At 38.5% G+C, this 288,358-nt stretch overlaps 7 protein-coding genes, 1 long non-coding RNA gene and 1 other non-coding gene across 15 annotated transcripts; 3 read left to right on the top strand and 6 right to left on the bottom strand.

Moving 5' to 3' along the window:
- Positions 1 to 1,526: 1,526 nt before the first annotated feature.
- sbf2 (SET binding factor 2) lies at positions 1,527 to 119,643 on the bottom strand. 2 transcript variants are annotated; one of them, XM_046857382.1, is made up of 42 exons: positions 119,492 to 119,643; positions 98,982 to 99,067; positions 78,776 to 78,913; positions 73,025 to 73,159; positions 71,212 to 71,322; positions 68,791 to 68,896; positions 64,176 to 64,308; positions 63,288 to 63,396; positions 63,089 to 63,202; positions 62,872 to 62,949; positions 62,491 to 62,604; positions 60,802 to 60,930; positions 60,556 to 60,654; positions 59,883 to 60,087; positions 59,563 to 59,672; positions 57,716 to 57,865; positions 45,343 to 45,411; positions 32,107 to 32,277; positions 31,327 to 31,604; positions 29,108 to 29,280; positions 28,924 to 28,997; positions 24,123 to 24,318; positions 23,820 to 23,947; positions 22,484 to 22,659; positions 21,681 to 21,811; positions 21,392 to 21,593; positions 20,172 to 20,368; positions 19,312 to 19,452; positions 18,039 to 18,122; positions 14,352 to 14,417; positions 13,599 to 13,777; positions 11,980 to 12,156; positions 11,293 to 11,394; positions 9,621 to 9,806; positions 8,628 to 8,754; positions 6,785 to 6,912; positions 4,787 to 5,011; positions 4,589 to 4,696; positions 3,712 to 3,902; positions 3,529 to 3,616; positions 3,309 to 3,440; positions 1,527 to 2,646 (listed from the first exon to the last, which is right to left on the bottom strand). In XM_046857382.1, the coding sequence occupies exons 1-42, from the start codon at positions 119,544 to 119,546 to the stop codon at positions 2,548 to 2,550; spliced, it is 5,700 nt and encodes a 1,899-aa protein (XP_046713338.1). In that variant the 5' UTR covers positions 119,547 to 119,643; the 3' UTR covers positions 1,527 to 2,547. The 2 variants fall into 2 exon arrangements, with proteins under 2 accessions (XP_046713338.1, XP_046713339.1); XM_046857383.1 differs by lacking the exon at positions 14,352 to 14,417.
- Positions 103,189 to 103,260, bottom strand: trnae-uuc. Its single transcript has one exon. It is a non-coding gene; the product is annotated as a tRNA-Glu (tRNA).
- A 3,802-nt stretch (positions 119,644 to 123,445) lies between the features above and the next one.
- On the top strand, positions 123,446 to 125,705 carry adma (adrenomedullin a). The gene is made up of 4 exons (XM_046857744.1): positions 123,446 to 123,596; positions 124,045 to 124,163; positions 124,256 to 124,372; positions 124,495 to 125,705. Exons 2-4 carry the CDS (start codon positions 124,057 to 124,059, stop codon positions 124,781 to 124,783), a joined length of 513 nt encoding a protein of 170 aa, XP_046713700.1. The 5' UTR covers positions 123,446 to 123,596; positions 124,045 to 124,056; the 3' UTR covers positions 124,784 to 125,705.
- Positions 125,706 to 148,462: 22,757 nt separating this feature from the next.
- ampd3a (adenosine monophosphate deaminase 3a) lies at positions 148,463 to 162,936 on the top strand. Its single transcript, XM_046857994.1, is given in 16 exon segments — positions 148,463 to 148,580; positions 149,740 to 149,962; positions 150,402 to 150,573; positions 150,888 to 151,053; positions 151,178 to 151,397; positions 151,719 to 151,848; positions 153,147 to 153,341; positions 154,161 to 154,292; positions 154,387 to 154,550; positions 155,274 to 155,400; positions 155,775 to 155,829; positions 155,832 to 155,937; positions 158,058 to 158,178; positions 158,893 to 159,066; positions 160,723 to 160,833; positions 162,469 to 162,936. Coding segments are annotated over 16 exon segments (2,316 nt in total). The 5' UTR covers positions 148,463 to 148,558; the 3' UTR covers positions 162,667 to 162,936.
- Positions 162,937 to 170,011: 7,075 nt separating this feature from the next.
- Positions 170,012 to 175,918, bottom strand: LOC124391429. Its single transcript, XR_006926974.1, has 3 exons — positions 175,841 to 175,918; positions 171,307 to 171,397; positions 170,012 to 171,195 (listed from the first exon to the last, which is right to left on the bottom strand). It is a non-coding gene; the product is annotated as an uncharacterized LOC124391429 (long non-coding RNA).
- A 15,340-nt stretch (positions 175,919 to 191,258) lies between these two features.
- Positions 191,259 to 194,520, bottom strand: lyve1a (lymphatic vessel endothelial hyaluronic receptor 1a). The gene is made up of 6 exons (XM_046856857.1): positions 194,365 to 194,520; positions 193,232 to 193,397; positions 193,010 to 193,149; positions 192,252 to 192,491; positions 192,076 to 192,151; positions 191,259 to 191,885 (listed from the first exon to the last, which is right to left on the bottom strand). Exons 1-6 carry the CDS (start codon positions 194,444 to 194,446, stop codon positions 191,732 to 191,734), a joined length of 858 nt encoding a protein of 285 aa, XP_046712813.1. The 5' UTR covers positions 194,447 to 194,520; the 3' UTR covers positions 191,259 to 191,731.
- A 2,882-nt stretch (positions 194,521 to 197,402) lies between these two features.
- Positions 197,403 to 235,661, bottom strand: mrvi1 (murine retrovirus integration site 1 homolog). 6 transcript variants are annotated; one of them, XM_046857436.1, is made up of 43 exons: positions 235,507 to 235,661; positions 234,752 to 234,958; positions 233,662 to 233,769; positions 233,359 to 233,539; positions 233,117 to 233,196; positions 232,370 to 232,430; positions 231,894 to 232,052; positions 231,685 to 231,793; positions 230,719 to 230,769; positions 230,565 to 230,642; positions 229,905 to 229,961; positions 229,148 to 229,207; positions 229,004 to 229,059; positions 228,254 to 228,338; positions 228,042 to 228,152; positions 227,510 to 227,592; positions 226,923 to 227,148; positions 226,157 to 226,468; positions 224,773 to 224,866; positions 221,661 to 221,704; positions 217,039 to 217,144; positions 216,759 to 216,903; positions 215,913 to 216,411; positions 213,634 to 213,834; positions 208,808 to 208,914; positions 208,569 to 208,633; positions 208,040 to 208,213; positions 206,940 to 207,017; positions 206,798 to 206,838; positions 206,640 to 206,696; positions 205,814 to 206,233; positions 205,563 to 205,659; positions 205,246 to 205,369; positions 205,123 to 205,153; positions 203,799 to 203,939; positions 202,634 to 202,765; positions 201,696 to 201,849; positions 201,558 to 201,607; positions 201,296 to 201,460; positions 201,026 to 201,090; positions 200,323 to 200,442; positions 199,538 to 199,669; positions 197,403 to 198,410 (listed from the first exon to the last, which is right to left on the bottom strand). In XM_046857436.1, exons 2-43 carry the CDS (start codon positions 234,951 to 234,953, stop codon positions 198,176 to 198,178), a joined length of 5,496 nt encoding a protein of 1,831 aa, XP_046713392.1. In that variant the 5' UTR covers positions 234,954 to 234,958; positions 235,507 to 235,661; the 3' UTR covers positions 197,403 to 198,175. The 6 variants fall into 6 exon arrangements, with proteins under 6 accessions (XP_046713392.1, XP_046713389.1, XP_046713391.1 ...); XM_046857433.1 differs by lacking the exon at positions 235,507 to 235,661 and having other exon boundaries at positions 234,752 to 235,195; XM_046857435.1 differs by lacking the exon at positions 235,507 to 235,661 and having other exon boundaries at positions 205,569 to 205,659; positions 234,752 to 235,195.
- Positions 235,662 to 237,360: 1,699 nt separating this feature from the next.
- On the top strand, positions 237,361 to 249,330 carry ctr9 (CTR9 homolog, Paf1/RNA polymerase II complex component). The gene is made up of 23 exons (XM_046858175.1): positions 237,361 to 237,523; positions 239,939 to 240,037; positions 240,130 to 240,369; positions 240,465 to 240,582; positions 241,497 to 241,586; positions 241,861 to 242,117; positions 242,230 to 242,337; positions 242,457 to 242,693; positions 242,778 to 242,867; positions 242,961 to 243,089; positions 243,698 to 243,881; positions 243,985 to 244,073; positions 244,876 to 245,061; positions 245,164 to 245,251; positions 245,453 to 245,601; positions 245,806 to 245,922; positions 246,397 to 246,542; positions 246,921 to 246,992; positions 247,103 to 247,388; positions 247,969 to 248,123; positions 248,316 to 248,412; positions 248,511 to 248,623; positions 248,709 to 249,330. The coding sequence occupies exons 1-23, from the start codon at positions 237,479 to 237,481 to the stop codon at positions 249,070 to 249,072; spliced, it is 3,459 nt and encodes a 1,152-aa protein (XP_046714131.1). The 5' UTR covers positions 237,361 to 237,478; the 3' UTR covers positions 249,073 to 249,330.
- Positions 249,331 to 252,072: 2,742 nt separating this feature from the next.
- Positions 252,073 to 261,644, bottom strand: eif4g2a (eukaryotic translation initiation factor 4, gamma 2a). Its single transcript, XM_046857626.1, has 21 exons — positions 261,622 to 261,644; positions 260,326 to 260,436; positions 260,145 to 260,213; positions 258,705 to 258,830; positions 258,461 to 258,563; positions 258,253 to 258,384; positions 258,094 to 258,160; positions 257,863 to 258,014; positions 257,665 to 257,775; positions 257,402 to 257,578; positions 257,186 to 257,318; positions 255,879 to 256,033; positions 255,698 to 255,796; positions 255,462 to 255,590; positions 255,272 to 255,367; positions 254,849 to 255,061; positions 254,493 to 254,751; positions 254,195 to 254,399; positions 253,769 to 253,977; positions 253,521 to 253,642; positions 252,073 to 253,268 (listed from the first exon to the last, which is right to left on the bottom strand). Exons 1-21 carry the CDS (start codon positions 261,642 to 261,644, stop codon positions 253,203 to 253,205), a joined length of 2,757 nt encoding a protein of 918 aa, XP_046713582.1. The 3' UTR covers positions 252,073 to 253,202.
- Positions 261,645 to 288,358: the final 26,714 nt, after the last annotated feature.

The raw sequence follows: 288,358 nt of genomic DNA, 5'->3' as shown, positions 1-288,358 counted from the left end.
ATAATTTAATTATTTGTAACTTAACAAAAAAATTTTTTTGACACCATCTGACCAATCATAATTGAAAAGTGCTGTGGTACAAGAAGTCACATTCAGAAACATAAATGCAAACATGTAAAAAGATATTTTGTCTTTTTTTTCTCTAAATAAAAAAGTTTAACAGTTACTTAGAAATGTTTCTACCATGAATTAAATCTGCCACATTTATTTTTGTCCTAAGGGAAAGAAAACATTTGCTCTAAATAATCCCTGTAATTGAACGATTTTATTCGAGGATGCTCAGACTCTTCAGCAAGAAATAAACACTAGCTCGCTGTGTAATAAATCAAGGCAGTATTATAATGCTCAGCCGGGTGGGCTTAACCCACTAGAGGTCCTCCATAATCATTAAAGGGGGTTAAGGGTAAGTTTCATTTCTTAATGTCAACACATAGCTCTCTTGACACATCCTATGTGAAATATGGGATAGTCTCATCACTTCATGGGAATGTTTACTGTACCAAAGCAGCCTAATAAATTAATAGAGATGAGAATGAAAACAACAAGCACATAAACAAAGTGCTTTGCTCACTGATTGCCAGTAATGATATGAAGCAGTTTTTAGTTCGCAGGATTCAAATGGCTGATTAGTCGCTTGTAATGAATATCACAGAAGTAATGGAAATAATCTTTCTGCATCACTATGCCAGGCATTTGATTCAATGGGTTAAATATTACTGAGTCTCGAGAAAACAGTTAAACATTTACTATAGTTTGGACATTAGAACATGGTAAAGTTACTAATCCAAACCCGGAACTATGCACACCCTGCTTGAGGCAATGTTCTTTTTCCCCATCACATAACACTAGTAGTAGTTTCTGTGCAGCTTGTGCAGTAGCGACTGGTGAAAATGAAATAATGAAAAAGAAAACCAACAAAAAAAAAAACAGATGTTGCAAGTATAAAAAGATTGTGTTGTGCAGAATTGTACTAAAAAAAGTGTTTCTTGCTCACAGAGTGAACTACTGAGCACTTCTGAGTTAGTTAGAAAAGCAGAAAGCAAATTCAATAAATCTGCAAATATAAAAAAATTTCAAGCACAAAACCTTTCTGCTATAAAGATGTACAACAAAAAAAGCTTCCTTATTATTATTCCTTAAACAGGATGGCATTCTACTAGGTAGCCTTACCTGCTCTAGGTAGTGAGCAAATATACAGTAGTGAACAGAAAGTCTCTTCGGGATTCTTGAACTTTGAGAAATTTACTGTGACTGTGAACAAGAAATGTAATATTGTGTTAGATGTCAGAGACAAAACAACATTACAAGGCACAACAATTTTCATTGTGTTATGAATTATGTTCAAGTAATTTTGATTTATTAAAAAAAAAAAAAATATATATATATATATATATATATATATATATATATATATATATATATATATATATATATATATATATAGCCGAATAGAAACATTAGTGGCATCACAAAATGTAGTACATGAGCTTAGTGAAGTCCTTTTCAGGTACAGGCACAGACAGCTGTGAATTCCTAAGCAACTTCAGTTTTGTTTTTTATTAAATGTACAAAATCACAAACCTAACCCAAAGCTACTGCGTAGTGGTCCACAGATACAGAACTGAGTCCTTCTGCACACACAGAGCTCGATGATGAGAACAGAGAAATCGAGTGCACTTCTCTTCCTGTCTTATAAACAAGCTGACCGTGAGAAAGCACTTTTTTTTGGTCAGTATGTCCCCCAAAAAAAAAAAAAAAAAAAAAAAAAGAGAGAGACAAAAGTGTATTGTAGCATCATATCGGTTAAATGTTAAAGCCAGAGCACTCTTACTATGGTATACAAATTACAAAAAAAAAAAAAAAACCCACAAAAAAACAACAACGAGAAACATCCATTAACATACATGCTACTCTTTAAAAGATACAAAATTATAATAATTTACATCACAAAAACACGACCTGTTATGTATGGAGACATTCATGTATTAAAAATAGCATAAAACATCAATGACTTAAATAGAAAAATGGATATTTGTTTTAGTGTGCAAAGTAATGTTTTTGTAGTGAATGCATGTATAAACACAAATGTTTGTGTACATAAAGTTATGCTTTTTATCTGTTAGCAAATCTATATATTTTAGGAGTGCATATCAAAGAAGTAAGTGCAAATAAACTGGCTTCTTCTAATTGTGCATCTTTGAATCTTTTTCTTTTTTTGCCGCTTCTTTTGCATCTTAAGCAGCAAAATCTTATCCTAATATATATTCCATCGATTCCACTTTGAGTTTTAGTGTTACTGTTTTGTAAGACTTTTTGAGCTCAGGAGTGTTCAAGCGGGAAAAGCTCAGTTCCGTTAAGGGTTAGTGTGGCAGTGACTCTGCAGCCTGAGTGCACACTTTGTAGTGATAAAGTGAGAGTGTGTTCCTCTGGTATCTCACACCGCTCGTCGACAGGCACTGAGGGCTTCGCTATGCTCCTACTAATCCACAGTGAGTCTCCCTTCAGGGAAGGAGACGGTGGTGATGAAGGTGAAGGTCTTTGGGGGCTTCAGGCGTCTGAGATGCAGCTCTGGATCTTGTCCATCCACTGCTGCGCGCTCTGAGCGTTCTCTGCACAAAAGTTGTACACCCGCCTGGTCGTCTTCAGCTGGAGAGACGTTGAAATATATACAAACATATGTAAAGTGAATAGCAGTGGGGTTGCTTCAGTACAGTACATTCAAATTAGAGTAACACTTATTGGATGGTTATTTTCCAACACTGACTACTTAAAATGAGGTTTGCAGTGACTAAGTGGATAAAAAGAGAAGTACATTTTTGTTACATCTGGCATTCTGCCTGAGATAAAGTAGTGTGATTACATTTGTTTAAATGAATGTTATTATAAATCTATTACACAGAAAGAAAGAGAGAGAGAGAGAGAGAGAGAGAGAGAGAGAGAGAGAGAGAGAGAGAGAGAAAGAGAGAAAGAGAAATGGAACATGGCGATTTCCTCATCCCAGCATAATATCTCATCAGGATGATTTGACAAATGTTGGCATTTTGAAATCACATATTTACAAACTAACTGGATCATAACTGAATTAATGTGTAATTCTTTTACACCTCAGTATGTGCCAGGTTTATGATGATAGAATAAAATTTAACGACACCGAATGTGTAATGAATGACTCAGTCAAACTGTTTGGTTACATTTTTGCTTAAAGAACATTTTCCCTCCTTTTTAGTTAAAGTTATTGTGCTGTATGTTAACCATTTTGATTTGAAATAGCACAGGTGTATCACATGCAGAGTGAGATCACTACTCACATCAAAGAAGGATTTCTCACTAATGTATTTGGGAGCGCCTATGGTTGGGGCGGCGATCACGACTGACTCCACGTCAGCCAGGTCAATGTGGCCGCGGGAACTGATGTCTTCATCCGTATCGTAATACCTTAGCTGTGCAAACAAACTGCAGTAAGTTAATTTGATCGAACACCCCCCACACACACACCCACACTGAATCACAAAATATTCTGCAACACACCTGATGTTTTGTTATGTCCAGGACGAACCATCGTCGCTTCCAGGCTTTAAGCAATGCCCCTCTCTTATACAGGACACCTTCAAATGACCTGCAAGAACAAGATCAACATCACCAGAATAAAAAGAAATACAAAGTAACTAGGAAATTAAAACAGGAAGAGAAAAGGTACGCTTTTAGTTTTACCTGTTCTCATCGTTTTTAGGTGTAAACTGATTATAGAGTGTTGCGGCTCGGCGACTCATGCCGTTGGCGGCCGCGGGGCTGCTGTCCTCCCCCAGGCCGCTATCTGGAAGGTGCAGCATGGAGTGGCGCTGATACGCCTGCAGGTTCGAGGTGGGGATCAAGCCCGAGACGGACACGGACTGTTTCCTTAACTAAGAAACAGGAAACAGCAGATACAGGAAAAAATCTATTCATACAAATCTAGAATATATATATATTCGTCATAAATAATGCTTATTTACTTTACTTTTCTCTTTATTTCATTACAAAAAAAAAGACAAAACACCAAAAATTAACAGGTTCATGCAAATAGTAAAACTGTTATGTGATATAAATATGATTTTATTAAAAAATATTGATGTGTGTACGCAAATCAAATAATGCTGGAAATTGTGGCCTACAATTGTGTTAAAATTGTGTGAAATTCTGTCTTTAAATTTCTGATACACAACATGAAAAGTGTGATAATTTTATTACAGGTGGCTTGGTGTCACTACCCAGAGAGTAATAAGAGAAAAACATGGTGGATCTGATATTAGACAAATTAATTAATATTAATAAAATTATTTAGAAAAATGTGAATTATTTTAGTTAAAATATTGATTAAACTATATTTATATATATATTTATATATATATATATATATATGTGTGTGTGTGTGTGTGTGTGTGTGTGTGTGTGTGTGTGTGTGTGTGTGTGTGGCCAGTAATTTGAAAACTAAAAAAGAAAAAGAAAATGTAATTACTTATTTATTTATGAAATTAAATTGTTTTAAATGGCAGACATTTTATACATAAGATTAAAAGAGACAAAAAGACAGAAGGAGCAGAAGTCTTACATTGCCTTCTTGTTTGAGGTCATCCTGTACACTGGCTCGTACTTTTTCTAGAGTTGCATGCCATCGCTCAGGCACCTGACCAAGTTCTCCTTCCAATCTCTCAATGTCCTGCAAACACAAACATTCAGCTAAATACTGTGCCTGGGTTCATCCTGAAAGTGAGGAGGAAGACAGAAGAGCAGATTAAACCTGACATACAGCCAGTAGTTTGGTGATGGCATCGGGCTGGACACGGGCTACACTGCCGTAGCAGGGCCAGACGATCCTCCTCTTGTTGGTAGCGATAGTGTCCGTCTCCTCGGAGCTCTCTGTGGACACAGCCATCATTGTCCAGTCATACGAAGGTCCAGTAGACAAGGTCTCGGATGTGTAGAAGTCCCATTTGGTCAGGTTGGGTATGGAGATTGATGGCCTCAAAACAGACTAAACAACACAGAGAGGAAATAGAAGAAAGAAAATATAGTGCAACAAGTACAGTGATGTGGATTATCACTCTATTCAACCACAGACAAATGGTTATCACATACATTTTTTACATTAAATAATAAATGAAATGAATGAAATAATTGTGACTGTGAGCATGTAAATAAACACCACAAAAAATTAACTGGTTGATTTATTCATGCTGGGATAAACAGGAGTGGAACATGCTAAAGGCTGTCTTTTATCTGAGCAGGACAGTGTCTCTGCCAAATTCACATCAAACACAAAACTGATCTGAACCAGACACAGTATGAGGATGCTCCTTTTCTTTTCATTGTAACTTAGATCATGGTTCAAAAGACATGATGTTTTCATCAGGGCTGTTTCATTTCCACCAACTAGCTCACACTCGTGGCACGGAAATACAGAAAATAACAAAACAAACAACATGATGCCAGATCTTGATCAAGATAGAAAATGGTTAAGAAATATGCTTATAATGATTTACTTTTGGCTGTTATCTAGTATGCATATGTTTAATGTGGGCTGTTGGTACGACTTGACCAGATGCAGCTAGGATTAATGTGGGATGTCACAGTAAGGTCTTGACATTTCAGGTCTTATTTTTTAGTTACAATGTGGCATGTCACCAATCTTAGTCATAACCAAGATTAAGGTGTTTCTCATCTAACTCCTCAGTTAATTGGCGACTGATCAGGGAGTGGGCCATTTTAAAAGCTGGCTCAAATCTAAAAATATTAATTCTAGTGCACTGGAAGATTTGTTCCCTATGGAAATCCTACAATGCACCAAAAATCATCATTGCTCACTATATCTCCTAATTTGGGGGAAAGAATGGATGAAGAACTCTTTCTTGAAGTGGATCTCAAATAACATTATTAGCATTATTTGATGTTGACTTACCCTATATACAACATCAAATGATAATAATGATTTACATTAGTAGCATTATTTTATTTTGTATATAGGGTTTGTTTGACATTTAATTTGACTATCTAGCCTAAAATCCATCTTTAAAGTGCCATGACTGAAACATGGTACTGACATTTTTATATTGCGAATAGAATCTAAATATTTTATGAGTTGTTTTTGTGTTTTGAAGAAGAAAAGTCCAGGACGCCAAAATCATTACCAGTGCCTGAGATTATCTACATGATTGAGACAACCCTGATATTTTTTTTTTAATCCAACTTGTGTTTCTTGCTTGAGCACTAACTTGTGGCCTGACTGGTTAGAAGCTAAAAAAAATGTTTGATATTGTGAAATTTGCCATGAACATAACAAGGGCGAACTTTGCAGCTTTCCTAAACTGTGCCAGCGGTTAGAGAAAAAGTGTAAAAACACTCTAAACCCCTTTAAAGTCCTAACAGCCCCAGAGCAGTACAACCATGGGCCACTAGTTTGACAACCTTATAAAGTTCTACTGTAGACATTTCCATCTGTAATTACTTCATCCACAACTCTTGTTTTTGTGAAGTTCAGCAGCTCAAGCAAAACAAAGAAAGCTTACTATTTTCAAAGGTCAAATACAGACATGGTTTTATGCAAGAGTGCAGAGCTATTAATCATGCCTGTAATCTTGGGTGATTGAAATGTTTGGGAAGGATAGAGGAGACAACCTCTCGATGAAGTGTTCTAGGGTAAAAGCCTCGAAGGCTGAAGGACACACATGCACCAGCCTGTCTGTGTAAATACACACACACACACACACACACACACACACACACACACACAATTTCCTCTCACCCTTACCTCTGTCTCCGAAGAGCTGTACAGGTAGTTGAAGAAGATCGGACTTCTGCGATGCATTCGGTTTATACACTCCCAGATACAGATCCCTTTCTTGGCCTGCTTGTCTCCTTTATCCTCGAACAATGTGCCTTTATAGTGAGAGAAATATAACAAAGGGCTGCTTGTAAGAAAAGCTGTTATGCGTAACACAAGCAGCTGAGAGATCAAAACGAGAGATAAGGGATCAGGTACACAGATTAAAACAAGCGTGATAAGTGCTTCACTACAGGCACGTGCAACTTTGGCACATTCTGGGTGGTACACAGACCGGTATAAAGTGTTAAGTGCTGGCCGTTACCATGTTCTATGTATAAAACTAAAAAACAGACCTGAAGAAGCCCTTTGTTCATTTTTGTTTTTGGTTTGTTTTCTTTCAATGCAGCAAATACTACCAATTACTTTACTATTACTTTTTTACATTACTTGTACTGCTTTACACTACAATGTGTTCTATTGAAGTAAAACATTATAGGTTTTTATTTATTTAGTAAATTTTTACAGACATGGCATATCTGAGAGTAGAAGAATGAATAGGAATTGGTGTATTTTTCTTTTAAAACAAACAAATCTCATATTTCTCGTCTTATGAGACACCTTGCATTCTAAATAATGTAATATAAATAAATAAATAAACAAATAAATAAACAAATAAAGAAATAAAAAATAAAAATGTAAAAAAACTTTCAAAATGTTTTGTTTTCAATTTACATATTATTATTATTAAAAAATGATAAACAGCAGAAAATGTTTCCCAGAAAAGTGTTTATTATATTAAAGATCTCAATGAAATGTTAAACAAGAACATATAGGTGAAATTATCAGTTCTCTACATACTTCCTAGTCATATAGTGTAGTTAATATTTGGTTTTATATGCTCCTCTACCCATGCTCTCTACTCGCAGCACTGGGAAATTAAGAGTATCAGACAGTAAAAAGTTTTTTACATTACACTACATTGGTTTATGTTTCAATGACACTGTGTATTATGGGTATTTCAACACGACATTTGATTGTGCACCATCGAATGTAAAGAATTGGAAAAAAAGAAAAGAAAAAAGTAAAGTAAAGAAAAAAAAAACACCAGTTATTCTCCTCTATATTATACACAATAATGCACTATTCTAAAGTTCTGAAACTATGATTCAGAAGTGCTACTGAAATTTTATACAGACATGATATATGACCTCAATCTGAACAAAAAAGTGGGAAATAATGTTTGAGTAATTTTTACATCAATTCATTTGGTGTAACAGGTGGCCTGCTGTTCTCAAGAGTGGAATTTAGGGAGATCTGTGCATGCTGACTCAGGTTTTGATTATTACCATAGAAACAAGGTCACTCACCGTACTCTCGCTGGTTTTACATAGGAGATTTTACGAGTATTGCATTTCCCAATTCAGCATTAATCACATCCTTACCTCAGCACCTTTTGCTGTATTAAGCCCAATGTGAGCACAAATCAACGGGGGAAAGTGTGATCAACAAAATGATTGATTTCTTTTTACATTTATTGAAGCACTTAGTGCTTTTTATTCATTTATAAATTTCGCACAACAAGCGCCTTTTTCTTTCTTGAGAAATCATAACATTTCTCCCCAGAGTGTTTGGGATTAAATCTTAAACAGGAATTTACACCGAATTTGCTGCTTTATAACTGTCTTTATACATTGAATTGCAAATCTATCTACTATAACATATCTAATCTCTTTTATATTATTAAGATTATGTGCACCTCATGCCTTGTATGAACCAGCTGGCAGATTTATTATTTTTTTTATACAAACCTTATGACCCTAATACACACCGTGTTCAAGGCGCTCATAGTCCGAGTCCAAGAGGAAGTTCTTGAAGCGATTGGAGACGTAGTGGTATGCCAGGAACTTCAGATAGTACTGATTAAACTCAAATTCCAAAGGGTATTGGTTATGGATCTGGAATGAGAGAGTCAGCACAGTGAATTAGACTCTGGACAGTCACATTTAATCAGACATGTGACCACATTAGCTAGTAGTTACAGACAAGATGAGGTTGATCTCAGAGCGAAACCTGTCAATCCTCCAGATAAAGAATGTGGAGGGAAAAAAAAGGACATTGTAGCAAGACTGACAATAACGAGGGCCATCATCCAATTGTTAGCTGGGACCAACTTCGCGCTAAGTCTCACATTTAGGGCCATCTGTGTTTGTTGGCAAAAACAACAGCTGCTTGTAAGATGAGGCAGTTCTATTTTCAGACGCTTTCTGCCATACTTCTTTGCACAGGTCATTTTGGCCACTCGAGCCTCGGTTTCATCACCCTCGCTGGGAAACAGTGTAGATGAAGCAAGAGGCTGGGAGTGGTGCTGAGATCCATGCTGGGTGTGGGAGAAGTCTTTATGCCTTTCCTGCATATTTACAGATATTCACATTGCTCCTCTTTAACCAAACTAGCCGGAAGAGAGCAAGCTTGACATCCCGGATCCCTTATTATATAAAAGGGATGACAACAGATAATGGCCAGAAGGAATAGCAATTTCTTTACCTGTATTCAAATACCTGGATTCTGTGCATTACATATATTAATATGATGTCTCATTTATAGATGTACTGTATATATGCTGCCATTTAAAAAAACAAAAAAAACAAAACCTTTAACATCAGTGTTACTGTGTCTGCACTTTTAAGCCAACTTTAATGTAATTTAAACATGATACGAATCAATGGCAATATTGAACAATATAGAACAAAGCAGAATGATCTATTTGTAGTGGTCATTTCACAATCTTCCATTTGCTCACTAGATAGGTCTTAGCACTTACCTGGTGTACACAGTCAAGGAACTGCAGGAAGATAGGTGTGAAGCCACTGCCCTGGCTGCTGAGGTTCAGGTTACTGCGCTGGCTAAACTTGTGTCCAAATGACAGCCATTCCTTTTCCACTAGGACCTGGAAGCCCTCCAATGTCCGGTAGAACGGGTCACTGAGCAGCTGCACCAGGGACACCACCTGCATAAGGAACAAAAGAGAGTAATAACCAGGAGGTACAGTTCTCCCATGAGCACAATCAAATAGAACCAGACCAAACAGGATCTGACAATAGAGATATATATGAAGAAAAAAAAACAAAAACACTCAAATTAACATTGTTCATTCAAAAGATATTACACCATACCAAAACCAATGCACTGCTTAAAAACAGTAACTAGTCTTAGAAAGCAAAATTTTTTTTTTCCCCCCAGTCATTTCAAACTGCATTTTATTGGCTCTGTACATGTACCTTGCACAATGACAATAATGCTGAATCTAATCTAATCTGCTGTAAAATAAATTGTGCATTTCTTTTGTGTTGCACAAACAGTACCAACAAACCAGACTGCTTGGATTCTACTTCCATTCAGTAACTAATGGAAAACTGCAGTTACACTTCAAAGTGCCAAATTGTTACTTTGTACAGTTTAGACACTGAGAACATAATGCATGGAATGTATGGAATTCTGTTTTGTAACCTCTCCTCCTAGACAGATATGCTGGGTGTCATCTGGAAAAATCCAGAACATGCGGTTCTCTTTCGTCTAAATGAAGCAGGCTATCAGCCAGAGAGAGCGAGCATATGGAGTATATTTAATCAGAACAAGACTAAGATGGAACCATAGAGAGCGAGAGAGAGAGCGAGAGAGAGACAGAAAGAGAGACAGACAGACAGAGAGAGAGAGAGAGAGAGAGAGAGAGAGAGAGAGAGAGAGAGAGAGAGAGAGAGAGAGAGAGAGAGAAATAGACTGAGAAAGACAGGCAAACTATATGGGGAAAATAGAGAACGAGAAAGACAAACAGAGAGCTACAGATAAGGACAACAAAAACAGAGTAAAACATTTACTGTAGTCAAAAAGAAAAAGAGAGAGAAAGAGAGAGAGAACAGAGAAACAGATATAAATAGAGTGATTAATAGAGTGGGTGAAAAGAAAGCGAAACAGATCAAGAGAGACAGACAGAAAGAAAACTGCTAGCAGACAGAGAGAAAGAATGACAGAAAAGAAAGAGAGAGAGATACATTATATAAAGAGATAGAGAAAGAGACAAATAGAAAGCAATAAAGAGATACATGAGAGAGAGAGAGAGAGAGAGAGAGAGAGAGAGAGAGAGAGAGAGAGAGAGAGAGAGAGAGAGAGATGTGCTCTGGTTCCTGCACGTATCTGGCATGGGCATATTCTCTCTGCGCCCACTCTACAAAGCTTCATTTTACAAGCTCAGGGGGAACACAGATTTGAGGACACACACCACCCTCGGCTAATAAGGCTGAAGTCGTTTATCCATGGAACATCTGATCTCAGGCTGTAAGAATGTGAGAAACATTGTTTAAACTGCAGCTACACAAAAACACCTTTGATCGGGTCGGTCTAGTCCGATACTAACCTCAACACAAGGTGGTGCAGAAGCTCTGGTCTGTCAGTTATTAATAAGAACACGACTGATAAATGTGAGGATGGAATCTTACCTGTGTGGTGATGTCCCAGCCATCCTCCAGACTCAGCAACACAGAGGACCCGCTGTCCAACAGCTCTACTAGGATGAGGGCCAGCTGTAGAAGCTTGTGCAGCTGTGACACACAAACACATCAGCAAAACACCAGGTTTAATCTCAGGCTCTAACTTTAGCTGTTCCTGTGTATTTACTGCCACGGTCAGCTAGGTACAGGCACAGTTCACTGCTGACTAAGCTGAATGAGTTCGCTTGGCAAACAGCCTCACAGATAATATTGTTTGTGTGTACGCAGGGTAAGAGGGGTTCTCAGGGCAAGAGGTCTTTAAGGGGCACGGTGCTTAGCGTGGTTAAGTTCCCATCTTTGTGTCGGATCATTTCCCTGGGGAAAGTTAACCAGAGGAAGTGCTTTGTGAAAAGGGGTCAAAGTCTCGGCAGCAAAAGAGGGTCCATTCTCACACTAATGGCAGTGCGATACTGCAGAAACGCAGCATTAAGATAAAATGTGTGGTGCACCGTGTGCTCAATGTTAATCCTGTATCCCATAAGTCACTGAGCCAAATTTCAATATACGTTTTTTTAAACAAATACTGTGTATATAAATGTGAACATATAAATGCGTATATAAATCACACACACTCCTTATGTGCATCTTCCAAAGTGGCAAATAAATAAATAAAACCCAGTGGTGGGTGAAACTCACCTGCATAATCCATTCGCTCTCCTCCAGGGATTTATGGAACGATTCGTTGGAGTCAGTAGATGTGGCACTGGGAGCGCACGCACGCAGCAGTTTTTTGAAGGACGCCTTGGTCTGTCGTGTGTCCGCAAACTCAACTGGCACCAGCTCACAGTTCAGCATGGAGTCCATCTTAAAGCCCTATAAAGTCATAACTCTGCTTTAATGCTGATAGAAGGTTTGACACGGCATGTACGTTCGAAGGCGGGTTTACATTGTATAATATTTGGTCCGGATTTGCGGTTTAAAATTAAAATCTCAATCCAGAAATTGTTGGGGGACATCTTTGGTGGCCTTAGAACGCAGTCTTGAGCCGACGAGTGTGAAGACTGCTACAGTGCTTACCACTCCACTGATAGAAATATGTCATAGGAAGACGAAAACCCGAAACACAATTGATGATGTAAAAACAAAACAAAACAAAAAAAGGCTGTTATTAAAATCTCCCCCTAGAATTTACTGAGACTGCACAGTGTGATGAGAAACAAGCTCAATAGCTTAACAGGCTTTAATTAAAGGAAAATACAAAACCAGATCTACAGCAATAAAAATTACTGCTACGAAATAAAATGACTTCTATATTTCAAAGTGCAGGAAAAGATACAAAAAAGATCTGCCTATGAATCCACATAAATGGCCGAATCGAATATTAATTTATGTGAAATCGGCAAGCCAAAAAATACCATCATCCATTTTCCACTGTGCACAAAAGAATAGTCGAAGCTCTCTCTGTGGTCCAAATATAATACAGGTTTAGCCAAAATAGGTGAACCCTATTGATAAATCAGATCTTTATATCAGCAAATATTAATATCTTTTCAGTAAGCAGATTTTTTATGATCTGGAAAATGCACTTAAAGGCCAAAATGGTGATATTCACTTCAATGCTATGGAATGTTAAATAACAAGTGTTAACGGACACATCATGTTGGGACGGGGGACCGACTAAATCCTAAAGTCGTAGTCAGACTCGGAGCTTCTTGCAGTGACATCTATAGCAAAATATTTGCATATTTGCGCACAGTTTCCACTGTGATTAATCTGTACGAGCAGATTCGAATTTTGTTCTTTTCGTTTGAACCTGCATGTTTTGTGTTACGCATGGTGGTATGATCACAATGGTACATAATAATATTGTGGCATACATGGAACTAATATAAAGCTTGATAACAGCTGCAGGTATCTGTAGCTTATAATAACCATTTTAACAGACTTTTCTTTTTTTTAGGCATGAAGAAATGCTATGACTCATTAAACTTAATAAAATTATAATAAATTTCCATTAGATACTGACAAAAAATATTATTAGGCATAATAAATTAGAATAACATAATATTTTCCATCACATCCCCTTCAATGCTATTAGAACTCAACATTGAGAACACTTAAAAAAATGTTTTTTAAATATTTTTGTCATATGATCTTTGTGTACAAAAATGGCTAAATAACTAAATATGGAATGATATCTATCTATTTTAAGATTTGCCGATAACACTGACACAGCTGCCTGTAAAACATGCAATCACACTAACAATTTATGTAAAACTAACACAATTGAACATACTTTTAGCTAAGAGACATACCCTGAGGTGAGACTTTTCTCCAAAGATGTAGAGAGCAGCTTGGTGCTTCAGGAGCTGCGTCTGGAGGCTTTCACATCCTGCAGGGGGCGTCAGATCCTTGCCTGCCAGCCGTGTCCCGACATCGACTGCAGAGAGGTGTTGGCTGAACCTGTTGCTGGAGCGCAGACTCGCCCACACGCCTTTCGTTGAAAGAAAGATGCAGAAGTATAAGACCAGGATGACCAGGTATTTTTTATTTATTTATTTTTTTTTACACACAAATTATAATGACAAATGCAGGAAGAGGAAGTACTGTAAGTTTAAAGTACCGTGTTCTTTACCTCAGAATCAGTCAGGGTGATGAAATTGAACCTCAAATTTTACTCCTTATTTAGAGACTGCATGTACATATAAACTGAATTCGGTTCACCTTTGGAGCACTGAGTAATCTCCCACCCGCCTGCAAGTTTAGCATCGAATACCATAAGCTCACTCAAATTGCTGTCCTCAGCTGGAATGTCCCGACAATTATAAACTAGAAGACCGCGTAACACTGTTCTTGAGTCAGCACAGACCTGCTCCTACACACCAAAACACTAGCCCTTACTGTAAAGCTTATGCAGGGGAAATGAGGACATCAGCGAGGTTTGTGGTACGTAATTGGAGATGTTACAGAACCCAGAGTTAGGGAAGTAAACCATGACCTGGCAGAAATAAATGTTAGGAAGAAGATTTGTGAAAAAGATTAGCGGATTAGTTAATGAGAAACTATACCTTGATTGTTGAGTCTTCCTTTAGCTTGGTTTGTGTGAGTGAAAAGTTTGTCCTTGTACCCAAGAACTGGTAGATTAAAGATGCAGATGCAGATGCAAATGCAGAGAGAGAGAGAGAGAGAGCAAGAGAGCGAGAGAGAGAGAGAGAGAGAGAAAGAGAGAGAGAGACGGAAGGACAGAGAAATAGCATCAGATAAAAACACTACACACACTGAAAAACACTTCTATTATGCTTGCCAATCAAATTTTTTACAGAGCTCCATGGGTAGTGGTGCTTCATTAGACTAAAATAAATAAATAAACAAACAAACAAACAAACAAACAAACAAACAAACAAACAAAACCCTGTTCAGTCCAAACTCATTTTTATTGGAAGTCTAAAGTAAAGGATTTTATGTACAGTTTTGCAACTCCTTTAATGAAACATTACTTTCAAGAATTTTTTCATGGATTATTTAATCCAAGATGTAAAAAAAAAAAAAAAGTTCTACGTTCACTGGCCACTTTAATAAAAACATCTGGACACCAGCTCGTTGGGGTGCAATTATCCAGTCAGCCATTCATGTGGCAATGTACAACAGCAGAAGACCACACTGACCACGCTTCCATTCCTGTCAGCCAAGAATAGGAACCTGAGGCTACACGACATGGTCAGTATTTAAAAACATCACCTACTCCAGCTATAAAGAGCTAAGTGACTTTTACAAGAGACAAATTATGAGGCTTGGTCATTGCATCTCCAAAACAGCTGAGTTTTTCAGGCACCATTTGATTAGTAGATATCAAAAGTGGTCAAAGGAAAGAAAAAGGACAAGTGGAGACAGGGTCAAGGCTTCCAAGGCTTTTTGATGGGCATAGGACCAAAGTCCCGAATGGTCCAATCGCAGAGACGAGCTACTGGTGTAAGCGTTGCTGCAAAAGTTAAAGCTAGCAGATAAAATGGTGTCAGAACGAGTACCGCCTACCTGAACATGTTGCAGACCAAGCATGGCTCCTCAAGGTAAAGCTATTCTCTAATAGCAGTGGCTTCTTATTAGCAGCATAATGAGCCTGGTCACAATGCAAAAACTCTTTGACAAATTGTTTAGAAATCCGTTGAGCAAAATGACAAAGGTGTTGACCAGTGGTGGACTAAGTCTACAAACCATGTACTAAAGTTATAGTAGAGATACACTACTATAAAATATGACTCCAGTAGAAGTGCTTAATTTAAACTTTCACTTGAGTAAAACTACAAAAGTATTTGTCTTCAAGATACTTAAGTATCCAAAGTACTATGGTTTATTATAGCTATAATGTTCCTATTATCATTTTTGTCACAAGACTCTCTGAAAACCGCCTTTTCTACATTAGAAAAACTGCACAAATATGGCGAGTTCGAGTCAGGAGTTTCTTTTATCACTTATTCCTCTCAAAATGTTCTGCTTGCTGTTGAACTGATGCTGAACTGTATGATCATGGTAAGTAGATACCACCAAGTGGCAATCAAAACTAGTTTAAAACAGAGCACGCAATCTGTCCTGATTGGTGGCTTGCTGCGTGCTTGACCAGTTAATTTTTTATTCACTTGTACATAAAAAGCAACGACCGATTTCACAAAATGTAGTTGAGTACAAAGTAAGTACTGTAATGTAGTGACAAAGTAAAAGTCTTCCCAAAAGGAAATACTTTAGTAAAGTAGAAATACGTGACGAAGCACAGTAACAATTTGCTACATAAAAAATTGAGAACTACATTTACAAAATCCACAATTACATTTATTTCTGTCCACCACTGGTGTTAACATGACATCGAAACAATCCAGATCTCGATCTGATTGATAATCTGTGAGATTTGCTGAACAAGCAAGTATGACCCATGGAAAACCCCCTTTGCACTTACAGAACTTAAAAGATCAGCTGCAGCACACCTTCAGAGGTCTTGTAGAGTCCATGACTAAAAGAGTTGGAGCTGATTTTGTGGCTATAATATCTAATTACAGCATGATAATGTGCCAAGTCACACAGGCTTCTCAAACCGGTTCCATGAACGTGACATCAAGTTCAATGTTCTTAACAAATCTGCAGCAATTATATGAAGCAATCATGTCAACATGGACCAGCAGCTCAAAGGAATGTTTTCAACAACTTATGAAATATTGGGGATGTTCAGAGAGTAACTAAGTACTGTGAGATCCTTCTCAGAAAGAGATGTGAGGCTCTGATGGTGTATGGATACCACAAAGCCTTTTGTGGTATCCAGCGTTTTGGAAAGATGATAAAACTTGGTTAGATTTCCTCTCATTTCTTTACATCCAGCGTAATGAGTTGACTTTTACCTTCTACAGTATAGTCATATTTTATACAAAGTTCACCAACTTCCTGACTTCTAAAATGAGTTTGAATTGAAAAGGCTTTTTTTTCCTTCTCAGTGGAGAAAAAGAAAGTTCTGTCTATACTAATCGGACAGGCATTACAGATAAAGTGAATAGAGATTATGTTGGAAAAAATGAATATTCCTCTAAAACAGCCAGTTACAGCCAGTGTAACTGTTAACATTCATCAAAAGTGTTAATAGATGGATGAAAATGAGGGTTAAATGCAAAATGCCCATGCGAAGAAATGCAACTCTAGTACCACACTTATGACTTTGTTCCTCTATAATTTTATTACTGAAGTAGAACCGATGGTTGAACCTTCCATCTGCACTCCCTGCTCAATTGTTTTTCTTATTATTCCTTCTCTGTCTTGAGCAGTCACATCTCGGCACCCTTCGGTGCACGCTGATGTTTCATGACATCATGCTAAGTGACTCAATTCCACATTTCTACAAAGTTCAAGACTTTGGAAGTGCCTCACTGTATTTGGATTGGGCTCTAAATGGTTGCACCTGCTGATGAAGCAATGGTACATTCCTCTAAAGGAAAGGATTAGTTTAAGAGCTGAGGTCTGAGTCACGACTTGCAGCAGTCGTGTTTAATCCAAATTGCACCAAGGTCACTCACTTTCACTACCAGTTTCACGATAGATGAATTGACTCAAGCACTGATTGAGAAAACTGTTACACATGGCAAACGAATTAAATCTTGTCTATTTTAGATCACAGCATTTTAATTCTTTATTCAGACTGTGGAAAGTGTAGATTTAACTTTCTTACAGTGGCTTTGCTAATAATTCTGGTTGCAATGCACAAGTGCAAACATTTATATGGTGATTTTAAACATTTCTATGCATTTTTGGATGAACTCTCCAGTGTCCAGAGCTTTGTAACAGTCTGTATGTAACAAATGTGTTTGATGTATTAAGGTCTTATGGATGGATTTTGTCTAAATAATTCCTGTTATGTGGATGTGTCATGGTAAAAGTTCCATGTGCTGTTCCTACAAAAACTACTTTGCTGGCAAACCTATATGGTATAAGAGTCGTTGATTATTTTCCTATAGCAGCATTTTACTTATTAGCTCATGAGCATCACACTAACAAACATCTGCAGAGCGGCCACTTGATAATTCACAGCAGGCTAAAATCAACATGGTGTGTGTGCGGTTGTGTGTGTGTGTGTGTGTGTGTGTGTGCATGCGTGCGTGCTGTCCAACTGTGATCAATAAAACACAATCAGCTTTCAATTTAGAATTAAAGCCCAAAAAGGTTTTTTTTAAAAATTACAATTCTTTTAAGAAAATAAAAGTAGCTGATCATGCAACACTCACCCCCTCTGGTAAAACTGTTGGTGAAAGAAATATCCAAGTGGACAGGAACCATCTTTGGGATTTTGGTTGTCCTCCTTTCAGTTGCTGTGAAACACATATGATTTGCAGGAGTGGATTTTTGATTCAGAAAACGCACGTAGTGCACACTAATATGTTCAAATCCATTGCATTAGAACACAACCTCCTGGTGTTTTGAATGCTTTTCCAATTTTAGTACGCCCCAAATGCGAATTAAATCCTGAAAGTAATGAGGCAAAAAACATTTCTGGAGACCCGCAGGGCCGCAGCGCACTGCTGGAGAATCGGCATAATAATGAAACCAAAACTAAGAGAAACGTCCATTCGTCTCATTTCACTTAATATATACTAAAGTGTTGAAATGAAAGTAAGACATTTCAGAGAATGAATGCTATGTAAATAAAAACCCACCTATGAACTTATCTATTAAATTGCTCAGCAAACAATAAACTTTATGCAGGGCAATTTTAGTTTCATTCTTCATGATTGCTCCTCTTTTTTCCAGGAAAACAGTCTGGCATATGCTAATGCCAGAGTGAAGTGAGTCTTGAAGACATTTTATACGATGGTAATCTAACTACTTTGGGTAAATTGGGCCTCTAGGGGCAAACCACTCTATTTAAAAAGAAAATACTAATAAAAAAAAGACCTTTCTTTAAGAATTGACAAATTTTGTTTAACAGAGAAAGAGAATAAAATGTCTATTTTATCATGTATGTTTAGATGCAAGATTTTAGAAATTCAGACACATGAGCTGGTGTCCAAACGACATCCTTTACACCTGCTTCTATTTGCTTTTGCAAATGTTCCCTTTCTTCTCATATTCGTTAACCGCAATATTAAATGAGCAAACGATTATATTCATGTTTTCCCCATAAGCAAAGCATTAATAATTACATGTTTATCTCCAGCATTTATTTAAAGCATTTTATCTCCAGTTATCGTAGCAGTAACTGAAACACGACTATACTAAAAGATTGATAAACGAGACCTATTATGTGCGAGATGCTTTGCAGAGGATGCAGGTTGTTCTCTCTGAATGAGACGGGGCACTAAGATGGATTCGAGGTGACCCTTTCATGTCCTGTTTCTCTTATGTAAGTGCACACATTGTGCTTTAGTTCCTCTGCAGATTTGTGCAACCAGAGGAAGGAGCATGGAGATAAGACCTTATGAATTAGAGGACAAACAAAATAAAATAAAAAAATAGTACAAGCATCTCCGGCTCAGGGCTCGGTTGTGGAAAGTGATGTACCTGGAGAAATGCCCACGAGGGAGCGGTTAGACAGTGTGCTGCTGCCGTTGGATTTGAAGTGGACAGGGATAGAGCTGAGAATCGCCTGAAGGTACTTCTCCTGCTCCAAACTACTGGACAACTCGGATGAGGAGACAGGAGCTAAAGACAGAGAGAAGTGAGAATGAAATATGGAAAGAGATCATTTAGACACTTTTACATTGGACAAAGCAATATATATATACCTTGGTTTAGGACTATAAGGTCTACAAACTGCTAATAAAGGTGTCAGGATTGTCCAGTGTAGGTTCCCTTTAAATGAGGCCACATACCAGTGTGAATTCAGAGTCACAGAGACTTCTGTGTCATATCTTGGGCTTTAAAAGAAACCGCGAAATAAATTCTCAAATACCGTCTCAAACGATTTAGGGAATGCGTTAATATTCAAACTACCTTCAAATGGAGTCACTGTTTGCTTGCAACTGTGAGATTTGATGTGACTTTATTGACATTTTTGAGTACTGTTTTATAAAAAAGAATCTATGCAATTCTTAAGAATGTGTAATGAATACCTAATGTAGGTGCTAAAATTAGATCACTTGGCAGTTAGAATTTTTACAATCTTTACATAATTCCATTATGTATCTGTGAACTGCTCTATAAACAACGGAATGCTCACGAATGTTATAAAAGCCTGAAAGTCAGTACTCTTACAATTATTTTGCTTGCCAGTGTGACAGCATCTGGGCTGAGCTTCTGGGTCGTCCTTTGAGGTTTTGACACAATCCTCACATACATTTTCTAGAACTGCTTAATAAGAGAATAATGTACCCATCAAATTATGAATCTACATGCAAAGAGAAGGATGAGAATTCAAACACCTGTTGTGGAGGGGTTTTGCGACTTGAACAATCCCACTACGCTTTTCCCGTGGAAGCCTCCAGAGCGCATCAGCACGGCTTTGGTGCGAGGGTGTTTCCAACTCATTACAGGCAGCCTGCTATGTCTGTAGCAGCGTGCGACTTTCTGCAGACTGCCGTCCTGGACCGACTGAGGCACCACAAGCAGCCCGGGGTAACTGGATAAAACACAAAAAATAAACCAGTTGTTTCGTTTACAGTAAACAGTCAATCCTTTAATAAGTGAAGTGTTCTTGTGAATACAGCCGTAACGGAACAAGAACAGTCACGGTGAATTTTATTTTTATAAATGTTTGACTGAACAGTACTGGGTAAGAGGTCAAACTACAGTAGGCAAGAGATCTATTTTGCACTGCATTATTTTAGGTTTAATGATAGCAGAGTGACTAATATCCATCTACAACACTGCACCTATCTGCAGTTTTTTGCAGCATGATGCACACTACAGCACTGAGTGGCAGAAGAAAAGTAGTCTCATATTCAGATAAACGTATATCATTATTGTAAAACAGTGAAGAATTATGCATCTATTAAAAAAGCCTTGTTTTCTTTTACAGTCTATATATATATATATATATATATATATATATATATATATATATATATATATATATATATATATATATATATATATATATTATGAAACCTAACGCTTCTGTATTATTTGTCCATTTAAGTTTAAAGACCAATTATTAATTAAAAAAATTAAATCCCAATTAGGACCGCATACGGATGTTGGATGTTCCCTTAGTGCAGGTAAGAAACCCGCTTTAAAAACTGAAAATGCATCCGTGTTTAAAACACTCTGAAACCTGCATTTGCTACTGAAACAGCTCAATACGTGCTTTTTAGTCCAGAACACAACTTAAATTAAATATTGCACCCTAAACAGTGGCACTATTGCACAAAGCAAGAAGGAAGAAGCTGTACATAGATTTATATTAAGAGCAAATATTTATTTATGCCCATTTTTGACAGTTTCCTATTTAAACATAACACTACATGCAATTCTTTAGGAATGGGCTTTAACAATAGTTTTGTGGTTGTTTACCTCTTTAAAATGGTCTAGAATAAATAAAAATTCATTCCTTGTAGTAAAAACTGTTTAGAATTGTACTGATTCTTACGGAATACGTTTTAGAAGAGATCATTTATTCGAAGCAAGATGAGCGATTTCTGACCTGCGACAGAGAGAGTAGAGTCTGTTGATTGGCGTCACACGAAACTGCTCTCCACTTCTGCCGCGTGAGGAGCTGGCATTGATGGTGCCCAGACCCAGTCTCTGGTAATCCCGGAAGCAGGCACGCTCCACCAGCTGCTCCATGGTGCACTTGTCTGAGGCCTTCAGAGTGCTGTTGGAGGGCGTCTCCCCGTCGTCTGATACTATAACGCACAACAATAACTTCACATCATGACCTCTAACCAGACCCCATGACCTTCCTCTGACCACAGTAAAGCAAAGCAGCTCACTTGAGATGTCGTCGTCCTCGTTCCAGGTCATGCGTGTGCCTTTTTCGCTTTTCTTCTGCATCGTGGACTGACGACCCATGGTGATTTTGCCTGCTCTCTTTGCTCCTTTTACAATGGTTTTGGAGAGCGTGCTGTCAAAAACCCAATAACAAAGAAAGAGTTCTTAGGAAGTTAGTAGCAAGTCAACAAGCCATATTTCTATGTTAAAAAAATACAAAGGCAGAATCTACAATGATTTCTACTTAATAATCAGCAATTCCATTTTATTATTCTTACGAAGGAGCCTGGGACCTTTTCTTGTCTTGTTGACACACGCTTCATGGCTCGCAAATTCACAAGGCAAGATTTTATCTAGATAAACTTTGGGAAACAAAATTAACTGGAACTGGACATGGATTCATCTTTCCCATTTCTTTCCCATCAGTTTTTTAGGGTTCTTGTCCCTGCAATGATAGTCTAGCTTAAAAATATTCTACATGTAAAGCCATATTTTGCTATTTCCAAAAGTTTATCAAATAAGTCATGGAAAGGGAAAAAAATCAGATATCTTTACTGAACCTACACTTTTGTCTTTTATTTGGAAATAAGTGCTTTTAAATATTGTAAACTTTAATTACCCCTAGTTATTAAATATTAATGCGGACACTTTGTTTTTCAATAATGCTCTAGTCTAATCTAATCTAAAATAACCTGATCTGATCCAATTTTATCTAATCTAATCTGATTTGATCTAATCTAAATTAATCTGATCTAATCTAATCTAATCTACTGCTGCTAGTCACAAAACTTTGACTTTGACTGACCGGAAACCCGTGTTTCTCTCCTTCTGCTTGGGCAGGAGAAGCTGTGGAGCTGACTGTCCTGTTGCGAAGGTGAAGGCGGTATGGATGGATGGTGGGTATCGGATCCTCTGCAGGTGCTTCCTGAAGATCTCGACCATTTCAGAGGTCACCTCCTCATCGAACGCCACCTTAATTAGCTAAGATGAATCACATTTGAGCAAATGATAAATCCCACTTGGGTCACAGGCGTTCTTCTTGCTCTTACTCAATGAGCAACAGTTGCATTAGTGAAATTTATCAGTTTGTTTGCTGCCAAAATATTTCTTGGCTGAAACCAGCACTCTGCAAGACAAAAAGCAATCTGTAAATAATCAATGGAAATTTTTTTGGAAACGCACAACAGGCCTTCAATGTGAACCCCTCTTAAATGGATGCTGTCGGTTTGAAACGTGTTTCATTCCCCTGAGATATGCAGGGAATATCATTGGGGAGGGTTAGCTGGCCTCTGTAACCTTGTGTGTGTGTATCCACTTTCCCCTTCATATCTATCTCTGTGGTCCTCGGGGGGCTGCTCGAGACAGTACAGAGAGACCCCCAGTGGATTGCCGTGCTTAATAAAAGAGGAATAATGGATCCCAGACAGTGTGGCACAGCACAAGTACATCCTCATCCACACATGGGCGAAGAAATGACCTGCGCTTTTAAAGGCAGTCCAATTTTATACAACACGTGTTAGTAAAAAGATAGGAATGAACCATAAAATCTTTATAGTATATGAAGAACTCAACACATGTGGGCATCACATCAGTGCAAAAAGTACATTGCACCACCATACTAATTACACGTTATTACTTAAACAGAGCTGTTCTATAATCTGCAGACTTCTTTTGGTGCTTCAAAGGCAACAAAGCAAACGGGTCCATACGGTTGTCAATTATTCCATGTTCCATGTTTATTGGCACCCATCATAAGAAGAGTAAAAATGCCTTTATACACTAAAATGAAATGTTGAATACTACTTATTCAGGATTGCTTTCATCCCTGGTACTTATTTGTCAGGAAATAATGTACATGGGGAAAAAAGAAAAAAAAAAAGAATGCTTCCTTATGGTCAGGGATTAAAACGATCAAATATAAACTAAAAGACTAAATAAGGACAAAGTATGAAATCATCCAACCCTATTTTGTTTCTTAAAAGTGTCCTAAAATGATTGACATATACCTATAGGGTATATTCAACTTTTTTTAAAGTCAGTCTCAACCTTCCGAAACTTTGTGACTGTGACTTATTGGTCTGTTGTATAAACAAAAAGATGCACACATTAAAAATAAATCAGCATTTCAGTGACTGTAATACCTGGAATGATGCAGATCTAAGTTGCAGACCTTCTTGCATGTTCTGATGCAGCTGATTCTGAATGGTGATCTTTTTGTCTTTAGTCAGCGTGGACACTGGAAAACTTCTAATCACAGGCTTCTCACCAACTACTCAAACACACGCGCAAACACACACGCACGCACGCACGCAGAACTGTCAGGTTGATAAGCACACTAGCGTAAAGATAAGACAAGTGTCATTAAGGGAATGCAGTGCTACTTTTATAATCAGTGCACAAAGTAGACTGATAAGAGAGTGGCTGATATAAGAGTCAGCTCTTACCTAAAGGATCGTGAGGAGTGCCTTTGAAGATGATGCGGTAGGTGGTGAGAAAAAGTGCCCCCTCCGCAGGCAGCATGTGAGGACCTCCTAGCAGTCCGCCCGTAGCATCCTCACGTCCGTCAGGGTCTAGGACCACCCGTAGCCCCTCGCTTACCAACTCCTCTCCGGGCAGCATAGTGGGCAGAAGTATCTTTGGCTGTGGAGATACGATACTTATTATTACCTTGTCTAAAAATTGAGGTGTTTGAAAGCCCCCAATTTTTTAGGTGAAAATATATCAATGTATGTATACCAATTTCATATAAATACATTTCACACATCCTCTAAGTGGTGTACTTTTCTTTTGAAAATCTATTACACTAACAGCAATTATCATCCTAGAAATGATGACCTACCTAGCATAACATTTTGAAGAGAGGTCTAATCAAAATAGGATAAATGTTTGGTTAAGCTGTGGTCAGTAATACCATGATTTTCCGACATGGTGTGTACCAGTAATGCCCCAAAAATGCAGAGTGGCAGCAGTAATGGTAAACTGATAATCTCGGACTTTCCTCTGTCGTCACGATTGCTGTCATGAGTTACGTCTCAAATTATAAACCATGACTTTGTGTTCAGAAGTGTGATTTAAAAAAAAAAAAAAAAAACCCAGAAGGCTGGTTATGACACACACGCCTTTGGGAAGGATTGAAGGATTGAACGGAACATGAGAGACATTTAAAATTCTGTAATAGGAAACCAGGTAGAGCTGGAAACATAAAACAATAGCACAAATATATCTAATTCAAGACACAATGCATATTTGTTTAGTAGAGATGGAAAGATAAAAAATAAGGATTTTTTTGTTAGGATAGTAAAAAACCCTATTACGTTGTAAAAAATGTAATTGACAAACAAAAAAAGGAAGTTGTGTTTCTCTTGCAAGCTTTATGTGTAAGTTAAGTGTCACCTTGTTACAGAGACTTGACTGAGAGCAAAAGAAAGAACTAAATTTGTTGCCGAGTCATCGTCAAGGTTCAAAAAGGATGAGAAATTAAGAACTTGATCACGTTCAAAAGAAAAGGAAATGTTAATAGTTGGAAACGCATTTGAATCAACGGTTTAACAGTGAGGTAGCTGTATGATCATACACCTCAAACATGCTAATGCTCATGCCTTTTTCAAAAGCCAGTGCTGTAAGTGTTAAAACACTGAAAACACTGCACCCTGTTTCAAAGCAAACAGAATGTCCTACAAAAAAAAAAAAAAAAGGTTCAGGCTCATAATGGGCTTTAAAGAATGACAACTTTACATGACAAATTAACAAACACAACTCAATCTTTATGGTCTCATTCTATGTAAACAACGTCGAGTTGTTATTAGTCTGCTTGGATGACATCTCTGTAGATGCCAAACAATTAGGATCTGTAAATAATGGATTTGAATGGACCGGTTATGTTTACACTCTCCAGATCACTGTAGAAGTGTTCAGCCGGGTGCTGGCGGCTCGCGCTGTGCTCTGGCTTTGTTCGTTCAGCTCGTTAAGAAACATGCAAGCAAAAGAGCAAAGGGTGAATTTGTAAAACAAGGCTTTTGTCTATTGTAAGCAATCTCAAGGTTATCAGGAAGAACGACCTTCTCTTTTAAAAGCTCGGGATTTTAAAAGCCAAAGCCAGAGCCAGCACTCTCCATGGGTCTCTGTGAGCACATTGGAGAAATGAATGCTATGAAGACAGGAACCCTGAAAGAACCTCTGACCGCTCAAAGAAAAGGCCAGAGGAAACGGAGGTCATTATGAAGTTCTTCCATGAAGCTCGCACGAGCTACGAGTCCCTGTTGGACTTGCAACACCCACATCACTTTCTGCCAATCCAGCATTCTCTCTTCATCCCTTAACAGTTTGCAGAGGTCAGAACAGACGAGAAAAATTTATTACACACTGATTTATCACTAGTGTGGGACGTATCACAGTGTGGGACGTATATGCAATTCTTATACCGTGGTCAGTCTGAACTTTCGATCCTGAATGGCTAGACAGTGTGCGAGCAAACACTACAGCTAGTTTAATCACTGTTCTAAATGAATGCACTGCCTTTCAAACCATTTTGTGTTTTGACCATTTTGGCATGCCACTTAACTTATATGGTGATTTTAATACATTGTCAGATGCACAAGAATTTGACAAACTCTAGAAGTTAAAATAAATATTAAAAAAGAGAAAAACAGAACAAAGAATTAATACCAACTGCCTCATTATTAGTAGAGATGTGCTGCTTTCGGACAATAACCAATATTTATTGGTTTATATATGTTTTATATATGTTTATAAATCATTTCATCACACCACATCACCTATTCTTTTCCTATAACACATGCACCCTATAGCAGTTCCAGCTTCCACACTATGGATATTACTGCATTGAGACAAATCTGGCAAGCAAAAAATAATAAATAATTAAAAAAAAAAAAACATCTGGATAACAAAAAAAAAGGTAAATCAGTTAAGAAAATGCAATGAATTCGGGAAAAATGCAAGCTAAGTTTATACAGTATAGCATTTCTTCAGTGTTCCATTCTGCATTACTGACCTCCCACTGATCTTTGTCAATGTATTAACATGAACTGGGTCTTAACTTTAAATGATCTGCAAAATGTTTGCAAAAAAAAAAAAAAAAACAACCTTGGCCCAATCTTTCCCCCTTCAGAGTGTACAGCATGCTCGCTCATGCATGTAATAAATCCAGAAATCTAAACCAGCAATCTAGGGAGTTTTAAAACAAAAAGTGTCTGAATAAATTAGATATCGATATGTGACAAAGCAAAGATGACACGGTAAAGATTATTATTCTCTCACCGGCCACTTTATTAGGAACACCTACACACCTGCTCATTTCTGCTGTTAACAAATCAGTCAATCATACTGCAGAAGCCTGATGTATAAACTCACACATAAACTCACACATACAGGTCAGTTAATGTTAATTGACTCAATCTCTGTGACTTTGATTGTGACATATATATTGGTACCAGGTAGGCGGGTTTGAGCATTTCAGAAATTGCTGATCTCATGGGAATTTCACAGACAACATTCTCTACATATGTAGAATGATGGTGTTTAAAACAAAAAACATCATGTAGAGTGACAGTTCTGTGGGTGGAAGCACCTCGTTGATAAGAGAGGTCAATGAAAAATGGCAAGATTTATTCGAGCTGCCAGGAAGGATATAGTAACTCATAATTACTATTCACAACAGTGGTAAGTGGAAAAGCATCTCAGCATGCACAATACATCAAACCTTGAGAGGGTTGAGCTACAACAGCAGAAGACCACATTGGGTTCACCTTCCTGTAAGCCAAGAATTTGAATCTGGGCCTATGGGCACAGGCTCACTCAAGCTGGACAGTTAAAGATAAAAAAATAGAAATAAAAAAAAATCAGTCAGGCTTCAACTGTCCGATGTCAATAAATCTATGCATTAGAGGTGTAACGCTACACAAAATTCCTGGTTTGCTACGCACCTCGGTTTTTAAATCACGGTTCAGTAATTTTGGAGGAAGGAATGCAAAACATAAAATTGTCGTATTTTATTAACAGTTTATTATTATTATTATTATTATTATTATTGACATTTGTGATCATCAACATTTAAACAGATTTAATTTTTAAAACAATTTTAAATAAAATGTCTGCTTGTTTAAATAACAGTTTATATATATTTTATGCAAATAAAATAGAATAAATAAAAATTAATGCAATGCACTTTTTTATTATAGTGATTAAATTGAGTAATCAATTAAGTTGGCACAAATTAAAGTGATTAAATACAATTCAATTAGTGGAAAAATTTATCTTAACAGTTTACATTTGTTAGACCCCATTTGGGTAATACAGATGTGTATGTGTGTGTGTTTGTGTGTGTGTTTGTGTGTGTGTGTGTGTGTGTGTTTTACGTTTAATTTTAAATTTTCTAAAGATATGATCTACTTAACTGTTCTACTTATTTCAGCATACTTTAACAAAAATCTTCATTCCTTCCAGCCTTCATTCATTTGTCAGGATTTTCTCCTTTTAAAAGAAATTCTTGAAGCTGGACATAAAACATAAAAAAAAAATGTAGCGAAGTGTTAGCCACTTCCTGGTTAGCAGCTAATGCTAGCACTATGGACTCTTTGGCGTTTCAAGTCAAGTAGCGTTTGTCATTTCAACTATATATAGCTGACGCAGTACACACTGAAATGAGACAACATTTTTGCAGAACCCTGGTGAGACATAGAGCTACACCACACCACACAACATAGAGCTACATAACAGCGCACAGAGCTAAGGACTAGCATAAGTGTCCTTGCCACATAAAGTGCATCATGTGCAACCTAGTGCAAGACAAAAGACAACACAAGACAGTGTAGTACAGATACACAAAATAGCACTGCCAGTAAACCTGCTGTATAATATTTTATACAGTACAATGTGCAAACGAAAATCCTATTTCTGGTACGAAGTGAGTAGCCGCAGTGACACTGAGTTAACTCTAGTTTCTTTTCCATACCCCTGGAATCGTCTTGTATGTTCTCAAGTTTCATAATAATAATAATAAAAATATGTGCTCAAGTCCAAGGCAGAGACTAAACAAACTTGCAGTCCGCCACTTAATTTGTTCCTGAGGGATTTTTTTCTGCACGTAAATAGGATTGCACATCCTATTTACGTAACCGAAAGCCCTGTACCGAGCTACAAATATCGTTAAACCCCTACTATACACCCATGATAGCTTTAGTGTCTTGCTCCTGAGTGTATATTAACAAACTTGAACACCATGCTTACCTTCTGGATGGGTGGAAGTCTCCTGCTTTCCCTATGGACAGCCTCCAGAGTTTCCATTTGGATAGCCACAATGCCTAAACACACACACAAACACAGCATACTTTACCTCTGCACATGTCCATTGTTTTGCTATTCTGCCCTACGCTCAAAGTGATAATTATGACTCCATTTAACTAGTTCCTACCTGGAATCATATTGTGTAGGTTCTTGATGTGGTCCTGGGTCACTCCACTCTCAGTGCAGACCTTGTCAATGAACCGAGCGATGAACCTCACCACTGAGTTTGCAATGTCGCTGTTCTCAGAGTCTTCAAATCCGCTCTCGGTGTCGAAGCTCTCCGCAACACTGCCGGCGATGCTGTGAAACACAACACACGATAAATATTAAATCATTTAATAATAGTATTCCTAAGTGTTATGTCACAGAAGATGCAATGATTAAATCCCTTTGGGTTTTTTTAGTAAAGAATCAGTATCAACAATTGGGTGATGCTGTGAAGATTTGCTAAAATGTTTTGAAGCGTGCGTTCATCTTTAACCATAGCAATCTGTCAATGATTAGATTTTCTTATTGAATAAATATACATATTTTATGGCTGTACTTAAATGAAGCACATCATACAATGCAGCTATTCAGGTAAGCATACAGAGAAGGTGATATGATTCTTATCTTGTTTCTTCTAATGTGTCATCTCTGATTTTATCAATATTAGAAACATGTTGCTAGGATTCTTTTATAACAGAAAAAGATTTGTGCAGGATGTATAAATAGAGATGACAGCAGCGCATTTGTTGTAGTTCTGCAACCTCATGATTCACTATAAAAAAAAAAAGCAAGTCATGATACACATTATAGTAGCGATCATGAGAATCACATGTAATGGAACTGTAAACATTGAAAATACTGTATAACTGACAGCGTATGAGACGATCTGGAGGTTAGGCAGTATTTTGCTTTTATGGCTAAACTGTAAACATTCAAACCTCAAGGATAAAAGTGTAACAAATTATTTCCTCCCTATAATGTTTTCCTCCTATTTATACAGCTAAAACAGTTATAAAACAAAAATGGTGTCGCTGTCAACAGTAATTTGACTGCATGTTTAATTTGACAACAAAATATTCAATACCACTGCTTCAGAAAACAATGCTACTTCATTAGGGATAAAACATGATAACATTTGTGGCATTTAGCAGACGTCCTTGTCCAGAGCGACCTACAAAAGTGCTTTGAGTCTCTGCAATGAATAAATCTACACTGGTACCCTAGATTACAAACTTAAGGTAAATCAGCCTACAACGCTGTTGAGGGTTTTTTATTTATTTATTTTTTTTTTTACTCACCACCCCTCTAAAACTTCCTCACCACCCTTTTAAAACTTTCTTAAATCTGAAAACTTAGTGATGGCATCTTTAAAACTTACTAACCGCCTCTTTAAAACCTTCTGATAGTAACTTCAAAACTAACTGACTGCCCCTTTAAGCTCTAGCTCCTTGCAGCTCTCCACAGGGATATGTATGAGGTATTTTAATAATAAAATAAATATTGTTGCTGTATTTTTCTTAGTTTTTTTTTTTTTCTTCTATCATAAAATTTTTTTTAATTATAACTTTTTTATTATCAATGAGCAATGAAATTAATGTGAAAGATATTTATTTATTTATTTTTTAATTACTTAGTGTTATTTTTCCTGTCTCTCACTATGATAACTATGTGGATGTATAGAATTTCAGACAAAGCTGAGAAACCAATCCCCCCCCTCCTCCTCCTTTAGAGTAATATAGTAGTGCTAAAAGCTCCCAGTGTGCATGAGCAACTAACGTGTTTTTAAAGGGCTACTGTGCAAGCCTGGCAAGAAAGAAAAAAATAATAATAATAAAAAAAGGAAATTAAATATAACTGGCTCTGGAGATATCGATTTGGCATGTCTTTTCCACAACATTCCCTTTGTGGTTGTGCGTACTATTGTAACTACAAAGCTCCGGGGTTCCCTGGTATTGTTGTTTTTGGTTGTACATAGGCTTTGCTGTGCACTGGGCCAGAACATCAGAAGATTTCACCCACTCTGCTGAGGTAGGGAGTCGGCTTTAGGGAGTTAGACGTGCCAGCTGGAGGATGTGGAGAGAATATGGCACAAATTTGAATCTCTAGAATACACATTGTGCTGAGAGGACAACCCCGAAGCTGTCAGCACCTTTCTTCGAACGGCCTTGCTTATGGAAAAAAGCATGAGCCTGTCCTTTAATAACACTTGGACTAGCATAGGGCTAAATTCATTCTATTTAATTGGCTGCTGGAGGCCGGGGAGTTATTTGAATAGGCTTGCGTCACTATTTTCCAGACTGTCTAAAATGATAACCGCCGGACGGTAAATAAATACCACCGTAGAGCACATCGTCTTGCCTGTTGGTGACGATGCTGTTGCTGCCACTCTCCCAGTCAGCCGCGGGCGTAGTTGTGCGGAGCAGCTTGTTCTTGCTGGTGTCCAGAGGCACAAGCAGGTAGACCATGAGACTGGCATAATGGATGGCCTGGCTGAACACCGTGCTCTCTTCATTTTTTACCAGCTCCAACTGCTTCTCCTTGCTAAGGCTCGGCCATGCCCGCAGCTGCTCGGCTGCCAGATCCATCGCGGTGCGCTCAGATCGGGCAAGAGCCGGAACGGAAGACGAGCCTGAATCCTGGTGAAACAGAAGCAGGAAGAAAGAACATATGAACGAGAGAAAACAGGAAGGAGGTTGGAATGTGCTCAATCTATGTACAGGCTGTTGAGTCTATAAATAAATATGAATACACAACTGCAGTTAAACGAAGTCGCAAACATTACAGGGTCAATTGATCAAATTTTAATAAAGGTAGGCAGCTGCTCTATGACTGAAGGTTCAGATTACAGGAACTGCCTGAGTAATACAGCCCAAATATTATATTTTACAGTAGATCTAGTTAGAAAGCATGCAATTAACACAACTTGAACAAAACGAACGCACCCGCATTTTGATCTTGGCCAATTAGCACTTATTTCCTCTGTGCTGAACCTTAAAGGCAGCCAACCTTATCTTTTCGATCTAGAAACATTTAGAGGATTTGCAAATCACTCTCTTCCATATGGTTCTGCACATCTAAACGCCTGATTGGCTCGCGATACTAAGATCAACAGGGGAAGCTCAACCTCAATCTTTTTACCTTAAATCTGGCTGTGATAAGCGGCTTCTCCTCAGGGGTGTTGAGGTACAGGTCCCGGATCTGGTTCTGCACCTCGGAATAGAAGGTGGTCTCCCAGAATTGTTGACTGGTCCAGATAGGGTGCTCCTGCACGCACGTGTATGCATACTGGTTCACCCCTGGGGCCAGTTTCTGCAAGTATAAAAATATTTTTTTATAATGACACACTGGCACGATGCTTTAATTCAACAAATATAACACATGGCAAGTTAGAACTCATCAGAGCAACAAGTCGGAAAACGTCATTTTAACAGAGCCTACGCTGAAAAGAGGAAAACAACTTGCAGCTGCCAACTGCTTCAGAGCAATTCATCAGTGTTGGTGGTGATCATTTTCTCAACACGTACAGAACTGTTTTTATTTTGAATAAAACCGGTTCAGGTGTTTTTCCGTTTCTTTTTTTAAGTGCACGTATACGTACCAGAATAGCGTTTTTGCCAAGAAACGTTAAAGAGCTACTTTAATGACAATTGTATTAATACAACTTTGCTTACACAGTAAACCATTGTTCATCCACCAACAGTGGATCCTCCCTATTATTACATGTGTGTCCGATTTCCTTTCAGCTTTACCGAAGCACCACCCTGGAGACTCTCTTTATTATCCTTCTAATCCCAACAAACCACAATCAGAGACGAGACGAGTAACACGTCTACAAAGTGGGGTGGGGTGGGGGGTTGCAATATGTAAGAGAGGAGGGAGAAAAAAAAAGACAAAAAAAAAAGAAGAAAGAAAATGATTTAGGGAAAACAACAGGGATGTGCATGGGGAAAAATATGAAAGACAAAATATCCTGCACCTTCTGCTACAGTTTCACACAGTATTCATTTACATTTGATTCACAGGTGTGGTACATACAATGTAGCAAAATCTACTGACAAATATATACAGGTATTTCCACCATGACCACAGTTAAACTAAGGTTGATACTGTTCAGCAACAAAGCAGAGAGTTTTTGAGGTGAGTTTAATTTATTTAAATCATCACCCTGATTTAACAGAAAAAGTGAAAGGAGCCTCCAGTGTCGGCACTGGAGAATGTCAGACTGTCTAAACAGCCATGTTTTGCACTAGAGAGAGAATCTGGTGCAGGAAAGACTGTTTATAGCTGCTATAAAAGGTTTCCTAAACTTATGGCCTAACAAACTCAAATAACCATTACAAATGTTCTGCCACCCCAGACCCTAAATATCTTTAAAGTCCAGATATACAATATACGACTATACGACGAACATTTTCTTGCTTATGCGCAAAATACATTTCTTGCACTGACTCACCAGTACAGTACAAATGAAAATAACCCACTATTTTATACACGCATGCTCTCTGTGAACCTTGTGTCAATCTGGAAGATTTAAAAAGCACATCCACTAGACAACATATCAAAGCCAAAACATCTTTGTCTGTCTGTCAGGTTTCATCAAAGTCAAGTTTCTATGCACAGCAGCGCTAAGCACACTAAATAGCTTTCTGTTGCCATGAGCCGTGTTGCAAAAGGGAAACCCTGACAGCAAATTCAAACTAATTTATTAATACAAAAAAAATTAGGAATGCTGGTACACAGAACAGAGCTTACCCTAGATTTGAGGGTGGAGTGAAAGGTTGTTAACCTATATACACTAAGTGCAGCAGGAAAACTAGTCAGCACTGGTGCTCAAAAACAGTGTACAATAGTTGATAAATAAATATATATGTGACAGGGACACATTTTGTACTAGCACATTAATTTAAACATGCTTTATATGTGACATCCAGAGAAATGTTGCCCAAAAAATGTGCCTTTGAAAAAACCCTATACACAGAATGAAGACCCCTGAGTTAAGCCATTGAGAAGAGCAAGCTGTTCGATATGCACTATAATAATAAAAGCGTGACGCAACCTTATTATCTTTTTGGTTTTCTGCTGTTGTTAAAAATATATATATATATATATATATTTTGGACCATATTGTTGCAGAAAATAATGAATCCCGGGGAAGCAACAGTAACTTTGAATCGTACTACATCCTGTGATATACCATCAAGTGAAAGTGCTTTATGCAGTATCTACTTCCAAAATAAAAACATGAATCAAAAATAATTGCTAAAAAATGTCAACAAATATGCTTCTTTGTAATGCTGTACAGAAATGTATGCATGCTTTCTCAACTCTCCCTGTCCATCACCAAGGGTTCAGAGAAACAACCCTTTGAACACTTGTTTAAATAGTTTATGTTGCTTTACGCTGTCTGGAATGTCGGATATACACAGGGCCATAATCTATTGGACATGATGTCCTCAGGAAACCAGACATGAACTGCTCACTGAGGTCCGCTCGCTGCGAGTGAAGATAAATCCAGAGCAATCTGGCTTTGTTCTGCTCTCTGAGTCAAGTGATCAGAAGTGATTAGAGCTGCTCCCTACTCCTGAGGATTAACCTATAACATTATAAAATATAAGCGGAGGAGTTTTGTTGTAGCGGGAGGCACACCGGGAGATCTACTTTCCCAACTCTTCATCAACATGAAGCGGACGTCTTCATGTGTATGTGTGTGTTCAGCCTCTTGTCTTGCTACAGATGTGATGGAGTCAAGATGACCTTCTCCAGTCACACAGCCTCCAGTTGTTTAGAGAATGTGAGCGTGTATTTTTGCCAGCAAAAAAGGAATGCTGAAAACATGCAGGAAAAGGAAAAAAAAAGATTAACAATGAAACAAACCCGAGAGACAATGAGTATCTTTTACAGTAAACGTGTGATTTGAGTGATTATGTGAAGGGAATGTATTGTTTGGCACAAAGAGATTCGAGTCTTATAAACAGTGAATCACTTAAGCGTGAGTATTTTCAAACTAAACTGGTGTACAAGTATTTAACTAAAGGAACAGTCTTTTTTTGTTTTATGAGCAAGAATTTCCCTGCAGAGACAAAAACACAGAAAGCCTGTTTACGCTACACTTTAATAAAATAGAGGTCTGTGCGAAGTTGTTGGATGCTTTAAATAACCAAATAAATCATTACAACGCTATAAATGATTCATGAATAATTAATTATGAATAATTAATACCACTGTCACTTAAAAGTCAATCAAGCACTTACAGAATCTTAATTAAAGACATTGTTTACCTTGAATAAAAGGACCAATTTTATTTTTAATAGTTGAACCGCACTATAAGCACAGCATCGTTGTTTTTCTTTTTTTGTTATAGATTTTTTTTGTTATTGTCTCTTAAGTTGCACTAAAACAAAACTTTCCATATTCAGTCCACATATTCTATCCCTCAGTTTTTTTCTGGCTTAAAGGCAAGTGCTTGTGTTTTAAACATGCTCGTCTGGTGGCTGCTGAAAAGCTCATTTTGTGCAGTGTAACTAACATAACTCATATGCACTCATATGTACATGTAAATACTGATATAACTTTGGCAATTTCACCAACTCTGAATTCATCCTTACCTTTGTGTGGGCAATGCTTTCAAAACGTTTCACTGGATAAGAAATTAGACTAGAAAAACTGCAGTAGTATCCCTTTAGTGCTAACAATTTAATGCTTCTAACTAAACTCCTTTTTTGTTTAATTTCGGGTGCCTGGCGAGGTGCTGAACGACAGAATTAAATAGATTGTGCTGCAAAATATTTGTGTCTAGGAGCACTAAAAGCTATCTTGAACCAAACAACGTGTTTACAGCTATGACAGCGGACAAACAAACCTGTGCAGAGAGTACAGCGGGTCAACATGTTACGTATTGGTCTGACAAGCTCGGGCGATGGTAAGTGACTCCGGAACACGAACCGAACGCAAACACCATGAGGTCAGGAAGTGGACAGCTTAAGGCACGCAGGAGTCAGAGGAGCAAGGCGATGTGTCTGCTTTGAGGAATAAAACAGCTCGACAAACAAAACCTTCAAATCCCCAGTTGCACAAACTGTGACCGAAAGAATGCAAACAAACGCGCTGCGCTGGTTAAAGGTCAGCTATCGCCAATGTGGAGTCTGGGACTAAGCAACATGGCATGTATTTTTCATTAATCAGTGTAAAAGATTAAATACATGCTCCTGTGAACTTACTGTCTGCATGAACACATGGTAAATGGGAAATCTCGGTGCCACTGATCACCCTGAGATACATAACTCATTAATATTGTTTTTGTTTAAATATTTCTGAAGAGGCGGCAAATATTCAGCCTTTCATTGAAACCTACATCCTAATAGTTACATATGCACTTCCTTCTTTTGAACTAATAATATATGTTTATTCAACAGCAGATATTTAAATTTTAGTATCAACAACTATAATATTACACTTCTATTCCTGGTATTTCCACAAACAACTTTTAAGTGAGCATTTCTGCTGGATATTCTGTTACAGAACAAATGACTCAATACAGCATTATTCTAAAAAAAAATAAATAATAATAATAATAATAATAATAAAATAAATAAATAAATAAAAAACAGATTCAGAGGCATCTAAAAGTAATAATAAAACAAGGCCAAAAGCACCTATCACATTGCTTTTACAGTAAACACCATGTTATCTGTTATCTTCATCATTTTAGTTACTTTGCAACACTGGAATATAAGCAATAAAATATTTTTGTTTAATGTGCCATAAACGTTCTCATATTCACCCTTAAAAGAATAATACATTTTTTCCACCAGACCCTCCTTATTGTTTTGTTTTCACTTTCAGTCTGAAGTCTTGGCACGTTTTTATTAAATAGTGATTTTTATATTCTTCCCACAGGAGACCCCAAAATCTATTTATATAAGCTTAAAAACAATCTGAAAAGAGTCTTGTCCAGTTCCAGAAGTTTAAACAGTGGCCAGGGTGCTGAAGTGCTTCCTGCGCACTATGGCATGTAGACCTTGACCACAGAGGGTAACGGGGAAAGATGACAAAAGCTCTGGAGGACTGCCAAGCTCACTCGGCAAAACCTGGTGAGAGGGCAAACCGCATGAGCAGATGCTTTTACAGCACATTCAAAACAGCTAGAGGCTGTGGCGGAGGCGGCGACATTCGTTATTCTACGGCAGTAAAAATGCCTTCAGCTACCGAGCTGCCGAACATCGTAAAACCGGGACGCAGCTCTGTAGTCGAGATCCCAGCATGGACAAAAATAACACATAAAAATGATTTTACTGGCTAATTATTCAAATATTTGGGACCCACTGTAACGAAAATAAATACGTGTAAGGACACTGGTTAAAGTAAGAGTGATCTGGTTAATGGGACTATAAATTGTAGGCAAGTCAGACTGTGAACATTTTTTCTAAGTATGCAGGCAGGCTTTGAGAAAAGTGATAAAACATTGGGCCTCGTATTTTTTCCCCTGGATGAGCAATGCAACATTACTCAAACTCAAACTCACACACACACACACACACACACACACACACACACACACAGCCACGTGGACGGCATCTGCTCACAGTAATTGAATGAGCAGAATCAACAAGCAGCCAGTGAGCCATGAGTAAGATCAATTAGTGAAAGTCAGTGTGTGTTTGTCTCTGAACACTCTGCACTACCTGTCGAGAGGTTACAAAGTGAACTGATTGGCAGGATCATGCAAGTTTGTTTTGTCTCCACCTCGCGCTTTGAGGGCATTTTTTAAAAATTATTATTAAACTTGAAAAACATACACACCAATGGCAGTTGTATGAAAATAAACTAGAGTTAGCACAGTGTCACTGTGGCTACTCACTCCGACCAGAAACATGCATGAAAACGCAGGGAAAAAAATAAATAAATAAATAGTGCTAACATTAGCTGCTAAGGTAAATGTGGCTAGCAGCTAACACAATGGATTCTTTAGCATTTTATTTTTAGTTTCAAGATTTTCTTTTAAAAATCCGCGATGCGCTTTGGGAAGAAAAGCGCAGCCGTTGAGAGAGTGCCGGTGGGAAGGCACGTAGCGGGATACGCATGTGCGATAACAACGACCGCCGTGAACCAACATATATCAACAATAACGGACGGTGAGAGTGTGGAAGTTTAAATAGGAGCTGGTGATTGTTGAGTTGTGCTACACTACTGTTGCAGCGAGCGATGCATCCGGAAGATAAATTGATGATGGAGATTAATTATCTTTAGCCGTTTTAGGCATATTTATTAAACTTCTGCTGACACATCAGTCTCACGGTCAGAGCAGCTCACATACATACACAGAGAAGAACCATAACACACATAGGACAAACATTAACGCAAACGCGTTACATCACATACAACTGAGGACATTATAAACATTTTAACAGTTATGATGCTAAACGAGCACCATATGTGCGCGATTGAAGCGGAGCTTCAGAGAAAGCGGCTGAGAAAGCACCTGACACGCTGAACGGGGCCGAAGGGGGCGTGGCAGGTGGATTCCTGACAGATAAACATGTACTGTATGTATTTTTATAGCATGCCTTCATCAAACAAATCGCGGTAACGTTGTTGTGTAAAAACCCTTCAAAACACGCATGCACATTCTCATTTATTAACGCACATCATGTACATAAAGAAATTTCAAGCACGTTAATATATTGCCGCCATATTGATTTTCGTTTATCTCGATCATCGGTTACCTCGATGCTTTTTGGCGACCCCCTAGGACATCGACATAACCGGGTTCCACTGTACTTCAGTAAAGTACAAACACGTGAAAAAGCTAAAGTACAGTAACGAATTACATTTACATCGTTTCGGTCCACCTCTGTTCCTTATGTTGTGTGCAGTAACATTTGGAGGCACAATATACAGTGTCAATATGCCATATTTTATGTAGTGTACAAAAAAAGGGGAACAGAAATACATTTAAAGATTTGTGCAAACTTGGATTATAAATGTAAGACCATGTTAAACTAAGAAAATGAGGTTAGATAAAAGCGAGAACATGACCATAGAAGAGTTTATAGGGCAAAAGCAATATTTCTGTTTGGTTTTGTTAGACTCTCTACAGTAAAACAAGGCAAGAGAAGATGCTAACCGACTTGTAGAATATCTTTTATGTAGCTGTAGCACTGGCTAATGACTTGCTTGAATTCTGTGAGGTAAGAGGAATATCATTAATTACTGCCATCAATGACAAACACAGCAGGTTCTCATAAGGACACTACACACACTTTGTGATACAGGCGTCCTCGATTGACCTGCCTGGGACTCATGGTTAATCTTCCATCCATGTTAAAACTATAAACATGATTACATCACGCTCCAATGGCACGGCGTGACCCAACACTCCAACCCTGTACACCTGAAAACAGGAAGAGAGAAGCATCCAAACCAGGATTTCTGATCCTTCTATCATGTCCTCCTCTCACCTCTGTATCTCAGTTTAGTGTCAAAAAAGGAGAAGAGACAGAATACACAAAAAAGTTTAGTGCCTTGATCTCCTGCCAAGAGTGCTTCAAGAATCCAGTAACACACTGGATGCATAAGTACAGTCCTGGGAGCTGAAGTAATGGGGGGTATGAGAAGGACGGCTGTGCAAATGTTTGCAAAAAGTTCCTGCCTCAGCTTTAGGTGAAAGATTGATAACGCGAGGAATAAATCACGGGCCTAGCCTTGATCTGCCTGCGTAAGCAAACGTGAATACAAACATCATTGGTTTGGAAAGCTGGGAGAAATTGGATTCATGAAACGTGGACAAGCACGCAAAAGTTTCAAGATTTCATTAATATCTCAAGCCCATATCAGAAATGTCTCATTTTATACAAACTTTGTAGTACGTCCTCTTTAAAAATCACTTTTAATCAGTTTTTTCTTGTGTAATGCAGAACAGGAATGACAAGAAATTCATGTTGAAGAATAGTTTTCAGATGTCTGAAGGCAGCACAGCTGGTCAGTATACTTGTGATTTTAAGCTGCATTCTCAATAAAGAGGGAAAAAAAAAGTTCTGCAATGTTCTGGTTGCGGAAGTACACATCATTAACTGTCTTACAAACAAATTACACGATTTGTGTGTGATTGACCCCCCACCACACACACACACACACACACACACACACACACACACACACACACACACACACACACCCCACAATCCCCCCCCACCCCGACGGTGTGCCGAGAAAAAGTGCTTGTTGATTCTGTGGGGATTCGAGCCTCAAATCACAGATGCACTCACTGCTTATGTATTCCGGAGAAAACTCAAACTCAGATTTCCTTCTGGCTGCAAGAAGACGATGCAGATGAACAGAAAAAAATGTATTTTTGACTGACTGCATATGGCAGGTGCCCTTATTCAGAGCGACTTTTATTTTATTTATACACCTGATAAGTTGAGGGTTGGGGCCTTGCTCAGGGGCACATCACTTATAACCTGAAGGCAGCAAGATCTGAACTTACAACCTCCTAATCGGACGTCCAGCAACTTAATCACTGGGCTACTATTTAATTGCCTTCAATAAAAATGGCCTCAAACTAAAGAGTGATGCAGCAGTGCTTGAGCTTTTTAGTTAACTTATTTCCTCATCTGTTAAAAAAATAATAAAACCCAGCTTCCAAAGCCAGACTCGGTGCCATCATAGCTCACTATGGACATGAAGCAAATTCAATATGTTGTTTTGCATACTGGGACTCCACCAATGTTTTTGCACCAGTATTAAGCCTATAGTGGACCAGGCCCTTTTAATAAACACTAAACACTAAAAAAAAAAAAAAAAAGTAAACTAATAGCAAAGTGAATAGAAAACAAAACTGAGTTCTGTGAAAGTGTGGGTTGCGTTGGCCCTCAGCCGCAGGGCAGATGTGCCGCAAAATATTTAAGGGATTTCATTTGAGGACAGAGCAGGTGCTGTTGTTGTGGAAAGGAAACAGGAATTGCTCTGAATAACTTGGTTACATCAGACATCCCATAGGCAAGCAGTGAGTCACTCTGTCAATACACACTCTCTCACATACTCAGAGCAGGGAAACTGACAGAGATCCATTGTGTCTATGTCTGTGAGAACTGTGCGGACACTGTGGTCAGTTAATCTGGTCACACAGAGTCATGGTAACTCAGCATCCGAGCACAAATATATAAATAAACAAATACATAAATCCTGACAGTGTTCCTGTTATGAACATGCTTATTTACTCATCCATTCTTGACTTGGATTTTCTCACGTTGCTTTTTTCCAGTGGTGGACAGTAAAGAAGTGAATGTAATTCGTTATTGTTTTTTCACGTATCTGTACTTTAAAGTATTTCCGTTTGGTGAGACTTTTACATCAACTTCACTACATTTCAAAGTCACATATCGTACTTTTTACTCAATCGTGTAAACAGTTGTTCCTTTTTTATTTATGAGTGAATAAAAGTATAACTGGTCAAGCACATAGCAAGCCACCAATCAGGGTAGCGTGTGTGCTCTGTATTGAACTTGTTTTGAGTGTCGCTTGACAGTGGAGGATTTAGGCATAAGCGACATGGGCAACCCGCCAAGGCAGCATCTTGCTGGGGGTGTGTGGCAAAAATCGATCATGTGGTGGTGTTTTTTACCACTCATTTGCATGGTCGCATCAATTCTTATATCATGTCACATTTGGGTAATGTCATCTCAGCTTTCAGGGTTTCCAGTGGGAGATCACATCAGGTCACAGTGAGAGCAAATTAAAATTATGGATAACAAAAAAAGGGTCTAAACCCTCAGAAAAAAAGGAAAGATGTAGAGGGGAAACGTGCAAAAGATAAAGGTGTTTGCAGCTCTATCACTCATCTCGTTATGAGTATAGTCAAAGATAATGCATTTAATAAAACAGGTGAAAAACGGTATGTCACATATTTGCTTTTACACAACAATATTTTTTGCTGCATAACATCATAATTTATAGTATGTAGTTTAATATAATGTGTGAAGCAACGAAATAATTACAACCTAACTAGTCTAGTTTACTAATGTAACAGCAATTATTGATTTGGTTACCTTTTATTGAGGTGATGTCATAAACGTTTTCTGGTATTGTACTGAAAAGGTCCTAACTGAAGTCAGTAAGAAGAATCTCTAGTGCAGCTTAAAATGCTCATTTAAAACACATAAGCTTATAGATTTTGTATGTATCTTTTGGCTACAATTAGCCAAGAAGTTTTATGGTTCTTGGTTCTGCAAGTTTAATAAATAGTGCACAATGACGTGTATTTAATCGTGAAATAAATACATGTAGGTTGATATTAATACATGATAAGGAGAAATGTATCCAAATTTGTGAACTGCTCTTAGAATGGTAGCTAAAGCAGAGAAGAGCTTTTTAAACCTGAAACTAATCAATGTGGAGAAGTTGGGTCATGGCGTCGTTCACCTGGGGTGCCAATCAAGCCACTGCCGTTAGGCGTCAGTTCAACAGCAAGCAGGAGATTTGGAGAGTAATAAATGATGGAAAAAATAAATACACACACCATATATATATATACACAGTACAGACCAAAAGTTTGGACACACCTTCTCATTCAAAGAGTTTTCTTTATTTTCATGACTATGAAAATTGTAGAGTCACACTGAAGGCATCAAGGGCTATTTGACCAAGAAGGAGAGTGATGGGGTGCTGCGCCAGATGACCTGGCCTCCACAGTCACCGGACCTGAACCCAATCGAGATGGTTTAGGGGTGAGCTGGACCGCAGAGTGAAGGCAAAAGGGCCAACAAGTGCCAAGCATCTCTCGGGGAACTCCTTCAAGACTGTTGGAAGACCATTTCAGGTGACTACCTCTTGAAGCTCATCAAGAGAATGCCAAGAGTGTGCAAAGCAGTAATCAAAGCAAAAGGTGGCTACTTTAAAGAACCTAGAATATGACATATTTTCAGTTGTTTCACACTTTTTTGTTATGTATATAATTCCATATATAATTCCACATGTGTTAATTCATAGTTTTGATGCCTTCAGTGTGAATCTACAATTTTCATAGTCATGAAAATAAAGAAAACTCTTTGAATGAGAAGGTGTGTCCAAACTTTTGGTCTGTACTGTATATATATATTAACAGACTATATTGGCAAAAGTATTCGCTCGCCTGCCTTCACATGCAAATTAACTTGATTAACATCCAATTCTTAATCTATAGGCTTTAATATGATGTTGGCCCTTTGCAGCTACAACGGATTCTGGAAAAGCTTTCCACAAGGTTTATTAGTGTGTTAATGGGAATTTTTTACCATTGATCCAGAAGTGCATTTGTGAGGTCAGACACTGATGGTGGACGAGGAGTCTTGGATCACAGTCTCCGCTCTAATTCATCCCATAGGTGTTTGATCGGGTTGAGGTCAGGACTCTATGCAGGAAAGTCAACTTTTTCCACACCAAACTCACTCATCCATGTCTTTATGCTTTGTGCACTGGTGCAGTCATGCTGGAACAGGAACAGGCCGTCCCCAAACTGTTACCACAAAGTTGGGAGCATGAAATTGTCTAAAATGTCTCGGTATTACGTATTAAGAGTTTTTTTCACTGGAACTAGGGGGCTACGCCCAATTCCCGAAAAACAACCCCACATCATAATCCCCCTTCATTCAGACTAGTAGCGTTCTCCTGGCAACCTCCAAACCCAGACTCGTCCATTGAATTGCCAGACAGTGAAGCGCGAGTCCTCACTCTAGAGAACACTCCACTGCTCTAGAGTCCAGTGACGGCGTTCTTTACACCACTGCATCTGATGCTTTGCGTTGCACTTGGTGATGTAAGGCCTGGATGCAGCTGCCTGAGCATGAAATCCCATTCCATGAAGCTCTCTACTCACTGTTCTTGAGCTAATCTGAAAGCCACACGAAGCAACCACTGACCTGCTCTGTGATCATATAATATAATTGTAATATATTTATAATGCCACTATCAGTTGACTGTGGAATATGTGGTAGTGAGGAAATTTCACGACTGGACTAATTGCACAGGTGACATCCGATCACGGTACCACGCTGGAATCCACTGAGCTCCTGAGCGACCAGTTCTTTCACAAATGTTTGTAGAAGTGGCCTGCATGCCCCAGTGCTTGATTTTATACACCTGTAACCATGTAGGTGATTGGAACATCTTAAAAACAACAGTAGAACTCACGGCTATGTTTAATAATGAAAATATTTTCACACACAATGGGAAGGGAACTCAAGGGATTGTGACTAAACAGCTGTAAAGCCTTAAGAAAACCACTTATCAGTGAGGCTAATCGAAATATAAAACTTCAATTTGGTAGGGAGCTTAAAGATTGAACTCTGGAGCAATGGAAGAATGTCATGTGGTCTGATAAGTCCAGATTTACCCTGTTCCAGAGTGATGGGAACATCAGGGTAAGAAGAGAGGTGGATGAACTGATGCACTCATCATGCTGAGTGCCTACTGTACAAGCCTGTTGGGGCAGTGCTATGATCTGGGTTCAGCAACGTTATGTGCCCCAACAATGAGATCAGCTGACTACCTGAATATACTGACTGACCAGGTCTTTTCATCAATGGATTTTTTCTTCCCTGATGGCACGGCATATTCCAAGATGACAATGCCAGGATTGTAAAAATGTTATTCAGGGAGCATGAGATAACATTTTCACACATGGATTGGCCACCACAGTCTAGACCTTAACCCTAATTAGAATCTTTGGGATATGCTTGAGAAGACCTTTTTTTTGGGTCCGACTCTCCCATCATCAATACAAGATCTTGGTAAAAAATTACTGCAACCCTGGACGGGAATAAATGTTGTGACATTGCAGAAGCTTGTCGCAACAATACCACAGTAAAAGTGCCACAATCAAAGCTAAAGGCGGACCAACTAAATCTTAGTGTGTGACTTTTTTTTGGACAGGCATAGTGAGAAAGAGCCACATGGGTCTTTTTTTTTGTTACATTTCTCTTGTCCAGTTTGTCAAATTGATCTTATGCCTCGGCCAATTTATGAAAGTTAACATATGTTATATGACATGCAAACATCACAAATTTAGCTTCGTGAGGTCATTAGAAAAAATGTACAATAGCTGATTCACTGTATTTAATTGTAACTGTATGCTACTATAGTTAAAGTTGTTTGAAATTGCGATTAAACTAACAGACCAATCATAATCGGCTAGTCAGACTGAACATTGTATAATTAGAATTAAACACTCCAAAATTGTGCTGCTTCTCCACCTCGTATATAATAACACATTCTTTTCCTATAAATAACAAGAAGAAAAATATATACAAAAAAACCCCACACCACCACAGTATTCCTACAAGTGACATCTAGTCATTTGTCATGACATCATTTTGAAACCATAGCGCAGTGTGCACTTACCCGATAAAAGACTGTGGTCAGTGGAAGCAAAGCTGCAGCCACTGTATACTCTTCAGAATTGGAGCAGTCCTGTGGACAGAGATAAAAAGAGTGGATGACTAACGAGAAAAAAAATATATATATATATATATATATATATATATATATATATATATATATATATATATATATATATATATCTATCTGATATTAGGCACACGAAAATATTCCTGTTAAAACAACGCAGTGGGGCACATTATTAAAAAGAAAAAAATATTTTTGTACTATAACTACACTCACACTTCCTAACAATTCTTGGCCTTATCAGAGTTCTGGCAGGAACACTGTGCATTAGCTCACTGTGCTTCCACATGCACTTATATAAACTTTTCTATGACTCACTTGTTCGTATAAAAAAAAATAAAAGATACAATCAACAAAGTAACAACATGTTCATGAACTTTTGACACAATGTTGATGGAAATGTGCGAAATAAACACAATACTCTGTATTAATATCTAATTTTATCCTAATATGTACCACAGAAAAAGACAATCATTAATAAACATACTGTAAATGTGTGCTGATTATGACAAATCGCTAAGTATAAAATAACGTAAACATGCTTAAGTTTTTATTCATTAAGATTCTCTACATTTACGGAAAAAAGTAAATATTTGTATTACAATAACATTGTCAGAAGACACATGTATCACGACAGATACTGAGGAATTACATACAAATTTGCTTTTTGGCAGATGGACATTAATGTTATTCACAAATCGCTGAACGTTTCACTACAGCAATCTTTCAATTATCTTCCGGCTTCTCCCATTAGGGGTCGCCACAGAGGATCATCCGTCTCCATACCCCTCTGTCCTCTACATCTGCCTCTTTCAACACAACTACATGCATGTCTTCCCTCACCACATCCATAAACCTCCTCCTTGGTCTTCCTCTTTTCCTCCTTCCTGATTTCTCCATCCTCAGCATTCTCCTACCGATATACCCCATGTCCCTCCTCTGCACATGTCCAAACCATCTCAATCTCACCTCCCTCATCTTGTCTCCAAAACGTCCTACATGCGCTGTCCCTCTAATAAACTCATTTACAACTATACTGAATAAATACCAAACGTGGAAAAAAACTAAAACATTCTTGTTGAATTTCTTGATATCGAGTTTCGCTGACGTTTACAAAACTGTGGACGATATAATAAATGATCTTTTTAGAGATGATTTAAAATGTACTAAGAAAATGAAACTGATAATAAAAGTGTCCATTTAGAAAACTACGAGAAACACAAATGCCTGCAAATATCGGTGAGTCAAGAATCATGGTGTAAAAAGATCACAATGCATCTTCAGGTTCTTTAAACAGAAGAGCAACATAAATAGCAGTTGAACAAATAAGTAAATAATCTGTGGAAGAAAAAGCATCTGGAGATAGAACGCCTGTGACAAATAGCTGGATTTACTACAACATCAATAAGGAGCATCATCCAGGAAATGGAAAAGTCTTCACAATTATGTAACGATTGATATTTCTTGACACAAAGATGTCAAAACTGGTAAGATCTGCTTGATTTGTATTTTAGGCATGGAGCATTTTTTAAGTGGCCTTGTGCTGTCGGAAACACCCTTTTTTACAAAGGAAACAAAAAATGTCTTCCTTTAAAAAAAAAAAAAAAAAAAGCTACAAGACTGGAATGTAAGGAAAGAAACAAACGCAAAACAGAAGTGAAGAACATGAAAGCCATGAAAGCCACTGATTCCCCCCTCCGCAACCCCCCACAACACCCCCCATAGACCAAGTGTGCAACAGATTTTCCTCTAAGTGTCTTACAAGGCTGTTATATAACGCACAGCACTGTTTATATGAATTCCAGAGAGAGAAAAAAGAATGTTTCACAGCTGAAGAATAGCAGTTTGTATATCCATTGATAATCAACTATCCTACAATTTGTATAATTCTTTAAGCTGATAAACTCTGGAACCTTTTTAGAATCCCAGAAACTGCTGAATGCAAAATTAGACTTGGATTTAAACAACAATCAAATTTGATTCTTGCATGCATCCATTCACATTTATGGAATTAAGGCATCGTATCCAGAGTGACTTATTAATGATCGCACTTACACAACTGAGCAGTTGAGGGTTAAGTGCCTTGCTCAAGGGCCCTGTAGTGGCAGCTTAGCGATTACAGCCTTCACGCTTTTTCACTGCTTTTACACATTCATTTGTTTGTCAATTTCAAACAATTAAAAATGTGGCCCGGGTTCGATTCCCGGTCAGGAAACCAACCCCAGCTATTAGGGTTGCACAAGCGAGTGCACTCTTAGTGTCGGTCCCAAACCTGGATAAATGGGGAGGGTTGCGTTAGGAAGGGCATCCAGCGTAAAAACATGTGCCAAATCCAACATGCGGATCATGAAAACGGATGATCCGCTGTGGCGACCCCTAATGGGAGAAGCCGAAAGAAAGAAAGAAACAGTAGCCTTAGTCGGATTGGATCAGTTTACCTGATTATATATTTTTTCTTTTTACGTTTCTCAGGGGTGAATATCGTGCATTGTCCCAGTGTTTTCTATGAACTTGTACATTCGTATCATGTGATCCATGATCATGCTTCATTCACAACTTCCATACGTTTGCAGAGACACTGGATTTTATTCTAAAGTAAAAGCTTTGGAAAGTGTTTATTGTATGAGGAGGAACACTCGATTAAATACGCCATGTAACAGCACCCAAATGTATACTTTTTCCCCCAACGTGAGGCAGCAGCTGCAAATGAAATATTGCGTATTTAAACAGGAACGAAATCTTTTATATGAGCAATGAGTTTGAGGAAAAAACATCATAAAATTTTTTATTTATTTTTTTTTCTTCTTCTAAGAGAAGGACAAAAACACTGACAGCTAATCCAGCCTGAAATACAGTGTCCTTTAAAAGGAGCATTTACTCCAGGCAGGGCTGCAACAACTAATCGATAAAATTGATAATGAAATTTATTGTCAACGAATGCCGTTATCGATTAGTGGGGCTGCTCAAGTTACAGTTTAGCGTGACGGTAAACGAACACAAAAACAGAAAACACACTGGTGTCACGGATGAAGGTGAAACATCAGCACTGGAAGCAGAAACTGTATAATCCTACAAATAGTATTTTCTAGTATTTGTATTAATAGAAAATAGTACAGATGATTGAAGTGCTATTGTGTAAACTGTTTGTAACTTTGTGACAGTTGCACTGGATGTGTTCCGTCGTGCCTCGCGAGCATCAGGTTGCGCAATCAGCTCGCTCGCGACATCGTGATGGATTCAATTAAATCTAAAAGCAGCAAATAACAGCAGCAGTCATCGATTACATTTTTAGTCACTGTTGTGGTTTTCAGCAAATGCTTATGCATTTGTACACCAATGCATATTTTTTATTTTTAGCAGGTCTGTTAGCATTTCTCCGTTCCATTCTGTTTTTATAGCATTTTTGCCTACTACAACAGTAACTTCTTTATTTTTAAACGTGATTTACTGCGTTTGTTTATTTAATTTATGCATATATCATTTAAATATCATACAAAACTTAAATTCAAAACTGAGCAAAATGTCTATTTTTTTATGCATGGTTGTCAACTTGTCATCTGCAATCATCATTAAAAACATTGCAAATCTTAATTTACACAATTTACACCTTGCATGCACAAATGTTTCTGTAAAAAAAAAAAATAAATAAAAAAAATAAAAAAATAAAAAAATAAAAAAAGCATGAGTAAATAAAGCTTTAAAATGAGTATAAGTATATATTTAAAATGTCAAAATTATATATAGTTAAACTCAATATGTGGCTTGAATAGTTATAATAAGCAAATAATATAAATTAATTAATTAATTAACTGATTAATTCGAAATAATCGTTAGTTGCAGCCCTAACCCCAGCACCGTGTTTACATCTAATCCCATTCAGATAGTGCTTCAAACGGGATAAAAGCTTTAATCTGATTGGTTGAAAAGTGCTGATAATTTTTTTTAATAGAAGCTGACGGAAGTACAGCTACAAAAACACAGGTTTATATGAATCCACTTGTTCAAATAAAATATTCTTTTCTTTTCTTTTTTGTAACAATAAAAATCAATACTAAAGCCCTATTCAGAGAGGATTAGAAAGACATCATGTTCGAGGATCATTTCCTATATCACAGGAGCCCTGTGTGATTTTATTTCCACTCGAATTGGCCACGTCTGTATTTTTCTCTGTCCTCAGAGATAATTACAGGTCGAAGTACCTGCTGTTTTTCCACAAAAAAAAATACAAAAACTCAGCACCTGTCTGATCATTTTAGCGCAGTTCATATACACACTTCTGTGAGTTTCTTTGCAGATGTTATCTCACGTTAGGAAAAATAAGAATGTTTTTGACTCCTGTTGCTTGCTGATATTAAATATTTTTCAGGGAAAAAAATTCCTTTAAAAAATGGACCTGGGAAAGCATTTTCAGGATGAAAAAGAAAATAAAATCATTAAAAAAAAAAAAGCATGCTGGACGCCTGCTTGAGGATTTATTGTGATTCTGAGTGACCGTCGAAACATCTGGGTTCGTAGAAATGACCCGCTAGAAACCCGTACCTCATGTGGTCATTTTATTGCTGTCCGTATATCATAGTTTTATCATTGAGGAGTAAACTTTGAAAAGGCCACATTTTCAGTGATGAGATGTTTAACATTTTAAGAAGTCGTCTCCAGTATCAGTGCTTTGAATCGGTTGCAATGCTGTAAAATTTCTAGAAAATGAAATAAAAGAATGTTGGTATTTTTTTTTTACAAGTGAACTCAGATGTATTTACATGTAAGTGTATATATGGAAGTTTTTTTTTAATGAATTGTTACAGCAAAGCGTACGTCTGATCAGTACATCCAAAAATACATCCTTATGAGCTGCAATGGCTTGAAGCCTAAAGAGAGTTTTACGGATGTGGAATTTTTTTATGGAAGTTAGTAGTCATTTTGGCCATCTTAAGCTTCTGGAACAGGAACACCATGATTCAATAAATCAGGTAGAAAAACTCTTTGCACTTAGTACATGCTATATTCAGAAATTTTGGCTGATAATCAGAAGAGGAAGAAGAAGAAGAGAAGGAGAAGGAAGAGAAAGTAGAAGAGGAATCTTAAACAGGAAAACAGCTAGTAGTCGTTATTAATGAAACAAAGCATAACTAGAAAAAAAAATATGAAAGAAGTAAAAAAAAAAAAAAAAAGCTAAAGCAGAAAATCAAGAGCCCAATTATGCAGAACAGTCATGCAATAGATGACAAGAGTGAACTTGTTTTACAATCCGCCAACATGAACTTTTAGATCAACAATTTCTCAATAATTAACACCACGATGCTTTATGGGAAATCAGAGAGAGTCAGAGTTTCTGCTGCTGGTTAGAGGTTATATTAGGAACCGATCAAAACACTCCGATGTGAATTAGACCAGATTGGACAGTTAATGTTGGACACTGATTCGCCTTTGATGCTCAAGACATGGCTTTAATAAAGGGCTGAATTGAACCAATCAGCATACCGTGACACTCCACTGGCCAGAAAACATCCAGGTTATTAAATTCATCCTGCTTCAAACAGGACGAGGGTAAAAAAAATCAGCATGCAAATTTAGAAATTCTTAAAAGAAATAAAAAAAAATATGCAAGTCCAGGAATAGATAGCCAAACAGACAAACAGTAAACGCTACAGTAAACGTGCATAATCGAGACACCACGCCTTAGCAGTTAGGAACTAAAGTGCAGATTATAAAAAAACTATTGTTTCCTGTGAGCTGCAGCACGTATGATGCTTTTACTCAGCTACACAGGAATGCAGGACGAGCTCATGTGTCCATGAGTCAGGTTGCTTTGAGTCCATAGAGTACGTGCTCCTACAGAACTGTCTGCGCGAGTGTGTGTGTGCGCTTCTCAACATGCATTACACCATGTGACCCACTTCCCTCTGGCCCGTTGACTTTTGTACACACTAAGGCTGGGAAATAAAGACGGATCAGCTTCCTGTACTGCTGCTTTACCGCATTACTTCACACTCTTTCGAGGTTCTGAGAAAAAGATTTGCGTGGGTGTGAAGAGAAATACGTGTGCCGGGGTGCAAAAATAGCACAATGACCTCTAAAAACCAGGTGCTTCATGACAAGCCTGTGCAAAGCTTTCCTGTATATTTGTTCGCCTGCAATATTTGCTCAGTGAACTGGTGAATAACATCCAGTCATCCGCAATTGTTTGTTCAGCCAGCATGAATAAGTGAAAGACCAGGGCTGATGGTGCTGCGTGAGGTTTACCTGTTTACCTGTTGCTACAAAAAGTCAAATAGTTTGCAATAGGAATGATCTGTATCACAGCTTCCCAGTACGCTGTCTCTGTGTTCACGCACACGGACAGACAGAAAGAGAGAGAGATATTATCTCAGTAAGTGAATGCTGTGAAAGGATTTTAAAATTAAACAGCGAATGGAATGAGAGAAGATTAAAAAATGGATTCCTGAGTGCTTTTTCTTAAAGCTTTTAATCACTATTCTGTCTAAGAATAGCTAGTCTAGTCCTAATTCGTTCATCAAAAATACTCTCAAAGCGTGTTTAAGACACAGAGGAAGTTACTGACAAATAACTATTTCAAACATTTGACCTTACTGTGACCTTGACCTTGATTTGGGTCATTCCACACTGATAAGTTCATCTGTTGGTTATAATAATAACTGTATCAAAATTTGGATAGCGTTTAAACTACTGTTTTTGAGAGATTATTGAAGGGACACGTTTAAAAAAATAAGTGTGAGCATTACAAAGGCTTAATGAATAATTCCTTTTTTTTTTTCCTACACATTCGTATCTACACAAGTATTTTTAATGCACATTTAAAGAGCCGGAATTCAAAATATGTTTGTTTTGAAAATAAAACTTTTTTACCCTTTTTAATTCTAAAATGGAACATATATAAATATATCATTTGGTACCTGGGGCTCCAGTGGGGACCTACCCAACTTTATTCACCTCTTAATACACCACTATCACGTCGCAATTATAGAAACCATCAATACTGTACAAAAACGCAATATAACAACACGTGGCATTACAGAGAGAGAGACATTTTACATATGGAGGGTGAAAACCATTTTACCTCTACACTACCACCACAACTGTGCACCTACATCATCTAGAGACCACTTATCAGTGAGGCTAATCGAAATATAAAACTTCAATTTGGTAGGGAGACTAAAGATTGGACTCTGGAGCAATGGAAGAATGTCATGTGGTCTGATTAGTCTAGACTTACCCTGTTCCAGAGTGATAGGCACATCAGGGTAAGAAGAGAGGTGGATGAACCCATCATGCTGAGTGCCTACTGTACAAGCCTGTGGGGGCAGTGCTATGATCTGGGTTCAGCAACGTTATGTGCCCCAACAATGAGATCAGCTGACTACCTGAATATACTGACTGACCAGGATTTTCCATTAATGGATTTTTTCTTCTTGATGGCACAGCATATTCCAAGATGACAATGCAGTGACAAAGACGGTCCAACAAAATATTAGTGTGTGACACTTGTTTTGGACGGGCAATGAATATATGTTTTAAACACACACACACACACACACACACACACACACACACACACAAAAACACACACACACACACACACTTACATATATACAGTGGTGTAAAAAAGTGTTTGCCCCCTTCCTGATTTCTTATTTTTTTGCATGTCTGCATAAATGCCTTTATAACCTTTTACAGACTGATAGTCTCATTTGTTTCTGAATTTCTTTGGATCTGGGCATGATGTCTAGCTTTTAAGGATCTTTTGGTCTACTTCATTTTGTCAGGCAGGTCATATTTAAGAGATTTCTCGATTGAGAACAGGTGTGACAGTAATCGGGCCTGGGTGTGGCTAGAGAAATTTTACTCAGGTGTGATAAAGTACAGTTTTAACAAGAGGTCACAGAGGGTGATGTACTTTTGGATTTAGTTTTCCCTCAATAATAAAAACCTTTATTTAAAAACTGCATGTTGTGTTCACTTGTGTTATCTTTTACTAATATTTAAATCAGTTTGATGATCTGAAAAATAAGAAATGTGTGTACACCACTGTGTGTGTGTATATATATTTCTTACAATTATTGCTTTTTTTTATTTATTATAAATACATTCTTTTGGCTTCTACCGTTAGGGGTCGCCACAGCGGACCATCCGCATGTTTGATTTGGCATGTTTTTACGCTGGATTGCACTTAAGAGGTGTAGAACGCAGTTATTGTTGACAGACTACACGATGGGATGATCGACGCCGCGTGTCCACGAGAGGATTAAACTCAGAGCTGAATGCTGAGTCCTGTAATGCTGTACTGAATAAGAGTTTTGCTAGTATGCAGTTTGGGATGTGGCTCAAGTATCTGAGGATTTAATCGTGTGCTGCTGTTACCTCATTTTTACTGATACATAATGATAATAAAAAATAAAGTGTGTCACAGTTCTTGAAGAGACCAGGAGAACGGTGCTGGTCAATGTAAAGAACAAAAACTGTCACCTCGATTGCACTGCAGATCATTTTGTTATGATTTGCTAAAACACAAATACATATAGGCAGAACCAAGCAAAATGACTCAAGTGACAGGATATAAACCGAGTTAATGATGAACAGGAAATGTTAATCACTAGCGGGCTATTTCAAAAACAAATAAAAGCAGAAACAAAAAGAGCTCCATAATCTACATTTAAAAATTTATTTATTTAAATATTAAATTGACTCTCTCTCTCTCTCGCTCTCTCTCTCTCTCTCTCTCTCTCTTCCTTCCTCCCTCCCTCCCTCCTGATTGGCTGTCAACTCCTGTCTGTCAATCTTTTGGACTTCTTTTTTGCCTCAAGTAGGTGATGTTTGAGCTGTTGTATTTGTCATATGACTACAATGACCAGGACTTCTGACAGACCCTATTTCAAAGGGCTGAACATGAATTACAGTGCGAATCACAACTGTTCAGAAATCGAAAACTTTTTTTTTCTTCTTCCAACAAGCCAATAAACGTTTAAGGATACTAGATTTAAAACAGCAAAAAAGACTGCTTGCAGAACACCACCCACATGCACAGCATTAAGTAACGGATTCCAACGTTTTTCCAAGTCTCATAGCTAAGTCATCTGTCACTGTGCAGGAAATGGCTTGGATGCCAGGATGCTTTTGCACTCTTGTCTCCCCTGCAGAGCCTCTGCTTGTGTTGCTCAACATCCTATCCCAAAATTTGGTCCATTACTATAGCCTTCACCCACGCACCAGTCCAAATCCAAACAAGACTCTACTCTAAATACTACAATTATACTTATTAGCATGTTTGTTATCTAGGCCTTGTGGTTATTAAAGCTCTTCATTTATGGACTGCTTGAACAGCAACAGTTGAATATTGTAAAGACTGAAGCTGGCTGATGCCATGCACCAGGAATGATTAATTCGACAGCATTATTCGCTCATTTGCAAAAAAAGAAACCTGAGCTGACCCCACCAGCAGATGTGCTGCCCCTAATACAGAGTTGTGTTACTCATGAATATTCATAGCATGTAAAGGACTTATAAACAGAAGCTCAGTGCTGATTCAGGAATGCAGGAGTCACAGGAACAAGCATGTAGACACTAATGCAGCAGTTCCTAAACAGAGAAAACGGACAATGAGCAGAGCAGGCATCATCGTTTCCAGATAACACCAGCTCATCTCAAAGTGTTAGGAGACAAGACAAAAAGCCCTTCACTGACAAATGGGTTTCCCTCAAGCTTTTAAGCACTGTATCTGATCATTTAGTGCTGAGTGCTGATTGACAGGGTTGTGCCTTTTGCTTCGCCTCTATCTGGAAATAGATTATAGAGCTCCAACAGCTTCACATATGCCTGTGCATAAATATCCAGCTGATTTAGTGCACATGTGGGTATAACTTGTTCATAGAAACACATGGGCTTGAATTTTTAGAGAAGTCTATTAGCAAAAATTTTCCCTCCCCTGTGGCGAATATTATTTCACCTCTGATCTAATGTACAGCCCGTACGCTTATGTAACTATAGCGTGCACTGTTTTAGTTAGTGAAACCAGCGCACTGACAACAGAGGAACGAACAAAACATGTCGTCTGTTGTGCAAAAAAACAAGCCAGAAAATCACGCCGGCATCCAGGACCCCATGTGGATCCCATAACGCCTTGACCTCGCTACGAGTGTGTGCAGGAATGCGCCGCGTTTCTCAAACATAGACAAAAGCGCAGTCCATCTATTTACACTAATGAGCTATTATGCTCGATTACGACATTGACATGTCTGACAAGGAGGCTGATAAGACAAAAAAACGAGGAGCAGATCTTTTCTCTCTTGGGCTGTGCATGTGTGTGTGCTCATTTTTAAGCATCGAGGTCATTACATACACATCTCATAAACAAGTACTGGCACCGCCACTGGCTGTCGTATGTCAGCACTTTTTGTGCTGGACCTCCCTTTGTCTGTATTAAGCGAGGCGATGAGATGTGAAAACAATTCGAGAGCAAGCTATCTGCTATTTCTGTTTCTTTTCCAGTTCATCTGAAACTAATCCCTCAACTCCCGGCTCCTTGCAGGAAGAGATGTTTGGAAGAATTTAATACAGGAGCGAGAATTAAAGTGTTCTATGAACTGAAAGCCTAGGAATTCGAAATGATTAAAAAAATTCTTGTAATTCTTCTAATCGTCGCCGACCAGACTCTCACCTTTGATGTGCGACTAATATTTAGACTGCATACTTGGATGAGAGTTTTATTATCCCCAGTGTAACCAGTGCCCCTGATTTTAAATAATAAAAAAGATCATTAAAACTTTGTGTCCCAAAAACTTTGCTGCTACAGGTGCCTGGTGCAAATCTGTTCAAGTTCTCCCAACACTACTCGCATGTGCCTATTAAATAGAGGTGACACAGGAAGATTTATCTTTTCTGCGCGACTGTAAAAGAAAATATGTGAATGTTTTTTTAAGAAGACACTGGGTCAGTACAATAAAATCATATCTGTTACATCCATTGAGACATTCCTTGGACAATGTAGCACATGTCCAGTATTATAAAAAAATAATTAAATAAATAAAGATGTCGGTGTGTTTCTGTTTTTGAAAGCGAGTGGACATACTGAACCCGCTGGCCTCTCTTGGATGAGACTTGGATTTAATGATTCCCAATAGTTGCGCTCTACAATCGGACAAGTGGCTTCTATTAAGACGTCTCCATGTGCCGGTAACCTCCAAAAGATGGTCTCGACACAAAACAGAGGCCTGTTATGAAATAGAATATGCCCTGCTGCAGATTCTGCGATATATCAATTTTATGATTTGAAAGCTTTCCTCGCTAAATTCTTTAAGCATATAGGCTGTGATGTATATATTTCACGCACATGTGTAGATATTGAAACTGTGGCAATGAAGGGAAAATACTCCTACCAGGAACCCTTAGTTATATTACCCTGGGACATCAATGTGATTAAAAACATAAACAACACAAACGCATGTATTTTGTTGATGATATTCGCATTGTCCTCTCTACACAAATACACACAAGAGCCGGGACTGGCCGAGGGTCAGGAATCTGACAAGGAAGCATACCAGTGCCTTTCCGAATATTGCGCCGAAGGGCAAAAACACATTACGGAGCGCATATTTGACCTCGCCGTCATAGACGCAACCCGTGTTGCAGCTCATGCCCCTGACTGCTTTTACAGCTCCCACATCCAGTGACCTGCAGTGCTGCTGCAGCGCTCGAGTCCACTACAGCTGCAGATGTTGGGACTAATAACCACTGGCAGGTTCAGAGCACCAAAATATGCCAGGAACGCAAAGTGACTCCATAAAAGCTGCGGACTAGTAAAACGGCGCCGTGCTGATGAAATCCCCCAACCTCATGATGTGGAGCTGTAAAACAAAAGACTACCAGCAGGACCTTGTTTACGCTCTGATTGATGGTAACATGACAGCTTTTTTAGAAAAACATGAGTAAAACATAGGGGAGTATATTATATATATGTATATATATCTTTGTGCTATAACAACTGGCGAATTAGAGTAATAAAGCTGTAGCTCACATCTGTGCACCTCTGTACTTATTACAGAGCATCACAGACGTCATAACCTGCTTTAATTCACAAAAAGACACCAGGAGTTCTAGGAAAAAAGGTGGAAAGGCTTGCTATTAGTGCTTTTCTCCCCTGCTATCGTTTGCGGTTTAGCTCTTAAATACCTGTAGAAGAATCGCTAAGGAAGTCATGAATTTTAGGAAAGAATTGCAAAGTATCTTTTACAGGATTGTAGGCATGCGCCCCAAGTCATTGTAACTGTATTTGTGAGTGCAGGTACGTGATGGGTCCCACCTGAAGGGCGCAGTTCATCATGCGCACTATGTGGTCGAACTGCTGGTGGTCCAGGATGGCCCGGTTCAGCTGCACGTGCAGACTGAGCTCTTCGGTCAGACACTGTCGAGCTGCTTTGCCTTTCAGGGCACGAAGCGCTGCAGGGAGAGCCTGCACACAATACCGACAAAACACCACCACATTCACATATCACTCAACACTCTAAAAATAAAGGAGACGAAGGGGAAAAAAAATCCAAAACCCAGATCCCTTCAGTCAACAATTTTTGTTTTGTTGGAGAAAAAACATTTATAAACGTCTATGAAGCCTTATATTGTAATTTTTTGTAGTAGTTCCTACAATTAAAATAAAATGCACATATGCTCACACAGACTACAGCACATATGTATATACATTTATAAATATGTAGTACATATACACATTTGTAAGTGTGAGTCCACTACAAAAGACCAGAATAGCATAGACCTTATACATCAATGATACGAAGAACGTCGTTTTCACAAAAAGACTTTCACCCGATTGGTGTTCTGATGATGGCTTGAGCCAGAAATATGGGTTGCATATAGCATATGATTTAGAACATTTTCACCCCTTCAAAACATTTTGTCTGCCCCTCTACACTGTATATACAGATCATACTAGACAAGACCGTGCCACTTGGATAGAACAGAGACGCCCAAATTAGGGCCTGGTATGACATTTGATATGACCCACCATGCCATATATGAGAAGAAGAGGGGAAAGAAAAAAAAAAGAAAAAAAAAAAAAAAGAAGGCCAATGAAACAACTTGAAAATAAGGACCAGCTGCATGTCCCTCATTGGAGGTCACTGAATAGCTGTAAGAAACACTGAACTTTATTATACAATAAATTGGATTGTTTCTCATTGTACTATAAGTTTCACTGAACTAGAACTTTGAAAATATAACTGCATTGGTTAAGCAGATTACAGAGTAAAGTTTTGTATTTATTTCCATTATTTAATTAAATCATCAATGAGAGGAAGCATGGCAACTTAAATTGTAAGGAACAGGTGCAAAACATCAATAAATGCCCCCAAAGATAAAACAGCTGTTCCTTTTCCCTCTAATTTGTCATTTAATTATATTCTATATATATATATATATATATATATATATATATATATATATATATATATATATATATATATATATATATATTTTTTTTTTTTTTTTTTTTTTTATTATTATTATTATTTTTTTTAATGGCCTGTATTGCATAAGGTTTTTGGAGGCAGGTGAAATGTTTTGCAAGCAATCGGTCCAAATTTTCAAACCCATCAGCGGTGTGGAAATGGCGACACGGTGCTGACGGCTTTACTGGCTCCGTGGAGCAGTTAGCGTGGAGTTCAACATTTTTGAAGTCACAGTGGAGCGAAGGCTTTTATATTAAACTCAATGGGTGCGTGAAAGAACTGGCTACCATCCCACATCTGTTATATGGGGAATCCATAAAAAAAAAATTAATTGAATAAAAAAGACTTGGATTAGTTCTCGGCAACCCCTGTGGTTTAGGTGGTTTATAAAGTTATTTGGCTGAAGAGATCATAAAGTAAACAATGCCGCTAGTTAATGTTAATGTTAGAATAATATTTCTCTATGTGATAGTGAGTGGGAGATAAGGGGAGTATGTGTGACTGTTTGTTCACCCTTCTTCCCTCCTCAGCTGCTGCATGCGTACGACTCCCAGATGGAGGTTTGATGGTGATATTCATTTTAATGCCATGAGTAATACAGTCTGAACTCTGGGCCATCTTGGTCCAGATGTGTGCATATGTATGTGTGTGTGTATAATCTGTATTAATGCTGCTCTTTCCCTTTGCTCACCTTCTCAGTTTCCAGTGTCTTGTTGTCAAAGATAAAGCCAATGCAACTTCGTACCACCTCCAGACGCCGGGCGCTGTTGAACACAGAGTTGACCTTCCCTGTGAGCGACACTGAAATCCAAAGACAGAGAACAAGGTGTCTGTTAAAAACAAAGATTTAACTTCACAAGAAGAAAATTCAAAATTATTTTGGTCTGGAAAACACTAATATAAACTTCTATTTAGCACTTTATTTAGTAAAGGTCGGAAGTTATAACATTCAATTAATGGGAATTTTATCATTAGGTCATTTGAGACCTTCCTGGTACTAACGATACTCACCCACAGGGGGACCTGCAGGCACCACGCATTTCTTCTCGACTCGTGCACTGATTGTGGAATGGCTTTGTTTGGCCAGACCCTCCTGTATGAGCTCCCCGACCTTTTCGTTGTCTATCAGGGGAAAGGGCACCACGTGCACGCGGAGATGAGAGCCCTCGCTGGGCCGAGGTAGCTTCTGGAAGGCCATGTGAGGGTTGGGATTTTCCTGAGGAGCAAACAGACAGCAAATGAACACAGGATTTACCTGGAATTAAAAGGTTAATTGATGGAAAACTGTGAAAAAAAAAATAATAATAAAATAAATAAATAAAAGCACTGTGTTGATCATAGAGATCCTCTTGAGCCAAGCTTCTCTCCAGATGCTTGTAAGTTCAATAAACAAACCCTTAGTCCTAACTGAAATGTCCATGTAGACAGCATGAGTGGTCAAATATTTGGCAGAAGCGCAGTGCTTAATCAACACAGTGCAGCAGAGCAGGAGAGAGAAAAACAGAGAAATTTGTTCGAAAAGGACAGCCAGATGGAGTCAGGAAAAAAGGTCAGAACAAAATGAAAAAGAGAGAGAGAGAGAGAGAGAGAGAGAGAGAGAAAGAGAGAGAGAGAGAGAGAGAGAGAGAGAGAGAGAGAGAGATGTGCAACCTAAAGAAAAGGGTGATAAGTTTCATATGCTTACGTTACGGTAAAGCTGCTCGGAGAGCTCTCTCATGTGCTTCTGCAGTATGCTTGGATTCTCATCTTCCTCCTTAAAGTGCACCATGTCGAAAGCCACCAACTAGCAGAACAACAGCATCTCAGTCAATATTTACTTCTCAGATTCGTGCAGAAACAATGCTATATGAATCATTGAGAATGAGAATGGGAATGAGCTTGCTCTTCCACTGATAGGGTCAGAGATAAAAGAGTGCTCATTAAAGTTCACCTCATCAAACAGATCGCAGGCTCTGTATGGAGGCCCTCTCTCTGACACGAACCCGGCGAAGGCCATGCCATCTAACACTTTAGGCAAGAAATCGTTCTCAAGCAGCCCACGCTGGCCCAGGAAAGCAGCCTGCAAAGAAAAAAAAGAAAAAGAAAAAGAAAGATGTCAAAGGTTGTGGTGTATTCAATGACTAGAGTCATGTTTCACCGGGACAATCCTTATTATAATAAATTTCCCAAAAACTCCATATGTCTCATGTGTGATTCAAGCGATACAGAATGACTTATCTAAACTAGAACGTCCTCAAACAAACAGCTCGATCGGCCGCAGCATTCCTGAGAGCAGCCGCTGTTTATGTGGATAAAAATGATTAGACGACTTTGTTCTATAAACAGACGACTGCAGCGAGGGGGTAAGTTGGGTTGAGGTGGTGTTTGGGGGTATTTGAAGAACGGGTGAGTGAGAAGGATGGAGCAAAGCGTTGGGCCTCAGAGCAGCTGGCACACAGGGATGCTTGAGAGTTAATGGGGAAACATGCTGCATTCCTTGACCATAATCTGAGCCATGTGGGGTGCTCAGAGAAGGATGTGCAGAGAGGTTGTTGTGGAAACGACCTCCCAAGCAAATAAAAACAACACAGAGTGGTGCACGCAAACACGTACAAACGAGTGCCATTTTGATTCTTTGCATGTGGCTCATCACAGGATGGAGATGAGCCACCAGGAGATAATGTCGGCACTCACAGTCACTGGCTCATGAACTAAAGTGTGGTTTCTGCTTATCTCCCGGTTTATCCCTGTACTCCAGAATCAGTCGGATTATGAAAAAGAGACCATTATTTTCCACACCAGCCTCAGGGTACTGTGATGTTAATTTATGGGTCTGTGCTTTTAAAAAAAAAAAAAAAAACCCACAAATCTCTCCATGATTTTTTAAAACTAATTTCTACCTGCTAAAATAAGATTTTTTTAAACTGCCTCAGCTCATTAGTAGTAACTACACCATTCCTCTGTACAGTATTGCAATCATGACAAGGCGGTATCACATTACTATGATTAACTGCATCAAAATCATTTTGCATTCATTTGTTCTGAGCATCGTTCTAATGTCACTGATATTTAGGTTGGATTTCTTACGCTACATCTTAAATATCTTAACATCTTTGTAATAACACCGTGCTTGACCTCAACTATTAAAATGTTATATCGAATCTGGGACTAATTATATTGAATTAAGGATCATTATAGAAATGTGAATATAATATATGGTAGGAATTTCTTCTGAGAGATAAGATATTTAGGTAAATATTTCTACGGCTACGTGACTGAAGTCGAAAGTAAAACAGAAATGATGTTTCAATTTGGTGATAATGACGGTGGAGGTTAGCGGAAAGTGGTCATGGCGCGAGCGATTGGATCAGACAATGGTTTTTAAGTCACATCGAAGCAATTTCTGTTTTCTTAGTATTTATAGCCATTGAGAGTGATTACTTAATCGTGTGCTGTAGTCAGAAGAGAATTTTGCAAGCGAAACATATGAAATGCATTACGCGCCAGCGAGCGCGAGTCTAGACCGGTTTGGAGAGGACTAGGACGGTTACAGTAATCACTCACTGGTGGACCCTCATAAACCCTCCCCATAGACAGAGGTTAATGTCAGGGTGCTTTGGCCTGGCGAGCCGTCTCTCACCTTGTGAAAGTGAATCACGGGTTCGGAGTGGATGCGAATGAGCTGCAGACAGGACCTGTACCCTTGAAACAGTTGTGCAAACAAGCGCAGGAAGACCGCTCTCACCTCCTTGTCCTGACAGTCAGAGATAAAGAGAGAAGGTGACCTGTCGTGAGTCAGAGACATTAACGAACTTTCGAGCAATAAACCATTAATGAAGAAGGATAAACGCTTAAATCAATACTTTCCTTTCAGATAACCAATAACGGCGAATTCTGCAACCAGTATCTCGAACCAGATACTTATCGTGAAGTTGAATATTTTTCAACGATGTGCCGGTAAAAAGCAGCCTCAGAGGTCAGAAGGGCAGGTTGGAAAGGGGGTTATTATTTATAGACTTACCAGCAGCTTGAGGTTGGACGGAGCCGAGCGCGGAGGAGGGAAGGCGTTATCAGCTATCTCCAGATCTGGGTGCAAAACCTGAATGAGGTTAGAGTAAAGAAATGGGGGTTTATTGCTTTAGCTGGAAATAAGTCATTAGAAGAGGTGACTGCTGAGTCAGTCAATACAGATTATTTTGCAGATGTGATTAGTGCTGAGTATATATGGGTGAACTCACTATAGACAGAGAGCTGTGTGTAGTGTGTAAGAGAGGCTCGGGAAGCTGAGACAAATGGATACACTCTGGGATTTTTATCGTTCCTCCATCCAGGTCAGCGACGATCACGTCCAACTGTGATTGATAAAAAAAAAAAACACATCAGAGCACTGAAATGCTGATAGAAATAGATTTTAACAGCACAATTACTTCAACTCACCAATTCCTGGATTTCACTCTGGAACATAGAGTGCACCCCGATGATAAAAGGTGTGGGCGAGCTGAGGACCTCCAGCAGCCCGGAGGGGAGGATGGGAATGTAAGGGTAGCTGCAGGGGTAAAAATCACACAAGAATGATGATTACAGCTGCAGGTCTTATAGTAGATTATTTTCTCAAAAGCATTGTGAAGGTTAAGTGCAATTGTCTGTACCCAGGGTACAACCCTGGGTTTCTGAGTGGGTTATCAATCAATGAAAAATTAATCTGAGTGTAGAAACAATAATAATAAGAAAAAAATATATAAAATTACATCAAAATAAATGTAAGGTAAATATTAGCAAATGGCAAATAAAATCAAAAATGAAAATAAAATTAATTCAGTGATTCCACTAATTAAAATTTAAAAACCTTCCAAAATAAACAAATACTGTTTTTTAAGTATTTGTTGAAATGTTAGCATGTACAATTTTTAATAAATTGTTTTTTACAATAACGAACGTACTTTCGTTATTGAATGGGGGTGGGTGGTTATAAAACAACTCACTCAATCGGCTGCACTTTATTATGTTATGTAATTCTTGGAAGAAGAAAAAAAACAAAACAAAAACAAAACAAAAGCTAACATCAGCACATGGCACAGTAGTGTTTCATATCAAATTCCCAGTGGAAAAATGCTGGAAATTTCATTGTAGTCCTTTTACCCACATCTGTGGAAATGATGTTCGTGGCCTACTATCTTTACAGAACCCCTCCTTCATTCAAAAAGCTATTATGTAGTGTGAAACAGATAAGTGTTTTCTCACACAGACTGTGAGAAAACAAAGATGCCAAGAGACTGTGTTTCTCTTTTGGTGCAGTCTGACCTATTTTTCTTTCTCTTTACACACCTGTATTTGAGAGGAAACATCAGTGCTTCTAAAGCACGGCAGGCCTCGCCGAGTCTCTGGTAGCTGGTGGAGTGGAACAGAACCTTGTGTTCTGTCAGAACAGCGCAAAAAAGACTCAGAACATTCTGGATGCCTGAAATGAAATCAACAACATAAAAATGCTATTAACATGCATTCTATTAGGAAACGCCTGTTGACCGGAGATGCTGCTATGAATTACAAAATCCTTCTAAAAATAAAAGCGGAGTTGTTTTCGAGACCAAAGTCACGAATGGCGTTATGCTACAGTCTAACAAAAATGCTGATTATTTCATTTTTAGCCCACGAGACAGTCGCAAAACCAAACGCGACCAAAACAAAGACCGAATGTCCACAATAATGGGAAACAGACGAGTAAACCGAGCGTTACACAAGGGTCCTGGAACGCGGAATAATTTCACGCTATTCTGCAAGCAATCACAGCAGCTCGCGTTCCATGTAAATCATCGCTCCTTATGTAGCAGGATAATCGCAATATGTTCACAGGATAGAGGGGCTTTATCGTTTGGTAAACAATATAAATAAAAGGACACAGCAAATCGACAGTCAGGAGGAGAGAAATGGTTTACGGTTCCTGTTATTGTTTGTTATCAACATACCAAGGAGATCATTAATCACAGGTTGGGGGATAGATTAGAGAGGGCCAAGCTACTGACACAGGCATCCGCATGAATGGCCCTGGGGTCAACCATTCAGCTATGTGTCAAAGTCTGACAGTCACAGGCAAACAGGAACATGACATGAACACGAGCAACAAATGACCAACAACCGATGATGTAAAGGCTTGGGAAATGAACAAGCACTTTTTTTTCCCCCTTCGTCAATGCTCAATCAACTTCCTGGGACGCAGAGCTTCCCGAAAAATTTTATTGCCATCCACAAATATCCACCATGCAGAAAATTAACAAACTTCTCAAGAAAGATTGTAATTTTTTAGATTTATGTCTGCAACTCCACCATGTTTACATCCCCAGCTGGTGTCCTTGGCCTCTAAACATCAGCGAAACAGAAAACAACAGGTTTCATAATCTGTCAGATATCATCACCCCCACTCACACACACACACACACACACACACACACACACACACACACTCTCTCTGTCCTCTCCAACCTTGAGGTATTTACTTATCAGCTGGAAACACTGATCCATTTCCGACCCCAAATAAAGGCAGGCCGACAGACAACAAGCTGAGGGCATGCTGCAGACGAACTACTTCCTGTTCCGCCAATGAGACAAGGACGTTCGTAACGTTTGACTTGAGACCAAAAGATGAGTGATGGGATTTGGGATTCAGGGATTTGGTGGTTTATTTGGTGATTCTGTAAAACATTCTGCCAGGCCACAAACCAAACACACACACACACTTCCAAAAACCCCACACATATTACAACTAGGACGTCTGCAACAATTTATCAACTAACAATTTGTTTGGTTGTCTTCATTTAAAATTGTTTATTATTATTTATCTGCCATTTTTTTGCCTAAAAAGAGAGAAATAATAGAGTTTAATGGAGGAACAAGTGTTTACAGCTGCTATAACAAGTAATAAACTGATCAAAAGGTTTGATGTAATCATTAAAATAAACATATATTGGTCAAAACCTGATCAAACAGTGAACTCTGTGGTGGTCCTTCAGAAGCATCCTGAAAGGTTTCATCCTTTGTTTATATCCCACTTTTGCACCAGCTCTCTCAGCTGTTTGAGCACGCCCTAGAACCTCGTGGTAAACAAAACTAAAACGGAATGACCAACTTGATGAGCTTCCAGTTTCTGTGGTTTGTTTCGCCACACAATTTATAACCAGGCAGCCAGTCAGTGCACTCTGAAGACTGAGCGTTACTCTCATACTGATGGGGAAGCTGGAGCACGCTGCATGGTTCACTGAGAGAGAACTATGTGGCATGAAAAGAGAAAAAAAAAAAAGAAGAAGCAGAAGAAACTCTGATAGGAAAATCATTCGCTTTGACAGTGCATCCTTAATCTCAAAAATCGCAAAAAAAGTAGTTAATGAAGAACAGCCGAGTCATCACTTCCACTAAATCCTGCTTTTGTTTGTCGTTGGTTAAAACTTGTTTCAAATCTACAAGAATCTCGCCTGCGTTTCAGCACAACCATCTGTGGCTTTAGCGGAGCACGTAGACGCGCCGGACAATCCAAGAAAATATAAAGTGCTCGCTGAATATTCTGGAATTCACATTCATACACTACACATATGAGGCTAATCACCACTGTTGTCTCGATTTGGGCGAACGTAAAACACGTGCACCCACGGCTTGACGTAAGCCAGGCGCAGGGAGCATCGAGATGCGGATAATTTGTCCGTTATATAAACTCTCAACCTTTAATTAATATTCCAGGTAAGTGCATCGCTGATAAAACGTTTATGGACGTCTGCGAATATACGCATGTAAACTATTACAGCATTCCACAGGAGGTCACTACCTATCGATTTCATGCGATACCCTGCATTCAGCACTCAGCGGTTTCGTTTTATTAGATGAGAGAATTATTTCCACTCCTTGGGACTGTTTGATGTTTCCTTCGCCTTTTCCTCATGTAAAAGGAAATGTGCCTGAAAACACGGCACAGCTACGTGTCACAGCGGATGTGGTAGAAAGTATGCACTTATAGGATTAGTGCACGATATCCTTGTGAGCGCTGCAAGATCTGCAACAGTTTACTTTCTCAATCAGCGACTCAAAACATTTAAACTCTGTGTAGAATATAAAATAGAACATGCACAGAAGCGAAGCCAACACGCTCCTTCCATTCAAACATCTAACAACATCATTATAGGAATCTCATGGCTGTAAATGTTAACCCGAAAGATGATTTCTTCAATGCTTATCATTAATAATGAGCTACTTAGGAAGTCTGATACACTTTCACAACTAGCAAATCTAATGCACTACTAATCGCATCCACTGAACTGCAAGTCAAATGCAATGACAGGGTTTCTGCAAGTTTCACAAAGTCAAATTTAAGACTTTTTAAGACCTAGTGAAGACCATTAAAAATAAAATTTAAGACCTGTATCACCACATTAACCGAGCTCTAAATATATATTTTTTAAGCCAAGTACTGCTAAACTTCCACTTCGCCACAGCTGAAAAATAAAATCCGTTTTACGTCTATGGCACGATCCAAAAGAGATTCGCACCAATAACAGACAGCTGAATGGCTGTTGCATGTTAGTATCATTTGTAGTCAAAATACAGCTAATTATATTTGAACTGGGGAAAAAAAGAACTGCAACACCACAGAAACAAACAAAAACAGTCTAAAGTGCTGCAAAAGAATTTCAGTGATCATTAAAGGTAGTGTTACATGGACATTGGAAACTTTTTTAAGTTAAAATTATTAAAGACCTAGTACAGTGAATTTTAAGACATTTTTAGGCCTACAATCTAGCTTTTTAAATTTGTGACCTTTTTTTAGACTTCAAGACCCACAGAAACCATGAATGAGCTGCTTGTCAAGTCTAATAAACGTGCAGTAAAGTCTAATAATCTGTTAATAAAGTCTAATAAACTGCAAGTTATTTTAAAGCAATTGCTGGTCAACTATCAATCAACTGTCAGTGTCTAGCTTAATAAGCTGCAAGGCAAAATCCTTTGAACTGTTACTGAAGTGAAAATGGTTAGCAAGTCTAATGAACTGTCAATCAAGTCCAGTGCGCTGCTAAATACATCCAAAGACTTCTAGTCAAGTCTATAGGCCCTACATGTTGTCAGCATGTGGGTGTCCTTATGTCCATACAAATGTGAAATTTTTTGAAAAACTGAGGAAATTCATGAAGATATAATCTGTGTGGCAGGGTTCATGAAATCACAGGGTCAGAAGGAAAAAGAATCTCCATTCCGATTAGTCAGAAGACGTAGAAGTTTCTCATTGTAATACAGTATCGTTTCTGGATTGAAAACATGGCATGGCGGACCAGATTTCAATTGTTAATATGACAAAGTTTTCAATATGTATGGAAGGAGTCTCCAGTGCAAGGGGGCTTTGTAGCAGTCATGGGTAAACTGTAGCTTTAAGTCATCATGTGACAACTTCTTGGCAAGTGAAGATATCTTCTCTTACACTATAGGGACAAAATCATTTGGACACCTGACTTCTTTAATCATATTTGGTTCTTCCCCAAACTGTTAACACAACATCGAAAAAACACAATTGCATAGGATGCCTTTGGATGTGGTAGCAATACATTTCCTATTCACTTGAACTAGGGGACCCAAATGTGTTCCAGGATGACAATGCTCTAGTACACAAAGCCAGCTGCATGAAGATATGGTTTACATGGGTTGGAGTGGGAGATCTCGAATGGCCTGCTATAGAGATCTGACCTAAACCCTACTGAACACCTTTGGGATAAATTGTAAGAAATTTCCCCACTGTGGGACGAATAAAGGTCTATCTTATCTTATCTTATCTTAATGCTGACTGCACCCCAGGACCCTGCATCAGTACCTGACTTTATTAACACCTTTGTGAATGAATGAGCACAAATTTCAGATGAATAAGCTGATGAATAAACGAAAGAAACGGATGGGTAAATGAGGTAAGACCCACCAAGCTGCTGGAAGAGGAGAGCGACGCTTTTACTGGTCACAGGTAGGTCGTCATTTAGTGGCATCTGAATCAGCTGTCGGTCTCCGGCTCCAAGAGAGAAGAGCTTCTGCAAACATGGAGACACAATGACATCAGTCCATGCCGGATCTATGCAGCGTCAGGAACTGATTTGTTTGTCAATTCTCATAATATACATTAATAAAGAGTCGTAATCTTTGGAACGCCATGACTTAATAAGGCAAACAGTGACATGATGCACAATGAATAAAAAAAATACTAATGCGCCGAACCACGGTGGTCTCGGACCACTTCAATAGTTTTATATGTTTAAAAAAGATATATATGCTTGTGTACTCATAGTAAATTTTACCACATCATAAGCGTATTAATTTTACCAGTACCAATACCAGTAGTCCAGAGAAAACCCCAAATCATAGCTTTCCCCTTAAAAATAAAACTGGCAAATGTAGACGCTGTCTACAGCAACGCGTATCAACGTCGAAGCTCCGAGTACAAATTATCCTCGCAAACTACAAAAACGCAAAACTACACAAGGTGAAATGAGATGACTAGAAGTGTGGGCTGGAAAGGAAACTGTAACGGATGCTGCAAATCCTCACGCTCATATGAGTGGAAGTTTGAATCGTGTCGGAGGAGGAGTACGGCCCTCGTGCTCCGTTTGATCTCGCTGTGCAGCTGGGATGAATAACGGCTGCAGGAGGGATTGTGAAACGTACCAACGCATTACAACAAAACCTGTAAATTATTCTTCTCGGGGTCTAATGTAGAGATCCTGTTTCAGATCGTATCGGCCTGAATTCTTTCCATCACTTCAGAAAAGGAATATTTGTTGATTTCTTTTTTTAAACCTACAATCTTCTTCGTGCATTCTGTCTATGGGACTTTTATTGGCAAATAAAATACACTGACACATAAACTAACCAGCCAACTGAATAATTCAATATGCAGAGGTGACATTACGTTTAAAAAAAAGAAAAAAACACCAGAGACATCTGCAGAAATGTTTGTATTTCGATGAAGCCGGTTGATTCTGTGAAAAATGAATAAAAACACAAAAAGTAAATATACATGTGATTTTGCCTGTGGACACTGATGACCTCTTGGGATTTTCACACACACAGACACTAGCATTAAAAAAACAGTTTTGTAATTTTTCAGCCAGACAGGCTCAAGTAAGGACTCAAATAGCTACTATGAAAAACCATGGTGAGAAGAGAAGCATCTCAGCACTTCGGAGTTGAATAAGATATAACAGCAGCATCCTACATTGGGTTCCATTGCTGTCATGCAAGACAGAAATCAGAGGCTACAACAGGCACAAGATTAAAAAAATGGAAAAAAACAGTCAAATGGAAATAAAGAAGCAGAAAATGGACAGAAATACAATTTTAGAAGGAGTAACAACTAAGAGCTGGCTAAAAGATATTGTGCTTGTCTGAGTATAAAGGAATGCTTTACCTAGTTGCTGTCAATATTCAATATTTAATCTCACACACACACACACACACACACACACACACACACACACACACACACACACACACAGTTGTACCCAAACTAGTATTCAAAAGCTTAATGCCCAGATGAAGTATACAATTGACAGCCTCTTCCGAAGCTTCTTTTTGTTTGTTTTGCAAAGTGTTAAAACACATAAATATGTAGAGACCTGGTGATACGCATGCTACAAGAACAATTATCACAAGCATCTTTTTTCCCAACGTGATGTGACATCTCATAGAGAATCATGTTAATGTGTATCCAGACAAAACTAAAAGAAGAGTGCAGAGTTTGAGTTTGGTGAAAAACAGTAGATGGATCAGCCAGTTTTCTTGCAAGGCAATGGAGAAAGAAAGGCCAATCTGTATGGAAATAAAATCACAGACTTTTAAAAATAATAAATTACCTCAGGACTCCATGAACATTTAATCCTACCCAAATAAGGCTAAAGTTAATGCAAAGCAAAAGTGGCAGAATAAATGTATTTTTCACATGCTGCGTTTTATTTTTCTGTTATTTGGCTTTTAAACCAGGTGAATTTTATTTGCTTTAGCTGAAAAGGTCGGGTTTTTTTAGGAATCTCGCATATCGGCATAGCGAGACATCAAAAAATGTTACACGGTACAGCTGAAATATTGAAGTTGGCGCCTCTGAATTAGCAAAATCACTGTTAGGAGAAAAAAAAAAAACTCTCGTATGGTGAAACGTTCCTAACATCTGGAATTAGGACCCCTGTCTAAGCCAGGAGGTGAGAGGAGGCACCTCCCCTCTGACACAGCCACGCTTCTGGCCTGACATGAGCGAGCCAATTAACCCCAAGTGATCCTCTGTGCTGCTGGCATCCCCCCTTGTCCAAGACTGTGTGGGTCAGAGGTAGAAGTGTTTGGCTGATTAACGTCTCACCTGGGAGCCTCCTGCTGTAGAAACAGTGCATGTGAGGAGGTTCGCCACCAGGCCCTCCAGAGGAAAGTTCAGACTATCGATGTAAACAGTGTAGATGAGCCCCAAACAGCCCTGCAGGGAGAGAGAGAGAGAGAGAGAGAGAGAGAGAGAGAGAGAGAGAGAGAGGGAGTCAGACTGCATATACACAGATACCCACAAAAACACACACTGGTACAATTAACAGCACACAAAAAGAAGTGGTTGCCCATTACACACACCAAAGCATTTCACAGGGCTTTAGTAAGATTTAATAGGGTTTTAACATCACTAACAGGAAATGCCACTACCGAGACTAATTTCAGTCGTAAGAATTCGCCTAAAGTTACTCAGAATTCTACAAAGCAACAAATACATCTTCCAAACACTAGGTTGTAGAAAACTAAGGCCCCAAAGAATAAAGAAGGCAAAGAACAAATCTATAGCTACTTCTTGCTGACTTTTACAAAAGTTTTTATTTGGTATGTAGGACACAGTATCTCAAAAGTGAGTGCACCACTAACATTTCAGCAATTATTGTAGATCTTCTCAAGGGACAATACTATAGAACTGAAAGCTGGATTTATTTTAGAGGATCAATATGCAGCTTGTGTAGCAGTACAGATTTACTGTCCTTTAAAAATAACTCAACATTCAGCCATTATTGTCTAAATAACTGGCAACAAAAGTGAGTACACCCTAAGAGATAACAGCTGTACATTGTGTAACTATGCAAAGTCACATGTCCTATTCATCATGCTGATGTTTTTATCTGCTTTACACGACCATACAAATTTATGTATCGTGTATCAGAGCAGTTAAAATGTGGTGCTTTGAGTACAATTCTCTCCTAATGACCACTGGATGTTCAACATGGCACCTCATGGCAAAGAACTCTCTGGGGATTTGAGAATTAGCAGCTCTCCACAAAGATGCCGAGTTTATAAGAAGATCTGCATCACCCTGAAACTGAGTTACAGCGCAGTGGTCAGGGTCATACAGATGTTTTCCAATACGGGTTCCACTCGGAACAGACCTCACGAGGGTCCATCAAAGCAGTTGAGTCCTCATGCTGTGCTCAGATTGTGTCCAGCATGTGTGGCAATGCCATGATGAGAAGTACCAAGAAAATCGTGTCTTGCCTACAGTCAAGCATGGTGGTGGTGGTGGCAGCATCATGATCTGGGGCTGCATGAGTGCTGCTGGTACTAAGGAGCTGCGGTTCATTAAAGGAAACATGGATTCCGACATCTACTGTGAGATTCTGAAGCAGAACATGATGCCCTTCCTTTAGAAACTGTGACAAATGGGAATTTTCCAATTCTGCATTGCGAGGGAGCTGAAGGTGAAGGAGTGGCCAAGTATGATATTTACAGTTAAATAAGTATAAACACCTCTGTCCTTAGCTTCAACTCTGATCATTACAAAGCACTGATACTGGAGACTCCTTCTGTAAATCCTTAATCTCCTTACAGAAAATCTTTCAGTACAAAATCAGCCAATCTCCTGTTCTGGTTCATGAATTCCTCACAGATATTAGAGGCCATAGAGTATTGTTTTAGATGCGAGAAATGGTGAGGAAGGGAAATAAAGAGTCGATTAAGCAGAATTGCACTTCTACACATGTCCTGAAAAGGTGGTGTTGTAGTGTTTTTGCAAACACAAGGACACAGACATGCTGCTAAATGAAATCCTGCTAACTACTGCAGTCATCTGATGAGGTGTTGGTATTAAGGCCACCACTTGGATGTTCTGCAGAAAAGGCATTAAATACAAGAGTCATGTTTGTGTAAATTACCCGGAATATCTCGGGAAAATCTAATCTGGAGACCAGGATTAGACTTTTGGGGGCAAACACTTCAGCTGGCTGGATCAGACCGTCCTCTTCCTCGTCTTCCTCGTCATCTCCGCCGCCTTGAAGGGACTTTGTACCCTGGGAAAAAATCGGTTTGGGAATTACAAAAGAGCAAGTCATTTAGCTGTGAAATGTCAAAACAATAAAAAAAAAAAAAAAAAAAAAAAGAGAGAGAACACATATACAGTAAAAATTTACTTGAAGTTTAGATTTCATTTTTAGTTAAAAATGGATTTCACAAGCTTTACAGAAATAAACAGATTCAATAGATTAACACCATAGAGTATGGATTTTTCAATGTTTAGTTTATCCATTTTTTTCAAGCCACAGTTGATAATGTAAGGAAAATCTTTGTGAGATCATATGACGGAAGACACCTCAAAAGAAACCAGACTCAAAAGAGAACCCATCCTCACCTTTCTGACACCGGATAGTGTGATTATAAATAATCCAGGATTTTTGGTTAAATTGTGCAATTGTGTTGCCAGGACACTCATTATAGTTTGATCATAAAGTGTATTTGGTTGAAGTTATCAACTGTTCACTGTGCAAATGCTGTCCTCGAGCTATACAAGAAATCTGGTGTATTTTTCTGCTGTGTGAGTGAAGCCATTCTCAGAAGCAATGAGTTTTTCCCAGTGATTAGAAATCAAACACAAGTAGGGCATTTTATGGATTAGGCAGGTTCGGAGAAAAAAAAAAAAAAAAGGTTCAGAACATACCATGAGAATGAAACTCTTTTGGATGGAAAACTGTCCTTATTAATTTAAGACCTTGTTTTTTTTAATGAAATCCTCTTACTATTATGTGGGGGATGAAGACAATATCTGTAAGACTGAGAGGATCCTTCTGGATCATTCACAGCTTATACTTGTCTTAGATGGGAAGCTGAGGAAGTAAAGCATTAATATGATTCTATGATTACAACTAAACCTACCTAAAGATTAAACTTTACTTCATTGCTAGTTCTTATAAACACAGCCTACAAAAAAAAATGCTGATTCAAAAAATGAGAGGGGGGGTTTGGGGTGGTGGTGACCCATTTTTACCGACAAGCACCACAAGAAAGGAGCGCGAGCAAATCGAGTTGGCCTGCATTTTATAAGAGAAGGAGCTCAGGGGAGTTGCTCAAGAATGCACGGGTCTGACAAAATGCTGTGATATAAAATATATAAACTCTTGTGCGAACGAAAGAAACTTTAGAGCAAACCCAGATGCCATTCTATTAATAGGCCTCGATCTAAGAAAAACTGTGTACTTGTATAATTGGCAAATGTCAGTTCCAGGGGAATGTTATTCTGACCCCTGATGGCTCATTATATACAAACCATAAGGTAGAGGAGACTGGAAGATTGTAAATCAAATCTATTACATTAACCTCGCTGAAACGAACTGTACAATCTAATAATACAGAATAAGATAATAATGTTAAAGAAGGGAGGAGCATCTAACATACTCGTTTATTTATATGAGTAAACACCCAAGAGATGGGAGTTCATGGAAATTATCATCACCTTCATTGTCACAACAGAAGAACATGAGAACAAGAGTAACTAGATATGGAGTCGTGTGTGTCATCATGTATTATGTGTTGCCATGAATGATAAAAATGTGTAGATGGGTGAAAAGGTTAAAAGAAAACTAAAAATCAATAGCAACAATAGCAACTTAAGCATGAAAAAGTTAACTTATTAATAAAGTATATTGAAGAGCAGAGTAGTAAGTGACTGCTAGTAAAAACCTGGGAGAAAAACAGAAAAAATTAAACGTGAAAACAAATAAATGTTTTCATAGAACGTAAACTAAAACTCGGTGTTAATGTTAAGAGTTAAAATGTTTTTTTTTTTTAATTAACGTTTAACCACATAGCATTCTTTTTTCTGCTCCAAAGTGATGTGAAAGTTCATTTTCCCAATAGGCCTCATTATCTGTCCAGAAGACTGATAGCTGCTATGGGATTTGTACTTTTACTTAATACAGAAATGGGGTACTTCATCCACCATTCGTATTCATATATTATCAATTGAGATGCTGGCAGGTGATGAAGAGGAATGAAGAACCACAGAAACCTGAGGTCTGCTTATGCATGTGGGATTAGCGACGTTCAAATGCTACCACGTGGTTTATTGCCTTAAACTGCACCTGTGTTGGCAGTTCAAAGCTGCTTCTTTGAATGTTGCTGCAGGTTGTAGTTTTGCTTTAAACTTCCTAATAAATAATGTTTGAATCAGCTATTGTTTCTTTCAGCAGAAGTACGGATACTTTATTTAAAAGCAGCGACACGGATGGAAAAAACAGGACTCATTGTACGTAAAATACCTCATTAAGATGAACTGGACAAACAGTAAAACTGAATCATTAAATAATAAAACATAGAAATTGAAAAATATGTCCGAAAGGAGAAATGCTTTTTCAAATCTAAAACAAATATCGAGTTCTGACATGCTGAATCTGGTTCGAATTGCCCCGTTTGAGCCGCCGTAATGCGCGTAAGCTCATATTGGTGGCCACCTTTCAAACCCTGCTGACTTGCCTCTTTATTGCCTTTTTCACTCAGACAAGGAAAACATGCCATGAGAGCCACAGCATCTTCTGTGGGGAGCGCTGGGATTAAAATACCCCCACAGATGGGAAACACATTTCGGCGTTTTCAGGAGGATTTGGCTCAATTACGAGGGAAAATACATTCCATAGCTCTTGCTTCCAATCAGATAAAAATTTTGTTCGAATCTTTCTAGGGTTCTATGAACCTGTGAATTTAATGCTGAACGGCTAAAAAAAATCGCATGCTTTTGAGAACCTGATTACATTTTGCTGCCTCGGGTTGCATGTGTTTTCCAACGGTAGTTTTGAATGTTGGAAAATTAATCACATTTAAAGTTGTAGCCTTCTAACTAATGATTTCATTACAATCACTGTTTACTAAGGTTTTTATAATTAATGTTCCCTCATTTAATAAACATTTCGCACCACCGCAATGTTGAATTCTCGATTCTGATTGGTCCGACGGTGTCAATTCATTTTCCGTAACAGCCGAAATGTTTATTTAACATTAATGGAAGGAGTCTTCAGTGTCAGCTTGTGGAAAAATCTATAACCTTTTTTTGTCTGTACAACTTCTTATCAGTCTATATAAGTGTCCAGAAATCCCTGGATGGATGTATCATGACATAATTGCATATAATGACTAGCCAGACTAAGCAGAAAACAGTGACGACAGTGACACAGAAAACACAATACACTGTAAGGCCACAAGTTTGTGTACCTCTGACCATAAAACCTATATGTGCTGTTTGGACATCCCATTTCTTACTTATTTTCTCTTGACTGTGAAGTTCCATTCTTGTTCAAAGGCTTTTCATTAGATTTTGGCACATGGCTGTGGGGCTTTATGAGTAATGATGAGGAAATTAATCAGTGACGTTAAGCAGGTATGGATTGCAGTTGGTGTTTCTGTTCATCACTACAACAATTATTTTAATATTATTTTGTAACGGGGTGAAATGTCTAATCTGTGGGACAAATGTAAATAGTGATTTTACAGCATCCTATCTGACAGCTCTACTTTCAAGCGCTCTCTGTGTGTGTGTGTGTGTGTGTGTGTGTGTGTGTGTGTGTGTGTGTGTGTGAGTGAGTGAGTGAGTGAGTGAGTGAGTGAGTGTGTGTGTGTGTGTGTGTGTGTGTGTGTGTGTGTGTGTGTGTAAACTGAATACATCAGGAATGAGGAATGGATAAAATATAGTGAAGGGGACCGTCGGGAGGCATAAATGTCCTGTGTGATAATAAAGAATAATTCTTTGGTGTTAATATGTGTGATGACACTCCAGCTGCATGCTTCAGGGTGGCCCCCGGTGCTCATCTGAAGGACTCAGAAGAGAACGATTAAAGCATCTCTTTAAGAGAGAGAGAGAGAGAGAGAGAGAGAGAGAGATAGAGAGAAAGAGAAAGAGAAAGAGAAAGAGAGAGAAAGAGAAAGAGAGAGAGAGAGACGGAGAGAAAGCACAAGAAGACGACTCCTGCAAGAAGTCACATAGGGAGGCAGCACCAGCCAACAGCTGGGGGCCATCACAGCCTCATATGCTCTTTATCCTGGCCAAACTATTGCATAACATTCGAGAGGATCAGGCCACAAATGCACAGCTGTAGTTATATTGTCCATAAAAAATAAAAAAAAGCAAACAAAGGTTTATGGTACACTAGGAATTTTCCATAATTCTGCTTTTTGAAAATGTGTTGTGTTCTGATCTTAATTTAAGTCATATTAAAACGTTTTACTTAAAACACAACACATTGAAATGTTCGATGTTTACAATGTCGAATTCGAAACTGAATTTCCACTAGAGATCATTAGTAAGAAAGAATGCATTCCTCTCGATAAATTCTTATGTCAACTGTGAAGCATGGTGGTGGTGTGTTTATAATCATTGTCCACCTGGAGCATGAAAGTCTATTAAAAAAATATGTCCCATGTATTAATTAAAAGTACTGTAATGACCCTCCCCAAAATAACGAATATACTCATGTGGATTATTTAACAAGCTTACAGCTAACACGCTAACAAGGTTCACTGGTGTGATCTAATGACTCCATGTGCTCACAGGAAAACTGACGCCCAGGTTAAATGGTCTGATTCCCGAATGAGGTGGTAAACTAATTAACCTTTCCAAGCAGCCACAACTGTAAGATGCAATTTCAATGTGATTCACTGCATCTCGAAGTGTGATACATTTGGCCTTAATAACCAGCCTAAAATTCCAGATGCTGAGCTGGCATTCCAATGCTATTGTCAGGAAGACTGACAGGAAGTTTGATATACAGCTTAAGGTTTTATTACTAATTCTGTCCTGCTTAGAAAAGAACCTCAATGGTTTTCTAACATCTTAAACAGTTTCTCATTCCCAGAATTAAAGTTGATACTGCTTGTTCTTGTAATTTTAGTGGAATCTCTTTTTAAACCCTCAAGCATGAAACATTGAAAACCATCAAGGACATGACTGGGGGCAAATATTTGGAGCAGGATGCAAAGTCACAGCAAAGGAAATGTTCACACACAAATTTTATGTACATTACAAGGGACCATGAGATGCTGTAAAAAAAAGAGAGGAGAGAACGCTTGTGCGATGTAAGAATATGATTCTCTTTCATAAGAAAGAAAAAAAATATGTAGGATTCATTTGTTGTATTAAATTGAATAGATCTAAAATTGCATTTTCATTTTGAAAGTGCCCCCTGCCTATACAGGTGTTTTAAAAAAAACTTTTTTTTATATAAATTGCACACACAAACTAAAAATACTGAAAATGATTACGGCACAAGTCATTGCGGCCACTTATTTAATTTCTGTTTCATCAAATCAATAAAGCTGCAAATGATCCTTCTGTCCCCTGAGAAAAAATATCATCTCAAAGTGGTACAAAATCTTAATCAATTCTATAAAACTGGACAGCAGACACGCTGAGCCAGTACATCATCCACAGTCCACCAAAAAGCTGTTTTCCAAGCTTTTCTTAGTTTTGTCCTTAAACAAAACATAAAAAAACAAACAACTCACTTTCCTGACAGTTCAGTAATAATGAATAATTATTCGCTTAATCTGACTATGGAAAATAGAGAAAATGAAGCAGAAAAAAATCAAGATTACATAAGCCCCTAAAAGACACCATAGACAGTAACAAGAGCTCCAGTGAGCCTCACCTGCAGGTTGACCTCAGCCTCGTAGAAGGTCAGACAGGAGCAGTAGTGTCGGTCTGAGTCAATGTCTGTCAGCACAACCGTAAAGAAAGTAGGAGATTTTCTTTCACGGGATACCCTCCATCCTCCTGGCTGACAAAACTGTGAAAACAGAACACGAGTTTAGATCTCACGAAGAATGCAAAGCAGAGAGCAAAAGAACATCGATTTGACGATCAAACAGCTACAACAGTTCCACTGAAACTGATTCCTTGAGTGGAATTAAGATGATGCCGTCTCAACTGTTAGTAGTCAGGAATATCTTTACACTCTCCTTCAACTGTTAGCATTTGTGGGTTTTTGCATGTGGAAGAGGGCAGATAGCACTTTCCTCAAAGTCTGGGTATCTGATGAAGCATGAGCAGCGGTTCCACAGGCTATATAGGTGAAATTTAATTAGTGGTGGTGGGGGTGGGGGAGGGTCTGCATACAAACCTAAAACATGTAAGTTGTTCTTGTGATATTGCACCAACAAGAATCTTAAATAAACAGCTATATAAACGGACAAATAAATAAACCAAAACCATAGTCATGGAGGCATAAAATCATCTAATGGGACTTTTACAGGTAACTCTGAGGTCATACATTATATATGGTGAAAAAGTACTGAATATTGAACATCCAAAACAAAATCCATGAGTATTAACATTTAGCTGCTTTCCTTTTATCCTGCATAATATAATAAGCTCCATTCATCTGGAAAAGGCTTCCTTCTAGATTTTGTCGCATGTTTGCAGGGATTTGCTAAGTCAACCATCAGAGTACAAGAGGTCAAGCAGTTATGTTGGGTGAGAGGCCTGGTGCACAGCAGTCATTCAAATTTTGGGCCAAAGGTTTTCAGTGAGGTTGATATCAGAGCTCTGTGCAGGACATTTGGTTTCTTCCACTCAAAGCCGAAGACACCATGTCTTCTTGGAGCTTGCACTGGTTACAGGGGTATTGTGGTGATTGACATTTTTTTGGCCCTTTAGTTTCAGTAATGGGAAATTGTGACTAACATCTTAACACTCTAAACAAGTGCATGCTTACAACTTTGGGGAAATTCATTGGGGAAGACCCTCAAATGGGTGTAATTGTGATTTGTCAACATAACCATCACAGAGAATTTCTAATAGTTTATTATAAGGGATTTTTTGTTTTTCAAAAGAATTAACAACTCCTAGTGTTCTTACTGGAACAATGTGTGAGAAGGGACTTTTGCAAGGTCTTGGCATACTGGTTACTTCTAATCGTAAAATACTCGTTGGAGACCAGGAGCAGGATGTCCTCCTTCAGCTACATCATGCTCTCATCAGAGAGCAGGAAATGGCACTCATCCGCTTTCCTTGCCACTCACTCTAAACACCTAGATTCCCGTTCAGAATTTTCGACTTACAATCAGGAATGTAAATCAGGAAACATCAATAGCCTTAAAGTTAAGGTGATTATGCAATGTATCATTAATAGTTCCTATGAAGATTAAGATTTTTTTTCCCATTCAGAAGCAAACTGGTCCTTTTCAGGTGTCAGAACAGAATTTCCGGGCTGGAACAGAATCGATTCAAATGTACGCCATATGATGGCCGAGCGCGAGCAAGCGCTGCCTTACGTTAGCCGTGTCACGTTTACACGGTCCGTTGTGTTATGCGTGGAAGAGAGGAACAGAGAGGAAGTAGAATGAAAGGCGGAGAAAGCGAAAGAGCGTTGGAGTGATGAACCAGGATGTCACAGTCTGACGGTAGACACAATAGAAGGCAGGAAAGCTCTAACGCTGCGAGGCAGCGGAGGGAAAAGCGGAATGCTCCAGCATCATCGGATCGGGACAGGTGCCAGAAAACATAGGGAAAATATGCAAAGCATGTGGTAAATTTCCAGAGGAAATCAATAATACAGATGCTTACCTGAGGACACGCTAATAAAAAAATATGATTGGTGGATTTGGCAAAAATCACACCACGACATCAACAGCCCTTTCCTCTGAATGGCTGAGAATGTAAAGGAAAGGGACTGAATGTCTGCAAGTGACAGAATTCTTACTTGGGAATCAAATATTAGAAGTGAAATCCTCAATTTGTGCTTGGTTTAATCAATCACACAGAATAAGGCCCGGAGAATAACCATGAGAGAATGCCTGACTGATGAGTAAAGTAATATTAGCTTAAGCAAGGCTTTGTTCTTGGGGTCTGGAGGGACCTCAGCAGCCGAGCTGGAAGCGGACTCTTCTATGCTGGGACGTGTCTCAGGGTGAGAAGCCAAAGCTGTCTGCTGTATTCGATTGCTACAGCCAGCCAACAATGATGTCAGGTCCCATGACAGGCCGTGATCAGGACTGCAGTTAGATTATCTGATTCATAATGATAAATGTCTATTTCAGGATGTCTGCCTGCATTTCTTTAAAAAGGTCTGGAGATCATTACAGAAAACAAAACCACTAAAGCAATACACTTAACAGAACCGCACCCGAGATGATCTGATCAGATCGCGTTTATGATACCGCTAATGCTGGATCGATATTAAAGGAGATTATGACAGAATCGCTTGCGGTTACATGATGACTGTAGTCACCCAGGATGCTCTAACATCAGCGATTTGGTAAAGTATGAGTGGGAGTTACGGTCAGAAAAAGTACAATGGACTTCATATGAAACAGAGCAGCATCAGTTCCTCAACATAACCAACGTAGCCAGAGCCCAATAAACACGTCAAAATATTACCACACTGTTTATGGTCTTGGTTTTAATGTTTTATTATGTTTTAAGTTTCAGTTCAAACATCGTTAAAAGAGTTATTTATTGAAGTTATGTTAAACCAGGTGGTTGCAGGGCTGTTGTTAGGTGGTTGCTATATTATTTCAGGTGGTTGCTTGGGTGTAGTTGTTGTTTTTTTAAGATGAATATTTGTGTGGTGTTACATGTGGTTTGTAGATTGTTGTTTGTTTGTTACTCTAATATTCCAACTGGTGGCTAAGGTTTTGCTATGCGGTTGCTATGATATTCCATTTTGTTGCTAAGGTGTTGCTATAGTGCTCGAAGTTGTTGGTGGTAGTGCACCTGGTTTCTACAATGTTACAGAGTGACACTGGTAACATCTGGTATTCTAGGGTGCTGTTAGAAGGTTTTAATGGTGTCCGTGTGGTTTCCAGCATGTTACTAGGTCGTTTCTATGGTATTCAATCTGCTTACTAGGGCATTGCTCTATGGTAACTGTAGTGTTCTAGATGGTTGCTAAGATGTTACTATTTTGTCACAAGGTATCCCATGTGACTGCTAGTGTAGTGTGTAGCGTAGTTTGGCTACTATGGTATCTCAGATTAGCAGATTGCTAACCTATTTCTCACTGCTTGCTATGTTATTCAAGATCATTGCTAATGTTTTCTAAGGATTTGCGATAGCTGGTTGCTGTAGTATTCTAGATGGATGCAATGGTATTCAAGCTGGTTGCAAGGTTGTTGCTATAATAATACAAGAAGGTGCTAAGGATTTTTGTAGGTTTTTCTTAAGTATGCCATTTGGCTGAGTCTGCTAGATGGTTGGTATACTATATTAGGTTCTTTCTAGATTGTAACTAGATGGTTTCTAGCTAATTAATTGGGAGCTGTTATGCTTCAGAAGATTGCAAGGGTGGTAACTGCATGCAGCAGTGCAGTACTGATTGCCTCTAAAAGATCTGAATTACCACTGCCACATGGTAATGATAGCTTTGATAGCTTTTCAAAAATCCAACCTTTGTGGACATTAATTCCACTGTTCAAAAGTAATCTATAATTGTGCCAAAATTTGGGGTTCCCTGTCAAAAATATTGCGACGGGTGAAAAAGAGACAAGTGTAACAGCATGTTGGCTATTTAAAGCATTAATGCGTCACAGAAAGGAATGCGAGGAATTTATTTAGGCTGCCGGTGGAAAGAAAAAAGAAAACCGAGATCATCGAAACAGCATCAGTGCAAAGCAGACAGATAACAGGAATAACTTTGGTGAAAAGGAGAGTCACAGTGATAGTGAGGGGAGAAGCGACACTATAAACAGATTTCTGATAAGAAAAATCTCTGCTACTGTACGCTCATAACCTCTATACAAAGTACAGAGTGACCAAGAAAAGAATGCTTATGGCAGTCTATCTAACCTTCTCACCACACACACACACACACACACACACACACACACACGCGCACTTGCTTATTCTGAACCAGCTGAGTCATGTCAAAGACATAACACATCCTGCGCTTAGTTTAGATCTCAGTCAAGTGACAATGGCACTTCTAGTGCTCCTGCGTTTGTGATGTCAATAAGCCCGATAAGATTTTCACTGAGGGTTCCTCGTCATGTGCACATGCCGCCCGTTCCACAAAGCGATACCGGATCTGCGGTTTGACCTGCTAAGAATCGGTGCGAGCTGAGCAAGCATGAAGAACAGGACAACCAAATTAGACCTTCATCTGCTCTCTGGTGTATTCAATTACTCCAGTCCCGCCCCTTTAGCGACTGCTATAAACCGCATACTGCATTGTCCCGTCTGGAGGACAAAGAGAACATTTCGGCGTATAAGCACCTCACGAGCGGTCAAGTGTAAGCTCAGAATAACCTCTTGTTCGGTATTATCACAACCTAAATGCCCTATTTGGACACGTCTGCCAGAAAACCAAAAGAAATATGTGCTAGATTGTTTTGCTGACAAACCTGGAAGTTAGTAGTTTGATCACGAACAGTTTTTTTTTTTTTTTTTTGTCGTCAGCGTCTAATGTTCAAGGTGAGGACAGTGATATGCCTGTGCACTCATTTATTTCTAGAAAACTAATCCCCCTGTGATATCACTCACTCTTGATTTCTCGATTTGGGAAGTGTTTCATATGGATACGTGCACAAGACACGTTAGCAGTGGCCAAAGCTTTTTGCTGCTCAAAGTAAGACTCTGCATCTGCCTGCAAAACCACAGTGTCCATTCGGATGGGATTAAAATGATCAGACTGTGACCGAGTTGGTCCAAAAATAGCAGGTAATTTGGTCTGTGATTCTCATAGGAGGATGGGAAAAAGGAAAACATCGACATGGCTCAATGTGAAAGGAAGCAAAATCATGGAGGAGCATGTAAACACGCTGAAAATGTAAATCCAGTCTGTGTAGTGCTCTGGTTGGAAAAAAAAAAATGTGTAGAAACCGTTAGTACATAAGAAGTGAAACATAATAAAAAAAAAATGTATTAAATAAAAAAAAAAAAAAAAAAAAAAAACACACTGAGTGATCTTTAAAGCTCCGTAGTGTTGCATGATGCAAACAAATTGACATATTTAAACGGAATAAACAGCATTAAAAATAACCTGAGTTGCATTCCTGGAATGAAAATCAAACAAAACAAAAAAAATTCAAGGAAGACAAAACAATGACAAATGAAAGAAACGGAAAGAAGTGACACAGGAGACCCCAGCCATCCTCGAGGTCTTCAGCCAACACCACTCTTGAACTAAGTAAGATTTGGTTGGATGTTGAACTCCAGACATGTGGAAGGTCTATTTCTGTCCGCTAGGGCCAGAGCCAGCATTAGATCTGAGCTAGGAAGTGCTCAGCTGAGCCAAAATGAATGCTCTATTCATAGGCTGACACTTCCTTAGAGCATCTTCAGGGTCAGAGTTAAAGGAAGAGGGAGAAAAAAAAGAAAAAGAAAAAAAATACACTGCAGCTCCTGTATAAAATCTACACAAAAATAGCTCGATGCTGTGGTGAAATGTTTACCACAACATTATGGTCTTTTTAACCAAGTTGTGTATAAATTGCTTGAGTATTGTTCTAAATACAATTCTATCTGAGTATCGCTATCGACATGGTTATGCAATACTGCACACATGGTTTAATTTAGGGACAGATATTTTTAGCGGGTCACGGAGAATGTCTATAATTTACCGCAGATCTTAGGGTGAGTAATAGAAAGACAGACAAACTGGAGCGTTCGCAATAACAAGACTCCCTGAGGTCTATAATTTGGATTGCTGATGACTCTCAATGCATGCAAGAAATGCAGATAAAGACTACGGGGATTGTTCCTGTAATTTTAGTGTGTTGTGTGAATGCGAGCTATATTCAATTCTTCCAGCTTGGCAATGTGGGAAAAAACACGAACATGACTCCTAGGCAAACTGTGGAAAGTCCTGATGAATATTCCTCGTGCCAAGACATATGGACGACTACATATGTATATGACAGCTAATTGCAAAACTGCAAAAAAAAAAAAAACACCTTAATCAGTAAACAGCAACAACAACAACAGCAGCAGCAACAACAACTGCTGAAAAAACCTCATGATAAGAAGTTCAACAGGTTTTGGCTAAGCGAGTGTAAACACCTTTGTCCTGAGCCGAAGAGATGCACAATACACCCCCGCGTCACCGAACAGCCCCCTGCCTGTAAACGGAGCGATAACGCAACAGGGACAGGTGCTTCCTGTGAGTCATAGAGCGCCGAACTCAGCCCCTGCTTTGCTCCAATCAGTGAGCTTGTTTCTGTCCGTTTTTTGTTCTTCACCTGACAAAACAAAGCTGCAGGTTCGCTACGACCTGACATCATCAGCAACTGCGAGGTCTGTCACTCTCTGGTGCTCAACCAGGAAGAAAAACATGAACCCTGATTCTGGCTGGAAATTCTGCTCACCTCCGCACTCTCGAAACAATGGACGAGTTAAACACGCCGCTCGCTGACCTATTAGCTGTTTTTCTCCTGCAGAAAGACACCAGGGACAAACAATATGCACCTGAACAGGCCTCAAGAAAATAGGTGCTGATACTTGAGAGTGAAAATGACAAAAATCTGGATTTTTTATTTTCTTATCTAAAATCTCTGGTGGAAAATCAAATAAAACTTTCACTGTTACATGATTTAGTCATATCACTCAGTGCCTTTCCTAGAGTACAGGCTTTTTATGATTTATGGAACTGTTACATCTGAGCCATCATTTCTCACAGGTGAAACTTGTTGATATCACAATGATATCACAGCTATCCATGCCACTGAGCCCAATAAGCAAATTGGTGTTTTCTAGGTGGGAGGGATTGTGTTCTCTTTCTCTCTATCTTTTCCTCTCTTACATTCCCTCTCTCACTCTATTTCCTGTCAATCATCGCAACACGCAAGTGCGTGTGAGCATCCGTTAGCTCATGCATGCAGAAGAGAGCAAATTTCAAAGTTTTTTTTCTGAGCGTGTTACGCTGCTCTGTGACTTCGCAGACGTTTTGTGTCATTAAGGATAATACATTACAGTTTATTACACATGGCCAGATATACATTAATTAATCAATCAATCAATAAGGGAGGAAGGGAAAAAATCTAATGGTTTTTAAAATAATACAGTTACAGTCTTGTCAAACTTTTTGCATGTCTGGTTCTACTGCATATTACCGGGCCGCACAGAAAGAATACATAACTTACATTATTTCTGTTTTATTTATGATCTGATTCTGAACGATGTTTCATTTTGAAAAATTACCGGATTCTCTCCGCCACATCTGTCTATGAATCACACTAGATGCATGTCAAGATGCCTCGGTCACATCTTACCTCCATCCGCTACCTTCTTAAAGGGGCTGCTCCGGCCGCTAACACATAATACATTACCGCTAAATTCAAACCACCAGGCGAGCAAAATAAACAAAAATCAAAACAGTGGATTCACGTTTATTATTATATTTAGTAATTTAGTTTTTATGGTGGTGGTATCATTTTATGTTGTTGTATTTATCCACCACACCTTAAAGGCCAGTCTGTGAAAATATTGTCTGACATTAAACCGGTCCGTGGCGCAAAAAAGGTTGGGGGCCGCTGCTATATATATATATATATATATATATATATATATATATATATATATATATATATATATATATATATATATGGGTTAGAGTCTGTATCAAAAGTAATCTGTCTCTCCTTCAAAAAGTATGATGTGCAGAAGAATGGAATATTGAACTGCATTTGGACTTTGATATTTAAAAACATTTGAAAAGCGAGTACTTTGGAAGTGGAAAATTAAAAAAGAAGAACTTTTACTGGAATTCTATTTACTTAAGTACAGAAATGATGTACTGGTGTTTTTAGAGCAGGTGAACAGTCCAGTGCTCAACTGAGATATAAAAGAGTCTCCTAGACACCAAAACACACAATCTCTCTCTCTCTTTCTCTCTCTCTTTTTTTTTTTTTTTGTTATTGTGCGTAAGCGAGTGTTGAAAGGAAATCTTTGGCTTGTTTTGAATCACTGAAACTGCCTCTGGGTGCACACTATTTCCCGTTTGGTCCCTGAGCAGGAAATAACAGGACACTCGGTATATGGTCTACTTTTTGGTCATGACTTAGTTGTCATTTTTGCCGTCACGTATGGGTTTGTGGGTGGCGTATTGAAGCGGTGTGTATTGCATGTGATCGATTGTGTCTAGCGACGTTTGGAGCTTTGTTTGCCTTCACTGAGACACAACACAGTATCTTGTGCTTTATAAATAATTTCCACTGACAGTTAAAAAGGCTTTAAACCTATTGGTTAGTTTCCCTGTCATCACTCGACGCATAAACACACAGTCCTGGATGGTGCGGCCATTAAACCAAAATAATATGTAGTGCTGCCTTACAAAAATAAATAAAAAGCAGTGTGTGTGTGTGTGTGTGTGTGCGCACGCGCCTGTCCTCGGGGAAGCGGTTCAATTAAACAGCAGAGAGCTTACAGACCAAACTACAACCATGAACACATTTTCCAAATAGCTTCTTGCGTCTTTCCCGGAAGTACGTGCCACATTCCACATTACAACCGGGATCCAGGAGGGGAAAAGTGCGGTTCAAAAAGTCAAAGCCAGAACACAAGCAAGATGACACAAACATTTACAATCTGCCCCGTGCTGAGAGGTCAAATTCCTTCATTATGGGATGTCGGGCCCTAAAAAGGAATACTGTGTTTCATCTCAAAACAAAGTATAAGGAGATTAAAACGGAACTAAATCTTCAAAGAATGTCTTGTTGCGCTCTTCTGTGGTTGAAAAAGATTAACGGCGTTCGCAGAAAATCGGGGTTTGTTTTCTTAACGGGAAAATAAACCATTATGAAGGACGAGAGTATCGGTGCATGTCAGTGGCCGTTCCCAAAATGTTTTCCTTCGCTTTGACTTTACGAGATAGGAAAATGTTTTCTTTCAGGCTTAAAAGAAAGAGGACGCATTAATCCACTTTACGTGAAGACGGAACACAAACACTGCGATGTGTGCTGAAGCCGGAAAAAAAAAAGAAAGAAATGCCAACAAATCAGCAAGGACACGGACACAGAAGTGTACCCTGTTCTCAAACACTTGTGTGCATTAACGAAGAAGGACCCTATGATCAAGGAGAATAAACACGCTTTAAAGCTCTTAGAAATGCTTCTGTAATGCCTCGTTTACCTACACGCACATCCTCAGGCTGAGCTAACTAGTACAGGGCAGGTTTCAGGTTCAAAGCGGGACGCACGGCGTAGGGCGTCCATAAATACAACACGCATTCCTGTCAGTCTTGCCGGTTACGATGCACAGTAAACCTTTTACACGTGGCTTGTGTTTTTTTTTTTACTACACTTTTGCTTATAATTTCCCCTCAAGGGTCAATATCTATCTGTAATATTAGTCTAACAAATAAACTGCTAGCAAAAATTAAACAAAAAAAAAATTAAAAAGAGAAACATTATTTTTTTTAAGTATAAAAGAAAAACATTTAAAAGAAAAAAAGATATAAAAAAATTAACAGAGCAAAGTGTAATGAATTTGCTAATAATTAAAATGATGAATTCTATAATCTAATAAAATCTATATTTTAGCATTTTCAGCAATGGCACAAGAACGTTTTATGTTCAATGTGTGAAAAACTAAGGTGAGTTCTCATAGCAAAAAAATGTACAACCAGTTGAATAGTAACTCTGGTTTAACTACTTAGAGCATGTGTCAGAGCAGATCCTGCTCTGGAGTAGTGTTTGGCAGCTGAATCACTTTTTTTCCCAAGTCAAGAGAGCTTCATGTTGGGAAATCTAGGACGTATATAAAAAGATTCTTCAGAAAACTCTACAGAACAGATCGGGGAAGTTTGTAGCCGAATCAAGACTAAAGAATTTATCTGCTGAAGCTCTTCAATGTCTGCTGGAATTCTTCATTCTGATTGATTAGATGATGCTGATTCCTTCTGAATAACATTTCCATTTAGATGGCATTTGGAGGACACATTTACCGGAGCGACTTACGTTTATCTCATTCATAGAACTGGGCAGCTCTGAGGTTAAGGGCCTTGTTTTGGGGCCCAGGCGTGGCAGCTTGGTGTGGCTGGGATTTAAACTCACGACCTTTGAAGGCCAATGCCTTAACCGGGAGCAAACCAGGGGTTTATATTGACTGCACAGAAGAATTTATACGGCAGAAGCTCTGAGTAACCTAACACTTATAATAAACACATTTATTTTAAAACTTTATTAAAGCTTTTCTGTTGCAAATTGTTTTTACTGTTCCATAATTATCCCACTCTTTGATTCTTGATACAACAAAATCTATTGTATTTGTTATATATATATATATATATATATATATATATATATATATATATATATATATATATATATATATATATATATATATATATTTTTTTTTTTTTTTCTTCCCCCCAAAGGTAGAGAAAGTAAGTACAGTGTTCCCTGGTGGTCTAGTGGTTAGGATGCGGCGCTCTCACCGCTGCGGCTCGGGTTTGATCCCCGGTCAGGGAACCAACCCCAGTCACTCTTAGTGCCGGTCCCAAGCCCGGATAAATGTGGAGAGTTGCGTTAGGAAGGGCATCCAGCGTAAAAACATGTGCCAAATCAAACTGAGGAGGATCCGCTGTGGCGACCCCTAACGGTAGAAGCCGAAAGAAAGTTTTAGAGAAAGTAAGTACAGTAAGATAGAAAGAAGAAAGAAACTGAAGAGCATTTCCTGCTGTTAGAATGTTGGTTAGAATAGGAATCTACCTATAAAGAGTTAAACTGTGTGGCGTGTCATTCAGTAACGAATCAAAAATTGCATATATTATATCGTATATTTAAATGATTAATTATAGCTTATATGGATTTTCTATACAACGTTGTCCTAATCCTATTATAACAAAACATATCCGTGTATGTTTGCATGCCCCATGTGCATAAAACCTTTAGATGTCCCTTAAAAATGAAAATGAAAGTGCAATAAAAGCAAACTGTCCTCTAATAAAAAGCATTAATCTTGCACCAACACCTGAGACCAGGGCAACGTTGTTTTACACGATGCCGAATAACCTCTTATATTGACTTTAATAGTTGTCTGCCCTTTATAATCAAACTGCACATCTGATGATTGATGAAAGTTCAGGAACCGAGCGTCTACGTGTCTCTCCGTCATCCCTGCAGACATGTTAAGGTGAACACAGCTCTCGAAAGGGCGCACGGGTTCAAACCGGCACGCAAACAACAGCGCTGATTCACTTCCTTCAAGATTAAAAACACCTTTGTAGGCAAGTGTTGCAAATATGTTCGTGGGGGTCTTGGTGAGCTTTTTTTTTTTTCGCTTAAATTTCGGAACATTCCTCATCTGTAGTTATTTAGAGTGCTGGGTGGCAGCTGTGGCCGCAAGATGCTTCTCGTGCTAAGATCCATTCGTTTCATTGAATCTATTAACGGGCGAAATCTTCAGAGTGCGACCAAAGTCTGCAAACAATATAGGGTACCATACTTTAAAATAATCAATAAATAAAAGAAATCATTTGCATCGAACGTTTTAACACTTACAGAGTATCTATTAAAAACAAAACAACTACAAAGCGAGACTTCATGTAAATCTGCCACATAATCAAAGTGCTGGATCCTTTGGACCCCCGGCAAACAATTTCGCTTTGCAAACACTTGAGCTTAAAAGGTCAAGTTAAGTCACGCAGCTTTTATTGTCATTTCAACCATATAGAGCTGACGCAGTACACAGTGAAATGTTCCTCAAGAACCCTGGTGATACATAAAACAACATAGAGCGCCACCACACAACATAGAGCTAAATAACAGGGCACAGAGCAAAGGAACTAAAGTAAGAGTCCTCGCCACATAATGTGCATCGTGTGCAAACGGACAACACAAAACAGTGTGGGACTGATACACAAAACACGAAATAGCACCTATCAGTAAACCTACTGTATAACCTGTTATACTGTACAATGTGCGAAAGGTAAATTAACACACAGATGTGATTAACAATGGTGGAATGTTTGCAGCCTCTTAAATCGTAAACATAAAACTGACCCCTAACTTCTTGTTCAAACAGAAATCTGGAGAGATTCCTGACACGCAAAAGGCATATAAAAATTAAGCAATGGCTAAATTGCTAGATCTGACTATGGCTTCGGAGTGTGGGATAAGCCTGAGAGGCACGACTGGAAGGATCAACAACATCTGGAGAATGTGGAGGGAGATGTTTGTCTGAACAACCAATGCTTCAGGCTTATATTTACTGCAGAAACGCTCTACATGTTGGTGTAGGTTGCTGTCATGCATGTCATTCATACACACACACACACACACACACACACACACACACACACACACACACACTTTTCTACACTAAACTGGTGAGTAAAATTTTAAGAATGCAGAGCTATTGCTGATTCATGTATCTCTCTGGCTTTGGGTTGATGCAGGCTGCAGGAATGCTGACTCAGGGATAAAATAAAAGTGGGTGTGGCCAGTTTTTACTTTGTTCGCAAAAAAAAAAAAAAGAAGCCCCAGAGAACGCTATCTCATCATATAATTCGAATAAAATGGTAGAAACTACACATGTATGTGCTTTGGGTCAACAGCAAAGCAGATACTTTTATAGTGAAGTCATCCTGATAAACACCACATGGTTTCATTTCCTTTATTTAATCCAGTGTTTATGTTTCGCAAACAAGGACGTTCACAGCTGAAATCGAAAGGAAGCTACAACATTTCAAAGAAAGACGCTTCGCTGCCATGCTCGGAAGTCGGCTATTCGAGTTCGAAAAAGGCGAAAAGGAAACTGACTCTGCGAAATTGAGGAATAATCACAGCTCATATTTTTAGTGTGGATGTTAAATGTGCCAACCGTCCTGATATCACGCTCTCGAGTTCACTGTGTTGACCTTGAACCTCCTAAAGCAATTCAGAGCTTTGCACTCAAGAGGTTTATAAATACCTGGATATCAGGTGGTCTTTGCAATTACATTGAAAGTCAACGGGAAATAGAAAGCTAAGCGTCTGAGATGAAGTTCAGGAATAATGTGATTGTAGTGCAGTTATGTTTAAATAATCTCTGAACAGCTCTGTGAATGTTACACAGCTCTGGCAGTGGAGACTCCTTCCATCAATCGTAAAAAACAATGTGATTACAAGACACTTTTTATTTTATTAGAATTATTACTGAAAAGTCACTGTGAAATGATGCGTTACTACAGAAACTATTACAAATGTGTAGGATTCAATTTTCTCCCAGTTACATTTTGTACTTAATTGTGTATAACAAACAAATTGGTTTTTGGTGGTAGCACTTTTTTATTTATTGGTGGTAGCATTTTTTAACCGCTTTAGGACCCATGATTTAGACTTAGAATCCACAGAAAGCACAGAAGAGAATGCTATGGCACTGAGACTCTTCGTGCATCTGTTTTAATGCGAGACTGAAGCGCTCGCGAGAGTCTGTGTTCTGCAGCCGACGAGTACCAAGGTATTACTGTATTATAAACTAATATTTATAAGTGCTGTGCATATATATATATATATATGATTTAAACAACACTACTATAAATTATATTACCATATTATGATACGAATGATGTATCAAAAACTCAATTAAAGCCCATAAACTACTTGTAGATGTTTCTTTCATGTGTCCAGCAACACTGTTCAACAGAATCATATGGATTTCAAATTAAAATATTTGGCATTGAATTAAAGCAAATTTTGTGAGTTCTTACTTTATTATTTTATTTACTTAGAATTTCTACTTACTCTTATTTAAAAACAAATTATTTAACCCTGAACATTAAAACTTAGCCATTTGATACATTTTCATCCAAATTACTAAATTCATGAATAAACAAAAAAATCAATTGACCTTTATTTCATTAAATGTGTTTTTTTTGTGCTTGAATTATTATGCAATTCTTTATGAGTGTAGAAACAAAATGTTTTGAGCCCATGAAATAAAAAACAGTTCATCTTTGGCTAACAATCTTGTTTGGACTTGTATGTGCTTTCCTAAAAAGGACGGAATTTTTTTTTTTATAAATAAAAATGTGGCTGGATAATTAATTTGGTATGCAATAGAAAAATATATATAAAAACCCCCCTGATTCAGACTTGACCCAAATTTCTCAACATATTGGCTCCACAGTGGTTCCACCACCTGTTCAGCGATTTGCTCCACTTCTACCAGATGTGGCGTGCTTGACAGCACATAAATGTGTAATGGGGAACGGCCCAGCTGATGCCTGTTCGTCCTGACATGCACGGTGAGACACGGGGGATTTTGAAAGTGTGAAATCATGATCTCACTTATTCTCCTAAATAGGATTTTGCAACAGAGATAGATGAATACTCAAAGCTTAACCAAGAACATGTTCTAAAAATAGATTGACCGGAAAAAGATTAAAAAGAAAAAAAGCTAAATCTGAAAAAGAAAAAAATATATAAATAAAATTAAAAACAGCCATTAAGAGATTATGACAAATTAATTTAGGAATCTGTTGAGCCTCCAGAAAGCAGCCTGTGAACAATTAAGCCTCATGTCTGATACACGTACATGACTTCTTCAAGTTTGCGAAGAATGTCTGTCAAAGTTAAAACCAGGTCTGATTTCGGATAAAAGGGAATTAAATATGTCCGGAAAAGAGGGAAAAAATAACGTGTTATGTGAGTTAGAAGAAACGATGATATGTAATATACTGCAAAAACATCAAAAAGAAGAAGTGGAAACATGGTGACCTGATGCATGGGCATGTCCTCGAATAACTCATTCATAAAGGCAAAGTTTCTCTCATATTTTGTTGCTTTATGACAAAAAAATAAATAAATTCCCAGAACTGATTTTGAGTATCTGCTCAGGTGTTGCATAACAGGAGACTTTCCTGTCAATTACGGAATTTTATTTGAAAAGTGCTGACGGGAAATTCTGCCGTGTTGCACCATGGTCCTAAAGAAATAGACAAGCTGCATAATCCTGCATTCACGCTAGCAAGCAATGAATCTGCACAAGACCGATTATTTTCCATGCGTGCCATTTTGCGGATACCCTGATCGATAGCGGTTTTCAGGAGTACTTTGAAGTCCCAATCAATAAACAAATCCTGTTTTTGTATGTGAACGTGCTGCGAGACACCATTTACCTTTATGCAAATCAATAAAACAATAAATCCAAAATTCGCTCAAATAATTCGGATCAATCTTATGCCACATGATGTGCAACAATCTGATTTCTCACAACTTTATTTCCCATCTACCATTAGTTCCTATGTACTGCTTAGTAAAAAATCGGTTTACTGTAGCTTTATCATGTCGTATGACACATTAAATGAACAAAAGTATTGGGACAGACGACTTTTCCAGTCGTATGTGGTTCTTCCCCTGAACTGTTATCACAATGTTGAAGGCAAACACATTGTAAAAGAGGCCTGTTGATGTGAGAGCATTAAATTGTCCCTACACTTGAACTAGAAAACCCAAACCAATGCCCCTGTGCACAAAGTAAACTCAAAACTTAAAACTTAAAAATATGGTTTGCATGAACTGGACCCTAAGCTTTCAGATGGTTTAATCCTATTAAACATACCTGATGTAATCAGTGATGAACAGTAACAAAGTGAATGTGAATCGTTACTGTACTTAAGCAGCTTTTTCACATATTTGTACTTTACTGAAGTATTTGCATTTGGGTTACTTTAACTTACATTTTACTTTAACTTTAATTACATTTCAAAGTCAAATATCTCACTTTTTACTCAACTACATTTTGCAAAATCAGTTGTTAAGTGGCTAAAAACTCAACTGGTCAATCACAGAGCAACCCACCAATCAGGGTAGAGCGTGTGCTCCGTTTTTTTTTTTTTTTTATTGTGTTGATTGCTGCTTGTTGGTATTTACTGTACCAAGCATGAACATACAGTTCAGCGAGAGAATAAAAAAATGATGGAAGAAACTCCTGACTCAACGACCGAGGCTTTATTTGACAGCTATTTTAAGTAGTTGTAAGTAGTTTTTTTTTTTTTGTAGTTAAAAAGGTTTTACTTTTAATAGAGATCAATTAGCGTTTGACACATTAATATAATTCTATTAAAAGATTGGATCGCTAAAAGTAACAGTCTTTTTACTTTTAAACTGAGAGACATCAATAAATAAACACAAGCTCAGCAACAACCGTTGTACCCTCAGTGCATGTTTTGTTGGAATTCTTCTCGTGGCTTTTGCTACACAAACTGGATCATCAGATCCAATTAAAATTAAATTCATCTGTAACTAAGAAAGTACGGTCACCAGATGTTGCAGTCTTATTGTGGATTTACTTATGCAAAATTGAAACGTGTTTTTTTTTTTTTATTCGCACATACAGTGACTCATACAGCAACAAAGTGACCAGAGGCCACACTTTTTTCAATGGAGTTGGCTAATTTGTTGAAAAATACGGTGGTGTGGAAAAAGTGTTTGCCCCTTCCTGATTTCTTTTTTTTTTACATGTTTGTCACACTTTAATGTTTCAGATCATCAAACTAATTTCAATATTACTTGAATATTACATTACTACATGGCCCTGTGTGAAAACGTGTTTGCCCCCCTGTTAAAACTGTGGTTTTCACACCTGAGTTCAATTTCTCTAGCCACACCCAGGCCTGATTACTGCCACACCTGTTCACAATCAAGAAATCTCTTAAATAGGACCTGCCTGACAAAATGAAGTAGACCAAAAGACCCTCAAAAGATAGACATAATGTAATAAATAAAAATAATAAAATCCAAAGAAATTCAGAAACAAATGAGAAATAAAGTAATTGAGATCTATCAGTCTGAAAAAGGCCATTTATATAAAGCCAATTTTTGAAGCTTTGGGACTCCAGTGAACCACAGTAAGAGTCATTATTCACAAATGGCCAAAACATGGAACAGTGGAGAACCTTCCTGGTAGTGGCCGGCCGACCAAAATTACCCAAAAAGAGCACAGCGATGACTCATCCAAGAGGTAACAAAAGACCCCACAACAACATCCAAAGAACTGCAGGCCTCACTTGCCTTAGTTAAGGTCAGTGTTCATGACTCCACCATAAGAAAGAGACTGGGCAAAAATGGTCTGCATGGCAGAGTTCCAAGACAAAAACCACTGCTGAGCAAAAAACAAAGGCTCATCTCAGTTTTGCCAGAAATCTTCTTGATGATCTCCAAGACTTTTGGGAAAATACTCTGTGGACTGACGAGACCAAAGTTGAACTTTTTGGAAAGTGTGTGTTCCATTTCGTCTGGCATAAATGTAACAGTGCAGAAAAGCAACAACATACCAACAGTAAAATATGGTGGTGGTAATGTGATGGTCTGGGGCTGTTTTGCTGCTTCAGGGCCTGGAAGACTTGCTATGATAAATGGAACCATGAATTCAGCTGTTTACCAAAGAATCCTGAAGGAGAATATCTGGCCATGTGTTCGTGAACTCAAGCTGAAGGAAACTTGGGTTCTGCAGCAGGACAATGATCCAAAACACACCAGCAAGTCCACCTCTGAAAGGCTGAAGAAAAACCAAATGAAGACTTTGGAGTGGCCTAGTCAAAGTCCAGACCTGAATTCTATTGAGATGCTGTGGCTTGACCTTAAAAAGGCGGTTCATGCTCGAAAACCCCCCAATGTGGCTGAATTACAACATTTCTGCATAGATGAGTGACCAAAATTCCTCCACAGCGCTGTAACAGACTCATCGCAAGGTATCGCAAATGCTTAATTGCAGTTGTTGCCGCTAAGGGTGTTCCAACCAGTTATTAGGTTTAGGGGGCAAACACTTTTTCACACAGGGACATGTAGTTTTGGATTATGTTTTCCCTCAAAAATAAAAATCTTTATTTAAAAACTGCATGTTGTATTCACTTGTGTTATCTTTTACTATTATTTAAATTAGTTTGATCATCCGAAACATTAAAGTGTGACAAACATGCAAAAAAAAAAAGAAATCAGGACGGGGGCAAACACTTTTTCACACCACTGCAGATGTCCAGCTACATAAAGTTGAGCGAAGATGCTAGATGCATAACTGTATGCAAACATAGAGCAACTTAATGCAGAAACTTTATCACTTTCCCTGAACTAAAGATGTTCGAGTAAACGTTACTATGACAACCAGTAATAGGAATACCTACAGGCAACTTCGTAGCATCTAAAAACTTGCAACTTGTGAAACAGCGTTATTCTTGAGGCAGATATGTTTTTTTTTCTTCCCCGCTCTAAACGTGTTTTGAATACTACATGCTCTATTTGTAGTTTTGCTGCTGTTTTTTGTCCTTTTTTTTATTTATTTATTTTTATTCAATTATGCTGCCCAGGTCTTTCTGGCGCAGCCTGTTTGTTGTCTGGTTTTGTTCAACTTGGAACTTTTTTCCCAGTTTTGCTGATCAGACAAAAACTCGGCTTCTGCATACAAATCGTTGATGGTAGATCATTTCTTACTTCCCTCTTTTTTTATTTTTTTTTAACCAATTTTATTTTTAACCTGCTGGTAACATTATTTTTAGTACATGCATGAAGTCCATTATTTCTTACGTGTATGTACGTGTACTAAGTAACCACATGGCATGATTTAGCACATTATCTGTAAATTAACTAACCAGAATGAACTATTTATGTCCAGCACACCTGTAATTTTTTTATATTTTTTAAATTGCACCCATTATATATAAAAAAAAAAATTTCCTTTTCTATAAATGCAACCATGATTTGAGATTACTTTGACACGTTTATTATTGTAAAACAGCACATCTCCCTATCCATAGGTTAAGCAACATCTGCTACACAAGTTCGTTCCTGTTCCCCCATCACTTTCGTTATAGGAGCTATAAACGGTCATTCTTCTTAGTCTTCTCTTTTTCCAAGCTCTTCAGGTTAATCTGGGGGGGGACCTACCATGAAAAGCCAAGTTCAAAGGTACACTAAAAGGAAGAATTTGAATCTGCCCAAACTAATAATAAAGCTTGGATGCATCAAATTCATGACAAGATCATTTGATAGATAATTATATATTTATGAATTTATTATTAATTCATTTAATTATTGAAATAACAATTTCTTGACTTAATGATATGTAATTTGTGCCAACTTGGAGAGGGTCAGAACAAACTCCTACACAGAGAAGCTCTTTGGCAGACAAATAAAGGAAGTGGAGACATGGCTGTCTGTCTTTTCTGGTCCAAAGGCATTTCCTGTTCACCTCCAGCATGCCTCAGTAAACAGATAAACAAACCCAGAGACAGAGAGACAGAGAGAGAGACAGAGAGAGAGAGAGAGAGGCTTCCAGTGACAAACTGTGTGATCTTATAATCCCTGAGGGACCAGGCTCGTTTACTGCAAATGCTGTTCTCGAGATTTACAGCTTGTTCATCTCACGCTCAGATAAGCAAATATTTGGTGCTGGAGTGGGATGATTTGTGCTTTTGGGATAATTGGTGTTCAGTATAGAGTTCAGATCCCGGACCTCCGACCTGACCGCAAACGAGGAGTACTGAGCGCAAACGAGGAGGCGGGGGGGTAAAGGATCTCCCTGTTGCTGCCCTTAGAAGACACAGACCCCCTGCAGAGGCAAGACGATAGCATGCACAAACATCCTTGGGACGCACGCATGAAATCATTCCATCAAATAGAGGAAATCAAGAGGAGGGGGGTGTAGAAATGCTTCTATTTTGAAGACAGAGGAAATATACAGATGGTAACAGAAATCAAGTCCCTGCTGTGATCATGAGAAAAAAAGTTTTTCTTTTCAGGTCATTTATTAAATCAATCAATCTATCAATCTCTCTCTTTTAATCTATCTCTCTCAATCTGTCCATCTATCTCTCAATCTATCTCTCAATCTATCTCTCAATCTATCACTCACTCACTCTCACTCTCTCTCTCACTCTCACTCTCACTCTCACTCAGCAAAAGTGAATGAACTGGCAGTTGTGGGGAGATACATGCTGCACTCACCATCTCCACACCCTGAGGGAATGCTGTGCCTTCCCGGTCCTTTTTTGGAAAGCGTTGGATGATTTTGCCGCATCCTTCTCCTGAACCTGGCGACACAATTAAAGAAAAACACTGAAACACGTAAGCAATAACAATAAATGTTACCTTTAACTGAGAGGACTGTTACAGCCTGCAAATATCCTGCTTGCTTGGTATTAACAAAAGCAGCTGAGGACTATGAATTAGTAAGTAATAAAATTAACTTTGTTGGACTTTTGCATTGACCAGTCTAATTATTCAGACCAATTACTCTAAAAGTAATTAAAAAAACAAAAATACTTTATATTGCCAAAGGTTTGTGGGCACCTGAACATTACAACCTTATGTGCTCCTTCACCACAAAATAAGAAGTACACAATTAAATAGTATAAAAAAAATAAAGGTTGTGTATTTCTAACAATGTCACAACAGAACAACCTGAACCACATGAAGCAATGTTCATGTTCATTATAGAAACTGACACACAGACACAATTCCAGTTGGAAATTTGCAGTATTGTTTATCTTTTGACTTTGAATAAAAAGAAATATCAAATAGGTCGTTTCGACCTGCGATTGGAAAACTGATAGATGGAATTTTCTGCTTTGCGTAAGGAATTGTAATAAATCTCTATGTGAATGCAGAGGGAGGCTGGATTATGGATTATCAGGAGATGACTCATGTGGAGGAAATAACACCGTGCCAGAATCAGTCAGTATAAATTACAAGTTTGTACAAAATTAGATGATTAAAAATTTCTCCATTTACACGAATGTGCCGTAACACAATGTGCCATCATACATCGTGTCCCAATACTACCTGAATGAAACATTCAAATAGCTATTTCGTCTGAAATCGCAACCGTAGAAAAGTTCATATGAGGCTAAACTGAATTTTCTAGTTGCCCTTGTCCACTCGGAGTCTGACTGTTTCCTTGCTCACAAGTTTACGTCTAAAGATTCAGGCTACAGACATCGACAATCACCACATTGCTCTACAAAATTATAACCCTATGAACACGCTTCGCTTTCTTAAAACTTTTTAACGTTCAAAATAACCCGAAGAAGTTAAATCCTTTGACTAAAATTAGAAGAGCAGACAGGGCCATGAGAGAGCACCCAAATAAGACCACAAAGCAAATTTGTAGCCTTTAATTCATCAAAGAAAAAGAAAAAAAAGCAGAGGTGGCTAAAAACATTCGAAAAGTACTGATCCACTACTGAGGCCCAAAGAGAAAAAACAACAAAACATGTTGTTATGGAGTGTTACAGAGACATGTAGCAATAATTGATTGAAGCAAATTTGTTTCTTTTATTTGATTCTATTATTTAAGAAATGGAAAAGGGTTGGAAATGTTGTAGAAATAGAAATGTTTACATTTAGAGACTGAATTATGCATAAAAGTAAATAAGCTATTTCAATTCTTTGTTTACATCTGAAGAGATTTGGTTGAATTTGTCGTTTACATCTATCGAACTTTTGTAGAGAAATGATTTAATTATTTTTTTTGCTACTACATAGTTTATTCTATTAACAGCATTAGAGATTTCATTGCGGGATGAATTGGAACACTGACTGCACCCCAGGCATCCTCACCCTACCTCAGTACAGTGCCTTGCGAAAGTATTCGGCCCCCTTGAACTTTGCGACCTTTTGCCACATTTCAGGCTTCAAACATAAAAATATGAAACTGTAATTATTTGTGAAGAATCAACAACAAGTGGGACACAATCATGAAGTGGAACGAAATTTATTGGATATTTCAAACTTTCAGTGCAGCAAACTCTCTCCAGAAGTTCAGTGAGGATCTCTGAATGATCCATTGTTGACCTAAATGACTAATGATGATAAATAGAATCCACCTGTGTGTAATCAAGTCTCCGTATAAATGCACCTGCACTGTGATAGTCACAGAGGTCCGTTTAAAGAGCAGAGAGCATCATGAAGAACAAGGAACACACCAGGCAGGTCCGATATACTGTTGTGGAGAAGTTTAAAGCCGGGTTTGGATACAAAAAGATTTCCCAAGCTTTAAACATCCCAAGGAGCACTGCAAGCGATAATATTGAAATGGAAGGAGTATCAGACCACTGCAAATCTACCAAGACTTGGCCGTCCCTCTAAACTTTCAGCTCATACAAGGAGAAGACTGATCAGAGATGCAGCCAATAGGCCCATGATCACTCTGGATGAACTGCAGAGATCTACAGCTGAGGTGGGAGACTCTGTCCATAGGACAACAATCAGTCGTATACTGCACAAATCTGGCCTTTATGGAAGAGTGGCAAGAAGAAAGCCATTTCTTAAAGATATCCATAAAAAGTGTCTTTTAAAGTTTGCCACAAGCCACCTGGGAGACACACCAAACATATGGAAGAAGGTGCTCTGGTCAGATTAAATCGAACTTTTTGGCAACAATGCAAAACGTTATGTTTGGCTTAAAAGCAACACAGCTCATCACCCTGAACACACCATCCCCACTGTCAAACATGGTGGGGGCAGCATCATGGTTTGGGCCTGCTTTTCTTCAGCAGGGACAGGGAAGATGGTTAAAATTGATGGGAAGATGGATGGAGCCAAATACAGGACCATTCTGGAAGAAAACCTGATGATGTCTGCATAAGACCTGAGACTGGGACGGAGATTTGTCTTCCAACACGACAATGATCCAAAACATAAAGCAAAATCTACAATGGAATGGTTCACAAATAAACATATCCAGGTGTTAGAATGGCCAAGTCAAAGTCCAGACCTGAATCCAATCGAGAATCTGTGGAAAGAACTGAAAACTGCTGTTCACAAATGCTCACCATCCAACCTCACTGAGCTCAAACTGTTTTGCAAGGAGGAATGGGCAAAAATTTCAGTCTCTCGATGTGCAAAACTGATAGAGACATACCCCAAGCGACTTACAGCTGTAATCGCAGCAAAAGGTGGCGCTACAAAGTATTAACTTAAGGGGGCTGAATAATTTTGCACGCCCAATTTTTCAGTTTTTTATTTGTTAAAAAAGTTTGAAATATCCAATAAATTTCGTTCCACTTCATGATTGTGTCCCACTTGTTGATTCTTCACAAAAAATTACAGTTTTATATCTTTATGTTTGAAGCCTGAAATGTGGCAAAAGGTCGCAAAGTTCAAGGGGGCCGAATACTTTCGCAAGGCACTGTACCTGTAGTTTACTAATACCATTGTGGGTAAAGGAGCACAAATCTCAACAACTCAACATCTCAAAAATCTTCCCAGAACAGTGGAGGATATTATAACAGTAAATGAGGTACTAAATGTGAAATTTGATGTTCAAAAAGCACATACAAATATAAAGCTCAGGTCTACACAAACCTTAGTACATTAACTAAACATAGTACATTAACTAAAATCCAGTTATTGTTGATTCTGTTTTTTTTTCTTCTGAAATTCCCTGACATCAAAAATGAATCATTTAAAACACAAGCTTGAAAAGTGAAGCAGTAAATAGCAAAAGAAACCCAATTGTATTTTGCCCAAAGTGAATCACAATCTTTGTATTCATGTCTACATCATCATAAACAATCCTGGAAAAAATGAGAAGATATAACCACAGAAAAAAAAGATGTATTTACTAGTATTGCCACTAAAATAAAGAAAATGAACACTCGAGTAAACAGTTCTCAGGCACTGCTTTATCTTCTGACCAATCAGGTCAGATTTGAAAAAATACAAACATGGAGGGTGAACTGTGAGCAAAAAATGTTTCAATGCCAAAATTCCAACTTTGGCAACAAAGATAAAAACAACAGACCTTAAATATCAAGCTAGACACAAAAATGTGAACTGTTACACAAGAATATAACCATTTATTCGTCATTTCATGCTTTTACAGCTCTCTCAGTGTTTTACAATTATATGAAGTTTTGTAGTCCTGTCAGAAACATGCTCTGCACATTATGGATGATCGACGTATGCACGCAAGTATGAACAGACGTTGTACTTTGGATTGTTGTGTAATACAGACTGAATGAACAAATTTACACTAATGTGTTTTAAGAAAAAGATAGATAAACTTTCTTTCGGCTTCACCCATTAGGGGTCGCCACAGCGGATCATCCGCATGTTTGATTTGGCACGTTTTTACGCTGGATGCTATTCCTAACGCAACCCTCCCCATTTATCCGGGCTTGGGACCGGCACTAAGAGTAGCTGGGGTTGGTTCCCTGACGGGGGATCGAACCCGGGCCGCAGCGGTGAAAGCACCGCATCCTAACCACTAGACCACCAGGGAACCAAGAAAAAGATAGATAACGATACAAATTTGTGGGTTTTTACATCATTATAAAAAAACAGTAGCTTTTTCTGTAACCGGAGTATGAAGTCACCCTAATAGGATTTAGGAAAATCAGATTTGCTTGGTGTGTGGACAATGTGATTATCGTAGACAGTCAAAGGAAAGAAATTTTGGAGTCTTAATAGAAGAATTTAGGCCATAATGGTTATATACACACACAAGTCTGATTCAGTCAGTTCTGAAGGCCTGGAGGTTTACTCTGTAGCGGTATACAATTCGGACAATCTGTCAGCAACTCCTCTGACATTTGACCTCTGAAGGACACTGAAGATGTGGAGCGATTTATTTTCAAGCCTTAGCTTTTGGCCAAAGTGCGAATGACGACAACACAACTGTTGCCTGTTTTAAACATAACCATATGTTGGAAATTCAGATGAGGCTCACTTCTGGCTTAAGGTAGAATCTACATAGTAGCATTCCAGATGTAAAATATCACAACACATGGAGGATCTTTGTAACACGGAGATAACACAGAGGCAGTATCTATAAAAATTCCAGGTTGGAATTGTCCAACAAGGGGCAGGTTTACAGGAATCCCGCTGCAATCACGATGAGAAGCTTATTCTGTATTTTCGAGAAGCTGGTGAAGCTCTACTAGGGACTTTACACAAAACTGGGGGAAGTCAGGGATCATTTTCTGCTTTATAAAATTAGCCCTGCACATGTTTGCTTGGGAATGCAAGCAAGAGGTCAGAGAAGAATATGACGTATTCACATTTTTTCTACCAAAAAAACAATAAAATTAAATACTTAATCCTTTGGCTCTCGCTGGCCTGTTTGTCACTATAAATCAGAGCCGAACATGTACTGAAATATAAATTTGATCAAATTTTACGTCATTTGAAAGTTATTGTACGACAGACAGGTGGGATGTGGAAGGCGGCTTAAGGGCATCTGATCCTAGATCTCGTCCTTATCTGTCCAGCATTTGGCCTTTAGAAATATTCTCCCACATCAGATCCATTTTTCACTCGTTTGCTCTCTGTACAAATCAAGGAGTATTTACAGTGGCTGTTTAAATGTCAACACGCTTTATTAAAAATGATATACATGCAAAGGAGAATGTTTGTGATGGCGAAGGGCATCGGCGGTTAGCAAATCTGTGATGTCAGAAAGCTCAAATTCCAGGAAGCAATACGATAATCCATGATCTGGAACAATAATCGCTGTTAGGCTAACAAAGCGTGCAGTGATGTGAACTTACACAAAAAAAAATAAAAAAAAATAAAAAGAGATCTGATACGTCTGTGCCGGGTCAGCCATGCAATCAATTAAACCAGGACAAAGAGATAAGCGATTCCAATACAAATTATAGGTGCAGATGAAAGGCTCGAGCTTGTGACCGTGAGTGCAAAACAAACATCAGGGACTTTAGCGCACACCTGACACTTGAAGCGTATCTATCGTCACCGGGTAACTCCATGATGTCAGCCCTGAGCAAATTAGATTTCCCAAGCTACCGAAAAGATCAAAAGCTCAGATTAACTCAACATATATCAAACTTATGAGCTGCACACGATCCCGTCATCAGATGGAATGGTGTAATAATTTTCTTTCGGCTTCTCCCATTAGGGGTCGCCACAGCGGATCATCCGCATGTTGGATTTGGCACATGTTTTACGCTCGATGCCCTTCCTAACACGACCCTCCCCATTTATCCGGGCTTGGGACCGGCACTAAGAGTGACTGGGGTTGGTTCCCTGACCGGGGATCGAACCCGAGCCGTAGCGGTGAGAGCGCCGCATCCTAACCACTAGACCACCAGGGAACCATATGAAATGGAATGGTTTAATAATACTTTGAAAAAATTTTGCAAAACTCTGGAACCAAATAAAAAGTTGAATTACTTTAATAGGCAAATTAAAAAAGGCATTAGCTATAAGTTATGATCTGTTACAATCCTCCACTTCTCCTTCAACAAGTTTTCTTAAGGAAAAATGGGAAAAAAAACTAGGAGTAGAAATTTCTGAGGAGATGCAGCAGACGAGTTTAAAGTATATTAACGTACATTATCGATTCTAATCACAGCCCCATTCAGTTTAAAGTCATTCCCAGACTACATCGTTCAAAAAAGGAGCTACACAGAATTTTCCAAAAGGTCTCTTTTCTTTGTGACAAATGTAATTCAGTAGATGCTGATTTGTCCCACCTTTGTATTTTTCTACTCCAAAATACAGAGTAATTGAAATGGAAATTTTGATGTGCTTTCAGAGATTTTAAGGGTGCAATTAAAGCCGGATCCGGCACTTCTTATTCTGGGATTCTCTGAACGTACGTGTTCATTATCAGGAGCACGACACAAACTGCTTGCATACAGATTACGAGAAGTTATTACTGTTATTCTGGAAAAGAAGGGAGGCTCCTACATGTAAACTATGACTTAGAGAGATGGTTTCTACTTTACATTTGGAACAAATTAGGTACTGTTTAAAGAGCAAATTTAAGCAGATTGACAAATTGTGACATTTTTTCTGTTACCTTCATGGAAACTCTTCAAGTTAATGCGTCATTTGTTAACGTGATGTTTTAATGTTTTTGTTTGGCAGACTTCACAATGTAATGTATACAGGTCTTGCAAGGGATGTTTTGGTTTTTTTCCGTCTTTTGTTGTTTTTTCCCCTTTCTTTTCTGGTTCTGATCGTGTTCTTTGTATATGTGGTGGAGACGGAATATGTGAGATTGCAATCCGTCTTTTCGGTCTTTTTTGGAAACTGGTCTTTTAATAAAACATATTTGACCAAAAAAAAAAAAAAAAAACAACGAAAATCCTTTTTTTTTTTTTTTTTTTTTAAAGCTTCCTACAATAAGAAACTGCAACCAAACATTCATTAAGGCTGTTAAGCTTTATTCTTTTAACTCTTTGAACTCTAGCTAAATGCTAACAGTGCCATTGACTCACCTCATAAATGTGAATCCTAAATTGGAATGACTTCATTCTTTCTTCTTCTTCTTCTTCTTCTTCTTTCGGCTGCTCCCATTAGGGGTCGCCACAGCGGATCATCCGTCTCCACACCACCCTGTCCTCTACATCTGCCTCTTTTACACCAACTACCTGCATGTCTTCCCTCACCACATCCATGAACCTCCTTTTTGGCCTTCCTCTTTTCCTCCTACCTGGTGGCTCCATCCTCAGCATTCTTCTACCAATATAATTTATGTCCCTCCTCTGCACATGTCCAAACCATCTCAATCTCACCTCCCTCACCTTGTCACCAAAACATCCTACATGCTGTCCCTCTAATAAACTCATTTCTAATCTTATCCATCCTCGTCACTCCCAACGAAAACCTCAACATCTTTAGCTCTGCTACCTCCAGCTCCACCTCCTGTCTTTTACTCAATGCCACTGTCTCTAAACCATACAACATCGCAGGTCTCACCACAGTCCTATAAACTTTCCCTTTCAATTTTGCAGATACCCTACTATCACAAATCACTCCTGTCACTCTTCTCCACCCACTCCACCCTGCCTGCACTCTTTTCTTCACTTCTCTAACACACTCTCCATTACTTTGCACTGTTGAACCCAGGTACCTGAATTCCTCCACCTTCTGAAGCTCTTCTCCTGCAACCGCACCACTCCACTGCCCTCCCTCTCATTCACACACATGTACTCTGTCTTACTCCTACTGAGTTTCATTCCCCTTCTCTCCAGTGCATATCTCCACCTCTCCAGGCTCTTCTCAACCTGCTCCCTACTCTCACAACAAATCACAATATCATCCATAAACATCATAGTCCAGGAGACTCCTGTCTGACCTCGTCCGTCAACCTGTCCATCACCACTGCAAACAGGAAAGGGCTCAGGGCCGATCCTTGATGCAGTCCAACCTTCACTCTAAACCAGTCTGTCGTACCTACTGCACACTTCACTGCCGTCACACTGTCCTCATACATGTCCTGCACCACCCTTACATACTTCTCCGACACACCTGACTTCCTCATACAGTACCACAACTCCTCTCTTGGCACCCTGTCGTCGCCTTCTCTAAATCCACAAATACACAATGCAATTCCTTCTGTCCTTCTCTATACTTCTCCATCAACATTCTCAAAGCAAATATGGCATCTGTGGTGCTCTTCCTCGGCATGAAACCATACTGTTGCTCACAGATGGTCACCTCTTCTCTCAGCCTGGCTTCCACTACTCTTTCCCATAACTTCATGGTGTGACTGATCAACTTAATACCCCTGTAGTTACTGCAGGTCTGCACATCTCCTTTATGCTTAAAGATCGGTACCAGCACACTCTTTCTCCATTCCTCAGGCATCTTCTCACCTTCCAAAATCCTGTTAAACAATCTGGTCAAAACCCCACTGCCATCTCTCCTAAACATCTCACGCTTCCACGGTATGTCATCTGGTCCAACCGACTTTCCACTCTTCATCCTCTTAATCGCTGCTCTCACTTCCTCCTTACTAATCTTATCTACATCCTGCTTCACCATCTCCACATCATCCAACCTTCTCTCTCTGATTTTCCTCATTCATCAGCTGCTCAAAATACTCCCTCCACCTTCTCAACACACTCTCCTCACTAGTCAACACATTTCCCTCTCCATCCTTTACTGCTCTAACTTGCAGTACATCCTTTCCAGCTCGGTCCCTCTGCCTGGCCAATCGGTACAAATCCTTTTCTCCTTCCTTAGTGTCCAACCTCTCATACAGCTCCTCATATGCCTTTTCCTTGGCTTTCGCCACATCCTCTTAACCTGCTGCCGCATCTCCTTGTACTCCTGCCTACTTTTCTCATCACTCTGTCTATCCCACTTCTGTTTTGCCAACCTCTTTCTCCTTATGCTCTCCTGCACTTCCTCATTCCACCACCACGTCTCCTTGTCTTCCTTTCTATTTCCAGATGTCACACCAAGTACTTTTCTAGCTGCCTCCCTCATCACTCCTGCAGTAGTTGCCCAATCATCCAACACCTCCTTAACACCACTGAGCCTCTCTCTGACCTCTTCCCTGAACCTCACACTACACTCTTCCTCCTTCAGTTTCCACCATCTTATTCTTCTTTCAGTCCTCACTCTCCTCCTCTTCATCCTCGCCTCCAAAACCATCCTACAGACCACCATCCTATGCTGTCTAGCTACACTGTCCCCTGCCAACACCTTACAGTCGCCAATCTCCTTCAGGTTGCATCTCCTGCATAGCACATAGTCCACCTGTGTGCACCTTCCTCCACTCTTATCGTCACCCTATGATCCTCCTTCTTTTTAAAATAAGTGTTCACCACTGCCATTTCCATCCTTTTAGCAAAATCTACCACCATCTGCCCTTCCACATTCCTCTCCTTAAAACCATACCTACCCATCACCTCCTCATCACCTCTGTTCCCTTCACCCACATGCCCATTAAAGTCCGCCCCAATCACTAACCGTTCTTTCCTAGGTACACCATCTACCACTTCATCTAATTCACTCCAGAATCTTTCCTTCTCCTCCATCTCACAGCCAACTTGTGGAGCATAGGCACTGATGACATTTATCATCATCCCTTCAACTTCCACCTTCACGATCATCACCCTATCAGAAACTCTCTTCACCTCCACTACACTCTTACTGTACTCTTCCTTCAGAATCACCCCTACACCATTTCTCTTTCCATCCACACCATGATAAAACAGTTTAAACCCACCTCCAATGTTCCTGGCCTTACTCCCTTTCCACTTGGTCTCCTGAACACACAACATATCTACCTTTCTCCTCTCCATCATATCAGCTACCTCTCTCCCTTTACCCGTCATAGTACCAACATTTAAAGTACCAACCCGAACCTCCACTCTCCTACACTGCTCCTTTCCCTGCCGTCTCTGTAGACGTCTTCCTCCTCTCCTTCTCCTCCTTCGGCCAACAGTAGCCCAATTTCCACCGGTACCCTGTCGGCTAACGATACCTGTGGCGGTCGTTGTTAACCCGGGCCTCGACCGATCCGGTATGAAATTCTCATTTGTGATCCGCATATTTGATTTGGCACGTGTTTTACGCTGGATGCCCTTCCTAACGCAACCCTCCCCATTTACCCGGGCTTGGGACCGGCACTAAGAATGCACTGGCTTGTGCCTCCCTAATGGCTGGGTTGGAATGACTTCATTCTTTATCTCTTATTAATCCTACAAACATCCAATCACTCATTTTTTGGAATTTAGAAATATCAAGTTTTTCTTTAGATTTCACAATGATATTTACTAGAAATGTGAGGAGTTACATGCTGCAACTTCGCTTCGAACACAGCGAAAAGCTCACCATCAAAGCTCGCTATGACACATATACAATAATTACTGTACCCTGATTAATTTTATATGTTCAGCAATTTTAGAAGCCAGACTTACAAATATGACCTCAAGTGTTTTTTTTTGTGTGTTTTTTATTTTCTTTATCCCAAAGTGAATGTGTGGATCAGGACTCTTAGAACTTAGAACTTGGAAATTTAACTTGGTCATAAGTTATTATATACGACATTTAATCTTATTTCTTGTTATTGCTGTATGGGAATTATGACGAACTTTTAAAAGTATTTACAATTTAACAGTTATTAATTCTCAAAAAAAAAATAATGGTTCAAATTGAATAGTAAGAGAGATAATAAAACAAATATAAAGTATAGATAAATATATAATATATTGAAATGTTAATGCTAAAAAGTACACTTCAAGTAAAGAAACTAGAGAAAATAGCTGGAAGATTTTTTCCAACAAAAAGATGGAAACATCTTTTTTTTTATAGTTTATCAAGAATAGTACTAAATCATGAGATCAGTCAGGCTCTTGACCACACAGTACCACCTTTCTGTGAACTGTCAATCAAATAAGAGCCTCTTAAGTCCTTTGTATGTGGAAGAAGGCAGATAGACTTTTCTTTGAATTGGGTCACTCATCACACAAAAACATGATCTATTGGCTTCTCTTTTTCCTCAGAAAGTGCATGTTAACCTCAGCATAGCTACAAAACTGCAATGATATTCTCAAACAAAAACTCAAGTAGCATACAATCTTATTTCCCATTCCTGAATTAAGTCTTTATGTTAAACCTGACAAAGGCATTGTCTGCAGTTCACAGTCCAGATTTAACTTGTGTTTTACGATATCCAAAAAGGTGGCAGAATTTATATTTGCTGCATCTTGCTGTGCATGCCAGGAGTTCCTCAATCTTTCCCCGATCTGCCCACACCGTTTCCTCCCTTCTCTTTATCTCAGACACGTTCTGAAAATTAATTCTCTGTACAACTTGTACATGTAAGACACATATACAGTAAGATGAGAGCAGGGCAGCTTGGCTTACATAACAATAATCTTATGACTGTAATGGTAGCGCTTTATGCTATAATGTCTGATCATGTCCTGATCCTGTAACTCAAACGGGGGGAATTTATTATTTTCACCTCGGAAGGTCGTGCCTTATTATTCTCCTTATTGACAGCATTACAGTGAGATACAAATTTGAACTAGAAAGATGTCCTTCCAGATTTTCTGCATACTTGTGTACAATTGTTCATATACTCACCTGTGCATTTTATGTAAATCTCAAAGATTCAAAAATGACCACTAAATGCCAAATTAACCCTCTTTGTCCATCTGATTTCCAACTCAAACTGTTATGTATAGTGATTTCATGCATGACCATAAAGGTTTCTTCAGTCATTATCTTGATGCAAAACCAAAAAAAATGCAAAAAACACATAATACTTGTATTGAAACAAAAATGTCCGGTCAGGATTAAGAGGTTTCGAACAGTATTAGAAAAACCATGGAAAAAAAACACTATCATAAGTGTTTAATTGTAGACAAAATGTGATGCTAAACTGCCTGCACTATAAACTACTCCACTAAAGATGTGCATCTCCGTAACGGAGGCCAAAGCGAGTCGCATCTTGATGCATAGTCAATGATACGTACATTAGAAGTTAGAAACAGCGACCAATGCGTTACGATTCAACCTTGCGAACCGTTTTCGTTTGGTTCAACACAGCGGTTCAATGGAATGGAAAAAAAATATGCTGATATGCAATTCGATATGGTGCAGACAGTTTGCTTTTATTTCTTTGGTTTAGACAGACAGCAAATCATAAATTTACTTAAGTGCTGAGGTGGTGCTGAGAGAACCCGCTTGAGAAATCAATCTGTATATAAAATATGGGTCACAAATTAATGGTCACTTTCTGAATAAAAAAATTATACTGCAGCTACTAATAATTATATATATGGAACGCGCGTGGTGTTACACGCTAGCTTCACTGTTCTTACCCCGCGTGCTTTTGTGGGTTCTTGGGTTTGATCTGCCGATCAACAGATCACCACTGCAGTTAGGACACTGACACAGACCTCAGAGATCACAGCACTTGGTTTATAGAACATTGGCATGTAAAACCCATACATTAGCCACAGCAGATTAAACACTGCATCTCATCTCTCTCCTTTTTGACCACATGAGTTAATTCTCCCTCTATGTAAAAAAAAGAAGCATTAGACTTATTGACAAAGTAATACCGTTTCATCACCAATTCATACTTACTGTAATTTCCGGACTATAAAGCGCACCCATATATAAGCCGTGTCTATAAGCTGCAGGTGTCTACACTGAAACCGATTAACTTTACACAGGTTTTAACGGAAAACAGTGTCTGTTACACCGTGCAACGGGTGACATATGTTGTGGCTCCTTTAAGAGCAGAGCGGCATTTTGGGAATATCCTGCCGCCGCATTTTTCCGCTATTACTGCATGTGTGCAAGACCGAGGAATATGTCCTTATTATTTTCTGATGCTCAGTTCTATGTTTCTTTGACTAACCCGTAACGCTGTTGCCAAGAAAAATAAAAAAGCATGAGTTTTGGAAACCTGTCTGTGCTTATATGATTTCTGTTGCAACTGGAGTTAGTGAGCTCTCCCTTAACCCAGACTCAACGCGTTACAACGGCTTGTATCTAAACAGTAGCCTACCAAGTAAATCATTGTTCACTGTCTTCCTCCTTCCGTGGAAGTTTTTTCTCCCGATGCCGTGCAGCTCAGAACACAGGTGAGGTGCGTTTTTTTCATTTCCGTTCGGAAATTTTAATGGTCTAATGTTATGTTGCTCAGTTTTATGGCTTGAAGTTTGCGAAACCGGGAAAAACCCAGAAATAAATCCAGAAATTAGCCGCTTCGTTGTTTAAGCCGCAGGGTTCAAAACATGGGAAAAAAGTAGTGGCTTATAGTCCGAAAAATACGGTAATCAAATGAAGCTTACTCCAATATATTCCAAACCTTTATAAAGCTAATCAAATCACTTATTTTGCCTTTATATTTTGATCAATTGAGATTTGTTGATGATTTTTCTAGGATAATGTTTGTTTAATAGATATGTACATGACCGTAAAGGTTTGCATGAAATGTGCCTTACCACAGTTTGTCTCTGTTCAGGAATAAAATTCTACACAATCTCCACAGCTCAGGATGTAGCTTCTGGCATCATGGAGCAGCAAAGTAGCCTGTGATTTTTACTGGATCAAATTATTAGAACAGGAATTGACCGTGCTCACTCTACATAAATCACAATAGACTTTAATAACAGTGGTGTTGGTTTTACACAGGAACGTAGACGCTCTCCACACCTGGTGCTGCATTGCTGAGAGATGTGACTGCCAGCCACATTACTTCTGGTATCTACTGATGACATGCTGTGCATATTTATTTTATCGCGCGAGTGCTGCCCAGAAAAATAAATAACAGCAAACAGTAGAACCTAGTGCATACAAATTGCCTGCAAAAAAGTGACCTATGGAAATATGTGATCAAGTCACATTTCAGACAAAATCCTTTCCATAATATAAAACCAACAATTATTAGCTCTGCCCCAAACAAACTTCAAATCAGTCATCATTTTTTTAAAAATATTAACCTCGTTAATGCATTCCATAGACATTGCAGTAAATCAGAGCCGAGTTTGCGTGGCAATGTGTTGACATATATCATTTCCGTAATCTATAACTAAATATCGAACTTCCCTGAGAGGACAAGACTAGAGAACGAACCCGAATCAAATTCTGCTAGATAAGTGCACACAAAAGTTTATAATCAATTTCTAAAACAGACATCAGCATATGAAGGAGCATATAAAGTCCCCTGTTCTTAGCAAAAAAAAATCTAGATTCTCCAAAGATTTTGTTACGGTTCCAACACTGACGCTGCAGTGAAATACAACACTTTCAGATATTTAATCCGACACAAGATATATTCTTTTTACTGTGCAAATTGTTCCAGGGACAAATTTTACACATACATTAAGGAGTCACTGAGCTTCAGACCAATACAGTGCACTTTTGACTACTCTCCTCACACAAGGATATAAAAGCGATAAGATAATTCAAATACAGTCACAATCATACCTAAAAAGCACACTGATTGCAGGACACTTTAATCACAACTACGATAATTATGGCTAATTATTTATTGATCATTGTATATGACAAGAAAGGTGTTAATATATTTAATTCAATCCACTTAAATGTCAATTCTATAGCATAAGATAAAACTCCCTGGGATGTGAGGAAGAAACCTTGTGAGGAACCAGATTTAAAAAGGAACATCTGGGTAACAAAAAATGTCCATTCATTATAGTTCCATCCAGAGGTTATCAACTGTTCACTGACAGAGACACAAGTGTAAAACTGTTCATGGCCCTAAGCCACTGTAGCAAACTGTTCATTACAGTCCAAATCTCCAGTAAGTTTAACCCTCCATAGTAACCTCATGTATGTTTAGACTGTTTATGTGGAGGCATCCTCAGCAACAAGTGTTTTTTTAAATGAGCCAATTTAAATGAACTCCATCCAGTAGTAGAGCATCAGGATGGATCAAATATATAATCTGTTCTCCTGTTATTTAAAGTTGATTTAAAATGAACTGAAGCCACATGAAGTCCAGCGTTAACCTTTGTGTTTTTAGTGCACATAAATAGTAGCACAATCACAATTCCAGTTTGTAAATATTCTGTCACGCACATGCAGCAATTAAAATGCATTCGATTACATTGAAAATCACAGACAAGTGTGTCCAGAAAAGAGTATTCATGGGTCGCATAATTATGCACTATTGTATGCCACGTATTAATAGTGCTAGTAATGTGCTCACAATGAAGAGTCCAACAAAACGATGCAACTATCAGGAAGCTGCATTTATTCAAATATAGAAGTTTGTTTAAATATAGTAAATTTGTTTACATAGTGAATAAGGGACAGGTTTAGCAAGTGCTGGCATTATATGAGTAAAAGTTGATTTTGGATCGTGCAAGCAAGTTTCACCTGTGGAGACGATTACACCTCCATCTGATGGTGACTGAGGTCACGTTGGGCATAAAAGGCAACATTGACGAACACCAGCGTCACATTACGTGCATTTCACGTCATCTGCCATCAAATGGGAGACTGAATAATCTTACAGTTAGCAAAAAAAAAAAAACTTCTAAAATCCATTCTACTACATAGTGTACAGTGGATGGGCATAGTGTAGACAGTTATTAAGAAAACATTTCTGAAAAAAAAGAGAAAAAACTGAACTGGAATAGGAATAAATTTCATACAAAATGAAAGACATTGCTGTGCTGCATTCTCCTAATTTTTTTTTTAATATTCAGACCTTCTGCAGCTCTGTCCTGTGGCTCAGTTTGTGACTTGTGGCTCATGTAAGCATCTTAATACATAATACATGCAACTCAAAACATGGAGTGTTTAATTCACTTTCTGGAGTTGATTTGAGTCGATTTAGAACTAATTTCCTTTCTTAAGGAGTATTTTTGTCACACCAATTCCATGAATGCTTATTACGTAATTACTGAGCTTAATGTCTTCATTCTCATTTAGGCTCTGTACTTCCATTCCTGGTTATAGGAATGCCAGCGGAGATAGCTGCTTGTCATCAACATCATTTAGAGCTCGTAACATGAGATGCAAACGAGCAGAAAGTCCATCTTTCTTTTCTAATGGTTCTGGCGGCAATGCTGTATGAGTTACAGGGATGCTGGGAACATTTTGTTCCCTATACACAAGACAGTCGTTTATCATGTGTGCGAGAGGGAGGAGACACACTGCTTAACTTCACAATAGAGTCAGTGCCACAAAAGACACTCTGGACTTGGCTGTTAACTCAAATCACTGGATTAATTCCAGTTTGTGCAGATTCCCGCAGTTCAGCAGGAAAGCATTCGAGCTGAGAGGAGCGAGCTCTACGCATCGCTGAGACACTTCACTTCACCGGTGTTTATAACCAAGCCGCTTTACATGAGCTAACCCGCTGTTCCAGAATCTCACATGGAATTTTCCATGGATTGAAATGATCCATGGGCCATTAGCAGGAATGAGTCTGGAATAACAGGCAGGCCGTAAATAAATTGTGACACGGTTTATGTAACGTACACTGCTGGTTCTCGATCCCTGGTCCTGGAGCATCCTTGCCTTGGATAATTTGTTATATTATTTCGTTACACCCACCTGATCCCTCTTGAGTGTGTTAAAGATGGAAAAACACTAAACTTTGCAAGGGCAGGGCAGGAGGACTCTGGAAACCTCTTGCTTGAACAAGGAGAGAAAAATAGCTGATTTTAATAACGCTCGACAGCTTTTTGGCTCATTTCTAACATGATATAACGTTTGGCAAGTGCATGTACACCAGCGAAATATCCAAAGAGTAAAATCCCAACAAATTTTTTTTTTCTTCCAGAACCGAAATGACCAGCCAAGGCATGTTCAGTGTCAAGAGTTTGCAAAGTAATGCAAGTGTACAGCCTCCACTTTAGCATCCGCATGTTCACATCATGATCCACTCAATCTCACAGACATCAAGTCACGCCTCCGAGTTGAGGTGGAATTAGAGCACACTACAACCATTATAAGTTTACACACCTCAGCTGAAATGGCAGCTTTAAAATACTTTAATAAAACCTTTTTCCACCCTTAGTGTGAAATTATATATTACGCAATTATATTTAAAGAAATTCTTAAATTATTACTATGTTACTACTGTTTATTACAGCATGTGTAAATTAAATTAAAAAAAAGATTTAAACTTTTTACGGAAAAACAATAACAATTCTAATAAATAGCTACTGGTGCGAAAGTGTGCACACCCCTAAAATAATAATAATAATAAATAATATTTTTACACCTCCCTCCAGTCTTTTGGGGTACATCTCTTACATTTCTTTTTACATTGACATTTTCCCACTCTTGCAAAAACTTTTCAGATCAGTTAAACTATAATGGCATCTTTTTGTGCACAGTCGGTGTGAATCAGGTTTCAGATTTTTAGTTAGATTCAGGTCTGCTCTCTGGCTAGGTCAATCTAAATCATTGATCTTCTTTTGGTTAATCTGTTCCTGTGTTCATTTGGACATACTGTTTTGGTCATTGTCATGCTGAAAGGTGAAATTTAGGACCAGTGCAGTAGCAGACACCTGAAGTTATTGCACTAAAATCAAAAGGTTTTAAAGCTGTTTGTTTCCTTCTACCTCAATAAAAGGTTTCGTTTAAAACCAGGTGGGCAAACGAATATAATGTCACACACCAATGTTTAAATCTTCCCCACTGTTCAGTTTCTAATCTTTTTTTAAGATGTTATGTAGAAAACAGGATGTTGTGACACCACTAGAATTAGCGCTTGTTCCATCTTGGATTTTCTGGAAAGGACACGACCTGACGTGTCAATCAATTCACAGGTCAGGAGTTCACCAAACCTGAACTTCTTCATATTGAGCTTGCGGTTCTAGTCTCCAGCATTTGCTTACAATTTTCCTCACCCATTCATTGTTTTAATAATTATTATATTTTGAGTTTGTGGCAAATCATGCTTCATTTACGCATTTCATTAAACCCCTCCGGTTGATGGGTGAGGAAAATGTAAGATCCCCAGAACTATTGGTTTATACCATTAAACTCTGGCAAATGGGTTCATACACAAATAGTTTGTCCAAGCGTTTACACAAGAGATTTGGTATTCATGAATGTCTGGACTTTTAAGTGAAATTTTGTTAACACATTTTCACAAATGAAGGCAAACTAACAAAATCTCGACTTGATGGGGAATTTTTTCACTGCAAATTAAATTACTAATTACATTTTAATTCGTTAACAGCATTTACTGGGTGCCTTTATCCACAGCGAGTTACAGAAGTGTTTTGGAGTCTCGATCGAAAAAACATCCTCCACTAGTACCAACATTTCCACTAGTACAGTGACTAAGTATGAATATTTTGTAGAAACCTTTTTCTTTATTACACTGCCATTGATTAAAGAGTATAAAAACACAAGCAAGAAAGTCAACACAAACCCATAAATGGAAAGAAATAAAATGTATCATTCAAACAGGACAAAAAAAATGGTGCCGTATAAACAGAGGACGAATCGATCGGATTGAGCAGAATCACAAGCTGTAAACAAATGCCTCAGCCGACAAAGAATATCATTTAATTTTTATTACTATTACTATTATTTATATTGTGGGAAGTGGTAGCTCAGTAGTTAAACTCTCGGTTACTGATCAGAAGCTGCCACGCTTGGGGCATTTGATCAAGGCCCTTAACCACTTAACCCTTAGTGCTCCAAAGGCGCTGCATCATTGCTGCCCCTGTGCGCTAACCTCAGCTTCCTAACATCGCTGGGATACAGGAAGAAAGAATTTCATTGTGCTTCAATGTACATGTGACAAGTAATAAGCACCTTTACCTTTTATTATTATCATCATCAAATAATGTTATTGGCATTTTGTCATGAATCTAAATAATTTCTACTTCTGTCTCTCCCCAGATTTCCTCTTTAAAGCTCTCAGCTCTCTGTGCACTTGACCTTTTATGGAATTTTGTGGGCGTCACTACATGCAAATGAGCCGTGTCTAGAATACGATTTGCACTTTACCTCTGGTCAAAATACACACAGGATTATAAAGATCTGATTACTGACTATTACAAAGCACTGACACTGAGGACTGCCATAATTTGAAGTAAAACCATAACCAATCTCATCTCAGTGCACATTGTTACTAAGAAAATGATTGTGGATCTGAAGGAGTGATTTCCAGCTACAAAGAAGAAACGATCAGCTATAACTGGAAAGCTATAAGTGAGAACAGGAACGAACTCTTAGACATTTCACAAATCCTTCATTACATGGAAATAATTTTTTTTTTTAATCGACAACACTATAATCGTTGTTAAATTACTATAACCTGTTTTTTTACTGGTACGCTGCCCCACATCACCAACCCAGTGTGTATCATATCAGTAATACAGCACGGTCTCTTCTCGTGTGTCTCTCCTTACACACTGTAAATATGTTTCACAGTAATGTAGTGTACACTTCAAATCCTGTCCAGGCAACTCAACAGCACTGGATTGTACACAGCCTGAAAACATAAGCAACAGGGAGAGCTGGAGTTCCTGTGTAAGCAATGAGCTCAGCATTATTGTGCGGTTCCAGGCTCTCATCACTCGTAATATTCCCCTCTTGTTTCCTGTAGTTTTGGAGCACCATATCCGGTTTCCACAACAAGAGGAAGCGCGTGAGTTCTGCGCGCACGCACGCACACACACACACACACACACACAGCCCTTCCCATGCAATCACAGGACCTTGTATATGACATGAAAACAGTCTTTTTCTCTCTCTCTCTCAACGTGCACAATCCCGATCAGTGTGTGTTGTGCACGATCAGTTAAAACAAAGCAGACAAACAAACAAATCACAGCAGCACGTAAATAAAAACAAACACGGCACGCGTGTTTTTAAACACTGCACAGACCAGAAGGCGCGTGTGTCCTTCATGTCATGGAATATCTGCTTTAATTATCCTTACAGGATATTTTTAGAAGCTTGCTCTTGATCATAACCACGTCATGTAGATTATAATGTTTCATCTTGTGGGTTCTTCATGTAACAAATAGCAGGAAAGAAAATGTAATCAGGAGTGTATCCTGTTCTCGGTCAATGAGTCTAAATTCAAAGTCGGACCATTTCATTTCTCCTCGGTGAACTTTTTATTCGTCAAAAACCCCTTTATGTACTTTTGCACACATAAATCTCAGAACACTGCTGTGCTGTGCTATGTAATGCTAAGCTAAACTATGCTAAGCTGTCGCTGGCCTGCACAAACCACAACATGAGCTCTTCCTCTCTCTGTCTTTCACTTTTTTTAAGGAACTCACCTGTTTTCTCGTAGTCATATCCAACGATGATGAAGTAGTCGGCCAACCTAGCCATGTTTGTATGTTTTTGCTCCCAGCCCCTCCAGACCAATTCAGCATTTTTCTTTCTTCAAAAGCACAGCCATGTTTGACACCGATGTTTCGACTGCGCAGGCGCGCCGGCTCGCGAGCCCCGCTGCATGGGCGTGGGCGTGGGCGCGCGCGAAGACCTCAGCCTGGGTTGCTGTGTGTTATCGAGCAGGCTGTAGACGGGGGCACATGGTCCTGTGCAGGTTCTTAGATTAGATTTCAGTGGGGGAAAGGACACATACAATTATTGTGAATTATAAAGATTATACTCAGAATGCTCATTCATTTATTTATTCATCGTGGAGGTGGATCTGGAATCTATCCCAGGGAATTCTGGAATTCATCAAGCATGGCATTCCAGTCCATTACAGAATCCCTTGCATTCACAGCAGTGGAAATTTAGAGCAATCTAAACACCTTCCAAAAGTTTGTGAACCACTGACCATCACACCCATATGAGGTCCCTTTGCAAACATTTCCAACGTAACTTTAAGCACACAAATGAATATGATGTCTTTCTATTCTTTAGCAGAAATCAACTGTCCTGCAAAAGAGCCCACCTTGATTAAACACCTTTTGATATGAACTTGCTTGGGGCCATTCGTGCCTACACAGTACCTAGTCAAAATAAACTCTGCATAATTTGATTTGTGTGAAGTAAAATATTCAGCAGCATACTGGTCTGGTTCATCCATTAGATTACCTGCTGCTGAGAGTGGTCAAGTGGGCTTTATTCATTAAAAAGCATTGATTTAGTACAGTAGTCTGCCTTACTTTAGTATCTGTACACTGTGATAGTAAAACAGATAAACTGGCAAAGCTACAACTTTCATGCCAATAGCACAATCAGTGCCATCGTGTTCATCTTATTGTGTGCTAACTAGCCAAGCCATGTCTAATCTATGTCCAATTAAAAAATAGTTTGGAATGGAAAATACAACTTATTGTTAATAGAGTTTATTAATGACATATAATCAGTATGACTAGTCACATTAATAATACAAAATCTGCACTGATGATTTGTACACTGTAATTATTATAATAAGGCAGACCAAGAGGATTACTTACAGTAAATATATACACACAATCATCTATACAATACATCAAAATCTAAATGCAATAAAGCAGATTCTGAAAGGAATGAAATCTCTGACAGCTTTCCTCAAAAATGCCTTTCCACCCACATAACTGCTTCTTGACATTTATTGCTTTTTGTGCCATACTGTGTAAACCTTAGAGTCTGCTGTGTGTGAAAATCTCAGGAAATAAGTGTCTTTCTGAAGTACTTAAAAAACTTTTTTCCCCATTGCTGTTGCTTGTTTGAACATTAACAAACGCTCTTGACCTGTATCTGCGTTGCATTATTGCACTGTGATTTGTTGAAAGTGCAGGTCCTCTCCCTCATGATGGCGATTTGAAAACACTAATAAATAACTTAGCGACTTACCCACATAAGGTTTTCAAATGTTTGAACAAACACAACCACTATACCAGGAATCTTTCCTTAGCTCAAGATCGCAGGAAGGACGGGCTAATTTATAACTCACACTACACTTTGAATACAGTGCGATTTATAAGAATCTAATACCATCATGCTCTGGGTTACTCATCAGAAAATCAGGGGTTCAAGCCCCAGCACCACGAAGCTACCACTGTCGGGCCCTTGAATAAGGCCCTTAACCCTCTCTGTTCCAGGGGGTGGCAAATGATGGCTGACCCTCTGCTCTCACCAGAACTTCATAACAAACTGTAAATTGTGAAGAAAATAATTTCCCTGTGCTCAAGTATATTTGATAAATAAAAGCTGTTTCTGTTTTTATTCTTTTAGCATGACAAATTAATTACTTCCCCAATAATGACTCAGCAAACAATACCCATAAGAGAACTGAGTCACAAACAACCCCCCATGGAGTTGTTGGCCTGGTGTATACTTTTAATCAGCCCATAAAAGGATAGAACACTGAAGCAATTACTTTTCATCTGGCATAAATTAAAATTTCCAAATACATACCGTAATGTAACTCTTTAGTGTCACATTCTTTTCCACACGGCCATGTTTGTCTGTCAAAGTGTAGATAAAACAATCACAGGAAATTCCAGAACTTCCAAATAAATGATGCACACACTGACAGCAGTCGATTAATAAGACTGAAGTAATGTATTTGCATTCCAATACATGTAGTTATCTGTTGATTCCTGAAATTTCAAACAAATATTTATGTAACAGATTACACCAGTTGGAGCATGAACAATGTTAAAGGTTAATTTATCATGATTTACTCATTTCAAACAGAGCTCTCAAACAATTTACATTCAGGGACACCTTTAACTTTGATTAAATAGTTACATTTCAAATTTTAGGCTATCAGGCACATTATTTTAATGTGCACAAAAAATATTTTTTTGCTACATAGATGCATGAACTTGAACTTTTTGTTCAAGACACATTTTTTGAAAATTGAACCCTGATTATTTATAACTTACATTTTTATGAGTTTTTGCTATTGAGATTAACCTATTACTCAATTGACCTGGCAAGCCAGCAACTAAATGAGCACATTATTAAATCCAAGACATGTGCAAGACTAGCTGAGATAAAGTCAAGACGAGTCCATAAGAAAGCAATACTTGAGAGAGTCAAGAAGTCTGAAAACCATCAAATCAATTTCCAGGCCAATCCTGTATGTCATCTGGCTTCATTCATGCATCTGGCTGTTTTCTGAAAGAAGGAAAAAATTCCTGTCAAACTTTCAGAAAACATTTTTGAGACCTCCATAAAAGACCATAAAACTCAAACTGATACACGTCAAAGTACAAATGGCAATAAATTTCACATTTATCAAGTTCAAATCAATACAGAATACATACAGTATCAAGGCTGGTCTTGGACAAGAGTTCAAAAGTGACTGTCCTCTGGCTTTGCTTTACAGACCTTACTATAGGAAGCGGGACTCTAAATCAACAAGTAAGGCTCGCTAAATAACTCTGGAAAATAGAAGAAAACAATTAAAAACCCCTTCAATATGTCTCAAATCAACTATTACTTTACTCTTAAAAAAAAAAGTATTATTATTATTCAAATAATTATTCAAATGGTGAATTTTGGGCTTGTTATCAACATCTGCTTTATGACCCAGTATAACGTTAAAATAACCCACATGCCTCATATACTGTACGTATGTTTTCAATATAGGGTTCATATTATACAATAAAGCAATTGAATATCCTAGAAATGGTTTCTAACTGAAATGAATTTGTAAAATGTACAAAAGCTGCACGACCAAAATGTTTTCTGTTTTTAACGTGTTTCTGACTTGCCATGCAAATTATTTTTGTAACCAGCCTAAACGGTTTTGGTGTCAAAGTTCATCTCGAAAAACAATGACGTCCACATTTTTCATCTCTTCTCTGAGGGCGTGTGTAGATTTCACGTGCTTGTTTCACCCTCCCAAATACTTCAGGCATGAGCAGTAATACCAGGAGTACAATTGATTTAGTGTTTTTTTATTTTCATTTAAAGGTGTCCGACGTGTAGGCACTAGATCTGTTTCTTTATGTAATTATTCCCCGGAGCATCTCTTTCAATATGACTCATGTCGTTGGTATGGTGAACCTGCATTTACTGAAAACAAATGGAAAAAAATAAACAAAAGTATAGGATTGCAAAGAGTCTGTTATATTCCTTACGTTTGGGGACTGCTGTAGACTGGAAATCCTGGCTTGGGGAGGGGTGGTGGAGGGAGGTGATGATAATTGTGTGTGCGCGCGCGCGTGTGTGTGTGTGTGTGTGTGTGTGTGTAAGTAAAAGAGAGAGAGAGAGAGAGAGCGAGAGAGAACGACAGAGAGGGAGAGAGAGAGAGAGACAAGCAGCCCCTCCTACAGTACCTCTAGTATAAATGCTCAGACGCCTGGTGTGGAGAGTCAGACTAATAGCCGAGTGTCACAGCTGCAGGAACATAGAGAGAGAAGGATCTAGTGGATTACTGCTTCTGTACGGACTCCTACGAGACTCAAAAGCCTATCCTGAATAACACAGGTACATATCCATACTAGTAGCACTGAATAATTTATGATACTCTTTTTTAAAATCAGGGCTTAAGTCTACTTCATTGAGGTTTTAAGTTTTGTTATATATGAGAACAAGACTTATTTTCTGCAACTTGCCTTTTTAGTCTTTAGTCTTTAGGACATGCAGCTGATGTAATAGTGGGGCTGCATGGAGATAAAAGCTCACACTCTAGTAGAGTTCACTCATCCTCTCTAGCCTTTGTCCTTGTTCCTCTTTTGCTCCAATGACTAGTTTACTTATTTGCACAGAGCATGACCTTTTTTTTTTTTTGCACAACTGGAAATAGACCGGCTTTTAGACTCATTGTGGTGCAGAGCAAATCATGGCTTGGCAGAGTGAATAACTGGAGCAAAAGGCTACATTTAGACGATTAAAGTCTAACAAGTCATTCTTTTTCTTGTGTTTCTCTATACAGATTCCAGGCAAAATGAAACCAATTGTTCTGTCGTTCTTCTTCTGCTGCTGTCTGCTGCTAACTGTTACACCCAGTGTGGACAGTGCAAAACTAAACCTCAGCAAAGTGTTAAAAAGAAGGTGAGTTCATTTTTCCTATTATGGCAAAGGATTATAACAGAACAGTATATACTTGAATGATTTCTAATAAATTTTCTTATTATCCAAATCAGCATTGGGCTCCAGAGGACAAAAAGAGATCTGAGTAGTCTGTTTGCACTGAGGGAAGCAGAGCCCGGGCAATTCGTTCGACCCGATGATGTCAGAGACACCCTGCTTCCACATTCCAGGTAACATATTTATTACTTTCAAGAACCACGAGTACAACTCTATTCAGTGTGTTCAATTCTATTCATCCAAAAAGATCTGCAGAGCAGGAATGAACATTCTTCTTTCTTCTTGTCTTATACAGCACTGGCACTGGCGTGCGAACCAAGCGCTCCAAGAACTCCGTCAACCAGTCACGGAGGTCAGGCTGCTCACTGGGCACGTGCACGGTACACGACCTGGCACACCGCCTGCACCAGCTCAACAACAAGCTGAAAGTCAGCAGCGCCCCCATCGACAAGATCAGCCCGCTGGGCTACGGGCGTAGACGCCGGTCCGTCCCAAGCAGGCAGATGAAGTTAGAGATGCAGGGTGGCCACTTGCAGCCAGTGTGGAGGCTGCACAAGCTGGAAGCACTGCTCAGACGGACATGAGCAGCACATGAGCCGAGGGGAACGGAACGCGCTGAGATTTCTCCAGCACATTCTTTCGCAAAAAAGCGCGCAGCTGGGACAGCAGCCATGGCTCACCAAAGCACAATCAACAAAAATAACAGCTGTTCCACAAGCACTGTGAATGAGAGGCAGAAACAGAGGAGTTCTGTGGTGGAGCACTGCAACGTTCTGGGTTGGTGTATTTGACTGGTGCACTGATCCCAAGAGAAGAGGAGAGGAGAGGAGAGGAGAGGAGAGGAGAGGAGAGGAGAGGAGAGGAGAAAGAAACTGGGGCTGAAACATAAACCTCCTCTATTGGGACAGAATTTCGATGCTCCTCAGTTGGACTATTCAGTGGGATTATGGGACCCAAATGTATTCTGAGTGTGCAGTGACAGTGACTTCCAACTCTGGACTTTACTCCATCATACCCAACAGGGAAGCACAGGAATTGTTCATTCTGAGGAGCTTTGAAGGATTTTAAGAGCAACAATATGGCCACGAAACTGTTTTCTGTCACAAACTCTGTTTTTATTTTCTGGACACTGTATTTTCTTGGTCCGTAAAAGGATTGTTATGCTACTTGAACATTATTATTATTTTGTATAGAGATATGTGCAATCTATATGTATTTTTTTATTCTCAGTATATGTATATATATGCCAAAAAAAGATATTATTTAATTGTTTTATACTTTGTACTACTTTATAGAGAGCTATTTTTGTACAGGATAAAAGGAATATGGGCATTGTTGTATTGTATATGGTATGTTTTATGATTTATACTATTCATCTGTGTTATATGTTGATAGAATATGTTTTATGTCTGTAATAATATATTTGTTAATGTGGTCAGTGTTGGATGTTGTACTGTAAATGTGTGTTGTCGTTTAATAAACTTTGAATAAATTTTAAAAAAGTTACTGTGAAGTCCTCATCTGTTCTGTTGTAAAGCAAATATAAAACACACTAACACAACATGGTTCTGTTGTCTGTCTAGAGGTCAGAGAGAGAGAGAGAGAGAGAGAGAGAGAGAGAGAGAGAGAGAGAGAGAGAGAGTGAGATAGAGCACATACACAACGGTTCAGTAAAAGAGACTCATTGCAGTCCCTAGTGGCCAAGCAGAGGTGTACACTTTCTTTCCTGATTAAACCAGACCAGAGCTGAAACTGGGCCTGGACTGGAACCATGTGTGATGGAAGACAGACGGTCCAAAAAGGATGCTGCTCTAAAGGGGGGAAGATGGGGGGGTAGCTCTGGGTCGCATTCCTCAGAGATGTAGAGGAAAGGGCTTTGCACTACTTAGACAGGCACGCCATAGGACATTCCTCTCAAACACATAATTACCATTCCTGGCTTAATGAGAAGGAACTTTAGCTATGCCCTTTTACGATCGCAGTCATGCTGTTTTAATATGAAAGCCCACAAAAAAAAATAAAAAATTTGATGAATCCTACAGAACACACTAGAAACAGAGAAAAACAGCACTGATGTGTGTTCAGAATTGTGTTAGAATATCTATTTGAATACTCTCTGCGTGCAATGTCCTTATTAATATTGTTGTTTTTAATTTTTTTTTACTGTAATAGTTTATAGTGTGTAGCATAAGAGCTTAAAATAGGGTCTATGAAGAGTAAGCAGGGATGCATGATGTTTTGCAAAAGTAATACAGTCTATGACAACCCAATATTATGAAAATTATTATATTTATTATTCTGTTATGATGACCTTTTTGACTTGGTTTAACTCAAACTGCAATGACTCAAAACAAGCTGCCTATAAATAATGTCAACCTGGCCCTAATGTAATGCACGGCAATAAATTAACAAAATATTATCAGAAATTATGTAAATAATGAATCTAATATTTAAATAATTTCAGGGAAAATACATTGCATCATATTCATTTATTTAAGCCATTAGAGCTTTTTATTTACTGAACCAGATGTCGACTTGAAACACTGTGTATCATATTAACATCACGTCCTTGATTTAATTTAAAAATTGCTTTATATTTTACTTTCAGGCCTCAAACTTTGATAACAACCTTGATTGTAGTTGATAGTAATCTCCAGTGCTGTCAAAAAAATGAAACAATTCAGTCGGGGAAACATTGGAAAGACATTACTGTCCCCTGGGGGCCCCAGACCCCACATTGAGCACCATGGCTCCTGGTCAATAAAATAGCATGTGGTTCTACAGCACAACAATTCCACTAAAGTTGTACATTTGTATATAAGTTGCTTATTAAGATGTTGGTAATGCTGAAAAAGGTTTTATAACATTTTGCTTGGTGTTAGAACATCATTGTTTTCCTGTCCAGAGTGCTATAAATATCTTTCACAATCACCCTAAATGTCACATTTCGAGTAAGATTAGAAATAATTGCTACATTTGTCCATAAAGTCAGAGTTTGTGCAACATATTACTATGTTCAACATTACATGTGAACACACTTCCATCCAAAACATGCAAATACTGTTATTTGAATGCTGAAGATGGTTGATAGACATGAAGATGGATTGGGCAGTAATTAACAGTCTGCTACAATGCCTAAGGACTGCATTTGCCATAAACATGCATTCAAGTGTTCACCAGTGCACAAGTGATAACCTCAACATTGATAGAAATATAATGAATGGCCATTAAGTGGACGCAGCTGAGGATGGGTTTCACTTTTGGGTCTGGTTTCTCTTAAGGTTTGTTCCTTATACCATAGCAGAGAGATTTTCCCCTTCCATTATCACCACTGGCTTGCTCATAAGGGATGACATTATGATAAACCTAAATAGGTGATATTCATAAACATATTTACTTCTGTTGAGCTGCTTTGGAAAAAAGGTCCACTGTTAAGAGTGTAATACAAATAAAATGAAATTAAAATGAATTTTGTATATACGTCTGGCTCTTCCAACTGAGCAATAAACAAAAGTTTTTGTCACATTCTTGGACTTTATTTATTGTGTGTATTTCTTTTTTTAAAGACTAGTTATGTATAGAAGGATGTCACAGGGAAAGGCTACTGAACTTTCAGTGTGACTGTCACCATGTGGTCACTGATGACCTTTTAAAGACCATGAATGCACCAGGGTCATTCAGGAAATGATCTGCACTCTGAACTCATCCTACGACTTAAATATGGATCAGTCATTAGGGAGCAAGAGGAGGGTTTTCTTTACAATTTGTTAAACTAAAGCGCCACCTAGTGTTGATATTGCACTAGTGTTAGTAGTAGGTAGGTTAAAAAAAGGACTGCTAGCATTAATATTTTAATTACATTTGAAAAATGTATATAATCTCAAATGTCATACTGTATTATAAAATTATTAAAGCAAAATAATTATTTCAAATCTTCTTCTTCTTTTAGCTGCTCCCATTAAGGGATCATACGTCTCCATACTACCCCCGTCCTCTACATCTGCCCCTTTTAAACCAACTACCTGCATGTCTTCCCACACCACATCCATAAACCTCCTTCTTGGTCTTCCTCTTTTCCTCCTTCCTGGCAGCTCCATCCTCAGCATTCTCCTATTGATTTACATCATGTCCCTCCTCTACACGTGTCCAAACCATCTCAATCGCACCTCTCTCACTTTGTCTCCAAAACATCCTACAAGCGCTGTCCCTCTACCGTTATGTCAGCTGGTCCAACCAAATTTTCACTTTTCATCCTCTTAATAACTGCTCTCACTTCCTCCTTACTAATCCTATCCACTTCCTGCTTCACCATCTCCACACCATCCATTCATTCATTCATCAGCTTCTCAAAATACTCCCTCCATCTTCTCAACACACTCTACTCACTTGTCAACACATTTCCATCTTTACCCTTTATTGCGCTAACCTGCAGCACATCTTTCCCAGCTCGGTCCCTCTGCCTGGCCAATTGGTATAAATCATGTTTCTCCTTCCTTACTGTCCAACTTCTCATACAGCTCCTTGCCACATCCCTCTTCACTTGCTGCCGCATCTCCTTGTACTCCTGCCTACTTTTCTCATCACTCTGTCGATCCCATTTTTGTATTGCCAACCTCTTTCTCCTTATGCTGTCCTGCACTTCCTCATTCCACCCCCACGTCTCTTTGTCTTCTTTTCTATTTCCAGATGTGCCTTTCTAGTACCTTTCTAGCTGTCTCCCTTACCATTTCTGCAGTAGTTGCCCAATCATCCGGCACCTCTTCACCACCACCGAGCCCCTGTCTGACCTCTTCCCTGAACCTCACGCTACAGTCTTCCTCCTTCATTTTAAACCATCTTATTCTTCTTTCAGTCCTTACTCTCCTCCTCTTCTTCTTCACATCCAAAACCATCTTACAGACCACCATCTGATGCTGTCTGGCTACACTGTCCCCTGCCAACACCATCCAGTCTCCAATCTCCTTCAGGTTGCTTCTCCTGCATAGAACATAGTCCACCTGTGTGCACCTTCTCCACTCTCAAATGTCACCCTATGATCCTCCTTCTTCTTAAAATAAGTATTTACCACTTCCATTTCAATCCTTTTAGCAAAATCTACCACCATCTATCCTTCCACATTCCTCTCCTTAAGACTATACCTACCCATCACCCCCTCATCAACTTTGTTCCCTTTACCTACATGCCCATTAAAGTCTGCCCCATTCACCAATCGTTCATTCCTAGGTACACCATCTACCACTTCATCTAACAGAATTTTCTCCAGCTCACAATCATAGGTGGAGCACAGGCACTGATTACATGTATCACCACCCATTTAAATTTTAGCTTCACGTTCATCACCCTATCAAGATTTCTCTTCACCTCCACTATACTTTTCTTTCAGAATCACCCCTACACCATTTCTCTTTCCATCCACACCATGAAAGAACAGTTTAAAGCCACCTCCAATGTTCCTGGTCTTACTCCCTTTCCACTTGGACTCCTGAACACACAACATCTACCTTTCTCCTCTCCATCATACCAGTTACCTCTCTCCCTTTACCAGTCATAGTACCAACATAACTTCCACTCTCCTACACTTCTCCTTTCCCTGCTGTCTCTGTAGATGTCTTCCTCCTCTCTTTCTCCTCCTTCAGCCAACAGTAGCCCAATTTCCACCGGTACCCTGTTGGCTAACAATACCTGTGGTGGTCGTTGGTAACCCGGGCCTTGAATGATCAGATATAAAATTCAATCTTGTGTTCATTTGATTTGGCAGGTTTTTGATTTGGCAGGTCTGCTGCATGCCCTTCCTAAAGCAACCCTCCCCATTTGTCCGGGCTTGGGACCAGCACTAAGAGTGCACTGGCTTGTGCAACCATAATAGCTGGGTTACAATATTTATTTAAAATAAAATAATTATTTATTACATAATTAATTAATAAATAAGCATGCACATTTTGAATGTGTGATTATGTTTTTTTTATTATTGTATTATATTATTTTCATTATTATTATGGGCTTTAATGCATACATAACCATCTGCAAGTAGACTTAAGCCCCGCCCCCAGGATTCACACTGGCTAGTAAAATACCACCAATAAAATGATTGACAGGAGCAAACACACATGCTGGGCCGGAGCTCTGTTTCCTAAAATGTTTTCCTGGTGATTAATAGTTTTTAAGATCATGGGTTAAGAAAAGAGAAAAGAGGTGGAGAAGGTGGAGGAGTTCAGGTACCTGTTTTCAACAGTGCAAGGTAATGAAGAGTGTGTTAGAGAAGTGAAGAAAAGAGTGCAGGCAGGGTGGAGTGGGTGGAGAAGAGTGGCAGAAGTGATTTGTAATAGAAGAGTATCTGCAAGAGTGAAAGGGAAAGTTTATAGGACTGTGGTGAGACCTGCGATGTATGGATTAGAGACAGTGGCATTGAGTAAAAGACAGGAGGTGGAGCTGGTGAAGATGTTGAGATTTTCGTTGGGAGTGATGAGGATGGACAGGATTAGAAATTAGTTTATTCGAGGGACAGCGCATGTAGGACATTTTGGAGACAAGGTGAGGGAGGCACAATTGAGATGGTTTGGACATGTACAGAGGAGGGACATGGGGTATATCAGTAGGAGAATGCTGAGGATGGAGCCACCAGGAAGAAGGAAAAGAGGAAGGCAAAGGAGGAGGTTTATGGATGTGGTGAGGGAAAACATGCAGGTAGTTGTGTTGAAAGAGGCAGATGTAGAGGACAGGGTGGTATGGAGACAAATGATCCGCTGTGGCGACCCCTAAAGGGGGGAGAAGCCGAAAGAAGAAGAAGTTAAGGCCATGGGTTACTGCATTTTTGTGGTGTTGTTCAAAACAACTTCTGCATATCTCCCAGGTAAATACTGTAATTGTACAAGTCAGAAAAAGATGGCACCTTTAAAGCAATTTGCATTTGTTAATTTTATTACATTTCATTTAAAGAACATTGGTCGTAATTAAAGATATTCAATATTTGAATCAACGTAAGATTTGCTTCTTTAAGTGTTTTCAGAGGAAGCTGTGACCTTCATAACACCAGTGAAAACAAGAGAAACATAAACAGCGTATGAACCCTGAGGCTCCACAGAGGAACGGATTTTAGTGATGTGTTAGAGCCGATTCTTACACACTGAAAGAGCCGACTCCCGTCGATGAGAGCCGAATCTTTAGCCGCTACTGCTCAGCTCTGCTAAGAATCCATGCAGGCAGGGGCAGGACAGGACTTTATTTTGATCTGCAAATAATCACGGAGAGGAGAAATCGCAACAGTCCATTAAAGCTGAGGCATCTGAGACTAAATACTTTTATCTCAAGTGTCATAATGTTAAGCCTTTATATATTTGATTTGTTTATTGTGGTTGCTGTGGCTCTGTATTCAGTTGTTAATTTGATTACAATGTTAAACAATAGTAACTGTATTTTTAAAGCATAAAACGAGGCTTTTATGAAAACACTGATAAAAAAAAATGCATACAACACAAAAACCATTCGTAATTGTTAAATTAGGATAAATTAAAAGCTCAGAGTGATACTAAATAAAGAGCCATTTGGGAGCCGTAAGAGACGGTTCCTCTAAGCGAGGAACCGAGCCAAAAGAGCCGGACCTCCCTTCACTAGCGGATTTACGGTTGCCATGTTTAGAGCTTCATAACCGCAACAGTGTCAACCTCGGTTGCCAGGTGTATTACAAATGAGCTGAAGCTTAAAAAAAGAACAAAACAAAAACGGATGAACGCAACATACACTGGCGATCAAAATTAGAGAACAATTTATAAACAGTTGAACAATTCTGAAATAATGTCATCTTCACTGCTCAACAGTTGAAGGAGTTTTTGTCCTGTCTATACCATGCTACCAGAACACCTTTTCCACCTTTTATAGAATAATACATTTATATAATAGAAAAAAAAAGATATGATTTAGTTAAAAAAAAGTTTACATTTAAGTTCTCTCTCCCTATACAGCTGAAGACGTTCAAAGGCCTGTAGAATTCACAGCATTCATAATCAGAAGTAAAAAAATACATTGTGTGTATGAAAATTGAAGAAAAGGAAATGTTTTTCATCATTTCACAAACCACTCTCTTAAACATCCAGGTCCTAAAACAATACTGTATTATTACAGATATCACCATAAAGAATAACTAATAACACCCAGCAAGTGAATTCACACAATATTGGGAGTCTATTATTTAAAATGTGCATTCGCTACAGTTATACAACCCTAAAACTATTGAAACACTATTCATCTATTCATCTATTCACACCATCTCATGCTTAAACAGAAAACATGAAAAACATGTACTATGCACTATGCACTAATACACTCAAGTGAATGTACACTGTAAAAAAAAGAATCTGTAAAAAAAACGGTAAAAAGACTGGCAGCAGGGCTTCCAGAGATAATCCGTTACATTACAGAAATAACCATTTTACAAAATTACTAGCAAAAAATAAAGTAAAAATACAGAATAGACCTAATGGTCAAAAGTACTTAAATGACTGAATATTACTGTTGCTAAATAATTTTTAAACTATAGAAAAACATAAATTCTGCCAAACAACATACTGTCCGGTTAATCACCATAAATTTAAGGTTTTAATTTGTAATTTTTATAAAACTAATCTGTCTATTCACATTTATTTACTTTAAAAGTATAGTTTTCCTCATGTACAATAACGATGAAATAAATCCAGAAAGCACATATTTTAAAAGGGTTTGTATATTTAATCTCTGTAAATTAAAAGGCATTTACTGTATAAATACTGATATCATTAATTACAATAATCAAGTCATGTTGTATAAAAATATACCCAATTCATAATACACAGACAAATGTCTGTAGATACATCTTAATAGTTCATTTTCCAGACATATTATTGTTTAACATTTTTGGACAGTAGAGCAATGAGCTCTACTGTATATTCTGTACTTATAAAAGGAACCTGAATATTCAGAGTATGAATAATTGAACAGAAGCACCGTATGTCAAGTTACATGAAAAATCCAATTATAGAAAATAAGTTAGAGCATGCAAAAAATACCTACATTAAATGGCAATTGCTGTATACCTTTATACATTTAAAATGACATTTTATTCAAAGCAACACAGTAGACACAGCAGGTTATATATATATATATATATATATATATATATATATATATATATATATATATATATATATATATATATATATATATATATATACAGTAAAGACCAAAAGTTTGGACACACCTTCTCATTCAAAGAGTTTTCTTTATTTTCATGACTATGAAAATTGTAGATTCACACTGAAGGCATCAAAACTATGAATTAACACATGTGGAATTATATACATAACAAAAAAGTGTGAAACAACTGAAAAATGTAGCCACATTTTGCTTTGATTACTGCTTTGCACACTCTTGGCATTCTCTTGATGAGCTTCAAGAGGTAGTCACCTGAAATGGTCTTCCAACAGTCTTGAAGGAGTTCCCCGAGAGATGCTTGGCACTTGTTGGCCCTTTTGCCTTCACTCTGCGGTCCAGCTCACCCCTAAATCATCTCAAATGGGTTCAGGTCCGGTGACTGTGTAGGCCAGGTCATCTGGTGCAGCACCCCATCACTCTCCTTCTTGGTCAAATAGCCCTTGATGCCTTCAGTGTGACTCTACAATTTTCATAGTCATGAAAATAAAGAAAACTCTTTGAATGAGAAGGTGTGTCCAAACTTTTGGTCTGTACTGTATATATATATATATATATATATATATATATATATATATATATATATATATATATATATATATAAAGTGACGTTCACTCTTCAGCTTGTTGAAGATCAGTCTCAGTGCCATAGGCTGGATTAGCTGCAGAGGCTTGGTAGGAGATGCTGAAAAGTCTGCTAAGAGAGCAATACAACAGTCCAGTTTGGAGAGAACAAGAGCTTGGACAGGGAGTTCCGTAGCATGGCCCAAAAGAAAGAGTCTGATCTTCATAATGTTGTAAAGGGCAAATCTGCAGGATTGGGCCAGTGCAATTTATATATGCGTCAACAATAAAACCAAAGTTAGGTCAGCTGAAAACATGAGCAGTTCTGTTTTGGCAGGGTTGAGTTGATAATCATTCAACATACAGCAAGATATTTCTTTCCAGGAGGCAAAGAAGAGAGAAATAAGAGAGAGAGAGAGAGAGAGAGAGAGAGAGAGAGAGAGAGAGAGAGAGAGAGAGCGAGAGCGAGAGCGAGAGAGATATTGTTATTTCAATAGTGGTAATATGAAAAGCCATGTTTCTAAATAACAGACCCATTGTCGTGACTCACAAATGTTTGAGAATCCCTAGCAGGACCTGCAAAAATGTGAATAATTTTAACAAAAGGGGGATCATACAATATACATGTTATTTTATATTTTCTATTGTCCTGACTAAGATATTTAACATCTTAAACATATGTTTCCATATGGTCCAAGTCAAATCGTGTCTAAAATTATTAAAATAACTACCTTTATGAACCTAAATGGTTTATAAAAGGTCTGAATGGTTATAAATGGTTATATAGATGATCTACGATTGTTCTTTTGTTTTTTTGACGGTTGTTCACGAGTCCCTTTTCTGTTCTGAATAGTTAAAATTTAGCACTTTTTTTTCAGAAAAATCCTACAAGTAGCCTACCGCAGAGTATTCAGTTTTCCAGCATCTTTTGCATATCTGAACCCTTTCCAGCAGTGACTGATTTTAAGATCCATCTTTTCACACAGAGAAGAACTGAGGAACTCAAACACAACTATTTAAAAAGGTGCAAACATTTACATTTAATGCTCCAGAAGGAAACAATGCATTAAGAGCTGGGGTGGAACTTTTTTTAATTTTGGGATCGAGGTAAATTGTACTTAATTTGCCTTCCGGGAAATATCCAAGTATCCAAAATAAATTCATTTTAATAAAACAAGAAAACTGTTGACATCATGTTTCATTTCTTGTAATTCATCATGTTTCTTTCTGTAGCATCAGTGAATGTTTGCACGTTTTTTACAGTTGCATTTGAGTCACTTAATTGTCCTCAGTGTGAAAAGATTGATCTTAAAATCATACAGTCACTGCTGGAAAGTGTTTAAAATATGCAAAAGTTGCTGGAAAATGTTTTGCTGAAGAACAGTGCTCAGTTTAAAGGATAGTTCACCCAAAAATGAAAATTCTGTCATTAATTACTCACTTTCATGTCATTCCAAACACATAAAACCTTCGGTTATCTTTGCAACACAAATGAAGGTATTTTTGATGATATCAGAGAGCCATCTGACGCTCCATAGACAGCAGCACAACTGAAAGGATTCAGATCCAGGAACAGTAAAAACATTGGATCAACTTCAGTATTGTGACATTACGAGAACACTTTTTTGCGCAAAGAAAACAAAAATAACAATTTACTCAACTATTCTTCTCCCCTGACTTATTTCTTCTGCCATTTTAGAAAGTATGCATGCGCTTTCCTCTAGGCGTAAACAACCGTAGATTACGTACATGCACATGCTTTTACCAGGCTATAAACAAGGTCAAACAAGACCTTGAATGGAAGACAAGCATAGTAGATTAAATTATGTTATTTTTTTCCTTTGCACAAAAAAAGGTATTCTCGTAGCGTCTCTAAACTGAAGATGATCACACTATGTTTCTGGTCTGGATCATTTTAGTTGTGTTTCAGTCTGTGGAGGATCAGATAGCTCTCTATCATCAAATATATCTTCATTTGTGTTTAAAAGATGAATGAAGGTCTTATGGGTTTGGAACAATATGAAGGTGTGTAATTATTAACAGAATTATCATTCTGGGGTGAACTAACACTTTCACTGTTCAAACTTTTGAAGGGGGTTATTTTAATAATTTCTGCAATTCTTTTGTGTCATGGACTATATATAAACATCTATGGAAAATATATTACCCAGGACAGAACTTAATAAAAACTAACATGCATGTTGTATGATCTCTCTAATTGTGTTAAAATTATTCACATTTGTACATATTTTGTAAGGGATTCCCAGACTTTTGAAATGCCACTGTAGGTACAAGGAGAGGAGAAGTGTTGTGTTCTAAGTAATGAATCTAGAGGCACCCCAGTTACAACATGTTGCAACTTACTGTAAAAAACCTAACCCTGACACCCTAAAGGACATACCTGAGAGGTAAGACTTAGACAACTGGAGTGAGGCTCCAAAGACATGGACAATCAGGTGGATAACTGTTCCAAAAGCAGGGGAGTCTTAGTTGAGTGGCCACTTTGGAAACCAGACTAGTGCAGGAGGTTGCTCCGTGTGAGAAAGCACAGTTTCAACATGACTCATTCATTAAATAAATACAATTGTCTGCTGCAGTGTTTTATTGATGTTTTATTCCCAGGGGTCCTGCTTAAAGGTGTAATTAAGGGGGATTCATCTTTGTATGTGTGGAGTTTGCATGTTCTGTGTGTGTGTGTGTGTGTGTGTGTGTGTGTGTGTGTGTGTGTGTGTGAGAGCATGGGAGAGAGTACCATATTGGTGTCTATATCACTATAACACCCTCAAAATAAAATGTTATATTGAGATGGACATAATGCTTCTATCAGCAGTTAACTTAGCACTTTTAGTACTGAGACTAGAATATGAATCTTCTCTTCTTTTTGCTGCTCCCATTAGGTGTTTCCTAACCAACCTTTCAAACCAACCACCTGCATGTCTTCCTCTTGGCCTTCCTCTTTTTTGGCTCCATCCTCAGTATTCTTTTACTGATATACCCCATGGCCCTCCTCTGCACAAAACCAAACCATCTCAATGGAGATGCCTCCCTTCTCCACCCAATATATATATATATATATATATATATATATATATATATAATGACTAAGTTATTTGGAAATTGTATTAAAGTCTTACAATTAAACAAAATGTCATACACAGAGATAACATGTAAATAAACACCGGCTGACATGCATCCACTTTATAAAAGTAAATATTGTATTATTCTGCATTTACATTCTGCAGCTTCATTTCGTCCAATTCTACACAATTACACTGTCAATTCACTAAAATAAGCCTCAAGTATCATAAAATGTTGTACAAAATTAAAAAATGGTCCCGCTTAAAAAACACAAATCTGGCAACAATGACCTAAAGGGAAAACGTTAGGAGCCCGAAGTAAACACGCCTCGTGCTTTTGAAACACGCCCCTATTTTGAAACACGCCTCTTTCTGAGACACGCCTTTTTCCGATCAATAGCAGTATTATAGGCAGGTGTCAATCCCAGTGGTGTGTGTGTGTGTGTGTGTGTGTGTGAAGCAGGACGGAGATTGGTGTGCGAGTCAGACAATCAAAAGTTGAGATTTTTTTTAGTTTCCGCTGCTGTTTCTCACCTTCGAGAGATCTCTGCCAACCACACTTGACTCTCACCAGTTTGCCTACCGAAGCAATAGAAGCACAGAAGATGCAGTTTCCATGGCATTGCACTCTGTGCTCACACACTTGGACAATAAGAACACCTATGCACGTATGCTGTTTGTTGACTTCAGCTCAGCATTCAATACCATCATTCCATCCAAGCTAATATGCAAACTCCTAGATCTGGGCATTAACACCTCCACCTGCAACTGGGTCATGGACTTTTTGACCAAAAGACCCCAGCAGGTTCGATCTGGCTCCATTTGCTCCAACACCATCACACTCAACACTGGTGTACCACAGGGCTGTGTGCTGAGCCCTTCCTCTACTCCTCTTCACCTCCGACTGCAGGCCTGTGAATGGATCTAACTCCATCATCAAGTTTGCAGATGACACTACCGTGATTGGTCTCATCACCAACAATGATGAGACTGCCTACAGGGAGGAGATCCAGCACCTAGCCACATGGTGCAACAACAATAACCTGCTCCTTAACACCTCCAAGACAAAGGAGCTTATTGTGGACTTCAGGAAGGAGGCAAGAGGCACACATGACACCACCCACATCAACGGATGGCTGTTGAGCGTGTCTCCAGTTTCAAGTTCCTGGGGATCCACATCTCGGCGGACCTGTCCTGGAACATCAACACCTCCAGCCTGGTCAAGAAGGCTCACCAGCGTCTCTTTTTCCTGAGGACACTTAAAAAATCATCTCCTCGGATATCCTGGTGAACTTCTACCGCTGCGCAGTAGAGAGCATCCTGACCAGCTGTGTCACAGTCTGGTATGGGAGCTGCTCTGCTGCGGAGCGTAAGGCACTGCAGCGGGTAGTGAAAACTGCCCAGCGCATCACAGGGACTCCACTCCCAGCCATGGAGGACATCCAAAAGAAATGCTGTCTGCGTCGAGCTCGCAGCATTCTTAAGGACTCCTCTCATCCCGCCCACAGACTGTTCACTCTTCTGCCCTCTGGCAGGCGTTTCAGGTGCCTCCGGACCAGGACCAGCAGACTAAAGAACAGCTTTTTTCCTAGAGCTGTCTCTTTAGTGAACTCTGACACTCACTGATACACTACTACATTCCCCCCACACCTCACACTCTTTGCTAATGGACTCTGAACAAAAACTTATGCTCACCAAGACACTGATCATCTCTCACCTCACACTTTGTTGTTGCACGGACTGTTTACACAAACCTTGCTCATTTGCACACTGCTCTTTTTTTATTGCTGCTCACCATAAACCTATCACCACTGTACATATACCTGTTCTCTGTTTATAGTTACTCTCTGTGTATAGTAATAGGCATCTGTATAGCATGTTCATAATACATATATATATATATATATATATATATATATATATATATATATTCATCTGTATATTATTGTTCATAGTACATATATACTCATCTGTAATTATATTTATATTTATAGTACATATATATATATACACTACTCTGTATATTGTGTTTTACATATAACATATATTCATCTGTATACTACATATTCATCTTTTAATTACTGTTTATAGTCTTTATTTTATTTAACTGTAAATTCATGCTAAATCTATATATCCTGCACTTGCTGTTATTGCACTCTGGTTAGACCCAAACTGCATTTCGTTGCATTGTACTTGTACATGTGTAATGACAATAAAGTTGAATCTAATCTAATCTAATCTAATCTAATCTAATCTAATTAATAAGACAGAGAAAGTTAGAAAGGATTCCTATTTAGTTGTATTTCCACGCTTCACCACTAGAGGCAGTCATACAGTTTACCAAGCAACGACAAGTTACCTATGACACCACAGCGCACCGTCTCCATCAAGAGTATAAAACGCCAGAACACTGAGCGGCAGCATGCATTCAGCATCATGCAACCTAACGAGCATTAACTAACAGAAGATAGAAAGAATCAACTAATATACGATCTATTCTATTCCCAGTAAAGTTGAGTGTTCTGAATCCTGTACCGTGTTTTGACTGACACGCTGGGGCGAGTACAATCCCCTGATCAGCGCACTCTAGATAGTGAAAATCCTTATATGGTCCTTCGAGCTAGAGAAGAAAACTTCCTAACAGAGAAGGAGGAAGATCCGGGAATAACGGAAACACACGGCAGAGGAAGGTGAGCGGTTTATAGTGATGCTGCTGTCAGATTCGATTCATATATTATATTATAGTAAAATATCATTTACTCGTTTTTTTTTATGGAGAAAACGCCACGTTTTTTAATGACGCATCATTTAGTTCTGGTCGAAGCACTTCAAAATACTGCGCGCGCACGGGTGTGTGTCTGTACGTCGGTGTGTGTGTGTGTGTGTGTGTGTGTGTGTTCTCCTTCTGACAGTAATATAATATGATTGTGTGTTTAAATTTTTTTATAAGAAATGATAAATAATCTGGTTGCAGTTTCTTCGTCATGCTGCGAGGCGGCGCTTCTGTCCCTCTGTCTCAGAGAAACAGTGGAGACACAGGAGAGCATCTCTCTCTCTGTCTCTCTCTCTCTCTCTCTCTCTCTCTGTCTCTCTCTCTCTCTGTCTGTCTGTCTGTCTGTCTGTCTCTCTCTCTATCTCACTCCATCTGTCTGTCTGTCTGTCTGTCTGTCTGTCTTACTCTCTCTCTCTCTCTCTCTCTCTCTCTCTCTCTCTCTCTCACTCCATCTGTCTCACTCCCTCTGCCTGTGCCTCACTCTATCTCACTCAGTCTATTTGTCTCACTCCATCTGTCTGCATCTTTCTCTGTGTGTCTCACTCCATCAGTCTGTGTCTCTAGTCTTACTATCTATCTCACTTCATCTGTCTCTCTTGTCTCACTATCTGCTTTACATTGTCTGTGTGTCTCGCTGTCAGTCACACTGCTTGACTCCATTTGTCTCTCTGTCTCACTATCTGTATATCTGTCTGCTGTCTGTGTCTTTCTCTGCTTTACTATTTGTCTAACTTTCTATAACACTATATTTCTCTCTTCATCTGTCTATCTGTGTCACTGCCTGTCTCTCTGTTTCTACCATGTTTGTCTCTTATTGTCTCTGTTTGTCTCACACACTCTGTCTAACTCTCCATGTTTCTCTCTCTCTCTCTCTCTCTCTCTCTCTCTCTCTCTCTCTCTCTCACACACTGTTTGTTTCTCTTTCAGCCTTTCTCTATATGTCTCTGTGTTTCTGTATCTGTTTGGTTTATTTCCTTCTCTCTCTGTCTTTGCACCCCCCCTGAGATTTTTCCTCTTATTCGCTCGTGCTTCCCCCTCTTTTTTTTGCGTGCCTGCTTTAAGCCCACTGCTCATGTGTAAGAAAAAGTAGCCTCATATTCATTCCAGTACGTTGAGGAGGCAATGCTTTAGTGATGGCAAGATGAAAACATCACTGTATGACAAATATATCAATGTTTGAATACACAGCAAAGGGATATATAACTTTGTCACCAGGAATTTTCCAGAGGTTCTCTATTGGGTTGAGATCAGGACTCTGGGCAGGCCATGTCATTATTTCAATGTTTTCAGTTTCAAGGAACTGCTTTACCCGTTTTTGCTGTGTGACATAGAGCGTTGTCCTGCATGAACACTGCGGGCTGATTGGGTGATGAATGCATGGAAGGAACCATATGTTGTTGAAGAAGGTTCTGATAAACATTTGCATTCACTCTGCCATGTAGCTGTATAAGAGGCCCAACTCCTGCTGCAGAAAACATGCCCCAAACCATGACACTTCCTCCTCCACTTTTCACTGACTTCTTTACACACTTTGGGTTCAGTCTTTCTCTAGTTTGTCGCCAAACATAATGTTTCCCATTGGACCCAAATAAATTAAACTTGCTTTCATCACTGAAGTGAACTTTGGACCAGTTCTCCTCTGTCCACACAACATGCTTAGTCTAGCCTTTTGATTCTTTCTGCTAATGAGAGGTTTGTTCACTGCAGAGTGGGCTTTCAGTCCAAATGCTCTTAAACGTTGAGACACTGTATGACGAGACAGATCCTTATCCTGTTCAGCGCTGAACTGGTGAGCAGTTCCAGCTGCAGTGTGGAAACGATTGCCCATTGAGATCCTCCGAAGTATCCTGTCCTCTCTTGTATTTGTCTTCCGTGGACGACCAGCCTTCTTGGCAGACTTGAATGAGTTTGTGATGTTGTAAAGATTCAATATTCTTGAAATCACAGATTTGGAACGACCAACTTGTCTTGCTATGGCTGATAGGGTCATCCCTTTGGCCTTCACTCGGACAACCTGCTGCTGGAGGCTTTCAATCACTTTAGAACGACCCACCATGTTGCAGAGTCAGTGAAACTGGAAGTTAGGCTGCCAGTTAAATAGAGGTTGACAGATATTCAAGGAAATTAGCACCAGGTACCAGATTAACAACAATAACTGGGAGGTATCTGAAAGTGTTCTCTAATTTTGATCAGTGTGTTTTCAGCAAAATAATGTTCTTTTTTTTAATGCCTTAGTTATTTTGTGGAAAAGGTGTTCTGGTAGCATGGTATAGACAAGACAAAAACTCCTTCAACTGTTGAGCAGTGAAGATGACATTATTTCAGAATTGTTCAATTGTTTATAAATTGTTCTCTAATTTTGATCGCCAGTGTGTGTGTGTGTGTGTGTGTGTGTGTGTGTGTGTGTATATATATATATATATATATATATATATATATATATATATATATATATATATATATATATATGTGTGTGTGTGTGTGTGTGTGTGTGTGTGTGTGTGTGTGTGTGTGTGTGTGTGTGTGAGAGAGAGAGAGAGAGAGAGAGAGAGAGAGAGAGAAAGAAAGAAAGAAAGAAAGAGGGGTATGTACTGACTATAAGTTATATAGAAATTGCATTAAAGTCCTACAATTACAACAAAATGCCATACACAGAGATAACATGTAAATAAACACCGGCTGACATGCATCCACTTTATAAAAGTAAATATTGTATTATTCTGCATTTACATTTTGCAGCTTTATTTCGACCAATTCTACACAATTACACTGTCAATTCACTAAAATAAGCCTCAAGTATCATAAAAATGTTGTACAAAATTAAAAAATGGTCCCGCTTAAAAAACACAAATCTGGCAACAATGACCTAAAGGGAAAACGTTAGGAGCCCGAAGTAAACACGCCTCGTGCTTTTGAAACACGCCCCTTTTTAAAAAAAACACGCCTGTTTTGAAATACGCCTCTTTCTGAGACACGCCTTTTTTCCGATCAATAGCAGTATTATAGGTAGGTGTCAATCCCAGGTGTGTGTGTTTGTGTGTGGAAACAGGACGGAGATTGGTGTGCGAGTCAGACAATCAAAAGTTGAGATTTTTTTAGTTTCCGCTGCTGTTTCTCCATTTCACCTTCGAGAGATTAATAAGACAGAGAACTAACAGAGAAGGAGGAAGATCCGGGAATACCGGAAACACACGGCAGAGGAAGGTGAGCGGTTTATAGTGATGCTGCTGTCAGATTCGATTCATATATTATATTATAGTAAAATATCATTTACTCGTTTTTTTTTTTTATGGAGAAAACGCCACGTTTTTTAATGACGCATCATTTAGACCTGGTCTAAGCACTTCAAAATACTGCGCGCGCACGGGTGTGTGTCTGTACGTCGGTGTGTGTGTGTGTGTGTGTGTGTTTTCTTTCTGACAGTAATATAATAGGATTGTGTGTTTACATTTTTTTTATAAGAAATGATAAATAATCCGGTTGCAGTTTTTTCGTCATGCTGCGAGGCGGCGCTTCTGTCCCTCTGTCTCAGAGAAACAGAGGAGACACAGGAGAGCATCTGTCTGTCTGTCTGTCTGTCTCGTCTCTCTCTATCTCACTCCATCTGTCTTACTCCTGTCTGTCTTACCCTCCTTTTCTCTCTGTCTCACTCTCTCTCACTCCATCTGTCTCACTCCTTCTGCCTGTGCCTCACTCTATCCCACTCAGTCTATTCGTCTCACTCCATCTGTCTGCATCTTTCTCTGTGTGTCTCACTCCATCAGTCTGTGTCTTTAGTCTTACTATCTATCTCACTTCATCTGTCTCTGGTCTCACTGTCTCTCATGCTCTCTGTCTGTCTCTCTTGTCTCACTATCTGTTTTACTCTGTCTGTGTGTCTCGCTGTCAGTCACACTGCTTGACTCCATTTATCTCTCTGTCTCACTATCTGTTTATCTGTCTGCTGTCTGTGTCTTTCTCTGCTTTACTGTTTGTCTAACTTTCTATCAAATTATATTTCTCTTTTCATCTGTCTATCTGTCACTGCCTGTCTCTCTGTTTCTACCATGTTTGTCTCTTATTCTCTCTGTCTCACACACTCTGTCTAACTCTCCATGTTTCTCTCTCTCTCTCTCTCTCTCTCTCTCTCTCTCTCTCTCTCTTTCTCTCTCACTCACACTGTTTGTTTCTCTTTTAGCCTTTCTCTATATGTCTCTGTGTTTCTGTATCTGTTTGGTTTATTTCCTTCTCTCTATGTCTTTGCACCCCCCCTGAGATTTTTCCTCTTATTCGCTCGTGCTTTCCCCTCTTTTTTTGCGTGCCTGCTTTAAGCCCACTGCTCATGTGTAAGAAAAAGTAGCCTCATATTCATTCCAGTACGTTGAGGAGGCAATGCTTTAGTGATGGCAAGATTAAAACATCACTGTATGACAAATATATCAACGTTTGAATGCACAGCAAAGGGATATATCATTGGGCATTATGCTTTTGTACATTCATCTTTGGACTACATGTGACACGATGCGATATTGTTGCTCTGTCATGCTACTCTGCGTTGAAATGTGTAAGTGTGTAGAGTACCACAGAGAAAAGGAAGACTTGTGCACTTTCACATAGTAGAACCAAATGCATAGATGTAGTAATTAATTCGAAATGCGTTTCATTTCTTCCTGTTTTTTCAAATCTTCAGGCCATTTCCACACATTTCCACTTCCACACAGATCATGAGCTCCTCTTTATCTCCCTCAAACTGAGACCATTAAGATCTGGCCTACATCACATTAATCTTCCATGAGGCTAAAATCCCACAGCCAGACATCTGATCTGCTCCTCCTTCTGATCAATGAGGAAGAAAGAGCAGTCTGAACCTGGATTCGTTTTATTACCACCCTCACCGGCTTCAAAGAATCATGACTGAGCTACTGCTTTGGAGTTGTGAATGGAGGGGGGAAAAAAAGATAGAACAAATGATACTCACTATAATACGTGTCATGTATTATTACCTTTTGCTGAGTTGCAAAATTCACATATTCTGTGAATATCTAAATAGTTACTGAGAAGGTTCAGGTTTGATAGCTGATAGCTGTTTTTATTTCTCACTACCTCCTACAAACCACCTGGATATGTAGAATATGATTAAGCACAATGCAGGAAGCTGTGACCTTTGAAAAAGGGTATAATGCTGCTGAGATCATTTCCGGTCTGGAATGTTTTTGGATGTCATTTAATATACAATGGCCAGGGTAGGTTACATTTATATTTATGGCATTTTGCAGACACTCTTATCCAGAGCGACTGTCAATCAATTAAAATATATAATCGCATGATTGTCATGAGTTAGCTGATCTAAATGTACCTTAAATAAATTTTTATTTTTTTTAAACATAATACTTTTTTTTAAGTATTGAATAGTCTAATCAACATGGGCATGGGCAAATATGGATGCTTTGTGCAAATGTATGTTTATTATTAGTGAGATCAGACTCAATATAGAGCATAAAGACAAAATATTCTTGTAAATGTTTTAAAATAATTATGGCGTTTTACATTACGTAAATCACCAGTACACTTTTGCTAAGTTTCCACACGGACGGTTTTAATTGCCGGATGTGTGCGTCATGGTAATTTTGGTGCCTTATTTGAGACTTGGTGCATCAGTAAAACGTGTGTGTGTGTGTGTTGCATTGAATGTTCTAATTTTGCCCCCTTATCCCCTTATTTATTTATTTATTCATTCATATTTTTAATAAAAATGGTCAAACAGAAATGCTAATCGTGCGATGATCAAATTAGTGCCATTGAAATGAATTTTGAGTAAACACATTATTAACGCCGTTAATTTTGAGCAGTTGAGGCTTAGGGGCCTTGCTCAAGGGCCCAGCAGTAGTTGGTAGCTTGGTTGTGCTTGGATTTGAACTCGTGACCTTCTGATCAGATGTCCAAGAATCAGTGTTCAGTAACACAATTACCATCATCAATAACTGCTACTGTTTGCCGACTGTGTGCTGATGTGGAATAACGTTATCTCGCACACAATACACATACTGTTACCATGACTTCACTACCATACACTGCATATATACACACACACTACATACAGTACCTAACATGAACGGCAGGTTCGCTTCATACACCACAATTTGTATAGTGAATGTGCCATTATTTATTTTTTTTTCCTCCCTGACTCAGCCATCTTGTTCCATTTGCAGTCTTTTCTCATAATTACAAGCACCAAAAGCATCTGCCACCATTCCAAAACACAGCTAAATGGCTAGCTCATTACTATTGTTCTGCGATTAGTAGTTATCAGGTCCAACCTTTTTTATAGGTCATCGACCAATCATCAGTCCAGTGGTGGGGAAAAAATTGAAGAGGGCACTGTGTAAAAGTTTTATCTTAATAAAACATAGTTGTGTGCTCGAGTCTTCCATGGACACCCAGAGATACACTACTTTCTCAGAGGGTTTATTAACACTGAGAGATTTTCACACAGGCGACGTTGTTCAGTTAGAGACCAATGAATAATCAGCGTGCTTCTGCACTGAGATCCATTGTTTTATCTAATTTGTAACAGGTTGTTGAAGGACATTAGACACTTCTTTGTCTAAACATTTAATTGTTGCATTTTATAAAATGTTAGGACAGGCTGGGTTTCTTGTGCAAAAAAAAAAAATGAACACATTTTTTTCTCTCTCTTTGTTTTTTGTGATTTTTTTTTTTTTTCCTTTTCCTCACCTGCTTCACAATCTGTGACCTGATTGGTCAGGAAGATGAAAAAGTGCTCAGCACTCAGAAAGTAGAAAACAGCACTGGCAGCGCTTTTTTTGCGGCGTGAGCTTGTATGGAGCGTGTGCTGGAGGAATATAGACTAAAAATAAGTTGAATAATCAGCTGCTTGTTACTGCATGTTACATCAAAGGTCCTTTGACATCACTGAATTTTTGTATTTTTTATTAATACAATTAAATTTTTGTATTAATTACTTTCAACTTGAACATTTTTACTAAGTAGCTTTATGGATATGTAGTTTTTAGGTCAATTAAATTTAAGTTAATCGATTGTATATGTTTTAATAATTTGTCATTTTGAAGCAATTTGTAACTTTTTTAAATTCAGTTATAATAATTAAATACTTTGACCAATGGACATTGTCACAAAGCTTTATAGAAATAATACAATTTGTATAGTATAAGTTTTCAATTAAAAATGTAAATTTTAAGTTATAAAATAATACTAATTAAATATACATTAGAAGTTTTCAAAACCATTTTTACTCTTACTTTTAATTGGAATCCGTGTTATTTATAAAAGTATCATAGAAACTTTACATTTACACATTGTGTAAGAAGTTATGTTGATAACTACCAAGCCAAGACCCGATAAAGACCCTGCATGTCCAGCATTTGGCTGGTTATATACTGTGTGGTAGAACAGCTTGTTTAGTCTGGAGCCTTGTTTGATGAGGTGGATAAAGACAACTGAGATGATCAGTAATCAGAAGCAAAGAGGACAAACAACAAGCGTCTCATGTAATCCTCACCCTCCGCCCTTTACTTGTTGTCTCGTACACACACTGTGTGCAGCTCGAGCTTATGCTCCGGAGAGGATTATTATATTGTTCATGCTGTAAACAGAGCCAAAGTGCCTTCAGCAGTTTCAAGTTGCTGCACAGGTGTTTGTGTGTCTGTGTGTGCATGCATGTGTGTGATGCAGTTGTTGGCGAGAGAATAATACAGGGATCTGTTACAAACCCAGTTTGAGACTGGCAGGACTATTTATTTTGAGCTGCATTGCTCATGTTTCAAGGGTCAACGCTGAGACTGCTGATAGAAAGTTTGCGAAGTCTTAAATTTTTTTGTGTATTTCTGCATTTGCGCTTGATCCGATTGAATTGTAGTACCCAATTAAACAATCATCCAGGTTTTACATTTATTTATCTAGTAAAAGTATCCAAAAGCGATTTGCCTTTTTGTCAGAAAAGACGCATGAGCCTTTGCTTTAGTAAATGATGTGACCCTCCGCAGCAGCAATCAGGGGTCAGAGGAATTTTTCTTTTTTTATTTTCTTCCTTACAATATTGCTTCAGCTTTAATCTGGCCTTTGAACCTTACTATAATATGTAGAGTTTTCATAATTATTACTATAGTTATTAATTAGTATATAGCCATGATTTACAGCCGGTTAGATCTCCTAGATTATAGAAAATGAATCAAGAACATCTGACCAGTCAGATTTAAGCCCCTCCCCCCAATGTTTTTGAACTATATACAGTATTGAAAGATTGATGGATAAAAAAGCAAACGCTATGTTTTTCAAATGCAAAGAGCAAATAAATTGGATCAAGTCATTACAAAAAAAAACCTGGTATAAAGGATCGAATGGAGATTTAATGTAGGACTGATGTAGGTTATAGAGGACATGACTGACAGGACAGGATGAAGCTCTGTGGTGGAGGAAAACAGGAACAGATTGTACATGGGGGTACGTAGAGGTGTGCGTTCAAGGCTTATGGCATGAGCTGGAGGTTTGTGTGTGTGTGTGTGTGTGTGTGTGTGTGTGTGTGTGTGTGTGTGTTTAGGATTAGGGGCTGTTGTGAAAAATGATGCCGATGGCCGCTTAAAATAGAGAGAGATGTGGACGCTAAAGAAAACAAATGCAGTGCCACAACGTAGCGGCAGCTCAGAGTGAGACCGGACCTGAGATACAACACATGCACATACACTCACAGAGACTGGGTTATATTATACATAACATACGTACAGCACAGAGTTGAAGCAGGATCTGAGATGGCAGTAACAGGAGCTGATGGTAAGGATAAGTGCACTTCTACTGGGGGGGTTGACCATGATCAATTGTTTAGCGTAGGAGGAAGATTAATGGGTCGAAGCGGAGTTTCTGCATTAAAGGGTCGTAATGCGTCCTCCACAGTGCAGGATAGCAGCGAGAAACGCTCCAGTTCTAGGACAGGCAGGGTGTGCTGTATGACTCTGCACAACCGGCTTTCTATAATAGCGCATTCGTGTCTAATGTGAATTATACACACGAGCCTGCTGGAGTGTGTACAGCTGCTTGTGGTTTGTGTGAATGTACAGTATGAAGGTTTGGGACTCACTGTTGAGTGAGTGAATAGCGCAGTATCTCACAGTGCAGTACAACACAACTCAACACAACACAACACAGGCACGTCAGGAATGTGTACTCTTTTACAATTCTGTCCTTAATGCAAACCTTGACATTTCTGCATGAGAAAGGACAACAAACAGTCGAGCCTTTTACCATCAGCCAAATCATAACTAGAACTGTGATACCGGATCCACCAGCATCAGAATAGGAACAGGGTTTAGAGGATTTAGCTTTATACACTGCTCTGTATTAATGCATGTATAGCATTTAGTAGCTGAAAGTCTTTTCTGCTAATCAAGGCACCAAGATGAAGGAAGATCTCTTTTACATTAAAACATTGTTTTATGCAGATGTAAATTAATTATTAGTGAGACCATCAGTCTCCTCATAAAGAGAGTAGAGCATAAAGACAAAATATTCTTGTAAATGTTTTCATTGTTTTGTAATTATGGTGTTTTTAATTATGTAAATCATCAGGATACCGAACAGAACTTTTGCTATGTTTCCACACGGACAGTTTTAATTGCCGGATGTGCGCATCATAGCGCATTTTGGTGCCTTATTTGAGACTTAACTTGAAAAAAAAATGTTTAGTGACTAAAAATGATATTAAATATGAGCACCTGTTCAAGGGGTGATTATGAGCATGGCAGTGAGCGAGAGGCCTCCTTAATACATATAAAAGAGCTCATCCTAAGGAATGTGTCATAAGAGACGATGTTGAATAGAGCTGGATTATTGCTATTCTGTAACAAGTATGTTGATCCAGGTCAAAGTTCCTCATTTAATGCCAGCTGCTTGTAAGAGCCCAAGCATATGAATAACATTTGTTGTATTTCTGCAGAAATGGCCCGGCAATTCCCCAAGGTCACGCTGAGCGATGTAGATGAGGAGGTGCGACTGATTGCTGAAAAGGTGTACGCCTCTGCGCTGAAGGACGAAGAGAATAAAGATGCCACCTCCATGTATACAGTGCCTGAAGACTGTCCTATTGGCCTTCAGCAGGCAAAAGAGAGGGAGCTCCTTCGAGAGCTGGCCGAAGAGCATTCGGAGGAGTCAGTCAAGAGGTCAGCATGGGCAGAATTTTACCACCTAGAATCTTCTGATGTAGTTTTAGAGACAGAATATTAGATTTGTAAATTAATTCAGTTGTAAATTAATGAATTAAAGGTATAATCTGCGATTTGTTTCTCAGCATGTAGCAGTAATATTTTAAAGAATCCTTTAAGACCAGGTATCTGTGTAGTTTCCTTATTTCAGTTTCTTTAGCCTAAACATTAGTCTCGTCCTCCACTAGCAATAGCAAAGCTGCTTGGTCCCACCCCATTTTTTAAAATTAATATAACAAAGTTGCAGGTTGGTATAGTCGGTTTTGGGACGGGGGAAAGCTTGTCACTTTCTATTCAAATTGCAGTTTGTCTTGCAGTTTGTCTTATATTACACATTACTTACACATTGCTTCTTTAAAACAAGACAAGTAAGATGGGCTTCTCCTTGAACATGCAGGAAGAAGAGCTTTAAGTTGATTCGATCTCAGTCCATGCAAATACCTCATGTCGTGGATTGTGGAAAAGCGACACCCACACCGCTTGTGTCACCTTCCTCCACCTTTACCTCCATCCCAGACAAGTTTCCTGAGTACCAGAGAGTCACCATCAGTGGGGATTACTGTGCTGGGGTGAGATTGTTCACTCAGACACTCAGTTTCATTGTTGGATTTTCATTAAAGGTGTAATCAGTGATTTTTTTTTTTAAGGATCACCATTGTGGGTAAATTAGCATGATAAAGGATGATAAAACCAACCAAACAAACATTTAAGATAAGGTGTTTTTACCTGCCTGTCAGTTCAGCTGAAATATTCTGCCGTTGCATTAGCAGTATTGTTTTGGAGGTGTCACCTCATAGGGAAGACTGAAGAAATTAGTTGTATTCAGCTGGCTTTAGCGAACCGCTCCTAAAATCACTGACTATATCATATAAAACCACTCCAGATCACTGTGGAGGACTACGAGCAAGCCGCTAAAAGTCTTCTGAAGGCGTTATTTATTCGGGAGAAATACTCAAAGCTGGCGTACCACCGTTTCCCCCAGACAACCGGAAAGTTCTTGCGCAGTGCTGAGAACCAAAAGTGGAAAGAAGAAGATGATGTCCAACCAGGTATCTGTGTGCACTTATTGAGATGAAATATGTTTAAAAACAAGTCTTTTTGTTATCGTATCTGGTTTTTTTTTTTTTTTCCCCTTCCATGTCATTCTTCACTTCATGTCTATGAACTGTGCAGTCATCTGCCCATGCCCTCGGGAAGGAGAGGACCCCTATAGCATGGAGAACATTCCCGAGAACTTGAGTTACATGCTGAAAATGAGGGATGGGATTGTATACGTGTATGAGAATGCAGCGGCTCTCAAGAAAAACAAACCCCACTGTCTGCCATACCCTGACCTTGAGACATTTGCCATTGACATGAGCTACGTACTGGCCATGATCATAGATGGACCCACGTGAGTGTGTTAGCATTAAAGTTGTGTTCAGTAATTTGGAAGAAGGTATAATATTCGGTCAAGTTCTCTTATTTGGGTAGCTTCAGGAACCTGTAGTCTCTGGCATATTCCAGACTTTTTAAAATAAGAAAAATAATCGTTTATCCTTAATAATGACGCCTGCTAAAAAAAATAACCCCTTTTTTTATTGTGTTTTGTCGATGTGGCTTTGAAAGGACCAAAAAAATGCTGCTACAGTTAGACAGTGACTACACTTTTAAAGAAAAAAAGATCAATCTCATGTAAACTTGCATGTGCAAAATGTATTTTCTTTAATTTCAGAAAGACGTACTGCCACAGACGACTAAACTTTCTGAGCTCGAAGTTCTACCTGCATGAGATGTTGAATGAAATGGCTGAGCTCAAAGAACTCAAAGGTGTCTCACATCGGGATTTCTACAATGTCAGGAAGGTATGACGTGTATCCGTATTAGGAATCATATAGCGTATTTTTCGGACTATAAGCCGCTACTTTCTTCCCACGTTTTGAACCCCGCGTCTTAAACAACGAAGCGGCTTATTTATGGATCTTTCCTGGGCTTTTCACGGATTCACAAACTTCAAGCAAAAAACTGAGCGACATAACATTAGACCGAACGGAAACGAAAAAACGCACCTCACCCTCACGCACACACCTCACCAAAAGATGACAGAGGATAAATTTCCCAGAGAAATACAGTGGTACCTTGACCTACGAGTTTAATTTGTTCCGTGGACGAGCTCGTATCTCAATTTGCTCGCACATCAAATTTTCCATATAAAAAATACTTAAAATGGCATTAATCCGTTCCAACCCTCAAAAGGACACCCTGTTTTTATGTTTCATGTTATTAAATTGGAAAATACATTTCTAAATAACAAATCTTGTATAAAAACATAATAGAAAGAGTATTTTCCTTGGAGATGAGACGACTTGAGCTAACGAAAACGCCGGTGGGGTGTGTGTGTGTGTGTGTGTGTGTGTGTGTGTGTGGAGGGGAGGTAGAGGCGATAAGCGGAGGTAAAACTCGTTTTTACTATCACTCCTGTACACTACGTATCCCTAAACTTTTAAATTTTTACTTTTTCTTCTTCGCTTATCTTAAATTTCGTCACAATCTGCGCTTTCTGGCTTCGCTTGACCATCTAGCAGCAGCGTCTCGAGCTCGTACATTAATTTTTTGCTCGCGTAACAAAGCAAAAAAATCCTCGGAAAACTCGTACCTCGGAAAACTTGTACATTAATGCACTCGTAGGTCAAGGTACCACTGTAGTTGTGAAAGGAAGGAGGAAGACAGTGAACAATGACTTACTTGGTCGGCTACTGTTTAGATACAAGCCGTTGTAGCGCGTTGAGTCAGAGTGAAGGGAGAGCTCGCTAACTCCAGTTGCAACAGAAATCATATCAAGCACAGACAGGTTTCCAAAACTGGTGCTTTTTTAATTTTTCTTGGCAAACAGCGTTATGGGTTAGTCACAGAAACTTAGAAATGAGCATCAGAAAATAATAAGGACGTAATCCTCAGTCTCACACGCACACACACACGCAGTAATAGCAGAAGAATGCAGTAACATGCTTTTCCCAAAATACCGCTATGCTCCTAATAGAAGCGCAACATATTGCATTTAGTGTCTTTCGTTAAAGCCTGTGTAAAGTTCATTAGTTTTGGTGTGGACAGTGTATTGTTCCGTATTTATAAATCTGTCCTGTTTGTTATTGGCTGTTCACAGGTTGACACTCACATCCATGCTGCAGCCTGCATGAACCAGAAACATTTGCTTAAATTCATCCAAACCACCTATGAGACAGACGCAGATCGTGTGGTACAGGAGACGGCCGGGAAGAAACTAACCCTTAAACAGGTCTTCAATAACCTCCAAATGGACCCTTACGACCTCACTGTGGACTCATTGGATGTACATGCTGTAAGCGCTTCTAGGTGCATCTTGGCATATGATATAGTACATGTTATCACGGTCTCTTTTGAATATTACTTATCCATATTTTTTTTGAAAATGCTGTACCATTAAACCCTGGTCTGAAAAATGTTTTCTCCTCTGCACTTTGATGCCAACATGAGCCAGCATTATGTGGTATCTCATTGGTTAAGGCTCTGGGTTGCCTATTGGAAGTTTAAGCCCTGGTATCGCCAAGATTCCACTCTTGGGGCCCTTGAGCAAAGCTCGTAACCTTCTGTGATCCAGGGGGCGCTGAAACATGGCTGACCCTGTGCTCTGACCCCCAGCTTCCTAACATCGCTGGGATGTCCTAACATTTCACTGTGCTGTAAAGCAGCCGTCCCCATCCTTTTTTGCACCACGAACCAATGATATGACCGGCATAAAAACTGTTATTTTCTAAATATAATAATAATAAACGTGAATCCACTGTGTTGTTTTTGTTCATTTTGCTAGCTGGGGTTTCAATTTAGCATTAATGTATTATGTGTTACGAGCCGGAGCAGCCCCTTTAAGAAGGTAGCGGATATAGGTAAGACATGTGACCGAGGCAAGCATCTTGACATGCATCAAGACTGAGTCATAGACAGATGTGGCGGAGGTAATTTTCCAGAATAAAACATTGTTCAGAATCAGATCATAAATAAAACGGAAACAATGTAAGTTATGTATTATTTCTGAGCGGCCCGGTAACAATTGACCCATGGACCAGTGCCGGTCCGCAGCCTGGGGTTTGTGGACCACTGCTGTAAAGTACAAGCACCTTTCTTTGTTTCCCTCATACAGGGCAGGCAGACATTTCATCGCTTTGACAAGTTCAACTCCAAATACAATCCGGTGGGAGCAAGCGAGTTGCGAGAAATATACCTGAAAACGGACAACTACATCGAGGGAGAGTACTTTGCACGTATGATAAAGGTACAGTGTTCCTCTCTAAAATCAAATCTAATCTATCAGATTTATCCGACTTTTTGATGCATCAGTGTCTGCTTCACACCCTTTGTAATGACAGGAAGTCGCTCATGAGCTGGAGGAGAGTAAATACCAGCACGCAGAGCCCCGCCTCTCAATCTACGGACGCTCCCCAGAGGAGTGGGACAGTCTTTCCCGTTGGTTTATTCAGCAAAAGGTCTACTCCCCCAACATGCGCTGGGTCATTCAGGTGCCCAGGATATAGTAAGTGCAGGTTATTAGCCGTAATATGTGTTTGGGGAACCGTATGTACTGAATTGTTCTTATATTCAGTATTTATTTATTTCTTAAATGGATAGTTCACCCAAAAAATGAAAAAAAAATCGCTCATCATTCACTAACTCATATATTGTTCCAAATCTCTTGAGTTTCTTTCAGTTTCTTTGAAAACGGAAGAAAGATCTCATCCAGGTTTGGGGGATGACTGTCTATTTAATAACTGTTTTAAATAGCACTTTTAACTGTTGTCTGAGGGTAGTTTGATATCTCTTGGCTACTAATCAAGAATGGTCTTTATATGGTCTTTCTATGTTTTTTATATGTATACGTTTGCTTATTATTCAACAAAGTTGGCCATTTAAATGAGTACAACTGCACAAGTTTTATAGTTAATGAACTCATTGCATTAATTGTACATTGAGTTCCCTCAAAGAGTAAATCGAGAAATTCTGTTAAATGTGTTAGTCTGGATTAATAATCTGGCCCCCTTGTATGAAGGAGAAAAAATGATGGCCCTCATCACTATAAACTGCCCATCCCTGATGTAGATTATATATATATATATATATATATATATATATATATAGTAGGAAATTTTAAACAACCCCTTATATATATATATATATATATATATATATATATATATATATATATATATATATATATATATATATATATAATATTCCTGTGCCATTTCCTTCCTTACAGTGATATTTTCATGTCACGTAAGCTGATTCCCAACTTTGCCAAGATGCTCGAGAACATCTTCCTACCTTTGTTTGAGGCGACGGTAAACCCGCAGAAGCACAAAGAGCTGCATGTGTTTCTTAAATATGTGAGTGGGTTTAAATTAACATAAACACACACACACACACACACACAGACACGTATAGTTTATCTTCTTAGTGACTTGAAATTTAACCATAGAATATTAAAGAATGTTATGCATGAAACACTCAGGCATGGTCTTAGGAAAACAATCATGGGCAGTTTCAGTAAGCAGTTTGAAGATTCTGTGAGCACTCTAAAGATTTATTATTATTTTTTTGTTGCATTTTTAACATTGCATTTTCATTCCGGTGTTTATAGCGACATTTCATGTTTGACAACATTTCTTTAAACAACTTTACTTAAGGAACAGCTTCACATGAACCATGAAACAAAACTTTTCCCCTTTCTCCTCTTCACGTTTGTTTTCTCCACCTCTAGGTAAACGGCTTTGACAGTGTGGATGACGAGTCCAAGCACAGTGATCACATGTTCTCTACAAGAGCCCCAAACCTGAGCAATGGACCACCGAAGAGAACCCACCTTATAGCTACTACCTCTTCCACATGTATGCCAATATCATGGTGCTCAACAATCTGCGCAGGTTAGTAGTGCCCCCTTCCTGTTTTTTTTAAGCCTGTACCAGAACTTTCCTTGAGAACATCATATCAAAACATGGGATTAGAGGTACTCTGAATAATCTCTGGGGGATGTGAAAGGTCAACGGTTTGGTGTATATGTATGTACAGTACAGACCAAAAGTTTGGACACACCTTCTCATTCAAAGAGTTCTCTTTATTTTCATGACTATAAAAATTGTAGAGTCACACTGAAGGCATCACAACTATGAATTAACACATGTGGAATTATATACATAACAAAAAAGTGTGAAACAACTGAAAATATGTCATATTGTAGGTTCTTCAAAGTAGCCACCTTTTGTTTAGATTACTGCTTTGCACACTCTTGGCATTCTCTTGATGCCTACTTTGAAGAACCTACAATATGACATTTTCAGTTCACTTTTTTGTTATGTATATAATTCCACATGTGTTAATTCATAGTTTTGATGCCTTCAGTGTGACTCTACAATTTTCATAGTCATGAAAATAAAGAGAACTCTTTGAATGAGAAGGTGTGTCCAAACTTTTGGTCTGTACTGTATATATAATATATATAAACTTTTGGTCTGTACTGTATATATATATATATACAGTACAGACCAAAGTTTGACACACAAGGTGTGTCCAAACTTTTGGTCTGTACTGCATGTATGTGTGTGTGTGTGTGTGTGTGTGTGTGTGTGTGTGTACTGTATTAGTGCCTTCTAGTGGCGGGCGGTCAGGGCCAGCAAAGTCTTCTCTGCTGGCCTAAACACCATCATGAGCACTGACCTACATTTACAACCTAAATTCTAATTTTTGTTGAAATTGTATTAATTTATTCCCAACAGTTTATTCTCTTTATTTCTTTTGGCTGCTCTGTTTCCAGTACGTGTATGTGGATGTTATATTATTTTGTCCAATCAGATTTCAGCCTCTATGTGCTGCCATGTCAATCTAATCTGCCCAGGGCCTTCAAAGTCAGTCCTGCTGGCCTTTTACCATAAAGAATATAATCAATGGGTCTGATTCTTTAACCATTTAGATTTCAGCTGGCCCAAAATAGCGTCAGCATTTTTTCGTCCTCTGATTGGTTGGTCAGAGGGAAACTGTTATAGCCAAGTTCAACTGGCAAAACATGTCTGTAGAGTTAGACTTCTTTATGCCTACGGAGGAAGAGAAATTGATTTGCATTCGGACATTCTTAAAAATACATTTTGAGACATTGTGAGGACAGTGACATCTTTGGTAAATATGTTATGTTTCTTTTACATTTTTATGTTTTCGTCATGTTATTAGATAAATATTGATTCAGAACTGCTTCAGATGATGTAGGTGGTACAGTTGTGGTTGTAGTGTAGAGGTTTGGAGTCGTCTTAACTGGGTTTCTTGCGTTAGTAAAATGGTATTTACCCTTAATATGTGAAATGCCCCTCTCTCTGTGTTGCCAGGTGTTGTTATTTTGCACTACACTATTGATGGTTTCTAAAATCACGATGTGATAGTGGTGGTATTAAGAGGTGGATTAAGTCTGGTAAATCCCCACTGAAGGCCCGGGTACCAAATGCACAATCTGCCACTGGTGTCTTCTATAATTACCATTGTATTATTGGCATATGTGGCATAGGGTTTCAGTTTTATTTATTTATTTATATATATATATATATATATATATATATATATATATATATATATATATATATATATATATGCAACTATTCTATAGTAACTTCTCATTCAGAAAGACTTGTAGGCAAATACACAATCAAAAAAAAAAATCTAATAAATATATATATAAAAATGGAGGGCAAATTGTGAATATAGACCACTTTGTGACTTGCTTTTATAGAAAACCTGTCATTAGTGTAATAGTAACTGTTTCGTCACACCCCATCACTATGTCATTGATTATTTCCCTGTAACAAGACACATTTGTTGGGGTCTGTTTTTTACCTTCAGTATAGAGCACATACAGTACCCACTACATACAGCTGTGTGCAAAAGTTTGCACACCCTGTATTATTAGTAAAATGATTGACTGTAACCCTGAATTGCAGGTATAATTTTAATTCCCCAGCAATCAGCAAAGATTTGCACCTCATTTGTGTGTGTTTGTGTGTAGGGAAAGAGATATGAGTACCTTCCAGTTCCGTCCACATTGCGGTGAAGCTGGCTCCATCACTCATCTGGTTTCAGCTTTTCTCACTGCAGATAACATCTCTCATGGCCTTAACCTTAAGAAGGTAAAGTGCGCGCTCTCGCTTTCTCTCTCTCTCTCTCACACTCACACAGGATAGTTTATCAATTTCTTTTGCTCATTACCTACCAATGACTGTCTCTCAATAGTATTTATATTACAGACATTTACATTTATTGCATTTGTCAGACGCCTTAATCCTTATCTCATTCGTAGAATTAAACAGTTGAGAGTTGAGGTTGATGTTAATAAGATTTTAACTCCAGACCTTCCAATCTGAAGGTCTTAACCTCTCCACTACCACTTCCCCTTATATACTACAGCCTGTGGTTTCCTTCCGTCTAATATACACAGTACATTGCCAAAAAATTACTATTTTTGGTTATAGATGCTTATTTTATATTGTTTTATGCGTTATTGAATCAGTATGAATAAAAAGGCAACAGATAGAGAAGAAGGCTGCTATTTTTGCCAGAAATATTGTCACACCAAATAGTGATTGAATTTATTGGTGTTTATTAGTGTTTACTGCTTCTTGGTTAAATTGGTTAATAAATAACTCTATATTTTGCTGTAGTTTAAACTACTACTATTTGTCAGATGGTGAATTTGGGTAAATCTTTCTTTCTTAGTTTTTTTTTTTTATTACGTTCATCCTTTGCACATGGGTCCAACAAATATTGTGCAATTGTACTGCTTTAATATTAAATAATTTGACCCATGCTGTCATATTGTATATAAACTGTGTGTGTGTTCTCAGAGCCCTGTCCTTCAGTACCTGTACTACCTGGCCCAGGTACCCATCGCCATGTCCCCCCTAAGTAACAACAGTCTGTTCTTGGAGTACTCAAAGAACCCACTGCGAGAGTTTCTGCACAAGGGTCTGTGTGTGTCTCTGTCCACTGATGACCCCATGCAGTTCCACTACACCAAGGTCAGCACCTGAAAATGACATGCTGTATCAGAACAATTAACATTGGAATGAAGTACCATTTAGTGCAAAAGTTTGCACCCCCCTTTTTTGTTAGAAATTTGTATCTTAAATAACATTTTATAATTTACCAAATACAAATGGTTTATTTTAATATATATATATATAAAGTGGAACCTCGGGTTACGAGTTTAATTGGTTCCATCACTTTACTCTTAACCTGAAAAGCTCGTATCCCGATACAAATTTTCCCATAAGAATGAATAGAAACTTCGGTAATTCGTTCTGGACACCCAAAAAGTGTTTCTTAAAAAACAATAACGCCAATATTCACTAATATTATTTACTTTTAACATGTTATATTGAAATCGTATCATATAAAAACATATAAACATATAAAAAATAAATCTTTAAATGGTACCTTACCTTTAAGAAGTCTCGCTGCGTGCATGATGGAGACGACGTCCGTGAAAGCGGGAGGAGGAGAGTTATTGTTTGGAAGGAGAATTTCCATCAGGCTACTTTGTTGGCGGCATGGTGATAGGAATACGTACAGTATTTAAAGTTCAGTAATTCCACACTGTTAAAGCGACGAGCGGATGTGTATGTGCTGCACGAGAGCGCAGCGAGAGCACGTGGCGATATGTAAAAAAACTAACCTGCCTGCGATTTTTCCGTGCGCAACGCTCGTATCCTAAAAAATTTCTCGTAACTAGAGGCAACATTTTTTATGAACTGCGATTCGTAACCTGAATTATACGTATGCCGGGGCGTTCGTAACCCGAGGTTCCACTGTATGTGTGTATATTATATATATATATATATATATGATATTTATTTTTTAACTCATTTGGACACAACTTAACTATTAGCAACAAAAACTTGGGCAGAACTCAAAAGTTGGCATCCATATTGATGTGTTTTTATATCAGAAATATATCTACATTTTTCCAGTAGACAAATAAATAACATCTTACATCAATCTTGATCTCAAAAGGTTGATACTTGCCAGCTCTTAATGCATTGTGGTGTTTCTTGACATTTACAGCATTTTTGGCAGAGGACCCTATCCATAGTTACTTACAATTTTCTCATCTATACAACTGACCAGTTGAGGGTTAAGGGTCTTGCTTAGGGCCCTGCAGTGGAAGCTTGGGGGATCTGGGATTTGAAATCATGACCTCAGATTAGAAGTCTAACATCTTAACAACTCGGATTTTTGAGAATCTGGATTGCATCTTTTGTGTTAGTCGTATACGAGTCCCTCGATTGTAAATAATAAAAAAGATTGATACTAAAATATATATAAACACTGTCTGAAAGAGTTCAAACATACAAAAGATGCTGATAAACCAAGTAATGTACAGTTTTTGGAAATGGGCATTTGAACTGCTCAGGACAAACAAGGAACTCATGAAAAATGATTACAAAACATAAAAAAAAAAATTTAATCTAACAAAACCTGTTAAATCTTTGTTTCTTAAACGTTCAAATGAGCATAAACTCTCCCACAGATTTATTCAAAGAGATGCTACAGCATTCTTCAGAGAAATTTGACTCTGTGCTATATGTGATTTGCATAAATAAATGTGATTGTAAAACCTCATTAATACAATGATAATGATTGAAAAATGATAAGAAGCTCTTGTTGTGTTGCAGGAAGCGCTGATGGAGGAGTACGCTATTGCAGCCCAGCTGTGGAAGCTGAGTACGTGTGATTTATGTGAAATTGCCAGAAACAGCGTGCTGCAGAGCGGCCTATCTCATCAGGTAAGTCTCTTTACTGAAAGGTATCGCAGCGAGAGCCATGCCGTTCTTTGTTCTATCTTTCTTGTGGGCCTTTAGTTTAATTCCAGATTCTTGATTGTGATTGGTCAGAAACTGCTGATTAATTTCCAGGATCCCAGGTTTATCTAAATGCACTCATTTTCATTACATTCTCATTTGTATTACAACAGCTTACAAAGCCTTTTGTATGAGTAAATTCACTGCTTTAAGGAAAAATATTCAGGCAGAAGAGTTCACAATTTGTGGTTTATCATTAAACCGACAAGCTGCATATTTTTGTCTTAGGTTTGTGAGAGGGGAAAAAAAGTGAGTGACTAATTTATATGTTCCACAAAATCTATCAATGTTCAATAAATGGTATATAATGTAAATTAATACTAAATACAAAGTACATTTTAAGCTGTGTAGTTCAACTCTAGTAAATGTAGTTCAACACTATCAAGTGCAGTTCTGTGCAGTTGTACATAGGTGAACTCCACAACCACACTAAAAATCTATTGGAACATCATTTCAGAAGTGTAGGGGTTATTATAACAGGAAATGGGGACTAAATGTTTAATAGGATGTTCAAAAAGCACATTCTTTCTTATGGTGTAGTTGTTCAAAAACTTTTGTCCTTATAGTGGCTTCTAAAAATACTAAACATCAGCAACATTTAAAAACAATTATTTAAACCTTTTAAGAAATTCAAGTAGGGCTGTTGCTAATAATTATTTTAGTAATCTAGTTTTCTTATGATTATTCCATCGATTAATCGAAAGTAAGTCTTTTTTCTTTATTAAAGAACAATACTAAATAAGAAGGAGAAAATAAGATGGATCTCTAAAAATTAACAAGTCATATTTTTTATCTTTTTTTAGAAAAATATAAATAAATAAAAAAATAGAAAATTAAACCTATTGAGTGCATTTAATATGCATATGACATCAAAATACAAACACAGAGCATTTAAAAAGTCCTTCCGCAGTGGCCATGTAGAGTTGAAGTTATGGGAAACTATTTGTTTAATAAAACTCAATTATTGTCACTTATGTATTTATTTGTTAAATCTCCTACAGTATTGTGATGTGGTTTTCTTGTGTTTTTTTTCTTGAAATTTTCCACGCACTAAATCTGTGTATTTATCACCAGCTTTAAAAACGTGCTCCACTACCTGCGCTACACCGCCACTGAGGAGGGACTTTTTAAATTACTTTAAAAAGGGTAACCGCACTGTACAGTGTTTTCTTTGTTTTAGTTTAAAATGATCCCAAACTTTGGAAACTTTCTGTCGTGTTCTTTGGCCTGAATCTTCTCCACACCCTTCACTGTTTTCTCTCCATTCCTCCATTTTTCATTCTGCGGCATCTTCTGTGTTACCTGTCTAGAGCATTCCAGTGAGGTCAGAGAGTTTAGCGGGTTGTGCGTCAGTAATAATGGTCCATGGGAAACACAGTGCTCCGTGTTTATTTAAATGGACTAAACGAAGCAATACATTTTTGTAATCAAATTACTTGAGGAATCGTTACAGCCCTAAATGAAAGTAAAATGCCATATGCCCTACAGTAACAAGATAAATGTTTATATAGGAAGGAATTTATTATTCTTATTCTAATTATTTGTACTATAATTCAACAGGAGAAGAAGCACTTTCTTGGGGAAAACTACCTGAAGGACGGGCCGGAAGGGAACGACATCCGTCGCACCAATGTGGCGCAGATCCGCATGGCCTACAGACACGAGACGTTGTGTAACGAGCTCAGCTTCCTGGTAGAAGCCATGAAATCCGAGGCCCTGGCCTTGCATAGTCAGAACAAAACACCCTCCACGCCATAAAACTGTAGCCATACACACACACTTGCATGCTGCCTTATGCACAAGACTGCCTACGTCAGGTATTACTTAATTTCTGCTGCTCGGAAAAACAAAAACCGAACAACCTGCCTCACTGAGATCTACACTGTAAGTCTTCCATGTGAGTCTTGGTCTGCATGCGTGTTCACTGTGGCCTGCGGATTTGTACTGAGCAGTGGATCCGTTTGAGATTTAATCATTTCCTTGTACAAACTGTCACTGACATATAAAAAAATAAAGTGTGAAACTTGAGATGAAGCATGGCAGGGACTGAGGAAAAGCCAATGTAATGCCCCCTGTTGGAGGTGATCATAACTGTTCAACAAAAATTACTTGAGACATGAAAAACTGTAGAGTAGGCTTGAATATGTGTTATGTTTTAAATGCACAATTTATAAATACATACATAAACACTAGATACTCACAAATAGATGAATAATATAAGAACCTAATCTAGATCCCTGAAATGCAGAGTGAAGCAGGATCGTTGGACCTCATTTACTGAATGTACTGTATATGATACTATTCGAGCTTGAACACAATGTAGCATTGTAGCTAATGTGCTGTATGTTTATTCAACACCTGGAAAGCTTTTTTGCTACATCTAGGGGCCTTTTTTCAGTTTATTTTAGAACTTGTACAATATTGCACATAATGTACAGTATATAAAGATGTATATGTGATACATTATTCTTTAATAATAGTATGGAGAGAGGAAAAAAAAGCAAATGTTTATATTGTAATACTGAAACTGTTTGCTAGGAGGTGAGAAAGAAAAAAGTATTTAATTGGATCAGCTGAATCTTAAAGCTGCCAAGTGCATGACATCAAAGTGCTAAATTATTGGCACCCTCCATAAAGATTAATTTAAACGCATGGCACATAGATCGACTGCTGTGGAGTGTTTAAAGATATTGTGAGTTTGTTTATTCGAACACCTATTTAAAGTAAAATGCCTTCTTAAGTCTACACTATGTTTCCTGCAAAAAAATATACTGGTTTCAAAAGTATTGGATTAATATTTCATGATGTCTTACTGACACTTGTAGGATGCTTGTATGTACACAACATTGTATGTGACTTTATAATATTGTAGCATTGTGTTCTCTTTAAAAATAAATAGGCAGGAGACGGAGATCCATTTCAAAGCAGTAAACTGACGTGGTTTATTCCCTGAAATTTACAATCTAAGAACATGGATATTAGAAGGTGTCCTAATTTCACCTAAAACAAGTAAAAACCCAGAGGCTGAACAGTTCTTTCCTCTCTGACCCGAACTAACTACACACACACACCCAATTGCAGGAAATAATAATAAACACATTTATGGCAGGGTGCCAACGGTCTCAGCACCACACTGCCTCCCCTTAGGTTTTCTCATGCCCAAGGAATAGTAATTTCCCCAAAGCACTGTGGTGTGTAAGAACATCTGTGGGCTGAAGCTGTGATCCATCTTTTCTTTAAACCTGTTGTGGGACAAAAGTAGGCAGCACCGTACCCAAGGGGTAGTCGGAAAGTCACGATGGCTTCTTCTGTGATGTCTTCTTTCCTTCAATGGACGCCCTGAGCCCATCATGCTATCTTCACGTGCCCCAAACCCAAACCGTCCGAGAAGAACCCCAGACACCCTGATGCTCCTCCAGGAGTGTCCAGAGGCCCCTCCAGAAGCCTAGGTTAAGGAGTCACCCTCCTCACACATTATCCAGCACTTTGTGTTGGGCTCCTCTGTACGCAGGATGGGTTACCCCAACAGTCTGCCTGGGTTTCTGTTCCTTGATGTTTGCCATTCTCCTCGGTACGTGGCCAGCCGGTCCCAGTGCAAAACCACAGTATAGTCATCAGGCATCTTCCTCACACAATAAATAGACCCCCCCATGCACAATCCAATTTAGGTGAGTGTTCTCTTCAGTTTCTTAGACCCATAGATCCATAGATACTCTCCTGCATTTTCTTGGGACAAACTACTTAAAGGACTTGCTGGAAGGGAACGACATCCTTCGCACCAATGCAGCGCAGATCCGCATGGCCTACAGACATGAGACGTGTAACGGGTTAAGCTTCATTGTGGATGCCATAAAATCCGGGGCCCTGGGCTTGCAGACATAGTCACAGCAACACACCCTCAATTCCACAAGACTGTAGCCATACATACACAATTGCATGCTGCCTTGTACACAAGACTGCCCACAACAGGTTAAGTAATACCTGATGTGGCAGTCTTGTGCTGATTGGAAAAATTAAACTGAACAACCTGCCTCACTGCGATCTACACTGTAAGTCTTCCTCACAAATAGAAGAATAATATAATTAGAACCTGATCCAGATCCCTGCAATGTCGAGTAAAGCACAAACATTAGACCTCATTTACTAAGTGTACTGTATATGATACTACATGTAGCCTCTGACTTACAAAATAGATAGGAACCGTAAGTCAATTATCCATAAGTTGAGAAGAGTGTGACTTATGTGTCTCGGGCCCACAATGCATACCTGCCAGGCGTTCTTCTCCTTCGCCCTCTGTTTGTGGCTTGTCAAATGTGGAAAGCGCACACAGATTTTGAAAGTTTTCTTGAATATATTTAGATTTTTGGGTGGCCATGGCCGTGTTCATATCTCCAAAAATTCGAGTGTTCGTAGGTTGGGGGCTGACTGTATTTGAACTTGAACACAATGTAGCATTGTATATAATGTGCTGGATGTTCATCCAACACCTTGAAAGCTTTTCTGCTACATCTAGTGGCCTTTTTTTCCAGTTTATTTTAGAACTTGTACAATATTGCACATAATGTACAGTATATAAAAATGTATATGTAGTACATTATTCTTTAATAATAGTATGGAGAGAGAAAAAAAAGCAGTTGTATATTGTAATACTGATAAATTTATAATGTAATACTGATAAACTTCTTGCTATTAAAAACTCTTTTAATCATATGCCTGGGATGAATAATAGTGACTGTAGAGCCGGTGTACAGCAAAGCCTGCACTGATTGCCCACCTATATGGACCTCAATTCGACAGCACTTGACTGTGCTAGTCTTCTCAATAGACCAATCCACAGGGGGTTTTGGTAGTGACAGCCAGGCCAAGAGTATCCCCCTTACTTGAATGTTCTTCCAGTATCCCCTTGATCACTTGAGATTGGTCTAGGGCTTCCACAAGGTTAGAGGGCTGAACTATTCAAACCTGTCATAGGCAGTCTGGGGTTAGTCCTCTGAGAAATGCATCCAGAACCAATGCATCTCTCACGTGCTTGCTGAATGTAGGATGACTGTGTTAAACTAGGTGTCACAGATCAGCCATAAACACATACTGATACTGACGAGCCGGGGTTTGGTGTCCCTGAAATGCCAGAACAAAGCCTGATGCAGTGCTTGGGACCTAAAAGATTACTAGGGACATCCAACAATACCTGTTGGGCATCACTATCTAAAGCAGCTGCAAGCTGGACCACTCTCTCTATCTCACCCCAACCATTAACCGCAGCCACTAACTTAAACTGCTTCGAAAAAGTCCTAGTGTCCCAGTTTTAGACAGGCACGGTTCTCTTTCAAATGACTGTTCGGTATCTCACTATGGGAATCGCCTCGGGTGTGATCAATCCTGGAAGCAACAATCACACCATGTCTGTCGGTTGAAAGACCAATCACAACAGTGATGCGGGAGTCCCCCCTCCCTATATACACCGCTGCTGACAGTCCCTGCCTCATTCTCGTTTTCTTCCCCATGACGATCCTTTTAGGAAGCTATTCTCAGCAGATCCTCTTAAGGGTAGCGGCTAAACTGTTCACGGACGAACCGTTGAGGTATGTCTCCTGCTTCTTTTTAAGGGAGATATTCACTGTTAAGGTAAATAATAAGGTTTCACCTCATGTAAAGTGGGTTAAGGAAGGATAATCGCTACAAGACCTGATTTTTAAAAAGGCACGTTGTGGTGATCTCATTTATCTCCCGGTGTTCGCATCTCCATCTACCTGCATTGCCGCGACGCAGCTGCGAATGAAGGAGACCCATGTGTCTCTCTGCCACCTGCAGAGAGGGACGAGGCTGCTCCCCAGGCAAGGTGTAACTGGGGAGAGTTAATGGATGAAGTGTCTCCTGACCTTCCTCCACTCTTTGATTAATGTCTTGGAGACAAGGAAGAGGAGAAAGATGATGAGGTTGCTCGTCTTTTGGAGGAAGACGAGAAGGATGCTATCCTCCCTCCCAATCCTCTTTCCAGGCCTTGGCCCCTCCCCCATGCCAGGTGAGCTGGACCTCATTGAGATTTGTAGGAGAGCAGCCAAAAAGCTCTCTATTGACTGGCCATCTCAACAAGTGCACCAGGGTGCTGAAAGGGAATTTATTGATAGAAAGAGGCTGCCATCGCACGTTTCCCCAGTTAAGCAGCGGATTTTAGCCGTCCTTGCATGTGTCGCAGAAATGTGCCATTTTTGAGACAAAGCTTTCTCACATAGAGTACCTTTTAAGGGTTTCTCTAGACTGGAGGTGAACAATATGGAAGATTTGGGGCTGTCCGGCTGTGGTGTCAAATGTGCGCCAGCAGTGCGACCTACACAAGAAGGATGGGGATGCGTTTGAAACATGCCTCCCCAGAAACCCTACTGTTCGCACCACCTTACCCATGCATACGAGTTTTGCTTCTACTTCCAGAGGGGGACAGCCAGAGTTCATGGTCCCCAGGCCAAGGCCAGAGGCAAGGCCTCTTTTGCGGCAGAGGCAGCTAGGCATCGCCCAGCTAACCCTCAGGGAGGGAAGAAAAGACATGTGGTCTGATTTTGGGTAAAAAGAAGTGTCTGGGAGTGAGTCAAGAGCAATGTTCAGAAAAAGGAGGTTCTTCGGTTGAAGTATTGGCACCAGTTCACCCAGTGCCCAAAATGTTACTTCTTTCCTCTCCACCTCTCTGGGGTTATTCAGTAGGTTCTGCGATCATTCTTTTTTTTCAAGAAATGAAAATGTGTTCTGTTCATCCAGGCAGTGGGCCGAGGGCACAGACGTGTGAAAAATCATACAAAAACACACACAAAAAAACCCGAATCAGAGTTGCAAACCCCAGCTCCGCCGCTAGATGGGGCCACCACACCGTTTGTGAGCGGGAGCTTCAGCGGGTTTGTTTCCATCCCATTCTGGATTTACAGAACTTGGATTTACAGAACCTCAACAAACACCTCAGAAAGTACAAGTTAAAAATGCTCACATTAAAAGCATTGTATAGTGCTATTCCCAGAGACCTTCACATAAGTATTTATCTAGCACACAGGACATTTCTAAGGTTTATCGGGGCACAGCCTACAATTTTTTGACAGATCCGTTCGGGCTGGCACTAGCCCCAAGTATCTTTACCTAATGTGCAGGGGCTGCACTATCACCACTGAGAACAGCTGGTTTCAGAGTGTCAGCGTATTTGGACGATCTCCTCCTCTGCGCTCCGACACGGCGGCAGGCGGAGTTGGATATGAATATGCTTGTTTCTCACCTGAAGGGCTTAGGCTTCAGAATAAGCGAGACAAAAATCTGCATGGTGCCCACGCAGGAAAAATCTATCTGGGTCTCAGTCTGAACTCATACCTGTCTCAGGCTTTTCTATCAGAGGAGCGCATCAGGTCGATTCGTGGTTGTCTACCAAAGAGGGAAGAGAGTCTTATTCAGACTCCTTCTAGGACTGAAGGCTTCGCCAGTGTCTGTCATTCCATTGGGACTGTTGCGAACGAGAGAGTTTCAGTGCTGGTTAGCGGCACACCGCTTATATCCAAAGTGCCACCCCAACCGCAAAGTGATTGAGACGATACACAATGTGAACGCAGCTTGGACGCGCTCTGCATATGAGAGGAAATGAGGTGTTATGCTTTGTGCAAGAATTTTTAGATAAGGGCAGGGCGTTTTCAACCGGTAAGTCACTGTTTCTGCATGCCACGTAGGCATTGACGGAAAATCCAATGGTCATCACCCACTTGTGTGCATGTTTGTGTCGGGGGCGCAGCGCCTAAACACATTTTCAAAGCCGCTGATTCCGCCGTGGGATCTGTCTGTGGTCTTTAGTATGTTTTCTCAGCCTCCTTATGAGCCGATAGAAAGTATTGGTTTGAAGCTCCTTTCGCTAAAGTTTGCTTTGTTATTGGCTCTTTCAACCACGAAGCGGGTTAGTGAAGTTTGCGTTGTCGGTTCATAACTCCTGTATTCGGTTTGCTATGGATTTCTCGCGAGTGACTCTCAAGACTAATCCAGCAGTTGTCCCTAAGGTGAGCGAATCAGCTTTCGGGTGGATTTGCTGTTTTTTTTATGCATCTCCTTTTCCCTCAACCGAGGAAGAGCAGCTTATTGTTTGTAAGAGAAAAAAAAAAGCCTGGTGAGTGACAAATAATGGTCAATATCAATAAATGGTATATAATGTAAATTAATACTAAATACAAAATAAAGTCAATGTAGTTCAACACTATCAAGTGTATAACTTTTGTGCAGTTGTACATAGGTGAACTCCACAACCACACTAAAAAATCTATTGGAACATCATTTCAGAAGTGTAGGGGTTATTATAACAGGAAATGGGGACTAAATGTGGAATAGGATGTTCAAAAAGCACATTCTTTCTCATGGTGTAGTTTTTCAAAAACTTTTGTCCATATAGTGTATTTTATATTTACTTCTAAAAATACTAAATATCAGCAACAGTTAAAAACAATTATTTAAACATTTAAAAAAAAATCAAGTTGGGCTGTTGCTAGCAATTATTTTAGTAATCTAGTATTCTAATGATTATTCCATCGATTAATCAAAAGTAAGTCTTTTTTCTCTATTAAAGAACAATACTAAATAAGAAGGAAAAAATAAGATGGATCTCTGAAAATAAAAAGTAATTTATCTTTTTTTAGAAACATGTAAATAAAAAAGAGAATAGGTTAAAATTAAACCCATTTAGTGCATTTAATAGGCATATTACATCAAAATGCAAACACCCGTCACTGACATCTGTACAAATTAAAAAATAAAGTGTGAAACCTGAGATGAAGCATGTCAGGGACTGAGGAAAAGCCAATGTAATGCCCCCTGTTGGAGGTGATCATAACTGTTCAACAGAAATTACTTGAGACATGAAAAACTGTAGCGTAGGCTTGAATATTTGTTACGTTTTAAATGTACAATTTATAAATACATACATAAACACTAGATACTCACAAATAGAAGAACGATATAAGAACCTAATCTAGATACCTACAATGCACAGTGAAGCAGGATCATTGGACCTCATTTACTGAATGTACTGTATATGATACATATTTTGAGCTTGAACACAATGTAGCATTGTAGCTAATGTGCTGTATGTTCATTCAACACCTGGAAAGCTTTTTTGCTACATCTAGGGGCCTTTTTTCAGTTTATTTTAGAACTTGTACAATATTGCACATAATGTACAGTATATAAAGATGTATATGTAGTACATTATTCTTTAATAATAGTATGGAGAGAGAAAAAAAGCAAATGTACCTTTAGATTGTAATACTGATAAACTGTTTGCTAGGAGGTGAGAAAGAAAAAAGTATTTAATTGGATCAGCTGAATCTTAAAGCTGCCAAGTGCATGACATCAAAGTGCTAAATTATTGGCACCCTCCATAAAGATTAATTTAAACGCATGGCACATAGATCGACTGCTGTGGAGTGTTTAAAGATATTGTGAGTTTGTTTATTCGAACACCTATTTAAAGTAAAATGCCTTCCTAAGTCTACAATATGTTTCCTGCAAAAACATATACTGGTTTCAAAAGTATTGGATTAATATTTCATGATGTCTTACTGACACAAGTAGGATGCTTGTATGTACACAACATTGTATGTGACTTTATAATATTGTAGCGTTGTGTTCTCTTTAAAAATAAATAGGCAGGAGACGGAGATCCATTTCAAAGCAGCACTTACGTGGTTTATTCCCTGAACTTTACAACCTAAGAATATGGGTATTAGAAAGTGTCCTAATTTCACCTAACACAAGAAAAAACCAAGAGGCCGAACAGTTCTTTCATCTCTGACCCGAACTAACTTAACACACACACACACACACACACACACACACACACACAAAAGGAAAAAATAATGAACACATTTATGGCAGGGAGCCAATGGTCTCAGCACCACACTGCCTCCCCTTAGGTTTTCTCGTCCCCAAGGAATAGTAATTTCCCCAAAGCACTGTGGTGTGTAAGAACCTCTGTGGGCTGAAGCTGTGATCCATCTTTTCTTCAAACCTGTTGTGGGACAAAAGTAGGCAGCACCGTACCCAAGGGGTAGTCGGAAAGTCACGATGGCTTCTTCTGTGATGTCTTCTTTCCTTCAATGGACGCCCTGAGCCCATCATACTATCTTCAGGTGCCCTGAACCCAGACCGTCCGAGAAGAACCCCAGACACCCTGATGCTCCTCCGGGAGTGTCCAGAGGCCCCTCCAGAAGCCTAGGTTCAGGAGTCACACTCCTCACATATTGTTTGGCACTTTGTGTTCAGCTCCTCTGTACGCAGGATCTCAACAGGTTATTGGCCCAGGAAAGGAAACAAGTGAGCATTTTTTTTTCTTTTTTTTAGTAAGTTATACGCGACGTATTACGCGTTATTGAAAAGGATAAACTAGCTTACCAAGAGACACATTAGGAACAACGTCAGCGATTTTACAAAATGTCAAGTAGAGCAGCAGGGTTTCTGGCACCGCAGTTTCTGTTTGATGGATCTGAAGAGAAATATGACCATTGGGAAACAAGATTCCTTGGCTATTTGCATACTCTAAAGCTGAAAGAAACTATTTTACAAGAACCTGTTGATGCGTATGCAGAACAGCTAATCAAAGACAGGCAGAAAAATGCTGATTGCTATGCTGAATTAATACGACTTATAGATGATAAAAGCCTATCGCTTATAAGACATGAAGCAGCTGATGATGGTAGAAAAGCAATCAAAATACTGAAAGAGCATTATTCAGGGAAAAGCAAGCCACGGATAATAAATATGTACATCGTTAACCCAGCTACACATGAAGGACAACGAAAATGTTACTGATTATCTTATAAAAGCAGAGAACCTCATTACAGCATTGAGAGATGCTGGAGAAACCATGAGTGATAGATTGACATGATTCTCCGTAAACTACCAGATTATTTCAAGCCGCTAGCCATCCACATATTGCAAAATGATGACAATGTTAAGTTCATAGACTTTAAAAGAAGATAGAGAATTTATGAGGAGGTAGGGCTGGGCGATATGGCCTAAAAAAAAAAATCCCTGATTTTTTCACAAAAAATCCGATTTGTGATTTGAATCGATTTTTTCCCCCTGCTTAAAATCAGTCTGCATATGACAAAGAAAATGTTCAAAAAAAGTTTTAACTTTATTAAATAAAGTTTATTTACCCTTCTGGGATTATAACCCACTTAGGGTTAAAGTGCAATCAGAAACAACAAGCCAAAAATACAAGATGGCGGCCCTGCCATTGTAAACTGTGAAAATAGAACGTAACATAACATAAAATGAGCAAACCTACAAAGAAAAATGTTTTATGAGTGTTTAAATGTGGAACATGATTGAAAATGCACCTGAGGTTTTGAGTGAATTTGCCTTTACTTTTCTCCAAAACTCCACAGTAAAATGAGATCAAATTTAAGAGAGTAATAGACGGGGACACTGTAAATAAGAAGTATATGAAAGATTGAGCAAACCTATAAAGAATTTTTTTTTATGAGTGTTTGAATGTGGGACATGGTTAATAATGCCATGATGTTTAGAGTGATATTTACCTTCACTTTTCTTAAAAACTCCACAGTAATATGAGTTGAAATTTTAAATAAGAATATAATAGACAATAATTTTAAAGATTGAGCAAACCTAAAAAAAATGTTTTATGAATGTTTGAATATGGTGATTAAATTGCTGATTTTTCTGTTTCTTAACGGAAACGCTGTTCTGAAGTGTCTTTACACCTATTTTGCCGGCTCCCACGACCCATACCGTAAGTGTACGATTAGACGCGCAACACTAAACAAAGTGCGGCTGCTTAACCGTGTATTTTCAAAATGCGGCTGCCCAACCGCAGTCTTGTGCTACTGCTGTCTTGTTCATTTCGTTGAGCCCCACATCTCTCCCACTCGACAGCATGCCTCTATTTGAGGTGCTGCAATTAATTGGTGGTACTGCTACCTTTGCTTGCAACAGCCTTTAAACACAGCAGCGGGGTGTTTGTGGTGCGTCTGACGCAGCAAAACCGAACCATTTCCAAATTACAGATGACCCTGTGCCTTTTTTGGAAACAAGTTCTTCTCTGCTCGCTGCCATGTTGTTTGTGTATCTCTATGGCAAACGCGCGGGGGGAGGGCTGAGTTCGTTCGAAACTATGGAAGCCCAGAGGGGAGCGTCGGCGGACATTAAAGAGAAACCCGATTTTTTACACTACATATTCAAGTTAATCAATAAAATCGATTTATCGCCCAGCCCTATGAGGAGGTGGAGAAAATGAAAACAGAATCCACAGATAATGTGATGGAAGCACACATGAGACAAGCAAGAGGCCCTTTAAAGTCACACACTAAAGACAGAAAATATGAGGATACCAATGTGACCTTTTACAAATGTGGGGTAAAGGGACATATAGCCAGAAAATGTTTCAAGAGGGTGTGGTGCAATCATTGCAAAAATAATACACATGCAGAATTTCTATGTAAGAAAAAGGGAGGCCAAGATGATGCCAGAAATGTTGTAGATGAAAAAGACCATCTCTTCAAAGCTGAGAACTCCGAATCTAGAGGACCATCAGACGATGTAAAGATCAAAGGCATCTTGATAGTCGCTGGTGCGACATCTAATATTGTGAATGACATCAAGAAATTCAAAGACTTTGACAGCACTTTTCATCCTGAAACTCATTCAGTGGAATTAGCAGACGGGACAAAATGCAGCGGAATGGCTCAACAAAGAGGAACAGCTGCGATTTTCTTCCTAGATGACACTGGACAGCATCACAGAGTTCAGCTACGCGATGCTCTATACATGCCTACATACCCACATGATATTTTCTCAGTTGCAAGAGCAACAAATGGTGGAGCAACAATCACCTTCAAAAGAGGGAACAGTCATATGGTTACCAAAGACAGCAGCAGGTTTGACGTTCATGAAAGTGGAAAGTTCATGAATTTGCCAACTGTCGTAGAGAGTATTGACCAGTGCAATGTGTGTCATGATTTACAAACTTGGCACAAAATTTTGGGTCATTGTAACTAAGACGGTATCCAAATGTTACAAGGTGTAGTTAAAAGCATGGAGATATAACAGAACACAGTCAGAAAAAATTGATTAGACAAGAAACAGGGAGCCAGACAAAAAGGCAAAGAAACCCTTAGAACTATTTCATACTGATTTAGCCGGCCCCATGTCAACAAAGAGCAAAGAGGGCCACAGATATGCACAGTCGTTCACAGATGACTATTCCGGTACTGTGTTAGTGTATTTTCTGAAGTGCAAAAGAGACACAATTCAAGCCACAGAAAAATTCCTAGCTGACATAGCACCTTATGGAGAAATCAAGTGCATCCATTCGGATAATGGCACTGAATTTATGAGTCGAGATTTTCAGGCATTGTTAACAAAGAATAAAATTAGACATGAAACGTCTGCACCCTACTCACCTCATCAGAATGGCACAGCAGAAAGAGGTTGGAGAACACTCTATGACATAACCAGGTGCTTACTGATAGAAAGTGAATTACCAGATGATTTATGGAACTACGCTATGCAAACATCAGCTTATGTCATGTTTGCTTCAGAAGACGTACAAAGAAAACCCCATATGAGTTATTCACAGGCAGAAAGCCAGATGTTTTCAAAATGCAGAAATTTGGATCGATATGTTTTGCTTACAAACAAGAGAAAGGCAAATTGGAATCTGGGTGTGAACAAGGTGTGTTCATCGGCTATGATAAAAACAGTCCAGCTTATTTAGTGTACTATCCAACACTGAGAAGGTTCAAAAGCATAGGTTGGTGAAGTTCACAAGTAAGACAACCAAAGAAACATAAACATTTGAGACATTTACCAAATTCGAGGAGATAGATCCTAACATCATTAGCAGTGAGAAAGATATTGATAAAAATGTAGAAAATGTACCAGGCCAAGGCAGGTACCAGGCAAGTGATGTTTCTTAGACTTTGCCTGAACATACTGATCACACGCAGCCTGGTGGCAAAGATGCTGAGAATGAAGTCAGAAGGAACCCTCCAAAAAGTAGGAGGAGACCAGCTTATCTACAAGATTTTGAGACTGACAATATAGAAGACAAACTTCAAACACGTATAGACTGTTGTTACAGAGTTGTGTGCGATATACCACAAACTTACCAGGATGCCATAACATCAACCAAAGCAAGGCAATGGAAGGATGCTATGGACAAAAATGCATTTACTGAAGGAAAATAAGACATTCACACTCACTCATTTGCCACCAGGTAAACAAACAGTTGGGGGCAGATGGATTTATACACTCAAAAAGGACATTGATGCATCTGAGAAATACAAAGCAAGATTCGTTGCAAAAGGGTACAGTCAGAAACAAGGGACTGACTATGATAAAACATTCTCACACACAGCTGATATCACAAGTGTGAGAGTGGTTATGCAGAAAGCGGCACAAGAAAATTTGATCTTGCATCAGATGGACGTTGAGATAGCTTATTTTTATGCACCAATTAATCAGGAAATCTATATGGAACAGCCAGAGGGCTATGAACAAAAATCTGAAACTGGTGAAAAACTAGTATGCAAATTAGAGAAATCACTCTATGGTCTTAAGCAGTCTGGGCAAAACTGGAACGCTGTGTTACATGTGTGTTTGAAAGAGAATGGTTTTACACAAAACCCAGCTAATAACTGTGTATACAAAAGAAAACCATGATGGGAAAGTATTTTCTGAATGTATGGGTCGATTATCTAATCATAGCAGCTAACAACAAAAATGTTCTGGACCAGATTTAATTTTGTTGTCAGTAAATTATCTCAGCATTTTGCTGAACCAACAATTCAACACTGGAACACAATAAAACGTGTTTAGATACCTAAAAGGTACAGCAGAAAATGAGTTGTGCTTCAGGAGAAATGACACAGAAGGACTAGGTCTAAGAGTGTATGTGTTATACCTGAAAAGAGGGAGATGAAGAAGCATGAACACACTTTAGTTTCCCCACTGCAAACTTTATGTAGAATGAAGAAACCCGCGAGTTCTCCCTCTAATGATCAAGCAGGGAAAAGCAATCGATCTGATTGCACCAAACTAGTCGAACACAGATGAACTAAATGACAAACAAATTACATTACAACTTTTATAAACAGTTGTAAACATTCACAACATTTGTAACATATCTTTACTGCTTCACAGATTTATGAAATTGAATACATATTTCAATGTCACATATAGTGGTGCTGACTGGGAATCAGACACAAAAGACAGATGTAGTTCCTCAGGATATTGTGTCAGTCTAAGTGAAGGAAGTTCTTTGATTTCATGGAAAACCAGAAAACAACCAACATGGCATTATCTACATGTGAAGCAGACTACATGTCCTTTGCATCAGCTCTACAGGAATGTATTTACTTGGAGCAGCTACTTAAGGGTATGGACACGTACCAATACACGAAAACAAAGGTGTATGAAGACAACCAAGGTACCATAGCACTAGCCAAAAATCCAATCTGTACGCAAAGGTGCAAACACATTAATATCAAGTACAGTAAAACCCCGTTGTATGAGCAACCTATAGTATGAGCAAACAGAGATACGAGCGACCTTACTAGCAAAATTGTACTCTATTTCACGAGCAAATTTCGAAGGCACAAAAACTTAACTCTTTTTAGTTTTATAGTTTTATTTCACTAGAAATCTTGAAAAATGTCCCCCAAGAAAATCAGTGATGGTGCTGTGAAAACAGAAGTAAATAGAATTACCATGGAAACCGGGGAGGTTATGAGCGTGGTGCACGTCTTACACTCGCAATCAACCACTACCACATGAGTAAGTGTTAAATTATATTTATATTACGGTAATTTGCGGTGTATTTGTTTGTTAAAATAGGCTATAAATAGTTTTTAAGTGCAGAAATAAGTGATCGAATAAGATCTCGGAACGGATTAAATAACTTTTACATTAATTCTTAATGTATGAGCAAATGGACATACGAGCAATTTTCAAGAACGAATTATGCAACAGGGTTTTACTGTACCATTTTATAAGGGAAACTGTAAATGATGGTAAGGTAATCTTGGAGTATTGTCCCACTGAGAAAATGATTGCTGATATTATGACAAAACCAGTCACTAGGCAAAAACTGAAAAAGTTTAATCGAGACATGTTTGGCACTTAAGAGTGTAAAAATTTATATTTGCATTATTTAGATTAGAGGGAAGTGTTATTTGTATTGTTATTTCTGATAACACGGTGAGCTAAGAGCGAGTGGGAGAGTTAAATATTGCGCTCTTATATGAAGTTTTACCGTGTCATTAAAATTACCGATAGGTTTATTTAAAGTTATTACCGTTTTTGGGGTGATGATGTTGTGCTGCTACGTTTTTCTTTCTTCGTGTCCAAGTCGGTGTTTTGTTTAAGTTCATGCTAAATAAAAAGACAAAAGAGAAGAGCAAAATATTCCACAAGTGCTCACTGCGCACTGAATTCAATAAAACCTTTTAAGAAATTCAAGTAGTGCTGTTGCTATCAATTATTTTAGTAATCTAGTTTTCTAATGATTATTCCATCGATTAATTGAAAGTAAGTCTTTTTTCTTTATTAAAGAACAATAAGGAGAAAATAAGATGGATCTCTAAAAATCAACAAGTCATTTGTTTTTTTTTTTTTTCAGAAAAATGTAAATAAAAAAAATTAATAGGTAAAAATTAAACCCATTTAGTGCATTTAATATGCATATTACATCAAAATACAAACATAGCGCATTCAAAAAGCCCTTCTGCAGTGGCCATGTAGAGTTAAAGTTATGGGAAACTATTTGTTTAATAAAACTCAATTCTCACTCATGTATTTATTTGTTAAATCTCCTACAGTATTGTGATGTGGTTTTCTTGTGTTTTTTTATTGAAATTTTCCACGCAATAAATCTTTGTATTTATCACCAGCTTTAAAAACGTGCTCCACTACCTGCGCTACACCGCCACTGAGGAGGGACTTTTGAAACTCACTGTATATAAATAAAAATATTAAAATCTATTTTAAATTACTTTAAAAAGGGTAACCGCACTGTACAGTGTTTTTTTTATGTTTTACTTTGAAATGATCCCAAACTTTGAAAACTTTCTGTCGTGTTCTTTGGCCTGAATCTTCTCCACACCCTTCACTGTTTTCTCTCCATTCCTCCATTTTTCATTCTGCGGCATCTTTTGTGTTACCTGTCTAGAGCATTCCAGTGAGGTCAGTTGGTTTAGCGGGTCGTGCATCAGTAATAATGGTCCGTGGGAAACACAGTGCACCGTGTTTATTTAAATGGACGAAACGAAGCAATACATTTTTGTAATCGAATTACTTGAGGAAGCGTTACAGCCCTAAATGAAAGTAAAATGCCATATGCCCTACAGTAACAAGATAAATGTTTATATAGGAAGGAATTTATTATTCTTATTCTAATTATTTGTACTCTTATTCAACAGGAGAAGAAGCACTTTCTTGGGGAAAACTACTTGAAGGACGGGCCGGAAGGGAACGACATCCATCGCACCAATGTGGCGCAGATCCGCATGGCCTACAAACACGAGACGTTGTGCAACGAGCTCAGCTTCCTGGTAGAAGCCATGAAATCCGAGGCCCTGGGCTTGCATAGTCAGAACAAAACACCCTCCACGCCATAAAACTGTAGCCGGATAAACAAAAACCGAACAACCTGCCTCACTGAGATCTACACTGTAAGTCTTCCATGTGAGTCTTGGTCTGCATGCGTGTTCACTGTGGCCTGCGGATTTGTACTGAGCAGTGGATCCGTTTGAGATTTAATAATTTCCTTGTACAAACTGTCACTGACATATAAAAAAATAAAGTGTGAAACTTGAGATGAAGCATGGCAGGGACTGAGGAAAAGCCAATGTAATGCTCCCTGTTGGAGGTGATAACTGTTCAACAAAAATTACTTGAGACATGAAAAACTGTAGCGTAGGCTTGAATATGTGTTATGTTTTAAATGCACAATTTATAATGTTTCTTTCGGCTTCTCCCGTTAGGGGTCGCCACAGCGGATCCTCCGCATGTTTGATTTGGCACATGTTTTACGCTGGATGCCCTTCCTAACGCAACCCTCCCCAATTTATCCGGGCTTGGGACCGGCACTGAAAGCGGCTGGGGATGGTTCCCTGACCGGGAATCGAACCCGGGTCGCAGCGGTGAGAGCGCTGCATCTTAGACCACTAGACCACCAGGGGACCTGCACAATTTATAAGTACATACATAAACACTAGATACTCACAAATAGAAGAACGATATAATAACCTAATCTAGATCCCTAAAATGCACAGTGAAGCAGGATCGTTGGACCTCATTTACTGAATGTACTGTATATGATACTATTTGAGCTTAAACACAATGTAGCATTGTAGCTAATGTGCTGTATGTTCATTCAACACCTGGAAAGCTTTTTTGCTACATCTAGTGGCCTTTTTTTTTTCAGTTTATTTCAGAACTTGTACAATATTGCACATAATGTACAGTATATAAAGATGTATATGTAGTACATTATTCTTTAATAATAGTATGGAGAGAGAAAAAAAGCAAATGTACCTTTATATTGTAATACTGATAAACTGTTTGCTAGGAGGTGAGAGAAAAAAGTATTTAATTGGATCAGCTGAATCTTAAAGCTGCCAAGTGCATGACATCAAAGTGCTAAATTATTGGCACCCTCCATAAAGATTAATTTAAACGCATGGCACATAGATTGACTGCTGTGGAGTGTTTAAAGATATTGTGAGTTTGTTTATTCGAACACCAATTTAAAGTAAAATGCCTTCTTAAGTCTACACTATGTTTTCTGCAAAAAATATATTGGTTTCAAAAGTACAGTGGAACTTCGGGTTACGAACGCCCCGGCATACGTATAATTCAGGTTACGAATCGCAGTTCATCAAAATTTTTGCCCCTGGTTACGAACAATATATCGGGATACGAACGTCACGCACCAAAAAATCACAGGCAAGTTGGTTGTTTTTGCTCTATCCACGCAGCTCGTCACATCAGTTAGCGTCCTGTGTCCCTAGCGAGAGCATCGTGTTACTTATCCGCTTGAACTTTTCCCGGCAGCAGCGTAACAACTCGTTAGTTGATGCTCGTGGAATGATGAGATGGACAACATTAGCCGATGCATAACCACTTTACTTGTTTTTATAAAGATAGATTAGCAGGGTTACAGTCTTTTCCGAAGTACAATACCCATAATGAATTTCACTCTGGACTTCAATACCAACTGATAGTAGCCTTAAAGAAACAGCTCTCATTTTCCTCTAATGCAACAATTGTCTCAGCTCGTGTTAATAACACTGTCTTTAATATTCTATAATATAATATATAATAATATATAATAATATAATATAATAAGATTCTCCTTCCAAACAATAACTCTCCTCCTCCCCTTCTACGAACGCCGCCTCCTGCAGCGAGTCTTCTCAAAGGGAAAGTACCCGGTAAAGATGTTTTCCTCTTTTGTATGTTTTTATGTGGTATGATTTTAATATAACATGTTAAAAGTAAATAATATTAGTTAATATTGGTTTTATTTTTATTTAATTAATATTTTTGGTTGTCCAGAACGAATTACCGAAGTTTCTGTTCATTATTATGGGGAAATTTGTATCGGGATACGAACTTTTCAGGTTACGAATAAAGTACCGGAACGAATTAAATTCGTAACCCGAGGTTCCACTGTATTGGTGTCAGGGATCCAGCAGCCACACCCACACCAACCCCTCCAATCACTCCAAGCAGCTCACCAACTTACTAATCCTCCACACCTGGTCCATATCAGTCACCACACCATAAAGACCCTGCTTATCCACATTCCCACCGTCCGTTCTACAGCTTAGACTTATGAACATACCGGACTGCCCAAACTACTTAGTTGTAGTTGTTTTCCAGCTTACTAGCTTCAGTGTGTGTCTTCTGTGTTTTCTGCCTTGCCCCTTTTGCTTTTGTTATTAAAGAAAAGCCCTTTTTGAATTCACTCGGTCTCAGAACTTTCTTAGCGCCTGACAGAAGAACGGACCGACACAAACACAAGAGAAAGAACCGCGTTACCTCAACATGGAGGACCAGCCCGCTGCCGCGTCTGGTCTCGTGGAGGACCAGCCTGCTGCCATGTCTGAGTTTGTGAGGGAGCTCACCGCCGCGCTCCGGGAGGCGTTCCGACCGGCGACCGCCAACCAAGCTCCACCACCCTCCGGCGGACCGATGGCTCTCCCGGCGTCTTTTTCCGGAGAAGCGGCGGAATGTCATGGATTCCTGCTCCAGGTTTCCCTTTATATCGAGATGCACCCTCACAGCTTTCCGAACGAACGAGCTAAGGTTGCGTTCCTGATCTCGCTGCTCACCGGAAGAGCGCTAGCATGGGCTAGAGCACTCTGGAGCGCAGCAAGCCCGGCGCTGACGACATACGCGGCCTTTACGAGGCACTTCACCGAGGTCTTTAGCACCGCCCCCGGGGATACGTCAACTGCCGATCAGCTGCTGAATATCCACCAAGGAAGAGACAGTGTGTCGGGTTACAGCCTCCGCTTCCGCACTCTGGCGGCATCTGCTGGCTGGAACGAGAAAGCGCTGCTGGCTGTATACAGAAAGGGATTGAATCAGGAGCTCAGGCTGGCAATGGCCACATATGATGATTCTCTGGGGCTTGAGGCTTTCATCCAGAGATCCATTCGTGTTTCTCAGCACCTGGCAGCCTGCAAATCCCCAGAGGCCGAATCAGTTCCACCTACGGCAGTCTCGTCGGCTCCTGAACCTGAACCCATGCAACTTGGTTCACAGCGGCTGTCTCGTCAGGAAAGGGAGCGTCGGTGGGCGGCTGGAGCTTGCCTCTACTGCGGTGAGGGAGGACATCGTGTGGCCCAATGTCCTGTGAGGCCTCCTCGTCGGACGGTGAGTACGGTTACGCTTTCTTCTGACATTACTCACCTGTCCACGCTCATGGTCACCCTGGTAACCCCTGCTCTTTCTCTGTCTGCGGTTGCCCTAGTCGACTCGGGATCCGCGGGGAACTTCATCTCCCAGGCGTGTCTAGAACGCCTCCAGCTACGCCGGCAGAGGGGATCGCAGGAACTCGCTGTTCAGACCATTCAGGGACGACCTTTGGGAAAAGGCAAGGTGAAGTACTGCACACCACTTATCGTCCTCCAAGTCGGGGTTCTACATCAAGAAGAGATACAACTTCTCGTACTGGAGGATTCGACCGTGGATGTGATCCTGGGTCGTCCCTGGTTGGCCAAGCACTCCCCCATATGTTCCTGGGACCCGTGTGACATCTTGGAGTGGGGCCCCGCATGCCGGCAGAAGTGTTTACTCCCACTCCCGACTCCCATCCAGAATACCCTGACCCTGGCAGCTACTCAGGTGGAAGGAGCTCCCCAGCCTGTTCAGGTGGACGTCCCACAGGAATACCATGCTTTTTCAGATGTCTTCAGTGAGGAAGCAGCCACTCTGTTGCCCCCACACCGGCCATGGGACTGCGCCATAGATCTGAGACTGGGGGCCAAACTGCCTAAGGGCCGGGTTTATCCGCTGTCAGCTCCAGAACACCAAGCGATGGAGAGCTATATCCAACAGGCCCTCCGACAGGGCTTTATCACCCAGTCCTCCTCCCCGGCAGCTTCAAGCTTCTTTTTTGTGTCAAAGAAGGACGGAGGATTGTGCCCCTGCATCGACTACAGGGCCCTCAATGCACTGATCTCCCCGCTTCCGTATCCGCTTCCCCTGGTCCCCGCAGCTCTAGAAGATCTACGTGAGGCCCGCATCTTCACCAAGCTGGACCTCCGTAGTGCATACAACCTGGTGCGTATTCGTAAAGGCGATGAATGGAAGACGGCGTTCATTACCCCCTCTGGTCACTATGAGTATCGGGTCATGCCGTATGGCCTTTCCATTGCTCCGGCGGTTTTTCAGAATTTCATGAATGAGGTGTTTCGCCCCTTCCTCCATCGGTTTGTGATTGTCTACATTGATGACATCCTGGTCTATTCGAGGTCACTGCAAGAACATCATCAGCACGTCACCCAGGTCCTGGCACTGCTTCAAAAACACTGACTGTATCTGAACCTCCCTAAATGTGAGTTCCACCGTTCAGAAATACAGTTCCTGGGTTACGTCATCAACGCAGCAGGCATCAGGATGGATGAGAGGAAGGTGGCTGCTGTACGGGACTGGCCAGTTCCCACCTCAATAAGGGAGCTTCAGAGGTTTCTCGGATTTGCAAACTTCTACCGCCGGTTCATTGGAGGCTTCAGCCTGGTTTCCGCCCCACTTACGTCTCTTCTGCGGGGAAAAGCCAAGACCCTCTCCTGGACCCCAGAGGCTCAACGGGCATTTGAGGAGTTGCGCAAGAGGTTCTGTGCCGCCCCACTTTTACGTCATCCAGACCCCCAGCTCCCGTTTGTCGTCGAAGTGGATGCACAGGGGTAGGGGCCACCCTCTCTCAGCAGGCGGGAACCCCCCTGCGGCTCCATCCCTGTGCCTATTTCTCCAAGAAACTGTCCCGGCCGAACAGAACTATGACATCGAACAGAGAGCTCCTAGCCATCAAGCTGGCCCTGGAGGAATGGAGACACTGGTTGGAAGGAGCCGCTCATCCTACCACAGTAATCACAGATCACAAGAACCTCCAGTACCTCCGTGAGGCCAAGCGACTAAACCCACGACAAGCACGGTGGGCTCTCTTCTTCACGCGGTTTAACTTCAGCATTACCTATCGGCCAGGGACAAAGAACTGTAAGGCTGATGCCCTCTCCAGGATCTATGGGCCGGAGGAACCCGCCGAGCCCGGACCTATCCTGCCTCCGGCGCTCATTCTGAGCCCGATCGTCTGGGATTTGGACGAGGCTATTCGCACGGCCACACGACGAGAACCGGCACCCCCCTGGTTGTCCTAGGAACCGGACCTTCGTTCCTCGAGAATGTCAACAGGCCTTACTAAAGGCGGTTCATGAAGTGGCACCCGGGCAGAAAGCAGACTCTACGTCTGGTGCAGGGGCGGTACTGGTGGCCAGGAATGAGCAACACGGTGGCCGAGTTTGTCCGGGGCTGTAACATCTGCGCCATCTCAAAGACTCCTCGGCACTTACTGGTGGGCAAGCTCATCCCCCTGCCTACTCCACAGAGGCCGTGGTCACACATCGGCATTGACTTCGTGACCGACTTGCCACGGTCGGAGGGCTTTACCTGTATTCTAGTGGTCGTCGACCGATTCTCAAAGGTCTGCAGATTCGTTCCTCTCCGAGGCCTCCCCACGGCTCTGGAAACAGCAGAAGTGCTCTTCCACCATGTCTTCCGCAACTTTGGCCTCCCGGAGGAGATAGTATCAGACTGGGGCTCTCAGTTCACCGCACATGTCTGGAGGGCGTTTTTCCAGCTGCTGGGAGTCACCGTCAATCTGTCGTCCGGCTACCACCCCCAGTCAAATGGCCAAACCGAGCGGAAGATCCAAGAGCTGGGGAGGTACTTGAGGACGTATTGTCACCAAGACCAGGGGGAGTGGAGTCGGTTTCTGCCTTGGGCGGAGTACGCGCAGAACTCGTTGCGCCAAGACATCACAGGACTCACACCCTTTCAATGTGTGTTAGGTTTTCAACCCACACTGGTCTGACGAGCCGTCCAATGTACCCGCGGTAGATCACTGGTTTCGGGAGAGTCTCAGGACCTGGGAGGCCACACACACTCAGTTGCGCAGGGCGATAAGGGAAACCCGGCGACATGCGGATGCACGGCGGTTGGAGGCCCCCTCGTACAGCCCCGGAGATTGGGTTTGGCTGTCCACCAAAGACCTGCGACTGCGTCTCCCCTGCAGGAAGCTGAGTCCCAGGTTTATCGGACCCTTCAGGATCGAGAGGCGGATCAACGAGGCGGCCTATCGGCTGGAACTCCCACCACGATACCGAATACACCCCACCTTCCACGTGTCGCTTCTAAAACCGTATACCCCATCTTCGGCCCAACGTACCGGCGAGGTCAGGCCCCCTCCGCCGGAGGTGTTGGAACAGCCTTCGGTCTACTCGGTACGGGAAATGCTGAACTCTCGGCGTCGGGGCAGTGGCCTGGAATATCTTGTGGACTGGGAGGGCTACGGCCCCGAGGAACGATCATGGGTGGCGCGGCGGGACATATTGGATCCAGCGCTCCTGGAGGAATTCCACGCCACTCATCCACTTCGTCCTGCGCCCCGGGGTCGGAGTCGTCCCAGGCACAGGGTCAGGGCGTCGAGAGCCACCCCTGGAGGGGGGGGTACTGTCAGGGATCCAGCAGCCACACCCACAGCAACCCCTTCAATCACTCCAAGCAGCTCACCAACTTACTAATCCTCCACACCTGGTCCATATCAGTCACCACACCATAAAGACCCTGCTTATCCACATTCCCACCGTCCGTTCTACAGCTTAGGCTTATGAACATACCGGACTGCCCAAACTACTCAGTTGTAGTTGTTTTCCAGCTTACTAGCTTCAGTGTGTGTCTTCTGTGTTTTCTGCCTTGCCCCTTTTGCTTTTGTTATTAAAGAAAAGCCCTTTTTGAATTCACTCGGTCTCAGAGCGTTCTTAACGCCTGACAATTGGATTAGGATTTTATGATGTCTTACTGACACTTGTAGGATGCTTGTATGTACACAACATTGTATGTGACTTTATAATATTGTAGCGTTGTGTTCTCTTCAAAAATAAATAGGCAGGAGTCAGAGATCCATTTCAAAGCAGCAAATTGATGTGGTTTATTCCCTGCACTTTACAACCTAAGAACATGGGGAGGTGTTAGGAGGAATATTAGGAGGTGTCCTAATCTCCCTAAAACAAGAAAAACCCAGAGGCTGAACAGTTCTTTCCTCTCTGACCCGAACTACACACACACACACACACACACACACACACACACACACACACACACACACACACACACCCAATTGCAGGAAACAATAATAAGCACATTTATGGCAGGGAGCCAACGGTCTCAGCACCACACTGCCTCCCTGTTTTCTCGTCCCCAAGGAATAGGAATTTCCCCAAAGCACTGTGGTGTGTAAGAGCCTCTCTGGGTTGAATCCGTGATCCATCCTTTCTTTGCGCCTGTTGTGGGACAAAAGTAGGCAGCACTGTACCCAAGGGGTAGTCGGAAAGTCACAATGGCTTCTTCTGTGATGCCTTCTTTTCTTCAATGGATGCCCCAAGCCCATCATACTATCTTCAGGTGCCCCAAACCCAGACCATCCAAGAAGAATCCCAGACACCCTGATGCTCCTTTAGGAGTGTCCAGAGCCCCCCCAGAAGCCTAGGTTAGGGAGTCACCCTCTTCCCAGCCTGCTGAGGCTCCCCACACATTGTCCAGCACTTTGTGTTCATCTGCTCTGTATGCAGGATGGGTCACCCCAACAGTCTGCCGTGGTTTCTGTTCCTTAGTGTTTGCCGTTTTCCTCGGTACGTGGCCAGCCAGTACCAGTGCAAAACCACAGTATGGTCATCAGGCGTCTTCCTCACACGATAAATGGACCCTCCCCCAACCCCCCAGGCACAATCCAATTTAGGTGAGCATTCTCTTCAGTCTCTTAGGCCCACGGACTCAAATATACTCTCCCGCATTTTCTTAGGACAAACTACTTAAAGGACTTGCTGGAAGGGAACAACATCCGTCACCAATGTGGTGCAGATCCACATGACCTACAGACATGAGACATGTAACGGGCTCAGCTTCATTGTGGATGCCAGAAAATCCGAAGCCCTGGGCTTGCAGACATAGTCAGAGCAATACACCCTCAATTCCGCAAGACAGTAGCCATACAAAAATTATGGCATGCTGCCTTGTACACAAGACTGCCCACATCAGGTATTACTAAATTTCTGCTGAGCGAAAAGATGAAACTGAACAACCTGCCTCACTGCAATCTACACTGTAAGTCTTCCTCACAAATAGAAGAATGATATAATAAGAACCTGATCTAGATCCCTGCAATGTCGAGTGAAGCACAAACATTGGACCTCATTTACTGAATGTACTGTATATATATATATATATATATATATATATATATATATATATATATATATATATATATACTGTTGGAATCCTGGTCTGGCCGACCACTCCACTTAATTGTTCTTCCAGTATCCCCTTAAACACTTGAGATTGGTCTAGGGCTTCCAGAAGGTTAGAGGGCTGAACTATTCAAACCTGTTATAGGCAGTCTGGGGTTAGTCCTCGGAGAAATGCATCCAGAACCAATGCAGCTTTCACGTTGAACTAGGTGTCACAGATCAGCCATAAACACACCCAAAGTCTCCTTTGGTTTCCAGGTGCGCTCCTGAAACTGTGGTGGATGAGCCGGGGTGTGGTGTCCACGAAATGCCAGACCAAAGCCTGATGCAGTGCTTGGGACCTATAAGACTACTGGGAACAATACCTGTTGGGCATCACTATCTAAAGCAGCTGCAAGCTGGACCACTCTCTCTATCTCTTTCCAACCATTAACTGCAGCCACTAACTTAAACTGCTTTGGAAAAATGGCCATCATAGTGTCCCAGTTTTAGACATGCACGGTTCTCTTTTAAACATCCGTTCGGTATCTCACTATGGGAATCGCCTCGGGTGTGACCAATTCTGGAAGCAACAATCACACCACGTCTGTTGGTTGACGGAGTCCCACCTCCCTATATACATCGCTTCCTCTGCTCTTTGATTCAAACCTTTTGGTGGGGGACAAGGAAGAGGAGGTAGAAGATGATGAGGTTGCTCGTCTTTTGGAGGAAGATTTGGAGGAAGATGAGAAGGATGCTATCCTCCCTCCCAATCTTCTTTCCAGGCCTGGGCCCTTCCCTCATGCCAAGTGAGCTGGACCTCATTGAGATGCGTAGGAGAGCAGCCAAAAAGATTTCTATCGACTGGTCATCTCAGCAAGTGCACCAGGGCGCTGAGAGGGATTTATATGATGGGAAGAGCCTGCTATTGCTTGTTTCCCCAGTTAAGCAGCGGATTCTAGCCGTCCCTGCATGTGTCGAAGAAGACAACCCCTTCTCACATAGAGTACCTGTTAAGGGTTTCTCTAGACTGGAGGTGCACAATTAGGAAGATTTGGGGATGTCCGACCCCCCCATCGAACCGTCAGTGGCATGTCACCTCCACCCTAATCGACGGGCTGCCCTATCCTCCTCCTCCCCTTTACTGCCAGGACAGACAGAAAGGCTGTCTGCCTCTCTTTTTTAAAAGATTTACTACTCCTCCACCCTGGCGGTTAGAGCTTTGAATGCCACCCCACTGATCTCACAGCATACGAAGGGGAGCTCATGAAAGAGAAGGGGATGCAGATTGATAGAGTCACCCAACTCAGCCTTGTGGGAGGAGATCTGCATCATTGCAGATCTCAACCTGCATTCATCAAGGGAAACAGTCCAGAGCTGCAGCTGCAGCATGGGTCTGGCCGTGGTGGGTGAAAGAGCCCTATGGTTGGGTTTGACAGGCTTATCAGTGAGGGAGAAGGTAGAGTTTCTTGACACCCCAGTAGAGATTCGAAAGCCCTTTTCAGGGCTGTGGTGTCAAATATGCGCCAGCAGTGCTGATTTTGGATCAAAAGAGGGGCTACAGCACTCACAGTCTCTGTAGCACCCCTCCACTCAGCACAGGAGTCTTGTCCTCCCCCTCAAGCAAAGAAGAGTCGGGGAGTGGGTCAAGAACAATGTTCAGAAAAAGTAGGTTCTCCGGTTGGAGTATTGGTCAGAAGGTTCTACGATCATTCTCTTTTTCAAGAAATTAGTGTGTTCTGTGCATCCAGACAGTGGGCAGAGGGCACAGACGTGTGAAAAATTATACAAAAACACACACAAAAAACCCGAATTAGAGTTGCAACCCCCAGCTAGGCCACTAGATGGCGCCACCACGCCTCGTGCAGAGAGTTGTTGCGCATGCACAGTACACCCTTGGGTATTGTCTACAATACAACGAAGGTATTGTCTGCAATTTGCCATAAGACCACCACTCTTCAACAGTGTGATATGGTGAACAGCAGGAGGGGAATCAGCTCATATTTTAGAGGACAAAATAACCTCCCTATTGAGCAAAGGGGTAATTTGATCAGTACCGCGGGAGGACAGCCAGCACGGTTTTTACTCTTGGTACTTTGCGGGGGGTGGCATTCTGCCACCTCAACTGCAAAGTGATAGTGTCATCACTTGGCCTGCATGCTCTCCACCACTAGAGAAATTTTTCTAAAATCAGGAACCCTGCTGGAAGCTGTTTCCCTGAGAAAAGTAGTGACGAAGAATCCATCGCTCACAGGCTGAGGTGCGGTGTGCGAGGGCAGGATAGCAATAGGAAAATGGCCCATCTCGTTACGGAACGCGCACATAAACTTCCTGGAACTGTTAACGGTGTTTCTAGCTTTAAAACATTTTGTGCAGTTTCTTCGGAGTCAACACATCTTGGTCAGATCGGACAACATGATGGCAGTGGCATATATAAATCGCCAGGGCAGAACACATTTTCCTCGACTTCACAGTCTAGCAAGAGAACTCATGGTGTGGGGCATGTCCCCGGAGTAATAAATGCAGGAGCGGATCTCTTGTCCGGGGGAAATCCCCTGTACGGTGAGTGGACTCTCCACTCTCCAGGTGGTGGACCTGTTATGGGAGAGGTTCGGCCGGGCTGCCGTAGACCTTTTTGCCTCACATGAAAATACTCATTGCCCTCTATTATTTACTATTATTATTATAGTATATACCTAATACTCGTGTGCAGGTTTATAAAGGGAGCGCGGCGCCTGAACACATTTTCAAAGCCGCTGATTCTGCTGTGGGATCTGTCTGTGGTCCTTAGCGCGCTCTCTCAGCCTCCTTTTGAGCCGATAGAGAGTATTGGTTTGAAGCTTCTTTTGCTAAAGTTTGCTTTGTTAAAACTTTGTTACTTTGTCGGTTCATAACTCCTGTATGCGGTTTGCTAAGGTGAGCGTATCAGCTTTCGCCTGCAGGCAGGTGGATTTACTGGTTTTTCATCCACCTCCTTTTTCCTCAACCGAGGAGGAGCGGCTTCATTGTTTGTGTGCTGTCCGTGCATTACGTCACTATGTGGACATGACGAGGGACGGAGTAATCAGCTATTTGTTTCATGGGCTGATTCTCGTAAGGAAAGACATGTTTCCTGGCAGCACCTGTCCCACTGGCTAGTGGAAGCTATTATATTGGGTTATAATAGCATGGGTCTTAACCCCTACAGTAGGGCTGAGGGCTCATAGTACCCGAGGCGTGGCCATTTCGTGGGCACTGTTTAAGGGCATTTTAATTTAGGACTTTTGTGCAGCAGCATGCTGGGCTTTGCCGCACACTTTTGTCCGATTTTATCGGCTGGACATCACAGAGCCTTCGTTGGCTCATTCTGTCCTAATAAAGAGAGGTTACCTTCGTAACCCTGGTTCTTTGATAACAGGATTGAGGTATCTCACCACACTTCCCTCCTTGCAGTGCAGTGCACAAGAGATATGTTAAGAATGAGGCACCGCAGCGGTGTATATAGATAGGCGGGACTCCCGCATCACTTTCGAGATTGGTCTGTCAACCGACAGACATGGTGTGATTGGTGCTCTCAGGATTGGTCACACCCGAGGCGATTCCCATAGTGAGATACCTCACTCCTGTTATCAGAGAACCAGAGTTTTGAAGAAAACCCAAAGATTTTACTACATCTCTGTTCAGGCTGGGGGAGAGTGGATCATGCTGACAGGCCAGGGAATGTACAAGTTTCCACAGCTTCTTTGTCTGGGGGCTTCATGACCCAGTAGGAAATGCAGAGGGCAGTCCAAGCAAATAAGCAACAACTGATCATAATGCTTGTTAACACCATTAATAGGTTCAGTAAAGTGAAAATGAGGCACTTTATGGAAGGGGTTGGAGGGTAGCAGGTTGGATAGTAGAACATTGTAAGTTTAAATAAGTTTTAAAAAGTTGAAATAAGAATTATTAGCCTTTTCTGTTAAGTCCCGCTGGGTAGGTTGTGTGCAAACTGAGCCATACTGATCAGCAACAGACCCCTCTTTACTGGGAAATTCAACTGTTTGGAGACTACTCAAATCTTTAGAATAAGCAGAAAAAGTTTCCTCTGCTTTATATCCTATACAGCAGCTCTGTTTAGCAGAGCTTCTCTCCACTGATGTTTTGGTCCGTGCCAATTTCTGATTCCAGGTCAACATCCCGGTTGTGCTCAGTGATCGGACTTCTGCGATCGGAGTGCTCACGAGGTACACATGTTTACTAAAGGAATCATACATACCAATTGTAGGTGTGGAATTTTAGGGGAATGTTCTTTTTCAACCTAATCCAACAAAAAGGAGGCTGAGGCTTAAATTGTTTATCAAAAACACAGATGAGTTTATAGGTTTCAGTAGGAAATGTAATAAATACAATGATTTTTTTTTTTTATAAGAAAGATAATTAGTTTCTCCTTCTGCCCGATTATAATATAATATAATATAATATAATATAATATAATATAATATAATATAATATAATATAATATAAATGTCTCCCCCCTCATGCTTATAAAGTGTGCCAATAATTCAGAACACACTAAACTAGCAATCAAAAGACATTTGTTAAAAAATAAAATAAAAAACAGGTATTTCAATTATATCCATAAACATGGGTCTACTGTACAAATATTAAAAAAGAAAAACACTACATACAATCTTTGATAAAAAAGGAAATTTAAAAAAAAGTTTGTTCAATTGAATAAATACATTTGCATGATGCCTTTTTAGCACAGCACAGGGCAATGGTCTATCTATTGTGTCTGGTTACGATGGAGCTCCATTCTCGTTTTATGGTTGGATGGTCACTTTGACATCGTTTGGATTTGATGTTGTTTTGTGTTGCTTTTTCACCTCAGCCTTCGACACGCTGTCAGTTTTCTCACAAATGATAGTTTCTATGTTCTCTTTCTGCTGAGCTTTGTTCCACTGACCCACACTGTTCCTGTTGTATTAAAAAAAAGTTAGAATTGGATTATTTGATCAGATTTAAAATGAAATCTCATCAAAATTCACTTTACACTGTATAGAACTGTGCATAAAATCAATAATTTATAAAGCCTTCGCATCAATACATTTTTAGGATGAACAGCCTTGCTATTTATTTATGATAAATTTCCTTTTTATTTACTAACTTTCTGAAATAACAGACAGCAGCCACAGTAACCAGCAGGAAAGCGAAGACCGTCGTGAGTACAGCAATCAGGCTGACTAGGACATCAGAGAAAGAAAAAGATTTTGTTAACTTGCACATATTAATTTTTGCAAACTAAATAAATAAAAGCAGATCAGATATATAGTTGAAAAGCACCTGCAGTGGTAGAACCTGTGTTGCTGAAGGCCTGCAATTCAGGCAAGTGGTTCTCAGAGTTAGGAAGACTGGATGAAGTGGACTGCAAAATGTCCTGAGGTGACGAGTAGGACATCGACTTTAGATGGTTCTGAGATGCAGAATGAGTCGTTTTGGATAGTATCGAATGAGCTCCAGATGTGTGAAATGAAGGCATGACAGTAATACTCTCTTGCGCTTTATTCATGTGAGCTTCATAATCTGCAAAGAAATCACGTCATCACCATTTACACAAGACACGCGTTAGGTAACGTTTGGGTAGATCCCTGTACAGCACACTAATTTCCTCTAGCATTCTGGGAGGAAATTAGTTTTGACTGAATTGACGCTTAAATACTGTACATACTGTACAATACTTTTTCCATTTCCTGTATAAGCGCCACACCCTGTTTCAATAGGATGCCAAGAGAGATAGATAAAAGTGAACCGGCAATAAAATGTGAAGAAAAATGTGATTAATTGAGAACATTTTTCAGATAAATCTAGAATCCAAACTAGTTCATATGTTCATTTGTAGTGCCTAAATATTTCAGCAACTTTTCTAATTGTTTACACTTGTATGATTTCGAAATTTTAAGAATAATTTTTTTTTTATGTATTTATTATATATGAAATTAGAGAAACAAGCATAGTCAAGTGGTTGCCTCAGAATGAATTGAAGGATTTCACAGCCAATTTATACATTGAGACACACATTGAGATCATATTCTATGTGCTACCTGTTAAATTGAAACAGAAGACATCAAATACTGAGCTTGGATGTGCACGCCAGGTAACAATCCCAACATCGCCTCTTCCACAGGAGACTTTGGGTTGTACTCTTGGAATAACTGCAACTTGTTCATCGATCCAGCCAAACCTGCAGAACCAAGAGATACATGCGTTACAGATGTGGCGCCAAGTCATTCATGCAAAGTGTATTGAATCGCCACAGGTCATACTTGCATGTCTCAAAGCCATGCTTGAGAGCCTTTTCCATCTGCGCCTTGTCTGCCATGACCACACCCAGCTGCTCACACACGTTTCTCGCTACAGACGCGTTGAAGGCATAGCCACTGGATAGCCCTGCTTGGAACACTCCAGATACGCTGCCATGGTTGGGGTAAACTGTTTAAGGGAATCAATGACACATTTACAAATCAATAAACAAAGCTGGAGTCCTCAGAGAGTTATCATAACTTTAAAGGGATATTCTGTTTTTACACTTATTGACTTATTGACAATCTTTTAGACAATGGTTCCTTGAAAAATCTGGAACCAAAACTGCATTTATATTTATTAGAATTATTATTATTTTTATAAAAAGCATGCATATTAAATAACTTGAAAAATAAGTTACTTGTATTATTTATCCAGATTCAGAGAAAGGTCACAAGAAGGTCATCTTTAGAAAGCTGATGAATATTAGGGTTCTTAGCGTTCCAAAAGGAAACACTATACAAAGTGTACCTGTGATGGAACTTACAAGGCTACAAAATATCTAGAAAAAAATTTTTTCTCAGAAAGTCCCCATGGCGAACCCTTTAAATTGATTTAACATGAAACACTCCAAAAGGAAAATTCTCTATATAGAACTCTCAAAAGTGTCTTGATTGAAAGAGTGCTAAGCCAAACCAAATATTTCTAGATTACACCCAGATGAGTGTACTTCTGGGAAAAAACTTAAAGAAAGCCTAAAACACTACAACAAATCACTTTAGTTTAAGCGACCGAAGCCTTTTATTGTGCTGAGGGTTCTAGACTCAATATAGAACCTTGAAAACATTTCTAAAGAAAAATGCTGTTAGGGTTTAAGCCCCCAAAAGCATCTGCAGGAGCAATTACCAACTAACAATATTACATGCTTCTAAAACAATTAACCATTTTATAAAGAAATGTCTAAGAAAAATCCTCTTATACCTTAAAGAATATTTTGTCTATATGTGTTAATACAGTTTTCCTCTACATTTAACATTGAAAAACATGCATGTAAAACTGTAACCACTGTAAGCTGTTTCATTATAGCAAAGCAATTACAGTATTACATTTAATAAATGCAATTTGTTTAGTCAGCATCCATTTGAAAGAAGCATACCATTGATCATCTTGACATCAAAAAGCAGAGCCGATGTGACAAAATGAGCCAAGAGTAGCCACAAAATCCCAGTTTTCTGCATGGCTGATGAGTCTTCTCCTCTGTCAGTGCTCTGTGATGGATCGTGAACTGATGATTGTGTTTCTAGGAGTTATAAAGCACTGATTCCCCCTGGGGGAAACGGGGCGGGAGATAAAATGGGCGTTTATTTCATAAATACCCCCCTATAGTGTCTGACGGCAGAGCCACAGTGAAGAGGAAACAGGAAGAAATGATGATGATCACAAGGAAGCCCTGGCCCAGCAGTGATGGATTACTGATACAAACTGATATCTTGGACTGCTGACTGAATATTTATTTAATCATGATCAGCTTTTTCAAACAGATCAAATGTAATGGTTGTAAGTTTGGCACCCCATATGTCACCTTGTACAACATTTAAGATTGATTTGAGGCTCCTTGGGGAAAATGCAGGCCATATCTCTCAGTATTGTTTGTTTAGCTTTGGTGCCCAATTATAAGAGTGATTAGTGCAATAGTCCTGTACTTTTGTGTAATTTACAGTAGATAAGTTCCATTTACTTTTTACCAGATCGCTGCAGTGATTAAAACCTAGATATGTTGTGAGAATTCTTTAATCTGCCTCTCTCAGATCATACAGGAACCATAATAGCAAGTAAAGTGTCATTCCTGTCACTTGTAATTTATCTCATGAGTTTAATTTCTTACATAAGGAGGAGAAGCATCTGTCAAATGTTAATGATTATAAAGCTAACTAGTGAATAATGCACTAATCAAAGACCTAATCAGAAACCGATTATCGGAAATTCTGCCTACAAAGTCGAGCATGCAGCATAAACCAAAACAAATTAAATGTACCAGTCATGTTTCAAAGACATCTGTTACTTCCTTATAAGCTTTATGTTTCTGGCCCCTTTTAATGAAAGGTTTTATATGGCAGATACGTCTGAGAGTTTGAGACTGTTTGAACTAGTTGTGAATGAGGAACTGAAGGAACATTGTACCGCACTGGTAATTAAATTGGTCTGCATAATCGTACGTCAATTGCTAGCTTTGTATTTAGCATATAATTAAGACAAAATTTAGAATCATATCCGTGTTGTGCACGCACATGAAACTATATTATATATAATATTGTATGTATGTACAGAAAATAAACGGTCAGTGTCTCTGGCTAGTGTTAATGTGATTTATAAAGTATATTACTATAAAAGTTAGTCTATGTCTATGACTTACCTATAAAAGTACAAAGTGACAAATCCGAATGTTTCCAAAATGTTTCTTCAGTTCCCCACTCACAGCTAACTGCACTTAATTCTTATTTACTGCTGGACACACAACAAAAGAAGGTAAAAAAAAAGTGTAGAACTGTGATTTCTTTTTCTTTCATATTTGACTTTTCATTACGAGTATAAATTAACTTTCAAAGCATTTGCATTTACATTTTATATACACAATATAGCTTTGAATATTTCCATAACTAACTCTTAGTCAGTTGTTCCGTAAGTGTTTTGGAGTAGATATCCTTTTTTCAGGAAAGTGTCAAATATCACACACAACAGATACAGTGCACAGAGATTACATTTAAAAAAATGACATTTGGTTTTACAAGCAAATGTTCTTTACACTTCCTGTGATCCTTCACTGACATACAGCCTGCTTCCAGCAAAACATCCACACACACCATCATTCATTGATGGGGAAATGATGCAGGAACACAGGAAGTGTGAGCAATCATCAGCGAGTCAGCAGATTTTTTTTTCTATTGGAACAAATCATGCACTACTTTCCCAGCTGAGGTTTGCATAATTTCACCTCATCATAACAACATGAAAAAATACAGCATGCTAGAAAAAGTCTGCAGATTTTTTTGTTCCCATTTTTGTTATACTTTAACATTTAGTTAAAATAAGATATATATATATATATATAAATATAAATAATGCACAATATTATTGATCATATTTTATTGAATTGTCTGAATATCATACTACAACAGCATCTCTGTGTAAATCACAAGTTCATATATTTGCGCTCCTTCTAATGTTATTTTTTATGGTAACAGCTCGTTTATAGGGATGAGCATAGATGCTAAAATGATGTAATAATAATAATAATAATAATAATAAACAGATAAAAAAAGGGTAGCTATGCTAAAAAAAAGAGCATGAAATTGTGGCAGATTTTACATTTATTGAAGGAGCCTCCAGTGTCAGTGCTTTGTAATATTACATATCTCCAGAGCAGAGGACTTTCTAAGTTACATAAAAAGTTTTTTTTTTACCTTATATACATTTTAAAATGTACAATATTTACACAAATAAAAAACAGGCTAACAAGTAAAAAAATCTTTTTTGGGTGGAAATTGGCTTGAGATAAAAGACACATGTGCTGTTATATGAATACTCACGTGTTTTGTTTTTCTTAATTTAAGACGGTTTGGGGAATAAATATTGCTATAGTATTACATGTGACTGTAAACAGATAATGAAGTGCGGTAAAGATGTAATACTGGAGGGTCTGTACGAGTGTGTTGTGTATTCTTGGATTGTAAAGAAATAAAGAGGGGGAAAAAAGGTTGGTGTTGGAAAGATTTTTTGTAGCTGCTAAAAGTGAAATAAATAATCACTTCTTTCCCAGCATTGTTATGTAGTTATAAATTATTAAAAAAGTATGAAGTGTAATTTGTAGACATCGTGTTGTGACTGTAGTGGAAGAAGAATAAAATGCTTATGGACAATAATGTTATTGGAAAATGACCAACAATGGGACTGAACTTGTGAAAAATCTGCTTCCCCAGCTCATCTTTGATTATTTTTCTAGAACAGTGGTGTAGCAGTGCTGACGTCATACTGTAAACATTTAAGATTTTCTCATCCTGTTGTAACTGGTATCACAAATCCCACTACTTGGATGATCTATAATATGAAGGAAGATGTTATTACACTTTACTACTAACTGGTATAGCTTCATTGAGCTGTAACTCCTTTGAATTCAAATGAAATAATAAAAAAAAGTTTGTGACATGTACTGCATTTTATTACCCTGTGTGAAACTGCTAGACCTTTTTTTAAGGCCACTTTATTAAAAGGAGTGGAGTGGCACAAACCATTAACACAAGTGAACATTAATGATTTAAAACGATGACAAACCTCTGGTGCTGGAAAATAAAAAGACAAAACAAGAAAAAAAAAAAGTGTTCTGACATTTTTTTTGTTTCCATTAAATTCTTCACACAACATGTTTTAAGTGGACACGTCAATGGAACAAATCAAATTCGAAGATGTAGTTTACGTTTTAAAAATCGATTATCTGGAAAAAAAAAAACCGAAAAAACGAATCTATTGTGTTGCACAAATATTGCACGCTACCTCGGAATACCAGATCAGACAACGAAGACATCAGTGACTTTCAAAACCCATACCAAAAGATTAAAGCTCTTAAATAGTGTACACTTCATTTTTCAACAATGCTTCATCTCACAAACCTGAGAATAAAAGTACGGTTTGAGTGGTAATATAATCTGCCTCATATTGTAACATATCAAACTATATATATATATATATATATATATATATATATATATATATATATATATATATATATATATATATATATATATAAATAATCTTACAAGGACTTCTGACTTTATATTTGTTGCAACTTTGCCCATTTTTGTGTGGTTTTTTTTTTTTTTTTTACAGCATTAAGTTATTTGGCTTCTCGTGACATGATTACAATTATATAGTTCAAGTTTATCAGCCTGTCTCTGAACGTGCAGGTTTTGGTGTTACTCTGAACTTGGATTCTTCGATCCCACATGCAGTCCTAAAAACTTCTTCGCTGGAACGTTGGATTTTTCTGCCGTCGGGTCTGTGTGATCAGCGTAGAGGTTGTTGAAAAAGTTTATGAAGTTGACTAAAAGGAACACTACTAAGAACAAAGTCAGAACAACCCATAGGGTCCAGTTGCTCCTGAAGATCTTTGGACATACTCGTTCAAGGATTTCCAGAACTCGTTTAGACCTGCCAGTGTAAAAAACAGACGTGGTGAAGTTTTATAGGAATGATCAAAATATGAATTCATTAGTTTTTCTCAAACTATTTTTTTAAACCTTGGTCTGGATGAAAAGTCGATACTGATTGGTTGAAAGTTATGCGTTCAAACGGTTAAAAACGCTTTTAGAATGTTCCAAGTGAACACTGCCTTAAAACCAATTGTTACCATAGTAACTAGGGCTGAAACGATTCCTCAAATGACTTGAATAATTAGAATACAAAAAATCATCCAGGCAAATTATTTGAAATCCCTCAATTACGACTATTTTTCAGCCAATCGGGCAGTGTCATCCCCCCTGCAGTGGCAGGAAGTTTTACACATTGAAAATGAAATAGACTACAAGCAATAGAATCGCATGGTATTAAACTAAGCATCAGATCCCTGGAGAGAACTCTGTCTAACAATCAGCTCTGGAGGAGACGGAACAAGACAGATGAAGCAGAGGAGCCTCGTTAATACACCAACAGCTTCAAACTTCAGGCCGACAATAAGGTCACTGGTGGGTGCACCAGAAATGTTGGATGTTTCCGAGAAATTGTGATGGCGAGAAAAAAAAAGTCGGAATTTGGAAACTTCGTCGTTTTCTTTGGCCAGAATCTATGGAAGCCCGTTTCCGCTGCATAAAAAAAGTTTGCCCAAGTTTGGGATCATTTCAAAGTAAAACAAAGAAAACTCCATACAGTGCATTTCCTTTTCTTTTTAAATCATTTGAATGATCGGGTAAAATAATCGATTACTGCAATAATCGATAACCCTTATAGTAACAAAGTTACATTTCCATACAGAATGAAACATGGCAGGCACACATTCTCATACATACATTCTTGGCTTAATTAAGGATAAATTAAGAATCTTTTAATTATTTCTTTATTTATAATTAAATAAATAATAATTATATATACATTGTGGACATATACTCTAATTAATAGATATAAAATGGTAGATGTAAGCCAATGCCTGGTGTATAAGTAGAATAAAGCCCTTATTAAATTACATTATTAGTGAATAATTGACATATTTAGCAGAAGATTTTTTTTTTACAAGTGGCCTTTTTAATTATTATATTATATATTATTAATAATAATTATATTACCTGCTTGGATTTTTTTCTTCTTCCTGCTCCTCTCCAGTTCGGTCCTCTGGCTCTAAATCTTTTTCTTCTGCCTTTTCCTCCTCTTCCTTCACTTCCTTGAGCTCTTTAAGTCTTTTCAGTCCTTCCTGATACCTGCAGATATACATGCACACTATTTAAGACTAGATGTGACCATATTTATTGGAATGGATACTGCAGATAAATCTAGCTCCATCATGTATATGTTTTTAGGTGACTGAGATGAAATAATGAATGGGTTGCTATAGAGCCTATTTTACTTTGTGAGCAGACAAGACCAAACTAATGATAAAAAATCTGACTCATTGAAATCAGGAACATTTTCTGGTTTATTCATCCAGATTTAAGATTTGACCAACACAAACAAAAGAGTATGTGGCATCCATGCTCTCCCAGCTTATTTAATTTCCTGCTTGCTGATCTAAAATGGATAAAAATGCACGTCAACTATACTATATTTTTTCAATCTGTAAGCTTTTCAGAACCTAGTTATGTTTGTAGCTACATGCAATACGTTTTCCATTTTATGTGTTTCCATGTGTGTCATCTCCAAATGTTGCACCATATGTACTTTATATTATCTGTAGGAGCATGTTATGATCATTTCCTTTTGCATACGCTGCTGCAATAAAGCAGACTTGACCCCTTCACACACAGTAGCTTTATACCAGCCAATCGTTCGCTGCTGAAACCTTAGCCTTTGTTCATCACACATCACTTGGAAATGATTATGTATCTGTGTGGAATTGAAGACATTGGGGCATTACCCTTTGTTGTAGGCTTCCTCCTCAATCTTGGCCTTGATCTCAGCTCTGATCTCTTCTGGACTATAGGATACTTTGGCCAGAGTAGCTGCCTCACCTTCCTGTTCCAGCAGAACTTTTCCGCTGTATTGTTTTCAAATAGGAAAAAGAGGTTAGCACTGGAACTATAAAATGTTACTATTACGCAGCCTGTGCTATAAAGCAAAACACCTTTCCTCGTTTTAATGAAACAGCTGGACATTGTGTAAAATTCATGTCTTAAAAAAAAACATCATTGTTTGAACATCTCCAAATATCAGGCTTCAGCTGAAAGATGTGGTACGACGAGCCTTTTAGTCTCACCTTATTAACAAGAGTCAACATCTAGGCAGATGCCTGGACTTTGTCAAACACTCCAGCTCAAATGTTTAGTTTAAATCTCAGAATAGCATGTTAAACCTGCCGCATTTCGAGCTGCTGCAGTACATCGAACACTATCCAAACCTGCGAAAAATTTTCTCCTCAAAGATTAACTGATGAATTCCTCGATTGGGGCTTCCTCAGTGTGAAATAGGCAAGTAAAATATCCTGAGACACAACAAGATGCCACGATAAAGGACCTTGTTTTCAATTAAATTAAGACTTAAAGATTACATTTGCAAAGCATTTCCACAGCTTGACATTTCTTGGGTATATTTCTGTTAAGTGTTTGTAATCAGTTACTCACTTTTCCCCTGCCGCTTGCTGCGCTGGATCTGAAGTGGAGTCACTCTTCATACTGTTTGCCTCACACTACACAGTAGAACGAGAAACACAAATCAAATTTCTACGTTTTTTTTTTCTAAGCTACTTGCATCTTGAGAAATGACCAGCACTTCTTGCATGTGCTATACCTCATCACAACAATGAAATAGCTTCATCTATCTTCCAGCAAAGACAAAATGAAAAAAAGCTACATTGCTCGCAGACAGGAAGAGTTGACCACAAATGCGCTCACCAATACAGGAAGTGCACCAGGACCAGAGCTGGGGCTTCCAGCAGCAGCGCTAAGGCTCACTCCTGGACCCGAAGCTGGACCCCCTGTTCCTGGAGTCTGACCAGGAATGTTCAGGAGATTAAATTTTGGAACCACAGCTACACTGACTCTTCTCCTGGGTAAAGCCTTTAAGCATAAAATACACAGAATTCATATGTATGCCATTTTTCAATTTGAATAATTCATTGATTCCAAGTGATGTTTCATTTGAAAAATACAATACCTTTCCCATTGATATAGACAAGGATCTTGCCGAACGTGGAACTCCATCATCTAGATCAAAAACAGCACGAAAACAAAAACATTTAGCTTTTAGAATGTTCACTTTGTTCAGCAATGATAATTTCACTTCACAGATTACCTCCAGTTTCTATTGACCCGCCATAACAACGGTTCGAGTTCTGGTTGGCTAGTTTCTTAAACTCCAACAGCTCTGCATGGTCCTTCTCGTATGTCCTCTTTAAGTTCTCGACATACTGCAACATTACCTCAGTGGCCTTGTTCATCCGCTTCTCCTGTAACATTCAAACACCATATCATGAAAACTAAATGTCTTTATAGTCATTAATGCTGTGACAGATTATTTTTAATAAAACACAAAATATCCATTTTGTCTGAATATTTTTACTAGTGCTCTGTAAACTAATACAAAAAAAAACTAAAATGGAGGCTTACTGTGCTGCTATATTATACTATATTATTAACATGAAATTATACTCTCTACTTTTTAATATTTAGTACCTGCCTATTCAAGACTGCACTATTTTTAATTAGGCTACTATATGGTTTATATCAAAAAAATAATAAAATACAATAAAAAAAAAAAAAAAACACAACTAAATCTGTTTTAAATTTACTGCGATGTTTTCTAACATTAAAACTACATTGATTTTCAAAATTATAGACTGGAATGATTCAGCTGAGGTTGAGGAGCCAAAACAATAATTCACGCCCCATGCTGACAGTGCTAACATTCCTTTTTTCCATTAAGGACACCCTCAGCAATCCCTCTCAGCAAGGACTCTTAGCAAACGGTATGCAGAGTCTATCGTGAACAACGTTGCCATTGGCAACACGCAGCCAAGCACTTCTCAGTGCTTCTCCGTTCACAAAGTTTACTTTGGCTCGCACATTAACCCTAAGGGCAAGCATAACATTCAGCTCAATCTTTCACAAACACGTCTTATCTGCTGGGAAAAGGCACATTCCTGTCCCCTTTAAGGGACTGAAAAAAAATAAGGATGTGGGCATTAGGAGTTTATTCACAAGAGTTTTACAGCAGTGTGTGTACAGTCTTACCTGTCGCACTGCACCCACCATCTCTGCCCGGCTGGACAAACGGTTGGCGAGGCGGTGCAGCACAGCTACAGTCTCGATGAGACGCTGGTAAAACTCCCTCTGGTCTGCATTCTGCCATAGAGACACTGTGCTCTGAATTACAAACAGAAAAAAAAAGATGTAACCTTTGCTCTCTGGCCTGGGGGGAGCATGACTGCATTTACTGCAACACTAATAGACAACTGTAGTATCTGCTAAAAATTCTATTCTCACAGCTCCAACAATGAAGTTCTTATCACAGCCAAGAGACTAAAGAGTTTATTCATGCACCCCAACCCAAATTATTTACATTGCAAATTATTGAGTCACAAATAGACAGAAGGATCTAATGTTATCCACAACATGAGTAAACCCAGACAATGTCTTTGTGCATGTTGCAGGTTTTAAAACAGTTGACCACAATATTTGCTTTATTGGTTCAGCCCTGCACTGGCTATGCAGCACTAGGGGCATACAATGTGAAGTGGTGTGCCTCAAGGCTCAGTTCTGGGTCTGCTATTTAGTCTTCATGGGGAATATGCTATCCCAGAGTTTTTACATACTCTCAATACGTTCTAATGCTTTTCTTCATAGTGCTGCACTACCCAGACATAAACAGCAAATCCTGTCCTTTAGACTTCTTCCTGAAGTCTATGAGCATGTCTTTGAACAGGTGAAATACATCAAGTGGAGTGCAGTACTTTGTTTAATCTTATGACTGGGTTCTTAACATTTCAGTACATTACCTCTGGATGTCCATCATTCTTCATTTTTGCATAACTGTTCAGCTGTAAATCAACATTTACCTACCTTCAATTCAATTCAATTCATTTCTATTTGTATAGCGCTTTTAACAATGAACATTGTCTCAAAGCAGCTTTAGACAGGTAATGTGGTGATTAAAAGTAAATATGTTCTTTGTAAGTAAGTTTGTCCCTGATGAGCAACTGTGCCAAGGAAAAACTCCCTGAGATGGCATAAGGAAGAAACCTTGAGAGGAACCAGACTCAAGAGGGAACCCATCCTCATCTGTGTACCTTCATGTCTGGGGTTAATACCCATAGTGAGACCTTGCACACCCATCAAAAGGTGTGAAGAAAACTTCTCTATGAGTACTATGGGGTCAGTTGTTCCTCACTAGGCTCACCTTAATTGAGGTTTTAAAATCTTCCAGTTCCTTCTCAGCATTCTCCTCTGTAAGGTTGCGCTCCCTCTCAGCCTGTTTCAGTCTCGTGTCCAGTGTGTAGTTGTCATTGCGGAAAGCTAGAGACAGCTGCACAAAGGCATTCTACAGGGAGAGGATACATCTTGCGTCATTTGTCAGCTGAACATAGAAAAAACAATACGCACCAGAGGAAACATAGAAGTTCAACTGGAAACCAATCTGAAAGATGACAGTCATAAACAAGGGCTATCATACCTTGGATGCCATAAAGAGGTCAACAAAAAGATAATCTTGGCATTTGATAAACCCACAGTGACCTATAAACCTTCCCTGAGAATAACAATAATGCCTATTTGTTATGTCCTTTATTTTGCTCATTAGACAAAACAGCGATGTAGTTAGATGCAGAAATGTCCTTTAAGACTATTTGTTTTTATAGTTATGATCAATGCAAGATGCAGCGAATAACTAAGCTTGACTGCAAGGAGTCAAAAAACTAGCTGAGAGCAGAATACCAGTCCATGACCTTGATGAGTTTGCTAGCGTCATCCTGGGAGCAGCTCACATCCAGGCATCGAGGAATGTTTGTGCTTCTACATAGGGAACAGGAAACCACTAAGACCTTACAAATTGGTCGGTCCTAAACTGGGCTTGAGAGCGCCAAGGATTTTTCCATACATTCGTACTTTCAAAACACTTTCAAGGACACGGTGTACGAATGACCAGTGGCAAATATTGGTTACAACATCCATGACTCATCTCTGTGTAATAAAATGTTATCTTTATAATCATCCTTATAATCCCACCTCTAATAAGGTTTATGTAATAAACTCTCTATTGTTCTTCCTGTCCTACTCTGAAACACAGCAAAGCTTCAGGACCTTTGATTTACATGTGAATTCAATTTCTAGTTCAGCCTTTGTCATTTTTACATTCCAGTTGTGGACTATAAGCTTCTCAGACGTTTTTTTGATTGCATTGCTAACAGTTATAAATTACATCATATTTATAACATTGCTTTAAAGTACATCAATATTTCTTGCTGTTTCAAGAAATTCCAAAAATAGAAAGTACTTACAGGTCTAGAACTAGAACTTTCCGGTCAGGGCTCAATATATTTTAGATATGAAAACTGAACTTAACATTATATAAAAAAATGTATTAACATTAAACAGTAATGTTAAAGTACCAATGTTTGGTACCCATTAAATAGAGCTTTCCCACTTTATGAAAATGCAATTTATACCCCAGATAAGACACACGCACATAAGCAAAAGGCTACAGTTAGAAATGAGATGAGACCAACCTCGACTTCTTTCTCTGTAAGTGGAGGGGCACTGAAACAAAGGGCATGGAGATTTAGATTGGGGTTTTAATGATACAGATGAAAAATATCATATAAAGATTTTGTAATGTGTGAAACGCTCACCAGCCTGGTAAGCCTCTGTGTAGTTTGAGTTTGCGAAGCATCAAGTCTGATATGTTGGGCATGGCATCTGCTCTCTCTTTTGTCTCCCCATCTCCTGTGGACTCAGTTGTAGAAGATGAGGGATCTAACAGTGACAATGAAATGTGTTATTCTAATAAAAAAATACACCTTTGCTAGTGTCATAAAGTATCTCTACTGTGTGTTCGGAATGACATGCATAGACATCTTGTGGTATGGGCATGTAACTGCATGTTTTGTACATTTATTTTTGAGAAAACAATTTATAGGTCATAGCAAGATGAAGAGTAAATGCTAACCCTTACTGTAGGCCGCGCCTCGATCTTGTTCGGCTGTCTCGCTCAGATCTGGCAGCTTTGACCCCGAGATGCTCTGGTTCCTCAAGAGCTTATGTTCCTGAATAATAAAACACTTCGTGTGAGCTATTTTCTGTTACTATTTGGCCATATAAGACCATCAAATAAACGTCTTCTTTTTTTATTCCAAAGATCTAAAATCTTAAGTGAGCTATAAATAGCAAACAGGCAGTACCATGAATCTTCAGAATTACCTCCCGCAGTTTAGACAATTTCTGGGGATTCACAGGAGGCTTCAGGCTGTCAGAGTAAGAGAAGCTGTCTTCACCTTTTGGTCCCCCATTCCTCATGTTCAGAGAGCCCACCGTATCCCAGGAGACTGCTCTCATGAGTGGGGGAAAGGCCCCAATGGTCTTTATCTCTGCCGTGCATGGAGCTTGCTGCATGGCTAGCCGTGGTACGGGCTTTGCCACTCCAGTTGCCGGAGCCTGACTATCCGGGTTCTGTACTGCAGGGCCTGAAGTTGGCTTTTTTCCTCGGTCCATGGAGGCACACTGCTCTGTTGATATGATGAGTTCTTTGGCTGGAACAGAAGCGGTGTGGCGAGGGGTCAATGTGCCAGAGGAAACCTTGCGCTTCTCAGGCGATTTCCATTCTACAAGCTTCACCAGAGTCTACATGAAGGAGAAAAATGTATTAATTTGGTTTGGATATGATTTGGATACGTTTAGATATGACCCGGTCCGTAGAACAAAACCTACAGTAGAACCTCTGAATTCATTCAAATCTGCTATTTATGCTAAGCAATTTACAAACAATTATGTATGCCTCCTTGAAATATTAACATATGAGATTTTAGTCAAACTCAAACTTCACTAATCAGACTAGAGGGGGCACATCAAGAAAACTACAAACATTTTGAAAATTGCTCCCTTTCTGAGATAAAGTCTCTAGCCTTATAGCTATTCTGTTGTCTGATGAGCTGTCTTCAGCTAAATAATTGCCATAAACATATATGAGTGGATAAAAAACAACAGCTCAACAGATAAATAGTAATATGTGATGAGAAGCTAGACTGACCTCCTGCTCAGGCTTATTTGCTTCCCCGTGGTCACGCACTGCAGGTACCTCCAACCTCTGCCCAAATAATCAATCATTAATTTTAAAGCAAATCAACAAAAGACATCTTAAGCTCATCTTATGTGTTGTAATGACTTTGTGAATTCCAGACAACCAACCTGGCTTGTGGATGGGCTTGAAGGAGGATTTGCTAGAACCTCTGTAGATAAATGCAGAAAAAAAACAATCATTTACACAATGATTTTATATTAAATACATAATAAATTTTAACTAGTGAGCTGTACCCTACAGCATCTGTACCTATTTGTGCTGGTGCTGAGAAGGAGCTGCTTCTCGAGGGTACAGGAGAGGAGCCTGGAGTCGGGTTAGGCGAGAGAGCTGAAACGGAAATCCGATGAATGCTAAGTGAACATAAATTTGCATGCATGACTAATGCTTTGAGCTTTAATGTTTTGCATGTAATGCTAACTGTACAGAATATACAGTTATATTTATTGAAACCAGGAGTTTAGTAAAATTCTGCATGGCAGAGTGGACTGAAGAGTGGAGTAACGCTCACTGATATGGCAGAAATATTCACATCACGATACTTGAAAATTTACATAATGAGTAATAATAATGGGGTTAGTGAAAAGGCATAGGAAAAACAGTTGGTTCAATTAAATGTATATTTAAATAATAGAAAGAATCGAAAAAATTGTGTCTTAATTAATAGCAATATCCATTTAGATTACACACTGGTGTGGTATAAAATGATACACAGGACAAATCCATCGTTCACTTTCTCTCTTTTATGGTATCAGCTCAGGAGCTGCATTTGGGCGTTATGTAAAAACAGATGAAAATGTTTGTAATTGTTGTTTATATGTTGAAATTCACAGTGAGTAAATGCTTATTTAGTATTAATGGAAGAGAGTCTGTTGTGTCAAGGCTTTGGAACAGTCAGTAGGTTTTCTGCAGGTTACAATTAGTATTTTTTTTTTTCTCCACTAACATAACATGTTTTTTTTTTCCAAGAACAAGATAAAAAACAAAAGTGAGAGAGAAAAACATTTTTTTATAGCCCCTTCAACAAATGACAACAAAAATTTACTTTTTTTTTGTGGTAAGATGGCATTAAATGCAAGTATAAATGTATTACATTACAATATGTTGGCTGTACATAAATTGCTGTGTTATAAGTGAAAAGGAAACACTTCAGAATGTGCCTTTATTGGAAATGAAAAAAAAAAATCTGGAGCAGTAACAGTTAATCAGCTTTGCAATTCACATCATCACACCATATTTTATTGTTGTCCTTTAATAGCATTTCCTGACTGTTTTATCTTTATACTATAAGCTTATGGTTGGGTTTAGAGCTGACATCTAAAAAGCTGAATGCATGCGATCATTACGGTTACCTGTAGGAGACTCTGTGAGGCTACACGTAGATCGACGTCCCCTCCGGGTCAGGAAACGATCGCTCACTTTCTTTGCCTCCTCTAGCAGCTCTAGGTTCTTCTGCCGGTCCTCATCAGACAGCTGCATCTCTGGAAGCTCATCTTTTACCAGGTCTATCACGTAACCATCATTATCTGTCACATATATACACATACACACACGTAAACATGCACACTTTCCTAATGTATTATGCCAAAAGACACTAATCAGAGCTTCATCACCACCACCACCACCATCTTAGTCCTCTGCATTTGTTTCCCCAAAATAGCCTCACAGCTGGACTCTCATGTTTCCTACTTCTACAATGACCAAATATAGACAATTACAAGGGCCTGTTCCAAATCTGTAAATGCTGGAGTTGTAACTCAACCTGGAAATGCATTCTGACTTTGAGTCCCAGTTTCAGTAATCAGACCAGTTAGTTATAAGTAAAATAAAACCACATATTCAACATGAGACAAACTTTGGGATTAAGCTTGCATAACATACCTACTGTTGTGATTGGTCCAGAGGAGCTGGAATTCCTTGCAAGACGAGGTCTCGGACTATGTGGTCTGAGATGGAAAAAATAATATATATAGATTAGATTAGATTCAACTTTGTCATTGTGCAAGGTACATGTACATAGACAATGAAATGAAATATATACTGTATATAAAAATGTATATAACAGTTGTAGGTTGAAGGAATAAAGTGTTAATGGAAGCTTGAATAATAAAAAGGTAAACCTGGCTTCCTTTAATGGCCTTGGCTCCTGCTTGTTGACTTGTCTCGGCAGAACGATAGCAGGAGGCAACAGGGTTACATTCACTAGTTTGGACTCAACTGGCATAACCTGAAAAGTGTAAAAACACAATCTAAAACACAATTTATAAAATGCTACATTCTCAAGTCGCACAGCTTGGCCGATAGCATTGGCTGTTAAATTTTTATGACTGGTTGGTTTATGGTTTAATTTAATGTTCTCAGTTCTAATTTATTACCATTTTTATAGTAACAGCTACATTTACAGGGACTTGTATGGCAAACATTCTACACAGTTCAATTCTAAGCAGATAAAAACATGTTATTTGCCAAAATGTTGACAAATTGTTTTAACACATGATCCTCTAGTGTCAGTGCTTGCAACAGTCAGATTTGCATCAAGAGAAAGTCTTCAGGGTTTCAAGAGCAAGTCTTGTGTTTTGTGTCAGCCACACACAAAATCCAGGAGAGCTTGGGATTTATAGTGTATTAAACACAGAGACAGAGAGAGAGAGAGAGAGAGAGAGAGAGAGAGAGAGAGAGAGAGAGAGAGAGAGAGAGAGTAGTATTTATAGTTTCTAACAAAAACTTTTCAATCATTCTTTAACAAAATAACTAGAAATGACACGTTTATTAATAAATAAAAAAAAAAAATAGGTGTAGTATAGAACTCTAAAAAAACCAAGCAATTTTGGAGTGGCAACAGTCACTCTGCTTATCAGATGACCATGATGATAATTTTTCTAGAACGGCAGGTGTTTGTGACATTAAAGAAAAAAGCAAGGGCCATTCAAAGCACACCATGCAGGAAAAAATCATGTTTTTGTGTTTTTTTAGCCAGCATGTACAAACTCTATTCCAGAAAAGTTGGGACACTGTACAAATTGTGAATAAAAACAGAATGCAATGATGTGGAAGTTTCAAATTTTAATATTTTATTCAGAATACAACATAGATGACATATCAAATGTTTAAACTGAGAAAATGTAAAATTTTAAGGGAAAAATAAGTTGATTTTTAATTTCATGGCATCAACACATCTCAAAAAAGTTGGGACAAGGCCATGTTTAAAACTGTGTGGCATCCCCTCTTCTTTTTATAACAGTCTGCAAACGTCTGGGGACTGAGGAGACAAGTTTCTCAAGTTTAGAATAGGAATTATGTGGTCTGGCATTGTCATGTTGGAAAATGCAAGGTCTATCCTGAAAGAGACGATGTCTGGATAAGAGCATATGTTGTTCTAGAACTTGGAGATACCTTTCTGCATTGATGATGCCTTTCCAGATGTGTAAGCTGCCCATGCCACACACTCTAATGCAACCCCACACCATCAGATATGCAGGCTTCTGAACTAAGCGCTGATAACAACTTGGGTTGTCCTTATCCTCTTTAATCCGGATGACATGGCGTCCCAGTTTTCCTAAAAGAACTTCAAATTTTGATTCGTCTGACCACAGAACAGTTTTCCACTTTGCCACAGTCTATTTTAAATGAGGCTTGGCCCAAAGAAAACGTCTGCGCTTCTGGATCATGTTTAGATATGGCTTCTCTTTTTACCTATAGAGTTTTATCCGGCAATGGCGAATGGCACAGTGGATTCTGTTGACTGACAATGTTGTCTGGAAGTATTCCTGAGCCCATGTTGTGATTTCCATTACAGTAGCATTCCTGTATGTGATGCAGTGCCGTTTAAGGGCCCGAAGATCACGGGCATCCAGTATGGTTTTCCAGCCTTGACCCTTATGCACAGAGATTGTTCCAGATTCTCTGAAACTTTGGATGATATTGTGCACTGTAGATGATGATAACTTCAAACTTTTTGCAATTTTTCTTCTGATATTGCTCCTCTATTTTTTGCCACAGCATTGAGGGAATTAGTGATTCTCTGCCCATCTTGAATTCTGAGAGACACTGCCACTCTTAGAGGCTCTTTTTATACCCAATCAAGTTGCCAATTGATCTAATAAGTTGCAAATTGGTCCTCCAGCTGTTCCTTATATGTACATTTAACTTTTCCGGCCTCTTATTGCTACCTGTCCCAACTTTTTTGGAATGTGTAGCTCATGAAATCGAAAATGAGCCAATATTTGGCATGACATTTCAAAATGTCTCACTTTCAACATTTGATATTTTATCTATATTCTATTGTGAATAAAATATAAGTTTATGAGATTTTTAAATTATTGCATTCATTTTTTATTTACAATTTGTACAGTGTCACAACTTTTTTTTTCGCATCTGGTTTGTAATACAGTGGAACCCACTTATCTCGACCTCGATTAACTAGACAACCCTATTAAGTCGACGTTTTTGAAGTGGAACCGCCAAATTCTCGCTTTGTCTAAGCATTTTTTTATCGGTTATGTCGCCGAACCCTGATATCTTGAGCACAAGGGGGGAAAAATTTGCCATTTAACGCCGGTTATCTCGGTGCAGCCGCAGAAGAACTCGCGGAAGTGGCGGAAAAATCAAGCCTTACAGATGCTACAGGTGTTGTATTGTATACTGGTGAATCTCTGCTGTTAGTTAGTGCACATATGCCTTTTGTTGTTAAATGTTATGCGATGAATGGGAGGTGAAAGTAGAAGCGCGGCACTGAACATCACACGGGAGAACGTGGGATGAGCAGCAAAAGCATAGAATGAACAACGGCAGGATCGATGGGGAATCCGCGATCCGATTTGGGAAGAAAAGCGCAGCCGTTGAGAGAGTGCCGGTGGGAAGGCACGTACCGGGATACGCATAAGCGATAACAACGACCGCCGTAAACCAACATATACCAACAATAACGGATGGTGAGAGGGTGGAAGTTTAAATAGGAGCTGGTGATGATGATAAACGAGTACCATATGTGCGCGATTGAAGCCGGGAGCTTCAGAGAAAGCGGCCGAGAAAGCACCTGACACGCTGAAGGCATGCACATTCTCATTTATTAACGCACATCATGTACATAAAGAAATTTCAAGCACGTTAATATATTGCCGCCATTTTGATTTTCGTTTATCTCGATCATCGGTTATCTCGATGCTTTTTGGCAACCCCCTAGGACGTCGACATAACCGGGTTCCACTGTATTTAAATTAAGAATTAATAAAATAAAAAAAATGGGTGCAGCAGATGTAGCATAGATGGAAACTTTTTTGTTTTTTTCCCCACCCAGTTTCTCTTAACTGTAAATGTTCCAGGCAACTCTTTCTTTCAATGCAGTGTGCATGAAGCGAACATCAGCATATATTTTTTTTAATGCCCATACGGCATCACAGGGCAGCATAACATGCACTGAGAAAAGATTTGGTTGGATTCACATTTGCAATCTCCAACAATAATAAAAAATCTGTTGTTCTCCAGAACTTCCACAGGAAGACAAAAACTTAAGTTCCCATGATAAAACACACACAAACAGACCTGCCTCATGGGAAAGCAGCTGACATGTGTGTCCATCAGAAGGTTTGTGACCATCTACACTTATTTCCTTTCTGCTTTAATAAATTCAAAGCAACATTTCTCATTTACAAAAGTTCAACATTCACTATACAAGGACTGTTGTATTTTTAAATCCTCTGATAATGAATAATACAGAATTCTTAATCAAGACACAGACATGACCTCCAACAGCGAGCGTAATTCTGCAATCACAGAGAAGAGACCCACTTTTATTTGTTTGTCCTTTAAATTCTTTAAGATTAGATTTTAATAGTTTAATATTGGCCAGGAGTGGAATCTTATCTTGGACATGAACTGTATGAGCATCTGTGTGGGATGTTTCTACTCTTTCAAGTATAATGCAGTGGCTTTAACAGTCAATCCTGTCTTTTTTTTTATTTTTTATTTATTTAAGACAGAGTCAATATGACCAGCACAAAGTCAAATAGGAAGCAAGAGGTCACAAAATTAGCCAAAAAGTCCAGTATGAACAGGTAAAAAGTTTGTGTGAAGTTCTGGGTGATGCAAATGGCCAAAAGTACTCTTTGGAGTAAAAGAATGGGTAAAAAAAACTTGATGCTGATCATTTGGGTCGAGTTCATGTTAATACATACTATACAATCTGCCTTTTTGGTAGCACAGTAATAATTTTTAAGAGGTTTTTAAAACTGAAAGTTAAAAACATTTTATATTTTAATTGTAAAACCTACAAAAAGTTGTTTATTTTTTATAACTTTTTATTACCTGATTTATTTTTTTTAAATTTATCTAAAGCAAAATGTACTCTTTCATGTTGTGTATGTCTCAATAAAAAAAAATGACTAAAAATAAATAAATAAATAAATAAATTCTACATTTCAGACACTTTTCCCTTCAAATCATAGCATGTGCTAAATCTTCTAGTAACACAGGTCAGCCGTTGCAGCGAGTTGGGTAGACACATACTTAATACCTATAAAATATCTAGTCTTATTTGAGTCTTATCTTCTCAGTTTCTAAATTTATTTTGGTTCACAATAGAAACAATTTTAAATCAACAGTGTAATAATAAAGAATCATACCATTTCAAGCTGATCAATCAATTTTGTCTTCTTTCAAAAATCAAGATCAAATGTAAGGTATAATTTTTCTGCTAATTTTTAAGGATCGCATTTCTCATGTAAGTGATTCACAGATAAATTTGTTCATAGCCAGTTTTAAATTGTGTGTTCTAGCTCATTATATAATCAATAGCTAATTACAGAAATGGGGAACTCACACTTATTCAAAAGAAAAAAAAAAAACATCCAAATGAAGTTTTACGATGACCAATTTTTTTCATCCAGCAAGCAGCTCTTCTTTAGCTTAATCTAAGTGGTAAAGAATAGTGTAAATACTCTAGACTTACGGAGGATGGGGAGCTGGAGGTGCTGTCAATCTCCTCGGGAGAATCTTCTTCCTCTTCAGGTACAGTGGGCATAGTGGGGGTGGTCGGAAGGCGAGAGTGAGTGCGAGGGAAAAAGGAAGGAGTGTGGGACTTTGGAGACTTTGAAGAAGCTGCTGGGTTTGCCGGAGATCCTGCTTCTTCACATTCAGCAGAGATTTCTTTCTGCATCAAGTTAACATTACACAGATTTTCAAACCAAATGCATATTCAGGTTTAGAGCTAGAGGGTGTTGTGTGATTAATACCGACAGCCTTCACATCATTCCATTTATATACAATATCCATCACTCTGCATTTACCAAAGGAGTCTGAGAGGAAATGGTTTCTCATGCAAAATTGATGGCAATATATATATATATATATATATATATATATATATATATATAGCATTCCCAGTGCAGCACACATTGTTTATAAAGTTGTAAACGTGTTTTAATTATGTATCTCAGTTACAACGTGCCGCAGAAAACAACTCTCTCATAACTTTCTCAAAGATGGAGCTCAAACACTGAAAGCCAAATCCGGAGTCTACTTCAAACTCCCAAAGGGACGAATTCCTGAACCCATTACCATCTACTTTCATTTTATTCTAAATACTACAAAGGCTATCTTTGGGTTCATGTTAATCCAAACAAAAAAGGGAGACACTGTTTCTGTTACTGTGTTTTTAAAGATGGAAAGATAGGAAGAGAAACCCAAGAGAGAATGAGTGAGACTGTTTTGCAGAAAGGTAAACGCCTAAATTAACTTCCTATAGCAGAAATCCTTTGGAGAATTCACAGGAAAAAGGAATGTGGGTTGTTACCAAACTTCAAGTAATAGCAATTAAAATTAACAAGCTGCTGTTTTTTAACCGGCTTGTGATTTTTAAATATTTACCATGGAATCATAGCAACAACCAGACAGGCTTTTTATGAACCTGAAACTCACTCTGCTTTTTCAGTTCAGGCATGCAAAGAAACACCAATCTACAATCTCTGTGGCCTTCTCTATTTTTGACCAAGTCAGTTGCCTTCATTTTTCTTAATCTTATATGCTGAAACTAAACTGGTAGCCCTTAAAAGGAAGAACAATCAGATTGTGATTATCACATTCTATCATCCAAAGAAACAGGAACATCCAAGCCTGTGGGGCATCACCGCTTACAAAAATGATGATGATAGCCGTTGAGCTGAAAAGGTCATGTACTGAACATAGAAAATGTACAGATGCAACACTGATGCAAAGCTACACTTCCCGTTTTTCTTGTTTTAATCTGAAGTTTAATCAGAACAAGGCGATCCCTTAGAGTTACACCCCCTCCACCAAATTCCCCCCTCTCCACCAACTTTCCAAAAAGTGACTTTGAATTGTACTATATTTTACAAGACTTCTTAAGCATCACGCATTCCAATATTATTGTAGGATTTTAAGAAATCGGCAGATTCAAAACAGCATCGGCATTTTACATCCAAATGCAACTTGGACTAATCAGAAAAGTCAGGCGTTTGGTACTGGATCATGTTGATTGTAAGGTTGACAAAGTTTCCTATTGGATCTATTTTTGTACTAAGCTGTCAACAGGAACTATTTAATACAAGTTCATTGGCAATTGGTAATACACTTAAATACTAATACAGTACACTCTTGGAGAAAATGATTATTCGGGAAATGATTAGCTAAATAAGGGTTTTTGAGGTTTAGTACCTATTAATGGGTTTGCCATACTGTAACTCTTTCTAACAGGAAAATTATCTACATTTCTCTCTATTAGGAAATAATCTACATAAATCATTTTAAATTTATTAATTTGCTTAACATATTTGTGTGTGTTAAAAGGCTTAGGGTATGAGGATTTGAGCCTACATGTAGGACACCAACCTTATTGTTCCCTTCTCTAAATTAATGTAAAAAAAAAAAAAAAATATTTGAATATGACATGGATATCTCTTTTGGGGAAGTTTGGGTCAGTTGTATTGGAAAAGCAAACAAAATGTTCCATGTTAGTGTGATTACAAACATAAAATCAACATAAAGGTTTGAAAAGCTTTGTGCGAGACAGTTAAAATAAATATATAAAACAAAAATGAATATTTAAGGTGGTATATTTTAAAACCACAGACTACATGTTTCATTTGGGGGGGGGAGGAATTATCAAGTTGTAAGATTCCATACTTAATAGGCAAATGTGAGAATAATTATTTACCCCACACCACAAAATAAATCAACTGATTTAAGAATACAAGAAAAAAAAATTATTACCTTTAGTGTTCCAACCAGTTGTGCAGTTTGTTCTTGACAGATTTGAACACTTCTACCTTCATATACATCAGAACCTTGTCTGTTCCCAGATTCTGAAGTGCTGCAATTTGTTGATAAATCCTTTACATTCCCATTTGTCACCTCTTTGCTTCCTGTACTTGTTCCCGATTCCTCTTTCCAACTTCTATTGCTCTCCGATGCAACTTCACGTAAAAGAAATTTACGTGTTCGGAAAATTTGGTCACACTGCTTCCGTTCTGAAGAGTCCCCTCTCTGCACGCTCTCAAAGACTTCACACTTTGTATTCTGTCCTGATTCAGAACTTGCAGAAGTTTCTAAATTTTGCCTTCTTCCTGTGTTGTCTGGTTTACAGTTGGGATATTCTTTTTCCTCTAGCTTGAGGGTTTTATTATATACAGCTTCTTCTAGGGAAACTCCAATGTTCTTCCGTTCTCCAGACTTTATTAGAAAGTCATCTTTGTCATCTGGTTCCTTTGACCTGAAGTAGAACCAGGAGGTAAATATTAGACTTGATAAATACTAAACAGGCCCTACTAGAAGCAGTTCATCATTGTGCATAATAGCAGTGGAGAACATATCCTGTTGTATTACCTAAGCAACAAAAACATGTCCTTAGACAACGTGACACATGGGCCTTTCATTCCAAACTAAAAGCACTCAGGATTTTAGCAGGAACTTGTAGAGAGCCTCTAGTAATTAATCGACGCTTCGGTGGGTGACAATGTAAACTCTGGCGTTTCTGCACAATCTCACCTCTTTGTGAGGGGATTTTACATAAACACACACGACTCATCCTGCAAGAACTGGAAGAATGTAAACACTCACCCGACTCCATTCTCCTGTGTGCCATGGCGCCTTCGCTCCTCACAGGCAACACTCTGGGAAGTTTCCGGAACAGGGTTGTGAGCAGCAGTGGATCCTCGCTCACTGCCGTTTCCCTCTGGTGGATTTTGTTTGTTAACGAGTCCCACTGGAAGATAATCCAAACAGTCAGGAACCAACATTACTTTTTGTTGCTGATGAATGTCAAACGGAATAAAATGAGACATTACACTGAAACAAAGATAATTTCATGTCTGTAATATGATGATGATGCACGCAGTACCTAAAGAACACAAAGAGTCTGACAGGAAAGCACTTTCACTTGTCACCAATAGTCCAGAAAAGTCATTCAGAGTTCTAGTTGTATCATCTTTGTCCAGGGATGTGCTCTGAAACACAGATGCTGTTGGGTTCCACAAAAACTCAATTCAATACATGTATCTTAATAACTGTGAATACTCCATAATAAACTTTGGAAAAGGTGGCTTGTAAATTCAGTCAATCTGGCTTGTTCTTCTAGCACTTTAATAACTTATTATTCTCAATTAATGATACCATAAATATTTACACTACTTTTATGACTGGAATGTGTGCTCTAATTAGCATTGTTACTGCAACAAGTATTCTCACTAGTCTTATAAGTAGAACTAGTGCAAAACGTAGCGTTCTATAACTGGTAATAGCATACTGGTATTACTACTGAGACTAGAGATCATTATCGTTAAGACTGTACATATCTTTTGTATAGAGCTTTTTAGAAGATTTTAGATTAAAATATATGACTTGAATTAGCCATTATGTTTGTGGTAATAAATGGAACAAGCACTCACACTGCTTTTATTTAATTAACTACCATTCTCACTAATCTTATGACTGAAACCAACAACTACATTAACGTTTCATAACCAGAACTACAGCTCACATTAGTGTTGCTAGACTTTGTTAGTATTGTGACTGAAAATACCAGTGAGTGAGTTTTCAAAGGTTCTATTTTCCATTAGATTAAGAATTTGTTTTAATTTTTAAGATTGGTATAGATGCAAAATGCCCATACTAAGAAATAAAGCTAAAATCTTTGGCAGATCAGTTTTATATGGTAGTTGTCCAAAGTTTGCTAGCTTAAAGAACACTACAATACAAAACATTATAGTCCATAATCTACTTTATACAGAAACATGAAAAAAATTGAAAGCAAAGACAATATTAGCTAAGCCAATTAGCGAGGTAGTTATAGTTAGCTATGGGTTGTGCTTTAGCTTGCTAAATTGCTGCAAATAATTTAGCGTAATTATAATATAATGCTGACTTTATTTACAAATTAATACAGAAAAATAATTTTTATTATTTATATTTTTATTCTTTATAATTATTTAAACTGATCTAATTGACCCAAGTGCTGCTTGGATTTTTGTTGCTAAGCTGCCTGAACCAGAGATGTCATCGAAATTATTTTTAGAGATATTTTACTTCCTGTTCTAATGTTATGGAATGTTGAAGAGCAAACTATGATCTTTCTTAGCCGGAAGAGATGTTGGCCCAGTATCACACAAAATTGAGTACACGCCTTACATTGTGGCAACCATTTTAGTATATCTTCTGTAGGAAAACACTACAAAAATTTTACTTGGATATATGTTAGAGTAGTCAATGTGCAGCTTGTGTAGCAGTATAGATTTACTGTCCTCAAAAAAAAAAACCTCACTATACAGCGATTATTGTCAAAATAGCTGGCAACAAATGTGAGTACACCCAGTAAACATGTCAAAAATGTGTCCAAAGTGTCAGTATTTTGCGTGATCACCATTGTTATCTAGCACTGCCTTAATCCTTCTTGGCATGGAATTCACCAGAGCTGTACAGGTTGTTGCTGGGACCCTCTTTCACTTCTTTATAATGACCTCATGGAGCTACTGGATTTAAGACAGATGGTGTTCTCCACCTTCTGCTTAAATGGCCAGTCCATCACCAGTCCATCACCTTCACCCTCAGAAAGGCAGTTGTCATCCTGGTGGTGTGTGTGGGTCATTATAATGTTGGAAATCTGCCATTCAGCCCAGTTTCTGAAGGAAAGGCATCATTTTCTGCTTCAGAATGTCACAGTACATGTTGGTATCCATGTTTCCCTCAATGACCCGCTGCTCCCCAGTAACAACAGCACTCATGCAGCCCCAGACCATGATGCTACCACCACCACCATTCTTGACTGTAGGCAAGACACAATCTTCTTGGTACTTCTCACCAGGGCGTTGCCACACAAGTTTATCTTGGTCTTATCAGACCACAAGACATGGTTTCGGTAATTAATGCTCTTGGACAGGTTGTCTTCAGCAAATTGTTTGCGGGCTTTCTTGTGAGCCAGCTTCAGAAGAGGCTTCCTCCTGGCATGATGGCCATGTAAACAGACGTGTTGCAGTGTGCGCTGTATGATCTGAGCACTGACAAATGGACCTTCTGCTTCTGCAACCTCTAAAGCAATGTTGCAGCACTCAAGCGTCTGTTTTCTGAAGCAGCTTCTGCACTTGATGCACAGCATGAGGACTCAACTGTTTTAAATGACTCATGACTCAATGTTCCTGCTTGAAATATGTGTTGATGTAAATCCTTCGCTTTCTGTCTGTATGTAAATTGAGAAAACTTTGTGGTTATTAATGTGAAATAAAAGCTATAATTTTGTGACTGTAAAGTTCACAAACAGCATAGATGTTGACCCACTGTATAATCAAATTACATCTGTGTCTTTGTTGCTGCTCTCTCTGTCTCTCTGGTTGCGATCTTCTCATTGACCAAAGCTATTTTTGGTACGCCTTCCTGCTCAGAAAAAGTTCCGCTCTCAGAAGAAAAAAATCTGGAGAGGACAAGGAGGGTCATGTGGCTGCCGGGTCCCACAGGGTTCTCAGACCAGATCTTTCAAAAGCTCCATGAGAAACTGAACATCTCCACTCTGTCTCTGTTGGCTATGTAAGCCACTCCAGCTCAGCAGATTTTTTTTTTTATTTGGGTGTACAAAGCACAATGAGGAAACAGTAATTAACTCATCTAAACAGACATGCTAAAAACAAGGGCAGGTGAGCATCACCTGAAGCTTCATCATAAATGAATAACCAGAAGACACAAGCTGAGCAAACACAATCACCATCGCAAGCATTATATAACTGGGTTTAAATGTGGCATTGCATTGACTGGCACACAACTAGAGTTCTTGGCAAGAGCATAAAATCGACACTGCATACAAAATGCTCTTCAGTACAGCACTCTGACTCATAAATGACATTTAGGGAGAAGTAAGAAATGAAAAACAATCATCAATCATTTGTGTTTCTCGGAATGTCCAAGTATGTAATAAATAAAAAAGTAGAGTCAGGCTATACCTCAAGATGCTCCTTCTACTTTCTTCGCTCTTCTCTACTTTCTTAATCCAGCTCTTGTTTTTTCCCCCACTTCTCCAATGCTTCAGTCTTTCTCTCTTTTCCTTTCCCTGACTTTTTTCCCCCTCCACGCCAGCCTCCCTTTGACTCCTGGGAGCTTTGACCATTTAAGGAGAAGGCTTTTTGTGCCTCTCTGTGCAGCTACTGCCGTGTGTGCTCTTTTGCCTGACAATCCAGTTTGCTGTGTACTGTGTACCAAAGTGCGCCTGTTTGTACCCTATTCACTATTAAGATAAAACACTACAGGCAAAAAAATAACTTGTCCTAAACAAAATACATTGCCACCAATCTACACTAGACAACCAGTGCTTTTTTTGTTGTTTATTTAAAATGGAAACTTCCTTCATGAGATCTGCATTTATTCATGCACACAAAGCAAAAATCTACTCTTTGGATGGTGACTGAATTCAGATGTTTCTGACTGTGATCTACAGTCGGCAAATTATTTCAATCTGTTATATAAAAAAAAAAATAAAAAAAATAAATAAATAAAAAAACACCACAGGCTGCTATAAAACATTTTAAAATTAGTTTTACAGTATAAAAAACAAATGCAAACAATATAAATTAGGCAAATTTAGAGACTCAAAAAACCAAAATCAAAAACCAGAACATCAAACAACAGAAAACTGCTTAGAAAGTCAGTATTATAAACTCCCAGCATTATTTCACTAAAGACAAGCACTCCTATGTCTTCTATAGAGTGTGTAGTAATTGCTTTTTTTATTATTTGTTTGCTTATTCAACAGGGACAATACACTAGACATTGTTACACACTGACAAACGATGCCGTGTATATAGGACATATAGCATAAAGCTAGTTTGTGGCCATCGTCTCTAAAAGGTGTGTATAGGTGTGAGTGATTAGTAACCTGGTGTGGATAATTAGTAATCAGGTGAATGTAAGCGTGACAGTCTGTTGAATGGAAGTGAAGTCTCTGGTGCCATATTTGAATGTTGCGGTGTGTTTAGGTAAACACAGTTCCCTGGGGGATGTTGCACATTGTCTGACACACACTTATTATTTAGTCCACATTTTGTAATTTATATGTAATGTGAGCTTCATATTAAACCCCCCTGTGCCTTGAAGAACTCAAAGTTTGTTTGAGAACATTTTAAAGGCCAAGGACTAACAACAATCCAAATATTTGCACCATATTCAAATTAAATGGTAAAAATGCCATTAATTATTATAAACCATTTTAAGAGATTGATGACATGCAATCCCAAATAAGTTGATTTCTGTTCTAGGCTGTAAGACCACAAAAGATTTCCAGCAACTTCCCTTGAATTATTCAATGATATTCAGAGTGAGTAGTTCATAACATCCATCACCCAGCTATAATGTTTTTTCTCCAAAAGATTTTAAACATTTATAGTGCTAAATGACACCTATCACACACAAAAAATCCAGTCGTTCTGTTCATTAAATATGAAAATAAAAGTATAAATATGTGCTGTGAAACAGATCTTTTCTTACCTCTGGGTTGTTATCCTCAGCTCCTGTGTACAGAGAGCAGACACCTGTTTGAATGGAAGCGGTTACAAAAGAGACACATAGGTTTATTTGCATCTCACTGGACCGTCATGCAAATGATAGTGTTACAGTGCATTAAAATGGCCAGCCTTCTCTACACTGACGTACTGAAGCTGGTTCAGACACTATTGGTGGTCGAGTTTCCCATAATTCTTTTCAATTCCCTCGTCTCGCTCTCACTCAGTCTCCATATCTACGGGCAACAATAACCTGGCAACCATTTACATGATCCTCTTGATCACACTGCCCACATTATGGACCTGTGTGTGTGTGTGTGTGTGTGTCTTCTGTTCATAGTGACCTTGATATTTCAATTTAGAAAAGGGATTGGGGAAATTATTCTGCTTCGTAAACCATGTTCGGAAGTGCTAGCTAAGCGAGATCAGAGATGAGCATGATTGAGACACACACACAGCAAGACTCCATTCCACAGCTGGATTCTTTAGCTTCAGCTTGATTCATTGATCATCTATGGCAGAGTTTACTCCTGCTGTCTGCATAGATTTCAGATTTGAAAGTCATGAAATCTTTTTTGCATCAGAACCTTAAAAGGGCAACTCTTTTTCTAAAGAAACCCCCTGAACTTCACATAAATGTAAAGGTTTAACACAACCTTATTAGAGAGAATTATGTCCATTCAAACATAAGCTACCAGAAACCAAAAAGGGGTACATACAAAATATTAGACAGGTGGGTTTAAGGTTACGGCTAATTGGTGTGTGAAAAAGAAAGTACACCCTCTTTAAATTCTATGCTTTTAAATATGAGGAAATAAAAATCATCGGTCTTTATTAGGACTTAAAATTAGGTAAAGAACTTCAGATTACACTGTCGTTATTTTTTATTTGTTTTTAAATCAAGCCAAAGGAAAACCAATTATATTCAATAGCTTGTATTGTAATAGCATGGTTTTGGAGGACCTACTAATCTTTACAATGTTGCTTTAGTTGATTGTGTTTTGCAGGCATTTGATATGCACAGCTCTCTTAAGGGCCTACTAAGCATTTCAGTCAGCTTGAGGTCTGGACTTGGACTGGGCAATTTAAACACCTTGCTTCTATAATTTTCCAGTCATTCCGTTGTAGATTTCTGTTGTGCTTGGGATCATTGTCCTGTTGCATGAACCAATTTCAGCTAAGCTTTTTTGTCCTCACATTTGACTCTAGAATATTTTGGTATACAGAGGAGTTTATGGCTAACTCAATTGCTGCAATGACTTGCCCAGGTCCTGTGGCTAAAAAACAGTCTCAAATAATATTACTACCCTGTTCGACTGTTGCTATAAGATGTTTGTGCTGATATGCTGTAATTGGATTTCACTAAAATGTGTTACTGTGCATTACAGCCAAACCTTTGCAATCCTGGGCCATGTCGCCATATTTTTTATATGAGAGAAGAACACTTCCAAACAAACGATAATTAAGTCTTTTTTAATTGCACCGTCATGAACTTAACATTTAACATTCTTAGAAACTGAGATGTAACCCTTAGACTTTTTTTGCAATTAGGGGTAATTATGCTGAGACATGCTCCTAGGAAGATTTGCAACTGTCTTGAATGTTTTCCACTTGTGAATAAATGTTCCTCACTATAAAATCGTAGACCTAAATTTGGTTGGAGATGGCCTTATAACCCTTCCCTGACGGATCCCAGGTAGCAACAATTGCTTTTTTAAGACCATTGCTGAGGTCTCTTCCTCCTATGCAAACAGTAAAGATACACTTAGTTTTCCCACACATGGCTTTTCCATTTTGCTTTATTTTTGTGAAATAACTAATGACAAGGTGTCAACGGTCATGTGGTGTTGTTCCTCTGAGTTTATATTAACTTAATTTAAGGACCCACTAAGGATCAGATGATTTTAAAATTTTGTAAAATGTGGGTTTTTAATTTTAATTAGAGCCTATTTTGCACCTTTTCCCATCAAAACATCTAAAGGGATGTATTTGGTCTGCAACAATGTCTAGTTAGGTGGTACCTAAACATCAACATGCTCCATTTCAAGTTTCAGCAAGTCCAGGAGTGGAGCATGCTTTGCCCTTTTGGTATTTTAACATGCTTAACAACATGAGTAGAAAAGAATCTCAGCAATCTGTTCATTCTCCTCTTTTTTTTTCTTTTTTTTTAACAAGGTGTTTCAACCCAATGAACTGTCACTTGCCATTCTGTGTAAATTTTAAAAGCTGATGTATCTGAAAATCTCATTAATTTGGTATGGACATTCATGGCGTAATAATGGAGGCATAAACAATTATTACTGAAATCCGCTAGACAATATAATCCTAAAGAAAATAATCGTGTTAATGTTTGCCTTATTCTCTTATAAAAATATTTGCATAATATATTTAATTACCAGATGTTTCTTCTCTCCAAGTGAACACACAACGCACATATCTTTTCAATCAACTTTAATCAGCCTATGAAAAGATCCAGAAAATGAGAAACAGCTACACTAACAATTATCGGCATTAAAATAAGCAATTTGAAGTTTAAAATTTAAATGGTAAATATGTAGCATGTAGCTCGCTTAAACTATATGTAATAATCTATAATTAGTAATTAATTTCACATTGTAACTGAAATGAACTCCTGCTAAAAAAGCTTCCAGTGAATTTTTTTTATTTAACGTTCATTTACCTGCTCATTTGCCATGCAAATGTGACACTGTTCAACACAGCAGAGTAGAACAGGAAAAAGAACGGTCACATGATAAGAACGATAAGGTCATGCAAGATCAACCCTTTCCTTGCTCCTCAATTTACATAATCTTCACATGAAAACCAATCTTTATTACCAGCTAGCCCGTATTACACACACGCAGGGTGTCTGAGAAGAAACAGACATTTCTACCCTGCCAGTGTGTTATAGGGGTAGACAGGATGGAAGGAAGAAAAGCTGGATTTTATAGGAGTTTGGATGGAAGCCATTGAGGCCCCCTGAGGATTTAGCAGGAAGAGCAAGAAACTACCCAGAAACATAAAATAAAAGCTAAAATGGAGGACTTGAAAGTTAAGAAAAAGCAACCAATTTTGAAATAAATCAAAGTAGCAGTTACCATTTGTCATGTTCAGGTTCACAGGTTGTGAGATGAAGACACTACAGACTGCTGGATGATGCCTCTCAGTAGGACATGACGAATTATCAGAAGACTTTTTATTATAGAAGCATAAGAATTAGTCAGATGCAAATATACTGTATGTACATGACAAAGACAACATAACAAAAGTGATATGATACAAACAACTATAAAATGTACAGGACAAATGTAGCTCAATCATTTGTTTTGCTATTTTCATGGCTAGTTATGAATTGTTTTTACGTTTATTTCTTTGCAGGATACATTTTTGCCAATCACTGGTATTTGTGTCTCCAACCTCTATGTAAGATTAAGATCCTCTCTGCTCTCCTTTTATAACTCTCCCAGATTGCTTGATCAATAATCACCATATTTTTCTTTCATTCTTTAGTTAGAACTCTGCCAGAGATAAGGTTTATGCCTTATGTTCTGCACTGTTAAATAGCCCATAATGAATTTTTAAATAAATATATGTTCAAAATAAATATTTCTTGTGCCATTATTTAAAAACATTTTTTAAAATTCATCCGGATATCTTGTATCCCCATGATATAGTTTTCCACTCCAATAGTTGATTTTATTATAAACTAGGTAGGTAAAGTTCATCATGACCAACTCTGATGTTGGCTTGACCAAGCTTCTAAACTTTCAGACTGTCTTTAAAATGGTATGAATTTTAAATAAAGAAAGATGCAAAAAAAAAAAAGACATTGTGACAGAGAGAAAGCTACTGGTTTGAATGATTATACTGTAGATACATAAATAGACAATCCATGATAGGACCTCATATGGAGTGAGAGATTGACAAGTATATAGATGGAGAATTTTATTAGTAGAAAGACAAGAAGGAATGAGATACAGATAGAATGATTAAAAGAAATATGGAGAGTGAAAATGTGACTGGTAGTTGATAGAGAGATGGTAGAAAGTATGGCATTGAGGGATAGATATATAAGATGGTTATAGATATATAAGATGAGTGTGTGCATTACAATAATAGAGTTAGAGGGAAAAAATTGGGGCATGAGCATGCAGATATGTGGGAGTTATGACAGTTATTGTTTGAATCATAAACATTCTGAGCCAGGATCCGAACATTCTCTTAATATAAGTTTGTGGAAGTTTTTGAGATGTTTGTTCATCCAAAATGGAAATTTCGATCTGCTTGAAAAGTCAGTGAAAGGTCGGTGGTCAGTTTAGTGCATGTATATTGAAAGCTCTAGGAGGAGTATTGTTTAGAAGTTTTAGGCCTCCCAATAATAATAAGCTTAAAAAGCAGAGCAAAACTTCATTATTTGAAATCCATAACAGACCTGTTAGACATCCTAATCCTAGACAAATAGCAGTGAACCATAGGACATACCTTTGCGCAGGAAGAAACCTGAGCCTCAAGTCCCCTCAGCTGGTTTTCGGCATCTGTTGTTCTACTCAGAGCTTCCTCCACCTTTAGGCCTATGGCCTCCATCCTCTCCTTCGTCCTTCTCTCGCTTTCAGTTAGCACCTCAGCAGTTTGCAACGCCTTCATCACCAACACCTCCACCATTCTGAGAGACTCCAGAACTTTCTCTGCAGCGACACATTTCCGCTCATCTCCAACCTGCTCCGTCTGCACGCCCACGTCTGCCCTCTCCACCTGGACTCGGGCTTCTCTCAATTCCGTTCTGCTGTTTTGGACCTAATGTAGACATTTTCAGAATGTTTACAAAATCCACTTCAGGTGGTTTTTAAAACTTATCAGGAAGTGGCTAAGAATATATATATATATATATATATATATATATATATATATATATATATATAAATAAATCTTTCACAAATACATACATGGTAAAAGGAAAGCCAGGAACTTGAGTTTGTGCAAATGTGACCTTAGACTGTTAGGGATGGCAGAAGTGCATGGGGTATAGTTGGTATAGTAATATATAGTTACTGTATATATCCTGTAGTTTTCAATGAGTGTAAAGTTGTTACTTTAGTTGTTTAATACAAGTTATTTTTCTAAATATAGATTTATTGTTTAAATGATATAGATATACTTGTTCAATCGAGGTTAAGTAATAGACATATTTAAAAAATGAATGGGCTGTTGATACAAAAAAAAAAAAAATGCCGTGCATTTCCTCCGTCACCTCTATTTGTGCATCCTTCAACTGGCTCTCCAGAGAACCGAGCCTTTCCTTGGTTGTACCATGGATGTCACTGGTGTTCCAGTTTCTCTCATCCTCCACCCTCAGAGCTCTCCACCAGGTGATGGGTGGAGCTTTGCGCAGTTCCTGCCTCTTCCGGTGTGTTTCGATCTGTCTGCGCTTCGGCTGCTGGTCCCATGGAAACCACGGCCGCTCTATTTCTCTCAGACTGCACCACACACACAAAGTTTGGACACTGAACTGATTCTAAAAATATATATTTTTAAAAATATTTTAAACATGAAACTAGATTCTTGACTTATCTTCCCTATTTCATAGGTTATATTCAAATCACTTTGACCCAAGAGTTACATTTGAAAAAGTATCTTTTTACATTTCCAGGCATCAGGACACAAATCTGCTATCAGAGCAATACTGGAGTTTGTCCATTTTCTTTATGGTAATGTATATAGACATTTCTGATAATAATTGGTTTAAATTAAAGATTAACTAGCTTGGGTTAAAAGTGAATAGCATGCAAAATAATTCAAATAAAAGGCTGAAATATATATTTATAATAATATGCTTACATTGTCAGTAGCTGCTTGGAGCTTGTTTGCTCTTTTTGGTCCTGTAGGAATGCTTTTGGTAATGATTCATCTCTATATGCGTCCTGACAAGCAAGAAATCAAAATCATGTAATGTAGAGTTTAGGTTTAAAACGAGGACAAACTCTTAAGTATGATGATGTGCTTTTCCCCCCAATTCATAGTACCCTAGTGGTTAGCAGATTTTTCTTCAACAATCATAGAATCAAACATGACAAAATTGTATGTATATAAAAAATATGCTCTCCTTTTTCTCTACCTGTTCTGAATCCCTCCACCTGCTACACCACACACATAGCTTTTAAGTCAGGAACACAAATATAATAAATAAAGGCAACCTAGAGGTTTAGGAACCCTCTGTTAGGAAACCCTGGCCAAGTAATGTTTCCAGGCAACAAAAACATGCCACTACACACTGGAAATTTCTCTTGCTTAGTATGAGAGCTAATACATTAAAGATTTATTTCTTATTACACCACAAACAGTGTTTATTTATTAATCTATAATTTCTCACCCGCAGCTCTGCAGACTTGATCTTGTGGATGAAATTGTACAGATCTGTCTTTGAAGATGAAGGAGGCTGAGGCTCAGGCACTGAGCTATTGTTTTCTTCTACACGTGTCTTCTAATACCAAAGAGAGTAAACATCACTTCTAACCAGGAACTGCCACTCATCATGACTAAAATACACAATGTGCACAGTAATTCTAGATGTGTTTCTTTTACCGGCTCAGCCTCCTGGATCTCACGTTGTAAGGAGTAGTGGTTTGGTGCAGTATTATTTTTCAGACTTGCTGAACATTTATCAAACCTGCCATAAAACAGCAGATCGGGTAAACCAAACATTAACTGTGCTTAAGGGTGGCACTGGTACAATGCAGGGTTTTTCAATCAAACTGGTGAATCCATGATTAAACATAGAAATAAATAAATGTAAAAAAAAGAAAAAAAGCGTCATTCAACATTATAAAAGTTTCTTTGAAATTTGTTCTAAAATAAATAGGGTTGGATTAGGGAATTAGTAAATGCAAAAAACTTTCTTAATGATATATATATATTTTTTTAATTAATAGTTTACTTTCCAGCTATAATGTGTGCAATACATTCAGAATTTCAAAGACAAAGAAAATACAGAAAAAAGACAGTACTTTATATTCTTCCTATGATCTAAAGGAAATCAAGTAATCATGTGACTTCATGTTGACATACAGAATATTCCATTTTTTAGGGCTTAATGTGTTCAGGTAACAGGATATTTTCTAAAGTATTTTAGCATTTAACTTTAATTTCATGGTAAAGTAGAGGTGTAGTAAAGTAAACAGGCCACAGATCGGTTTTCTAAAATTTTTATGAACACAAATTTATCCATGTTTAAAATGTCTTTAACCTTTACTTTTCATGCATATTTTAAATTTGCCAGCTATTAAAATTTAAAAATCAGTCATTACAAGTTTACTTTAAAAAGTTGGGATTCACCTCATAAGAGCTTGCTGTGAGTGCTCCTGTAATCTCACCAGATCACACTGCAGACCCTAAGAAACAAAACATAAAATGTGACCAAAGAATGTAATTTGCTTTAATACAGTATATAATTTGAATTAAATAATGTGAATTTGGTACATCAACGATTCTTTGGTAATCCAGAAATGTTTCCTTAAACTTTTGTAGCATGACGTTTTTCTGAAAGCGTAATTAAAACACAAATTGTTAGTGAATAGGGTGTAAAGAATACTGTACTTTATTATTTTTTTAGACATGCATGTTTTCTTTTGTTTATATTCAACAAACTAGGCAAAATACAAAAAAAAAACCACAAGAATTGGACAGTGAATGACTGAAAGAATGAAAGAGTCTGGGAAGAGATCAATTTTTTAAAAATTACAGTTTTGGTTCCAACAGAATAATTTTAAGATGGAATAGAGGAGAGATGTTTTAAGACTGCCTCACACCCACAATCAGACACTGAGGTGGAAACTTAATGAAGGAAACCTTGATGAAGGAAGGTTGGAAACCTTAAAGGAATTTAAAGGAATATGGAACCAACATGGCTATTATTCCAAATAATGCCTTGCAATGACAAAAACACACGACTTGAAATTGCCTGTGTGTTCTCATAAATACTCTCAATTTCCTCTCAGTCACAGCAACACAGTTCAACCAGGTACTCCGAATATGAAAGCAAAATCACAGCATAAACAGAACTTCATTGTTAAGATTCATGGAGGAAACATGTTAGCTGACCAAATTGGGAAGGAAATTGGGATCAAAAATCTATGTGAGACAGACTGGTAAATAACTGAGCTGTGACCCACTAATGAAACAGTAAACAATGCTTTTGCAAAAAGAACATATAAATGAATACTGTGTAATTGCTCACCTTAGTAATTTCTCTTTCTTTCACTGCCAGTAGCATCTGCAATTCGTCCAGTTCCTCCTACACACAGTAAAGTGTGTAAAAATAAAATATAACAAATTAAATATTTGCAGAGAAACATTAAATACAAAAACACACCGTTCTTTTCTTAGAGGAAAATAGTCAACACCAGGTAATTGTTACCACCCTGAATGGGATTACTTTTCTATAAGCACAACAGTTTATCAATGAATACATTCTTTTGTTTATTAAAAAAAATATTTTTTGTCAATTTATAGTTACATTTAACGTTGTGCCAGGTCCACAGAACCAGCAAGCCCTGGTAAAACTTTACCTCAGATTAAAATCGCTGAGCATGGAAACTCATTCCATAAATGTCATCACACAAGTTTTACTTTCTTAAATATCAACAGTTTTTTGTTTGTTTATTATTAGCCTTAAATTTTGTAAAGTGTCTACTGTATATATGAAATTAACTGTTACTATTAAAAATGATAATGTATTAAAATGAGTACTTACTCATTGTACTCAAATATATTGTGAGTCTATAACTGACAATATAAACCTGTGATTTGCAGCTGCACTACTGTCAGAGCCACTGTTATAGAAAATGAATCAACACCTCACAATGAGAATAGAGTATAAACAGCTACAAGTCCTCACCCTGACATATGTGTTTGCTCCTTTGAGATTGTTTATTCGATCTTCTGCAATGTTTCTCTCCAGCAGCAGTTTTTCATTCTGCAGAAAAAAAGTGATAAAAGGTTCCACATGATTGCTTTAAATAAATATTGCTCAAATAAATGACACAGTGTACCATCTCTTCGATGACTTTGATACGAGTCTTCAGGTGTTCAATCTCCTTTATCTAAAAAAGGAAAACAAGCCAAAATACAAGAATAAATCTCAATTTTCACATTCAGATTAAAATAAAATGATTATTAAATTGTGTATTAAAAAAGCAAACAAGATTGTATTGAAATAAATGGCATAATTTCACAAAATTCCTAATTAATTCCTTGAAAGTAGCATGTTTCCTTCCTTATTTATAAATGATTTTCCACATAATCACTAAACAATTACAGTCTTGGGGAGTAGCTAGCTATAAGTAGCAATGTAGCTAGCTTAACTTGCTTACTTTAGTAACTAGTTACTGTTTTACCAGTAATTAACTACTACTTTCTAAGTAGCTTGTAATGTAGTTAGCTAATTTCTCAGTACTTTGGCTGAAGCTTAGCGTAAGGCCACCACAGTTACAAATTCAAAATGGCCTGCCTAATGTTATTATTAACGTTTTATTCTATATTTTAGTGTGGAATAAATGTCATCATACAGTGCATATTATACAGTATATTAACCGGACACAAGCCTTGCAAACCCAATATATAGAGAAATCCAGCTAGCTCAAAGTTAATGATGGACAGTCATTGTTGTTTGAAAGATATGCTATGTTGATATTGTTGTGGCACTGAGATGTTAAGATGCTTTAAAATTCTTTAAAATTGAACTGAAATTCCACACTTGTAGACACATTTAGTTGACTAGTCAGTTAAGTAGACAGAAGTATTAAAAATGGACAGCCAGCCAGATGTGATAGATAGATAGATAGATAGATAGATAGATAGATAGATAGATAGATAGATAGATAGATAGATAGATAGATAGATAGATAGATAGATAGATAGATAGATAGATAGATAGATAGATAGATAGATAGATTGTTATTAAGCAGTTAAAGAAACCATTTGTTGTTCTAAAAATTTTAGTTTGTTTGTTCACAGACCAGTGACTGGCTGTAAGCCTGAGCTTGGCTGGTTTTCTCTTGACTTTCTCGCCTGGCCTCCTCCAGCTCTTCAGCCAGACATCGAGCTCTTCCTGCTCTCAGCTGGGCACTGAGGAGGTTTACCACATTACACAATACACATAACACACAAGTAACAAAGAGGTATTTTTTTGTATGGATGAAAAAAAACACTGAAAATAATGCAGCACCTTGCTAGTTTACTCTGAAGCTCTGAAGCATCCATCATCAACTCAAGGTTGGTTTCCTCGCACTGAGAGATGCTCCTCAGCAGGCTGCTGTTCTGTTTTCTCAGTCTGCCCTGAGTGTGTTTCAGCTCAGCCACCAAGCCCAACAAATCACCTGCGTCACTGGGGCCATAAAATAACACGCCTTTGGCTAGAATATCGGCTATGATCCTAATCAAGATCATCACATACCATATATATTCAGACATTTTTTCTTTGTCTTGTTAAATTTAAGAGGCTGGTGAGAATGATTTATAACTGTACGACATGTCGTTCATGAATTAATAAATATAATAGGTGGAAAAATTTTGTTCTTTAAAAGGAATAAAACTTCAGGTTGTACTGTTAATGAAAAATAGTTACCATTGATTATTTTCCTATAAAAGCATGTCACATGTTTTTATTCTTAACATGCAAGAAATAAAAAATATTTTACTAACCAACTATACTCGCTTTGGTCTGTAAATATAGTTTCACCCGATGAAGGAGAATATTCAGCTTCTGAGAAAACAACAGCATTAACACAAGGTTTTATAGTTTTAAAATGATTGGCACCAATAATAATAATACTTTAATAATTATTTATTTAGAGAGAGAAAAAACACTGAACCTCTTCTTCTGATGTTTAACAAAGTTGGAAACACGTACATATTCTTGCTGCGAACTGAATCAAGCTCCTATTTATTTGGAGTTCCTTGAAAATTCAGACCACAGGTCATCACTATGGTTCACTACAATAAGATGATCGTGACAGAAACTTGTTTATTAATGCATTTCCAATTTGGATCCATATATGGCTCAGTCACATTTCTTAAACTTTTTTGTTCTCATCTATTCAGGGCACAGCATTTTATTTTTTTTTCCAGGCTGCTCTCAGGATTGATAGTTTTGTTTTCCTGCAGTTCCTTACAAGTATTTATTAGCCTTTAGAAAACTGTGGAGTTTTAAAACTGATCTTTGGGTTCTTTGTGCCAAAAGTCTTTTGTAATGATACTGAATGGATTATGTGGGCTTTTAAAATAGTAATAAAATCTCATTGGGTTTTATTTATTAAATGTTGTTTTCCTCACTATAGTAAAATAATGTTGTCAAGACATTTTGCTTGAGTGTGAGTGTGTGTATTCATCTCGGTTTTATTTGTTTAGCGTTATCCCAAATCAGCTTAACAGACAACTCGTAAGACTCACCATTGCCAGTTGTTCTGGAATAGTTTGTTCCTGACATCTGGTAGCAGTCATCAAGTAATCTACAAGTCAATGGGAATGTTCTTCTCAAACAGCATAAAAAAAAATAACAGAATAGTCTAAATTTCTACCATTTGTTATTCAACAGACTAATTCCTCTTTTTTTTTTACATTTATGGTTTGAAGGAAAATGTTTCTATGCATTATGTAGAAATACTTGTTTTCTATGTGTAGCCATGTCTCACCCGTCCTGACTGCACTGAGATATCCACTTCCTCATGGTTGTGTGGAACACGTCTCTGTCGATGGGCAAATCTTGATCCTCTGGGTCCAACATGTGCTTCAGGACAACCAGCTTCTCCTGTGCACTACTGTGGCCTGTCATAGCCTGTAAAAACTGCACCACCGTGGAGGCTAGAACTTCTCCTGTTGAGGCGAAAAGAAATTGTGTGTAAAATACACAGTTTCCATATATACACAGTATACATATATTTATTTATTTATTTTTTAATCCTGTCAATTTCAGGAAAGGAACATTTTAAGTCTACCTTGTCCACTAGCATCGCATTCCTCAAATGTAATGTTCAGCAGCTCTTCTTCTGAGAAGCCATTCATGTCAAGGGGGTCACATAAATACCTGTCGCTTAGACTGAAGTCTAAAACATAAAGTTGTGAAAGTGTATCATTCATTCATAGATAGATAGATAGATAGATAGATAGATAGATAGATAGATAGATAGATTGATAGATTGATAGATTGATAGATTGATAAGCAGATATCAGTGTTCAGGTACTTCTAGTGTACGAGTCAAATTATATCCATTATTTGCCAAGCGTGTAAGCACTACACTGCACAACAAAGAAGTCATTTTTAGCATATCCAAGTAACTTTCCTTAATGTTATTGTGCTACCTATTACCTTATATTCATATAATGTTTTATTCTTTCTTAAAAATCATAAGATGAGTTTTGTTTTAGAGTTATAGGTTACTGAGTACACTTTACCCCCATTAATTGTTAATTGACCCTGTTATAGCTATTATAAAGACTAGTTCAAGTGCAACATTTTAGAAATGTTTGAGCACCCAAAATGCTCTCTTTCTTCAGGACAATACTCCAATTTATTTATAAAATACAACATTTAATTACAACATAATCCACATTACCAAATGCCCACATATTTAAACTGGGTATCATTGGAGTCTCTAAATCAATATACGCCAATGAAATGATTTTAGGACGAATTATAAGGATATGTAAGCATATTTTCTGACCAGTAGGTGGCAATGTTCCAAAACTGCTCATGTAACCCCATGCCATTGTTGTTAATTAATAATCAAACAAACAAACAAAAAGGCAAAAAAATAAAAAGAATTTTTAAAAAATACATCAAATTTGATGTCAATATGCCAAAGCGTTAGAGAAATATACAGTACACTAATAATTATTTTGGAGTGTTTGTTGTCATATTTATTGGGGTGTAGGTTTTGGCCTTCATTCTCTGGTGTTGTTCTCTAGACACTTTAGTTCCGCAGTCTATCCAGCTTTCTCTCACTTCAAAATAAATTAATATTTAAAGTGTGCATTGGTGTTAATTTAAAAAAACAAACAAACAAACAAACAAACAAACAAACCTACTATTTGTGTTGGAGTGCAGATGGGAAAATTCAGCCGAGGAAATTCCAGAGTCGATAGACAAACTCAAAGCTCTGTATTTGTGATGATCACCATCCTGCATGTTATTCTGCCGAGGAGGAGAGTCGAACACACTGTTTTTTGTTTGCCCGTAGGCTGAGTTCTCAGGAAAACTGTCACATGTGTCCACATATCCTGAAGCCATGGCCACTGTGGAAATCATAAACAAACGCTAAAGCACTATAATAAATAAATGCACTTGGACAAGTCTCCATGACAAATCCCATGAAAATAGGATTGCATTTGAATTACAACAGGAAGGATCATTTAAATGCTACTGTGATCCTTTTAATACACTCGAATGTCATGAAAATAAAAATGAGGCTTTAAGAATGCCTGAGGCAAAGCCACAACTTTGTGAGGCTTTATTTCAGGAGAGTCAAACTCTTATACACTAATACACAAACCACACGTTATACTTTCTGAACAGGTTTGTATTCACCTTCATTATTAAACCCCAAATTAACTGATGACTAGTGTCAGGTGTACTTAATGAGAAAGGGTATACGGGATAAACATCAGTAGAACCCTGAAGTCTTTTTCTATATTTCTGTTTATATCCAAAACATCTCTATAAAATCAAAAAAGCAATAAAGGTCTGTAGCTAGACATGACACTGATTTCCTGCAGGAATATATAAAAATAAAACTCAGTGACGGCTTTATGCCAGCGAGAAATAACATCTTATACACACATACCTTTTATCACTCGCCCATTATCCTCTTGAAAGCTTCAATTTCTGCATCTTCTATATACTTTGTCCCTTTCCCTAAGCAGAATATTTTAGATATCCCATTCTAACTGATCAAAAGTGTAAACAGCATCCTGTCTGTGCTATTTAAATAAAATCTCATCTGGAAAGACGCTTTGCTTGTCCTAATATCGGCACACACAACAAGACATCAAGTCCAGCTGACATGACCACCCACCTCCTCCTCTACCACCACCTTCACCCACACCCTCCCTTCCAAACCACTTATCTTATGCCTACAGACTCATGACACTACACAATGTTGTAATGGACCATTGTAATGAACACAACTGTGGTTTTCCATATCAAATGATTCTGCTTGGAGGATGCCGGACAGTAATCAGGCTCCCTCTCTGGGCTCAAAGGCAGAAATCAACCCCCAAAGAATACTGATGATAAGGAGATGTGTGAGATGACTGACGGCTGGTTGTTATATAAGATGTGATATCTATCATATTTATTAAATGAATAGTTTTAGACTTTCACTTACACGTTTTTTGCACCACTTACGTTTATAACAGCCATTTGTATATAACTCAGGCCTGAGCTGCAGGATAATGTTTGCTTGTTTCTGCCAGGTTCTTTGGTTTCCTCCAACTATCCAATAATTTGTTAGGAGGTGGATTGGCTATGATAAATCGCCTTTAGGTATGAATGTGTGTATGCATCAAACCCTGGATTTCTGCCACACAACAAAGGTTCCCAGGCTGAGATAGGATCCAGATCCACCCACCAACCTCACCAGGATTAAACGATTACTGAGGAAGAATGGTTGGATGGATGATTGAATCATTATAATGCTGACAGTACTTTGTAGAATTTTTTCAGTTGAAAGTAACAACACAGAGTATTCGAAAGAAAATTTGGGTAAGAGTAATCATATGGAGCATATACTGTAAATAATACACTCACCTTCACATTTGTACAGTTAACTAATCAACAAATCATGCAGATACAGGTCAAGAGCTTCAGTTAATATTCACTTCAAACAGAACAAGCATTTATTATTTTTTATTTAATTAACATTGTGTGAGTGACATGTCAGTGGGTTGTAGTTGAAGTTCTATCTATCTATCTATCTATCTATCTATCTATCTATCTATCTATCTATCTATCTATCTATCTATCTATCTATCTATCTATCCGTTGAAAACTTATGTTTGAAAACTTATGTTTCTATGTGAAAATGAGGATATAAAAACTCAAATCTGAGGCACAGACTATCATTAGCACAGACTCATTAATAGTTTGGGTGGGTCTGTGCCCATTACAGCCAAAAGTGTCCAGCTAACAGGACTGAATCCTGATATGGTCTTCTCCTGTTGTATCTCATCCACCACAATTACTGATGTGTTGTGTGTGATGAGATGGTTGTCTGCTCGCCATGGTTCTAAAAAGTGATTATTTGAATTTTCTGTATCTTTCCTGGCAGCTCGTACTAATTCCACTGCCTTGTCTTATCACACACAGTACTGTCACTTACACTGTTTATAAAAGATTCATCAGGTACAATGGCACCGTTAAAGCCACAGAGATCACTTTCTCTTCATTCAGGGTCTGATGTGAACATTAACAGAAGTGCTGGGCCTGAATCTGCATGATTTGCACTGGGCTCTTGTCACATGATTGGATCATTAAACTGGATGAGAATGTGTATAGATGTTCCTAATAAAGTGGACGGGGAGTGTATGTGAAATGAAAGGCAAAATATTTGTGTGTGCGTGTGCGCGTGCGCGCGTGCATTCGTCTTCGCTTAGGACCTTTACTTTGATGCGTTTTAGCGCCCGGAAGTCGTGTTACCGGAAGTGAAAGACTTTGTTGTTCACATGAACACCCATGTTCAGTCGGTAGCGACGAGAAAATTAGCGAGTTAGCCAAACTGCTAAACTGACGGAAAACTGAAGATTGAAAGCGCCGCCATGTCTCGGGGATCGATTGAAATCCCCCTGCGGGACACTGACGAGGTGCGTAAATGTTAATGCACGTTATATTTAACATTTCTGCAACTTTATTTCTAGCAAAAGGACACTTTGGTGAATAGTCGATTAGCCATTGCTAACTGCTATCGTTAGCGCACAGAGGCATACACTAAACCTGTCCAGTGTCCTGTCACTATAGATGTGTACAATAATCCAACTTATTACGCTTTTATAACAGGTCATAGTAATGACAGATTATTTACTTATGCAGTTTAACAAAGTTTGTCATTTTATAAATATTACTTTATTACAATATTTAGTTGTATTCCTCATGTAGTGTTCACTTATGAAGGGGCTGAAATCATTCTAGTCTTTAATGTGTTTATTTTTTATTTTACGTAATAATACAATCATGGATCTTTTTGCAATTATTTTTTTATGAAAAAAATCGAAATAAAAATAATATAAAATAAAAATGGGATTTTGTTTTCACATAACTTGTTTTAGGTTCTGTTTCATAATAATTGAGTATATATTAATAATATAGGTTTAATTTAATTCGTTTTTATTTGTGTAGTGCTTTTAACAATGAGCATAAGTAATAATAAAAGACAAAAACATACCTTATTTTCGAACAAATTAATATTATTTATTTTTTATTTTTAAAACTGAAATTGTGTTATCATGTTATCAGTTAAAGCAAAATATTACAGTATTGCAATACACTTTTATAACTTAACAGAATACAGATAAACTTTATATTGATTATTAAGTGTTATTAAAATGTGTTACTGCAGTTGTTTGGTTTTTTTTTGTTTGTTTTTTTGCTAAATATTTATTTAAAATTTTGCCAATAAAATGGTTTAATTTCAGATAGGTTTCCTAATAATCACTACTGGTTGTTGTTTTTAATCAGCATTTCTCAAAACAAAATCTTTGCATTAAAAAGAAAAATTGAGTAGTGTTAATCCCACAAAAGTATTAAAGTTAGTATATTTATTATTGAGTGCAAACATTTTCCTGTTAGTCTAGTCTAGAGTTAAATGGATTTAACCCAAAACTCAATAACAAATTTATAGTATAAACAGCTTTATCGTAGCTTTATCATAAACATTTGAATAATGAGTCTAATATTTGAGTAGTGGAAGCCAGGCGGAGAGAAGAGGTGATCATCTGTGAGCAACAGTATGGTTTTATGCCGAGGAAGAGCACCACAGACGCGTTATTTGCTTTGAGAATGTTGATGGAGAAGGAGACAGGGTGCTGAGAGAGGAGTTGTGGTATTGTATGAGGAAGTCAGGCGTGTCAGAGAAGTATGTGAGGGTGGTGCAGGTCATGTATGAGGACAGTGTGACAGCAGTAAAGTGTGCAGTAGGAACGACAGACTGGTTCAAGGTGGAGGTTGGATTGCATCAAGGATTGTCTCTGAGGCCTTTCCTGTTTGCAGTGATGATGGACAGGTTGACGGACGAGGTCAGACAGGAGTCTACCTGGACTATGATGTTTGTGGATGATATTGTGGTGAGAGTAGGGAGCAGGTGAAGAAGAGCCTGGAGAGGTGGAGGTATAGTTTAGTGACAGTGGCATTGACTAAAAGACAGGAGGTGGAGCTGGAGGTAGCAGAGCTGAAGGTGTTAGTTTTTTTTGGGGAGTGACAACGATGGACAGGATTAGAAATTAGTTTATTAGAGGGACAGCGCATGTAGGACGTTTTGGAGATAAAGTGAGAGAGGCGAGATTGAGATGGTTTGGACATGTGCAGAGGAGGGACATGAGTTTTATTGGTAGAAGAATGCTGAAGATGGAGCCACCAGGTAGGAGGAAAAGAGGAAGGCCAAGGAGGAGGTTTATGGATGTGATAAGGGGAAGACATGCAGGTAGTTGTGTTGAAACAGGCAGATGTAGAGGACAGGGGGTATGGAGACGGATGATCCGCTGTGGCGACCCCTAATGGGAGAAGCCGAAAGAAGATACATTTCGATTGAAACATAAATCATAATTTATTTTGAAGTTAAGCGGTTCCTTGTCCAACATTAGAGAAAGCGAAGATGCTTTTACCCAGAAATATAGTATGGTAGTTTTTACCCCTTTGCATTATCATTTATTTTTATGGTAATTGAATATTCAAAGCAAGTGATTGTTTGTTAGCATATTTTGAAGCATCAGTGAGAAGAACATACTTTGTATTTCAACTTCTAAAACATTGATGCTTGTCAGGCTTGAGGTTGTTTGTGGGTTAGAAGGTGATGGACAGGTTGGATGAGAAATAGGTCTCATGTTCCTTTTTCAAAATATAGAGATATATGGGTTGGAAAGAGCCTAGTTATTCAAATATAATGGTGGTGGATAAGGTAAAAGTAAAAAAAAAAAAAAAAAACAGAATTTTTAATTTTAAATTGTGCTTCTTCTGTGTATCTGAAACTATGCTGTCGATTCACCTTCACTGTTTTTGTCCTTTAGGTGATTGAGCTGGACTTTGATCAGCTTCCTGAAGGAGATGAAGTGATCAGTATCCTGAAGCAGGAGCACACACAGCTGCACATATGGATCGCACTCGCTGTAATATTAATTTTTCCCTGTTTTTGTGAGTAAGCTCAGAGAAGATATGTCACGTGCCGTCTCATGTTTAACTCTCCCGACTCTGTGTGTAGTTGGAGTACTACAAACAGGGGAAGACGGAGGACTTTGTGAAGCTGCTGGAGGCGGCGAGGATCGACGGAAACCTCGACTACAGAGACCACGAGAAGGACCAGATGACGTGTCTGGACACTCTGGCGGCTTATTATGTCCAGCAGGCTCGCAAAGAAAAGAACAAGGATGCGAAAAAGGACCTTATCAACCAGTCAACGCTCCTGTACACGATGGCGGATAAGATCATCATGTACGATCAGGTGAGTGAGGATTAGAGAATTAGACTTGGACTGTTGACATGGTTTGTCTTGCAGAGGATACAGACAGTATTTCTTGTTTTTTATTTATGGAACAGAACCATCTGTTGGGACGAGCCTGTTTTTGTCTGCTGGAAGGGGACAAGATGGATCAGGCTGATGCTCAGTTTCACTTCGTCTTGAACCAGTCCACAAACAACATCCCTGCACTGTTGGGTGCGCAACTCATGCAGGACATCACTCACATGGTCTAGAGCAGGCGTTCACCAAGTTCTTTTTATTATTGGAATATAAATTTAATGCGCCATATCTGAACTTTACCCTATTCAATCTAAACATTTCTCATTTGTGTCTTTTGTTTGTTTATTGGAGTTGATTTTATTGTCAGTAGATGTGTTACTTCTAATACTGATGATGCCAAAGCCATCTGTTGCCAGTTTAGATCACAGATTTATCTGCGGATGTACAGATGCTTTGCTCTCTCCTTCTTGTCAGTCACAGTCTCATGGGTGTCTAAGAGCTCGTGTATGTAGAAGATGGCTTAATGTCATGTTTCATGGCACCGTGATGCAGAATGAGCAGGAGTTTGAAAAGATACAGATGATTGGCTTCCTATGAAGATAAGCTTCACTGGACTGGAATACAATTTGAATACTCATATCAGGTCTTCTGTCACTGTCTATAGAAACTTTGTTTGGTACTTTTTAAGTCAAAATACCATCATGCTATTAATTCTTGTTGTTATTTTTCACTTTAAGTGAATTTTTAATGAGTAGCAGAAATTTCATGACTTTCACCTTTCTGAGTTGGAATTGCGAATTAGATGCCTTTACTACTTGTAAGTTGAAAACTCCCACTTGATGAATGCAGCATTTGCTGTCACCATGGTTAGAAGTTTTGTGATAAGGGAGAGCTGACTGGTGGATGGAAATTCACAGGTGGACAAAAATTGGAAAATTATTATTATTTGGGGAAAAAACTCATATGCCTCCTGGCTGTGCCTCAGAAACATAACTTTTTAGATCCCACTGATTTGTAGTATATTAAAAAACCTACATGCAGCAATAATAACTATTAAGTGCTAAGTGATATTGTTTCCATTTCTTATTATTATATTGTCACTCTCACAGGTAAGGCTTGTATTTCCTTCAACAAAAAGGACTACAGAGGAGCTTTGGCTTACTATAAGAAAGCTCTACGCACAAACCCCGGGTGTCCAGGTGAGAATTTTTTTTCAATTATCCCGAACAAATATTATTAAATAACCTAATAATTAACAGATTAAAATTGTTATTTAACAAGGGACATGTATATTAGTAAACATGGTCTAGATAGATATGATGTTTTTCCAGTAAAATAATGTCAGTTTTCTCTCCATGATAGAAATCTTCAGGAATTATAATATTCCTCTTTTCTCCATTTATCAGTAACGAACTGCACTTATTGTGCATCATACCACACTGACACATTAATGCTTTTTTTGTGTGTGTGTAGCTGAAGTGAGGCTTGGGATGGGTCACTGCTTTGTGAAGCTGAACAAGTTGGAAAAAGCTCGCCTAGCCTTCAGCCGCGCCCTGGAGCTCAACCCGAAGTGCGTGGGAGCCCTAGTCGGTCTCGCTGTCCTCGAGCTCAACAACAAAGAGGCTGACTCCATCAAAAACGGCGTGCAGCTGCTCTCCAGAGCCTACACTATTGACCCAAGCAATCCCATGGTGCTCAACCACCTGGCCAACCACTTTTTTTTTAAAAAGGTAACATAATTATTAAGAGAATAATGTGTGCATGTTTTTGTTTGACATAAATAGAACTTATGCATTAAAGATGTCTTTCTTTTTTTGTTTTTTTTTTTTTTTTTTTAATAAGGATTACAGTAAAGTCCAGCATTTGGCCCTTCATGCGTTCCACAACACAGAGGTAGAAGCCATGCAGGCTGAAAGCTGCTATCAGCTGGCTCGTTCCTTCCACGTTCAGGTTAGAACCAGGTTCTGGATTTGAAATGTAGGTCAAACGTGTTTATATGTTAAAAGACTTTATTTATGTATTAATTTTATTTTTTTGTATATATATATATATATATTTTTTACATATAGGAGGACTATGACCAAGCTTTTCAGTATTACTACCAAGCTACACAGTTTGCCTCGTCCACCTTCGTACTGCCATTTTTTGGCCTGGGACAGATGTATGTGTACCGACGCGACAAAGAAAACGCAGCCCAGTGCTTTGAGAAGGTCTTAAAGGCATACCCGAACAACTACGAAACCATGAAAATTCTCGGTTCGCTTTACGCAACGTCGGACGACCAGGAGAAAAGAGACGTCGCTAAAGTAATCTTCTGTTTCTATGAACGTGGGGTTAGGTCACAATAAACAAGCTATTAGATGTTGATCTTTTGTGTCGTTGCATTTAAGGGGCATCTAAAGAAAGTTACTGAGCAGTATCCTGATGATGTGGAAGCCTGGATTGAACTTGCTCAGATTTTAGAGCAGACAGACATCCAGGTATGATGGATATGTTTTTATAGGAGCATTTCTACTTATTTGTTTATTTCTTGGTAAAAACAACTCTAAACACATTTTTTTTCCCTTCTACAGGGGGCTCTGTCCGCATACGGCACAGCTACACGTATTCTCCAGGAGAAAGTTCAAGCTGATGTTCCCCCTGAGATCCTTAACAATCTGGGGGCTCTGCACTTCAGACTGGGGAACCTTGGAGAAGCAAAGGTAAAAATGGCTCATATTTTGTATGTAGGATTGCTGCTTTAAATGCTGTCTAATAATCTGTTAATAATCGAAAGTTTTATGTCTAGTTTTCTAAATATTAGAAAACAATCAACCAAATTGAAATTCGGTCTGATCCAGTTTGCTAAAAAAAAAAAGAACATTTTTCCAACCCAGGTGTAGTCAAACACTTACTGAAGCTGGGGGGATGAAGCGATAAGTATGGGACTGGGTGGAATTTGATGGTATTGGACAGGAGGGTATTGAGATTGCATATAATTGTATTGGGCAGGATTTCATGGAATAAAAATGGAGTGGGATGGGATGAATTGTGTTCAGCAGAACTGGATAAGGATTTATTTGTGTGGATCGGATGATTGGATTGTTTTTGATTGAATCGGACCCAGTTTCTTTGATTTTGTTGTGAACATTTTAAAAGGTTTAGGAAACATGTTAATACAGTTTTTAGTCTGATTCAAGGTCTTGTAAACACATACATGCATGTATCCTGCCCAAGGACTTTGGGAGTTTTTAATATCAGAGATATACATTTTACCCATAACACCTCTCTGTTTTTTTTTCTTTATTATTTTTTTTTAATGAAATTAAAGAAATACTTCCTGGCCTCTCTGGAGAGAGCCAAAGCGGAGGGAGAGCATGATGAGCATTACTACAACGCCATTTCCGTTACCACCTCCTACAACCTGGCGCGGCTCTATGAGGCCATGTGCGAATTTCACGAGGCTGAGAAGCTCTACAAGAACATCCTGAGAGAACATCCAAACTACGTTGACTGTAAGAAATAGAAATACACGTTTCTTTCCCTGATTATGTAGTTCTTCTAAAGTATAAAGAGCTTAACATAATTGTCCTAATTCATAATTAATCATTTTAATAGGTTACTTGCGTCTCGGAGCAATGGCCCGAGACAAAGGCAACTTCTATGAAGCCTCAGACTGGTTTAAAGAAGCACTTCAGATCAACCAGGTAGTCTTGATATTTAAATCAGTAATTCACTGATGGATTTTTTTTTTAATTTATGAGAAGAGTACATATTTTAACCGGTAGAAGCATGGAGATGTTTAAATGAGATAGCAGTGGAGTTTTAACAAGATTGTGGCAGGAGTGATTTGTGATAGTAGGGTATCTGCAAGAGTGAAAGGGAAAGTTTATAGGACTGTGGTGAGACATGTGATGTTGTATGGATTAGAGACAGTGGCATTGAGTAAAAGACAGGAGGTGGAGCTGGAGCTAGCAGAGCTGAAGATGTTGAGGTTTTCGTTGGGAGTGACGAGGATGGACAGGATTAGAAATTAGTTTATTCCAGGGACAACACATGTAGGACGTTTTGGAGAGAAGGTGAGGGCGAGATGAGGCGAGATTGAGATGGTTGGACATGTGCAGAGGAAGGATATGGGGTATATCAGTAGGAGAATGCTGAGGATGGACCTACCAGGAAGGAGGAAAAGAGGAGGACAGAGGAGGAGGTTTATGGATGTGGTGAGGAAAAACATGCAGGTAGTTGGTTTAAAAGAAGCAGATGTAGAGGACAGGGGGGTATGGAGACGGATGATCCGCTGTGGCGAACCCTAACAGAAGAAGTCGATAGAAGAAGAAGAGTACATATTTTATTCAGATACTGTTTTTAATAATAAATAGTTTGACAGTTTTTCCCTGATTGGTAGTCTGTGAATCTCATCACGGTCATGTGATGAGAGTCTGCCCAACCTTTTGGCACCACAGTTGCGCCGCCTCCTGTCCTTGTTTAATAACGTGTATGTCGTTACAGGATCACCCAGACGCTTGGTCCCTGATCGGAAATCTCCACTTGGCGAAGCAGGAATGGGGTCCCGGACAGAAGAAGTTTGAGCGCATCCTGAAGCAGCCGTCTACTCAGAACGACACGTATTCCATGCTGGCTCTGGGTAACGTATGGCTGCAGACACTACACCAGCCTACGAGGGATCGTGAGAAGGTGCGAGATGTGGTTCAGTGTTTACAATTATATGCAAAGAAAATGCACAATGAGGCATTTTGTCTCATTTAGTTTCTCATATTTTTTATTTTCTTGTTGTAGGAAAAGAGGCACCAGGACAGAGCTTTGGCTATTTATAAACAAGTTCTGCGGAATGATTCTAAGAATCTGTATGCTGCCAATGGTATCGGTATGTATTCCCCAATTCCTTCTGTTCAGTTTATTCAACATATTAATTCCAACATATTATAAATTGAATGTCTGCATTTGAGAGTTCCCACATAAAACACACAGCATGATATTTTCTAATGTGCTTTGTTATTTCTTGCCCAGGACAAGAATCTGATTTTTTTTAAAAACCTGATTCCCTGCTGTGTTGTGTCTTATGCAGGAGCTGTTTTGGCCCACAAGGGTTACTTCCGTGAAGCACGTGACGTGTTTGCACAGGTCCGGGAAGCCACAGCAGATATCAGCGATGTTTGGCTGAACCTGGCGCACATTTACGTGGAGCAGAAGCAGTACATCAGTGCTGTGCAGATGGTGAGAGAGAGAGAGACGGAGAGACACACAGACACACACACACACAGACACAGACACACACACACACACACACACACACACAGACAGACAGACACACACACACACACACACACACACAGACACACCAAATATGTCCAGTTATATTGTTGTTAGTATGAATCTGTGATTTGTTTACTATTGTTGTTGTTCTTGTTTGTGTACTAGTATGAGAACTGCCTAAAGAAATTCTACAAGTACCAGAACACTGAGGTGCTGCTGTATTTGGCTCGGGCACTTTTCAAGTGTGGAAAGCTACAGGAATGCAAACAGATGCTGCTGAGGGTCAGTCAGTTACTTATGTTTGTGTTTTTAAAAGCAGTTCAGACTGTTCCAGCAAAACAGGAAAAATCAATAATACAATAAATGATTTAAAAATAATTTAATTACGTAAATTTAATTACTTAATTAGTGTTTTTATTGAGCTCCCCATCTAAAGGAATTTATTAAAATTCACCATAACTTAAACTTTAAAAGGTTACTGTGATTTAAATACAATAGCATTCAATAACAACATAAATAGACATTATTATTATTACTACTTGAAATAGTTATAATAATAATATTTATTATTGTTATACTTTTTTATTCTTTTCTAATGAAATGCACATAAAAGTTTTTTTGTTGTTGTTGTTGTAAAATCACAACGTTGATGGATCTAGATTGCCAGAGCTTTAAACACAAATGTTCAGTGATCTGCGAATGGCAGAGTGAACAGAATCCCATATATGTTGTTAATAAATGTATATATATATTTAGGCTCGTCACGTGGCTCCCAGCGACACGGTGTTGATGTTTAATGTGGCCTTAGTGCTGCAGCGGCTCGCCACTCTGGTGCTGAAGGACGAGAAGAGCAACTTAAAGGCTGTGCTGAGTGCAGTGAAGGAACTGGAGCTTGCTCACAGGTATACTTACTCTGCCCAATCCTGATATAACTGCTTAAAAGTGTGTGTGTGTGTGTGTGTGTGTGTGTGTGTGTGTGTGTGTGTGTGTGTGTGTGTGTGTGTGTGTGTGTGTGTGTGTGTGTGTGTGTGTGTGTGTGTGTGTGTGTGTGTGTGTGTGGGGACCTCCAGCAAAAATAAAACCCAGAGCTGACCCTGCTCTACTCTGACCTGCACCTTTTTCCTTATAGGAAATGGCAGTGTGGTGATTTGTGATAACACTTGTGCATGTATTGTTATTAAAATTTTATTTCAGCTCCCAGGCATAAGCAGGTGTTTAATAAATTCCCAAATCAAATTTTGACTTCTCCTTGATCCTAAACTTGCTCTGTCCTTCTGCAGGTACTTCAGCTATCTTAGTAAAGCTGGAGACAAGATGAGATTCGACCTCGCGCTGGCTGCAAGTGAAGCAAGGTGGGCTCACATGGTTCTTCCAGGTTGTGTGATGATGTAACCCTGTTTGATAGAAGCTCTGAGACCCAGACCAGGGCCGATCTGATGTAGAACATGTGTCGCCATTGTAGGCAGTGCTCTGATTTGCTGAGTCAGGCACAGTACCACGTGGCCCGCGCCCGTAAGCAGGACGAGGAGGAGAAGGAGCTGCGAGCCAAACAGGACCAGGAGCGAGAGGTGCTGAGGCAGCAACTGATTCGCAAACAGGAGGAGAAAAAGGTTAAGGAGGCCGAGGAACAGAAGAAACTCCTGGAGCAGCGAGCGCAGTATGTGGAGAAGACCAAGAACCTTCTTTCCTTCACCGATGAGATGAAGGAGTCGTCAAAAGAGAAAAAGAAAGGAGGAGGAAGCGGACGGGTCAGTCCCAATCAGCATGCCTCGAAGTGTTCATTTATTAATTAATGACATAGTAGTTTACCAATTTACAGTTATACAGTGGTCCCCCGGAATTCACGTGGGTTACGCTCGAAGACTAAATTCCGATAATCTGCAAAATACTGAGGTACCTTAGTGAATTCATCTAGACATTAGAAAAAATGTCATCTGGACATTTAAAACAAAAATGATAAAATTTGTTAGTGAAACAGTTTACAATGTTATTCCTAGCGTTCCAGGACATTCTGTCCCGCTGCGGATTCCCGCGAATTTGAAGATAATCCGCAATTTGCTGTTAGTTATGTTCCAAACGAGAACCACGATGTATTGGACTGTATTTAATCTGGTGGAGTGTCTGCAAAATAAGTTGTTCCTTGTATCGCTTATTATAGCAGCTTTAAACAGTTGTTCCACCACGTCGTTTTGTCTCGTATTTAAAGACTAGAACTATTCGAACTATTCTGCCTTTTTCTAAACTTTATATGGCATGTGAGATCCTGTTAAAGAGCAAAGCTAAGGATCAGTGTGAAGCAAAAAATATTGTCCTCTTCTTATTTATCAGCGTAAGAAGGGATCACAATACGACGACTTTGTCAATGATGACTCTGACGAAGAGCTGCCTGTCAGGAAGAAGAAGAAGAGGGCACCTCGAAGCGGGAGTGAGCAAGAGGAAGAAGAGGAAGGGGGAGAGAAGAGGCCACGCAAGAAAAGGAGGAGGTGAGTGGGTGTTTTTTTTTTTTTTTTTTAAACAAGTAAGTGAACGTGACTGATTAATAAATGAAAAAATAAGTATGAGGTGATTATTAATTTCATCCTATTAATCTGCCATTAAACAGCAAATTGAATGTTATGTTTTAAAAGCCTAAGAGAGCACAGAGCTCCAAACCGCATATGTATCTGTTTCTCCAGATCAGTTAAAGGTGGAGAGGAAGGAAGTGACGATGATGAAGGCAACTCAAGACCCAGAAAACAGCGCAGACCTCGAGAACGCAAGAGGATTGAGAAGGTACAGATCCCCCTTGTGGAAAAACACTACCATTGTGGTTATCTGCTATTTTTGCCAACCTGCTAATGTCTGTACTGATCGTGGTTTTCTCTCACTAGACGAAACCTGAGCGTCTGCCACCATCACTTAAAGGCAAGATCAAATCCAAGGCCATCATTTCCTCCTCGGATTCCTCTTCAGATGAGGGTGGACTGAAAATAGCTGAGGACCGGTGAGAGTCTTTGTGTTTGTGTAATCAGGTGATTAATCGGAGAAGCTCCTTTGCTTAACAATCCCGCTTGTTTTGTTTGTCTTAGGAATCGGGACAGCGGCTCGGGATCCGAGGACGGAGGCCACCAGAAACGCATCGCCTCCGACAGCGAATCGGACGAAGAGCGTCGTCGTTCAGGCAACTCAGAAGAGGACGAGTCTGGCAGCGAACAGCCGGTGAAGAAGAGGAGGAGGCCGCAGCCGCAGTCTGATTCTGAGCAGTCGGACAACGAAAGCAAGAGGAGCCGCTCGGACGGTTCCGATGACGAATCCCGACCCGGTTCTCCAGCACCAGCCTCAGATCAGGGCTCCGAAAACGAGGGATCACCTCAGCGCTCAGTGAACGAATCCGAGCCTGAGGGATCCAACAACGAGGCCTCAAACCGAGGATCTGATGATGACAGTGACTGAGTTTAAACACATTATAAATGTGTTTCATGGATTTTTTTTTTTTTCCTGCTTCTATTCTGTCCTAGATGTCAGTGTTGCGTCTCTTCTTCAGACACCTTTTAACTGCTGGTTTAGTAAATGATACTTTAGTGACACTTTTCCCCCAAAAAACAGCTGAATTATTTTTTCTGGATGAAAAAGGCATCATGTAATTTGAGTTTTCATAAAATAAAATGGTGAATTTGTGTTGTTTCAAAATAAACTAAGATGGAACCTAAATATTCAACAGAGCCTATAGTTTTTCATATTTGATGTTTACATTTGTATTGAAATGAAAAATACTTTTGAGTCAGGATTCATTCATTTCAAATTAATTTCAACTTTATATAACTTTTTATTTTTTTTAACAGAAGTGTTTCATTCTATTTATACTTCAGCAATTAAGTCAAGTTTATTTTTATATCGTTTTTCACAACAGACATTGTCTCAAAGCAGCTTTACAGAATTTTCAGAGTTAAGGTGAATGATGTGTATTAATACCTGATGAGCAGCCGTGGCGACTGAAAACAGACTCAAAAGTGGAACCCATCCTCATTTGGGTGACATCAAGACTGTGATTATAGTCTTTAAACAATACAGAACACTGGAGAGTGAGAACTAACATGAGCACTGGAGTGTACAGTTATAAGTAATGTTCTTTCTACAGTCATACAGTCATTTGTGGTTATAAAACTAGGAGCTACTTAGCAACTCATAAAATAGCTCAACATTTGCGATCATCACAGATCCAACACCAGCTTCTCCATGCCAAAGCCTTTAAACACTCTCTGTCCAAATTCCACATGAAGTGGGATCCAATTGGCACTGGTACGTCTCTAGATGGTTCAGGATGTTTGCGAGTTTGGCATCTACTTCTTTAAAGGTCCATAATCGTCATGAGGTGGGACGTAACTGGAGCTGGAGCAACCTCAGGATGCCTCGGGATGGGTAGAGAAAGAGAAGCAGTAAAGAGAAATTAGCGTAGCTGCTGTTCATGATATTAACAGCACAAGTTGATAATGTGCATGTGATCAGATGTTCTGGAGAACAAGGTCTGCACTTAAACTGGGATTGTGTGTCTGAGCCCCGAATACAATCAGGAAGACTGTTCCAAAGTTTAGGAGCTAAATGTGAGCATGATCTACCACCTTTAGTGGACTTTGCTATTCTAGGAACTACTAAAAGTCCAGAGTTTTGAGATCTCAGGAAGCATGACGGATTGTAACTTGTTAGAAGACTGGATAGATAATTAGGAGCTAAACCATTTAGTGTTTTATAAGTAAGTAGCAGTAGTTTGTAGTCGATTCGAAACTAACAGGTAGCCAGTGTAGGGATGATAAGATTGGGGTTATATGGTCATATTTTCTCGACCTTGTGAGAACTCTGGCTGCTGCATTCTGGACTAACTGTAGCTTGTTTATTAATGATGCAGGACAACCACCTAGTAATGCATTACAATAGTCTGGTCTGGAGGTCATGAACGCATGGACGAGCTTCTCCGCATCAGATATAAATAACGTTTCTTAGCTTAGCAATATTTCTAAGGTGAAAGAAGGCTGTTTTTGTAACATGGTTGATATGATTATTAAAAGGCAAGTTTGTGTCTAAAATAACTCCCAGGTCTTTTACTGTTGAACTAGTAGTTACAGAACATCTGCCTAAATGCAGGTTGAAATGCTGGAGCTTCTGTGTACTGGTTTTTGGGCTGATGAGCAAAATCTCCATCTTATCAGAATTTAATAGTAGAAAGTTATGGGTCATCCAATCTCTTATTTCTTTAACACACTCAGTTATCCGAGCTAATTGAGCTGTATCGTCTGGTTTTGATGAGATGTATAGCTGGGTATCATTAGTATAACAGTGGAAGCTAATCCCATGCCTTCTAATAATATTTCCTAAGAGAAGCATGTATATTGTGAAAAGCAGGGGTCCTAGAACTGAACCTTGTGGCACACCATAATTTACTAGTATTAACCTGGATGGCTCTCAATTTAAATCTACGAAATGGTAACGATCAGACAGGTAGGACTTAAACCATCTTAATGCCTGTCCCTGAATGCTGATGTAATTTTGTAAGCGATCTAGAAGAAGATCGTAATCTATAGTGTAGAATGCAGCACTAAGATCTAGTAAGACTAACAGAGAGATGTAGCCTAAAAACAGGTCCTTATTGATTTTAACTAGAGCAGTTTCTGTGCTATGATGGGGCCTAAACCTGACTGAAACTCTTCAAAGATATTCTCTTGTAAGTAGGAAAATAACTGGACAATCTTTTCTAAAATCTGAGACATACATGGGATGAAATGGATCTGTAATTTGATAGTGTTGGGATCCAAATTAGATTTCTTAATTAGAGGCTTAATAACTGCTACCTTGAGGGTTTTAGGGATGTGACCTAAAGATAGTGAGGAGTTAATAATATTGAGAAGAGGCTCACCAGCTGTAACACTTCCTTCCATAGATTAGTTGGAATGGGATCTAACAATGATACCATTCTCCTTATTTATGGCATTTGGCAGACTTCATTATCCAGAGTGACTTGCAATTGAGCAGTTGCAGGCTAAGAGCCTAAACTTGTGCTGGAATTTGAACTCATGACCTTCCCCTCAATTGTCCTGAACCTTAACCAAGGAGTTACTTTCATACATACAACTGATATTGAATGTCCACAAAAGTTCTTCATTGCAACTCTCTCCATTAATAAAATCAAAAAGATGCAGTGACAATTTGCTTATTTAAGTATAAACTCTTCCGAAACACTTTCCAGTAACTGAAGCCACCAAATACTAACACTGCAGACTCATTATGAAAAATGGTAAACATCCTAGAAATGAAGTATAAGTGAAATTATATTTTAGGATGAGGACAAGAACAGTAATAAACATGTGGCTTGCAGCTGAAAGTGAATAAAGCCTTTTGACCAATCAGATTTGAGAACAAAATAAGAGTAGCCATTTATATACAGAAATGCACAGGCATGGCTGTGATCCTGGTGTGTAACTTTATTGAAAGTTAAGTGAGTGGTACACAGAACAATCAGAGCTCTTACATCTTACAGTAACACTTTCAATAGCAAGTCATTCGTTGTACAGATGTATACCACATTGTGCATCCATTTTTATTGTTCTACCTAAAGATAAAGCAGTCATTTTCTTTTTGTCATGATAGAGTTCAATAAATATCTAGTGAAGATATTATGGAAAACAGACTTAGGTTTTAATAAGCATTCAGAAGTGGTTCTCAAGTTTCAATTTCATGTTATCTTTATTTAACCAATTAAAAGTTTCATTTTAAATCTAAAAAACCAATCAATGTTTGGTGCATCTGAAACAGGCCATGTTTGGTAAATCCCTGAAGATGCTGTAAAGTAGAAGAAGCAAAAGACAGAAAGAAAAACACTTTCAAGTATTAAAGTTTGACAAGTATTTGAGGGGACAAACATGGGTTGATTTAAAACAAAAAAAAAAAAAAAAAAAAAAAGAGAGAGAGAAGGCTGTTGAACTCATCTCCCACATGGCTTTCCTTTGTCACATTCAGATTAGCACGAGAGAGTAAACTGTGGGGTCTTTTCTCCAACTCGGACTTGAGCACCGTGCAGGTTTGCAAAATTCCATCTGTTTAAAAGGAGACTTGATTCATCCTGGCGCACTAAACCCATCACTAAAGAGGTAGAAAAAACTGTCAACTATTAAAACTTTACGGTCGCGCTGATTACAGTCGTAGGATCTTTGTAACAATCGAGGGATCGTATTGCAACAGCTCATGACACTGAGCACAAAGTGCATTTCTGCTCATGTTGTGTTACAGCAGCAGGAGAAAAGGCTTTCGCAAATACACGGTCTTTATAAGCAAAAACGAGCAGGATGACGTCGCTAATACCGTTCCTTAGGTGTTCAATTCAAACATAGTAAACCATTAAATGCTTTAAATAATGAAGGTGCAGGGACTAAACTGGTGTGGAATGCGGGAATTAAAGCAAACATGTTAATAACATACATATATATATAAACAACAAAAAAAAGAAAACCATGACTGATGACCGTGGGTGTAAGACGGGTGAGAAAAGAAAAAGCAAGATGTTATTTTAGACCATTAAGGCTTTGGTTGACTTCTCAATCTGCCTCTTCTTCAGACTCCTCCTCCTCAGCAGTCTCCAACCAGGTCAGCCACTGGTTCACCTAAACAAGGGATTATACATTATATGTCAAGAAGAAGAAAAACCTCCAAAAAAAATTCTTGTTAGATACAGAGTAAGTTTATTTTATTAACATTGGAACGGCATCTAGAAATTCAATTTTCTTAATTTAAACCAGTTTTTAAACTGCTACTGAACCATTTTGATCATACTGAAGGTTCTTTCAGGACACCACACAATTAAGCCTGTTTATAAATGCACAATCGAGTTGTAACATGCACAAAAATGGCAATACCTGGAACAGCGCTTTGCCTTTGCCAGGAAACTCTTGGGTAATATCTTCTTTCCATGCAAGGAAGGCTTCTTCTTCGATTATTTCCATATCATAAAAGTTGACAAAGTAGCGCAGCAGCATTCCTGCAAAGAGAAAAAGAAATTCAACTTATTGTTTTCAATCATATAAAATAAGGCAAAAAAATTTGAGGGTGGTGTTGGTTTGCAAATATCCTCAATTACAAGACATTTCTGCATTGAATTACAGACCTTTGGGGAAACTCTTGGCATTGCAGTGCACTTGCAGCGCGTAAAGTGCGCTGACCTGCAGCTCCACGTGATCAAGCAGGAACTTTTGCATTACTGGTTTGAAAGCAAACAGCAGCTGCTTCTCTTGATCAAGTTGTTCTTTTGAAGGCGAGGACAGCTGCTCATCAGCTTCATCAGAATACATCTCGTGGAAAATGTACTGTAAAAAGCTGAAAGGGAAAAGGTTAGAAATAGGTTAAAAACATCGGCCGAAAAACCCCCACAGTGGTCTTCCAACAACACCATAATTGTTTTATTCCTCTTATACCACTGTAGCTTAAACCTTATCTGTACAGGATTTAATGTAAAAAATTTAAATGAAATATTAAACACCCCCTTATAAACTAATCCAATTTAAATAGCATTATTGCAAATAAAAGCAATTACCTGGTCATCAGAATGTTGACAAAACCCCTATCAGTGTGAAGTTTGGGTGAAATATTGTCCTTTATCCACTTGTAGATGGTCTGTGGTGCTGGGTCTGCTTTGATCTGCTTCAGCAGCTCCTTCTCCAGTTTCATGAGTGGGAACAGGAAGCTCAGGCCCTTTCCTTCCAAAATCTCCAACATACGGTCTTTGTTTTGGTCTATTTCTGTAGATAAAGGATCACATCAATAAAATAACAGGTAAAACACTACAGGCTCATGTGAACACACCACCGGAGAATTTACACAAGCATACATACCTGGCAGCATCTTCTGCATGTTGACCTTGCTCTGCTGGAATAAGTCAGTGAGCCACTCTTTATCCTTTAGCTTGGCTGTTTGCTGCAGACAAAGCAAGAAGAGAGGAAAGTGTACACCGTTCTCCAGTGGATGAGCCAAGTCTGCGATACTCATGAGGTCAGCAACGATAGCACGTGCAGCAACCTGAGCCAGATAGGACTTCACCAGGGGAATGTCACCCTCAAGCTTAGGACACTGGTCCAAAACATTAAGGAATGCCTGTGGTAACAGAAAACAGCAAATCAAGTTGAGGGCTTCAACATGAGGTGGAAGGAATGAGCAGATTATATAAAAAAAAAAAGTGTAATAATCACACCTGCATGAAGTTCTCCCCAGTAATAAGGCCCTCAGTACGCAGTGTGTGGAACAGACTGCTAACGTGCTCTTTATCATCTGAACTGTCCAACGAGCATATAATCATCTTACTCAACATCTCTGGCAGGAAGTGTTTAGGTGCCCTCATCTCTCTCACACCGTTCACAGCATCGCTGATTTTCTTGTTGCTCAGATACTCTTTGATAATAGTCTCCTGAAAGACAACAAATAATAGTTTGAGGTCTTAGACGAAATCCAAAATAGATAAATAAAATGTAAATTAAATTGTAGTACAGTTACCATGCAAACATTAATTTTTAAATGACTGTACATTTTTAAGTGCTTGTTTTACCAGCAATTATGCAACAACTACAAAAGTTGTTAAATGTTAGTTAGATTATTAATGCTTTAAAATTACACATACAGTCATCTTGAGAAGTTCCTCTTTGGCAGGCGGTGGTTTCTTGTTTGCCTTCTGAGGTTTCTCCTGAATGGGAGGGGGATTTGTCTTTAGGCCAAGCTGTGGAGGATGAAAAAAAATTAAAGAGGGGAAAAATTCATAAAGAACCATATTTAGTAGTGAAGATTTCTGGTGATTAGGAGTAGACCAGCACCTGTCCTAGTGGAGGAGTGGATGTCCGTGGGGGCTGAGCACTTGGAGGAATCATGTTGGGAATCTGTGGCTGGAGCTTTGGCACTTGGGATTTGCTTAGGAGAAATGACTGAGCTGGTCTCAGGCTAATCTGTATTGGCACCAAAGACAAAAAAAAAAAAAAAAGGAAATATTTACCTTCAAGTAACTAGCACTCTTTTGTATTCAATTATACAATTTCTTGCAGATATCTTGTACCTCATCAGCATTGAGCAGTCCTTTCTTGCTAAAACGTGATTGCGTGTCCTTGGACTGAGCCTGCTGCTGAGCCTGGTTCTGGAAAAGCATATTCTGCCCCTTTGGAAACAAAGTGACAACTCAAACAACGTCAAAAAAAAAAAAAAGCTTATAAAAAGAGAGAAATCAGATTGTAGTATACCTGATTGGATTTCATGAAAGGCTTGTCAAACTGAGACTGAGGAGCAGGAGCCATGTGGCCACCATGACCGTTGAAGAGTGGGTTTGTTCGATGGCGCCCCATGGTGGGGGAATACCGGTCTTGAATCACCCCAGGTCCAGTTCCAATTCCACAGCCTGCGTTCAGACAGAATGAAACCAAAAAGATAGGGCATGGTAAATAATGTGACATTGGTTCAAATGCATACTGTATAGCTGCGTGTATGAGCTTAGCACCAGCCAGAGAGCTTGCATGTTGGCATTCAATGTTGCAGAATTACTACAGATTAAAAGCCAAGAAGAGACACACCTTTATACACACACCTTACAGACAGTCAGAATTAGTTACTAGTTTTATATAAACAGCAGTTTGCCCTTAAACTGCTCACATAACATAAACACTTGCATCTTATTTACAGGGAATTGTATGTTGGACATACCACATTCTTGTCCTAATAACATTTAATAAAAATAAAACTAATTAAAAAAGTGATTAAGATTTAAGAAAGGAAAAGGAGAAGAGGAAACGCCTGATTTAGCTACTGTAACCGAGGCAAAAACAGTAACTACTAACTACTCTAGAATAATAAAACTAACCAAATACAGCAGAGGTGTAATTGCTAAGATTTGAGAAGAGTAAAGCACCACCACACCAAGCTTTGTAGTATGGTGGTAATAAAACCATGTTATATTTTCCCCTACAAGTCAACATCACAAATATTAATTTCATTACAAAGCACTTGTGTTATTGACATGGGGAAACGGTTTCAACAAACTGATTCCAAAAATGTTTAAAAATTCTGGAAAAGAATTCCAATTAGCAAAATATACATTAGTCTTGTTGACTTGCAACATAAGAAGCCAAGTCATAAAAATTATCCAGGATCAATGGAAACAAAACATTAGAACATATTCTGAGACATGCTTTCTCTCTCTCATATAAGCCAACAAGAAGACCTAGGAAAAAGTACAATTGATTGTGACATCTTAAATTTTATTTGAAAATTGTACAAACAAGTCACTATTTAAAAAAGTCAGCAAAAAAAAATTTATATATATATATATATATATATATATATATATATATATATATATATATAGAGAGAGAGATAGAGATAGAGATAGATAGAAAATAATAAAGTATAATAAAATTAAAAATCCTCTTGCACCATGAGCTGACCTTTACATTGCCATGGTAAACAGAGAGCTGTACAAAACCCATCACTCAAAATTAGCCTGAGAGATTAAAAACCATATAAACACTGGAAAGAACACAGGCTTAGGGTGTACCTGGCATTTGTCCAAACATATCAGCCAATCCACCAAGAATCTCCCTAGTCAGTCGTGCTTGCAAGAAAAGGCTATCTTGAAAGAAGTCAGTTCTCATTCCGGGAGTCATTGCTGGAATAAATACACCCAAATCCTGAAACAAATACAGAAAATTAGCACTGGTTCTTATAAACACAAACAAACCAATCAGATGTGTACAGGTGGGTGAACCTTTACTGCATCCTGACGAATCTGATTGATGGTCTTAGGTCCGTTATCAACAAAAGCTTTTCGGGGCACCCAGTTGTTCTCTCGCAACTCTGACGTGTCCTGCAGCAGGAAACGAATTCTTGAAGGCAAGTCCTTGTTGTTCATTATGGATCGCATGCGGCTAAAGTACTGATTCATTAAAGACTGCGGAAAGAGGAAAAACATTATAAAGTCAATCCAAAACAGAAAAGCACCATATGGTTTATACCACTTTTTTTTTTCTTTTTTACCTTGGCTTTGTCATGATCAAGTCTAGGCCCCACAGTCCTCATTATCTGACAAAGGCACTCCAAATCCTCCCCCATATCTTTAAGTTGTACTCTCTTCTTCTTTTCCAGGAGCTGAAAATGTGGCAGGCAAAATGTTTTTAAGTTTATGACCAATACAAACTATTCACAATCTGCTAAACAATTCATCTGTAAACTTACAGTCTTGATGCACCTATGCAAGATCGACTCATGAATGAGGTCAAGCTTGCCAAGCTCCCCGATGAATTTGATGTTGCCCAGCATCTTGATCTTAGCAATGGCACGCTGCTCCTCCTCTTCTGAGGTAAGAGGGCCATCGCTTTTGTCATAAACTGGGGAAAAAAAGAAAAATTATATATCTACAATATTTAACTTTTAGTTTAAAAAACAAAACAAAAACAAGTGCCTTACTTTCAACGTTTCTGCTGCGGTTTTCAAATTCATCTTGAAGCTTTGTGATCAAAAGTCTCCTGAATGTCTGAAACAAGAGAGAACATGCATTAAATACAGCAACTCACAATTACAGACACTTAATCTCCACAGATGAGAGGATGGGGGTTAAGTACTTACAGTGCTCTGCTTTTGTGATGACTGGATCTCAGATAATTGGTTATCAAAGTTTGGAGCATCCTCTGCCAGACGCAGACATAGCTGAGCATATAGTGAACTATACTTGGGCTCTTCAAGGGCTTTGTCTACAATCTGGACAAAAAATAAAAAAATTAGAAATACGTTTTTTTTTTTTTTTTTACCTTATTCATGATAAACAGAGACTCACCAGCAAGATGATTCCTTTGAGGAGGAGCTTTGAATCCACACCCACATTCAGAAGCTCAAGGCATAGCTTGTCAAACTTCTCAGGGGTCAGTTTATTAAGTATGCTGACAAAGAAAATAAGTTAAGTTAAGCTAACATACATATACACATACACATACATTATATATATACACACATATATATATATATATATACACACACACACACATATACATACATACATACAATTTAGACAATGGACTTACCCTCTCACTTTTCTGAAGATTGCATCTTGGTGTTCTTTGTCATTTGAGGAGCTGACATCTCGTCTAGTGCTTCGTGAAGGAACCCATCTCTGAACGTTAAGCCCTGGGGTTTTCCCCAGGAACTCGCTGGCAAAGCAAAGAAACAATATTATATTAAAACCTATGCTTTTGGTTGCCACGTCTACAATGCAGTACCATTAAATACTCTTTGTTTAAGTCAGGTGCTGTTGATTCCTTCTCTATAACAGTAGCTCAAACTTAAATCATAGGTTTCTAAAATTTTACTTATAAAACTAATTAGTGCTTTAAAACAGTTCTAGTTTTAAAACAGAAACTTTTAGTAACACGAGCGGCATATAATTCTGTCTAAATAAAATCAAAAGCTGTTATCTTTATGTATTTTAAATTTTTTACATTTGCATTTATGTCTGCAATAACCTAATGCAAAAGCAGGAGCTAAGAACATACTGTTTGATGGTACAGCCTGAATTAACTGTAACCACAAAAGGTTTAAGAAATCACACCGCTTTATTTTACATTTTACATTTACAATTTTACATGTAAAACTATGGTAAAAGTGTGTGCGTGTGTGTGTATGTATGTACCGTAATTTCCGGACTATAATACCTTATATAAGCCGCACCCACTGAATTTGACAAAGATTGTTATTTTTAACATAAATAAGCCGCACCTGCCTATAAGCCGTAGGTGTGTCTACACTGAAACTAATGAACTTTACACAGGCTTTAATTAAAGACACTAAATGCAATATGTTGCGCTTCTATTAGGAGCAGAGCGGTATTTTGGGAAAAGCATGCCACTGCATTCTTCCGCTATTACTGCGTGTGTGAGACTGAGGATTATGTCCATTTTATTTTCTGATGCTCATTTCTAAGTTTCTTTGACTAACCCATACCGCTGTTGCCAAGAAAAATAAAAAAGCACGAGTTTTGGAAACCTGTCTGTGGTTATATGAATTGTGTTGCAAATGGAGTTAGCGAGCTCTCCCTTCACCCAGACTTAACGCATTACAACGGCTTGTATCTAAACAGTGACCGACCAAGTAAGTCATTGTTCACTGTCTTCCTCCTTCCTTTCACAACTACAGTGGTACTTTGACCTACAAGTGCATTAATGTACGAGTTTTCCGAGGTACGAGCGGTCACTCGGCCGATTTTTTTGCTTTGTTACACGAACAAAAAATTTATGTACGAGCTCAAGACGCCGCTGCTAGATGGCGAAGCCAGAAAGTGTGAAGATTGTGACAAATTAAAATAAACAAAGAAGAAAAAGTTAAAATTTTAAGGTTTATGGATACGTAGTGTACAGGAGCAATAGTAAAAATGAGTTTTCCCTCCACCTCTCGCCTCTACCCCTTCTCCACACACACACACAGTTTTATTCCTTGTTATGTGGATCTCATTATGAAGTGATAAATACCTGTTACCGACAGTTGTGGGATGGTGCTGAGGTGTACTACGACCTCCTCCTCCCCCTCCCGAAGAAGCACTGCAAAACATCAACATTACGAATATGAAAAAATGGCAGATTCGTATTACGATACACAAATCATTTTCACTTCCAAAGCTTGTTGGACAAATTGTACAGAAATAAAATTTACCTGTAACGAGAAGCACCCCCCTCTGCAACCACACTCTCCACTTTGGCGGCTTGACAACGATGGACACTCAAAAAGAATAATGTTGAAAAGGGTGGGGTGGAGAAACACGATCTGGAAGAGAAATAAAAAGAATTTTACTGATTTAAGTTTTCCCCCTTTTTCCTCACAAGCATGCAATCTATATAACGAGTTTAAGAATTCTTGTGTTATTATACTCAATGATTTTCAGACCACCCCCCCCCCCAAAAAAAACACTTCTTAAATCGTAAATATGACTTTATAAAAAGAAGGAATTGTGTACATTTAATTCATAATGACTAATAAACGTTGTCCTGATGTGATCAGAAGGCGAGTTATAGTGCGTTTGATCTGATCTAGATTTATTACAAGGCCTCTCAGGTTAGGACAAAGACTTCTGCCCTATCCCAGATCACATTTGGAAAGAACTAATAAGGAAATAAACATTCTTGACGCCACAGACACTGAGGGGAAATTGCTCATATGAGTTACTGGGTGTTACGCAAAATTCCAATCTTTATAAAATATCACCAAACACAAACAAAAGGAATGAAAATGGCCGGCCTCTGATTAGCCAACTGCCCTTCTTACACAAAAACATGCTAACAGGATGTTGCATTTCTGACGGACTTTTTATTAAAAAAAAAAAATTGTCGACAGAAGAGGTTTTTAAAAAAAAAAATCAGATTATAATCAGATAAACATGTAATCTTTTTCTGATAAACTGTTAAGCCAGAGTGAGCTAGCATACAGCAAAGCAGGAGGCTAAAGCTAGCCGCCATTTTCTTAGTTAGCAATCATAAAGGAATAAAATGTATATCTGTATTCGAGGACAAGTCACAAATTCGTCTGATCACCTCGAATAAAAATTATACTGCGAGAAAGATAAGCGAAAATGTGTTCAATAAATAATATATATATATCCGGCTCTTTTTGTTCGGGAGAAGAGACGGAGAACAGGCCATTTCCCAACGCAGCGCGCGTGCGTCCAACGAGCTAACGACATTTTAAAACAAAATAAACCGCTTACCTTTTCTAAAAGACCTTCAGCTTCGTCGTGGTTTTATTTTCAAAGGGGAGAAAAAAAAGACAGAAGGGAAAATAGAAGGGGTTGTTGTTAGTTTTTTTTTTTCCCTTTTTTTTTTTTTAACGTTAGCTAGTTATCACGGCGGAAACCACAATGCGCCCCTGAGTTAAGCTAAGCTACCGCTAATGCTAAAGTTTAAAGGTAATTTAAATGCTAATGCTAACTTCACCGGTAAGGAGGACACCGTGTACCGTCTGAGGCCTGACGTCAGCATCAGGCGCAATTTTATTCGTCAGACCAACCGAAAGTGCTGGCGCATGCGTCATCATCAAGCTTGTTTTCAGAGGCACGGGGGGCGGGGCTTCCTAATACAATTATAACGAGGCTTTCAGAGATAGTGATTTTTTTTAAACAGCGTAGACCAGATCCTCAAATCACACACACGGGGGCTCAGATTTATTAGATGAGAATGTTTCTCAGTTTCATTTTTATTAATATTATTTTTTTTATATTGCAGCTTTTCTTTGTAGGTTTAGCAAACCAAAAAATTTGGAAATCTTTCCAACACACTGAATTCAATGCAATCTTATATCAAGATCACCAGATGGCACCAAAGATCATTCAGTTATCTTCAGTAAGCTCTTTCTCCTGGTCAGTGCTGTAGAACTGGGAGTGTAGCTGGAAATGAAGTCTGAATGAAGGGGGGGGATTCCTGATCAGACCTACCAGGCACAGGCACAGGAGCCCAAGGACTTATAAATTCTCTCTACTTAAGTTCCCAATGTCAAAGGGTCAAAAGTCTCCATGAAAAACAAAATAAATAGTCTGCACATTAGCTTTGAAGATGTTACAAAAAGCATTATTATTATTATTTTTTGGCCTGCCAGTAACAGTAAATGGTTCAGTGATTTCACAATTGCCAGGCTGTTGAGGGAGGGAGCACTTTTTACTTCTGAACCCGCACTCTGTTTCGACATCAGCTTCCTGGAATCTTTTTTTTTTTATATCTTAAATCACGTCATCACTTGTTTTGCACGCAGCCTGGTCTTGTCTCTGTGGCCTATGGCTTCTTGAAAAGCACATGTTGTCTCATCAAAAGGAGAACATCACATTTCCATTTGTCCAAAAGCTTAAAAATATCTCCACTTTTTTTTTTTCAAGCACTAATGTGTATTAAGCAAAATTCACATAGCAGCTTTATTGAAACTTTAATTCAATTCAATTCATTTTTATTCGTATAGCGCTTTTAACAATGAACATTGTCTCAAAGCAGCTTTACACAGAAAATGTGGTGATTAAAAGTGAATATGTTTTTTATAAGTAAGATTGCCCCTGATGAGCAAGGCAGTGGCGACTGTGGCAGGGAAAAACTCCCCGAGTTTCTCCCCGAGGACAAACTCATTGTCTTAACAGGAAAACAGAACAAGTGTTCTACCCCTCATTTTCATTTATTTAATACGTGTATCTTTGCCTCTTGCTTGGGTATGTAATTATGGCTTAGAACAGTGGAACAAAAGCTGTGATATACATTTTTTTTATTGAATTAGCGATCAAATCTAAATGTTTAATAAAAAATAAAAACAAAATAATAATTACAAATAAATAAAAAAAAAAAAAATATATATATATATATATATATGGATTTCAGATTTGAACAGGACTACAACTTAGTGCTTTAGTAAAGGCACATATAAATAAACAAGGGAAAAAATGGTGATCATAAACAAAAACTGATTTAATGAAGCAAATGCTCCATAACTTTGGCAAGACATTGCTACCAGGTAAAGACACAGGAGGTTATAAATATTATAAATAGACAAACTAATCAAGGAACTCAGAAAACCTGGACACAACTGAGAAAACCTGATTAAAATCAAGGCACATGAAATCAATGTAAACACACAGAGAGAAATAGGAACAACACTCATTATGCCAAGAGGCATAAACCACGATAGCAGTTGCAATAAACCAAGATACATTTTAGACAGTGTTAGTATCAACTATAACTCATATAAATGTTGTGTGCCTAATAAGAGTAATCCATATCAACATTCAGGTAGATCTAGAAGTTATTCAGTCAGATCTTGGTGACTGACTATAAATTTTTGTTTATCATCATTATTTAAAAAGAACTCCATTGAGTACAATAATTATACATGCAGTTAATCTGGAAACCAGGTTTGCCCAACTGTTATTACTAAGAGATGTGAATAATGTGAAAACATTAATGTCATTACATCGTAATTGTGTATAATTATTCCCTCATGGATTAGAAATATTATCTGTAATTATCTGTTTTTGTAATTCTTTTTATCTGCTGCTTTCCAAAGTAAAATCTGTAACATTGTTATTTCACGTGAACATGTCATTTCATTGCTTTATTTAGTGCTCTGTTCCTTAATCTGTGCATACATAATGTACCAGAGCTCTAATGACAGATGACATGACAGATTATTGGTATTTATTCAGATAAAAACATTCGATAATTACGATTACATTACGATTGAAGCTGGTGAGGTTTTGCACACAGCCCAGAGTGGATTTTATTATCAAGCTGCAAAAACAAATTTCAAATATATTCTTCTCAACTTTCTTGCATGATGTTAGAGAAATATGAAACAAGTATTCCACAATATTGACTGCACACTGTGTAAATATGTAAAAGCTGCATATGGAAATGACTTACAACAAAATAATGAAATAAATTAATCAGTTAACTATGTATGAATTTAAATTTAACTTTAAATTTTTACTGTTTTATTGTTTACTGTCATAAGCATCCTTGTATTTGCACTTTTTTCCCTCATATATATCTTTATATATTTTATATAGTTTATACTCTCTATTTATCTTTATATGTCTTTTCTTGGTTTATTTTTCTCCCCATCCTATTCCCTCATGCTGGACCATCGTAAAATGCATTTCACTGCATGTCGTACTCTGTATGTATGTGTATGTGACAAATAAAATTGTATTTGATTTTATTTGATTTGATGAACAAAATCTTTGTATTTTTCACATTTTATTGGGTTTTGGTGAAAGTCCAAAAAAAATAATTCATATGAGTATAAAATAGAATAGAGTAGAATAAAATAGAACCTTGAGGTATGATGATAACAGTTTTGACATTAAAAGCAGGTTGAGCCCCAGGATTCATGTTCATGCCATGGAGATTTATGGGGATGTTTGATCCCAGGTACTCATCACACACACACACACACACACACACACACACACACACACACACACACACACACACACACACACACACAGATCCTCGGGCCAGTATAAATAAGATGTGGATAAATAACTGTGACTATTCTGTTCTGCTCGCTGCTATAACGCCCTTGAGCAGCACACTCCAACACCATCTGCTTCGAAAGTGCTAGATTGCAGACAAGTCTGTCTCATATTTACCTGGCAGGTGTGTGAAGAAGAACGAAGACCTCTCTCTTGTACTTTGAGGAAATCTTCTTCTTCTTCTTTCAGCTGCTTCCATCAGGGGTTGCCACAGCGGATCATCCGTCTCTATACCCTCCTGTCCTCTACATCTGCCTTTTTTGAACCAACTACATGCATGTCTTCACTCACCACAACTATAAAACTCCTCCTTGGTCTTCCTCTTTTCCTCCTTCCTGGTGGCTCCATCCTCAGCATTCTCCTACCGATATACCCCATGTCCCTCTTCTGTACATGTCCGAACCATCTCAATCTCATCTCCCTCACCTTGTCTCCAAAACGTCCTACATGCACTGTCCCTCTAATAAACTTGTTTCTAATCGTGTCCATCCTCATCACTCCCAAACAAAACCTCAACATCTTCAGCTCTGCTAGCTCCAGGTCCGCCGCATGTCTTTTACTCAATGCCACTGTTTCTAAACCACACAACATCGCAGGTCTCACCACAGTCCTATAAACTTTCCCTTTCACTGTTGCAGATACTCTTCTATCACAAATCACTCCTGCCACTTTTCTCCACCCACTCCACCCTGCCTGCACTCTTTTCTTCACTTCTCTAACAGACTCTCCATTACTTTGACTGTTGACCCCAAGTACCTGAACTCCTCCACCTTCACCACCTCTTCTCCCTGCAACCGCACCACTCCACTGCCCTCCCTCTTATTTACACATGTACTCTGTCTTACTCCTACTGACTTTCATTCCCCTTCTCTCCAGCGCATACCTCTACCTCTCCAGGCTCTTTTCCACCTGCTCCCTACTCTCACCACAAATCACAATATCATCTGCAAACATCATAGTCTACGGAAACCCCTGTCTGACCTCATCTGTCAACCTGTTCTTTACCACTGCAAACAGGAAAGGACTCAGAGCTGATCCTTGATACAGTCCAACCTCCACCTTGAGCCGGTCTGTCGTTCCTACTGCACACTTTACTGCTGTCACACTGCCCTCATACATGTCCTGCACCACCCTCACATACTTCTCTGACACACCTGACTTCCTCATTCAATATGACAACTTCTCTCGGCACCCTGTCGTACACTTCCTTTAAATCCACAAACACACAATGCAGCTCCTTCTGACCTTCTCTATACTTCTATATCGACATTCTCAAAGCAAACAAGGCATCTGTGGTGCTCTTTCTCGGCATGAAATCATACTGTTGCTCACAGATCACACATACTGTTGCTCACAGTCACCTCTTTTCTCAGCCTGGCTTCCACTACTCTTTCCCATAACTTCATGGTGTGACTGATCAACTTTATTCCCCTGTAGTTACTGCAGGTCTGCACATCTCCCTTATTTTTCAAAGATCGGTACCAGCACACACTTTCTCCATTGCTAAGGTATCCTCTCACCTTCCAAAATCTTGTTGAACAACCTGGTTAAAAACTCCACTGCCATCTCCCCTAAACATCTCCATGCTTCTACCGGTATGTCATTTGGTCCAACCGACTTTCCACTCTTCATTTTCTTAATTGCTGCTCTCACTTACTAATCCTATCCACTTCCTGCTTCACCATTTTCACACCATCCAACCGTCTCTCTCTCATTTTCCTCATTCATCAACTGCTCAAAATACTCCCTCCATCTTTTAATCACACTCTCCTCACTAGTCAACACATTTCCTCCTCCATTCTTTTTTGCTCTAACTTGCAGCACATCTTTCCCAGCTCGGTCCTTCTGCCTTTCAGTCGGTACAAATCCTTTTCTCCTTCCTTAGTGTCCAACCTCTCATACAGATCCTCATATGCCTTTTCCTTGGCTTTCGCCACATCCCTCTTTACCTGCTGCCGCATCTCCTTGTACTTCTGTCTACTTTTCTCATCACTCTGTCGATGACAATTCTGTTTTGCCAAACTCTTTCTCCTTATGCTGTCCTGCACCTTCGTCATTCGACCACCACGTCTCTTTGTCTTCTTTTCTATTTCCAGAGGTTCCTTTCAAGTACCTTTCTAGCTGTCTCCTTTATCACTTCTGCAGTAGTTGCAGTATCCAATCTCCTTCAGGTTGCATCTCCTACATAGAACATAGTCCACCTGTGTGCACCTTCCTCCACTCTTATATGTCACCCTATGATCCTCCTTCTTCTTAAAATAAGTGTTCACTATTCTGCCATTTCCATCCTTTTAGCAAAATCTACCATCATCTGCCCTTCCACATTCCTCTCTTTAAGGCCATACCTACCCATCACCTTCTTATCAACTCTGTTCCCTTTACCTACATGCCCATTAAAGTCTGCCCCAATCACCAATCTTTCATTCCTAGGTACACCTTCTACTACTTCATCTAACTCACTCCAGAAATGTTCCTTCTCCTCCATCTCACAGCACACTTGTGGAGCATAGGAACTGATGACATTTATCATCACTCCTTCAACTTCCAGCTTCACGTTCATCACCCTATCAGAAACTCTCTTCACCTCCACTACACTCTTACTGAACTCTTCCTTCAGAATCACCCCTACACAATTTCCTTTAAAGAGATATATTTTGTTATATATATTGCGTGAGAAAATTAGAAATGCGCATAAGAAAAACAGAAATAAATGAGATCTTTAGTTGCTTACAAAACTCATAACACATCCCCAGTTCACCTAATTGCCTAGCGTTCATGCAGATGAAATAAAGTTTGGTGTAGATCTGGTGATGAGAAGACTGTTTGTCTTAGCACTTGGTAGGATTTGTTTTGTTATTCCTTTATGTTCTCTTCTTCTTGTTGGTTATTGTACATTCTTCTATTGTTCCCCATTATCCCATGTGAATTTAAGTCGCCATGTTCTTTAGGTTTGTTGCTTGGTGTTTAATTTAGCTGATTTAGCCAAATCATGTAGGTTCCCGTGGTTCTCTAGCTTGTTGTTCAAATTATACCTTTTGTAAGTTTTAGTTTTATTTCTATTGAGGGACTTTTTTGCATAATTTGCACATTACAAGATATAATAAGATATATTTATCTCCAGCATGGTTCTGTGATGAATCAAAGTTTTAGATATAACCTGCTGTTGATACTTTTTTCCTACAACAATTTGCCAACAGTTACAATTGATTTTTGGATAATTAAGGGATCTTAGGTTTCTAAAAGTAGGGCTTTAGTAAAGATCGTCATTTAGTCGAAGACCAGGATTAGCCAAGATTGAATTAAGAGTCTTAATGAAGTCAAGGCCAAGTCGAGATCTAGTCCAAAGGAAATCGGGGATGAGTCACGATCGAGACTAAAAACGTTTGAATCCTTTTAGAATACTTTATATCAACTAGTTCCCTTTATTTATATAATGCACCATAAAATAAGATGTTGTCTAGAAGAAAAAGCTGTCATAGTTTTACTTATTTAGGATTTCATAATAATTAGAAATAAATAAAGAACATGAAATCTGCTTAACTACTGTTATTTTATTTTCAAAAACAATTCCATTGTAGTACAATAGATTCTAATGCCTAATACAGCTATTCCAGCTATAAGCAATACAACCATATGCTATTAATACCAGTGACATATAATGAGAAACATGAAGCTGTTCCTTATTTATTTATTTATTTATTTATTTATTTATTTATTTATTTATTTATTTATGTGAGGTTTTCCAATCTGTTTTAAGTCACTTATAATCTCTAAATTACATTTTATTTTACATTTCTTATAGCTTAATTGTTACCTTTTTTCAGTAAAATTTTAAATTAGTAGGATTTACCCCCATTTTTACCCCTTTAATATATTTTAAATATTGATATTTGATCCTTTCCCCACAGGCTTCTGGTCTAGAAGGATTGTGCATGCATAAAGAAAAGTCAAGCACATTGATTTCCAGAAAATTTAGTTTGTATTAAATTCAGTCTCTGATAGAGGAACACTCTGTTTAGAGTTTCTACATAGAAACTTGAACAGTCAAGTCAAAATAACTTGAACAACTTTAAATAAAATAGCATAAAATGATAGCAAAAATACACAACTGATCTAGGGTGTATCAAGCATAGATAGATTTTGGATAATATTTGAACATTATTTATAATTTAATTATTAGTTAATGGAATGTTTTATTGTTACACAATACACAAGAATGATTAATACAAGCCGAATTAATTTGATGAAACAATCATTTTATTTTCTTTACATTTATTTTGGTAATAAATATCATCAAAATAATCTCATTCAATTACTTTTCGTTCATCTCTTCTCATGTATCTTTTATTTGTCCATGATGCAATATTGCCCTGATCTTCACTAGTGGTTAAGTACAGAAAGAAATATAGAAGAGTTTCACCACTACATAGCGTTTCTACAGAGGGACAACCAAAAAGTAGAAGTACAGGGTGGAGGAATAAATGCATAATAAATATGTTGTGATGAATTACATAGTTTCTGAGTCGGTACCATGACATTAACAAACGCAGCAAACTGCAAGGCCTAACTTTTATAGTCCTGCCATTGCTCAAATGAGACACCAGTATTATAATTAACCAGCGGATAAAGTAATCCTTTTTTTTACCCCTCACACTGCATAATTCTGAGCATGTCTGGAAGCGATCCTCTTTCCTTAAAATAAAAATTTTCTTATTTTCACAATCCTCCTCACTATCTGTCAAAACCTGCTCAAGTCACCTGCTTATTTACACACGTCTCAAAATAAAAAAACACTTTTGGAAACCAATATTCATGTCGCCTTCTGCTATATATTTTTTTTTTACAAGAGCAAAGATTCCTAGAAAAGTGTTTAAGCTTCAGTAACATGTTCAGATGGTTGGAAAATGATGGCCCCATTTTTAGCTCTAGCGATCCATTTATTTTTCACACATCCAGGCTTTAGGAAGCTTCCATGACATATGCAGCACTATCATTAGCAGAGACTGAGTATCTCTCACACCTCTGTAATGACTCTTCTCCTCTTATTCTAGCTTCCGGTTCATTTTAAGTTCATAAATACAATAAGATGTACAATACAATGTGCAATTACACACTGCCCATCCAAAAAAAAGTCACACTAATATTTCGTTGGACCGCCTTTAGTTTTAAATATGCACGCATTCGCCGTGGCATCATTTTGATAAGCTTCTGCAATGTCACAACATTTATTCTTGTCCAGAGATCTTGTATTGATGATGGGAGAGTCGGACTGCTGCGCAAAGTCTTCTTCAGCATATTCCAAAGATTCTTAATAGGGTTAAGGTCTGGACTGTGTGGTGGCCAATCCATGTGTGAAAATTGTATCTCATGCTCCCTGAACTACTCTTTCACAATTTGAGCAGGATAAATCCTGGCATTGTCATCTTGGTATATACTCGTGCCATCAGGGAAGAAAAATCAATTGATAGAATAACCTGGTCAGTCAGTATATTCAGGTAGTCAGCTGACCTCATTCTTGGGGCACATAACATTGCTAAACCCAGACCTGACCAACTGCAGAAACCCCAGATCATAGCACTGCCCCCACAGGCTTGTACAGTAGGCACTCTGCATGATGGGTGCATCAGTTCATCCGCCTCTCTTCTTACCCTGATACCCTGATACCACTTTAAAACAGGGTAAATCTGGACTCTTCAGACCACATGACCTTCTTCCATTGATCCAGAGTCCAATCTTTATGCGCCCTAGCAAATTAAAGCTTGATTATCAAGATTAGCCTCACTGATAAGTGGTTATCTTGAGGCTACACAGCTGTTTATTTCCAATCCCTTAAGTCTCCTTCACATTGTGCATGTGGAAATTTTCTTACTTTCACTATTAAACATAGCCGTAAGTTCTACTGTTGTTGGTTTTTTTAACGATTTGATTTAACCAAAGTATAACAATCATTCAAGATTTTTTCCGACCACATTTCTTCCTCAAAGACGATTCCCCACTGTCCTTTCAGTTTTCATTAATGTGTTGGATAATTCTTAATCCAATCTTAGGAGTTTCAGCGGTCTCCTTAGATGTTTTCTTTGCCTGATGCATGTCAATAATTTGACCCGTCTGAAACAGATTTTCCATGACCAAAGGATGTGTCTTCCGACATGGTTGTTTAAGAAATGAGAAGCTTTTTACTGCACCAGTTACAGTTAAATAACTTGTTGCCAGCTAAAATATAATCATCCATGCAGTACTTATTTAATGGGAGGCTCTTACCTATTTGCGTAGTTAAATCTAGGTGGTGACTTTTTTTGGGACAGGCAGTGTATATTAGATTAGACATACAAGTGAGTGTGTATGCACAGAAATCAAAAGCAGAATTATGTCCATGTGCAAATAGAATCAATATAACAATCTGATTTTAGTGCAAAGTTGGCTCATGTCAATGGTTTGCTGATATGAATTATTTAGTTTGTTCTGTGCAGATGAGAATTAGTTCATCACCCTGAAATCTCTGATCTTTGCAAAAAATATCAATGTAATAATATATTTAGAGACTGGATAGAAAATACAACAGACAACATTTTTTATTTATTTATCTAAATTAGGTTTATGGAGCAATTAAATTAGGTTTGCAACAATATGTTTCTAAAGTGATGAGTGGAGGATTTATCTCAGTCTTACATAAAAAAATAAGGTTGCTTGAGAGTGTTGCATCGCTATTTCTTTTTAAAATATGATCCTTCTAACAGACATTTCATAACATTGATACACTTCTGTTAACACCTCTATAAAGGTTATTGTTACTATATGAAAATGTGTAATAAGTAATGGATAATCCATGGCAAGGTGTGCATTATATATTATCTTTATCCATGGCGGAGAGGTAAATAACCTCCTGAAATGAAGCAGAGTGCATTAAAATGCTGTAATATATAGCAAAGCTGATGGTGTTAAGTCTTTGTGTTTTTGTTAGATTTTCTATATTTTTGCTATTTTTCAGATTTGTATAAAAATCACCATATTCACCATAAAGGTTAAATGACATGCAAAAATCATCCATTTAGCTCAGTAAGATCGTTAGGGAATGTTTACAATAGCTGTATCACTTTGTATGTACCTGTAACTGTATGTTAGTATGGTTACAATGTTACAAACATTTTTTTTTGGAAAACAAAGGCAGTGTATTTATTAACAATGGTAATTATACCGACTGCAACTACCTGTATACACTTTCAACTTCTTTGATGCTTCTTTTAATGCTTTTTATAGCACAGTAATGTTTAACTGTCAATCCTGATTGGTCAGAAGATGTCGATTGAATACACTTAATTAAATCTAAAATGTAATCTGCAGGAAAGCCTTTAGAAGGAGTATATGATTTCTTGGTAGCACGACAGGTTTGTCTTTAAAATGAAGACTAGTAAGAGTATGTATGTGATAGCAGCTCATGGGGATGTGCTGCTATTGGAAAATGCCAGTATATCTTGAACAAGGTCTCCAAAGGACCTTCTCAAGCACCTCAGTGAAATGAACCAGTCACTAAAGGTGTTTCTGGGAATCATACCATGTTGTATATTTTACCACATGCACTATTTTACTAAATGTGCTGTTTCCTTTATATGACTGGACACTTGTTTCACATTGTGGAACCTCGAAGGCACAGCACCCCCCCAACCAAATGCCAATGAAGTAGGTTTTACTTGATCATAATTCATTTATTATAAAAAACAGAAACAAAAAAACCCAGAGTGACTGGAGATGCAAGCAGTATGTCCCTGCCTATTCTTTGCATTTGATATGATATGCTGTCTGGGATAAACTTTTTAAAATAATCATGAGTTTTCATACTGTGTTTTCCTACAGGTTGCAGTTTGACACTTACAGCATGATTTACAGTATGTTTGGAAAGTCTTGCCAGCTGACAAACACTGTGTATGTAATAAAATCAGGGATTACATCCTCAGTGTTGCTCAGTGAAGTGACTCTACTACTTGTAGGAAAATAAAGACTTGTCAGTGTGATACAGAAGCACAAATCTCTTTGGCATGTAGGACAACTTTCCTGTCATGCCAGAGGAATGACAGCAATTTGTTCCATTCGGTTCTCTCACCAAAACCATTACACTCTGATTAAGGCCTTGGTGGTGGCACAGCTGGGTGTTTGAGCTGCGATGAGAGAAACACGGCTGCCACAAAATGTTGTTTGTGAACATTTATGAGCGATGCATTTTCTCAAAAGAATGTGACATATTCCACATTATATTAGAAACATTAATCCACGTGACACAAAGATATAATACAAAATGATTATCAAAATGCTCCATCTTTCCAAAAAACTTTCAAATTTTTAGTATTTAATATTTGTTATACTGTAGGTTTTCACTATAAAAGAATAAATGCACGCATATCAGTTTCTGACATCGCTTTTTTTTTTTAGTTCAGGCACAAAAGCCAGCCACATTTCAGTTCATTTTAGCGCTCACAGAGCATCAGGCTTGCAGATAACTGTATCAGTTCCTGCAATCAGAACTGAATATTGGACTGTCAAGTCAAGTTTGATCAATGTTTTATAGCTGCAGCCGCTTAACGCTCCCCCCACGCCACCCCGCTATAAGCACTGCTATTGATTCTGAGAGCTCGTCTCTGTGGGAAGAGCAGCAAGGAGTGAGCTCATCCATGAGAAATAAGAGGAGTGCGATCTTTAATACATTTCTATAAGCTTCTCAAATGATTCAAGAGTGACTTTGGTTTTGCATGTCAATGTGTCATGCAGTTTGGTCTAGAAACTTGCCCTTTTCAAGAAGTGCTGCTGTCTTAGGCACACTTAGGTAAACTGCTGCTACTAATGTAGCAATGGACAGTTGTGTAGTTTTTTTGTATTTTGCAGATTTACGATTTCCTTCACTGGAACTAAGAAGCCCAAATCTGTTCCAGCATGACAGTGTTCCTGTGCACAAATCGATTTGTTAAGGTTCAAGCTGAAGATCTCCAGGTCCTGCACATAGCCTTGACCTGAATACCCGTGAATGCCTTTGGAATTAACTGGAAATCTTACATCAGTGCCTGGTATCACTTATGCTTTTGTGGCTGAATAATGACAATTTCCCAGAGGCATGTACCAACATCTAGTAAAAAGTCTTTCCAGAAGAGTGGATCATATTGTAACAGTTAGAGGGGACCAAATCTGGAATTGGATGTTCAACAAGCACATGTGGTTATGATTGACAGGTATCCACATACTTTATAGTATAAATAGATAAATAGCTAGTGAAGAACATTATTGGAAATAAACAAAAGCTTCTACCAAATACAAATACTGATACAAATAGAAGGTGGACTATTTACTTTTTCCAGTGTTTAGGGATAATTCATAAGCCACACCCACATGACCTTTCGACTGACTTGTATTGCAAAAATCTGACCGTTATTACTCTTAAACCTTTCAAGCTACATTCAACAAGCTTAGCTGAGTCCTGCAGATGTTTAGACAAATCAGGATGTTTATAACAGAGTCTGCATCAAAAAGTCACACATGTGTGCTCATGGCCTGAAACCCATCGTCTCTCCCTCTGATCTAAATGTACCTGTAAAACACACTCACTTCATCTACTGTATGTCTCTCTCGATGTACCTGTAACATACACTATCCCTTTATCTATCTTTATTTTAATGCCATGCACACTCTCCATCCATCTCTTTATTAATCTACCAGTAACACATGTGCTTTCTCGCTTCATATGGCTTTCGATCAAACTACATGTCTCTGTCTCTTACTTTCTCCTCGATTTAAACTATACTTAAGCTCATGAATATCTTTAGTTTTTTGTCATTAATTTGAATGACGCAGAGATGATCATATGCACGCAACCAGTTACTAAAGAATCCAGCAATAACATCTTGGCATATACTGTATTTTCACCACATGCACTTTGTCGTACCTCTATTATGACTGGGCACTTGGAACCTTGAAGGAAGTGACTCTCTAACTGGGTGCCCACAGAGGGGCGCCAAAGTTGTAAGTCTTCTTGAACATATGTAAATTTTTAGGAAAATTGCTTTAAATGTAAAAACTGAGAAACTACAAATATCTCCTCACTGTACATGTGAAAAAAGTACAGCTTTACAGCCGACTGTTACATCTCACAAATACTGGGGACATCTACAATAAACATCTCTTTATAGACACTTAGTTATACAAGTACCTATTCTTGGATTCTAATCTTGTGATTTGTAGCTGTGCTATTGTCAGAGCTGCTGTTATAGAAAATTCGTCATTTTCTAAGAAATCAGAGTTGAGAACTCATCAGCACTGTGGTATAGCTCGTTAAAAAACTTTCACCTACTGTCAGATGAAGGTGAAGGTCGGAGTCTAGAAGTGTCAGAAGTCTAGCTTGTTTTACACAGAGCTTTCTTGTTGTTTATTATGAATGAAGGCAGTCAGATAAATTTTTAACTAACAGAAAACCTGAATTTAAAATGATTTGGATATTTATTAATTTAATATAAAGGAATTATTTGTTTGTGTTGGATTTATTTTGAATATTAGATATTTTTTATATATCTGAAAATAAACGTGGCCATATAAAAACTACGTTACACCTAGATTTGCAACACAGAAGCTCTAGTAACAAATGATTTTCCTGAAGTAAAATTTTGTGTCAATAATCCTGTGAATCAATGACCAACAAAGCCAGAGGCAGAGAGAAAAACCTCCCTGAGACAAGAGTGAAATATTTGTTAGGGAGCTGACAGAAAGGGTTAGTGCTTCTTCATCTTCAGGCTTTGTTTAAATCTGCTGGGCATGAAGAGAAAGAAGAGCTCACAGGGGAAGGGAATATAGACCTTCTGTATGAATTGTGACAAACAGAAAGGCAATTAAAGTTCAGCCAGGAGTTGTTTGAGTAACTTAGAATGCAAAGGCCTGTTTTAATTAAGAGATTAAGAGATTACTAACAAAATAAGTGTTAATTTTTGTAGCATCCTCTCCTCATTAGTATATATATATATATATATATATATATATATATATATATATATATATATATATATATATATATATTCCAAATTTTACAAATGTTACTGCGACAAGTATGGCAGTTTATCGCAGTTCCATGTTTCTAAAATAAACATTTGTTTCTCTACTTACCTAAGAGCTTGAGGACTTCTTTTAAAAAATCATTGTTCTTTTAAAGAAGTTCTCTTGCTCAAGTCTTACATAATGCCTTATATATCTGTCTCATCTGTTCTGTCAGCTTTGTCTCCTTTCTGAACTAGTTCACTGTCCTTCTGTTTGTTCCCAACAGTCCATCTGTCCTGTTCTTCTGTGTGCTCTAATAATTTAACCCTTGCACTGAGTTTCTGTCCATTTGTAGTGTTTGAAGTAAATGGAAAACTGTGAAAACTACCCATAAAGCAAGCTTAAAGGCAGAACGCAGTGAGAGCCTGAAGAGAGAACATGGTGTGGAAGAACAGTGAGAATGTGAAGGCATTGATGGAACTGTGTGAGGATATGAATAGAAAAAAAAATAGTAAAAAAGAACATGGTCAAAGATATTATATGTAGTGTGTTATTAGAGAGGGGAATGTAAGTCGAAGGGTTTAGTGGTGTTCTGAATTTTCTGAAAGTTTCTGCTGTTAATCTGTGAGAAACATACTTAAAAGCAAATTGGCAGCATGCATTATTGTGCAAATACGCAAAGGTTGTTGACGTGCTTGTGGTTTGAGTGCATAATAAATAAATGCAGACATTAATGTTGCCCACTGTCTGAGTCTCAAATGCCAGTTAATTAACCACCTTCAATATCAAGTGTTTCAACCACCTTAAATATGTACATCTTAACACTGCAGTATGCCGGGTTAATTACGGTCATTTGTACTTCATAATTGTTGCATTTATCACCATTTCCTGCAGGATAATGCAAGAACATTCCAGCTTTTCCTCTCCGACTGGTCTAATTCAGCCAGACCCCAGACATTAAGCCAAAACCAAACTACAAATACAAAACAGAACACCAGTCTCTAACCTTACCTAAACCACACATTAAAACTCTAAAACCCAAACTCAAACCCAAGCCTAACCACCATATCTAACCAAAACTCCAAACTCAAACCTATTTTCCCCATACATTTACCCCCAAACCTAAACCCAACACAAACCCAAACTCAACTCCCCACCCCAAACTATAACCACGAACACAAAGACCAAACTATCTGCAAACACCAAAAACTAAATCCAAATGAAGGATATGATTTAAAAAAGACACTAATACAGCTTAAGGATCCAACACACACGCATATTCAAAAAGTTACTGACATGTTTTTAAGAAATGTGAGATTGGGAGAACCAATTACAGACCATGAGAAACTACATTCGGAACTACTGAGCTAAGGCTCTATCTGGGGACCCTGGAGCAGTGTGGTGACAACCTTACTCTCTGTGCTGCTGTGGTTAAAGCATATGAAAGAAAATGCATTTGGTCTTGTGACTATCTATTAATTTTATTTACAAATTATTGGCAGACCATATGGAGTATGAATGAATATGAGCAGATGGTGCTGATAACTGAGTGTAATTAATTAAACCCAGCATTTTGTACCAAATGCATTTTTTTAATGTCACTATTTTTCTTTTAGGCTTTTACAGTTTCACAGAGAACAATCTATAAGATCTACTTAATGGTCTCATTTTATTGATTATACATGCAATAAAGCTAAGAGTGACTCCCCTTTATTATCTGTCTCTTGAGAGGGTTTACTTTACTGTGAGATGTACAGCTTTAAATTCAGTTTTTTAAGCCCTCACAGTCTTTCAGAACTTCCTTAGTGTGATAAAATACACTATTCTAGAGCATACTCAGTGACATGTCATTATAAGGGATTATATTTGCATCGTAAAGGTGATGCATCTTTATTTGTAGCTGTGCAGCACATAACAGCTTACACGTGTAAGCATTACTTAAGGCATGTAACTGATGATTGATCACCCCAGGGAATCTGAGCTGTTTTTATTCCGTCGTCCATCATCTCATGGCCGCTGTCATTGTACAACATTTTCACCCGAATATGTGTGCAATACAGTGTGTTATAGGAAGGGCTGGTGAAATGAGCACATTGATAGATCACCACCACTGTTATGCCTTTGGAATAACATGGCAGCATGACAAATCCAGAGAGCTGTAATATTCAGCCTCATTGCGCTGACTGCTGGAGTGATCACATCTTTGAGAGGAGTGTTTACTTTTCTACTATCTTTCCCAAGCTGATACTAATGAGTCTGGTAAACATGTCAGCTTCTTAGGATAAGCTTTATTTAGCCAGTAAGTTTTTGCTTAGTGTGCATCACTATTCAGTAATGAGTCTAGTAGGATTAAGTAATGATTGCATTGTGCAAAGTGTTTTTTCCATTTACATTACAGCAATTTCCCTACAATTACAATTTAGTTTTATTGAATAATGAAAGGTTATTATGCCAAGTTTCATTCATTACATTCACAAAAAGAATCCTGTTCCTGTCATCACTTGTGTTATAACTTGTTTTATATGTTTAAAGCACAGAAATGTACACTATATTGCCAAAAGCTGGTGGATACCTGACCTTTCCTGCCATATGTGCTTCTTCTCCAAACTGTTACTACAAAGCTAGAGGTACACAATTGTATAGGATGTCTTTGGGTGTGGTGTATCAAACAATTGTATTCACTTGAACTTAGGAAACCCAAACTTGTTCCAGCATGCCAATGCCACTGTGTACAAAGTGAGCTCCATGCAGATATATATATATGGTTTACATGGTTTGGAAGAGGAAGCTCCTGAGTGAGCTTGCTACAGAGCTCTGATCTCATCCCTACTGAACACCTCTGGGATAAATTGGAATACTGACTGCACCTCAGGTCTTCTCATCCTACATTAATATCTGACTTTACTAACACCCTTGTGGTTGATGAACACAAATCTCGATAAGCACAATCCAAAATCTAGTGGAACATCTTCCCAGAAAAATGGAGGGAATTATAAGAGCAAATTGGGACTAATGTGGAATGCGATGCTAAAACAAAAAGCACATAGTATACTTGTGGCAATAGAGTGTATATACCTACATATATATAGTAAGTAATGTTGTATTTTTCATGCTGGACAAAAATCCTCGAATTTGGATTGTAATGTGCAACATTTATTAGCAAACTATGCAAATGCTAATTTCAATACAAGCTAATATTTTTACTAATATAATTTACTAATCCACATTAATTTAATATTACATTTTATTGACACAGTGCTATGAACTAATGCTGAGGCAGCATAAAGAAAGAGAACACGACATGCTTTTAAGTGAAAAGAGGCAACACATATAACATTAAAATACCTGAGAGAGGCTAGCAATTTGGTTGCAGTTTTGATGACAAATCAGTTTGTGGCTGCAATTTGAATTACAAATGCTGTTAAATCAAACAATTAAACAGAATCAGTAAAGACAACAACTTTAGGTTTGTTTACTTCTATGAACCCGGAAACTCTGGCTGTTTCTGTGATGCAGCATTTTGCGATAATTACGGCCATTTTCACAAACTGCCCTGATCCAAATTTAAAACTCACAGAAGAATTTGCCGTTTTACTTTAATGTGTTTTATCGACTCTGATATCACTGCTGAGTGCATTTTCTTTTTCATTAGTTGGTTTCGTCTGGGCTGGTGCATTTTTGTAGAGCAAACACATTCCCAGAGGGTCTTACAATAGCAATGAAGAGGAATTTAGAGCATTAGGTTTAATTAGGACAAGCACATGCTAAAGTCCATATTAGACTCAATAACACCAGTAAATGTAATAAAATAAAAATTTTTTTTTTTGTTTGTTTTTTTCAAGGATTTTGCATGATGGTGATACTTTAAATAGTTTTAGTTACTTGTCCAAAGCATTTTCGGTCATATACATAATGCAGCATTATAGAAACCAAAAGCGAGTGCACTCCTTCTTATAATTCCAGCCTCCTGTCAGATCAGATCAGCAAGAGTTGTGAAAAGTGGATATCTGTTCTGGCTCTGCACATCTCAGTGTATAATAGGACATGAATATGGATGACAGCATGGTCCCCGAATTCCCCAACCCCACCCACTTACTCTAGAAAAGCAAGTTTAATATTTTACTTAATTTTCTGAGGGGCTCAGAGTGTCACAATGGGTTATGCTAGGGTGAGAAAGATTGCTCATGGGAAAGGGGTTAGGGCATGGTATTGTATAAAAGATTCTGATGTGTGATCTTCTCGTCAGGTTGTGTAAAGCTGAAAGAAATGTCCTGAACCTGTCTGGCCTTGTCGATAATTGCCGTCATGCATATTTCAAGTAAAGAATGATTTAACTGTTGGTGCTGACTAAATTCATATTTGTGTCTCCTTCTATGACTGTGTCACATTAAGCAGAGAGATTATATTTATATTAGTACTTTTTAGGGTATTATATGATTATAGATTTTAAAATTATTAAAAATGCACAAGCGTAGAACACCTGCTGTCAGACATGGCTCTGCTTAAATCATGATTCTGCAACTAAGTGTGAACAGCATGAAAACCCATGTCCATCAGCAGATTCATCCTTATATCTTAATGACCAATTTTTCTTAGCTGGAGTGTGCAATATCTGCAGCAACAGCTGGGAGGATTTTCTGCAATGTTCAACTTGAGAATGAACAGAATAAATACTTCAGTTCTTGGATGAGGTAAAAACTATTTTATAAAACAATTAGAGATTAGACACAAGCTAACTCTAGCTAATAGCTTGATAGATATTTAGCCACTATCTTTTGTATTTCGACTCTATAATAATTTCCTATTATCATTTAATGTCCATTTCTCTTTGTCTGCTTTTTTTCTTTTTGTTTCCTTTTTTCAAGCCCAGATAGATGAACACATTATAATCACTACTTCGTTGTGATCCTCTGAAGTTAATGACATTGGTTACTTGCTTTGGGCCCCTGCAAATATCAGATACAAAAACCTCTTTCCTAAGTAATAATTAATTTTCCTGTCCCGCTGGGTGCCCCTAAGGGACTGTTTATACAGTGTTTAGGAAAAAAAAAACCTTTAGTAGGTTTGAAATATGAGACTAGCCAAAGTCACCAGATCTAAAGTAGCTAAGAGAAATGTAATTGTGATGTGCATCCCGTGGCTCAAAATGTGCTCTTTGGAAGATTGTGAGAGAATTCACTGTAATGAAGCAGAATTACCCTGCTTTCTTTTTGCCACACTATTTTTTTAGGATTTGAATGAATGTATTAGTTAACTAGCCTATACCTAAGCCCCAATTCCTATACAAGCTATATTACCTATAATATTTTCCTGTCATACACTTTTTTTTTACCCAGTGTAGCAACAATGCTGAAGCAGCATTAAAAAAAAAAGCACAAAGTGCTTTGATTTAAAAAGAAACAGCACAAATAATATTAAAATACCTGAGAGACGCCACCGGTATGGTTGCAGCTTTACGAGGATGACAGATCAATCAGTCAGCGGATGTAAAACAATGCGGCAGCTCTACACCACTGTGTGCACAAAACCTCAATGGGTTTCCAGTAATGCCTTCTATAAACACTCTCATCGAGTTTGGGGATCATTGCTATGCAAAGTGTTCCTTTGAGGACAGCAAATGAAACAAAAACCCATTTTGCCCTTGAAACAGCCACAGCTCCGGATTGATTGATAACCTGTTTGCGCATGACCTCTGTGCTGAAGCAGAAGCACAGAAACCTGAATATTTAATGAGCATGAGTATGTTTAGATGATGCAAAGACATATTTAACATTTTCTTTTTCCACCTGTGATGTTAGTAAAGAAAGCAGGCAGGAGCTCATGGGAATGCTGGCTTTAGATTGGGCTTCATGATGGTTTGTCTGAGAGGCTCCCGAGGGCTTCACGGCTAACTTCAATTCGCAGTTGTAAATGAGTATCCAATCAAGAGCTTCATGTTGGTCTTGTTTTTGCTTATGCCAGCTTACAGTGGTGTAATTCTCCTGCAGATTTGTGTCTACACAAAGTGGATTACAAGGGTGAGGCTTTCGTGAAGAGACCCAAGTCCCTCACCGGCTGTATTCAAGGTCGAACAGCTCCTGATTATTTGGACATTCATGCCACCACATAAACCAATTTGAATAACACAAATACAAAAAGCTATTGAATGTATTATGTATTCAGATTTGCATTTATTCCCTTGGGAACACGCTTCTATCAAATCGAAGCTGAGCAGTGGAGGATTAAGGGACTTGGCTCTGGGAGCCAACAATGAGAGTTTATCAGTATTGGGATTTGGAATATCATGTTGTCACTGCATGTCCGTAGTCACTAAACCAACGCTGCCCTCGATGCAAATTCATCCAATATGTTTACAATTTAATATTCCACATTAAATGGCACTATTTTGTAAAACTATGTTACATACTAGAGGTTGTGCAAGCTAGTCCAGGAAGACATCACACTGGTACAAAAAAACAACAAATACACAAGAGATCAAGCAGTGACCTGCCACATTTCTGATTTTCTGCCACTAATAAAAATCATTTGAAATAAGGCTTTACATCCCCAGATCATGTGATACAATGCAACGAAGGTTTTGCTTTTTCAGTATGGCAGCTTTTATGCATATTAGTAATGAAAAGTAATTGGGCTTATAAATTGCATTCCATGTTTTTTCCCCCGCTGGTTTGTTCTTTGTTTTTTTTTAGAAAGGAAATGTATCTATTCCATTTTTTTAATCTAAAAATAATATTTCACTTTAGATTTTACTGGGACACTGGGACACACTTTATAGTTAAAGTACACAAAGAGACTTGAAGCTAAGTTCTGTCAAATGTATGTTTGTTTTTGTGTTAACTTCCTGGGAACCCACATTCTCATATGATCATGCTGCAATGTTGTGTTGCTGGTGGAATAAATGAACAAATTCAAAACTTGTGGAGACTTGTCTCTTGATCCTCTTTTATAAAGCCATGCTACAATGGCAGTGTGGGGGCCAATAAATCATGACTCATGCTGATGACAAAATCCAAAAGCTACAACCTTGACGTTCATAAAAGATCTTTTACTTTTGACTGAACTGCACTCTGACATTGTGTATGTCGGCTGAAAAGCAGCTGAACTCCATTCCGTGGTCTGAAGCTATAGAAAATATTAGAAACATTTTTGAAAAAGTGATATTGAAGTAATTCACATCTTTAAGAGGGGATACACAAATTTCAATGGAATTGATATTTTGTAAAATAAAATGAAAAAGTCAAGGATGGACAGAAATTCTGATATTTCACAAAGTATTTGAAAAAGATATTTGTAAGACTGACCCATCGAATTTAAGAAATGACAACCTAAAACTATTTAACATCAAAAGTACCTTTAAAGATGTCTTTATTTTTATTTTGACAAGGATTCCCATAGTGTATCCCACTATGCTGTTTCACATTTACAAAGACTATTCTAATTGGGCATTGTGTGCAAATTTGGTGAAAACTCTCTATGCCATTATCACAAAACCATTTTTCATTCCTGCTGTAGTCCACCATTTTCCACACACACTTATCCTTTTTAGCACTCATCAGCAGCAGAGTGGTTGTTAACTTGATAGCACTTAACAGAATCCACCATTTGCAGAATCCAATACAGTCTAACATTTTCTGGTTTTAGCCATCATCCTTATTTCCCTTTAATCTCCATTCTGTAACACAGTTTTAAGATGGCTACAAATCCCATCATATACATTAACTAAAAAATGACACATTATAATTTTTAATTCAAACAGTTAAATGTTAAAAAATCTTTGACTAGTCAAAAATCGATGCAAGGACAGGTGACCGGTGACATGGTAATATACAGTTATATACTAAGGTCTCAACACTCAAGAGTTGGCAAGACTTTGTAATAAATGTTAGTTCGATTTTATTGATATTCTGTGTAAACAGGAAGTGCATGTCAAATAGTACACAATTTAAACAAAAATGTTTATTAATCTAATTATTATTACCCACTTAAAATAGATTATGTGGAGCATTTTAATGCGGTTTCTTAAAAAAGTTGACGCATTAAAACACACTTAAACTACTTAAATCAAAACGGCTCTGCTGCCAGAGCTGCTGAGAATGAATCAACACCTAACCAATCAGATTCAAGATTTGAACCATGTTGTGGTAGAAATCTATACTGTAAATCTACATTATAAATGCACTTGACATTTTTGTACCTACACTGTGCAACAGTTTAGTCAGTTATACTTTCCCACCTGAGATATGACATTTTCTCCGACTGTTTCAAAATGAAGATGTTTTATATGTCTGTGCTGTGATGGATGTGCGAATGGTGCTGTCCTGTAAGCATTGTCTGTTTGCTGAATAGCAAATAAAAACCTCACATATACAGTGCCTGTTATAACACAGCAAGAGTTAAAGAACTGGCATTTGTTATTTGGCCAAATGTAATGAGCTGCGGTGTTTACAATTTAACAGGATTCATGCAAAGAAAAGAATGCAATCTAAAATAACCTCTAACTCTTTTTAGAAGCACAATATAGTGAGGAGTATTTAAAAACATAATAGATCTCAATGCTGAAAGGACACGCTGTTATCCTCCAAGCAGCTCAAATAATTCATGAGAATTCACAGTCCATGTTTTCTACCCTACAATCACAAAGAGAGGACCGCATGTTTAAATTACTCAAGATTACTCCAAATGCCAGTAAGCGTAAGGTTGGACCAATCTCTGTAACAGGCTATTCAATTGAAAAGACAAAATAGTGAGAAAATAGTTTAATATAAACTCAAACACACACCGAGCATCATTCAACGTGTGAGGAGCATCATTAAAAGTGTTGATGCCTTTTTTCTGAGTGACTGTCACTTGTTCCAGCTCCCCCACTGTTCTCCTTTGCTTTTTTATAATGAGATAAGGAGAGAAAGAGAGAGAGAGAGAGAGAGAGAGAGAGAGACAGAGAGAGAGAGAGACAGAGAGAGCGAAAGTCAAATAAAGACAAAAAGAGAGATAGACAGAGGCAGATTTGGGAGAGACAGACAAAGATAGAGAGGGAGACAGAGATAGATAGACAGAGAGAGAGAGAGAAAAAAGACAGAGAGAGTGACAGATGGACAGAGATGTGCTTTGGTGCACAATGAAGACAGTGAGTGCAGTGTTGAGTCTTTTTCAATATTTATTGTAAAAAAATTGTATTTGAATTTAAACATAGTCTGTCTAAATATTTGTTCCTGATTGGCTAAAAGGTGCAAGTTTAAACTGTCGAATACATAGGTTTAATCACCATGCTAAAGTGAATGTACTGCTTTATAAACAACTGTATCTATAATAACATAGTTAGTTCCATAAAGAGTAAGATAGCTTTTGTAAATAATTCCTAATGATCTTACTGAGCACAAAATTGATGTTTTTTTAATATATGGTGAATATGGAAACTTTAATGAATGGCCTGAGGTACAAGATGAAAAACTGGAGAGAAAAACATTACAAATATAACAATAAACAGCATGATGAGTTAACACCAACAGCTTTATTATTAGAAGAACTTGACACAGACACTCTCTCTCTCACTAATAACGATGTACTAAAATGTATTCAAATAAATGTAATCTTATATTCTTATTTGCTAGATAGTAATTCGCCACCATGCCATGCACTGAAATCAGGTTACGACAGCTTGATATGGATCCCTTGCTCATAATGCAGCACTGAAATCCTAAATTCCAACATGTCTGAAGGTATTAGTTAATTATCTATATATAGCAGTAGCTCTGACATGCTTTTAATTAAAGCAATCACTAATCCATTCCGTTTAATATGACTGTTGAACCTAAGCTTATTTTTGTTTATCATTTTATTTAATTTTTCCTTTTTAAAGTCATACTGAAAGTAAATGAAGCTGACCATCACTGTGGTTCTTCCCCCAAACTGTTTGATACAAAGTTATATGGCAATAAAAACTTAATTAATATCACGAGTAGATCCCTATCTATAATCGCTATAATAAAAACTATTAAAATAATAGTAAGTAATGGAAAAACTACAACAACAATAATGATGGGCTAGGCTAATGCTTGGCAAGACAAGAAACATTAGTATATAAATGCAAAAGCTAATCACAGTGAAAATGTAACTACTCTATAATCTTACCAAATGTATAAACACAGTATTGCTACAAAAACAAATTAAATAAAGCCTGGGACTGAAATAGAATAATTAAAAGAGAAAAATAAAATATTAAAGCAACACTAAGAAAGAAAATGGAACAGACAATAAAAGAACAGATTCAAAACAAGAGTGATAGTTTGGTCTGGTGATCTGGATAAAAATGAAACAACTATGTGCTATTATGACAACGCCTCATGCACACAGTGGTTTATAAAGACATGGTTTGCCAACATTAGAGTGGAAGAATTCAAGTGCAGTCCTTAACTGAACAACTGAACCGTCATCCAAATGAGCACAATCACAAAAATATTTGCAGTAACATTATGTGGATAGCCAACAGTCAACCGTCTATACAACAAATGTCAAAACTGTGTAATTTAATTCCTATAATAGTATAATTTTAATGAAGATTCAAATGTATAGCTTAATTAAAAATCACGTGTTGCATGTCAAAGTGCCTGCTAAATGAATGTAAATGTAAATGTAAATGTTGGCAAACACACTAAAAGAGTTTTTACACTACCGCCATTCAGCATCAGCCCTTTGCAGATGTATGAAACTCTGATCCCAACATCAGATTGACGTTCGAATGAAGGATATGTGTGTACAGAAGAGCAAGGCCCGGCCCAAAGCCCATCTGCTAGGCAGCTATTTATCAGTGGCTGACAGCACTGTGTGTTTCTGTGTGTTTGTGTTTTTGTGTGTGTGTGTGTGTGTGTGTGTGTGTGTGTGTGTGTGTGTGTGTGTGTGTGTGTAAGTGTGTAATGAGAGTAATGGGCACTGTCCTTCCTTTACCTTTCTCACTGGTTTATCTTCTGAAGGCCACCTACAGCCATATCAGCAACCACAAAATGGTACCTGAGTGCTGTAGTGACAGCTATATTACAAACACATGTATGCTTGTACTCACAGACAGACAGACAGACAGACAGACACACACACACACACACACACACACACACACACACACACACACACACACACACACACATATAAATATTACTATAACAAACTATCAATTATTATTAGAATGTTTGCTAATAATGTATTGAAAATATGGTGTTGCTTATATTTTATATTATATTTTGTTAATGTGAATATAATTTGCTTGTAATATTTAAAAATAACGTTTAACATTTAGTAGCGTAAGGTTAGTTTTTAATATTTATTATTTATACAGGATATAGTTTGGTAAAGCATTTTCTTTCAAAAAAGAAACAAGTTTCAGAGAATATACTACTCTAGCCTCATAAATGGCCCCAAGATCTCAAATGTCTCCCTCAAGTGCTGCATTAAAGCTCTTTGTTGAAATTATTGGCCAGCTACTCATAAGTACTTATTTAAAGTTAAATATGTGAATGTATATATTGTCCACTAAATGATGCTGTCAGGGGGAATAAAGGCTGACAACAAGCACACCTGCACCTTTGGCTGCCAGAAATGTGTGCTGGAATGTAGTGAAAGGGACGAGTAAGTGGTTCTACTTCAGTCATCACATTCTGTGGTCTGATTCTTTGCGTGATGAAGCAGGTGATCCCTCGTGGGTCCGGATATGGAGGCTGCAGCTGGTCTCTGAGCTGAAGTGGAGCTGCTGCTTTATTATCAATGACACAGCCTCCTGATTACAAGTGACTTTCTTTATAGTTTCTGCGTTCTGCTTGTTTCCTGTCCTGCATCACGTCTTCCATCTCCTCCTGTTTTCACCCAGCAGCTCAGGCACAGACACAATTAACCCTCAGGACTGGACTCACCTCCTCCATAAGGTAGTCCCGTTTTCCTTCCTGTATGTTACGCAAGCTCTAAATGGAGTGCAGATGGTCAGGCCTTTTTTTTTACGCCAATGCCTCCTTTTTTTGAGCCGTTGCTCAGCTCTGTGTGCCAGTGTGCAGCCATCTGGGGTGATAGAATGTTTTTCTCTCTCATCTGCTGTAAAGTTCTTTTCAGTGCACAAACAAATAAATATACGCTTTGCTAATCACAGATTAATGAGTGTCCAGTTTAACAGCTATTTTGAATTTAAATGTATTTGTAGTTTACTAAAAAAATATAGTTCAGTTCATATTTTAGCTATATGTTTATGTGTATTCCAGATATAGTAAATGGAACATAGCAGCAATTTTAGTTCATTTTAGATGTATCATTACGTATGTAAGCTTTAGTGGGTCAAAAATCAACCAAATTGTTTTTTTTTCCAATTATCCAAACATTTTTTTTTAAGTTTAATTTATCTCTTAAACAGAACAGCAGATCTGTACAAATATAAATCCACCTGACTGTTATAAAGATGGATTTATAAGTATTTTACAAACTTTGTTCTGTACACCATCACAATGGATTTGAAATGAAGCAATCAGAAATAGCTGAAAGTGTAACATTAATTCAAGGGGTTTAACAAAGATTTAGCATTAATATTTAGCATTTAGGAATTACATCTATTTTACATTTTCAGAGGCTTAAAAGTAGTTGGATTTAATTAATAACATAATTACAAATATGGTGATTATTTAAAATATTTGTAAGCAAAACCTTTGCAGACTT

This window comes from Silurus meridionalis, chromosome 9 (genome assembly GCF_014805685.1).
Source record: "Silurus meridionalis isolate SWU-2019-XX chromosome 9, ASM1480568v1, whole genome shotgun sequence".
NCBI classification, from domain to species: Eukaryota; Metazoa; Chordata; class Actinopteri; order Siluriformes; family Siluridae; genus Silurus; species Silurus meridionalis.
The sequence above is the reverse complement of the archived record's forward strand: the minus strand, read 5'-3'. Positions and strand labels throughout refer to the sequence as shown.

Excerpts from the sequence above, each read along its gene's own strand:
- adma (XM_046857744.1), top strand. The coding sequence starts at position 124,057 with ATGAAACCAATTGTTCTGTCGTTCTTCTTCTGCTGCTGTCTGCTGCTA. Across the intron at positions 124,164-124,255 it reads AGCAAAGTGTTAAAAAGAAG|CATTGGGCTCCAGAGGACAA; the intron begins GTGAGTTCATTT and ends TATCCAAATCAG. Across the intron at positions 124,373-124,494 it reads ACCCTGCTTCCACATTCCAG|CACTGGCACTGGCGTGCGAA; the intron begins GTAACATATTTA and ends TGTCTTATACAG.
- eif4g2a (XM_046857626.1), bottom strand. The coding sequence starts at position 261,644 with ATGCTGACGTCAGGCCTCAGACG. Across the intron at positions 260,214-260,325 it reads GGGGGTGCTTCTCGTTACAG|TGCTTCTTCGGGAGGGGGAG; the intron begins GTAAATTTTATT and ends GATGTTTTGCAG. Across the intron at positions 257,776-257,862 it reads TGCATAGGTGCATCAAGACT|CTCCTGGAAAAGAAGAAGAG; the intron begins GTAAGTTTACAG and ends CCACATTTTCAG.
- ctr9 (XM_046858175.1), top strand. The coding sequence starts at position 237,479 with ATGTCTCGGGGATCGATTGAAATCCCCCTGCGGGACACTGACGAG. Across the intron at positions 240,038-240,129 it reads ACATATGGATCGCACTCGCT|TTGGAGTACTACAAACAGGG; the intron begins GTAATATTAATT and ends CTCTGTGTGTAG. Across the intron at positions 247,389-247,968 it reads AAGGAGGAGGAAGCGGACGG|CGTAAGAAGGGATCACAATA; the intron begins GTCAGTCCCAAT and ends CTTATTTATCAG.
- sbf2 (XM_046857382.1), bottom strand. The coding sequence starts at position 119,546 with ATGGCTAGGTTGGCCGACTACTTCATCATCGTTGGATATGACTACGAG. Across the intron at positions 62,605-62,871 it reads CGTCCAACCTCAAGCTGCTG|GACAAGGAGGTGAGAGCGGT; the intron begins GTAAGTCTATAA and ends TCTGACTGTCAG. Across the intron at positions 2,647-3,308 it reads GTGAGAAATCCTTCTTTGAT|CTGAAGACGACCAGGCGGGT; the intron begins GTGAGTAGTGAT and ends ACGTCTCTCCAG.
- lyve1a (XM_046856857.1), bottom strand. The coding sequence starts at position 194,446 with ATGCAGAAAACTGGGATTTTGTGGCTACTCTTGGCTCATTTTGTCACA. Across the intron at positions 193,398-194,364 it reads TGATGTCAAGATGATCAATG|TTTACCCCAACCATGGCAGC; the intron begins GTATGCTTCTTT and ends TCCCTTAAACAG. Across the intron at positions 193,150-193,231 it reads CATGGCTTTGAGACATGCAA|GTTTGGCTGGATCGATGAAC; the intron begins GTATGACCTGTG and ends TTGGTTCTGCAG.
- mrvi1 (XM_046857433.1), bottom strand. The coding sequence starts at position 234,971 with ATGATTTCCACAGTGGCCATGGCTTCAGGATATGTGGACACATGTGAC. Across the intron at positions 206,839-206,939 it reads CTCAGCACCAGCACAAATAG|AGGTTCTAGCAAATCCTCCT; the intron begins GTACAGATGCTG and ends ATTTATCTACAG. Across the intron at positions 200,443-201,025 it reads CAGCAAGCGGCAGGGGAAAA|CGGAAAAGTTCTGCTGGAAC; the intron begins GTGAGTAACTGA and ends AAAACAATACAG.